This window comes from Cervus canadensis, chromosome 1, assembly GCF_019320065.1.
Source record: "Cervus canadensis isolate Bull #8, Minnesota chromosome 1, ASM1932006v1, whole genome shotgun sequence".
In the NCBI taxonomy this organism is placed as follows: domain Eukaryota; kingdom Metazoa; phylum Chordata; class Mammalia; order Artiodactyla; family Cervidae; genus Cervus; species Cervus canadensis.
In genome coordinates, this window is record NC_057386.1 from 87,635,367 (window position 1) to 87,923,724 (window position 288,358).

Genomic DNA, 288,358 nt, shown 5'->3' on the forward strand with positions numbered 1-288,358 from the left:
TACTGGAAGCCTAAGGCCTTTATTTTTGGTTACCCTCACCCGCTTGTTTTTCTCTAGAGGATTCTGAATGGGGCTTTTGAATATTCTTGGGGCTTAGCTAGCTGTTTGCAACACAAAACTGATGACCCCAGGAATGGGGGCTCTGACGGACCTTCCATGGTCCAAAGTGCAGGATGCCTTCCTTTCAGGCACTTTCCAGTGTTAGCTCCACCGGAGGGACCCACTGTCCCCTCCATACCTATTCTTTTTTTCTTTTTAAAATTTTTATTAAACCTATTTAAACTATATATTTATACATATATAAATTAGATTCTACATAGAATGTGGTGGTTTTCTCTGACTTACTGCCTTGCTTTACTTAGTATAATGCCCTCTGAGTCCACATGTTATAAATTTGTGTAAGATTTTTTTTCTTTTTTATGGCTGAATAATATTATATATGCAAAATACCACATCTTCTTTAATTACCCATCAGGCACTTAGGTTGTTTCCATTATCTTGACTATTTTTAAACAGTACTGCAATGAACGATGTTGTTGTTCAGTTGCTCATCCATGTCCATCTCTTTGCGACCCCACGGACTGCAGCTCACCAGACTTCCCTGTCCTTCACCATCTCCTGGAGTTTGCTCAAACCCATGTCCATTGAGTCAGTGATGCCTTCCAACCATCTCATCCTCTGTCATCTGCTTCTCCTCCTGCCTTCAACCTCTCCCAGCATCAGGTTTTTTCCAGTGAGACAGCTCTTTGCATCAGGTGGCCAGAGTATTGGAGCTTCACGTTTAGCACTGAGAGGGGTGCATGTATATTTTTGACTTAATGTTTTTGTTTTATTTGGATAAATACCCTGAAATGGAATTGGTAGTGCCATTTTTTAATTTTTTTAAGGAAACTCCATACTGTTTCCCATGGTAGTTGCACCAATTTATGTTCCCAACAGTGCACAAGAGTCCTTTTTCTCCACATCCTCACCAACACTTTGTAAAAAATTTTTAGTTGAAGGATACTTGCTTTAAGAATTTCTTCTATCAAACCTCAACATGAATCAGCCATAGGTATGCATATATTCCTCTCTGTTGAACCTCCCTCCTCCTCACACCCCTCTGGGTTGATACAGGGCCCCTGTTGGAGTTCCCTGAGACACACAGCAGAACCTGGTGACAGCTGTTCTGAGAAGTATGATGAAGTGGTACCTATTGGGGGTGTTTGGTTCTTTTTAGGTTTCTTTTATATTTTTTTAAAAAATGGAAATATAATTGCTTTACAACAATTATGTTTGTGTTAGTTTATGTTTACACATATCCCCTCCTTTTTGAGCCTCCCTCCCACCTCACTTTGCATCCCGTCCTCCTAGGTCATTCCCACAGCACTGAGCTGAGCTTCCTGGGCTGTATACAGCAGTTTCCCACTAGCTAGCTGTTTGCCCATGGTAGTGAATATGTGTCAGAGCAGCTCCAAATCCGTCCCACCCTCTCCTTCCCATCTGTGTCCGCAAGTCTGTTCTCTGTGTCTATTCCTGCCCTGCAGATAAGTTCATCAGTACTGTTTTTCTAGATTCTACATACATGCGTTAATATACAGTGTTTTTCTCTGACTTACTTCACTCTGTTAGGTCCAGCCACGTCTCTGCTAATGGCGCGGTTTTGTTCCTTTTTGTGGCTGAATACTATTCCACCACACATATGTACCACATCTCTATCCATTCATCTGTCGGTGGACATTTAGCTTGATTCCATCTCCTGGCTACTGTAAGCAGTGCTGCAGTAATGAGCACTGGGGAACGTGTCTCTTCCTGAATTATGGTTTTCTCAAAGTATATGCCCAGTTGTGGGATTGCTGGGTCATGAGGTAGTATTGGGGCTTCCCTGGTGGTTTAGATGGTAAAGAATCTGCCTGCAATACAGAAGATCTGGGTTTGATCCTTGGGTCAGGAAAATCCCCTGCAGAACGGAATGGCTACCCCCTGCAGTATTCTTGCCTGGAGTTTTCCATGGACAGAAGGATCCATGTGGTGGCAGAGAGTCGACACTGAGTGACTAAGCACATTATATCATTATGTTTAAGAAGTATCCTTGTAAATACTACATATAGTTCTTAAACTGCTAAGTTTATGGTACTTGCATTCCCATAGTTACTGATATTTGGATTTCTATTTTATAATTTCTCTTTGTTCTCTATGCCTACAACAGGGTTCATTTTCTTTACTACAATTCTTTATTTACTCTTTTATTTTCTGTTTATTTTTGGCCATGCTGGGTCTTTGCTGCTGCATGGGTTTTTCTCTGGGTGGGGGCTGTCCTCTAGTTGCGGTGCACATGCTTCTCGTTCGTCTCGTCGCGGAGCGTGGGCTCTGGGGGCGCGCAGGCTCAGTAGTTGCCGCTCCGGGGTGAGAGCACAGGGTTAGCTGCTCTGCAGCATGTGGGATCTTCCTGGACCAGGGATCTAACCTGTGTCTCCTTCATTGGCAAGCAGATTCTTCACAACTTAGCCACCAGGGAAGCCCCTTTTATTTACTCTTACTTTAACTTGAATCTTTTTATGTCTAAAACCAGTACACAAATCCTTTTCAGGGAGGTTTAACAGGAGATCAAATGTTGCTTGATACAACTGGCTTCAAATTGCCTTTTGGCAGGAATCATCTTGAATCTATCTTTGTTTCTTTAGGAGGGAGAGAGGGATTGAGGATAAAGTATTAGGAATTACAGTCAACAGACATTCCTTCTTCACCTCTGGAAGGTTATCAACTCTTCTGTTCATCACTAGGGATTGTGGGTTAAAAAAGCAAAATCCTCTCCAGTCCTCCTGAAAATCAGGGTAAGATGAACAGGTATAAACTGCCAGTTGTTCAGCCTTTATTTGCACTTAAAATGGAAAGTTTGTAGAGGTATAAATATTTTCTGTGGATTGAGGATTTATTATCCTTTGTATTCTCACAAGTTGGTTCAAGCACCAGAAGATTAAGCATCAAATGCTATAATGTAGACCAGGAAACCCCAGCATGCTATTTGATATATTTTCATCCGGAATAGCAATTCTCAGAAAAAGGTTAAGAGAAACTCGGGCAGGGAGCTCCTCTTTGTGTAATGAAAATCTTTCTAGTTTATTTATTCGTAGATTTTCTTTTCCAATACAGACTTATTCTGTGACAACACTTCCAATATTCAAAAACTACTGTTGTAGTTTTCAGAATAAACATCTTTGGAAGGTTTAAAAAGTTTGCCAATTTACTCAGCCCTCATTGCCAAGCAAATGTATATATATAAATGGCTCTGAAAACCTGTCCCCAAACCACCATCAAGTCACTGAAGTTTAATATGTGAACATTAAGCCTCCGGTGTGCAAAACTCATGGTTCAAAAGTAAGTAGATATGTACTTATATTTACACTATGTCTTGATAGTGTGCACTTACTATTAGTGAACAAATAGCAACTGATAAATGCATTTTGTCGGTTATTTGTTCACTGATATGCTGCCATTTTATATACTCTGATTCTGCATATGTAAACATTTTATGGCTATGCTTTGTAAGCAAAAATTGTACACCACCTATATAGGGGTTACACATAAGAATGTTACCAACTTAACATCATAAGCCAGTCTCATGTTTGCTCATTGAAGCTAAAGGTCTGGTATGTGCAAAACCCAGTTTGTTACGATTTTCAGCATTGCACTGGTCACTGTTTGTGCTGACCACAAGCTGGGAAATAAGAAATCAAAGGTAGTAGTTTTCTTTAAAAAAAACAATTGTCAGCTAGTAGGAACTGAACTGCCAGAAGGTATTTTATACTAATGATTGGAGTCGGAGTCACTATGTATATAAATTATTTTAATAATGGTTGGAGAAAAGAAAAATAACGTGGATACCATATTAGTACTAAACAATTCAGTAGCTTCATTAAAAAATTGCTTCTGTATTAAACAACAGTGGCTTCATCCAGCCAAGTACAATTTTTTTTTTCTTTTACTGTGAGTCTCCTTTCAAGATACTAAGCCATAAAAGTATTATTTCAGGGAAAAAAACCACAATGCTTTAAAGCTTCCTTTACTTAGATCTCCATTTCTAATTACATTTTTACATCTACATTCTGTGTGGGTCCATATGATTTCAAGAGCATGTTAACTCAAGTTCATGGAGGCAAAAAAGGAAGATGCACAACACATGTATGTAATCAGAAAGCAGCAAAAAATGGAAGGTGTCTAATCTTTAACAACTATTTTGAATTTTGACCCTTTTGTTACATTGATACTTGGATTAAAAATGAAGGACGCTGGTTACTTATCATACACAGTACTCACAAAATTGACTTCTTTTGGTCCAGAACTACTTAAAAGTATTCAAGGCCAGAATATGAAAAACCTATATAGCCAATATTAAATTTTAGAGGTATTACATATGGAAATTTACAACATGGCTTTTTAAGTATGAATTTCAGAGTCAAAAAATTCTTAACAGTAAGATTTGGTTTTAAAGTAAAAAGATAGCTAATAAAATCAGTTATCAAGCAAAGTAATAGGAAAACTTTTTTAAAATACATGAAATAAAAGACAAATAATCCAAAATAAAAAGCAAAATATAATTGAAATAAAATGATTATGTAATAGACTGAATGAGAGGATAAATAAAATAATAGGAAGGACTAAGGTAATTTCTACTTATAGTTTATATACTGTAAGACAACTAAAGTGTGTAAAACATGTTGAAGTTCACGAATCTCTTTATAGGATGAGTAATCAATACACTTCCCTAATACTCATCCTGTGACCTACGACATGATAGTAAATTAGAGATCGCAAAGATCATGCCATTAATGTTTTTGTCGATATACATTTTGACCTGCGTGACAGACTAAATCAAATGCTCGTGATTATTAGTTTTCTTTCTTTGACCTGAAAGCTCCACGTGATTTAATGATGTACTTTTAACATGTGCTTTTTCCTCTTAATGCTTACTCTAACAATATGCTAGAGACCTGGATGGTGACCAGATCCTAGAGATCTGGATGGTGAAAAAGCCATTACCACCTGCTGACCACTGGCATAGATATTTAGTGGGTTTTGTTTTTTTTTTTCTTCTAAGCAGTTATTAATATTCCATAAATTTCAGGTGCCCTGTTACTGTATGAAACAATTACCCTTGAATTTAGCAAGGGGAAAAAAAACTTAGACATCTGGTTATGTTATAAACCCAGAGTTGTTTGTTTAGGAAACATGAGTATATGGAAGACTGTTAATTTTAGTTTACTTTATATTAAGAGATGTGAAAGTAAAATAAAGCTTTTGTTTGTTTTGAAACGTTAAAGACTTGGTTGGTTTTGATCTGCATTAAATCTTAACTTCTTTATCAAAAGAAAAGATTATGTGCTTCCTGGAAATTATTTTAAGATTATACTTTAAATCAAACCTTGACAAAACAAAAGGTAATTTTAAAGCTTATTTTGTTTTTTGATCAAAAAGTCTGAATCTTCTGAAATTGACTAAGATTAAACATTTAGTTTGATAAATGATAGTTGTAAAACATACTATAGTTAAGAGGATAGTAAAACATTAGAATCAAATTAATAAGCATTTCCCACACCTGTGTCATTGGAAAAGTCATCAGTGGCTGACTTTAATCAATGTCATCAGATTTTAAATACTGATAAATCAATACAATTTGATATACGTCTCATTAAGTTTTACAGAATCAAATACCACAAAACAAATGCCACTTAAAACTTGGAAGTCTAACCACAAAATAACATTTCCTTTAGAATTGAATTTTTTTGTTGTAAATCTCTAAAAGTTGAGAAAGATGAAGTTAAATTTTTCTATCACTTGTAAATCTATGATATGTAAAATTAATAACAAGGCTTTAGTTGTTGTGGACTACCAACACCAGCTGTTAAAAATAAAACAAAATCCTAAGGGTAATGTTTATAGGCTTAGTATTACAGTTCAAATTTATGAAAATGGAGGGATGGTTGTTAAATCTATTTTGGGTTAGTTGATCTTAAACATAATTTTTCAAAACAGTTGAAGATGTGCTAATTTGGATAAAATATTTTCACACTATCACTTTATGATATTGATAATTGATTTTCCAAATTCACTTTAAAGACTTCTAGCTAGGAAATATAATCATAAATATACCAAAAACTGACCCCCCCCGAAGTCTAAGAAATCTGTATTTCTTAAGTTTAATTTTTACCTTTTTAAAATTGAGATGATCTGTTATTCCAATAGCCTAATTCTTTGGTATGCTATTTGTAGTTACTTTAAAACTTAAGTATTCTGTACATAGCTAAGGAATTAAAACATTGCAAACTTTCATTATATTATTTAACAGCTTTTGTTTTTAAAATCACTATGATTGGTTATTAGGAGTTGATTTCTGAAACCAGGTAACTTACATTTTTCCATAGAGTTAAGTGTATTATTCTATTAATTATCCTAGATATTTCCTACATATTTAGTTCTTATTTGCATATTACTACAGGAAAATACCCTATTTTGCTATGTATTTTTTTTAAAAAAGATCTTTAATTGTCTAGCACTTCATACTTCATATAGATTAAAATTAAACTGAGCCCATACCATCTACCCAAAACTAGATTAAGTAGAACATTTTCTAGTTTATTTATAAACTACTAATTATAAGGTTAAGGGCATTTGAAAATCATTTAAGTTAAATAAATGGGTAAGAAAAGTACACACATTATTTTTGGATATATTTAACTTATAAAATGAAGTGGTACATAACTACAGGAACTGGAATATAATTCTGATTAAAACAGAGAACTATATAAGCTAGTAAGGAACTGAAAATGTCAGGATGTACTAGACAGTTCAGCTGCAGAAAGGGTTGTTCTTACATATTCCCAATTACTTTTAGAGGTACAGCTCCTAACAAAGTGGGTGGAGATTTCCTTAAGAGAAAGCAATAAACTCCTTCCATGTACTTTATTCCCTTTCATAACTCTGATGCTGTTACTGAAGTGAACCTATATATACCAACATAGAAATGAAAAGTAGCAATACATGCTTAACAAATGTTTCATCAGTTTTAATGGATATGATTATTTCATTAGTTTGAAGACAAAAAATACATTGGGTCTATATGATTTCCTTAATGCAAAATCCTTCCTCTGAAAGGATGAATAAAAATCCCTGCAAAATGCACTGGTCTATACTCTCCTTTCAGTGCAGACTACACTGTAGAAACAAAATCTCTCTTAGAGAACTAGTTTTGAGTAGTGACTATCCCTAAAGATATTGAGCTCTCAATTTTTACTACTTAAGGAAAGTCAATATTAGTTCTTAATATAAAGATGTAGTTTTGGGGAAAACTGAGCTTCTCAAAATTTTAACATAGGTCAGTCTAGTTGATTGGCATTAAGAATTACAAGTGCCCATGCATTCTCTGTTTCTTTTCTTTGTAGGTTGAACAGTCTGCCTCCCATACTAAAAGTTTCAAGCTTTTGGACAGAACTGAACAGTGTGAACAAGTCTGGTGATGAAGCTCGGACTAAATTCTTAAAGTGTCTTAGTTTCACAGTCCCTCGTCCCATATAACTTGTATATGAAGCCCCAAAACTGGAGCCAAGGTCTGAACAGGTCATATGACAGCAAGAACTATAATTTAATCACATTGTATCATATCACACTATGTAACACTCTGTATTTTGCCTGTTGATATGTAACAGTTTATTACAAGCATTATTTCCTAAGACTTATGTGGTATAAGTGCTTCTTTCAAGTATTACCGCTTACAGTGTTTGTATGTTAACAGTGAGTCACTGATAAATGTATATAATGCAGTACACTCTGCCGTCTCCCTACCCTGCGTTAACACGTCAACAAAATGAACTAAGAAAACAAAAACTATTTAAGACAAAGGCTATCAACATCACAGATGCACGTCTGAGTAAGTCAACAGCATTTCCCCCTTAACATGAAGGTATTTTCATAAAAAATGCTTCATCGTTTTTAGGCTAGCATTACTTTAGCAGCAGCTGGTCTTCAGGACAAGTAGATCAGAAGTTTCAAGTGCAAAAGACACTGAATTACTCTGAGAAACATCAATCCACATGACTAATGAAAAGAAGCAAACTGCTGGTGTCACCTTAACATAAAATTGTGCATTTTCCCCTTCAGTGTGTGTTTTAGTTCATTTATATGATAATAAAGTTTTGGAGTCCTCATGGCACACAACTGAGATGGAATAGTTTGTCAAGGAACCTATTTGTTTTAATGTTTAAATTGTAACAACACAGTAACTACAAAAGGTCAGTGCCTGGTGGCTGTAAACCACATCAGTTTCAATGTTTTTAAAAACAATGATGCAATTAAATCTATGCTTCTGCAACAATAGTGCAATACAGTATCCTTTCCTGAATAAAGGAGCTGAGGTTTATCCAAGTAGAAGCTTTAAATAAGGTAGATTGTTGCCAACTACTTATCAGTCTTGCATGTTTGACATAAAATAGATTAGGAAAGCTTAAACTGACTTGTTTATCTATATTCAGCTAAAGCTTCACATAAGCAGCAATGGAAATGAACATAGGTGCACTCAATATAAAACACTTTTCAAAACTACTCCAAAAAACAAATGACAGAAAGTGGTTAAGAGCAACTAAACATCTGTTGTGTGTACCAGATGTAAAAGAAGAAGAATGGACTCTGTGGTTACTTGCACTATTTGAATTACGTGACGGTAAAGTTAAGACTTAGTCCACTTCCATCTCTGCAGCAGATTTAGTATGCTGTGAGTTGTCTTTTGTTGAATCTGGTTTGGTTTCAGTCCCACTCTGTCCATCCATTGGTCCGTTGTGCTCACTATTATCTTTTGCCTTGTCTTCAGCAACCTCTACTTTCGGTTTGGGCTTATAAATGATGGGGTTACAGAAATTATCCAGTTCCTAAAGACATGAAGAAAATTTATTATATTAAAAATATTATGTAACAAGTTACCACTAACTTTCTGAAGTCCACATATACTAAATTTCCACATAATTCCACATTGCTGAATAGCTGTTAGCTCAGCTAGATAACCAACTAATTCTTAAAATACCTTAATGAATTATTTACCTTCTTGGCTAGTGTGTGTCAGTGGTTTAGGAAACTATTCAGTCTTTAATAATACATTCTGTATTTAGTTGTTACCAAATTTCTTCCTCATAATTTATTTTGGCAGGAATAATCTTTATATATTTATTTATTTTGGCCATGACACATGGCATTCAGAACCCCTCCAACTCGGGTCCTTGGCAGTGAGAGCATAGTTCTAACCACTGGAATGCCAGGGAATTCCTAGGAATAATTTTTAATTGATTCCTTTAAATTATGCCTAAAGCTCTGTTATGAGAATTATGTCACATAGCACCTATTTCATAAGTTAAAATTTCTCAAAATCACCTGAAAACTATTTTAATAAATGGAATTAGATAAATGTATACACTAACTTTACTTTTGGAAAACAGTAGCTTTTTTTGTCAAAGGAAAAATAAGCCATGGAAGTAAATTCAACTTAATAATAATTTCAAAGATATTATTTTCTATATCCTTGGTTTTTCTGCACAGAAATATAAGACCATTTCAATAATGCTACTGAAACACTTTAAATTCTTTCAAGACCAGTGTCACAGAAATTGGGTGGGATGGAAAAATAGGAGGTAACATCCTGGGGGAATGTTTTAGTGGCAAACTGTTCTTGTCACACTCTGCCTCTCACCTGATTAGGAGTAAATTATAATAGATTCTTTGTAAAACTTTCTCAAAAAGGAAAATACTCTTACTGCTTTATTATTGAAAAAAAAAAATACCAGCTTGGCACAAAAGTTGCTCAACGTGATCACTAATCATCAGAAAAATGCAAGTCAAAATCACAATGATATATGTCTCATACCTGTCAGAATGACTGTCATCAAAAAGAACACAACATTTTGGTAAGGATATGGAGAAAAGGGAACTCTACGTACATTTCTGGTGGAAATGTAAATTGGTATAGCCATTATAGAAAACAGTATGGAGGTTCCTAAAAAAGCTAAAAGTTGAATTACTATATGATCGATCCAGCAATTCTACTCCTCAGTATCCAGAAATAAATGAAAATACTAATTTGAAAACATACATGCACACCAGTGTTCTAGCAGCATTATTTACAATAGCCAACATGTGGAAGCAACCTAAGTGTCCATGAACAGATGAGCAGACAAAGATGCAGCATGTGTATACAATGGAATAAAAAGAACGAAGAATGAAAATTTGCTGTCTGCAGCAACACTGATGTTACTAGAGGGTATTATGCTTACAGAGACAAATACTATTATCTTATTACTTACATGTGTAATCTAACAGCAACAGAAAAAATAACTCACAGATACAGAGAATAAACTAGAGGTTAACAGTGGGGAGAGGTTAAGTGAGGGGCAAGATAAGGGTATAGGATTAAGAGATACAAACTAATATGTATAAAAGAAATAAGCTACAAGGATATATGGTATAATGGAATATAGCCAATATTTTAGAATAAATGAAGTAAGATCTGTAAAAATATTGAATCACTATGTATACAACTTATAATCCTGTCAATCAAATATACTTCAATTAAAAAAACCCCAAACCTGTTTTTAAAATGAATCAAATACCTATGAGCATACTGAACCAGATTTTAAAAAATCACCTGATATTCCACCTCCTCTGGTGGTAGTGGTGTAGTTGCTAAACTGTGTCTGACTCTTGCTACCCCATGGACTGCAGCCTGCTAGGCTCCTCTGTCCATGGGATTTTTCAGGCAATGGAGTGGTTTAACTTTTCCTTCTCCAGGGGATTTTCCCAACCTAGCAATCGAACCCTGGTCTCCTGCACTGCAGGCACATTCTTTACCCACTAAGCTACCATCTCCTCTAGCTTAACATTATTAGCCTTTTGGTGAACATTCTTCTAGATATATGTCCATGCACACATATATCCAAACACAGAAGTCTTAATGAAGATGCTAATTTATAGTCAGATAACTTTAGATTCTGTAATCCTTTTTCATGCATCATGTATAAATCTCTATATCTCAACAGATTTACTGGGCATCCCTGATGGTCTAATAGCTAAGAATCCATTTGCCAATGCAGGGGACACGTCAGGTTCGATCCCTGGTCTGGGAGGATCCCACAGCTGCGAAGCATCTAAGCCTGTGTACCACGAGTATTGAGCCTGTGTTCTAGAGCCCACAAGCCACAACAGCTAAGCCCGTACACTACAACTACTGAAGCCTGTGCTCTGCAACAAGAGAAGCCATTGCAATGAAAAGCCCACACACCATAAGAAGAGTTGCCCCTGCTCACCCCAACTAGAGAAAAGCCCATGCATAGCAACAAAGACCCAATGCAGCCAAAATTAAATCTGCAAAAAAATACATTTATCTCTATTATCTTAAATACTGTGTTTAACTATTATAATGTGTTGTATATGCATCAGTTTATCTAATTTCTTATTGGTAGGTATTTAGGTTGCTGCCAGTTTTTTGCTATCATAAGCAGGGGTTTACATACTCATGCAACAGTCAAATTAAGATGAATTCCTAGAATTGTTATTTCTGCATTAAAGGTAAACTCATTTTAAATTTCTATACATATTCTGAAATGATGTTCCAGAAAGAAGCAGTAACAAATGTAACCAAATTGCTCAGGGAAAGGCATCCATTTCTTCACACCCTGGCAGTTACGGCAAAGACTGTGAATGTGAACAACCAACCAATCAGAGAAGAGAGATTTGCATTTCTTAGTAACGAAGATGAGTATCTTTTCTTATGTTTATTAGACATGTGTTTCTTTGTCAGCTGTTTTTCCAGTGTCTTATTTTTCTACTTAGATGCTGATCTTTATTGTAAAGTTTATCCCCATGTTTCTCATGGTGTTTTCTATAACTTTTGACATTTTCAGTAGTAACAGTTTTTAAAATGGAAACTTTATCTCGGAAGTAAGATTTTACCATGAAATTTTATACATTTCAAACTATGTCAAAAACAAGCATATACTGCGGTTTTAGAATGGAGATTCAAAAGTGTTATCAAGCCTAGAAAAATCAGACATAATCTATAGTTGTCGCATTGTTTGATTTTATTGCTTTATTTTACACTTAAAATCTAAAAGCTGTTTTGCGTGTAAGACTAATTAAATCAAGAAACATGATCCACCTAGAATCTTTTTTCCCCCCCAAATTAAAGATTAGCCTCAAATTCCTATTTCTCTCTGTTATTCTGTAAGTTGATTACTTCTCAGAGTATGGCTCCCGTTAAAAAATTTTAGTGACTGAAGCCATTAAGAACAGAAGTTTATAGTTTCTTACCTTTGACTTTGCAACTATTTCTGAAACTTTCACCACAGGATCTTGAGTGAGACTTAGTTTGTTCTGTGCGTTCATCTTACTGTTCAGCCAACTCATGGCTTCACTGATATATTTTTCAACCTTTTCAATTTCAGCAGGATCCAAATGATCGTATCTTTCATCCTATTAGGGGGGAAAAAAAAGAGAGGTTTTTCCAGAAGCACCAATTTATTGATAATTTCTGCTTAAAAGATTTAGACTCTTATTGAGTGTATATCACATGCATACTTGTGAAGAAGCTATTTACAAATTACATAGAACTGAAGAAATTGGGAGAAAGAAAAATCAGTATGCTTTTTAAGAGGAAAGGCCTTCTGAAGAAGTCAGGTTTGGAAAGGAATGACTTGTGGAGAATATTAAAACTGAAAAGTAGTTTTTAGCCAAGAAAGAAGCTGCATGGAATTAAATCTGTCAAAGAGTAAAGTGAAATAAGGTAAGTAGGCACAAGCAAGCTACACAGAAAATTCCGACTCTACAGCAGACTCTGATGAAGTTGATAAGGAGACATAAAAAGTAAAATTGTCTGAAAAAGACACCTGCAGCTGTCACATGTAGAAGACAATCTAAGAAGTCATGATTTATACTGGTGGTCTCAAAACCAGAAACAGTGACAGGGCAACATACAGAGAGGACCTCCTCCCCACGCATCTGTCTGTCTACATGCTTTAGAACGTCTCCAGCCTGAGCATCTATCTTCCCTGAACCCTCAACTCCATCCAGCTTCCTACTTGAATTCTTATTTGTAAAGTTTGAAACAACATACCTGTGTTTCAAATTCACAATTACATCCCTACCTACTCTTAAAAGTTTTGCTCATCTCGGTAATTAAAAACTATCCTTTCAGGCCAAAAATCCTTAAGAGTTATTCTGACTCCTCTTTCTGTTTTATCTACATAAAAATTATCAGCTCTGCCTTCAAAATATATGCAGCAGAAATCCACCCACTTCCGCTTCCACTATCCAGGCTTAGGGTTCCGTCACTTCTTGCCTGTACTATTCTAATGATTTAACTAGTCTCTCTGCTTCTGTAGTCTTAAATCATGCTGCTCCTATGCTCAGAAGCCTCCAATGGACTCCTATCTCAGGGTAAAAACAAAGCTTTTATAATGGCCCCTGGGCGCTGCATGATCTGGGAACTAATAACCCCACCCTTACTGTTTTGAGTCCCCTTGGCTTCCTTGCTGTTACTCCTACACTTTCCCTGAGATTTTACAATTGCTTCCTACCCCCCTGCCCCACTTTTTAAAAAACATTTTTCTTATAATTATCATACATCTTGAACCCTCCCTCACCTCCTTTAATTCTCCCCTCAAATGATGTCATCTTAATTAGTCTGCCCTTCTGACAAATCTCCACCTCTGGCAGTCCCTTCCTTTTCCCACAGCTCTTATCACCATCTGACTTCAGTAACCCGTTATTGTCTATCTTTTCCCACAAGCATATTAGAAATAAGTCCAATGTTTTGTTTGATGCTGTAGTTCCAGCACCTTGAAGGAGCATGGAACATAATAAACTCAAAATTCTTGAGCACAAGTGAAGTCTTGCCTTGCTCTGAATAATAGTTTAAACCTGCATCTTCAGGAAGCTTTTTGACAGCATGCCGAACACTAGGTTGTAATAATAATAAATAGACCCTCCAATACCAGATTTGAAATATTCTTGGTGTTTCTATTTGCTTGTTCCTTCTTTCTTTTCCATTATCCTTATATTCTATTTGTACCTGTATGGACACTGACGTTGGCAGGCACATTCACAGTTGGTACCTGGATTATTCCTTTAGGTTGGTTGGACTGCACTCTATCTTAAAAAATGTACAGATCTTTTATTGGTAAAATAATTAACCACCTTTCCCACACTGTGTAGTGAAAAACAGTATAGTTGTTAAGGGTTTGTATGTTGACTTTAGGCTGCTTAGATTTTATCCTGACTACATCACTACTTCTTAAGTTGCTTAAGCACTGCTATTTTCCTATAAAATAACAGTCTTGTCAGAACTGAGATAATCCATGCAAAGTGCTCAAAATTTAGTACGTGCTCGATAAATGTAAACTGTGATAATGCCCGCCCTAAATCTTTGGTGCTGGTCTCTCCAGCCCACTGATGCAGTTTTAACATCAGTGATGAAATCTGGGGGAATTACAGTGAATATTTAAAATTGGAATCGGCAAACTTGGGGGCTCCCTGGTGACTCAGTGGTAAAAAATCTGCCTGCAGTGTAGAAGATGCAGGAGACGGGTTCAATCCCTGGGTCAGGAAGATCCCCTGGAGGAGGAAATGGCAACCTGCTCCAGTATTCTTGCTGGGGAAATCCCATGGACAGAGGAGCCTGGCTGGCTACAGTCCAGGGTCACAGAGAGTCACATGACTGAGCATACACACAGAAAACTTGTCCTGCAGGGAAAATTAAACCTGCTGAGTTTAATAAACTTTTTTTGTAATACTACCATGCCCATTCGTTTACACACTGTGTATTTGCTCTTGCTCTACGACAGCCAAGTTGAACTTACATACTAGGCCTGCAGAGCCTAAAATGTTATTTGGTCATTTAAAGAAAAAGTTTGCTAACCTCTCCTTTAGAGGAAAAAAAAAAATCAGATTTTGTCAAATCTTACTGTTACATCCAAATGCAGGTAACTTATGTAACTAAATATCTGAGGCTAAAAAACAGTGGAAAGGCTAAGGGTACTAAGACGGATCTGGGCACAGATATAAAAGAATAAAGGACATGGGAGTTACAGATAAGCAAAAGACTGGAAGACCAAGAGCAACCAAAAGAAAGGCACCAAGGGACAAAATGAATGCTAGCAGAGTCCAGTTTCAAAGATGCCAGTAAAAAAAGGTTCAACAAAACCTCTTTTTCACTGTATCAATAATGAAATCCCTAAGAAGAAAACAATGAATTTGTTCACTGGATTAATTCAGGGAATTCTAAAAGATTAAAACCACATAACTGCACTTTGGTAGCAACAACTGCTATAGCTCTGTAGTTGAGAACTTTTAAGATTTACCCCATTCTCTCTGCGTACCACACACATTCCCATTATCACCAATTTACTTTATGAGTTTTAATACCTTGTTTCTGTATGCTTCTATCACTTTCATGACAAGTTGGATCTTTTTTCCCAAGTCGTTTAAAGCTTTTGGTCTTTCTTCATGTTCCATGTACCTTATTTGAATAGGCTGGCCATATTTCTGTTAAGTTTTTTAAAAAGAAAAAGTTATTAACAGAAAACAACTTTTATTGTGGTTCACTGGAGAAATGGCAACCCACTCTACTATTCTTGCCTTGAGAATCCCATGAACAGTTATGAAAAGGCAAAAAGATATGACACTAGAAGATGAGTCCCCCCTTCCCCCAGGCTGGAAGGTATCCAATATGCTACTGGGGAAGAGCAGAGGGCAATTTTACTCATAGCTCCACAAAGAATGAAGTTGCTAGGCCAAAGTGGAAACAGTGCTCAGCTGTGGATGTGCCTGGTGGTGAAAGTAGTCCAATGATGTAAACAACAATACTGCATAGGAACCTGGCAATGGATGTGAATTTGAGCAAGCTCTGGGAAATAGCAGAGGACAGAGGCGCCTCAGTTCAGCTCAGTTGTGTCCGGCTCTTTGCGACCCCATGGACTGCAGCACTCTAGGCCTCCCTGTCCATTATCAACTCCCAGAGTTTACTCAAACTCATCTCCACTGAGGCGGTTATTCCATCCGACCATCTCATCCTCTGTCGTCCCCTTCTCCTCCTGCCCTCAATCTTTCCCAGCATCAGGGTCTTTTCAAATGAGTCAGCTCTTCACATCAGGTGGCCGAAGTATAGGAATTTCAGCTTCAACATCAGTCCTTTCAATGAACATTCAGGACTGATCTCCTTTAGGATGGACTGGATGGATCTCCTTGCAGTCAAAGGGACTCTCAAGATTCTTTTCCAACACCACAGTTCAAAAGCATCAATTCTTCGGTGCTCAGCTTTCTTTATAGTCCAACTCTCACATCCATACATAACTACTAGAAAAACCATAGCCTTGACTAGACAGACCTTTGTGGACAAAGTAATGTCTTTGCTTTTTAATATGCTATCTAGGTTGGTCATAACTTTTCTTCCAAGGAGTAAGTGTCTTTTAATTTCATGGCTGCAGTCACCATCTGCAGTGATTTTGGAGCCCGCCAAAATAAAGTCTGTCACTGTTTACACTGTTTCTCCATCTATTTGCCATGAAGTGATGGGACTGGATGCCATGATCCTAGTTTTCTGAATGTTGAGCTTTAAGCCAACTTTTTCACTCTCCTCTTTCACTTTCATCAAGAGGTCTTTAGTTCTTCTTTGCTTTCTGCCATAAGGGTGGTGTCATCTGCATATCTGAGGTTATTGATATTTCTCCTGGCTTGTGCTTTATCCAGCCTAGCATTTCTCATTATGTACTCTGCACATAAGTTAAATAAGCACAGTGACAATATACATACAGCCTATATGTACTCCTTTCCTGATCTGGAACCAGTTCCATGTCCAGTTCTAGCTGTTGCTTCCTGACCTGCATACAGATTTCTCAAGAAGCAGGTCAGGTGGTCTGGTATTCCCATCTCTTTCAGAATTTTCCACAGTTTATTGTGATCCACAAAGTCAAAGCCTTTGGTATAGTCAATAAAGCAGAAATAGATGTTTTTCTGGAACTCTCTTGGTTTTTCGATGATCCAGCGGATGTTGGCAATTTGATCTCTGGTTCCTCTGCCTTTTCTAAAACCAGCTTGAACATCTGGAAGTTCACGGTTCATGTATTATTGAAGCCCGGCTTGCAGAATTTTGAGCATTACTTTGCTAGTGTGTGAGATGAGTGAAATTGTGCAGTAGTTTGAGCATTCTTTGGCTTTGCCTTTCTTAGGGATTGGAATGAAAATTGACCTTTTCCAGTGCTGTGGCCACTGCTGAGTTTTCCAAATTTGCTGGCATATTGAGTGTAGAACTTTCACAGCATCATCTTTTAGGATTTGAAATAGCTCAACTGGAGTTCCATCACCTCCACTAGCTTTGCTCCTAGTGATGCTTCCTAAGGCCCTCTTTACTTTACATTCCAGGATGTCTGGCTCTAGGTGAGTGATCACACCATCGTCATTATCTGGGTCGTGAAGATCTTTTTTGTACAGTTCTTCTGTGTATTCTTGCCACCTCTTCTTAATATCTTCTGTTTCTGTTAGGTTCATACCATTTCTGTCCTTTATTGAGCCCATCTTTGCATGAAATGTTCCCTTGGTATCTCTAATTTTCTTGAAGAGATCTCTAGTCCTTCTCTTTCTATTGCAGCACACTAGAGGAGCCTGGTGTGCTGTAATTCATGAGGTCACAAAGAGTCAGGCACAATTTAGCAACTGAATGACAACAAATACAGGAAGATGAAAAGGAAAGAAAAGTGGTCAGATCAAAATCTGTCCCCTCTTATTTTCCTACATGGAAATGAGTTCCAGTGGTTATGTGCTTATTCAATCCTACACAGGGATGTCTATACCTTATGTCCTCCTCTCATTCATTAAGATTACCTTTTGATTCCTCTCAAATCCAAAGAACGTTAATTTTTTTAAAGTTGGGTGTTATAAGTTTAAAACTACTAAGAAAACCGTAAGAACTTTACTGCATCCAGAAATAATGTATTTGAAACTTGGTTTCATATAACTCATGCATATAACTCTGTATATGCAACACAGTTATTGGGATTTCCTGGTATTTAATACCTATTGACTATTATTTATGTCATATTTATTCATTAGATTAGTATGTGTATTTTAAGTATAGTGCTTAAAAACAAGAAAGCCCTTTGGCCCCTCACCCCAGGTGCATAGAAGTAAAGAGTTTCTAAATTTTAAAACAGCCTCTGTAACTCTGAGGAGGGGAATACATTAGAAAAAAAGAATAGATATTTTCTTCCAAATTCTTTATATACGTAAATAAAAATCAGCTTATTTTAGAGTAATTTTAGGTTTTCAGAAAAGTTACAAAGGAAACAAAGGTGAGCCAAGCACCTTTTACTGCTTTTCTCTAATGTTAGCATCTTATACCATTATGGAACATTTGTCAAAACCAAGAAATCAACACTGGTGTATTACTATTAAATACTGACTGAACTCCAGATTATTTGGATTTCATCTTTTTCTTTCCCAGGATACCATACTGCACTTAGTCTACTTACATTGTACTTTTAATTGTAAATGTTTTTAAAAGGGGAGTAAGTCATAAAAGCCATCTTATAAAAATAGTGAAGCCCATGAAAACTTCTGTAACATTCATTTCTACATTTACGTATATATTGGAAGCAAAATAATACATTATTGGAGCTTCTGGGCTTTTCAGTTATTTCTATTGGCCTCAGCTGTCTGGCTTGTTCCTCCAGCCCAATTTATATATATAGTCCTTTAAAGGAGATGGGGAGTAAAAAACACCAACAGGATAAAATATGGTAAAGCTTAGTTTTGCTTTCATAAGCACAGGCTTTCAAGTTGCTTTTTAATTGTTCCCTTTGGAAGTAATTTATTGGCAAGATATTAACCTTTAAACAAATTTTTTTACATGTACCCCAATATGCACTGCAGCACAATTTACAATAGCCAGGACATGGAAACAACTGAGATGTCCATCAACAGATAAATGAATAGAGAAGATGTGGTACATTTATTTTCTTTTGCTTTCAAGTTACATAAATTCTTTTGCACCTCAACCTCCCCATCACTAAAGGGCTGCCTTTCCACATACCCTAGAAGTCTTTATTAATGTCATCACTTAGTATACGTGTATTTACTCACTACTCAAAGAATGGTTCAGGGACCAGCAGCATCAGAATCTCTCGGAAGCTTATAAAAAATGCAGAATCATGGGCCCAACTTAGATATACTGAATTTTTTTGCATTTCAGTAAAGGCCCCAGGTTATTCATGTGCACATTAAAGCTATGATCCTCACTAAGATGGAAAGACTAAAATTTCCTGTCATCTTTCCAATCTAAACTTCTAAACTTTTGAAGTTTTTTTGTTTTTTCCAGGACGGGGGGTGAGGGTTGGGTGGCAAGCAGGAGGAAAAGAGTAATAGTGTTTTTTTCTCTAATCAGACCCCTGACCTAGAAAAAGGGGACCTGGTGGACATACCTCCTTATTTCTTTTTTAAAAGGACATTGAAGAGCAGGGGTACTATTTTTGAAGTTCTTTGCTGGCCTGGTGTCCCCAGTAGTGTGAACATACAAAAGGGCAGTGTGTTAACTCCTCAAAATGAGAGCAGTCAAGGGGGAGAGAAGCAGAGCAAAAGTGACTCTTCTAATGGATGAGGGGTCAGGCTGACAAGTCACTTCTTAACAACATCTCAGAAATCATGGCTTATATGAGTAATAGTAACACTCTGATCATGTGCTAATTTGAAGTAGTCAAACGGGAGATGGCAAGAGTGAACATCAACATTTTAAGAACCAGTGAACCAAAAGACTGGAATGGGTGAATTTAACTCAGATGACCATTATATCTACTATTGTGGGCAAGAATCCCTTAGAAAAAATGGAGTAGCCCCCATAGTCAACCAGAGAGTCCAAAATGCAGTTCTTCAGTGCAATTTCAGAAACAACAGAACAATCTCTGTTCATTTCCAAGGCAAATCATTCAGTATCACAGTAATCCAAGTCTATGCCCCAAACAGTAATGCTAAAGAAGCTGAAGTTGAATGGTTCTATGAAGACCTACAAGACCTTTTAGAACTAACACCCAAAAAGATGTCCTCTTCATTTTGGGGGACTGGAATGCAAAAGTAGGAAGTCAAGGCCTTGGAGTACAAAATGAAGCAGAGCAAAGGCTAACATAGAGTTTTGCCAAGAGAACACAATGGTCATAGCAAACACCCTCTTCCAACAACACAAGAGAAGACTCTACACGTGGACATCACCAGATGGTCAATACCGAAATCAGACTGATTGTATTCTTTGCAGCCAAAGATGGAGAAGCTCTACACCGGCAGCAAAAACAAGACATGGAGCTGGCTGTGGCTCAGATCATGAACTCCTTATTGCCAAATTCAGACTTATATTGAAGAAAGTAGGGAAAACCACTAGACCATTCAGGTATGACCTAAATCAAATCCCTTAGCGATTATACAGTGGAAGTGAGAAATAGATTCAAAGGATTAGATCTGATAGAGTGCCTGAAGAACTATGGACAGAGGCTCATGACATTGTACAGGACGTAGTGATCAAGACCGTCCGCAAGAAAAAGAAATGCAAAAAGGCAAAATGGTTGTCTAAGGAGGCCTTACAAATAGCTGAGAAAACAAGACAAGCAAAAAGCAAAATGAGAAAAAGAAAGATATACCCATTTGAATGCACAGTTCCAAAGAATAGCAAGGAGAGATAAGAAAGCCTTCCTCAGTGATCAATACAAAGAAATAGAGGAAAACAACAGAATAGGAAAGACCAGAGATCTCTTCAATAAATTAGAGCTACCAAGGGAACATTTCATGCAAAGATGGGCAAAATACAGGACAGAAATGGTATGGACCTAACAGAAGCAGAAGATACTAAGAAGAGGTGGCAAGAATACACAGAAGAACTATACAAAAAAGATCTTCATGACCCAGATAACCATGATGGTGTGATCATTCACCTAAAGCCAGACATCCTGGAATGTGAAGTCAAGTGGGCCTTAGGAAGCATCGCTAGGAACAAAGCTAGCGGAGGTGATGGAATTCCAGTTGAGCTATTTCAAATCCTAAAAGATGATGCTGTTAAGGTGCTGCACTCAACATGCCAGCAAATTTGGAAAACTTAGCAGTGGCCACAGTGGACTGGCAAAGGTCAGTTTTCATTCTAATTCCAAAGAAAGGCAATGCACTCATCTCACATGCTAGCAAAGTAATGCTCAAAATTCTCCAAGCCAGGCTTCAATAATACATGAACTGAGAACTTCCAGATATTCAAGCTGGATTTAGAAAAGGCAGAGGAACTGGAGATCAAATTGCCAACATCTGCTGGATCAGCGAAAAACCAAGAGAGTTCCAGAAAAACATCTATTTCTGCTTTATTGACGATGCCAAAGCCTTTGACTCTGTGTATCACAACAAATTGTGGAAAATTCTGAAAGAGATGGGAATACCAGACCACCTGACCTGTCTCCTGAGAAATCTGTTTGCAGGTCAACAAGCAACAGTAGAACTGGACAGGGAAACAGACTGGTTCCAAACCGGGAAAAGAGCACATCAAGGCTGTATATTATCACCCTGCTTATTTTACCTATATGCAGAATATTTAACATGTATGCAGAGTATATCTTGCTAAATGCCGGGCTGGATGAAGCACAAGCTGGAATCAAGATTGCCGGGAGAACATCAATAATCTCAGACACGCAGATGGCACCACGCTTTTGGCAGAAAGTGAAGAACTCAAGAGCCTCTTGATCAAAGAGGACAGTGAAAAAGTTGACTTAAAACTCAACATTCGAAAAACTATAATCACAGCATCCAGTCCCATCACTTCATGGTAAATAGATAGGGAAAACCATTAAAACAGAAAGAGACTTTACTTTTTGGGGCTCCAAAATCACTGCAGAGGGTGACTGCAGCCATGAAATTAGAAAATGCTTGATCCTTGGAAGAAAAGCTATGACAAACCTAGACAGTATATTAAAAAGCAGAGACATTACTTTGCCAACAATGGTCTGTCTAGTCAGAGCTTTGGTTTTTCCAGTAGTCATGTATGGATGTGAGAGTTGGACCATAAAGAAAGCTGAGCACTGAAGAATTGATGCTTTTGAACTGTGGTGTTGGAGAAGACTCTTGAGAGTCCCTTGGTCTGCAAGGAGATCAAACCAGTCAATATCCTGAATATTCATCAGAAGGACTGATGTTGAAACTGAAACTCCAATACTTTGGCCACCTGATGCGAAGAACTGACTCATTTGAAAAGACCCTGATGCTGGGAAAGATTGAAGGCAGGAGGAGAAGGGGATGAGAGAGGATGAGATGGTTGGATGGCATCACCGACTCAATGGACATGGGTTTGGGTGGACTCTGGGAGCTGGTGATGGACAGGGAGGCCTGGCGTGCTGCGGTTCATGGGGTCGCAGAGAGTTGAACACGACTGAGCGACAGAACTGAACCTCTGCTAAATTTTCATATCTGAGTATCATAATAGACAAGAATGATTATGCATTATTTAATTTCAATTATCATGTAGCAGTCCTCACCTCCTAAATGAAAACAGAGCATTTCTTGTTACACATATCTGCCTTAGAAATTTCTTATGTATTAATTAAACACATACACTGTGTTCTTACACCATAATTTTTAGGACAATTTAATGTCCTGTTCAACACTAATATAGATTTTAAAAAGTTTACCTTTAATTCTTGAAGCTTATCCACATATACTTGTTTAGGTTGGTCCTCTCCTTCTTCATAAAGCCAATTTTCTGTGTCTTCCAATATTGCAGACAGCTTTTTCAAGTCCTAGTTATATAGTTAAGAGACACCAATTGAAAATACTCTCCTTAGAAACAAAAGTCATCAAAACAAGGACAAAATGTTTTTCAAATATAAAAAAATTTTTTTCTGGCTTCATATTTATAAACATGTTTTCACTAGACTTCTGAAATTTGGTAAAATAACTAAGAACCATTCCTAAATGTGCTCAAAAAGACTGACAACAAAAACACATTTGCAACATTTATTTATATATTTATATTAGCATGTTCAAGCAAACATTTAAATAATTCTAATAAAAAACTACAAAACTTAGACTTACTTCTTGAGTGATGAATTTTTCATAGACAGTGCCAAGCTTGTCTCTAAAATCATATACATATTCTTCAACAGCATTCTTTGCATCATTTCTTTCTTTCTCTAACTTATCCTGCATTATCATCTTCCCCTATTCAAAAAGTTTTACATTAGTTGCCATGACAACACTAGGAAAATAAAAACCAAAACTACAATGAAACATCACTTCAAACATCACTTGGTGATTATTTGTAGGATTTGAAACCCTTGTACATTGCTGTTGGGAATGTACAATAATGTCCCCCTTAGAGAAAACTTTGGTGGCTTCTAAAGAAGCTAAAGAAGGAATTACAATGTGACCCAACAGTTTCACTCCTAGACATATAATTAAAGAACTGAAAGCAGGAATTCAGTTATTTGTCACCCAATGTTCACTGCAGCATTATTTACAATAACCAAAAGGTAGAAGCAACTCATTTGTCCTTTAACATGTGAATGGACAAATAAAATGTATATATACAAAATGGAATGTTATTCTACTATAAAAAGAAAGTTCTGACACATGTTACGAACTTGATGAACCTTGAAAACATTATGCTCAGTGATATTAATACAGACACAAAGAATAAATATTGTATGGTTACATTTATATGAGTTATCTAATACAAATTCAAAGAGATAGAAAGTAGAATAATTTCTTGGGGGTTGGGGAAGGGAGGAATGATGAGTTATTAGTGGTTAGAGTTTCTGTTTAGGGTGATGAAAAAGTTTTGGAAAAGATAGTGTCAATTAAAATTTATTTTTAATAGACTAATTAATGTATGTTAGTGTTCAAATCCTAGGTTTCCCATTTATTAGCTTTGAAATTGCAGCAAAACTGCCTAACCTAAGCCTCAGTTTTCTTATCCTAGAGAGCTTACTTCTATATATCTTGTATGGCTGTTAATAAGACTGACATATTCCCATAAAGTATTCAGGACAGTGCCTGACACATAACTGGTCCTGAATAGACGTTGGCTTTGGTAAGTGATACAGTATAGTGGTTGTGATCTTGAGCTTTGGAGACAGACTACTGGGCTCCAACACAAAGGTTACTTGCTGAACTTGGGTGATTCAGTCTACTTCTGCCAGTCTCCTCATCTTTTAAATGCAGATCTCTAACAGTACTTAGATTTCATAGGTTTGAAGATTAAAGAGGATATGAAAGTATTTAAAGATGTTAGCAAAAATCATTGTTAAATCAAAAGCCAAGAAAGAATCTGTAATAAATATTTGTACTTTAACAAAAACATAATATTTTAAATACAATACAATGCACCGATATTTGTAAATTTGAAATAGACAATTAGCACAACATTGTAAAGCAACTATACTCCAATAAAATTATTTTAAAAATAAAATGAGGCATTTAAATATTTTGAGAAAAAAATCTTACACACAAAATTTATCATAGCTGTACTTCCACATAATCCATTTCTTTGGGAAAGTTAGTCTCAAATAATACAAATTCAGAATTATTCGGGATCTCTAGAAATGCTTGCTTCACATAAAATGTAGCTTTTAACAATTCATGAATAGGTGATATAGGTAGGTACTAGAAAGAGAACACTGTAAAGTCAAAATGTCTTGAGGAAATTCCTAGAATAATGTGCAGCAGTTGGAGAATATGCAGCACTTCAAAGACAACTGCTGGTCAAGCCTGTAGAAATTAGGAACTACCATCTAAATGTAAATTTTAAAAAACAAACTTTTTACACAACCATTGGTAAAGAAACCAAACTCTTTTCCTCAAGAGAGTGTAAAATGAAACATATAAACATGTAAAGAAAATTTCAAGAATGACAACAGTTTCTAAAAAAGTATCAAACGGAAGTAAGAAGACATTCTGAATTGAATCTTAATCTTTAAGGATCACACATTTGAAGAGGGGAGCTGGTAATACTTCCCTATACAATGTCTGCTGAGTGTGCTACTGTTAAGACACAATAAAACGGGTAAGAATTATTAGCGTTGGAAAGGCCTTTCTCTGTAGTGGAGACAAGCCAAGTTTTTCATATAACTAAGGTGAAAGCTACAACTGTACATGACACTAATACAGCTCAGCTTTTTGTCCAAAATAAAACAGTTCAATAATCTATTTAATAATTTCTTATGAGTTACAGACTAGTTCCCTAAATTTGAGGGATAATTATTCTACAAAAATTTCAGAATACACTACCACCAATTTCAACATCAGTTCAGATTTATATACCTCATTTTCAATGTAGCTGTTGAGAAGATCTTGGCCCAGTTGTCTACATAGGCTACTCTGGATGGGTAGATCAATACTCTTGACTTTTCCTTTTTTAATGTTCTGGTTCAGTCGCTCTTGTTTCTCTGAGAGAGCAGACTGCAAAAGAAATGCAAGAGAAATATAAGTTTCTCTAGCTTAAAAATAGATTTGAGAGACTGATTTCAGATGAAACAAAGTAAAATCAAAACTATTATCTTAAAAATATATTATATTTAATATAAATATAAATTATAATTTATAATATATAAATTTAATATAGATTTATAAATTTAATATAGATTTATAAATTTATATAATTTATAATTTATAACTTATAAATTTAATATAAATATAATATAAATATATCTTTAAAATATTATCTTAAAAAACCATACCTTAAAAATATTATTTTAATACTGATAGTATTTTACACTCTTGTATACACTAAATCATTCTACATAAAAAATCCTGGGCTGGGAAACAAACTGAAACCACAATGAAATACCATTTCCTACCCACTAGGATGACTTATAATGAAAAAAAAAAGAGGAAAATAAGAGATGGTGAATATATAGAGAAATTGGAATCCTTATACATTGTTGACAAGATAGAAAAATATGACAGCCATTTTGGAAAACAGGCAGTTCCTCAAATTGTAAACATAGAGATATCATATGACCCAGCAATTCCATTCCTGGGTATGAGCCCAAGAAAAATAAAAATATACATCCACATAAAACCTGTATATGGTTGTTCAAAACAGCATTATTCATAAAAGTCAAGCGGTAGAAAAAAATCCAAGAGTCCATTAGTTGATGAATAAATAAATGTGGTATCCATCTGTATGATACAATATTACTCAACCATAAAGGGGAATGAAGTACTGATATATCCTACAACCTGGATAAACCTTGAAAATATGCTTAGCAAAAAGAAGCCAGTCATTAAAGGATCACATACTGTATTGCTGTATTTATAGGAAATGTCTAGAACAGGCAAGTCTATAATTCAAAAATATTAGTGGCTGACTAGGGCTGGCAGGGGGAGGGTTGGGGGCAGAAATAAAGAGTTACTGCTAATGGGTACAGGGCTTCTTTTGGGAGTTGTAAAATTGTGATAATGATTACATAACTTAGTACATTAACAACCTTTGAATTGCACTCTTAAATGGGAGAATTGCATGATATATAAATTGTCTCAATAGAGCTGTTGAATAAAGACAAAACACTGAATAAAATAAAAAATTCAGAAAAATAGCTTTCAGGTTTTATATTACTTGAGAAACTAGGACTTAAAATCGAGTCTTTACAGCCTTTGGAAAAAAAATCTATACAAACCATCACAGATTAAATTCTGTTCAGGTTAGAAAAATCTGTCAAAGATGATAGTTGAGAGCTGGAGCCAGCCATATTCATCTGGGTGGCTGGTGCAGGGTATTTCTCCCTTCTCTTTTATCAGCACTCATTTTCTCAGTAAGATAATGACTCTTAATAATAAGAGCCATTTATCCTTTAAAACTTTACTTCCAAAAATATAATTTTTGCACTAAGAATGCTTTATGATTTGCAGCATGCACCACGGAGTGGTTAATTTTGAGGTGCTGCATTATTGCTAATTTAAGTTTTCTTCATTTGTCCTATTCTAGTTTCTATTTTCTGAGATTTTAAGATTTTTAATGAGAAAAAAAAGTTAATGAAAAGACACAAAAAGACACAGCCACAGTAATAGTATACTGGTTTCCCTAGTGGCTGATGGTAAAGAATCTGCTTGCAATGCAGGAGAGTCGGGTTCAACCCCTGGGTCAGAAAGATCCCCTGGAGAAGGAAATGGCAACCCACTCCCGTATTCTTGGCTAGAAAATCCCATGGACAGAGGAGCAGCAAGCTACTATCCATGGTGTTGCAGAGTCGGACACGACTGAGCGATTAAGCACAGTAATAGTAGAACAAACCTTTGTTTTGGTTCCTGTATGGTCAATTTCTTCCTCTGGAGTGTGTTCAGCATGACATTTTTGATGACCTCCTTCTTCTTGGTCAACCTGCATTTTATCCTGCAAAGAAAATGAGTAACTGACAATATCGCTAGTCACTTTTTCTTTCTTTTTTCTGTTTTTGGTAATGAACAGCATCTTAGAGTTCAAGCCTGTTTTCACATGTGTGAAGATGGTAAAGTAGAAACTCACTGTTTGCGAAATGGGAGTAACTATTAATATAAATACTCAGGTTGACAGTAAGTAAAATGAAAAGAGCTATTTGATGCTATGAAAATAAATCTTGTTTTTCACCTGTGACCAAATAACTGCAAATAAATGGAAATTGTTCTTAAGTCAAATTCACAAACCAAGATTGACCAAAAAAAAGAATGTTAAACTTGACACAAAAAATGTTCATAAAGAACTTAATGTGGGAAAATAAACTGAAAAAGATATAAAATTTATGTATTACACATAAATTCAATTGTATTTTTAAAATCTAGGAAAATACCCAAATACATAAAAACTGTCAAAGTAGATGTCTCTGAATTATCAAATGTAAACTTTTAAGTTTTTTTTTTAAATCTAAAAGACAAATTTCCAACCCATAAGACTGCCAAAATGGACTCCCAACTTGGCAAAAAAAATCGCAAGTATTAGATTTTTCTGGTCTTCCTTAATCTTACTCCTAAAAGGAAGAAAGTTTGGCACTCAGGAATCAGGATAATTTAAGTGTTCAGATATACATGGAGTTAAGCATTATTACATATAATGTCCATAAAGTTATCTTGCCTAATGCTTATTTGTGCCAAAGAGAAAAACATGTCAGAAGACAACTTATAGCAGTGTTCTTTGTTAAGTCAAGAACTGAAATTCCATCCCCACTGCTCCCTGCCCTACCACCTGCCAACTATGTAATTTTCCCAACCTTATGATGCAGAAGAGGTGAAAAAAGTGTTATAGTGCCATGTTGGGGTAACATAGATAGACAACAGATACATTATTAACTATTTCATGTAATACTAAGAAAACAATGTTGCTAGTTAAGGCCAAAATACTTCATCACTGGGCATTTTAAATTTAGTACTTATATATATTCCTATCTCTAAAAAAATGTAAATCAATCAATATGTTAAGGTATTTCTAAAACTTTTTCACATGCATAACCCAACTCATCTAAATCACATAATTCAGTTAATGATGTCTGAATTGTTCTATACATATTTGTCCTCTGTGCTATCAAGAGCATTAGTGGCCCAGCCATTTGTTTAAAAATTGCTCCAGTATCATCTCTAAGTTTTCTTATAAGCCACTGATACCTACTCTACAAATTTTACAATTTTTTTTCCTGTATTTTACCAGAAGGAATCAGTAGATTATTTTCAGACAACAACCAAGACTAATATTCCTTTCGTGAATGGTCCTTATACAATTTAATGTCAAGGGGGTGCAACTGCCCACTCATGCCATGAGGAGTAATAATCAAGTTCATACATGTAAAGATGATGAGAACTTTTCATGATTATTGCCACACACAACAGTGAATGTAAAATATCATTTGCACAATCCATCCCAATTTCAGGTATATTAATAAGGGGGAACTTGTACATCTTAGTAGTTGATCTGAGAGTAATTTGGTAATCTTTTAAAATACTTATAAGAAGGTTCATAGGAATATTATGCCTAGTGGGAAAGTTAATGAAAGCACCTCTAGAATTGGCTTCCTGATTTTAAGCTTCATGAGGGTTGAGACTGTTTTTCTATTCACTGCTATATCTAAACACAAAATTTAGGTACTTCTAGTTATTTGCCAAATAAATAAAAAGCACTTAAAAATAAAATCTAGTATTATCTAATCTGTCCTGTGATCTACCTTCTCAACCTCTTTTTCTTGTCACTCTCCCCTTTTCTATATCTTTTATTAAAAGGTATCCTCCCCTCAGGGCCTTTGTACTTGTTTTTCCCTTTGTCTGGACGCCTAACCTGCACCTGGCTCCTTACTCTGCCTTTTCATCTTTCACGCTAGCTTTCCTCTTCCCTCCTCACAGGTGACTGTCCTCATTACTTAATTTAGACTATGCATAATTTCCTTTATATTTATATGATATCCTGTTACTTCTTGCCTGTCCTTTTCCATTAGAATGTAAGTGACAGACCTTCTTTATCCTGCTGACCACTCTATCTTCAGTGCCTAGAATAGTACCTGGTACATATAAGTAATCAGACATTTTGAATTAAAAAGTAGATAAAAAGATAACCTAAGTGGTCAACAGTTGAGGAACAGTTAAATTAGGGTATGATAGTCTCTTTGATCCTTCACTGTGTAATGAAGCCTAAGTTGTGATACCTTCCTAATATGTCCAGAAAGTAATAAATACCTAGAAGAAAAGTGTTCATTTTCTGAGACATCTTTTTACTGTTCTGAAGAAAAGCTGGCAATCTATGCTATGGTTTCTCAGGAAAATTGAAGATATCTTAATTTTTAATGAAAAAAATGAGGCCCATAAAATAATCTCTCATAAACTAACTTGCGTGCAAAGAAAAAAAACAACCAACCAACCCAGTGCTGCTCACTGATCCATACCTAGGTTTCACCTGCCAGCAATGCCAGCAATGTCAGCAACCAGGGAGCAGCAAAAACGACCTTACTGTCCTCTCATGTTCTCCTCTAAAGCTTAAGTAATTGGCTTCCAGGGTCTACTTCAAATTTACTCACATTTTTTTTTTTGGGGGGGGGGGGAGGGAGAGACTGCTTAATAATAGTATTTAAACCTTAATCTTTTAAACTTCTTGATACAGAATTAAAGAAAAAAGTCCTACAGAGAAACACTAAGCAAGACAGTACACAGCATGTTATCTACACAGCAGAAAACAAGAATAAGGAAATAAATTACAATTTATTCAACATGGATTATATCGGCTAAGGTAGAGACTTAAAAGGAGATGATAAATGTGAATGTGCTCTCCAACAATGCTAACTATATGACCCATAATGTCAGTTACCTTTTTTTTGTCCCTTGATTATATAAATTACAGAAGATATGCTCAGGAACATCTCACTCAACTGGAAGAAATACTTTCTATGGAACACCAAGTACCTGGAAATATTCTCTAGTAAGCCAAAAACACTCTTGTAAGCAAGTCAATCTCTGAGTGCCCAAAGCAGATGCTATAAATTCATGCATTTTATACACAGGTGAGTTTTTTAAGTACACATTCAGAAGTCATCCTAAAGGGCTGGCTAACTGGATTTCAAGCCCACATACAAATAGAAGCAGCATATAAAACATGCGAGAGGTAGATAATGGGTGCCACAATCTCCTTGTTTTTAGTGCCCAGGATTCACTAACATCACACAGAGAAACTCAAGGTCTAAAACATTACACAGAGACTTTTTAGAAAAAGAGGTGAAGAAGTCAAACAGCTGTAAAAGAACTTATTCCAAAAAGCATACAGAATGCTTTCAATTTTAGTAAAACTAAATCTTAATGGATTAAATTTACACATCTACCATAGTTGTTGTAAATCATAATTAAGAAAATTAACTTTTCAACTTATCATTCTTACGTTTATTTATGAAACTTGACTATCTTTACTAACATATTAGGACAGTATTTCCTTCTCCTTAATTCAAGGAAGGGAGGATGTAACAGGAAAATAATACATGTGAAGAAAAATGAAAGAAAATGCCATGGTTCTTAAATGAAGTAGCAGCAGAATTCTGATCATTTTAAAAGAAAAGATTTTACAGTAATTTTTAGTGAAAACAGACAAAAACACAACTTTTAAAAATGGGAGAAACCATCTTGAAATTTAAAATGTTAAAATCTACTCTTAACATGCACAAATACATGAAAAATCTAGGGCAGACCTCCAATTATGGTTTGAAAAAAATCCAACCAAAGTCTTTAAAATAACTTACAAATACTATACATAAAAAGAAGAAAACTTTATGTAATGGAATACAATCACTTTCTCTTAAGACTCTTTCACTGACACTAAGCCAACGCAACATTAGAGTCACATTAACTCTTTCATAAAGAAACTATCAAGAATCTATTGCAATGTTACTGAATGTACAGCACATTTTTCTCTTCAGACAGAACTGAGTGACTGAACACACACACACACAGTTATAATTAAGACACTGTATATATTATCAGAGGAGCCTTTTAAAAATAGAATTTCTACATACCACATCATCTTTGCTTTCATTCTTAAAAGAAGGTTCTGTCTCCATAGGAACATCACTGTGATCCCCTTCTATACTTTGCTTCTCAATCACAGATGCACTAGCCACGCTGAAGACTCCATGGACATTAATACGAACTTTAACCTTAACTTTGGAACTGTCACCATCAGACTGTGGGAAAACATTCTGAATGGCAAAGTTCCCTTAAGGAAAAAAGAACTTTGATCAGAACATAGGCCTCAGATTAACTCATTCAATTCATTCATTCAATAATTTTACTATCATTTTCACATGTTGGCCAAAAAAAAATTTTTTTTATCATCATATTCTGATTATGGTGGGGCATGCATTTCCCCCAATCACCTTTTTTTAATATAATAAACCTGGTATAAATAAAAACTCAAAAGGTTGTAAAGCAATTGTCCTTCAACTAAAAATAAATTTTAAAAAAATGACTCAAAAGGTTAAACCACCTGCCCCAAGTCATCAGTGACAGGAAAAAGGAGAGTTAAAGATCTTAATCAAGGACAATCTGACTGAAGGCAATTTCACTTTTAAGTTTTACAATATCGCCACACTAAAACCAAAATAGCAAAATTCAATTTCCGAACTTTAAAACCAAATACATATTACCTGTTTGTTATAAACTGTGCAAATCATTATCATCTTGGTAATTCACAAAGCAATTTAAATTTTCTTTTCCTGGAACTTGCCTATAGCAAAATTGCTAAGCTATACAGTCACTACTACCTACTAAGTTTACATTACTTTTCTCACTTTAAGAAATCTGGCGTTTCAGGGCTTCTTTGGTGGCTCAGTGGTAAAGAATTCCACCTGCCAATGCAGACGACATGGGTTTGATACCTGCTCTGGGGCAATCCCAGTAAGAAAAAAAGAAATCTGATATTTTACTTTTTAGAAAAAAATCTCAAATATATAATGTTATCCATGGTAAAGAGAGAAAACTAGGCAGAAAAGTTGTATATAAAATTCTGGTTTTTATAGGTTGAATTGTGACCACCCCTCTTGCCCCAATGCATATGTTGAAGGCCTACTCTCTAGTAACCTCAGGAAGTGACCTTATTTGGAGACAGGGTCTTTACAAAGTAATCAAGTTAAAGTGAAGTTATTGGGTGGGCTCTAATTCAATGACTTGGTGTCCTTATTTGGAGACGGATACACACAAGAGGAGAAGGACACATAAGCATGATGATGGCCATCTATGAACCAAAGACAAACGCCTGGAATGGATCCTTTCCTCACAGCCCTCAGAAGGAATCAATCCCACCAACACCTTAATTTTGAATGTTCCAGTCTCCAGAACTGTGAGACAGTACATTTCTATTGTTGAAATATCTAGTTTGTGGTGCTTTGTTACAGAAACCCTAGAAAACGAATACAATTTTCAATAGTTACTTCTACTGTTTTAAATAATGTACTTGAAATATTAATACTGTCCTCATTTTAATTTATCAAGAAAAGTAGCACATATAGAAAATTTTAAAATTTTATATTCTTTTAAATGATACAAATCATACTTTTTTTGTATCTTCTAAAAAGATAACTCAGCTGAAATGGATATTAGTCTCCCAGTTCCACTTTTGTATTAATCCAGTAGTACTCATTCTATCTGCTGCCCATGGGTCAAACCAGTAATACTCATTCTAGTTGTTGCCAGTATGTCGAACGCGAGTTTAAAGTCACAATATGTAGTCAGTCGGACATCACTGACTACATATTCAAGTTTACTGATTAGTTTTTTCATTAAAAAATAACCCTTATCCAACCTCTCAAGCCAATTACAGAGCATTTTAAATATAGATGTTAAAATGAATTAAAAATATTCAAACCTGCTGTTATCCAGAAATGAAACTCTAAGCACCAAAAAGTGCATGTTTAGAAAAAAGTATGACTATCTTTGCTTAAAAATCCAGCGCTGGGTTAGCTGAAATGTTAATTTGTTTTCTTGATTCAAATACTGTAAGAGGATAAATTTTATGGAAAAAAAAATTGGGAGTTTTCTTACCAATTCTTGGATCTGGATAAGGCACTTCATGTAAATTAGTATAAAATGCTTCTAGTTCAAATGGTTCTTTCTTGTGGAAAGTAATGACTTTTGAGAATGGGGCAGGATGGTTCTTACAGAATACTTCGCATTCCCTAAAATGGAGTGGGAAAACAGTTAAACAGACAGCTTCCTACGAACCTAATGACAGAATCCATCTCGTTTTAAATTCATAAGCAGCAATTTTAAAGACCTCTGCACAAATGTTAAGAAAAAGAATTATTGGTTTTGCTACAAATAAACATACAATGAATTTTGACAGGTTTATATCTCAAAGTTTTAGAATGCCTGTCATAGTAACAGATAATTCTCTCCTACTAAAATGGGAAAAATTACCTGAGAGGAGGTATATTTTAAGGCCAATTTATAGGGAATTTTGTTGTTGTTCACATCTGAGAACCAAATTCTGTCGATTAGTTTCCAAAACACTTACCTTATGTAACCCTTTTTATTCTAGCTCCCTTAAAAACACTTTTAATTGGAAATAATCTCAAACTCATAGAAAGGTGCAAAAATAAAACAAGGATAAGGAACACCTGTATATCTTTTACCTAAATTTGTTACTGTTTTAACCCATTTATTTCATCATTTTGAGTACACACACACACTGCCGTATGTGTACATTTTTTTCTGAACAAGCTGTGGGTGTTACATACATGATGGCTCTTCACCTAAAAATTTTTAAAGGTATTCTTCCTAACAGGGACATTCTCTAATATAACCATAGTACAGCTATCAACTTTATAAACTTCAATACTTTAATCTATAAGCCAAATTCCAAGTTTTTCAGTTGATGTAACTAAATGCTCTTTATAGTATTTTCTCTTCTCTAGTACAGGAAGCTTTAAAAGCTACAAAAGCAATTCCTATTTTTTAAACAGTATAACAGAAATGACTTATAACTACTGTTTATAGTGACCCAGAAACTCACTCTTTATTATTATGTATACCATCATCTGGAGAAGGCAATGGCAACCCACTCCACTACTCTTGCCTGGAAAATCCCACGGACGGAAGAACCTGGTGGGCTGCAGTCCACGGGGTCGCCATGAGTTGGGCACGATTGAGCGACTTTACTTTCACATTTCACTTTCCTGCATTGGAGAAGGAAATGGCAACCCACTCCAGTGTTCTTGTCTGGAGACTCACAGAGACAGGGGAGTCTGGTGGGCTGCTGTCTATGGGCCGCACAGAGTCGGACAAGACTGAAGCAACTTAGCAGCAGCAGCTGCTATCCACGGAATTTTCCAAGCAAGAATACTTTTTATATTTCTATACTATGATTTATATTTGAAACTGAGAATGTTTTACTTTTATAATAAAATATTAACTAAAAAGATGCCATTCATGGTTTACAGATAAATTGTGTTTTTATATTCTCCTTGTTTCTAAAATACTATTTTAAAGTGTTTGGCAAGTTTAAGGAGTATAAATTCCTCTAATTTAGAAAAGTAAGTTCAATTTCTTATTTATGATAAGCTCTAACCAAGGCTTTAAAAGTAACTTACCCAGTTCCATCTTCAAAAGAGGTCTTCCATCTTAATGTGATTGAATAGGGAACAATGTCTGTTATGGAAAATTCACGCACTTTAAATGCTGGCGAGAGAATCGCACACTGAAAATAAGAAGGACACCGTATTTAAATCAAAAACACGAAACATACCCCATGCTACCATGATTGCTTAACAAAGTTGCTATAATGAAACTGTTCCATTTAAAAAATTTCTGGGTTTTTGGTAATAACTAGGTAAAATTTTAAAGTGTCAGAGCATTCTTTCTGTAACTTTACAAAAACGGATGTAAAATATTTTTTAATCTCAAAAAAATAATTTTAAATAGGAATAATCATAAGAATTCATAAAATAAGTGTCTTTCTGTGTAATTACTGACATACAGTCCTATGATAGTTTAAAAACAAATGGGATAGACATAACCTTTATTTATCAGGAATAATTTCAATTTAATTTTAGCTTATTGTTGAGTGGTTGGACCAGATAATAAATTAAAAAGTTCTTTGAGGCCTATCACCGTATTTCTGGCAAAATATACATTCTAAAATTTAAAAAAAGACTAATAATCATACCTGTAATGCACATCCTCTTGCAACAGCTTCATCAGCATTTAGTGTGGTACTTATGTCTTTAAGAAAGAATTTAGTGATTTGCTCTTTCACAGCAGGAATTCGTGTTGCTCCCCCTACAATTTCTATACTACTTATGTCTTCACGTTGTAAGTCTGGAAAACAAAATGTTTCAAAAATTAAGACAGTCTTTATAAAAAATGTGAACAGTAGACTCTGGAAAGTACTTTTTTAAAAAAATGAATTTTTTAATTTACTCAAAACAAGGTAGAACAAAAAGAAAATAAAAATAAATTTGGAAAAAAGCAAAATTTAATAGATATTAATTGTCCACACATCAGGCACTGTACTTGGTCCAGATGATGAAGTGACCACAAAACAGACAAGCACCTCATGGACTTTAAGGAAACTGTTCATAGTCCTTCATTCTTTCTAACTTCTACCTCACAAATCCCCATAGGAACTAGTTTTTAATTGATCACGAAAAACCTTAACAAAAAACAGTCATGTTCTCACTTCTACTTCTGATCAATCTTTAAAAACTTACTTATAAAAATACCTTAAAATATAATTAGCATTAGTTTTATGATGTAAACAGTATGGGCCAGGACGAGTTCTCGTAAACTCTGATGTCTAGTGGCCCTTGTCTTATGAATAAAGAATGAGTTATAAACTCCTTCTCTAAAATAAGAAATACTAATCTTCAAAAAAAAAAACACATGAATTTTTTATTGCTTTTACAATTTTCTACCCCATTAAAGTAACACCATGGTATACTTTCCATGGTTAGTTCAGTAACCTTCACTTACTAGCTTGTTCCATTACTGCTTTTAATGGTGGTTCAACTCTGGCTAAGAGGGAAGCACATAATTGTTCAAATTGAGCCCTGTGGGAAATGAAATAAAAGTCATTATTTGGGGATATAAAAATTGAGCATATCTTCTGAAATAACAGAATGAAAAAAATTAGACACGATCCAAACATAAAATGAGGAAACACTTTTCAATTGAAAACATACATAGTACCTGTTCATTTTACTAGAAACATCAAGGTCATTCATGAAACACTCAATGTTCAGTGGAAGATCTGATGCGTTTGCACTCATTAGCTTCTTTAGTTTTTCACATTCCTGATATAAACGCAACAAGGCCCGAGAGTTTTCTTTGACATTTATCTTATATTTTGTCTTGAACTCTTCACAGAAGTAGTCTACTAAAACCTCATCAAAGTTCCTGCCACCCAAATATGGATCAAAGGTAGTAGACAAGACCTGTTTAATTGAAAAACCAGAACTGAATTTTCAGAAATATTACATGCTTTCAAGAACTAAACTGCCCTGAGAAAGCCTTTTAAAATTCAAAGAACTTGTCAAAAATCATAGGCATGCCAAATTTGGAGTCATTTATATTAATTATCATATTTAGCCAACATATTTATCCATTCTGAATTATCTGCTTTATAGATCTATATACCTATGTGAGAGAGTAACTTTAATTCTGAGATAGTTAAGTTGCAATGACTAAAAATTCATTATCTCACATCCTTTGGTTCTACAACAGCATTGAACAGACTGGCCAAAAACCAAGTTTAAGAGAGCAAAGAAAGAGTCCTAAGTATGTAACCAAAGACGAAACAGCCAAGAGGAGCCAATCCAAAGATTAAATATAAAATATTTTAATTGATCAAACATGGAACTCTGTGCTCAGTGTTATGTGATAGCCTGGGTGGGAGAGGAGTTTGAGGGAGAAATGATAAAATGTATGGCTGAGTCCCTTCAGTGTTCACCCAAAACTATCACAACATTGTTAATTGGCTATACTCCAATATAAAATAAAAAGTGCTTTAAAAAAATTTTTTTTAAATATTTTACAAATTTACAAATCAAGAATTGCTGCCCCCATTCCCCTAAAAAGCCAGACTATTTTTATAAACATATAGAAGGAACAAAAGAGCATGTAAGGAACCAAAAAATAAAATTAAAAAAAAATGAAGAGGAGAGACAAGAATTTAATAAGCTTGTTGAACAACTGGCCTCAGCTAAGCAGTCTAATAGAAAAGGAGCAGAAAAGTCACACACTTCAATGATATAGCTCTTGAAAACCATAGAGCCAAGATATTTAGTCTATCTCCCTGTGGCAGAGGGTAAAAATAACTAGTTATAATAGTTACTGCCAGAAAGTAGAGCTCCACATGGTGTGATTCAGCCTTTTTCATAAAGATGGGTGGTGGAATAGTGGTAAACATCAGTAGGACGTGAGCATAGTCTGATTGGGATGTCATCCCACAGATTAACATGGAGAATCAATGGACAGATTCCTATATTCACTATGAGTAATTTCCCTTTAATTTTCTGATTACAAGGATGTTGATATAGTAATATAAACTTCAACACAAAAGGCTCTAAAAGGTTCTGGGTAACCCAAAGCATTTAATCTTCTGAGCAAATTCTATACATGTGTATAATAGGGACAGAAAGTGTGTGTAAGTCTGGGTAAGATGATTAATGTAGAAATGAATATAAAACGAAACAAAGGCTATAAGAAGATAAGCGCGGAGAGGTAAACAACACCCACTGTAGAAAATTTTGATTAGGATTCCTGGATAGAAAGGTTTCTAAAGACAATGGGAATCATTTTAGAAAATGTTTCCTATGTACGTTTATAAATATGTAATTTATGCTCCCTGATAGGTGACAAACACCTCAACACTAATAAAAAATAGCTAACACACAATAACTGCAATATGGTGTTCCAAGTATCTTATAAACTCTAATTCATTTCATCCTCAAAAATTCTATGAGATACTTACTGATAATATCCTCAGGTGAGAAGCCTGAGAGTTGGAGAGGTTACATAACTTGCTCAAGGTTCACAGTTTGTTTTTTTTTTTTCCAGTTTTTAAGTGGCAGAACCAGGGTTTAAATCCATGCGTTAGGGTTCTCAGTTTAGTCTTATATGCTCTTAACCACTAAAATTAAATATAGCAAATCATTTATTTACTTACTTTAAGTTTTCCTTTGTTAAAAGCACAAACCGAGACCTGGTAGGCAGAATGTCCCATATCAATAAATATTACATTTCTTGGTTTCTCATCTAATGGAGGAAGATCCTGTTTATAAATTCCATATGCTAGTGCAACTATGCAAGAACAAAGAATGAGATTAACTCCAGGAAAGCAATTGCTTGGAAAACAATAAATAAGTAATGCTGATACTACATTTTAGTTAGCTTCAAAGTAAAATAGTTTTTGATAATTTGGTTAATGTTTTATTTTTTCTACCCTATAATGTTAATGACTCAAGAGTCAATGTAAGACATGTTTAATTTCTGCCAAAATGCTCTACTCCAAAATGATAAGCTTATAACATATCAGGACATAACAGTTATTTAAAAAATAAACGCTTTTACTAATTAGAAAAAAACTATAATAATATTTTAATGACAGTGATTTTCAAATTGCAAACTGCTCACCTGCAGTAGTTTCATTCATTAACCTTAAACAATTTAAACCTGCAACTTGGGCTGCAGCCATCACAGATCTTCTCTCAGCATCAGTGAAAAAGCTAGGAATCTGGTATTGTGAAACAATAATCAAGTGTATTAGTTCATTGTAATACATTATACTTAAACATTTCATCAACTGAAAATGAAAATAGTTACACCAAAACTTATGTAAAGTAATAAATGGTGTTCCAATAAATGAGAAAAAATACTGTTTTTTGTTTTAGGTTGTGCTTAGTCGCTCAGTTGTGTGCGATTCTCTGTGACCCCATGGACTGTTGCCAGGCTCCTCCGATCATGGGGATTCTCCAGGCAAGAATACTGGAGTGGGTTGCCATGTCCCCTTCCAAGGGATCTTCCCAACACAGGGATTGAACCCAGATCTCCCGCATTGCAGGCAGATTATTGTCTGAAGTAAGTACCAGGGAAGCCCCCCTCCCCCGCCTTTTTTTCTTTAAGGTTGGCAATTGCTATATCAAAAGTTTTGACCTAAAGTATGAACACAAATTTAAAGCAATTAGTAAAATAGAGTAATACTGTAGAATTTCAAAAATATGTTAATCTAAATCCATCTCATGTTGGTCTATTCTATAAAAATACATATTTGTTTATATTTAATAATAAAACATTAACCCAAGAGTCTGTTAAAACGAGATTCGTTAAATATGTTATATCCACATAAAGAAATTTGATGTGGATGTTAGAAACAGATCGATCTGAACTGTCATGGAATAGTATCTTTATTACATTAAAAAAAAAGGGGGGGTGCACATATAGCATGATTTCACTTTTGTGTATATGTACTACTAGAAGAATACACTCCCAAATGTTTACAATGGTTATATTTCAAAGGGAGGGCAAACTATATTGCAGGGGACTTATGATGAGCATGTGTTTCTTTATAAATCACCAAAAAACATTATGTTTCTATTAAAAATAAATCCATAATTTAAAACATAATTAAGATTACATATACTTAGTATTATCAAAGTAAGAAGCACTTTCCTTTGGTCTACAGATTTATAAAAAACAGTACATTCATGTACAAAATGCTTTGGGGTTCTTCCAATTTCAAGTTAACTGCTTTCTGAATTTAGAAATTTCATTTAATAGATAATCACACTAAAAGAACTTGAATTTTGACAAGTCAGTATATCCTGATTTTGGTACTATTCTCCTGGTACAAATGTACATTATAAGCTATGATTCACTTAATATTCACTGAGAACTTATGTACCAGGTACTTTTTTTAGCCATTAGGGATAGGACAGTACATAAAACAGAGAAAAATTCCCCTTGTATAGCTCACATGGGCTTATTGCACTAATTACAAAGTTAATAGTGGCCAAGAAATTCACAATGCCATATTCTGATACTAATTTCTGACATAATTACTAAATTCACTGAAGAGTTCATAATATTCTATTCTTCTGATGACATGAGGCTTGAACTTCTGTAGCCAAGTTTAACAGTACTAAGAATATATTCACATTTAGGTGAGAACATACAACTTAAAACCTAGTTATCAATATATAGTGGGATCTCAAGAGATAAAAGGGTAAATGATTAAATGTTTTGTTAAGAATCCTTAAAAGACAGATCTTTTCTTTCTGAAAAATACTGCATGATCTAACCTATAGATGGAATCTGAAGAAGTCAAATTCATAGGATAGAATAAAATGGTGGTTACCAGGGATAGGAAAGTGGAGGAAATCAGAAGCCAATGGTCAAAGTGTATAAAATTTTATTTATGTAGAATAAGTTTTAGAAATCTAATGTTAGCAATGGTTACAGTTAATAATACTGTATTATATGCTGAAATTTGCTAAGAAAGTAGATCTCAGGTACTCTTGCCAAACAAACACAAAAAAGGTAACTATAGGAGATAGATTATTAATTTGTTTGACTACAGTGATCATTTTCATCATGTATATCAAAGCACCATGTTTTTTACCTTATATACAAACTATTTTTACCTTAAAAGCTCAAGTTGCTTTTTAAGGGGTGATAAACACATGCTGTGATTCATGGGGTCACAAAGAGTCAGACATGACTGAGCGACCAAACCGAACTGAACTGAAGCATGTTTATTACACTGACTGCGATGATGTTTCACAGGTATACGCATATGTCAAAACTTGTATACACATGCATATGTATAGAAGTATACACGTTAAATACATCTAATTGATCTTTTTAAAAAAGAATATTTTCTTTCAGATACAGAATATACATAATCTCCAATTTCCAACTCGGCATTTTCAACCTTTGATGTAAGTGTTAAGGTTCCCTGGAGCTGGGATGTTTAAGTACCACCTAGAAAGATTCTTAAGGGTAATGGCAGGTATAGCAATCACCAACTAATCACATACATTGATTTTTTTTTTAAAGATTAGCTGATTATCACAATTAACTTATGGGAAACTCAATCCTGAACTTCACCAAATGAAATTTTTTAACATAAAAGTAAAAATTGGAGGTTATTTACTAGATAATGGAAGAAAAACATTTCAATATAACATTAATACAGTGGAAAATATGATTCAAGAGTGTTCAGGACTGAGGTAAAACTTACTGAAATCACACAGTCAGCCACTGGTTTCTTCAAAGCATTTTCTGAAGTCTCTTTAAGCTTAGCCAACAGCATCCCAGTAACCTGCTCAATTGCAAAAGGTCTTTCTTCTTCTAGGTATCGCACCTGAAGCCCAAGTGGAGATATTTAATAAGAGTCATTTATTCATCTAGTATTTAATGAAAAAGGCAGAGTCCTTACGCAATGAACTTATATAGCAAAAAGATGGCTCTAGTATCATCATATATCATCTCTGAAGTTCCAGTGCCTTACCCATAGTATTACAACCAAAAAATCCTCAAGAGTGTCTTTACCTGCTCCAGATCCCCATCTCCCACAAAAGCAAGTTTTATCATTTACTATTCTTCTTATAAACAAATAACGGGAAAGAGATCAAATTATCTTTCTTTTGGAAGTTAGAACTCTCCTTGGGTTTAAAATGAAAGCTTTAGTAATACAGTTTTGTGAAAAGTAAATGAGAACACAGGAAAAAATTGTTATTTAAAAAAAGAAACTTTCTATACATTACTCCAAGGCTTCAGGGGATAATTAAACATTAGAGATGCATACACAGAATTTTTAAATCTTAAAAAATTACAATTTCATACACAGGTTTGACTAGCTTGAATTTAAGCACATAAAATGAAACTTTACAGTGCTTCTTGACCAAGGAATACTATGCTTTATGATTCAAATAAGCAAACTCTTTCATAATGACAATCGCAATATTTATAAGCAATACAAAGTTAACTTAGAACCCAAAGAGTAACTACAGCTAATTTACAGAAGAAAAGGCTATGTCTTTCATCTCTGTATCCCCAAGAGCAAATAATTTTATACTAAAACACTGAACTTTGGAAGAGCTTTAAACAACTTCTCAGGCAGTACAATGTATGTATTTATTTAACTGTGTAAATATGAATAATGATATAAAATTTACTATGAAACAGACCTAAACTTGATATCCATTTGTTCCCAAATCAATTTACAGGTAAGTTCAAAACCAAGTATTACATGAAATTACATGAAGTTTAAACACAAGAAGAAATCAAGCACACCAAAATAAGGGAAAATGAATCAAGTACCATGTGTCTTAGTTTGATTATAGGAGGCACAACAATACAGAATTTTTTTGAAGAATATAAAAGTTAGATGAAATAAATATCAAACATATTCAAACAAATCTCAGAAAAAATAAATGCATAAAATGCTTGAGGCATTGAATGCTAAAGATCTTCAGTCTTTAAAGGATGAAGAAACTTAGTTCAAAGCATGGTTGACTGATGTTTTCAAAGCCTCTTCAATTAGCTTACATGCACTCACTATAATTGCATAAAAATTATATCACTTAAAAATTAGGTTTTGACTTTCTATAAAAATTATTTTGTTTTTAATCAAACTACTCACAAAGCATAATTTTTAATTTTCTTTTTAAAGAATAAAACACTTTAGAATAAAACTGTTCCACACAGTCATTAACCGGAAGTTATCATATCTAAAGGACATGTAAACATTACTCTTTATCACATTTATTGCTATCATAACCCATTAGCTTTCTAGTCAGTACCTCTTGATCCATAAATTTCACCTAAAATATGACTTCCCAATTTTCAATTTGTCCTTAATCTCTTATCGTGTCTTCTTTGAACTACTGTTAAGTCTCATGTCTCATTACAATTCATCATCCATCCTGTAGTCAGAACCCTCTTCTAAACATGGAAATATGTGCACCTTAAAACATATATATCAATTTGAAAATCAGCTACTAAAATTTTTAGCTGTGAGATATAAATCTTATTGCATAAAGTTTACCCTTCTGAAGTATACAATTAAGTGGTTTTACTATGTTCAAAGTTGTATACTGATTACCACTCATTGTAGTACATTTTCATCACCTTAAAAACAGTGTCCCATTAGTAGCAGCAGCAGTAGAGATACCCATTCCTAACAATTAAGAAGTAAAGATACCCTTAATTCCTAACAACCATAAGTCTATTTTCTGTGTCTACTGATTTGCATTGACTCTGGAGAGCCACACAAAAGAAATCACAAAATATGTGGCCTTTTATATGTTTTTTTCCCCCAGTTAGCATGTTTTCTAGGTACTTTCTTTTTATGGCCAAATAATACACGCCACTGGATAACTATACCACATTTTGTTCATACGCTCATCAGCTGGTAGACACTTGGGTTGTTCCCACTTCTTGGCTATTATAAATAATGTTATTATGAACATTAGTGTACAAATTTTTGTGTGCACAAGTGGTTCAATTCTCTTATGTATATATACATCCTAGGTAGAACTGCTAAGTCATATAATCTATCTGCTTTGGGGTATTCTGTTAGTTTTTGTTAACCAATCTAAAACTTTCTGTCTCAGGATGTAGAAGTAAAAACCTAGAATCTATCTGTTACTTGGAAGAAGAATTTGCTTTAATACTCCTAATACAAGATTCTTCTAAATTAGAGCAAACTCATTATAGCAGTTAACATACTTTGGGGTCTATTTTTCTAAATCACATACGCCTCTGCCTTTGTCCCTTAAAAATGGTTCACCTCGAAAAGTTCTCCAACAATAATACCTTCCTCTTGACAATAAAAGTATTTGGATTAAAAAGATTATTATTTTAAGTCACATTTTTTTTTTTTGCATACACTAAAGCACACTACAAAAACTGCCTGTTTCTTGGTATGTATGTATTTCACCTAAAGGAAAAAAGTTAAAATATTTTTAAAGTATTTAAAAATAGGCAATATTACTGCTTTTGGTTTTTTAATCTGAACAAATGCTTGCATTCTGAGAATATACACTTACCTTAACCCCTGCACTTCCATTTGGCATCTTCTGCAGCTCATAGGGAAGCCTGATCCTTTCAGTTTGCACAATAGGATCGTCAAAAGATCGCCCATGAAGTTTTTTGAAACCATGAATTGTATTTCTTACATTTGTGACTATCTGTTGGCAGTAAACACTTTTATCAATTACTGAATTAATGCAAAGTAAACTACCCTAGTATTTGAGAATCACCAAGTCTCCTTATCCTATACATCTGTAAAAGTTAAGAATTACACACTATCATTTAATTATCTGATTTCTAATTGACAGGAGTCCCTTGGCTAGCAAGGATATCAAACCAGTCATCCTAAAGGAAATCAACCCTGAATATTCATCGGAAGGACTGATGCTAAAGCTGAAGCTCCAATACTTTAGCCACCTGATATGAAGAGCCAACTTACTGAAAAAGATGCTGATGCTGGGATAGACTGAGGGCAGGAGGAGAAGGGGGCGACAGAGGATGAGATGGTTGGATGGCATCTACTCAATGGATATGTGCTTGAGCAAACTCCAGGAGACAAATAAGGACAGGGAAGCCTGGCGTGCTGCAGTCCATGGGGTCACAAAGAGTCAGACACAACAAGCAACTGAACAAATTGATAGAAACCACTATCTCCTACCCTTGGAATGTTAAAATAAAAATTAATTGTCTTTTAAAAAGAACAAAACTTCAAAACTTCTCAAATACAATGAAAATCTATCGACAAACTCAATTATTTGGTTTTCTTCAAGACTTTTAGGCTAATGAATTAGTATCTTTGATTTCTTTCCACTTTCATTTTTGTTTTTATTAATATTTAAACTATGTCTTTTATCACCCTGTTTTTCTTTTACACTAAATATCTTCTGTGTCCTAGGCTAGTAAATTAAAAATCCTTCCATATAGCATGGTGCTAAGTTAATGTGTCTTCATTTGTAAATAGCGTGTATTTTGGCAAAGTAGTTTTTCTTTAACTAGAACATGTAGTTGTTGCCCTCTTAGTGACCTTCAATTATAAGATGAAAACTACAGGGATGCTGAATTACTATGTTGATCTCTTTAGCTTTTTAGGAAAAATAACATAGTTTGCTTCCTTCAGGACTCTAAGCCATACGATACCTTAGGAGATCAGCCAGAATATGAGAAGTAACCTTTAGTGAAGGGGTCATTTTGGCACAAACATTTGGTTATGTGCAGTATGAAAATGGAAAAGGAGGAAAAAAACATATTCACACTCATTTATTCCTGGATAAATGAGTCAATTATTTCTACAAAGTCATAAAAAAAATAGCTCCATTAAACAGTTATTTTGTAATAAAGAAAAGACCCAGGTATATATTAAAATGTAAAAAATAATTGTTAAGGGTATTTGGTTCATGGCAATAAACAAAGTCTAAGAAAAATGAACCTGTAGCATGGAATGTTAAAGTGTACGTTTTATGCAAAAGGATTTCAGAAGCCTAGAAATATGAATACTTAAACAGATTCCATGTAAAGTGGCAGCCACAGAGAATTAACTCTGGAAACTAGTTTCTCCAATTTTTTCCACCTTCCCTAACAAAGACATCATTCACTTGTTGTAGAAGTATGTATTCTAGATAGCATATCCCTCATTAAAAGTGACCATACAAGGAAAACCTGATGCCATCTGACAGCATAACATAACCTCACAACTAATATTTTTAAAAAAATAAAATTCAAGAAATATTTTACAATCCAAAGCAAAATATATTTAGTAAGATACAAAGATATTAGGATCTGTCAACTTCTTTACTCTCTTTTTTCACTTTTAATTATATAAACTGGGAGCTTAGCTGCCATTATGAAGTTAATTCTTCCTGTAAGTCAAAACATCTGCATTAACAACTCACCTGGCTCTTAGCTGCATTTCCAATGGCTCGTGTTCTTGATCCCAAAGATATACACGCTCTGAACAGGGAAAAAAGAAAAAGTGTTCCCAAGGTATTTTTATATTAATGTACTACTACTGTGCTTCTCTTTATACAAAAATGAATTTGAGGATGAATACAATCATGTAGTATTCAAAAAACAGGTTATTGAAATCAGAATTTTAAGTATTTTTAAACTTTCCTAAGTAATAGATTAGTTGTCAGAATAAAGGTTAAAATTTTTTAAAATGTCCTAATAGTTGGCAACACTATATTGGTCCCAAAATTATTTTATTGGTCCCCAAATTATTTTTCAAAATTTTCAGTAAGTCTATGACTTGGATCTAAATCCTGGCTCTGCCACTTAACAGCTGAGTAACCTTGTAGTATAACCATTATTTGCCTCAGCTTCCCATCTGGAAGACAGTGTTGATAATAATACCTACTCAGAGAGGTGTGTGAGGATTTAGTGAGTGACTATAGGTAAATGATCTCTGGAATCAGAGATCAAATTGCCAACATCTGTTGGATCACTGAAAAAGCAAGAGAGTTCCAGAAAAACATCTACTTCTGCTTTAATGACTATGCCAAAGCCTTTGACTTTGTGGAAAATTCTTAAAGAGATGGTAATACCAGATCACCTGACCTGCATCTTAAGAAATCTGTATGCAGGTCAGTAAGCAACAGTTAGAACTGCTGGAACAATAGACTGGTTCCAAATAGGGAAAGGAGTATGTCAAAGCTGTATATTATCACCCTGCTTATTTAACTTCTATGCAGGGTACATCATGACAAACGCTGGACTGAATGAAGCACAAGCTAGAATCAAGACTGCTGGGAGAAATATCAATAACCTCAGATATGCAGATGACATCACCCTTATGGCAGAAAGCAAAGAAGAACTAAAGACCTCTTGATGAAAGTGAAAGAGGAGAGTGAAAAAGTTTGCTTAAAGCTCAACATTCAGAAAACTAAGACCATGGCATCTGGTTCCATCACTTCATGGCGAATAGATGGAGAAACAGTGAGAGACTACTTCTTGGGCTCCAAAATCACTGCAGACGGTGACTGCAGCCATGAATTAAGACACTTGCTCTATGGAAGAAAGTTATGACGAACTCAGACAGCATATTAAAAAACAGAGACATTACTTTGCCACAAAAGGTCCATCTAATCAAAGCTATGGTTTTTCCAGTAGTCATGTATGGATGTGAGAGTTGCACTATACAGAAAGCTGAGCTTTCTATATAGTGAATTGATGCTTTTGAATTGTGGTGTTGGAGAAGACTTTTGAGAGTCTCTTGGACTGCAAGGAGATCCAATCAGTCCATCCTAAAGGAAATCAATCCTGAATATTCATTGGAAGGACTGATGTTGAAGCTGAAACTCCAATACTTTGGCCACCTGATGTGAAAGACTGACTCATTTGAAAAGATCCTGATGCTGGGAAAGATTGAGGCCAGCAGCAGAAGGGGACGACAGAGGATGAGATGGTTGGATGGCATCATCGACTCAATGGACATGAGTTTGAGAAAACTCCGGGAGTTGGTGATGGACAGAGAGGCCTGGAGTGCTGCAGTCCATGGGGTCGCAAAGAGTTGGACATGACTGAACAACTGAACTGAACTGATAGGTAAATGAACAATGTTGTTTTTATTACTGCATTTAAATGTATTAATAATTCTGCTTATAAAAGTGTAGAGTACCATTTTTATCAAAAAACCATTTCATGCTGTGATTCAAGAAAATGTTTCCATGGTTTCAGTGTTAATTACAGGTTATAATTCAGTTGTAATTCATTCAATCAACAAATACTTACAGGCATTGTGTTTATACTAGCTATAATCCAATGTGTTTGGAGAATTTAGTCTATCAAAAAAATCAATATAAAATTATGAATGATACAAGCAAAAAAAGAGAATAATCACTTGTAGATAATAAGGTTTAGATTTCTTAAGACTTGAAAGAAAAGAAAGCATTTTAATATGTATCTGGTTTTATGGAAAAGGACATTACCAGAATATAGGTATACCGTCTGTTCTCAATATAACAGCCTGAGTGATCCTTTTAAAGACAGAAGTCCTCTGCTAAAAACCCTGCAATGGTGTCCTGTTTCCCCAACAGCCAATAAAGCCCATGGTTTGTTTTGTAGCTGCTCTACCCTGTAACTTCAATCTAGGCACAGAAGTCTCCTTGCTATTTGTACAGTAGGGCAAGCACATTTCTGCCTCAGGGCCTTTGTACATGCTGTTCTCTCTGGGACACAGACCTTGAGCTCTCACTTCATGTCTCTGGCTCAAATATCAGCTTATTAGAAATACCTTTTCTATCTCACATAAACAACATTCTTGCTCCTCCTCAATGCACACATCTTCTGTTTCCTCAATTTTATTTTTTTTCCATAAATATATCACCATCTGATACAATCTCTTTTTTTAACTGACTATATCTCCACATTAGGGTGTGAACTCCGTGTGGGTAGATAATGTTGTCTCATTGCCTTGATGTTCAGTATCCAGTATGGTAGCCACTAGCTAGTAAAATTTAAATTGACTAAAATTAAAAATTCAGTCACATTTCAAGAGCTCAACAGCCAATTTTTGAGTGTTTCAAAGCTACATGTGGCTACTGTATATGCAAAGAACAGAAAGCACATAGAACATATACTGTAGAATAGGAAGTTCTACTGGATAGCCCTGCTTTAGGTGTCTGGTACATAACCAAGGTACTTACTGAACGAACGGAAAAATGGCTCCTAAGGGTAATGCTCATTTGGAGTCTAGGAAGAATGCAACTTCACTAGTTTCATAGGACATTTTGGTAGCTCTATCGGGACCAGATTATATAGTGTATTAAATGATATATTATAAATGTGAAATATATTTCATTAGGTTTTAAGAGATCATTAAAAGCTTTTGAATAGCAGAAAGAACATTCCATGCTTTTATATATATGTGTGTGTGTGTGTGTGTATATACATATATGTATATGTATTATATATATATATACTGAAAAGGAAAGATCTCAGAACAGTGCTTTTCAAGGGCTGAACAAGATACTATTACATTGCAGACACTGGATTCTCAGTCAAGGCAAGCAGTTAAGTTCGTCAATTTAACAGATGAATGCTGAATAACTACTACATGTCTGGCACTCTGTTGGGTAGTAGAGTTATAATAATGAGGGGAAAAAAGTCAGACATCATATTGGCTCCCTTGGAACTTATCTGCTATAGACTCACCCAAATGTACAAAGTAAACTAGATGGTACACAAATGGGAACACATGGCAATGAAAAGTCGATAGTAACAGGAATTGACCTAAAAGAGGAGGATCAGGAAAGGCCTACCTGAGAAAATGATGAGATTTGAAAGAAAACTAAATTTCTTTCACTAAGAAATTTATCATTTACTAAGAAATTTATAATTTATCATTTAAGAAATTTATCATTACTAAGTAAATGATAGATTCAACTAGGGGAGTGTTTGGCAGAGGTCATTTAGACTACAGTAATGGGAGTAGGGCTAGAAGTCATCAAAAATCTCGTATCAGGATAGTGGCAGATGAGATAGAAGGAAAAGGAATTAAGAGATTTTAGGAGTTAAAACTCAAAGAACTTGGTGATGAACTAGATCTTCAGAGAGCAACAGGCGGCCACCAGACACACATGGCTATTACGCACATGAAATGCAGCTAGTCTGTATAAATAATGCATGCTAAATGACTACACCACTGGGGCCCCAGTGCAGCTGGTCTGAATTGAGATGTACTTACTTTAAGTATGAAACAACCTTATTAATTTAAAAACACTGACTACATGCTGAAATAAGATTTTGAATATACTGAGTTAAATCAAGTATATTAAAATTAATTTTGTCTGTATTTTTATTGAAACTATTAGAATATTTTAAATTATGTACGTGGCTCACACACATTGTATTTATTTTTACTGAACAGTGCTGGAATAGGTAATAGGAAGAGGTAAGTAACAAGAATAACATTCAGGTTTCCAGTTTGCATTGAAGGGTAGATAGTTGTGCCATGCAATAAGACCGAAAATGCTCTAAGAAGGACCTGTTTGGGGATGGACCATCACAAGTTCTACTTTGGATATGCTGAGATTGAAGTGCCTTTGATACATCCAAGGAGATATTTATTTAGAACTAAATGTTAAATGTGATGAACTGATATACGATGAAATCCAAGTTACTTTTCTTTAATTGTGATCTGGTAAAAACAGGTAAATAGGATATATTAAGAACCAGTAGTTCAGGTGACACCTTCATTTTTCTTGCAAATAACTCCTTGATTCAACATAGTCTCTACCAGAGTAGACTTTGCATGCCTGATACAGAAATCCACGTAGATGGTTGGCATTCCATTCTAAACTCATCAGAGAAAACATGGACTTGCCATCTCTTGGCCAGCTTTATAACCCATTTTGCTTTCAACTCCATTATCTGGATACACTTTAAACTTTTAATTTTTCAATACAAGGCTATCATTACTTTAATGCACAGAAAATCTTAGGTTGATTCTCAAGAGTTCGACTTCTGTTAAAACACTTAGATCCAAGTAAGATTGATCAAACTATAATCATTTACTGCTGTATTCACTGTTATTTGCTGTATTCAGTGCTGTATTCACTGAAATATGTTTTATGCCTGTATCTTTTCATGAAGAAAGCTACAGTTATCATCATCAGACATTCTCTTTAGGTTAAAAGCAGACAACTTGTAAAGTTCAAAAATTTAATGTTATAACTTGGAAATATCCAGTTTCAATACAGAGAAAATTCTCCTCACATACTGCACGCATGCTAAGTTGCTTCAGTCATATCTGACTCTGCGACCCCACAAACTGTAGCCCCCAAGACTCCTCTGTCCATGGCATTCTCTAAGCAAGAATACTAAAGTGGATTGCCATTTCCTTCTCCAGCTAAAGGTCCTTCTCACATACTAAAGGTCTTCACATTCCCTCCAATTTTTCCCCCCCAAAAGATTCTAGAACACAGCCATTAAATAAATGTCTGTCAAGGATTTTCAGAAAAATAAAAGTAATTTAAATACCTATTCTCTTTCAAAACTTTTACCTAATTTTCAGTAATAGCAAGGAAAACAGACACATTATACTATATATTAGGTTGACAGAAAAGTTTTTCTAGAAAAGGATATTCAACAATTTATCCAACTATATATCACAACATCCAATTACACTTTTTATAGATTATTTCAACTACTATTTAGAAAATCCATTTTATACCTAACAGAAAAAAAAAGAGTTTACAATGCAGCTTAAACCCATTATATTTAGGCTGATGTTGCCACCGTAACGGTAGTCCTAGACTCTCAAAGGATGCCACAAAATTAAACAAATAAGCAAAACTTCCAAATGTTCTGTATAAATTTTAGTAGAGGAGGGGCATAAAAATCAAAAGACAGGATGTTACTTTAAGAAAGTTGTATTTGTATTTTCCCGTAAAATCTAAAATTAACTCTCTTATAAAGCCAAGCATGGTTAGGTTGGCGAAAACACACACTGCCAACAGACTATGAAACTTCTCACCTAAGAGGTCAACACTCTACATTTGTTTGTTTCTTTGTAAATCTCCACTAAGGAATCAAAACCTCTTGATCTTATCATTGACACTTTAAAAACATCCCTATTTTTAGAAATTTCCACTTTCCCTTGCCAGTTCCATAAGATCACAATTACTATTTATAGTCTCTTCTGTTATCACTGAGTAGATGCAAAGAAATACAATAGCTGAATTAATGATATAAGAGGACAATCAACTGGTTTAAATAAGGGGTTTGTTCCTTACATGGCCATTTGGCTCTGAATCAAATTGTCAACCGCTAAGGAACTCCTTCCAACTATAGTTGCCAATATGTCTATACAGCAGGATTTCTCAATCTTGGTACTACTGACATTTGGGGCTAATTTTTTGTTGAGAGACTGGGGCCATTTTGTGCACTGTGGGATTTGAGGAGCATCTCTGGCCTCCACCTGCTAGATATCATTAGCTCTCTTCCCTTGCCTCTCCCCGTAGGACAACCGAAAGTATCTTCAGACATTGTCAGATGCACCCTAGGGTATAAAATCTCCTTTAGTTGAAAACCACTGCAACATTTCTCAAATAGTGTCCTGTACAAAGTAATCCATTAGTGGTTCAAAAAAACTGAGGAGAACATTCTTTTCTATTTGAATGCCTCTAAACAAGTTAAGGATTTGAAACTTTGACAGTAGAGAAAACATGTGATTATTATTTCTCAAACTTAATTATCTGGAAAAAAAGTAAAGGAATGATTGTTACCATTTCTTTTTTTAGTTTGCTACTTAGAAATATTAGAGTAGGAAATAGCAACCCACTCCAATATTCTTGCCTGCAGAATCCCATGGAGAGAGCAGCCTGGTGGTCTACAGTCCCTGGGGTCTCAAAGAGTCCGACACGACTGAGCGACTAATGCTTAGGAATATAAAATGTTTAGGCACGTATGATCTAGTAAATTTTCCAATCTTTCAATATGGACAATGAATAAAATATTTTAATGTATAAAAACAAAAATTCCTTTAGTAGTCTCCAAATGCTTCTAATAAGTGTAACTCCAAAATTAAATTTGTTCATAACTTAAAACCATTAACAGAAATATGCTGCGTGTGTGTATGCTCAGTTATGTCTGACTCTCTGTGACCCCACTGATTGTAGCCTTCTGGACATCTCTGTCCATCCCAGACAAGAATACTGGAATGGGTTGCTATTTCCTACTCCAGGGGATGTTCTCAGCCCAGGGGTTGAACCCACGTTTCCTGCACTGGCAGGCAGATTCTTTACCACTGTCCCACCTGGAAAGCCCCTACAGAAATCACACACACATTTATACAACTGATTTAATTTTTATTTAAAAAGCTGATTAGGTACTTTAAATTAGACATACCGTTTAATTATTAAATTAGATACAGTATTTTGAAAACTGATTATCTTACTCAAAATTCATGAAAGACAAATAACAATGCACAATAATTTTGTCATTTTTATTATGACTGCCTAGAACAAAGATTTGCAAATTACCACTTGCCACCTATTTTTGTAAATAAAATTTAATTAGAACATAGCTATGCTCAGTAATTTGTACTATAATGACCACACACTAAGTGAAGTGAAAGTCGCTCAGTTGTGTCTGACTCTTTGTGACTCATGGACTACAGAGTCCATGGAATTCTCCAGGCCAGGATACTGGAGTGGATATCCTTTCCCTTCTCCAGGGGATCCTCCCAACCCAGGGACTGAACCCAGGTCGCCCACATTGCAAACATATTCTTTACCAGCTGAGCCACAAGGGAAGCCCAAGAACTGGAGTGGGTAGCCTATCCCTTTCTCCAGCAGATCTTCCCAGCTCAGGAATCAAACCGGGGTCTTTTGCACTGCAGGCAGATTCTTTACCAACTGAGCTATCAGGGAAACCCAACCACATACTAACCACATACTAAAAGGCATGTTAAACATCTTAAACTCATAATGTATATTATGTAATTTGTATCTATCATTCCTGCCTTCTAGAATTTTTTCAGAATTTTGCAGCTACAAATTCAAGGCAATGACTAGAGATTCATTTTGTTTTGTGGATAATATTCATATGAAAAGATTTTATAGTACTAGCTTTGGCCATGCTAAAGTGTGGGATGTCTGCCCATCCACTCATCTAGGCACAATTTCATTAAAAAAAAAATTCACTGAATTTTTGTTTGTCAACAGCAAAATACTTTGCAACATACACTAATAGACATGTCAGATAAATGGAATACTGTACATACATTAAGAAGAATGAGGTAGTGATATGAGCAAATTTGAGATGTTCACATTATATTTTGAAAAAGCCAACTGCAGAATGTATATAAATGTAATTCTACTTTTGCTAAAATAATCCCAGTTTTATACATATACTCACTATGTATAGAAACACACACATTAAAGTTTAGGAGGTAGTTGGGAAGAGACAGAGGAGATATACTTTATGTAATTCTTCAGTATTTAAAATACTTTAAATTAAAATTAATGTAGTCTCATAGTAAAACATACAAACAAAACCATTTCATATGATACAAAGAATAAATAATTTTAAAAATGTAAAATTTTTCTCCTAACCTGAACTGCTATTACCATTTAAAAAATCCTCCTCCCCAGCAAGTCACTGTTAATGTCTGGAGTTTCTCATTTTCCGTGTAGAAAAATTTTTCATTTTCAGTATCTCAAGGTAAGTGATTTCTACTTTTGTGCATTGAACAGGACATCTCACATATCTGAGATGTGGTATATAAATAATATTTTCCCATATTTTCAGATTATACATACATTGATAAGGACAGAAAACCAGAGAACTGGTTAGTCTGCTAAGTTGGATCCTGCAGAATTTTAATAGTAAAACAAATATATACATCTAACAAAAATGTCTTGAAATAAGTTCGATTAAAAGATCCATTTTCTTTATTGTAAATTAAGTTCATAAAAATTCAAAACATTACAGACTATATGTATTAAGAGCACACTTCCATAATCTACTTCCAAGAAATATCCACTATTAATAGTTTAATGTCTTTCTACACTGCTTTTCTCCATAGCTTTGCACTAACATATTTTGTATACCTACTTTTGTATCAATTGCTAAATTGAAAAAAGATTTTTACATGTTCTCAAAATAACTTAAAAGCATACTAATATAACATTTTAAAACAAGGTAATATTTCTTAGAAACTAGCCAGTAACAGATGACTTTACTGATTAAAGATGCTTCTCTATACAGTAACTGCCCAGACAGATAATTTGTCCCAATATGCCCATTACCCAATATGTAGATACCATCCGTATGCCAACGGATAATGTAAGGACACTGGGGTTCTGGGGTCAAAGAAACCCGAAACTAAATCCATTTCACTGCTATTTCTTGGCCAAGATATTTAACTTTGCTTAAGGCTTCTTATGAAAACAGATAGGTAGTATTATCAAACTCATAAAATTGCTGTGATACATATGCCAGTGCAAACAATGCCAAGCCCATAGAAATCATCACTAAATATCAATTTAAAATGCAGGAAGCATGTTTTAGCTGTGAAAGTTGGACCATAAAGAAAGCTGAGCACCGAAGAATTGATGCTTTTGAACTTTGGTGTTGGAGAAGACTGTTGAGAGTCCTTTGGACAGCAAGGAGATCCAATCAGTCCATCCTAAAAGAAATCAGTCCTGAATATTCACTGGAAGGACTGATGCTGAAGCTCTTTGGCCACCTGATGCTGGGAAAGATTGAAGGCAGGAGGAGAAGGGGACAACAGAGGATGAGATGGTTGGATGTCGTCACTGACTCACTGGACATGAGTTTGAGGCAAGCTCCAAGAGTTGGACAGGGAAGCCTGGTGTGCTGCAGTCCATGGCATCGCAAAGAGTCAAGACACGACTGAGTGACTAAACTGATGTTTTATCTGACCACATGCTTTAATCTGATATTGAATGAGGATTTCTGGCTCCAGTTTTCTTTCCCCATGTGTGAAACTAACCACTTTGATGTAATTGAGCCTGAGACGGAAACTCCAATCACTACATCTATACTTAACTGAACAATATAAACATATACAAGGCCTTAAAAATGTGCACACTCAGTAATTCTGATTCTAGAAACTTACTTGGAGGAATTAAGGGTCAAAAATTTAGTTACAAAGATAGTTATTGCAGCACTGCTTATAAAAAGAAAATACAAACAACCTGAATGCCAATAAGGGATGATTTAAGGAAATTCAGTGTTTCATTATACAAACACTGAAATTAATTGGGTGCTATGTGCTAAGCCACTTCAGCCATGTCTGACTCTTTGCAACTCCATGGACTGTAGCCCACTATAGGCCAAAACTTAAGCAATTATCTTTTTCATTAAATTGTCCCTGGTTTATTCATAGGATTCTCCCATGCATACATAATTATGTATATTAAAGAATGAAATGTGAAAAAGTATGAGTGCTGAAACCAACTAAACCAAACATTTTCTACTTTTTTCCCCACACGATCTTTTTAAAATGTATTTGCATCTTAGCAATGCCTTTGTCATATTACGTTGATGTTAGCAAATGGGACATACAAAGAATTTTTTTTTAATTTATTATGTTTTAATTTCCCATCCATTCAAAAAAGTTTCCAGTTTTATGATTTAGAATTTTTTTTTTGAAAAGCTAGTTTATGTGTATTATTAAATACTGTGTTGTATTAGAAAAGTTTCAGGTCCTCCAACAGTTACGCTTTTTGCAAGATAGGCATTTAATGAATAAACATCTAGGAATCAGGAAGGGCTATGTTTTCACTCAATAATGTAAGCCCCACAAAGTAAATACACACTGTAAGGGCACCAGACCACAATGAAGCACTAGTTCAGTAACAATAAACTGAAATACATGACAGCATACAACTCTAGAAAGAAGGGCAGAGTTGCTGACACAAGCTAGGAATACAGTCCTTCCACTTTTAGAACGTTCTACTTTGGTTTAGCCTCATTAAGTCTAGATGTTAGAAATGACTCTCTTACATACAAATCAGAAAGATAACCTCAGCCACACAGAATTTGCCAATGTGCTTTAGAACATTAACAGAGACTTTTAGAAGACTTAAATGAGCAGCCTAATTTCTAAAGAACTCTCTTTGAAAGTGTAGCCAAGCTCTTTAAAGAATCATGGAACCACCAATAAGATTTTTGAGCCTGGAAATGCAGTATCTGTTTTACAATTATGGTTTCTGATCTTTTAGGATAAGGCTTTAAAGGTAAGGGGAACATCCATCCGACCTCTCATTTTTTCTCTATAGGCTAAGTTCCTGAAGCCAAAGACTGCCCCCATTAACCTTTACTCTGATGAAAGAGGAGAGTGGAATTTCCTAGTCCTTTTCTGGCAGAAGCCCATATCTGCTGTGACTTAAACGCTGTAGAGATGAAGTCATCAATAGTTCACAATTTACGCTTCACTGTCTCATTGTGCATAAAGCCAGAGAAAGATGTAAAAAGAAGCAAGAGTTCTAACAGTACTAATGAACACTAACTGACCTATGCTCACATTTGAAACTGTAAGTATACAGGAATTTCAGCAAAAGAAATATAATGCAGATATCTAGAAAAAGGTGGTATAAACCTTCTAGAATATTCTTTAAAAGAAACCAAAGCACAAACTGCTCCAAGTAAACTATCGTCAAAACCTCCTTGCCATAATTTATTCATAAAAGATTAGCAATATAATTAAAGGCTTAGCTTAACACTGATCTTGGACAAGATTAGTCTTATGTTTAAAATACTATATTCTGGACCATTCAGAAGGGTCAAATCAACATGTTTGGTTGCTTAATCTTAGAAAATAAGACATCGGCAGTTAGTTACCTCATAAAATTACCGGTAACAGGAATCTACAATGAGAAGCTAGTTTTTCACATCCCTGTCTTACTTAATTATATTATTTGCTAACTTCCCAGACCACAGAAACAATGAAACATGTGGATACATGTTTCCATGACATAATGCCACTCCTAATTCTTTCATCAAGTGTTCATAATAGAATCACTTCACAATCATGTTTATACAGGACAGATGCCTCTGACTCTCCAACAATTCATTCTGTAGAAATACGCTTTCGATAGGTTCTAACTCCACTACTTTCCTTTAATGGATGAACATTACCGACACGTGGCCAACGACTCCCATCCCTGATTCTCTCCCTATTAATGCACCACTAACCTACGCCCCAGGAAACCCGTCTGATTACCCCCAATTCTCAAGGACACTGAGGTAAAATCCCTTCTTTTAAAAAACAAAAGAAGGCTTTCTAGGCCAGATGAACCTGCAACTCATATTCTGACATTTGCATTCTAAGCTTTCATTTCTTACTTTTCTGAGAGAAAGCTGTCGCGTTCACAGATGGGCAAAGGAGGAAGGGGAGAAACAATAAAGAATTTTTTTACTGAGCGAGCGCGGATGCCCGCCCTCGGCCAATAACCCCAAACAAGCCAGGCGAGGGGGGAACTAAAGATCTTTCTCTAATGTTCGGGACGTCGTGGTGGTCCCGCAACAACCCTTTTCCTAAAAACTAAACCGGGGCCGCCAGGGGACCGAGGCGTGGTGGTGGGCGCGCGCGGGGGATGGTGAGGGGGCGGGGGTAGGGTGTGCGTGGGTACACAGATGCTCCAACTATCCTAGATAAGTCCCTTGTCCTTGAAGGAAAAGCAGCTTTGTGGAGCGAGGAAGTCCGACTCCCACCTGGGCCCGCCACCCCGCGGACTGCAACTGATGGGCTGCACCTGTCATCTCAGAGTTCGGCGCATCAGAAGAAACCAGCAGGCGGGACAAACGTGAGGGTCGGGAGGAAACGTTTCCCAGGATTACCACCAGACCGGACACTTACGGCGTACACCTGTCGCTGTACTCATTGGCGATGGTTTCGATGCCGCCGCTCCTCGCTACTGCTACGTAGCAGTTGAGAAAGCCGAGGTCAATGCCGACCACAGACATCCCGGCGCCTAATGGTAGGGGTGATGGTGCAGAAGCCCTCGGTGCGGGGACCGCGTCCTCTTCTGGGCTGTTGCTCCTGGAACTACGACTCCTACGAGAAGCAAAGGAGAGATGACTCCAAGTCGCTGCGCATTAAATCTAGGGCAGCGCGTCGGGCAACCTTGGAGGAGGGGGAAGCTGCCCGCGCCGCAGCCTCCGCCGCCCAGGTCTCTCTCCACTGCGGTTCGGCAGCCTCCAACCGGCAGTTACTGGGGTCTGCGCCTGCGTGCTCCGCCGCTGTGGGGGCGCGCGAGCTGCCCCTTCGTGCCCAAGGCTGCTCCTGGCCCCGACTTCGGCCGCTTCCGTCAGCGCTCGGGCAACGGCTGCCCGAGGAGCTGCGGGTTCGAGAAAGATCTGGAAAATGGAGGCGGCTGAGCCAGCAGGAGTGGGCGGGAGGAAAGGGGGGAGCAGGGAGGATCAGGCAGGAGAGGAGGAGGGGAAGCAGAGCCGGTTGGCTCGCCACCGCGCGGCTGCGGGGCGCACTGCGGTTGGACGAGGTGCGAGCCCCTGCCCGGCCGGCGGTTTGCCCACGTGTTTGGAAGAACCCCTTTGGGTTGTTTTGGCAACTGGGGACCGGCCTGCTGCAGCTGCAGGGCACTGCCCGGGCCTGCCCGGCGTCGGGCGCGCAGCCTGGCGGTTGCTGGCCCGGCGCCGCCGCCTCGGTCTTTCCCTCCGAGGGGCCCGCCCGCAACTCCAGCACCCACCCGACGGCCTCGCCGCCCCGAGGGGCCCATGTGCTGCCAGCCAGCGCGCTTGCGGTCCCGCCGCGCGGCCCCGCTGCCCGCCCACCGCCCGCCCGCCGCGCCCAGCTCTGTGAGGTCGCGCCCATTGTGCGGCCACCGGTGGCCTCGCCTCGCCTCTTCCCCGGGGGTGCGCCGATCCCGAGGGAAAGGGGTCCTTTTCTCCCCACGAACAACAGTATCTTGTGTGAAAGCCGACTGAACAATTTCCCCTAGCCTAACAAGGGCTTGAAATACCAAAAGACAAACATGTCAAGAAACAACACACATGCAACTCTCTCTTGGTATAACTTCCCTCACTTTATCCTAAAAGGAGCAGCCTCCTCCACTAACCCTTACTTACCTCTGAAAACCAGTTTTACAGGACAGTAACATTAAGTCTGTGTGTCCTGTGACACCAGGCAAGCTTGTGCATAGCCGCCACCCTTTGGTCCCCAGAGAAGCCTCCAGTGGTTCAACTGGCTTTCTTCCTTTGATCAGGATAAGTGGTGGTGTCTGAAATTTAACCAAGTTATAGTTACACTTACAAAGTTTGGCTGCCCTGTTCCTTTTCATTCAATCCTTCCTGAGTTTCTTCTTCCTTCTTGTTCAGTTCTTTGTGGGTCTCCTGTTCCTTGTCATTTGGTTCCTTGTGGTCCTGTTGGTCGTCGTTCAGTTCTTCATCGGTTTCCCGTTCCTCGTCATTCGGTTCTTCGTAGTTCTGTTCCCTGTCATTCAGTTCTTCCGGGATTTCCTTTTCTTTCTTGCCCAATTCCTTGTGTGATTCCTGTTGCTTCTTCCTTGATTCTTCATGTGTTTCCTGTTTCCCGTTTGTTGGTATCATGAGAAAGACTTTTTTACGAGGTTTTTTCATAGGCTCACTGTCCTTATTTGTCCACTTCTTAAAAGAACTGAGACTTTTTACCACAATCAGGGCTGCAATAGCCGCAGCAGCAAGGGTGGCTATCGCTCCTGCTGCGCTTGCTATGAGGAACATGAAATCCATTTTCAAGGGCGGTACTGAGGAATCTGTGATGTACTGTAATGTTCAGTAATGTTTTGGCTCCGGTCTGTCTTCATTAAAGAATTACATCTCTCTTCCATCTCACAAGGACACAGGAAACATGCTAACTCCCGACGCCGCCGCCATCCTCGGTCCTCTCCGCGGCAGGTGTCGCGGCCGCGTCTCCCAGCAGGCAGTGCGTGAGCAGGGCAGGGATTGGGTGCTGCTGCTCGCAACAGAACCCGGGCCCCAGAGCTGCGGGGCGGCCCCCGGCTTGTACCCATTCTCAGTTTCCCTTGGAGCCACCGTTCCGTTAGGCCTGCCACCATCTATTTATTCTAGAATATCCTGAAACTCTCCTAGGACCATCTAGTTCCCCATTGCTCTCTGTACAACTTGAGAGTTTGAGAATAATTTTCCTATTAAAAAACACTTAAAAGATCAGAGTAAAAAAGAAACAACTGGGGTCAGGAGCAAGAGATTATTATTATTACATTCTTTGCAATTTCTGGGAGGAAATGAGAGCACCTCCTGTCTGAAAGTATGACAGGTTTGGTGGGTCACAAGGATTGGGTTGTGGTCCCAGCTTGGTCTAACTTACTAGCGGTAGGACCTCTGGCAGGTTACTTAACTACCAAGCCCTAGGTTTAAAACCTGTTAAAGAAGATACATGTAACTATGAGACTGTTGTTACTATTGTATAATGTGAGCATAGGACAGTGCCTGGCACCAAAAAGGCCAATATATGGTAGATATGCCCAGCTGCTGCTGCAATGTAGGAATTTTGTGGTTATGTATATTTGATCAGTGTATCCAGCAATCCTTCTGTATTCTTATAAATTCTAATATTCCTAGAGATTCCTGGGTTTTCTGTATATAGAACCATATGGCCTGGGAAATAACTGTTTTTTCATTTTTAATCTTCCTGTTTTTTCTTACGTTGCCTATGGTCATCAGTAGTACAATGAAGAATACAAGCTGTAATGGTGAGCATCCTTGTTTTGTGCTTAACATTAAATACATTCACGCTGACATTAGAGAACCTGAATTTATCCTCTTTTCCTTGCTAAGAGGTTTCTCCTAAGTGGATACTAAAATTTAACAAATGCCATGCATCATCTATATTTTGAAATGATTTTTCTCATCAGTTAATGTGGCAAATAATATGAACAGATTTTCTAATTCATATTTCCGAATAGATTTCTAATTGCTGCACTCCTAGGATAAACCTGTTAGGCCATCCATGATGGTTCTGTTTTAGATACATTTGATTTAGCTTGTGATTATTTTATTTAGAATGTTTATATCTGAGAGGTTTAATTTTCCTTTATTCTTCTTGCTAATATCAAGATTATACTAGCTTAGTTAAAGAAGTTGAGAATGTTTCCTCTTTTTCTTTTCTCTGGTAAAGTTTTGCAAAGACAAGCCTGAAAACCATTTTGACCTGGAGTTTACAAGCAGATTTATGACCATGGGTTAAGTTTCTTTAGGGTATATAGTCTATGTTTTCTATTTCTTGTATCAATATTTATATTTTTACTGAAAAGTGGCCATTTCATCTAGGTTTTCATGTTTGTTGGCATAAATTTAAATGAATAATCACAGCTTCCACAGCTATATGTCCAACTTTCTCAATATTGTTTATTTAAATCCCTTTTCTTGGTTCCTTATCAGCTTTACTGATAATACTGATACTAGAGAAATGTGTCTGTGGGTTTGTAATTAGTGCACTCCAGAATTAAGCAGACGTACCTACCTAGTTATAATAATACACCTAGTTTTGTATACATTGGGGTCTGCCCCTGAAACATTTTAAGGAGGGAGAGACCAAAATGTGTGTGGGCTCCCAAGAAAGCTTATTATCCCCAAATTTACCAAGTTATGTTACCTCTCCCACCAAAAAGTCTTTTACAGCCAGGGTTTGTCTAAGTTTACCAATATGTTTACCAATTTGTTTACTTGACTGCTTTGGCATCCCTCTTTCCATCTGGGTTCAGTTTTCTTTCAGTAATTGTTTCAGTAAAGGTTTCTGAATGGTGAACATTTTTGTCTAAAAATCTTTTAATGTAAAAAAAAATTCTTTTATTGGAGGATAATTGCTTTACAATGTTGTGGTACCGCTGATTTACCTTAACTTTTGAATAACAACTTGGTTGTCAATAGAATTTTTGATTGACAGTAAGTCCCTTCTCTTTTGGCATCCATTATTATTGATGAGTCTAAATATTGTTCCTTTCCAAGATATGAGTTTTATCTCATTATTTCATTTTTTAGTTTCAATAGGATGCATCTAATATGGATTTTATTAGATAAAGTCTACTCAGAATTTTTTTATTAACCTGAGGATGGATGAACTTTTTAGGTTCTGGAGAAGTCTCAGTCATTGTCCTTTGATTACTGCCTCTCACCCCTTTTCAGTGTCTTTTGGATCTCCTATTAGAATGTGAAGGGACTCTTTAACTTCTATGACTCAGCTCTTTTCATCATGTTTTTAATTTCAAACACTCTACCATTTCTAGATGTTCTTTCAAACATGACTCTTAGCTTTTTGTCATGTTTTTCATTTCACTCTACCATTTCTAGATGTTCTTTCAGACTTGCCTATTCTTTTTTTAACTGCACTATTTGTATTGCTTCCTTTAAAAATGTTATTAGTCCGTTTAAACATTCTAACTCTAGAGCCTTTGAGAGTATTTTATCACATTTTTAGTTCTCGGGGTGCTAATTCTGACTGTATAATACCTACCAGCTCTTCCACACAGTGCTTGTTTCCGCATATGATTCATGTTTTCACTATAAATTCACCTTCAGTAAGGTGGTTTTTTCTGTGGGATATTTTGTGTGCCCTGGGTCACAGAAGTGTCCCAGAGAGGTTTTGTTATTTGTTTCTGTCAGAGCCCGGAGGAAGTCTCACTGGCCCTAGAACAGTTTTAATTATTCAGGTTGGAGTTCCTGTATCACAGATAGTGTTTATGTATATTCTGAACTTTTTGTTGTGGCTCAAGCCTGGGGGTTTTAATTTCTCACAGATGACTTTCCTTTTTCCAACTTATTGCTTTGAGGTAGTTGGCAATCCTCATTACGTACTATGGTCTGGTTTCTTATCTTAGTTTCTCCTTTTAAATAAAACTCCTTCCAACCTTTCAGCTTTATTGTAGAGTCATGTGGCTGGTAGGCACAGCATGTTGTTTCAGTCCCCTAGGTAACATTTCATTTTCTTTTGTCCTGACTATATATACATGTTCCAGCCTTCAAGAATACACTTTTGGTCTGGTGATTTAGTAATTAAAATCCTGTTTGCTCTCTATGGATGCCATTCAGGATTTTAAAGACTTCTTGCTTCTAAGCATGTCCCTGAATAAGCTGAAAACTTTTCTTAGTTTATGTTTGTATGGGACACTGTTACTAATATTTTATTATTTTAACTGCTTTGGTCCACCTTAAATCCTCCTTTTTTTGTAGTAACAGAGTTACTGATAGTATAGAAGGAAAGAAAAACATCTATCTTGTTATTTAACTTTTTGTGTTATGTTGACCTCTACAAGAAATCATGTTAAGCGTTTTCAAAAGAGTTAACTTTTTTTCTCAAGTGATAGCACCCAATATACTACAAAGTATACTTTGGATTATTTTCCTTGAAATATACTTTGCCCTGTGCACCAGCAGGTTCACTCACCCTGTTTTGGTTTTACCCACTCATTGCCGCATAAAATCTTTCTAAAGTTTATCCCCACTAGCTTAACATTCCTTTACCCACTAAAACTTTAAAATCTTGGGGATTTCAAATGTACTATCTTCTACAACATTTCTGAAAAACCAGACTCCTGTACAAAACCCTGAAAACTCTGCTTTCTGTCTTTAAGCCAGTTCCCAATTCTGATAAAAATTTGGTTCAGTTCAGTTCAGTCACTCAGTCGTGTCCGACTCTTTGCAACCCCATGAATCGCAGCACGCCAGGCCTCCCTGTCCATCACAAACTCCCGGAGTTTACTCAGACTCATGTCCATCGAGTCGGTGATGCCATCCAGCCATCTCATCCTCTGTCACCCCTTCTCCTCCTGCCCCCAATCCCTCCCAGCATCAGGGTCTTTTCCAACGAGTCAACTCTTCACATGAGGTAGCCAAAGTACTGGAGTTTCAGCTTCAGCATCAGTCCTTCCAATGAACACCCTGGACTGATCTTCAGGATGGACTGATTGGATCCTCTTGCAGTCCAAGGGACTCTCAAGAGTCTTCTCCAACACCACAGTTCAAAAGCATCAATTCTTCGTCCTCAGCTTTCTTCACAGTCCAACTCTCACATCCATACATGACCACTGGAAAAACCATAGCCTTGACCAGACGGACCTTTGTTGGCCAAGTAATGTCTCTGCTTTTTAATATGCTATCTAGGTTGGTCATAACTTTCAAGGAGTAAGCGTCTTTTAATTTCATGGCTGCAGTCACCATCCACAGTGATTTTGGAGCCCCAAAAAATAAAGTCTGACACTGTTTCCACTATCTCCCCATCTATTTCCCATGAGGTGATGGGACCAGATGCCATGATCTTAGTTTTCTGAATGTTGAGTTTTAAGCCAACTTTTTCACTCTCCTCTTTCACTTTCATCAAGAGGCTTTTTAGTTCCTCTTCACTTTCTGCCATAAGGGTGGTGTCATCTGCCTATCTGAGGTTTTTGATATTTCTCCTGGCAATCTTGATTCCAGCTTGTGCTTCTTCCAGCCCAGCGTTTCTCATGATGTGCTCTGCATATAAGTTAAATAAGCAGAGTGACAATATACAGCCTTGACGTACTCCTTTTCCTATTTGGAACCAGTCTGTTCTTCCATGTGCAGTTCTAACTGTTGCTTCCTGACCTGCATACAGGTTTCTCAAGAGGCAGGTCAGGTGGTCCGGTATTCCCATCTCTTTCAGAATTTTCCACAGTTTATTGTGATCCACACAGTTGAAGGCTTTGGCATAGTCAATAAAGCAGAAATAGATGTTTTTCTGGAACTCTCTTGCTTTTTCGATGATCCAGTGGATATTGGCAATTTGATCTCTGGTTCCTCTGCCTTTTCTAAAACCAGCCTGAACATCTGGAAGTTCTCAGTTCACGTATTGCTGAAGTCTGGCTTGGAGAATTTTGAGCATTACTTTACTAGCGTGTGAGATGAGAGCAATTGTGCGGTAGTCAGAGCATTCTTTGGGATTGCCTTTCTTAGGGTTACTCTATGCTTATTAATAATGTTAGCATCAAGGAAAATAAGGCTCAGGCATAGCCAATTTTAAACTTTTTTATTTTCATCAATACAAAGTACACAAACTAATTTTCAAGGGGATAATTTTTGTTCTAAGATACATTCACATTTAGCAAGATTTTATTTATCTTAAAGATAAAAGCTAGCAGATATGCCATCTTTGTATCTTTCACTTTCCAACTACAGGTTTACAGTGTCATTAAAGTCATTATCATTTTTTTTATAATCAGATATAGAATCTGTGCTTATTAAAAGCTATATGATACCATAAACACTATACATAGTAATAACCTGAGCTTCTTTAGTAGAGATGTTGTAGAAGAACGCTTACTTATGCCCATAGATATCATGATGACATCTCCTGATAAGCTTTTAAGAAATATTTGTCATATCATATGATTTCAAAAGATAGGGAGACAGTTAAAATAATATAATTTTAAAAGAAGATACTTTCATTTCTTAGATTTTAGCATTATACATTTTACCTTTTTTAATCACAAAAGTAAGAAAAAGATTTTAAACTAATAAAAAAAACATGTACCACTTATGGTAAGTAAAATGTCTCATTAAAGTGAGTTTGAATCTAAATAGGAAAGAAACTGCATTTATTTGCTTTTTTAGTATTTAAATTCTTGAAAAAAGCCTTTGCTTTATTGCAGAATTAACACTTTAAGAAAATACTGACAGTAATAACACCATCAAAATGTACACAAATGGCAGCTATGTAATTTGTATGTTTAAGAAGTTAACTATATCCATTTCTCAATTTAATCTCCTGATGAACTACCTCCAATATCAATATTAAGGAGGTCTTTAATTTTATCATATAATACCAAGACCAAAGCACCCCCTGTACCACGAAGGATGTTGGAGAAGGCACCACGAAAAAATGCACCAATTCCTTCCTGTTGGTATATCTTCATAAAGCAGTCTAAAGTTCCTTTATATTGCCGTTCAGCCTCACCACTCTATATAAAGACAAACAGTTTGCCATTATCTTAGTATCTTTTATCATTAGACAGATTTTATATAGCACCAAGGATAGATTAAAATTAATACTGTGTTGAATAAGTATGTTGAGTTAACAGTCATATATTGAATACTGTTCCCACTGACTGGAGAATACTCATACTTTTTCAGGTACACTTTAAAAATGGCCAAATATTAGGCTTAACAAATTTTAAAAGATGGCATCACATAACATGATTTTATCATGTCACCACACTGTAATTAAGTGAGAAATCAATAGCAAAAAAAACAAAAACAAAAACAAACTAGAAATATATTGTATTTGGCTATTAAAAAATATATATCTTAGAAAATTTGTAAAACTTACTTATAACCATAAAACGCCTCAAATAAATTTGTAAGATGTAGTCTGAATGGTAACTTGAACCACCAGAAAAAAAGGAAATAATGCAACAGAAAGAATAAAAAACAAAAACTTATTTGAAATACTTTGACTAATTTCTAGAAACATTGTTTCAGGAAAAACAAGAAAAGGCTCTTAAATTATTAGGAGTGGCAAAGGTAACATCACTGCAAATGACCCAGAGATTAAGAGAGAGCAACATGATACTATGAACAACTTTTATTACAATTATTTTGAAAACTCAGAATAAATAAATTCCTTAAAGGTATAATTTACCAACAGAGTAGGAAAAAACACTGGACTGACACTAAATTTGTTACAGAAATTCAATCAGTTGTTGAAAATCTCATAAATTAGAAAACCACATATCCAGATGGCTTTATATGTGAGTTCTACTAAATATTCAATGAACATTTAATTCCAATCTCACAGAAACTATTCCAAGGAAGAGAAAAAGTGGGGAGACTCCCCAACATATTTTATAATGATTGTATCAGCCTGATACCAAAGTTAGACTAGGATAATACAAGAAGGAAAAAAATGTCAAGCTTATGTCAGAGAAACAGTGGATACAAAAATCCTGAACAAATCCAGCAAATCAAACCTAGCAAAGGGTACAAAATATAATACACCATGACCAAGCTGGATTGATCCCAGGCATATAATGGTTGGTTTAGCTGTGGAAAATAGATTAATGTAATACATATATTAATACATGAAAAGAGAAAATAATATGATCATCTCAATATAGAAAAAAAATGACTATTCATGATTAAAAATTACTGTAATCCAAAACAGAAAGGACCAATCATAACATAATAAAGGATAACTGAGAAATTCACAGCTGATTATTAAACTCTGTAACACTGAAGTCACTTCCTGTAAGACAGGAACAAAACAAGGCTGCCAGTTACTACTTCTTTGAAGTAACACTGAATCAGAGGTCTCAACCAGTACAGAAAGGCAAGAAAAGGAATAAAAGGAATAAGAATTGATAAGAGAGGGGGGAAAAATGTGGTATTATTTGCAGATTATATCACTGTGTAAAAAAAAACTTCAAAGGGTATACATACTGATAAGTGTTTGTAATAAGCCTTAACAAAGTTGTGGGATATAAAATCAAAATGCAAGATTTAAAGAATACTGTCACGAATTGTGTCCTCACAAAATTCATATATTAAAGACCTAACCCCAAAACCTCAGACTGTGACTATATTTGGATAGAGTCTTTATAAAGATAATTAAGGTTAAATGAACTCATTAGAGTGGGCTCTTACCCAAAATTATCATTATAAGAAGAGAAACAAAAAGGACCATGAGAAGACACAGGGAGAAGGCCATCTACAAGCCAAGGAGAGAGGCCCTCAGAAGACACCAACCCTGCTGGACTGTTAGAAAATAAATCTCTGTTGTTTAAGCCACCCAGTCTTTGGTACTTTGTTATGGCAGTGGTACTATGTTTTATATATATAACAATGTACACATATATATATAAATCCACACCCACAATTTTTTATGAATTATTTTGACAGTAAGTTGCAGCTATAGTTGCCCCTTAAACATTCAGTGTGAATTTTCTAAGAATAAGTATATTGTCCTACATGCCCAAAGTAGTTATAAAAATCAGACAATTTAACATTGATACCGAACCATCTACCTAATTCAGTCTATTTACAAATTAATTTTCTATTTTCAAAAGTTTTTCAATTAAACCAGAGCTAGACATAGATCAAGAGGAAACCAGATATAAAAGGAACAACTTTAAGGATAGTCCATATGAAGCAACAGGTTAAATAGGTTAGATATGCTTTACCCTTTCAAGGAGATCCAACTAGTCCATCTTAAAGGAAATCATTCCTTAATATTTATTGGAAGGACTGATGCTGAAGCTGAAACTCCAATACTTTGGCCACCTGATGTGAAAAACTGACTCATTGAAAAAGACCCTGATGCTGGGAAAGATTGAGGGCAGGAGCAGAAGGGGACAACAGAGGATGAGATGGTTGGATGGCATCAACAACTCAATGGACATGAATTTGAGTAAACTCCAGCAGTTGGTGATGGACAGGGAGGCCTGGCGTGCTGCAGTCCACGGAGTCGCAAAAGTCGGACACGACTGAGTGACTGAACTGACTGACGGTCCCTTTAATGTGGCTCAATGGGTTCTTTCAAGACCATTCTGTAGAGGATAATGAGGACAATGATAGTAACTACACCTCACATATTAGTTTGAGAATAAATGAGTTAAAGTGTAACATACTGAGGACAGTTCTGCCACATAATAAACATAGCTTTGCTGGCCTCATTATTTTCACTTGCCCTCATGAAACCTATCACATATGGGTTATACTGAAATACCTTTCAAGCCATACCTTTAGGTGTGTTTTTTTCCCCTCTGCTGAGAATGTTCTCTCACTATCTTGAGAAAAAGCCTATTTTCTGAGATTTAGCTCTTTACGAGGCCATATCTGATCACTTTTAAGCACTTGAGTACCCTTCCCCTACTGCATTCTTGGAACGTATGCACATTTCTATTTAAACCATTAATAATATGCTTTCAATAGTATGCTATGAGTTTGGGTGCAGGTTCTGCCTTATTTTATTTGTGTCACTGAAAGTGTCACTCAGTTGGGCCTGACTCTTTGCGATCCCATGGACTGTAGCCCACCAGGGATTTTCCAGGCAAGGATACTGGACTGGTTTGCCATTTTCTTCTCCAGGGGACGTTCCTGACCCAGTGATTGAACCTGGGTCTCCTGCAATGCAGGCAGATTCTTTACTGACTGAGCTAGCAGGGAAGCCCATTTGTGTCACTAGAGCTGGGTGAATAGTCACTCAATTGTTTGCTAAATGAATGAATATAAGAAGTATCAGCAATGGAGATCAATAGTATCAAAATTCCGGTCTGGGGATTTACATTTAGAATATATATCATTATAAATATGTTTTCCTCCTTGGAGTTAAAATTATTTACTTTTATTAAAATATACTACAACAAATGATTACGTATGTCAGTGGCCTGTGACTGGGCTTATTCTACTTAGTCTAATATTCAGTTAAGACAGACACATTCTCATCTAATCCCTGCCATGCCCCTCCACTCTCCAAACAGTAATACACGCTACAGGAGAGAAAGACATTGCTGTTCTGATAGTAGACATGGAAGAAACTTTGCTGGATGATGAATGACTGCTTATGATAGGAAACACAACAAAACATACCATGTATTTATTTCAGTAATAAAACGAAGGGCCTATGTCTTTTAGTCAAAATGTCTCTAAATTACACCTGAATATCAGAGATATTGGAAAACTCAATTAAGCTTACAAATAATATAAAATACCTGCATCATCATACGTCTTCTAACTGTGTCAAAGGGATAAGAGAGTATTCCAGAGCACGTAGTCACAACTTGAGCAATGAAAAAGGAGACAAGAAAAGGTGTCTCTTTCGGTTTTGGTAATAAGCCCTAGAAAAGAAAAATTATCAAGTAACCATCTAAATTTCCAAAATACCTTAAATTATTAAGTCAAAGGAAAATTCATATATATATATATATATATAAATATATATAAAAGAGGGCTCAATTATATTTAAAATGCAATAAAAAAAGTTGGATTTAGTACAGAAAGATTAAAATAATAGCATGAGATCAATAAGAAAGGAGAACCCCACACATGGCTATATTTTTAAAATTTATTTGAAAAAGAATAGTATATCTGCAATTATAGGAAATTTGTTATTAACAGCACTGAAAAGGAGAGGAGATGGCAGCCAGTGGCCAAAATAAAGTTCTTCCATTGTTCTTCCTCATAGAGTTGGAAAGGATGAAAGAATGCCTGTTACTATTGACAGATAACATTTGATAAACTTTAAAGCTCTAAGCTAGTGAAGAAACATTTCTAAATTTTACAATTACTACAGCTGATAATAGAGAAAAGCACAGGGAGAGTAAACATAAATTTTTCTGTGATTAAATAAACATATATAATATCCTATAATTTCCATTAATCTATCTGTCTAAAAAATACACTACAAACGAAAAGCAGTATGTCCAGACCGCAATAAAAATGACATTCAATTACACTTGTACTGAACAGGGAGAGCAGAGATAATATATAACACCATCATAAAATTTCCCTCAAGTTTTAGTCTTAATAGTAAATAGTACTGATATTAATTTCATTGCTTCTTTTTAGAAGCATTATGATATAGTGGTTAAAAACATGGGATCTGTGCTTGCCACATAAATTACTCAGCCATCTCTAGGTTATTTATTTTTAAAATGGGATATACTAAAAGCTCTCACAGTGTTTGGATGTAAAGTCCTCAACAAGGTTCTTGAAACTAAGTAATAGATCAAAAAATGGCAGCCATTATTACTATCTCTTGTTTCCTACCTTACAGAAGCACTACTAACATCTGAAATGAAAAGGCAAATTGCAGAACCTGCAGAACAACACAAAATTTAACAGTACCCAACAGATCACTAAGCTATAGTAGCATATTTATCATATTTAACTACTATGCCTTGCCTGTTTTCCAATGATGATAGTAAAGTTATAATATCCATGTAAAAAAGTGATAACAAAATGAATGTAAAATTAGAAAATAACTGTTAGAAGATGCTTGCCTATATACCAAATATTCAATTATGATATAAATCTAATTAGCATGTTTTCTACTTGAGTCTTCCAGTGCAAGCAGCACAAACACTTTATGTCTATGCTTTATATCCGCATTCAGGTTCATAATAGAGTTATAATTTAATTAGGTTATGGCAAAGTCATGATTAAACAGAAAGCTATAATGTCTCTTATGTCATCATTTATTTTGATTTCTATAATTAAAAGTAAACATACTTGCTGAACATATTACTAATTAGAACAACAAAAAGAAACAATCTATTTAACATATACTAAAGTACCAAATTACCTTAACTGTGTCATAAGCTCCAAAATAAGAAGCTCGGTACACAATGATGCCTTGAACTGAAACACCAAACCCTTGGTATAAACCAACGATTCCATCTGATTTTGCTATTTTCATAATACAGTCACCTAAACCCTTGAACTGTCGCTCTTCAGGACCTAAAATACAGCCATTTAAAATTAATTAGCAACATTATAATCAGATAAACACTTTAATCAAAGTAAATTAACTAAACATTTTACAGATTTAAATTACCTGGTACTAACATTTAGAAATCTTTCTAACAAACAAGGCACAAATCGAAACCTTCCCATTCATTTAAAGATAATTAAGATGTCAAGTAGTATCAAGATATTTTAACTGCAAATATTAATCTCTTATATAAGCAATCTAATTCAAGCAATCTGATTGGCTTAAAACATTTCAATAAAATTACCATTCAATAAAGTTACTAGTTAGCATTCAGAAAATACTTAGGCATTAAAAACCTCTACAGCTTGCTTCAGTTGAAGAGCAAAAAGACAGATAAAACAAAAAGGAAAAGCTAAAAACTAGTAACTTTAAGGATTATTAACATTTTAGATGAGGTGTCATATTTTTCTAGTGCTTGATGGTTTTTGTTTTAGTTTTCCCTTGACCTAGAAATCTTTGATAATATTTTACAATTATATATAGAATACAATGTTTCAAAATAAAGTTCTTCCAATTGTGAGAGAAAACAAAACTATAGAATTGAAATCAAACCAGGATGAATGTTATTTTCACTTTCTTAACAAGAAAATCTGGACTGCCAATTAAACATGATAGATCAAACTCCTCATCTCTGTCCAAACTGTCATCCCTTCTGAGGCCTTTTCTCTGATCATTTATCTAAAATTGACGTCCTTCTCTTCTCCTGAATTTTTTTTCCTGGCATTTACTGCTAAGTGACAGTAGATTTTAGTCATTTTTTCCTGTTTTTATTACTATGATCTTCACTACACTATAAGGCACATGATCCATGAGCTCCATGTTTAATATGGCATATCTCAAGCAGGACCTACTTTACCCAATAATACTTGCTGAATGAATCTCTGCTTCCTTGAGAAATTCTATTAAAATAATAACAAGGGAAAAACAGGTTTACAGCAAAAAAGAGTACATGACAAGAATAAAGTTCACAAATTTTGGCAAGATGGAAAGGAGGTGGAGGAGTGGTAACTCACTAAGAGTGAGCAGAGAAAGTTGAAACCTAATTTCTTGCAGAGGGAGATACTGTTGAAAAGAGAACCACAGGTCTCCAATAATCACAGAAATTTAAAAGTAAAGGAATTATGTACTATTGTGGTAAGGCTCCAATTTGTGCTGAAGTCACATGGGGCCAACTGACTTATCTTCACAAATTACTGAAAAAGACTCACACAAAGATACATCATTGTGAATGTCAAGTCATCAGGGATATAAGGTAATTAAAAAGAAAAAAAACACCAAATGGTGGATGATAAATGTGCTGTGGGGGCGGTCTGGAGGCCCTGGAATGGGAAGGCATGGTGGCTTCTGTGGAGGCTTCGGCAGCGGCACCGGTGTCCAGGGCTGAGGTTGCAGAGCTTGCAGAGGCAAAGCCAAGGACATCACCAAGCTGGGCCGCCTGGTCAAGGACAAGAAAATCAAGTCACTTCTTTTGCCCATTAGGCAATCTGAGATCACTGACTTTTGAGAACAAAGACTTTCCTGGGACATCCCTAAAGGGCAAGGTTTTAAAGATTATGCCTATGCAAAAGCAGACCAGTGCTGGCCAGTGGACCAGGGTCAAGACATTTTGTCACCACTGGGGATTACAAGAGACATGTCAATTTAGGTGTCAAGTGCTTAAGGAGGTAGCCACTGCCACTCGTGGGGCCACCATCTGGCCAAGCTCTCCATCATCTCTGTGCTGTGAGGCTCCTGGGGAGACGAGAACAGCGAGCCCCACACTGTCTCTGACAAGGTGACAGGCCACTGCTGTGGCTCAGTGCTGGGACGCCTCATCCCTGTCCTCAGGAGCACTGGCGCTGTCCTAGCCTCTGTGCCCAAGAAGCTACTGATGATGGCTGGAACTGACGACTGCCGCACCTCTGCCAGGGGCTGCCGCGTAACCTTGGGCAACTTTGCCAGGGCCACTTCTGATGCCATTTCCAAGACCTACAGTTATCTTACTCCTGATCTCTGGGAAGAGATGTTGTTCACCACGTCTCTGTATCAGGACTTCTCTGACCATCTTGTAAAGACTCACACTAGAGTTTCCGTGCAGAGGACCCAGCCTCCACATAGCCACCATATAGTTTTATATGAGAAAAATACAATGAATGAAGCCAGAAAAACAAGAAAAAAAGCCATCTACAGAAGGATCAGCAGTAAGAAAATGATTTCTTAAGAGCAGTATTAGAAACTAGACTCCAGAGTAATGCTTTCAAAATTGTGAAAGAAAATGAACATATGGCCAAATATTAAAAGTGAAACAGACATTTTCAGATAGCCAAGATCTCACTTTATCTCCTATCCACCCTCCTCAGAAAGCTATCAAAGAATACATCTACCAAAACAAGGGTATGAAGAAAGATGTGATAAATAAGTAAGGATAGAGGAAAAGGGAATCTAGGGTGAGAGTTATACACATAACCTAGAAAGGGGCCCACAGTCAAGACAGGTAAATAAGGGCATGAAGGGATCTAGGGGATGGCTCTCTAAATAACAAAAATAGAAACAAACCAGAAGTTAAAGTACTCTTTGTGGCTTACTTTTTTGTTATTATAGTGTTGGCCTTCCTTTCCCTAGTTTAAAAGAAAAGAAAAAAAGTAGTAATCTTTAGGCTCTATGACTTTACCATTTGGTTGAGAATAAAATTTTTAGGTTGAATCCAACACTACTGTTAAAAGCATAACTATGATAAATAATACAGTGTTCAAAAACACAAAGAAGGACGAGTCAGTATTTCTAATAATTCCGTACCTTTTCCAATATCAGCACCTAATCGGGTTCGGGCAAAATCTAGTGGGTAAACTACACACAAGGATGTTGCCCCAGCAGCTCCACCAGAAGCCAGGTTTGCCAAAAACCACCTCCAGAACTGAAAGAAACATATTAATTAAAAAGTAGTTATTAAACTATAGAATCTGATTTTTAAAAATCCTTTATTTTTATAGGTTAAAAAGCCAGATTTACAAGATCCTTTTATAAAATAAACACCTAAAATAAATAAGCATATATTATCATCCAAAATACTTCCCTTCATGTCCATGCAGACTTTGTTTCTTAACCAGGCAGTCTAGGAGATACAGGCTAGATGCTGACATATTGAAATTCCAAGATATTTTAATATGCTCCAGCAAAAGCAGATCAGATTAGCACAAGAAGCCACATAAGATACTCCACTCTTTAGACTGTATAAGCTTTTTATGATTAATATATCTTTTTATTACTAAAATGTTAGGTATCTGTAGAGGCCTCAGCTGTTCCCTTTCTTGGTGGCAGGGGAGAGGGACAGTAATATATCATAATGCCACAATTTCACTTTGTAGTTTTAGTAAAAATAAATTTAAACAGCTCAAAAATATAGACTATGTTCAAATGCCAAATGTAAATTGGCAGAAATCAATTATAATGTGACTGAATGGCATGGAAGACCTTACTGATCTACTAGTTCACACAGGCTGTTGAGGTTCTTTTTGATAAACATTTGAAATGTTCTCTGCTTAGGTCCAATAAACTGTTTTTCAACATCTGGCGCTCAAGGAAAAGAAAGGAATATTTTAACTGGAGTTCTTACAGAAAACCTAGGGTACAAGACCGCTGTAACCATCCTAGTCAAACTCAGTTTCTTGCTTCTCTAACGCCTATTTCTTTTTCAATTTAGTATTAATTGGAGGATAATTGCTGTGCTGGTCTCTGCTGCACAACACACATCAGCTACAAGTACACGCACATCCCCTGCCTCTTGTGGCTCTTATTTCCAAAAATAATTTTAAGTCTCCCAGTCTCTGCTTTGGAACTCTCAATTTTCTCCTGGCCTGGAATGCCCTTTCTATCTTTTTAATTTTCTTCCTACCTTTTATAAACAAAAAGTTATTGATTTATGCTCTAATTCAAATTGTTTCTTTCATGAATTCTCTTATCTTCAGCTCACTCAAAACTATATGTAATCATACCCTCTTTCTATAAATACTTCCTCTCTCAGAGAATTAAAGGTAAATCATGTGATCAATATGTAAAATGTATCAACATGTTCCAGATTCTCATTTTTTAAAACCAGTATTTACAATGACCACTTTCAATTTACAATTATTTGTATACCTGTCTTGTTTTACTTTCTACAGACTATAAATTTCTACAGGCCAGAATTATTTTTATTTTTACTTACTGAGATATATTTACCTACTGTTCAGTTCACCCATATATTCAAATCAATGAATTGTTAGTGTATCAGAGTTCTGCAACCATTATCAGTTTCAGAACATTTTCATCACTCCAAAAGAAACCTTGTACCCATCAGCAGTCACTGCATATCTTTCCCATCTCCCTGAACCCAACATAACCATTAAGCAACTTTCTGTCTCTATAGATTTGCCTATTCTAGACATTCCCTACACATGAAACAAGCAGTCTTTTGTGACTGGCTTCTTTCATATAATGTGTTTGTAAGGTTTATCCATGTTGTACCAAGTGTAGCATGTGTTAGCATTTCATTCCTTTTTATTGACAAATAGTATTTTACTGACTTATCACATTTTATTTATCCATATCAGTTGCAAGGACAATTAGGTTGTCTACATTTTTCGAGGCCTGAATTCTTAATTCATTTGTTTATTTCACAGGGCCTTGTCCAGAGTAAGAGTAATGCATTCAATAAATATTTGTTTAATGAGGGGTACTTGGACTCCCACAGTGCCTTTTAACATGAAACTCGTAAGTTCTACTGTACAGATAAGCCATGTTTCATAATCACATAGAGATAATGAGACCAGAAGGTAGCTAATCCATAGTTTGGAAGATGATATGTAATCTGGCAGAAAAAGAGGAGCTAGGCCACAGTTTAAATCTTAGAAATGTGAATCTAGAAATTCTAGGCCAGTTAGCAGTAAGGACAGAAACAGAAAAAACATTAAATAATGTTTTTAGGTTTCAGTCTACTTTGAGACTGTTGAAAACTACAGATACTCTTCCAATAAAAATCTCACATATATAAACACAATTTTACTGTAAAAGTTTGTTATTCCTCAAGTATGCATGGGTCTCAGGTAAAGAACCCCCCCTCCACTTGAAAGGTTAGTAGGAATCACTATGATATTAACACTGAACTTAAAAGAAATAAAATACAGGGAAGTAAAAAAGGTGGGCAATAATGAGAAAATGCTGAGCAAATATATATGCACAAAAAACCAGATCATTACAGACAGAGATAGACTAACTGACCTGGGAAACAAAGCTAAAAAGTATAGTTTGATCCCTATAGCTGCCTGTGGTTCAAATTCCACTGCAGTAAATATGTCTTTTTCTTGAAGTAATTTCTCTGCTTCTTACAAGCAAATAGGCCAAATCAAATAGGCTATGCAGCACAAAGATCTATAAAGTGCATCTTAAGTTCAATTTAACCTTCTATTTCCTTCCTAGATAAGAAAAAGATAACAGATCCATAACTTTCTGGGGTGAATGATTGTATAATTTACATAATTTACTATTCAAACAGGGACCCCTCTGATAGTGAAAGTGGGGCCTAGGAGAAAGCAATGCAGGCAGGCACACAATGTATAATAGTATGGCCAAACTACTAGGGGAAGGAAGGCAGGGAAGGTTGAGGATGGAAGGAGGGAAGAAGGAGACAAGAAGACTCTATGATGAATGATAATTCTGCAAGTGTTTCTGTAACAGATAAAGTCTGTCCCTCCACAGTTAAGCTTGAAAATAAAACAGACCCAGAAGTTGTTTTTTAAGTTTGTAATTTCAGATATTACTATACTGTAAAAGGGGCTTCCCAGGTGGTGCAGTGGTAAAGAATCTGCCTGCCAATGTAGGAGATGAAAGACATGTGGATTCAATCCCTCAGTCAGGAAGATCCCCTGGAGGAGAAAATGGCAACCCACTCCAGTATTCTTGCCTGGAAAATCCCATGGACAGAGAAGCCTGGCGGGTTACAGTCCACGGGGTAGCGAAGAGTCGGACACGACTGAGCACCGCCACCAAACTGTAAACGGAGAGGGAGTGAAAGGAATCAGGAAAGGAGAATAAGAGAGTTTAGGGGGTTTGGAGGAAAATAACCCTATTCATTTTCAACTGTTGACAATAGGTGATAAACTGCCTCCAAGCACAAATACCTGGGACCAAAGTTCTTTCTAACAGTATGTGTGGGCATGGAAGAGAGCAGGAAGCTCCAGTCTTCGATGAGGGTTGTGCTGGTAGCTGCTTAGGAGCAGCAGAGACACATTTTATGCCCAGGTCCAGCTAACACTCGTCTAGTTTAGTCACCTCAGATGAAAGGAGTAAGAGTATGGTAGAAAGAACTGAATTTGGGAATTAGAAAGACATGAACAGATGACTAGGGCAAGTGCTTTAAGCTCTGTCTTGTTTTCTTTATCTGTACATTTGGGGTAAAAAGAACTACCTCAAAGGACAAGGTAAAAATTCAGTGAAAGAGTATATGGGAGGCACACAGCTCCCTACCACGGTTATTTTAAAAACCTTTTAGTCTGACATAATAGCAGGTTCACATGCATCCTAGTACATATGAAGTCTATAAACTTTTCAAGCAATTTCCCCCAATGATAGTATCTAGCATAATTATGTGTGTGCATGCTCAGTGGTTTCAGTTGAGTTTGACTCTTTATGACCCTATGGACTGCATGTAGCCTGCCATCCTCTGTCCATGGGACTCTCCAGGCAAGAATACTGGAGTGGGTAGCCATGCTCTCCTCCAGGGGATCTTCCCCACCCAGGGATCAAACCCGCCTCCCCTGTGACTCCTGCACTGCGGGAGGATTCTTTGCCCACTGAGCCACCAGGGAAGCCCAGCATAACTATAGTAGAGAAAATTAACACTGATGGAAATCTACCTAATTCAGATTTCACAAGTTTTACACACTTATCTGTGTGTGTATTTAGTTCTATGCCATTTTATCATATGTGCAGATTCATATGACCACCAATTATCACAGTGAACAGTTCCATGATAAAGATCCTCCATTTATGGACCTCTTTATAGCCACCTGCCTCTCTCCTGGCAACCACTATTATGTTTTCCATCTCTATAATGTTCTTACTTCAATAATGGTAAACAAGTGAAATCAGAAAGCAAATGTCTTTTGAGATTGGTATCTTTTCAGTTAGCATTCAAAGTTGCTGTTTGTATCATGTTTGTTCTTTTTTAAAACTGTATGGTAAAATTTACTGTTCAGGCATTTTAAGTGTATAATTCAGTGGCATTAAGGACAACACTATATAAACATCATTACTATTTCCAGGACTTTTCATTATGCTAAATGTAAACTCTGTACCTATTAAAGAATCTCCCTCCCCCTTACCCCTGGCAACCTCTGTTCTACTTTGTCTCTATGAATTTGCCTTTTCTAGATCCCAAGAGGATCATACAATACTTGTTTTATCAAAAGGTGTTTCTCTTCATTGCTGAGTGACCTTCTATGGTGTGATGTACCACAGTTTAAGTATTCACCTGGGACATCTGGGTTATTCCCAAATTTTTGCCTATTATGAAACAATCTTCTATGAACATTGTATACTTTGCTTTTTTGTGAACAGAGGTTTTTTTTCCTCTGGGATAAATGCTCAAGAGTTGGACTGTATGATAAGCATATGTTTAGTTGTAAGAAACTGTCATTACTCTCTTGAAAGCGGCAAGATCATTTTACATTCCCACCAGCAGTGTAAAATTCAGCTTCTCTGAATCCTTGCCAACACCTAGTATTGTCACCAGTGCAGCCACCCAGAGAAGCATGTAGAGAGATTTATTGTGGTAGACCAACCACTTTTAAATCACATACACTGTACTTGTTTTTGTATCTTCAATGTTTCTTTGAAAACCAGGTAAGAAACCCAAAACACTGAATTTTCATTTTCAGTGTTTTTTTCCACTTTTCTTAGAGCAGGAACAGAGATAGGTGAAAATTGTGATGTCTAAGGGCAGAAATAGAAGGGTCATTAGTAGCCACATTTAATAAATAATATATATTTAAACTTACATATTACTTGTGACTGAATATCTTTACATAGACTGCATGTTCTTTCTTTTTCATTGTTCTTATCTTTTGGCCACACCTTGCAGCATGTGGGATCACTGAACCTGTGCCCCCCCTGTATTAGAAGTATGGAGTCTTAATCACTGGACCACCAGGAAAGTGCTAGCATATTCTTTAGAAGCATACTAAAAATGTTTTTACCTCAAGCTCTACTGATTTGAAATTTATTATAGAGTTTCAACAGAGATCAGAGTTAACTGGAACTTTTAAAGCCATGTTATTTACACTGTTAGGGACAGATGTTAGTAACATAAATTTTCTAGTTAATTCTGGAGTTAATTGCTCCATCTGGCTTAGTTTTACAGGAATTATCTTTTGGGGGAGATAGGGTGGAAAATGTTCAGTAAAGGGTTAACTCAGCAGGCTTGTGTTGCCCAAACCCTGCACATACTGAAAAGATCTCCCTCCTTGACCAAACTCAAAGGTTCCTTTGCGGTAACCTTCTGAGCCCGTGGAATATCCTATCTAGTAAGACTGTCTTTACATGCCAGAAGCTTTGGCAACACCAGATAGTTTATACTAACATTGATTTATGGTGAACACCTCTTTGTTTACTTGGAGCTCTGGGCTGAATTATATCAGTTTGACCTTTTGAGTAGGTGGCGGCCATAGCTGGAGACTGAGTAGCTAAGGTCAGTCTATTATACATGCCTGTGAAACTGACTCCCCTCCCACAAAGACCTGACCACCACAGCTCAAGTGAGCAACCTTATTTGGCAGTATATTATATGCGTTGTCTCACATTATTGCTGGGAGAACTAAGTGCTGTCCAGCTGAGTCTACTAGGAGAGGACACCGAGAAGCTTGCACCTAGTTTCTCCTGGATATTGTCCTATGTGCCTTTTCCCTTTGTTGATTTTAATCTCTATCTTTTTGCTGTAATATACCAGGAGTGTAATAGCTTTTCTGAGTTCTTTGAGGCCCTACTCAATCAATGAACATGAAGACAGTCTTGGGGACTCTCTGATACAAGTCCATTGTCAAAAGAAGTTCCAACTATTACAAGTTCCAACTAAAGATCCCTTAGTTATTAAATTTGTGTTAAGAGGTTTATAGAAACTTGTAAAAGTTAATATAATTCTAAATTTCCATATGTAATTTCTATGACTTAATACATATTATAATATGCTAACAGTTATTATGCTTTAACTATTATTTTTTCCACTACTTGAGCACCTCCTCCCCAAATAAAACTCCACAGGTTTTTTAATGGATAAAGAAGATGTTGTACATATACAATGGAAAATAATAGCTATAAAAAAGAATGAAATAACACCATTTTCAGCAACATGGATGTAACCAGAGATTATCACAGTAAGTGAAGTAACTCAGAAAGAAGTATGGCATCACTTGTATGTGAAATCTAAAATATAACAGAATTGGACCTATCTACAAAACAGAAGTAGACCCACAGACATAGAGAACAGATTTGCGGTTCCCAAGGGGTACGGTGGGGTGAGGGGGGAAGGAGGGAGAGGCTGGGCTAGCAGAAATAAAATACTACATATATGATGGATAAACAAGGTTCCACTGTATAGCATAGGGAATGATATTCAATATCCTACGATAAACCACACTGGAAGAGTATATTAAAAAGAATGTATATATACATGTCTAACTGCCTCACTTTGCTATACAGCAGAAACTAACACAATATTGTAAATCAGCTATGCTCTAATTGGAAAAAAAAATACCTCAGGTAAGGCAAATCCAACTACTTCTTAGAAAATTTTAGACATATTAAAATATAATTACCTGCTTTTTCTAAAAACAGAACTACCATATGATCCAGCAATTCCACTCCTGGGTATATGCCCAAAAATACAAAAACACAACTCAAAAAGATGCAGGCACCCCAGTGTTCATAGCAGTATTATTTGTAACTGCCAAGGTTGTAAAGGTATGTAATCAATCCAAGTGTCCATCAACAGATGAATGAATAAAGAAGATGTGATATATATCAATAATGGAATACTACTGAGCTATAAAAAAGCATGAAATTTTGCCATTTGCAGCAACATGGACAGACTCTGAGGGCATTATGCTAAATGAAGTATAAGTCAGAAAAAGACATATACTTCATGATATCATTTCTATGTGGAACCTATAAAACACAACAAACTAGTGAATAAAACAAAAAAGCAGCATATTCACAGACACACAGAACAAACTAGTGGTCACCAGCGAGGAAAGGGAAGGGGCGCTGATGGGGTGTGCGGGAAAGGGTTACTATGGGATAATCTGAGTTACGTATACGAGGTTTTTAAAAGCTGCAAAGCACTATATAATTTAAAGAATCTTTCATTCAATTAAAAAATAATAAAAAATAATTACCTGTTTTTCTTTATTAACTCCAGACATGAACAGTTGTTTGTATTTGTCTTTGAAAGCAAAGTTTAGAGCTTGTGTTGGAAAATACCGGATAACATTTGCCAAATTGCCACGCCAGTAACTGAGGAAACCTACAAAAGAAAACATACTAAATATAAACTTGCATTAGTATTAAATAATTTGCATAGTTTTAACAAACTTAGCTGTTTGAACTACCTAAAACTTACATCTTTTCTCATGAGAAAAAAAGTTTACATGTGTCTCCAACTGAAGAAAAAAAGGCAGTGTTAACTTCAAGCACCCCATTTCAATTTTGTTAATTTCCAATAAGAAGCCTTGACTACCTAAAAACCTATGGAAAGCATTACCAGCTGAATATAGGTCTCTTCACTAACAGAAAAAGAGCTTACTAGTACTCATCAGAGAACTTTAGTCTCATTTCAAATCATAAAATACAATTCCTATGGTGACAAGTCTGTTGCAAAAAAACTGTTGTATATATACTCTTGAGAATGAGATAAAAGAGTCTTATATTTATATTTTAAAACCTAGCCAAATAAAAGGAATTCACAATTCAAGGCAGTTTCCGGAGGCCTGATGGAGAGACAGGAGGAACTTTCAAGGTTAATAATCTTCCCGATTCAGATCTCCATGGACTGAATGACCAAACTTTATAATTCAGTCACTGTGTTACCTGATAATTCAGAGCTGCCTTTATAATCCTTAGCTTCCCCAGAATACAACAGGCAATCCCTCCAGGACCCATAGTTGTTTTTACAGATGGTTGAACCCTGCTACTCTTAATAAGATAGCACTAGTCCCAGCTTGGAGAAAAGAATACCCATAAACAGTCTTCTAAAGATAAAAATTTGAATGAAGTTAATTTCAGTCAACTGGGCGCAGTGCTCAGAAACTGAAAGTTAGATCAGGTAAGTACACAGAGAAAGACATTTATTTTTTAAATAAATAAGTATACTTTGTGGGAAGTAAAATTGAGTATTAGTGAATCCCAAGGTGAATGTAAAGCGGTCGCAGAGAGACAATTAAGATGTATACTAATGGCCAAGAAATAATCTTTTCAGTCCTCACAGCTGATTCAGTTACTCGGCATTCAGTTGCAGGCATAAATTACTAGGGCGTTTAACATGTAATGGTAACAGCTACAACCTCCTGAGCACTTAGTGTGTACCAGGCACTGGCAAAGGCTGTGCTTGTACGTTTAATTTAATCATCACACCAAGCTTACGATACATGTTCTCTTACAGTACCCATTTCATACATGTGCAAACTGAAACTTTTATAAATTTAAAAACTTAAATCAGGATTTAGAATCAAGTTTTCTGTCTCCAAAGCTCTACTGCAGCTTTGGGTTTCTGGAGAAGCAAATCTTAGAAAAGTTTGAAAATTATTAAAGTATGGTAAATAAATAAAAGTCTATTTTTAAAAAAATGGAAAATGATCATTGTAAAAATTTTTGAGGCAACATTAACAAAACAACACTAATTTCTAGGAATTGCTTTTTATTCATTTAATCGTCATAATCACCCATGAGGTAGGTAATATTAATCTCTCCATTTTATATATGAAGAAATGCATTAAAAACAACCTCTAAGGCATAGAGAAGTTAGTTAAATAAGTTGCCCACTGTCACTTAGGTCAGAAAATTGTACACCTGGAATTTAAACTCAAGCAATCTGGCTCAATAATTCAGTCCCTTAACTACAATACTTTACTTATTCATGCAAATATCTTCTGTACCAAAGAGAGGTCAACAAGTTTTCTTTAATGGAAGCAAAATAAAAATCTTAAAACATGAGAAATGTAAGCAAATTATAAAAGAATATTGCTTGCTAGTTGCAGCCACATTGAATTCCTGAGGGAGATTGATGAATCTAATTTTCAGAGGTATTTTTAATGATTTCTAAGTTCTTCATAGTTAACAACATTTAACAACATAGTTAAGCATTTGTATTTTCTGCAGACTTGCAGAAGAGAAACACTGAAAGTAAAATATGACTGTAAATGATACTGAAGAATAAGATTTTATTTTCTACACCTGTGTTACAGTAACACAACAACAGATTACTGGCAGAGGATAGAGTTGATCTTAAATGTAAAAAAAAAAAGCATATTGGCTGGAGAATTGCCAATGCAGTCAAATGGGATTTAAGTTAAAAACCATCATTTGTTTTTTAAAAAAACAAACTAATAAGCTGAGTTTAAAAAGTGCTGTGTATCAAAAATGTATTGGAATTCCCATTTTATACATGGCTCTTATTTATTAATAGTCATTTTGGAAATGGTTGATTTAGATGGTATTGAGATATTATAGGTTTCAGATTGTGAGCTGTTATATAATTATGATTATGGAAAGTGTGAAAGTGTTCATTTCTCTGTCATCTCTGACTGTAATCCCATGGACTGTAGCCCACAAGGCTCCTCTGTCCATGGAATTCTCCAGGCAAGAATACTGGAGTGGGTAACCACTTCCTTCTCCCTGGGATCTTCTGGACTCAGGGATCAAATCTGGTCTCCCATACTGCAGGTAGATTCTCTATTGTCTGAGCCACCAGGAAAGTCCAATTATGATTATAGTACTGAATTAATATCTATTTCACAAAAGAGTATCACAAGTGAGTAGTAAAAAGCTTGTAACTCTGGCTAACGTATTGAATATAAATAGAAAATTCTGATGACAGACATCTGCAAATTAACAGGAGACCATGACAGAGTGCCAGATTTATGACTGAAGTGGCCTGGTATCATTGACAGAATGTATTCCTTTTAGCAAAACTGTATCTGCATGAAACAACCTAGAGTATTCAACAAAACAACTGTCCACATCTCAATGAAATTCTAGAAACAAATAAATCTCTACAAGAATAACAGGAAAACTGGCAGCTTCTAATGAGTTATGTCTGAAAAAATATTTCTCTCACACACAAAATACTATTGCATGGCTACTACTGATTGGTGGACTCCCTGAAGCTACAGATATCAGGTTAAAAACCCTTCCTTTAGCCTTTTTCCACATATCATGCAGCAAAACCTTTCTCTTATTCCCTTTTTTTCAACTCACTGATGTACCATGCTTTTAGGAGTGCCAATTTCCTTAGTAAGAGTACAAAGAGGAGGAACTTCAAAGTGGAATCCTGAATGCATTTTCTATAGAAATATTATTTTGGGAGGCTAGGTTTTAGCATTTTCTTAAACTATACTCTAGGTACACTATGTACCATGTAGGTTCTTTAGATAGATTACAAAAATCTACTTTATTTGTAAAACAAATTTATCCCAAGTACATTCATTTACAAATGACCATGAGGAATGAATATTTGTAAATTCAGGAAGGTATTCACAATGATTAAAGAGTTAAAATTTACTAAGCACTAACCATGCAACAGACACAAGGCTGACTATTTTACAGCACTTTTTTTTCTAACTTTTTATTTGATTGGAGTATAGTTGATTAACAATGTAGTGATAGTTCTATGTGTTCAGCAAAGGGAGTCAGCTACACACATTTATGTATCCATTCCTACCCCAAACTCCCCTCCCAAGGAGGCTGTCACATAACAATAAACAGAGTTCCCTGTGCTATACAGTAGGTCCTTGTTGGTTACCCATTTTAAATATAGCAGTGTTTACATGTCCATCCCGAACTCCCTAACTATGCCTTCCCCCTATTCTCTGTCCCTGGCAACCACAGGTTCATTCTCTAAGTCTGTGAATCTGTATCTGTTTTGTCAGTAAGTTCATTTGTATGCATTCTTTTTAGATTCTGCATATAAGGGATATCATATGGTTTCTCTCCTGACTTACTTCACTCATTATGACACCTCTAGGTCCATCAATGATCCTCCAAATGGCATTATTTCCTTCTTTTTAATTGCTGAGTAATATTCCATTGTATGTTTGTATCACATCTTCATCCATTCCTCTGTTGATGGACATGTAGGCTGCTTCCATGTCTTGGATGCTGTGAAGAGTACTGCAATGAACACTGGGGTGCACGTGTCCGTTCAGACCATGTTATTTGTTTGCTTTTTGGTTGCACTGGGTTTTCATTGCTGTACACGCACTTTCTCTAGCTGTGGCAGGTGGGGCCCCTCTGTGGAGGGCAGGCGTCTCACTGTGGTGGGTCCTCTTGCGTGGAGCACCGGCTCTGGGCTACAGCAGCTGCGGCAGGCAGGCTCAGTGGTTGTGCACAGGTTTTGCTGCTCTGCGGCATGTGCAATCTCCCCAAACCAGGGATCAAACTCAGGTCCCCTGCCGTGGCAGACAGGTTCCCATCCGCTGACTATCAGGGCGTCCCAGACCATGCTCTTCTCCAGATACAAGTCCAGGAGTGGGATTTCAGGGCCATGTGGTGGCTCTATTTTTAGAGGAACCTCTGGACTATTCTCCACAGAGGCTGTACCAATTTACATTCCCACCAAGAGTGTAGGAGGGTTCCCTACCCTCCACACTCTCTCCAGCATTTACTGTTTGTGGACTGTTTTATTACAAGGATTATTCTGTTTAACCATCAAAACTACCATATGAGGTAGGTAATAAAATTATTGGGCTTCCCTGGTGGCTCAGATGGTAAAGAATCCACCTGCAATGTAGGAGACCTGGGTTCAACCCCTGGGTTGGGAAGATCCCTTGGAAAGGGGAACAGCTACCCACTCCAGTATTCTGGCCTGGAGAATTCCATGGACAGAGGAGCCCAGTGGGCTACTGTCCATTGGGTCACAAAGAGTTGGACATGACTGAGCAACTTTCCGGAGAAGGCAATGGCACCCCACTCCAGTACTCTTGCCTGGAAAATCCCATGGACGGAGGAGCCTGGTAGGCTGTGGTCCATGGGGTCGCTAAGAGTCTGACACGACTGCGCAACTTCACTTTCACTTTTCACTTTCATGTATTGGAGAAGGAAATGGCAACCCACTCCAGTGTTCTTGCCTGGAGAATCCCAGGGACGGGGGAGCCTGGAGGGCTGCCGTCTATGGGGCCGCATAGAGTCGGACACAACTGAAGTGCCTTAGCAGCAGCAGCAGCAGAACAACTTTCACAAACATACAATATTATTATACCCAGTACAGGACTGAGGAAATTGAAGTTGAGAGAGGTTAAATTAAAACTGTTCAAGGTTACAAGGTAACGGAAAGACTGGGATTTAATTCCAGATCTTTCTACATCTATCTGACTCCAGATCTAGAACTATTACATCTCTATTGCCTCTAGGTAAAAATCCACTTTGAATAAAAACAGTAGTATTTTTTGATCAGAATAAAACAAAGGAAAAGCAAGAGTGATGCAAATGTAGTAGTATTTCACTCTCTAGTCATGCAAATTAAAGGACAGTTTCCAAATATATAATCACAAAATTCATACAGGAAAACATGGGGATTGTGGTATATTTCTCCTCTAACAGCAGAACATCTAAGGTGTGGTGTTGTTTTTTACTTAATTGCTTAATAATCTCTTCAAAATTTAAGGATGATAAGAAACCTCCTTTGAACTTAATTCTGAGAAAGTAATTAAGAATTAATATAAAACTTACGGGAAAATGGGGCAAAGTTACCAGGTCAGTTACTGGTCAACTTACAAGTCAAGAATGGAAATGCTAGGCATGTTTGGGTATACAGTTGACCTTTGAACAAAGTGAGGGTTAGGGGCACTGATGACCCACTCAGTCAAAAATCCAAGTATAACTTGTAGTCTGCCTTCCCTATATGTAGGTTCTCCATATCCACGATTCTGCAACCATGAAGTCAACCAACTGGGGATCATGTAGTACCGTAGTATTTACTACTGAAAAAAAACCCACACATTCAAACCCATGGTGCTCAAGGGTCAAGTGTATGTATATTCTAGACTTGTACATGCCAACATACTTAAACAGTCTGCCAATTAGTTTAAAAAAATGCAATCAATGATTCTCAAATATGTACATACTTAAAAAAGCAAATTATATAGTGGCAGAGGCCACTATACCACCCTGTTATGTGCATCTGTAAAACATATCCAAAAGAGAAATTAAAGAATGAGATAAAGATTCTTCATTTACACAATACTGTAAATCAACTATACTCAATAACTATACAAAAAAAAAAAGGATTCTTTATTTAAAAACCTTTTATGTGATACCAAGTACATAGCGGAGTTGGTGATGGAATGGGAGGCCTGGTGTGCTGCGATTCATGAGGTCGCAAAGAGTCGGACACGACTGAGCGACTGAACTGAACTGAACTACACAGCAGGGGCTTCTCTGGTGGCTCATAAAGTAAAGAATCTGCCTGCAATGCAGGAGACCCAGGTTTGATCCCTGGATGGGAAGATCCCCTGGAGAAGGGAATGGCAACTCACTCCAGTATTCTTGCCTGGAGAATCCCATGGACAGAGTAGCCTGGCAGGCTACAGTCCATGGGGTCGTAAAGAGTCAGATATGACTGAGTGACTAACACACACACACACACACACACACACACACACACACACACTCACACAGAGCAGACCTGTTAGGGACAGCACTAGGAACAAAGTTCTTGGTCTTATGGAACTTACATCACAGACAATGAAGAAATAAATGTTAGGTGTCCAGAAGAAAAAATAGTAATATGCAGATGGAGAATGAGGAAGGACTATTTAGATAGGGTGGTTAGGTCAAACTGTAAGATATTAGGACACAACTGAGCATTTATTTTACTAGTTAAAACACAGTACTTTCAAATATCTTGCTAATTATGATGTTTTCATACTATCATCTGCTATTATCCCAAGGCACCCTTAGAATGAGGTTCATTCTTAAAAATAATGTGAATCTATATTTCAAATAGTCTTGGCAATTTCAAATATTCAAAAAGTCTTATCTCTATAAATCCATTTAACAGAGCCAATATAGACTATATTTATTATATAATAATTGAGTAAGGGCTCCAGTCATCCCCCTTCCCCTGTGTAACTCTTACTTTTTTCAGGATGCCTTAGTGTCCTGTGATATATAACTGACATTTGGCCAATCATGGGTACCAGGGCCAAGTCATTTACTAAATATTAGTAAAGTTTATTTTCCTATTTTATTTACATAAAGCATATACCTAATATTTTCTTTTCATACCCCAAAATATCATCTTCAATATTTAAAAACCTCACTGCTTTAGCCTTCAGAAAAATATGCTTGGAAAAGTTCAGATTAAAAATAACTGATGAACTCATGGCCAGAAATACCTGAAAGAGAAAAGAGTTCTGGTAGGCTCTCTAAAAATGAGACATAATATCCTTAAAAACATATGTTACAATACACTAAATAAAACAGCTCATATTAATTAAAATATATTTACTGATGCATAGCTTGCTCAGTGAAAAAGAATCACTCTCAAGACACTAAAATGTTAACTGTGGTGATGTTAGCAGTTTTTTTTTTTAAACTTTTTGTTTCTCTATATTTTCTAATTTTCTATAAGAAACATGCATTATTTGTATAATGAAGGTTTAAATAGTACTAAATAATAAAAGTATACATATGAAGTTGGAAAGTCATAAAACCAACAAAGAATAAATCTTTAAAAATAGCATTGGTCAGGTTAAACCCAGATACTTTTACTAAAAAGTATCAAAGACACCAAAAGAGATATTTAAAGCTATGTTCAGAACAAGAATGAAGAGCTGTCTCCTTGAGGCGTAAAGAAAGACATAAGGTAAGAAGATAGTGACAGAGCTTGTGCCTTCTGAGTTCACTGTCTCTTATCCTCATTTCATACTGCCTAAAGAAAGGAAAAGTTATCAGTAAAACTAGAATATGGAAAACAAGAGAAACTTCAGAACACTGAGATGGCGATATACCTTGATTTTCACAAGAGAGAAAGTAAATTCCAGAAAATAAAAGCCTCAGAATCTGACTGCTTAGTAAAGTTCCAGAATGATCTAGCACAGTGATTCTCAACCCTATCAGGTTCGTTTTCCAAACACAATAAATATTTTACAATGCTTCCTATACTATCTATAAATAGAATTCAAAGACAATGACCTCTTCACTAGTCCCAAAAAAGTCAATATAATGCCTTCTTTGCTACATACAAAGAGGAAATAAAGGAGTTTATAATATGCATCTTAAATTAGTAAATTGGTGAGGTGTGATCACATCAGAGACATCATAGTAATGAATCTGTTGTGTTTAAGATACACAATGACATTTTGAAAAAAGGACTTAATAAGTATATCTATACAATCATAATTCAATATTTAAAAATGAAGATGATGTAAGTGATGATCAAATATGACACACAGAACTGTTAACATGAGTTTCCACAATGATGAACACCTCTCAGTAAAATTCTGAGCAAAACAAAGTACAGTCTTTCCTCTACTTACACGACAGCTGCATTATGGAAATTAGTGTGTACTAAAATTATGCCCTGGATGGTTTATGTTGATAAGTAAATAATCAAAAACAGGTTTTAGTGCTATATGAACATCCAGTGGGAGATCTGAGTCATTCCGTTGCAGGGTAAGTCTTTGTTGTGCAGGACTGACCAGGTACAGGGGCAGCAGGATGTTCAGCAGTCCTGGATTTTGCCTTTCATATCACTGCATTTAAGAATTACTCCCCTCTTTGCGCTAAAAAAAGTCCTCACAAGTTTCCCAAAATGCCCCTAGATGGCAATATTATCCCTGTTGTGAATTACTAATCTTTTAGCATAGGACTGATAACAAGGTTTTGTGTGTACCAGGAAACATTTTCTTAAAATTCTGCTTAAAGAAAGCTGGAGCCAGAATACTATTCAGAATGGTCTCAATTTGCAAGAGCCACATTGAATGTGTCTGTGCTCGTGTACTCAGGCACTTCAGACATGTCCTATTTTTGCAACCCCAAGGACTGATATTGAAGCTGAAACTCCAATACTTTGGCCACCTGATGCGAAGAGCTGACTCATTTGAAAGGACCCTGATTCTGGGAAAGATTGAGGGCAGGAGGAGAAGGGCACGACAGAGGATGAGATGGTTGGATGAATCACCGACTCAATGGACATGAGTTTGGGTAGGCTCTGGGAGTTGGTGATGGACAGGGAGGCCTGGCGTGCTGCAGTTCATGGGGTCGCAAAGAGTCGGACATGACTGAGTGACTGAACTGAACTGAACTGATGGACTGTAGTCCGCCAGGCTCCTCTGTCCATGGGATTTTCCAGGCCAGGATACTGGAGTGTGTTGCCATGCCCTCCTCCAGGGGATCTTCTAGATCCAGGGACCCAACCGAGTCTCCTGCATTGCAGGGGGATTCTTTACCACTGAGCCACCAGAGAAGCTCCATATTGAACATAGGTTTAAATATTACAAAAAACATTTAAAATATAAAATGATTTAGCATTGGTCAGCACAATCTGTCCAGAATATTCAACTTAACCTGACTAAATATTTAAAGCAGATTAGTAAATAATAAAGAGGCCCCTACTTCTCTGAAGAGAAATGGGAAGCTTGCTCTGATAAAACAAATGGAAGTGAGAAGATGTGAGCCATTAACTATGAAAGATCTAAATTAAGCTCCCAGACGGGGCACACTAAATCCACAGTAGAGATGATGCCTTAAGAGTCTATATCCTCAGCCCTAAATACTCTGCTTGTAGGGTCTTAGTTCCCCCACCAGAGATCGAACTCGTGTTCCCCCTGAAGTGGAAGCCTGGAGTCCTAACCATTGAACCACCAGGAAATTCCCAGGAATCCTTTTTTTATGAGAGGAAGTGTAACCTATCTTAGACTTAGGAGTGAAAGAATGGACTGCATTTGAGTTGAACCCACTTCACGTCTTGTTCAGAATATACAACAAATAGGCCTATTTCCCTTTTTAAAATTCATATAGATGTTTCAATTGAATCCAACTATATGGGAGGCTCAGATGGTAAAGAATCTGCCTACAGTGTGGGAGACCTTGGTTCAATCCCTGGGTCAGGAAGATCCCCTGGAGAACGGAATGGTATTCTTGCCTGGAGAATCCCATGGACAGAGGAGCCTGTTGGGCTACAGTCCATGGGGTCACAAAATGTCGGACATGAGTGAGCAACTAACACTACATTATACAGCTCAAAGTTTCTGATCAATTTATCCTCTATTCACTTAGCTAACTTAGAAGCCAGTCTGCAAGGTGAGGGCAATGAATGATTAATAAGGCATTTTCATTATTCCTTAAAATCACTTCAATATTAATGGAAAAAACTCCAAAACTCCACAAGGAACCAAAATATAAAAATTTTACATAAAAACAGAGCCTGATGCAAAAAAAGAAAACCGATCCTATCTCTACTTCAGAGTTTTTACATTGCTCACGGTACGTTTTTCTCATTAATTTTGATTTCTAAAAATACTGCATTAAAATAGTTTGTTTCTAGACTGAGGTTCCCACGTGGCACAGTGATAAAGAATCCGCCTGCCAATGCAGGAGACGCCTTCCATCCCTGGTGGGGAAGATCCCCTCTGGAAGGAAATGGCAACCCACTCCAGTATTCTTGCCTGGAGAATTCCGTGGACAGAGGCGCCTGGCAGGGCTACAGTCCATGGAGTCGCAAAGAGTCGGACACAACTGAGCACGCACCTACCACTGAGGTTTTTTGGCATCCTCCTAAAACATGTGTAGACGTGAGTGCCTGTTAAGCTTCAACCTCAGTTTTCAGTAGTTCCTGAGAACAGAAGCTCTTTTCACTGAATACGTACTAGAGAGGCCCCAGTGCTTCTCTATTTGGGATACTTGTCTCAAACATGTTATTTCAACAAATATTTCAGAACCTTAAAGCACTTATTAACATACAGCCAAGTGCCTAATGGCATCTCCCCCCAATCCTGGGAGGTCAACCATTTCCCTCTTGAGCCAGGTAGAGGCGCACCGGGGTGCAACGCCTACTAGGAAGGAGAAATGTAAAGAAAGAGACGGTGGTGATCCCTCCTGCCCAAGGACTGCTCACGTGCAGGCCTTCTTGGCCCTGGGAAAGCAGAGCCTCATAGACTGGTTAAGAAATTGTGTTATCCCAAGCACAGAAATCAACTCATCACCGACACACACGGCCCTGGTGGCCGCAGCGACCCCTCCTGGCTCACCCACTCCCTTTTCCGGGAAGCTGAGCCTGCGTGGGGGGAAGGTTGGTGGAGGGGCCTCCCATACGCACCCTGCTCACGGGGAATCCGCACCAGGCAGTCCACGATGCCTTTGTACTGCGCCTCGGGGCTGATCTGCTTGGACGACGCCTGCACCTGCAGCAGCAGCTTCACACGCTCGATGGGCGCCACCGTCGTCTTGGACACAGCCGCCGCCACCCCGCCTGCCAGCAGGTCTTTCCCGAAGGATGTGGCGTCAAAAAGCCGCTTTTCCGCCTTCTTCTCCTGCTTCTTCTTCGGAGGTTCACGCTGCATGGTGGGACGACTGCCGTAAAAACGGGTAGCAGAAGCTCAAAATATGAGCCGGAGACACGCGAGGACGAAGGCAAAAACCGCTTCTGCGTAGTCCTGGCGGGAAAGTCGCGCTCAGGACGCTGGGAGAAGGTCGCCCGGGGGCGGGGCGCTACGCAGGTGCCTCCAACCGCTTCCAGCCGGTGGAGCCGGTCACGTGACTCCCAACACGTGGCTCTTCAGCGCGGTACTGTCTACGCAAGTAGAGGTGCCTGGCTGCGCTTGCAGCGGTGACAGGACTGCGAGGCTGTGAGTTCTCGCCTGGGAAGGGATCCGGGAGAACCAGGTCTGTAAAAGAGTTAGTGGCCCAAACACGACAGAGCAGCAAAATCAACGGCGTGGGACTAACCAAGGTTAGTTTTGGTTCCCAGAGTAACCCTTGCACCTTCCATTAGAAATAAAATCTTTCAATGTGGCAGGGGTCCTTTGTCTAGTCACTGTCTCACTCTGGTTTTACTGACTGTACCCGCATAACATAATTCAACACATTTCTCTTTCTCCTGTGTTTTATTTGGTAATTCTATCTAGAGCAGTGGTGCTCAGACTGCACAAATTGGAGGTGTTGGTAGGGGGTGGACGGAGACATGGGTTTGTGCCTGGGTGTCTGTGTTTGAATTTGAATTCCCCAGGTAATTTTAATGTGCAGAGTTGGGATCGTGTTCTAGAACAGCGGTTCACAAACTGATTTTAGGATACCTTTTCACTCTTCATGTAGAAGACCGCAAAGAAGCGTCTGTTTTTATGTTATATATTGATATTAACCATTTCAGAAATTGTAACAGAAAATTAAAAAAATCTACTCATTTAAAATAACAGTAAACCCCTACATAAGTAACATTTTTATATTAAAGAACAGTTATTTTGCCAGCAAAAAAATGTAGTGAGAACAGCCTTGTTTTATATTTTTTAAAGTCTTTTTAAATGTCTGGCTTAATAAAAGTCTGATTTACACAGCTGCTTTTGCATTCCATTTGCTGCAATAGTGCCCAACATGTATGTAACTGCCGGAAAACTCCACTATACACTAATGAGGGAATGAGAGTGAAAGAGGCAAAAAAATGTCCTATTATTATTAATAAAGAAATATATTCTTAATTCCTCTTTACAACTTGTTTGATGGTTTCTACTAAAGGAAGGAAGCTTCCATTTTATCATCTCTTACTCTGCAGGACTTGGAGTCTTTAAAAACATCTATAAAATGTGAGATGAGTTACTGGTTCTTTTGAACTTTAGTTTGCATTTTTAAATTTATTATCCCAAGTGTGTTGTAACACTTTTAATAGTACTTGTTACTAGTGAAGAACCAAATATTTTGGTCAGAAGCATTCCAGAGCAGGAATTTTGTTAATCTTTTGGCAACCTCATAAAAGGAGTTGGCAAGTCCCACTGGTACCATGTTTGATACCTTTTCTTAGCGGCTCACTTGACTCAACTGGTTTTTCAGCCTGAGTTTCTTTGTATATTGTATGCTGCTGACATATTAGTCTTTCTAAAGCAATTCCATTAATCATTATTCCTAGCTTGAAAAATTGAAAGTTTTCTCACTGCATTGACTTCAAAATCCTTTGTGAAATCCATCACAAATTCAAGAAATGATGGGCATTTTCTCTGCAAAAATCTGGAAAATGAAAGACTTCATTCTCTTTTAAGGTAATTTGAAGCACTTAGGGAGAAATTAAAGGGGGAATTTCCAGAATCACATTCCAAGCAAGGATGTCTCTTTAAGGTGCCAAAAGAGTTAAAGGAACCACCTCTGGTCACAGGAAATGTAAGTTATTTTCAGAAGTCAGAAAAGCCTGCTGCTGCTCCCCAGGGCAATTTTCTCTCCCTTCCCTTTTTGCCCCTCTTCCTGCCCTCCCCTGACATGACTATAGTTAACAGTGTTTATAGCATGTTCCTTTATGATATCTTCAAGCTTACTTTTGACATATATTCTTTGTTAGAAGACGGCAAAAGTGAAAGTACTTAGAAGTGTAGCTTTGTTTTTTTTTAACCCTATTAAGAGCTCTGGATCGTCTCTTTTCAAAGATGAAGTGCAAATGTTTATTTTAATTTGTTGCTTTGCATTTTATTTACTGATTTACTGAATGAAAAAAGTTCTGGTGACTTATATGTTGATATTAAAAATAGAGAGTCTCAGGGCCTTTGCACTGTTCACATTTTCCTTAGCAGTCAGCTTGGTTAGTTTCCTAACCAGATCTGAGGCCATCTCAGCAACCCTTTCCCTGGCCACCCTGTCTCTCACACTTCATACTCCATTTTCTTGCTTCACCTTTTTTCTTTTAGTTTTTGTTTTACTTATTTGTGGTCTGCCTCTCCCACTAGAACATAAGCTCCATGAGGGTAGCAATTTTTGGCTGTTTTGTTCATTGCTGTATCTCTGGCATTCAGAACAGTGCTTGGTACAGAGCAGAAATGTAATAAATGTTTGTTGGATGAATGGTCAAAAAGTCAACACAACTGCAAACAACCCTCTGCACCATCTTTATTAAAAACTATCAATATAGCGCAAAAATAGCTTCAGTTATATAGAATATAGAAGTACAACTCTAAAAAATTAATTTCCACACAGTACAGTATATAAAGTTTTATTAATATTACTGTATTTTAAAATACTCAAAGTATAAATCCTCATTTTTAAAGTGTTTAGTGCTGAATACTTTTTCTTAGCTTTCCAACATTTTGTACAGTAGAGGGTATGATTTAGATGACTCTATCGTGTTCAACCAATGGATATTTAATAATAAGTAGTCATAGTAGCAGTAGTAGCAGCTGCTAACACTTTTATAGCACATAATGTGTGCCAGGCACTATTAGAAGGAAATTACACAGACAACAATAATTATTCACAATGTTATTTTCAAGAATGTTCAAAGTGGACAAACCTAGTAAATTGGTTTCATAGCTCTTCCCATTTGTATCAGAAATGTAAAAAAGCAGGGACTGCAATTTACTAACTTGCCAGTATGTATCATCATGGAAGGTCCCTTGGCACAAAAAGAGAAATTCCCTATTCTGACATGACAAAACAAAGAGACAAAAACGAGAAATGGAGAATGGGGGTTGAAATCTAAAATGTAATTTTGTGGGGGGACAGGATTAAAAAATATATGATGGTGGTAAGCCAGCACTTGCTTTTTTTTTTAAATGCTGGATATATAGTCTTTTGCATTACAGTCTTTGGTGAAAACAAACGTTTGCAGGATGCTAATAAAATCCAACCTAAGAATGTTTCTGTAACTGCAAAAGCATTCTACATCCCTCTTTATTTAATAAAGTTGCAGATAGGCACTTATTGTCCAATGAGTCAGATCTACTCTCAGGTGTGAATCTAAACATATGTGGAAAAATGAGCAGCTAAGTTTACAGTACTTACCACACTTATTTTGATATCTATTCAGAGATAAAAGCCAAGATAATGTTTGGTTTTCTTAAAAATGCAATGTCTCTGCAACATGCACATTACATCTGCAATACTTCAAATGACTTGGCCTTATAAAAGAATAGTAGTCTTTTTATTTCAGTTATTAAATAGTGGTCTTACAATTCTTTTAGACCAGGAAAGCAGTTCAACAGATCAAAATTTCACTAAATGAAACAAAAAGTTCCTAATGGTTAAGTCCCAGGTTCAGTCTGTTTGAAAATCTGAGGTGATCAGTGGCTGCATTTATGAATAATTCTCCATATTAAATATAGCTTCATTGTGTTTGAGGGACCATTATCAAGAAATTTAAGACATTTACTAAATACTCTTAAACAATACTTTGATACTTACATATGTGCACAAGCAGTCCTAAGACAGCAGTAAAGAGTCTATCATTTGACCAAAATTATAATCTGAAGGGGAAGGGGAGGATATTGCAAGTCATTTTCTACCAAAGTTTCTTGTTCTGTTTTAAATGCCACAATTAAGGTCCACAAATCACTAATAGGACAAATACAGTGGTTTGCATCTTCAACACCTGGGTGAAAATCTCTTAAACTCATGACAGAGGGATAATAGTGTTTCTTCTAAGACCAAATACTTTAAATGGTGCATCCACTACGTTTTTCAGTTAATTCTGATTAAGCTCGAGGTCTCATGCTTGAGGTAGGGGAAAGGCAGAGACTGGCTTTAGATGTGCCGGTGTAATATGCCTTCCAAAGGTAAATCCTGAAGAAGAGAGAACCCAATGCTATAAAGTCACGGGAGCATCTGAGAATTCAGGAGAATCCACTGGGTAAATGTCAGTTAAGAATTGTCATGTTCTTCCTTCCTTTCAATCTGCCAAATTCTGACAGCTAAAGAAAATTCTGAGCTTAGTACCTTTCTTTCTCTGCTGCTGCTAAGTTGCTTCAGTCGTGTCTGACTCTGTGCGACCCCATAGACGGCAGCCCACCAGGCTCCCCCGTCCCTGGGATTCTCCAGGCAAGAACACTGGAGTGGGTTGCCATTTCCTTCTCCAGTGCATGAAACTGAAAAGTGAAAGTGAAGTCGCTCATTAGTGTCCGACTCCGTGCGACCCCATGGACTGCAGCCTACCAGGCTCCTCCGTCCATGGGATTTTCCAGGCAAGAGTACTGGAGTGGGCTGCCATTGCCTTCTCTGTTTCTTTCTCTACTCATGGTCAAATAAATTTCTTTTTCTACTCATGGTCAAATAAATTATTTTTCATTAAAGGTACCCCTTTGGGAAAACCCGGTACATCCAGATTTGTAAGAAAAAACTTTGTATTGACTGGAAGTTGTCATAGAATTTCTTTAGTTAACTTTTTCATTGTTTTCAACATGATTGGGTTTTTTTTTAAAGATTTACATAAAACTTTCCTAAAATTCATGAACTTGTATAAAATGTGTGTATACCTGAATATATTTCAAAAAAGAGAAAAACAATGAAAGTATATGAACAAATAGTTTACAAATATATATCCTAGTCAAAATAGAACTGACCTGAATGAGTAAAGAAAATCAAATAAATAAAAAAGTAAGTTTAATTTTCACTCCTCTTCCCCCACAGTGAGGTATCTACTAAAACACATAAAAGTATCTCATCTAAGAAGGAATCAGTACTCAACATTACAAATTTAGGTACCGAACAATAGGTTAGAGGGACAAAATTGCTCATTTTACTGAAGAGGATCTTTAGACACCTCAAAACAGTCATTTCATTTGTACATGAAAAATCTGAGCTCAGAGAGGTACAAAAACTTGCTCATGGTCACAACACTAATTAGTAACAGAACCTGGTCATCTCCTCCCAATTTCATGATTGTTTTGCCAAATATCAATACTAGTCTTGAGAAAAATACAGAAAATATTGGGTTTTTTCCCAAGATAAGCATTCTTATATTAATTTTACATAAAATACATCACATTATTTCAAATCAGTAAATAAATTAATGTTATATACCAAAATGGAAAATAAGTTAACAATCTCTTCTTCATATTTTGATCAAGTATTTTCTTCAAAAGTCTCAGAATAAGATTTAGTGCATCAAATCCAGCAGCGTATCATCTCAGTCTTCATCAGCCTTATGTTCAGTATTGATTAGTGAAAAGAAGTTAAACCTTATCTCTTTGTGAATAGATTTCAGCAGTTCTAACCGTGCTTGATGGTCTCTGCACAGTGTTGCTATGCGTCAAGAAAATACAGCTACAAGGTTAATCCAAAGAACAATTTAAAAGCCATTTCAATGGCAATTTCTGTAACTGAGTCATGAAAACAGACATAAAGTTCTTGAAGTTTGGGATGAAGAAAGAGCCTCCTGTAGAGAAAAAGAACACACTAATTTCAGAAATTCCAAGAAGGAAAAAACTCCAACTCTCCAATATATTTCACTATATTTTTTGGTTTCTGAAAGAATAAGTCATAAATTCAACCACTAATCTAAATCTACAGTAGGGGGAAATGCAACTAGATTTATAATTAAGTAATATATGCCTTAGGTCAATTATATTTATTATTTCAGAGTGTAAAAAGCCTATTGTATCAACTTCTATAGTCATATTCCTTAGTTTTAAAATGTTAAATTTAGTTATTATTATAATATAGTCAATGATGTACCATCATTCTAAGTGCAGTAGTTATTAGACATCAAATTGGGATTAACATTGAAACTTCGATTTTCTTAAAGAGTTAAAATTAAAAAAAAAAAAAAGAGTTAAAATTTTAGTCTATTTAATCAATACTAGTCAAGATTGCTGGGAGAAATATCAATAACCTCAGATATGTAGATGACAACACCCTAATGGCAGAAAGTGAAGAGGAACTAAAAAACCTCTTGATGAAAGTGAAAGAGGAGGAGTGAAAAAGTTGGCTCAACATTCAGAAAACTAAGATCATGGCATCAGGTCCCATCACTACATGGGAAATAGATGGGGAAACACTGTAAACAGTGTCAGATTCTATTTTTTTGGGCTCCAAAATCACTTTAGATGGTGACTGCAGTCATGAAATTAAAAGACGCTTACTCCTTGGAAGGAAAGTTATGACCAACCTAGACAGCATATTAAAAAGTAGAGACATTACTTTGTCCACAAAGGTCCGTCTAGTCAAGGCTATGGTTTTTCCAGTGGTCATGTATGGTTGTGAGAGTTGGACTGTGAAGAAAGCTGAGCACCAAAGAATTGATGCTTTTGAACTGTGGTGTTGGAGAAGATTCTTGAGAGTCCCTTGGACTGCAAGGAGATCCAACCAGTCCACCCTAAAGGAGATCAGTCCTGGGTGATCACTGGAAGGACTGATGTTGAAGCTGAAACTCCAAATGCTTTGGCCACTTCATGGGAAGAGCTGACTCACTGGAAAAGACCCTGATGCTGAGAGGGATTGGGGGCAGAAGGAGACGGGGATGACAGAGGATGAGATGGCATCACCGACTTGATGGACATGAGTTTGAGTGAACTCTGGGAGTTTGTGATGGACAGGGAGGCCTGGCGTACTGTGATTCATGGGGTCGCAAAGAGTTGGACACAACTGAGCGACTGAACTGAACTGACTGTATACAAAACATTAAACCATTTCTGACTTCCTTCAATTTCTCTATTCTGCATAGATCAGCATCGTCATAATTCAACACCTATTGATTTTTTTTCAGTTACAGTTGTGAATGTAGTCATGGCTCCACTATATACCTGCACGTGTTCCTAACTGGTCTTCTTATCTCTATTCTCTCTCGTGTCTACACCATTCCATTTGGCTCCCAGCTTGATCTTCCAATAACACAGCTGTGATCACTGTACACTTAGTTTTGATCATGTTGATGCTCCCAAGCTTGCCTGGTTATACGTCAGAATCACAAGTGAGCTCACCACACACACAGAGTCCCACTCCCACAGATTCTGGTTCAGTGGGTCTGGGATGGGGCACAGGCATTTCTGATTTTAATAAGTGACTCAGTCAGTCGTGTCTGACTCTTTTCAACCCCATGGACTGTTGCCTGTCAGGCTCCTCTGTCCATGGACTTCTCCAGCTTAGAATACTGGAGTGGGTAGCCATTCTTTTCTCCAGGGGATCTTCCCAACCCAGGGATCAAACCCAGGTCTCCCCTGTTGCAGGCACATTCTTTACCATTTGAGTCATCAGGGGAGCCCTGGTAAATGTGACTCAGCTGATTCTAAATCCTGCGAATCAGCACATGGGAATTACTGCTTTGGATAACATTTGTAAAGTGTTTGTCATACAGCTTAGTACTACATGGTAGGTGTCGAGTAACATTCAGTTCAGTTCAATTGCTCAGTCCTGTCTGACTCTTTACGAACACATGAATCTCAGCACGCCAGGCCTGTCTGTCCATCACCAACTCCTGGAGTCTACCCAAACACATGTCCATTGAGTCAGTGATGCCATCCAGCCATCTCATCCTCTGTCTTCCCCTTCTCCTCCTGCCTTCAATCTTTCCCAGCATCAGGGTCTTTTCAAATGAGTCAGCTCTTTGCATCAGGTGGCCAAAGTATTGGAATTTCAGCTTCAACATCAGTCCTTCCAATGAACACCCTGGACTGATCTTTAGGATGGACTGGTTGGATCTCCTTGCAGTCCAAGTGATTCTCAAGAGTCTTCTCCAACACCACAGTTCAAAAGCATCAATTCTTCGGCGCTCAGCTTTCTTTATAGTCCAACTCTCACATCCATACATGACCACTGGAAAAACCATAGCCTTGACTAGACGGACCTTTGTGGACAAAGTAATGTCTCTGCTTTTTAATATGCTGTCTAGGTTGGTCATAACTTTCCTTCCAAGGGGTAAGCGTCTTTTAATTTCATGGCTGCAATCACCATCTGCAGTGATTTAGGAGCCCAGAAAAATAAAGTCTGACACTGTTTCCACTGTCTCCCCATCTATTTGCCAGGAAGTGATGGGAGAAGATGCCATGATCTTAGTTTTGCGAATGTTGAGCTTTAAGCCAGCTTTTTCACCCTCCTCTTTCACTTTCATCAAGAAGCTTTTTAGTTCCTTTTCACTTTCTGCCATAAGGGTGGTGTCATCTGCATGTCTGAGGTTATTGATATTTCTCCTGGCAATCTTGATTCCAGCTTGTGTTTCATCCAGCCCAGCGTTTCTCATGATGTACTCTGCATAGAAGTGAAATAAGCAGGCTGACAATATACAGCCTTGATGTACTCCTTTTCCTATTTGGAACCAGTCTGTTGTTCCATGTCCAGTTCTAACTGTTGCTTCCTGACCTGCATACAGGTTTCTCAAGAGGCAGGTCAGGTGGTCTTGTATTCCCATCTCTTTCAGAATTTTCCACAGTTTATTGTGATCCACACAGTCAAAGGCTTTGGCATAGTCAATAAAGCAGAAATAGATGTTTTTTCTGGAGCTCTTGCTTTTTCGATGATCCATCAGATGTTGGCAATTTGATCTCTGGTTCCTCGGCCTTTTCTAAAACCAGCTTCAACATCTGGAAGTTCTCGGTTCATGTATTGCTGAAGCCTGGCTTGGAGAATTTTGAGCATTACTTTACTAGCATGTGAGATGAGTGCAATTGTGAGGTAGTTTGAGCATTCTTTGGGATTGCCTTTCTTAGGGATTGGAATGAAAACTGACCTTTTCCAGTCCTGTGGCCACTGCTGAGTTTTCCAAATTTGCTGGCATATTGAGTACAGCACTTTCACAGCATCATCTTTCAGGATTTGAAATAGCTCAACTGGAATTCCATCACCTCCACTAGCTTTGCTCCTAGTGATGCTTTCTAAGGCTCACTTGACTTCACATTCCAGGATGTCTGGCTCTAGGTGAGTGATCACACCATTGTGATATCTGGGTGGTAAAGATCTTTTGTACAGTTCTGTGTATTCTTGCCACCTCTTCTTAATATCTTCTCCTTCTGTTACGTTCATACCATTTCTGTCCTTTATTGAACCCATCTTTGCGTGAAATGTTCCCTTGGTATCTCTAATTTTCCTGAAGAGATCTCTAGTCTTTCCCACTCTGTTGTTTTCCTCTATTTCTTTGCATTGATCGCTGAGGAAGGCTATCTTACCTCTCCTGGCTATTCTTTGGAACTCTCCATTCAAATGGAAATATCTTTCCTTTTCTCCTTTGCTTTTCGCTTCTCTTCTTTTCACAGCTATTTGTAAGGCCTCCTCAGGCAACCATTTTGCCTTTTTGCATTTCTTTTCCATGGGGATGGTCTTGATCCCTGTCTCCTATACAATGTCATGAACCTCCGTCCATAGTTCATCAGGCTCTCTGTCTATCAGATCTAGTCCCTTAAATCTATTTCTCACTTCCACTGTATAGTCATAAGGGATTTGATTTAGGTCATACCTGAATGGTCTAGTGGTTTCCCCTACTTTCTTCAGTTTAAGTCTGAATTTGGCAATAAGGAGTTCATGATCTGAGCCACAGTCAGCTCCCGGTCTTGTTTTTGCTGACTGTATAGAGCTTCTCCATCTTTGACTGCAAAGAATATAATCAATCTTATTTCAGTGTTGACTGTCTCGTGATATCCATGTGTAGAGTCTTCTCTTGTTTTGTTGGAAGAGGGTGTTTGCTATGACCAGTGCATTCTCTTGGCAAAACTCTATTAGCCTTTGTCCTGCTTCATTCCGTACTCCAAGGCGAAATTTGCCTGTTACTCCAGGTGTTTCTTGACTTCCTACTTTTGCATTCCAGTCCCCTATAATGAAAAGGACATCTTTTTTGGGTGTTAGTTCTAAAAGGTCTTGTAGGTCTTCATAGAACCGTTCAACTTCAGCTTCTTCAGCATTACTGGTTGGGGCATAGGCTTGGATTACCATGATATTGAATGGTTTGCCTTGGAAACGGAGATCATTCTGTCATTTCTGAGATTGCATCTAAGTACTGAATTTCAGACTCTTTTGTTGACCATGATGGCTACTCCATTTCTTCTAAGAGATTCCTTTAGTCCCACCCAACTGTGTGCTCCTTCCTCTACCAACTCTCTACCCCAACTCAAAGAACTATCGGTAGTTCAATATTTCCTTCAAAATGCAATTCCTTGGTTAGGAACTGAAGGCTCTCTGCAGTGATCCTACCTTAGCTTTCCAGTTTTATCTTTCACTTCACCTTTGTATATGCCATTCCTCTACCATCCTAGCCAACTAGTCTACTCACAGCTAAGCCTTATGATTTCCCTTGTTTGGGTCTTTATTCATCCCATCCTTTACCTAGAATGCTCTGTCCAAATCCAGTTCATTTCTGAAAGCAGATCACATGGAATCTCTTAGCCTCTCTTTGTAATCTCAGATCTCCCCCTTTTCAGAATTTACAGAGTGTGTGGTTGTATTACCTAATTTATCTTTTATTGAAGTACAGTTGTGTCACATGTCACAATGTCGTGTCAGTCTCTGCTATACAATGAAGTGACTCAGTTTTAAACATATACAATCTTTCTTTATAATATTCTCTTCCATTATGGTTTATACCAGGAGATTGGATACAGTTCCTTGTGCTATACAGTAGGACCTTGTTGTTTATCCATTCTAAATGTAATAGTTTGCATCTACCAACCTCAGATTCCCAGTCCATTCTCTTCCCCCAACCACTCGCCCATAAGTATGATCTCTGAGTCTCTTTTCTGGTTTGTAGATAGGTTCATTTGTGCCATATTTTAGATTCCACATATAAGTGATATCATATAGTATTTTCTTTCCCTTTCTGACTTACCTCACTTAGTATGATAATCTATAGTTGCATCCATATTGCTACAATTGGTATCATTTTCTTTTTTATGGCTGAGTAGTATTCCATTTGTAGCAATATGGATGCAACTATAGATTATCATGGAATGATAATTCATGAATGAGTGAAGAATGAAGAAGAATGAAGAAGAATGTGTGTGTGTGTGTGTATACACACACACATATATATATATGCACACACTGCATCTTCTTCATTCATTTGTCAATGGATATTTAGGTTTTCTCCACAGAGGTTCATGTATGTTTTTGAATTATAGTTTTATCTGAGTGTATACCCAGAAGTGGGATTGATGGATCATATGGTAATTCTATTTTTAGTTTTCTGAGAAACCTCCATACTGTTTTTCATAGTGGTTGTACCAACTTACATTCCCACCAACAGTATACGTGTGTTCCCTTTTCTGCACACCCTCTCCAGAATTTGTTATTTGTTGACTTTTTAATGATGGCCATCCTGACTGGTATGAGGTGGTACCTCATCATAACTTTGATTTACATTTCTCTAATAATTAGTGATGCTGAGCATTTTTCATGTGCCTACTGGCCATCTGTATGTCTTCTTTGGAGAAATGTCTATTAAAGTCTTCTACCCATTTTTCAGACCACCTGACCTGCCTCCTGAGAAACCTGTATGCAGGTCAGGAAGCAACAGTTAGAATTGGACATGGAACAACAGATTGGTTCCAAATAGCAAAAGGAGTACGTCAAGGTTGTATATTGTCACTCTGCTTATTTAACTTATATGCAGAGTACATCATGAGAAACGCTGGACTGGAGGAAGCACAAGCTGGAATCAGGATTGCTGGGAGAAATATCAATAACCTCAGATATGCAGATGACACCACCCTTATGGCAGAAAGTGAAGAAGAACTAAAGAGCCTCTTGATGAAAGTGAAAGAGGAGAGTGAAAAAGTTTGCTTAAAGCTCAACATTCAGAAAACTAAGATCATGGCATCAGGTCCCATCACCTCATGGGAAATAGATGGGGAGACAGTGGAAACAGTGTCAGACTTTATTTTCTTGGGCTCCTAAATCACTGCAGATGGTGACTGCAGCCATGAAATTAAAAGACGCTTACCCCTTGGAAGGAAAGTTATGACCAACCTAGACAGCATATTAAAAAGCAGAGACATTACTTTGTCCACAAAGGTCCGTCTAGTCAAGGCTATGGTTTTTCCAGTGGTCATGTATGGATGTGAGAGTTGGACTATAAAGAAAGCTGAGCGCCGAAGAATTGATGCTTTTGAACTGTGGTGTTGGAGAAGACTCTTGAGAATCACTTGGACTGCAAGGAGATCCAACCAGTCCATCCTAAAGATCAGTCCAGGGTGTTCATTGGAAGGACTGATGTTGAAGCTGAAATTCCAATACTTTGGCCACCTGATGCAAAGAGCTGACTCATTTGAAAAGACCCTGATGCTGGGAAAGATTGAAGGCAGGAGGAGAAGGGGATGACAGAGGATGAGATGGCTGGATGGCATCACTGACTCAATGGACATGGGTTTGGGTAGACTCCGGCAGTTGGTGATGGACAGGGAGACCTCGTGTGCTGCGGTTCATGGGGTTGCAAAGAGTCAGACACGACTGAGTGACTGAACTGAAGTGAACCCATTTTTCAATTGAGTGTTTTGTTGTTGAGTTGTATGAGCTGTTTGTGTATTTTGAAGACTAAGCTTTTGTTGGTTAAATAATTTGCAAATATTTTCTCCCATTTCATGGGTTGTCTTTCTGTTTTTCTTTTTTTTTAATGTTTTTCTTTTCTGTACAAAAGCTTGTAAGTCTAATTACATCCCATTTGCTTCTTTGTTTTTATTTCTATTGCCTTGGGAGACTGACCTTAAAAAAAAAATGTCAAAATATAGCCAGCTAGATCTATCTCTCTTTCTCCATAGAATATTCATCCATAAATACATAGATATTTAAGTTGTTTCATATTTATTCTGCTAGATGTAAGATCATCAAATGCAATGACTGTGTCTTTTTCTTTGTGTTTGCCAGTCCCCCTAACCGTCACCGCATACATTTTGCCAAGCACAGCTCCATTTACTAATCCTTACATATTTATCAAGTGACTGTGTGCCGGGTGCTGTGCCAGTAGACAAGATGGATAGAATTCCTGATCTCTTAAAACTGACATTCCAGTGAGAGAGAGAAAGACCATAAACAAGAAAATTAACGGGGTGACAGAGTAGAGAATAACTTTCATGTGGGAAAGAGATCACAGTTTGTCTGTCTGACAGGAGATGATATGTTACCGCTGGTCTGAATATCTAGGAGCCAGATAGGCAAAGGTTAAGTAGAACATCCCACATGGAAGGAAGAGCAGGAACAGCATTCAGCTGGTGCCAGTGTGGCGTGCACAGCGGCTGGAGGAAGAGAGTGACAGGAGGTGGAGACACAGAGGTGGCCGGGGGACAGATAGGGCCAGGTCTTGTAGCTGGCTGGGGACAGGGGGAGGAGAGGGAAGGGAAGAGGGAAAGAAAGGAGGAAAGGGGGAGGAAAAAAGTTAGAGACAGAAGGAAAGAGCAATGGGTATGAACGCATTAACCTTTTAGTGTGTTATTAGTACAATCTTATAAGTGAATAAGTTTTTTTAAATATAGAAAAGACGGGAAGAATTTTAAAGGAGTTATTTAGTAAGTAGAATTCTAAAATACATTAAATACTAGAATTATGTGAATAAACTCATATTGTGTGTTGTGTTCAGTTGCTCAGTCATGTCTGACTTTTTGCAACCCTATGAACTGTAGCCCACTAGGTTCCTCTGTTCATGGGATTTCCCCAGCAAGAATACTGGAGTGTTTTGCCATTTCCTCCTCCAGGAGATCTTCCTGACCCAGGGATCGAACCCACATCTTCTGCATTACAAGCATGAATAAATCCATGCTTATATCTTAAAATGTTTATCTCCTTTAACCCCCTTTTTAACACTTAACAATATTTTCTTCCACTTACCCTACTACCCAGTAAGCCATAACTGGTGGTGCTCTCCTCTGATCAGTCCAGTTTTCAGGTGAGCATTCAAACAATACACCATGTTCTTTCACAGGGCTCAGAGAAGACACTGAATTTGTTGAACCTGAGTGATCTTTACCATTTAGTGCTTTCTTCTTCTGTAAATTAATAGGTATTATTAGTCTTGGCTGGTATTAATTGTGCTGCTTTAAATGTTTTCATATATAGATTTGAACTGGCTGATCCTAATACTGTAAGTGCCCGCAATGACATTCTTCTCCTTACCTGCAGGAAAATTTCTACCCTTCCTCATACTTTAAATGCCATCTCCTACAAGAGACTTCACGGATAAAGTTTCTCTTGACTCTCCAAGGAAACATTTGTTTCACAGTCTTACCTTATTAATATTTACACTATATTATATTAGCAGTTTGTAGGTTTGTCTTCCCCAGTACATTAGAACCTTTTTCCCAGGGCAGAGACTATATGCCGTTCATCTCTGTATTCCTGAAAGCAGCTGTGTTTGGTACACAGTAGGTGCTTAATGAACAGATTACTAATGAGTTACTAAATGAGTAGATGATTTTAAAGCAGTATTTTTCCCTTGAAGCATACTCTCCAAATTTCCCACTGATTAAATCATTAGGAAACCAGGGACCCACTTGTAATATAAAGACTTTCTGGAAGGCTCAGGCCAAAACAGTGGAGTGATCCTTGATTCTTCTCCTTCTTTCAAAATGCTTATTGAAGACACAAATCCTTTTGGCTCATTCTCCATTATATCTGCAAGATCCAGAACCCACTGACATTTCTTGCTTTGAGAATTTCCACAGCTCCTTGCCTCCCACCCTTTCTACCTACCCTGCAAGCTTGTTCAGAGTAGCCCGAGTGATCCTTTGAAACTAAGGAACATGTCCTTGCTCTTCTCAGAACTACCCAAGAACTTCCCATCTTCTTCCGGATAAATCTCAAAAAGCCCTTAGCCTATCAGGCCTTGCATGACCCAGCCCTGCTGCTTTTGCCGTCTCGGCTCCTGCTGCTCTCCTCCTGACTCAGGCCGCTCCTGCGCGCTCAGCCACCCTGCCTCCACGGCTGTGTACCAGCTGCTCCTCCTGTCTGGAAGCTCAGCCGCCACATTTGACATGTGGCTTTGTCCCTCAGTTCCTTCTGGTTTCTGTTCAAATATCACTTGACATGATCAGAGGGATCTTTCAAAATAGTAACCACCACCTCTCATCCTTACTCTGTTCTGTTATAATTGCTGTTGAAACTTATCCTACCTGATATATTAAACTGCTTGCTAATTCATTAGCTTGCCCTGCTAGAATACAGGCTGCATGACGAAAGAGACTTTTTGTTCACTGCTGTATCCCCAGCATCTTGAGTAGTATCTGGTGAATGGTAGGTACCTCAATGTTTAAATAATACGGGGAAGGCTAATTTATATTACTAAGTAAGTTAACGAAATGAACCTTACAGAATCTATTAGTGTGTTAAACAGGAAAGGAGGAGCATAAGAATGCAAAGCACATAGCGATATATAGTCAAACATAACATTTTGCTGAATACCAATTTCTGGTAGCTAGAAGAAGAAATCCTATAAGACAAAGAGTTTCACTGCTGACTGAGTCCTAAGAGATCATATAATTCAGCTCACTCACTTTATAACTGAGGAAATAGGAAGAGTTGAGACCCAGTCCAGAAGTCCTTATTCCCAGCCCAATGTTCTACCACCTAAGTTCTTCACAAATTTAGCAACCTTGGTACATGTATTGCTATATACATTACATTAATTTTTCAGTCTTCTTTATTTTTTTGGCAGTATGATGTTTCACCAGTCACAAATAAGCTTCTATATATTTATCAAGATATTTAATACTTATCTTTCCCTGCTATTAAATCTATGTAATTGAGATTTTAATTGTATACAACATTACTACTTTTCTGGAGGTACAATATTAAATAAAACTTCATTCCGGATTGAAAAGCAAGCAAGCAACCAACCAACCAAGTGGCTAAAACATTTATAACACTATTGTGTAAATTCTGTTCTTTATTCCTTTATATTCCTGATACTTTATCCTGCCTTTGAATACTTAAAAAATTACCAGTTACAAAATGGTAGAGATAAATATCCAAATAATGGTTGAGTCACAGATATCAAATATGGGAGGCAAGTTTACATTACAAACTACTATATTCTATTTTGCTATAGAAAAACACAGGCTCACCATTTCAGAAACAGATCCACCATTTCCTGAAACAGTAATCTGGGACATCAAACTCAGAATTACGAAAGAGTTAAAAGTTAAGTACAGTGAATATAATTCTTTGGCATTCAAATTAGATGGAATGACTATTAAGAAATTAAGTGAAAAGAGTTATTGCTAAAGAGTTTTAGAATATTTAGAGATCTGGAAGTAAAATTGGCAGAGAGCTATATTTATAGCAGTGCCCTACCTCTTCAGCCAACGTCTGCTGGAAAACTGCACGAATGGAGAGACAACACTGATGGAAGTTCTTTATCAGTTGAGGGTGGATAGAGCCGCTCAGCTGTGCCACCTCTTCATGGGTAGGAGTAATAAAGATCCCTTGCACTGTTTCTAAGGCAACATAATGGAAAAGTGTGTTCTCAGGACCAGATGTCAATCTTGGGGGAAAAAAAGGAATTAAAAAAAGATATTAGAGTAAACTTAAAAATGTTGCTTCGTTTTGAATTTTGTAGATGTCTAATAAGCTTCTAACTATGATAGAACATTAGGAGTATAATTAGGGAAGAAAAACTAGACCAAACACTGAAATTCCCTCTTCCTCCTTATCTGAAATACAGGCTAGGGTTATATTTATCAGTTCCCTTAACGGAGGCAAATACTACATGTTATTCAAGGATAAATAAACACCAATTCATTTGCAAGTAACTTTATCATCCCTTTGCTAAACAACCCAAACTGGCTAAAACCTTCTTTTTCCATGGTTGGTAATGAATAACTCAGCCTGAGTCTGGCCCAGATACCTATAAGCCATAAACAAGGTATCAGTCTAGGGTGCACCACATACAAAAACACCTTCCAACAAACTAAGATTTTCAGTTAGTAGCTTAGTAGCCATAAAGTCTCTTACCATGACAGTCAAAAGAACCATCCTGAAGAAAAATGAAATCAGTATTACTAACTACAAAGCTGAGTTAACATTCTAGAAGCCATGGCTATTACTAGAAGTATTCCACTACTTCTCATCATTACAGTCTCTTTTCTATGTTCTCTTACTATTTTCACTACTCCATTCTTTTCCATCCTTTCTTCCCCTGCTGAGGTTTGAGATGCCAGCAGAACCTATAAATACCGCTTATTTCTACCAGTGGTAAGAAGAGTAAAGAACAACAGAAGCAGTGACAATGAAATAATGGTAATAGTTATCATATACTGAATGCCCTCTGTGTGCCAGGGTAGGTGCTTTAAAATATCTTAGGCTTAATTCTCATAATTACCCTGTAAGATATTAACTACTCCTATCCTCATTTTAACCATAAGGAAGTCAATGTTCAGAGAACTTGCATTAACTTGTTTGAGGTCACACAGCTCAGTGTCAGAGCTTAGCTGATTCTGAGACCTGCTCTACTACACCTTGCTTTTTCCTGATTGTCAGTCTATGAACATATGGACTGAAATCCCCCATCAGCGCCTCCTGTTAAACTGTTAATTAGGCAGCAAGGTCAGAATAACTTTTTATCACTAACTGATGGTCTTGGTTTTCTTTAAAGAGGCCAAAGATAGGCAGGGAAGGAGATCATCTATAAATTTTTCTCATACTTTTCCATAGGGTGGTGGGTTCATTAACAACTGGTGTCTGGTATTTTTTCAATTAAGTAAAAAATAATCAAAATACAAAAGCTGTAATTATTCAAAAAGAAAATAATTGAAAACATACCATTTAATTCTGAGGTTTTCAAATTCAAAAAAAGGTACAGAACAGAAATGACTCTTTTAAAAAAGAGTTATTAGTAATGTTGGTATTTAGGGAGGTTTAGAATTTAAATTTATATTAACTTCTTTAGTTTTCTCTCAGAACAACCCCACAACACAATGAGCAGCTCTGGTTCTTGAAAACCATAAATTACCTCTGTATATTAACTCACTCAGTGTATAAACTGAAAGTTTAAAAATCATCAAACAAGCGATTTGGAAGGACAAGTATTTATTTTTAAAACATGCAGATTAAATCGGATTTGTTCTTCAGAAAGGTCACCCCTACAGCAGAGGATAGATTCAGGATAGGATAGGAATTGGGAACTGGTTGCAGTATAACCAGGTGAGAGAATGGGAGCTTGAACTAGGGTACAATTATTAGGCGCTGGGTGGATTCAAGAGTTACTAGAATGCAGAATGGGTAAGACTTGTTTACTGAATGGAATATTTTCTGCATATTATTATTTTTAGTATATTATATATTTTTATTTTACAAAAACAAATTAGGATAGTATATTACACACCAGTCTATATCATACTTTTTAAATAAACTATATAGTTTGAACATCTTCCATGTCAGTAAAGAGAATAAATATGCCTCTGTAGCATCCTTTTAAATAGGAGAGCCTATGATTTACATCACATATTAATTTATGCTTAAAAACACAATTATAAACTTATATTGTTACAATCTAACCTTTTGTTAAGCTATAAACTTGCAAAAAGTATTTCCTTTTACTAGAGAGAAAGCCCAAATAACATATATATACATACACATTAAAAAAATAATATACAGAGGTAATAAAAATTCAGAGCAGTAGTTTTTGTTAAATGGAAGATTAGGGATTGGGGAAGTTATTACAGGCTTCCACCAGAGGTTTGGTTTAGATTTGTTTAAAAAATATTTTTGTTTTTTAAAATAACTAATTTTCTTTAACTACTAAAATATTACACCTCATATTGGAAGGCATTAAATTCCAAATTTTAACACATTAGATTTTCAATGCATTATTTTATGAAGACAAGTTACCTTGTTTTTGCCCTCACTTTATGAAAAAAGTTTTTCCTGACGACTCTGAAACATATAGATGAACTTAATATAAAACATTTCAATGATTAAGAAGGTGGTAGCTCTAAGACGTCTTTTTAAATATTTAGTTTTAATTGGAGGGTCACTGCTTTACAATGTTGTGTTGGTTTCTGCCATACAACGACGTGAATCAGCCGTAAGTATGCACATGTCCCCTCACTTCTCCCCAGCCCCTCACCTTCTCCTTTGCCTCTAGGTTGTCACAGAGTGCCGGGTTGAGCTCCCTGTGTTACCCAGCAGCTTCCCACCAGCTACGTATTTTACATACGGTGATGTGTATGTTTCCATGCTGCTCTCTCAGTTCGTCCCACCCTCCCCTTCCCCCGATGTGTCCACAAATCTGTTCTCTATGTGTGTGTCCCTATTCCTGCCCTGCCAATATGTTCATCGGTGCCGTTTTTTTTAGATTCCAAATACATGTGTTAATATACAGTTTTTTTTTTTTTTACAGTTTCTTTGTTAGCACTGGGTCTTAGTTGCGGCATGCAGGATCTTTAGTTGCGACATGTGGGATTTAGTTTCCTGACCAGGGACCAAATCCAGGCCCCCTGCATTGGGAGCACAGAGTCTTTAGTCACTGGATCACCAGGGAAATCCCCAATATTTGTTTTTCTCTTTCTGACTTACTTCACTCTGTATAACAGGCTCTGGGTTCATCCACCTCACCAGAACTGACTCAAATGTGTTCCTTTTTATGTCTGAGTAATATTGAACAGCTTTTTTTTTCTTTTAATGTGAATTTGATTTGTACATGTCTACTTGCTCTAATGAAAGTGTGCAATAGGAGTTTATTACACAAACTGATTCCATGCATGCTATCATAATACCATACAAAGCTCAGGAAGGAAGCCGTGCATAACAAGAAGTGAATTTGTAACAGTTCATATTTTAATAATTATAGACAGATTAAGTTCTAAACATGCTCCTCCCACTCAGCTCTTTTTACATCAGAATTCCCTATTTACTTTTACTTATTTCCTAAAGAGGGTGTCATAGGTCAGTTCCCTAACCCTCCCAGACTCTGATAGGGAGGTATGCAGGGAGGAAGTTTATTAGGGAGGACTTTTGGGGATAACAGCTGTGGGGGTGAGCATGAAGGAAGCAGGATTGAGCAGAGGGAAAAGCTGAACTGTGCTCCAGTTGAGACAGAAGACTCAGCAGCTACTGCCAGGACCCCTGAAACTTGGATGGCTTTTCAGAGTTGTGTTGAATTTAAGTAGGGGCAAGCCTGTACTCACTTATCGATTAGTCATTAGATGTGGCTACTCCTAGGGAGAGGTGGTAAGCTTGGCGGAGTTGATAAACTTCCAAGTTGGACAAGGCCAGGGTAGGGGGACTCCACTATGAGCCATTAGCAATCAGCACTCTCAAGCCCTGGGAATGAGTACTCAGAGCTAAGGAGTATCTACAAAACCACAGCATCCATGAGAGCCTAAAAACAGTAAACTAATTTAAAAATTAGACACACAGAAGGGAGGAAGAGACATAAGTGGAAACTTACATTTTGAAGTACTACTTTGATGTTTTTTATTTCTTATGTTTCTTATATGCATAATGAAAAATTTTAGGGAAATAGCATAGCTATCTTCTTTCATATATAAGAGGTACCATATTTGCTGAATAAAATTTATATGTTATGGAACTGCACTTTTTCACTGTAAAATTTCCTCAAACACAGAGCGTTAAGTGAAAAAGAATGAAACAAGGAAGTTTCTTACTTCACTGTGTTATATATATCCAGTTCTTTTTCTGAAAGGTCCTTTTTCAGGTTCCCCAAATGAAATGGATTTGGAAGAGTAGACTTCTTTTTAGTAACCTGAAAAGTATTATTAAGTAGATCCATTTATTATCTAAGAATGGAAATCAAACAGAAGATATAATGTAAAACTAGAAGTCTTTCAAGGAGAACTACTTATTATTTTTCAATGTTTCTGTTAGGGGAACGGCTGATCAAAACCACTCACCCTGGCCAGGCACAATAGTTGACTACTTGCATGAGTTATCTGACAAGAGGGGTCCTAGTAAGGAATGCAGAAGTGACAAGCTACCACCAACTGGAAGAATTTGGGAAAGGTCAAAAGGAGAGAGGAGACACCAATCCGTATGTCCTACCAACGTCCCAGAATCCTTGCTGGAATCCATCTTGGCTGAGCAACGCGCACAACACCAGGAAGGACCCTGAGTCAGAATGACTGGCCAGAGACAACCCAGAAACCAACCCCATCATCATAAAACCTGAGACTGCAAAACATGTGGCAGAGAAGTGCTCCCTGGGTTCCCTTACCCTGTTCTCTGCCAGGGAGCCCCTTTCCAGTAAAGTCTCTTACTTCATCAGCATGTGTCTCTCCAGGTAATTCACTTCCAAGTGTTAGACAGGAGCCCCCTCTTGGACCCTGGAAGGGGTTCCCCTTCCTGCCAACGTTTCCTTCAAACATTTTCAATGCTAACTTGTACCCTTGGCTTATCCTATGCTAGCAGTAACCACAGTAACACATCATGCGAGAGGACATGACAGTTCCCTAATGTTTTACTACTTGGTATTCCTCTCTCTCTTGGCCCTAAATCACTGGTTTGCCAACAGCGACAGAAACCACCACTAGTACAAATGAAGAAGGATTTGTCATTAAAAATTCCCTTGCAATTACAAATAAGGACTGGAGAGACAGTTTAGCTCCTAGAATGTACACATAGGAATGAACACATACCTTAAGCAAGGCTCCAGTTTCTTCTGAACCATCCGAACCCTGAGATTCTGTAGTGTGGGGGCTCAGGCCAACACCTTCACCTTCAAGACCATTGTCAGGTCCTCCACTTCGGGATGGACTGGGCTTACGTGTCTTTAAGGAATAGTCACCGAAAAGGGTTCTTCTGCATGTTGGAGAGGTTGCGATCTTGGAAGCACTGTGCAGCCTACTGAGGATAGGTGAGGTGGTTAAATTATCTAATTTTTCATGTGACCCAGCAAGGAACCAGTCAGCACAAGACAAGCAGGGGGTTGGAGAAGAGGCTAGCCGTTCATTTATGCGGGAATCTACCCCTTCCAGCTGGTGAAGAGTTGTTTTGACCTGATCCACATATATACAATCTGGTCCAGGATTCCCAGTGGCTCTGGACGCACAGCCTCCAGCTTCTAATAGTACACATAAGATATAATGTCTCTATAAGAAAAAAAAAATTAATACAGGTTTAGCTACATGAAAATATTTGTATGTAATGGGCATGCATAAATTTATGAATACTAAACAGTGCTGAAGAACTGATGCTTTCATATTGTGGTGCTGGAGAAGACTCTTCAGAGCCCCTTCGATAGCAAGGAGATCAAACCAGTCTAATCCTAAAGGAAATTAACCCTAAGCATTCACTGGAAGGACTGATGCTGAAGCTCCAATACTTCAGCCACCTGATGCAAAGAGCCAACTCTTTGGAAAAGACCTTGGTGCTAGGAAAGTTTGAGGACAGGAGGAGAAGGGCACAACAGATGATTAGATGGTTAGATAGCATTACTAACTCGACGGACATGAGTTTGAGCAAACTCTGGGAGATAGTGAAGGACAGGGAAGCCTGGCATGCTGCAGCTATGGGGTAGCAAAGAGTCGGACATGACTTAGCGACTAAAGAACAAACAGATATGGGCATGTGGCATAATTATGTGATGGTTATGAAAAACTCCACCCTCCTCTTCTTAGTTATCCTCAAGGCTACTTGATGACCCTTGAAAACAAATCTCATATTGCCTTATCCTGATACACCATAAGCTGCCACTTTTGGCACATGGACTCCCCTAAGGTAGCCTTCAAAGAGCCTTCATCAGTGGTAGTCCTTTCATTTGCAATCACATATTTATTCTGTTTCTGATTCTATATTCTTTTCATGTCTCTCTATTTCCCAAAACAAACTAGAAGGTAAAACCTCTGGTTTTATAGAAATGGGAACAAAAGATCTTAAGAACCTGCTAAAATCTTATCTTGGGGTTCATTACTATTTCTCTATGAGTATTAAATGGATACAAAATAAAAGAAATAAAGGAGAGTAACTTATTTGAATACCAGTATTTGACATGCTTATAATTTTAAATTATCATTTTTGTGTATTTATTTAGACAATCAGTAAATGGCAAAAACAAACAAACTCAAGAAAGAAACTAAGGTAAACTTACCAAGCCAACAATTAGCAAAAAATATCTCCCTTCAGGTTCCTGAAAGACTTCAGTGTTTGAGTCTGCAGAAGGCTGGAGGTGATGTCGAGGAAATACTTCCCTCCATATTACCAACTGACCAATCCTCTGTTTTGCTGCTAAAGGCAGCAGGCAGTAGTGGCGACAGTACACAGCAATATCAGTAAGATCATCCTTAGGCAAATGACTGCATACCAGATACCCCTTGAATTGAACCACAGAAAATAAAGTCAACTAGTGACATAAAGCAGTAATCCTATAATGTATTTTTAAGGGTTTTACAGGTATTTCTTCAGCTGGTTTAAAATATTTCAGTTTTAAATGGAATAAAGAAATAACAAAAATGTCTTCTTTCAACTATTCATCAAGTATGTATAATAACTTAGGTCTGTAATAAATACTTTAGCATAAAGCAAGATCACTTCTAAGTAGCATTAATCTGAGAATTTGAATTACAAAGAACTGAATTCTGAAGATGAAAAGCAGAGAAGTATGAGTTGAGGTGGGGTGAGACTTTCACATTTATAGTTCTGTATTGTCTGATTCTCTTTAGATATGTTTAATTCTGTGCTTAAAAATATATGAAATTAAAATATCTAAATTCATTTGATGAATTGGAAACTTTGAATTGAAACTTAACTTGTTTTACCTGGAAGGCAACTACCTAATTTTAGAAAATTTATCAATAAGATACAGTTACTTTTTGAAGATAAGGGAAAATTATACACAACTGCAAAAGGAAATCAACAAAGTATTGCTCTTTTCTCATATACACTTGATTCTTTGAGTACTGTTTCTTTCTTACAAATTTTTAAATGCTTTAAAATGTAATGAAACAAATATTTAATGTATTTGTAAATATTAGGTGTAAGTCTTGTTTTAAGATCCAAATTTTATTGTATCTACATTCAGAGAAAAAGAAATGCATTTCTCATGTTTATAAGAGTTTGAGAAAATTTAGGTTTGTTCATATAACAGTACAACATTTAAAAGTCAAGCTTAACTTACCTTGTAAAATAGAGAAGACCCCAAAATTGTATATAGCCGTCTCATGTCATAGTAATCCTCAGACTAGGGGAAAAACCACAGTGGATTTATACATGTATATGTATATTTTATGATTTAAAAAATATCCTAGTTAAGCTACAACAATTAAAATGGAAATTACATTCCTCAGTAACTGAAGTTTCCCCTTTTTGGTATTTACTTATTTATTATGGAAGCACAGTTGATTTACAGTGTTTCAGATGTACAGTATGGTGGTTCAGTTACAATCACACACACACATTCTTTTTCAGATTCTTTTCCTTTATAGGTTATTGCAAGATAATGAGTATGGTTTGCTGAACATAGATCCTTGTACTGAGGTATAAGGTGCCTATGTATTTATTTTTGACTGAAAACAACCTTATTTTTGATTCTTATAAAATATTGTTGAATAGAGACACGTAAGAGTAGAACATGTTTGTTATCCCAAGAGGGATTGAAAGAAATCTACCCAGACAAAATGCTTCTACTAGACATCATCTAAAATATTTGATATTACCATATACTATTTTTGAAACTACAAACTGGTACAACCTATTTGGGGTTTAAAAGTATGTAAAAAAAATTAAATACACATATCCTTTGAGTAATTCCTCTTTTATAAATCTACAGAAATACTTGAACAAGGCAATCAAGATTTTTGTATAAAAAGTTTAGAATTTCTAATAAAAAATAGCACCCCCAATGATATGTGTATGTGTGTGTGTATATATATGCATGCATGTGTGCTAAGTCACTCAGTCCATCTCTTCTGTGCGATTCATAGACTGTAACCAGCCAGGTTCCTCTGTCCACGCAGTTCTCCAGGCAATAACACTGGAGTGGGTAGCCATTCCCTTCTCCCTGGGATCTTTCCAACCCAAGGACTGAACCTGGGTTTCCTGCATTGCAGGTGGATTCTTTAGCATCTGAACCACCAGAGAAGCCCATATGTATATGTGATGTATGTATGCCATGCCCTCCTCCAGGGGATCTTCCCAACCCAGAGACTGAACCCACATCTCTTAGGTCTCCTGCATTGGAAGGCGGGTTCTTTACCACTAGTGCCACCTGGCATATACATACGTATTGGCTTGTACAGGGGTATGTATGGGCTTCCCCAGTGGCTCAGATGGTAAAAAAATCTGCCTGCAATGCAGGAAACCCAGGTTCAGTTCCTGGGTCAGGAACATCTCCTAGAGAAGGGAATGGCAACCCACTCCAGTATTCTTGCCTGGAGAATTCCACAGAGAGAAGAGCCTAGCATGGGATCGCAAAGAGTCAGACACAACTAAGCAACTAACACTTTCACTTTCATGTATGTGTACAGAAAACAGTATGGAAGAATACATCCAAACTGTTAGAGCAGTTACAACTGAGGATGGAACTGGTGGAGAGGGATGAGGAAGGAGGACATGTGTTTTTTAGTAATCATGCTAGCATATTTTTAACCCAATATGCATGCACTACTTTTATAATTAAAAAACAACAAAACAAAACGTAAGGAAAACTGGAAATAATCTAAATATCCCTCAACTGGGGGATGGATTAACACTGCTAACTTCATACAGTGGACTACTGTATGCAGTAAAAAGAACTGAACTACTGATACAGACAATGAATGAATCTCAAATAAATTATGCTACGTGAAAGAAGTCAGACCCATCCTTTTTCATTTGTTTTGACTGCTTTTATGTCAAAGATATTTCCTGTGATGCTTTACTGTCCTCACATTTAAGAATGAGGTGTTAATAAGTTTATTGGAAGCTTTTTGAGGGTATGGAAGCTCTTTGGCTTCACTGTAGGTAAACTTTTAGAATTTTAATTAAAAATATTTACATGGTGAAATATACATAAAGTTTACTATCTTAATAACTGTTAAATGTACAGCTCAATAGCATTATGCACATTGACACTGTTCGCAACCAAATCAGAACTTTTTCCTCTTGCAAAACTGAAACTTACTATCTATCAAACAAGGACTCTCCATCCCCCTCCCTTCCCCCAGCCCCTGGCATCCACTCTTCTACTTTCTGTTTGTATGAATCTGACTACTTTAGGCATCTCCTACATTCTTGCCTGGGAAATCCCATGGACAGAAGAGTGTGATGGGGTACAATCCATGGGGTCACAAAGAGCTGGACACGACTGAGTAAACAACAACAATGGATGAAATCTTGCACTATTTTATCTTGTGATGGCCTTGGTTTGCCTTTGTAACGTGCTAGTGTGGTGTCCTTTGGGTTCATCCCTGTTGAGGCATATGTCAAAATTTACTTCCTCTTGGGGGCTAAGTCATGTTTCACAGCATGTATTTTCCATGATTTCTGTCTGTTTGTTCATCTGGTGGTGAATGTGGGTTGCTTTCTCTTTTTGGCTGTTGTGACTGATGCTGCTGTGAAGGTGGGTTTGCAAGTGTCTCTTAATTCTTTTGAGTATATGAACTGCTGGGTTGTGTGGTAGTTCTGTTTTTTATTTTTTTGCGGAGACCACCATGCTGTCTTTTTTTTTTTTTTTTATAACATTTGCACTGCTTTGCATTCCCACCAACAGTGCACAGGGTTTCCAGTTTTTCTACATCCTTGCCAACCTTTGGTATTTTTTGGGTTTTGTTTGGTTCTGCTGTTGTTGTTTAGGACCCTGCTTTTTCCACAGAAAATGATCTTGAATATTTTTTCATGTCAGTAGACAGTTTTCTAAACATGATTTTAATGGCTATATTATTGAAAAATTCCATAATGTAGTATTTTGTTTCCAGTAATTTTTCAGGGTATAAATAATGCTGTGGAGAATATTCCTAGAAAGAAAATCTTTGGGTACATCCCTGATATTTTCCTTTGTTGATAAGTTCCTGGAGGTTGAATTCCTATACCAGAGGATATATATTTTTAATGTATATTGCCAGATTGTTTTCCTGAGAGGTTGCATGAGTTTATATTCCTACTAGCAGTATGACAGTATCATCTACACTGCACATTTCAGACAAAATTACTTCAGTGTAAGATCTTAAATACAAGGTTACCAAGAATATACACCAACTGATAACAATGGTTAACTCTGAGAATAGGGCTGGTTTTGATGTATGAGTGGTCAAGCAAAATGCTAGGTTTATGTTTACTGTTTGCATTTCCCCATAAGAATGTACTCATGTAATATTTGTAAAACTAAATATTTAAACTTCCTAATTAAAAAAAGTCAGATGAAAAATATTATTTACCATGTGATTCAACTTATGTGACATTCCAGAAACGGGAAAACCATGTACACAGTAAACAGACCAGTGGTTACAGGAACTGGGGTAGGGGAAGGGACTGACTATAAAAAGGCACAGAAAATTTACTTAATATAAATTATACCTTAATAACAATCTTAAAACACTAAAGAACACAGAATTAAAACATAACATTAAATCTTAAATCTAATGTCACAAAAAGTTTAGAATAGATCCCTCTTTTTTTAATTAAAACTCTGAATGATTCTGCCAGTTGTGACAAATGTGTACAGATGTGTAAGTGCCACCAATATCAAGATATAGAACAGTTCCATCAACACAGTTGCCAATTTTTTTTTGCTGAGTATTATTCCATTGCATATATATATATACCACAATTTTTTGATGGACATTGAATATTAAGCTGCTATGAACATTTGTTTACAGGTCTTTGTATTGACATAGATTTATTTTTCTTGGGTAGTTAGATAGCAATGAGTTGGGTTTAGTTCAGTTCAGTTGCTCAGTCGTGTCTGACTTTGCGACCCATGGACTGCAGCATGCCAGGCCTCCCTGTTCATCACCAATTCCCAGAGTTTACTCAAACTCATGTCCATTGAGTCGTTGATGCCATCCAACCATCTCATCCTCTGTCATCCCCTACTCCTGTCTTCAGTCTTTCCCAGCATCAGGGTCTTTTCCAACGAGTCAGTTCTTCGAATCAGGTGGCCAAAGTATTGGTGCTTCAGCTTCAGCATCAGTCCTTCCAATGAATAGTTAGGATTGATTTCCTTTAGGATGGACTGGTTAGATATCTTTGCTGTCCAAGGGACTCTCAAGAGTCTTCTCCAACACCACAGTTCCAAAGCATCAATTCTTTGGCACTCAGCTTTCTTTATGGTTCAACTCTCACATCCATAAACGACTACTGGAAAAAACCATAGCTTGGACTAAATGGACCTTCGTTGGCAAAGTAATGTCTCTGCCTTTTTTTTTTTTTTAATATCTCTGCTTTTTAATAAGCTGTCTAGGTTGGTCATAACTTTTCTTTCAAGGAGCAAGTGTCTTTTAATTTCATGGCTGCAGTCACCATCTAGAGTGATTTTGGAGCCCCCCAAAGTAAACTGTTTCCATTGTTTCCCCATCTATTTGCCATGAAGTGATGGGACTGGGTGCCATGATCTTAGTTTTCTGAATGTTGAGTTTTAAGCCAACTTTTTCACTCTCCTCTTGCACTTTCATCAGGAGGCTCTTTAGTTTTTTGCTTTCTGCCATAAGTGTGCTGTCATCTGCATATCTGAGGTTATTGATTTCTCCTGGCAATCTTGATTCCAGCTTGTGCTTCATCCAGCCCTGCATTTTGCATGATGTACTCTGCATATAAGTTAAATAAGCAGGGTGACACTATACAGTCTTGAGGTACTCCTTTCCTGATTTGGAACCAGTCTGTAGTTCCATGTCTAGTTCTAACTGTTGCTTCTTGACCTACATACAAATTTCTCAGGAGGTAGGTAAGGTGGCCTGGTATTCCCATCTTTTTAAGAATTTCCCACAGTTTGTTATGATCCACACAGTCAAAGGCTTTGGTGTAGTCGATAGACCAGAAGTAGATGTTTTTCTAAAACTCTCTCACTTTTTTGATGATCCAACGGATGTGGGCAATTTGATCTCTGGTTCCTCTGCCTTTTCTAAATCCAGATTGAACATCTGGAAGTTCATGATTCACATACTGTTAAAAGCCTGGCTTGGAGAATTTTGAGCATTACTTTGCTAGCCTGTGAGATGAGTGCAATTGTGCAGTATTTGAGCATTCTTTGGCATTGCCTCTCTTAGGGACTGGAATGAAAACGGACCTTTTCCAGTCCTGTGGCCACTGCTGCATTTCCCACATTTGCTGGCATGTTGAGTGCAGCACTTTCACAGCATCATCTTTTAGGATTTGAAATAGCTCAACTGGAATCCCATCACCTCGCCTGACTTAGTTCATAGTGATGCTTCCTAAGGCCCATTTGACTTCGCATTCCAGGATGTCTGGCTCTAGGTGAGTGATCATGTCATCGTGATTATCTGGGTCATGAAGATCTTTTTTGTACAGTTCTTCTGTGTATTCTTGCCACCACTTCTTAGTATCTTCTGCTTCTATTAGGTCCCTACCATTTCTGTCCTTCATTGTGCCCATCTTTGCATGAAATGTTTCCTTGCTATCTCCAATTTTCTTGAAGAGATCTATTGCTTTCCTCTATTTCTTGCACTGATCACTGAGGAAGGCTTTCTTATCTCTCCCTGCTGTTCTTTGGAACTCTGCATTCAAATGGGTATATCTTTCCTTTTCTCCTTTGCCTTTTGCGTCTCTTCTTTTCAAAGCTATTTGTAAGGCCTCCTCAGACAACCATTTTGCCTTTTTGCATTTCTTTTTCTTGGGGATGGTCTTGATCACTGCCTCCTGTACAATGTCATGAGCATCCCTCCATAGTTCTCCAGGCACTCTATCAGATCTAATTCCTGGAATCTATTTGTCACGTCCACTATATAATCGTAAGGAATTTGATTTAGTTCATACCTGAATGGTATAGTGGTTTTCCCTACTTTCTTCAATTTAAGTCTAAATTTGGCAATAAGGAGTTCATGATCTGAGCTATAATCAGCTCCCAGTCTTGTTTTTTCTGACTGTATAGAGCTTCTCCATCTTTGGCTGCGAAGAATATAATCAGTCTGATTTTGGTATTGACCATCTGGTGATGTCCACAGTACAGATGTTTAGGTTATTAAGAAATTTCCAAACTCTTTTCCAAACAATTGTATCATTTTACATTATCAATTTATCAACTTTTTTCTTTTGTGTATTGTGTCTTGATATTGTAGACAAGGAATCCCAACAGATCTTTTTCTAAGCAGTTAGTTCGACTGTTCACTAAAATGATGTTCTATGAACACAAGTGTTAGAGTTTTAATTAAACCTACAAATCTAGGTTCTGAAAACCTATATATTTTAATACTTTGGATCTAAACTGCTCCTAATGATTAGTATCTAGTTAATTTTTTTTTTCTCCATTGGTGAAAAAATGTACGACCTGTGAACAGTTCTCCTTGCTTAAATTTCCACTCTTTTTACAAACAAAATACCCTTCCATTTGCTCTGGATCTTAGCTAAGACTAAGCCGCCCTTTCAAGTGAACTACCTCCCCCTACTTTCACCAGCAGTCTGCTAAAGAATGACCCAGCCTCCCTGCTTCTACTTCCTAACGTCCCATTTACTTTTAAGAAACTTTCATTACTGAAAATTTTAGCACATACAAAAATAGAATAATATATTAGCTCCTAGGTACCCATCACTACCAAGCTTCAACAAAGACCAGTACGTGGCTAATCTTGTTTCATCTCTCTCCTTCTTCCCTCTCCCTGATGAATTATTTCCAAATCAATTCCAGATGTTGTATCATTTCATCTGTAACTACTTTAGAATGTATCTCTGAAACAGAAGGACTTAAAAAAATATATACATACCCAGAATATCATTACCACATCTAAAGAATTATTCCCACCTAATATCCAGTTATCTGTGTTTACGTGTTCTTGATCGACTCATACACATTTTAAAATATTTTGTTTGTTTGAATCAGAATCCAACTAAGATCCATATACTGACATTGGTTGGTGTTTCTTGAGTCTCTTGTAACCGATAGGTTCTCTCAATTTCTCCTGACTGCGTGCCACCCCCCATGGCCCTACTATCCCACACCCCATCTTCTAATCTACTTGTTGAAGAAACCATCCTATTGTGTTTCCTAGTCTGAATTTTGCTGACAGCAATCCCCCTCCTCCAAATGGGGTCATCTAATATGCCCCTCTTCCCCTGTATTTTCTACAAATTGGTAGTTAGACCTTGAGGTATGATCGAGTATATTTCATAGGTGGTTTGTGTGCTTCCAACAGGAACCATATACTGTCTGGCTGACTTTCTTTTTGTGGTGTTAACTGCTGCCAATCACTGCTTAGATCCTTTAACTCACTGAAAAATGACATTCCAATTCTGTCATTCTTGCTTGATATGTTAGATAGACCAATTCCGTAAAGAGAACTTCCAGATATTTAAGCTGGATTTAGAAAAGGCAGAGAAATCAGAGATCAAATTGTCAACATCCTTTGGATCATAGAAAAAGCAAGAGAGTTCCAGAGAAACATCTACTTCTGCTTTATTGACTATGCCAAACCCTTTGGCTCTGTGGATCACCACAAACTGTGGAAAATTCTTAAAAAGATGGGAATACCAGGCCACCTTACCTGCCTCCTGAGAAGTCTGTATGCAGGTCAAGAAGCAACAGTTAGAACTGGACATGGAACTATAGACTGGTTCCAAATCAGGAAAGGAGTACCTCAAGACTATATATTGTCACCCTGCTTATTTAACTTACATGCAGAGTACATCATGCAAAATGCAGGGCTGGATGAAGCACAAGCTGGAATCAAGATTGCCAGGAGAAATCAATAACCTCAGATACGCAAATGACACCACACTTATGGCAAAAAGCGAAGACGACTAAAAAGCCTCCTGATGAAAGTGCAAGAGGAGAGTGAAAAAGTTGGCTTAAAACTCAACATTCAGAAAACTAAGATCATGGCATCCAGTCCCATCACTTCATGGCAAATAGATGGGGAAACAATGGAAACAGTGACAGTCTTTATTTTCTTGGGCTCCAAAATCACTGTAGATGGTGATGAAATTAAGCAGCCATGAAATTAAGACATTTATTTGCTCCTTGGAAGAAAAGCTATGACAAACCTAAACAGCACAGTAAAAAGCAGAGACATTACTTTGCCAATGAAGGTCCATCTAGTCAAAGCTACGGTTTTTTCTAGTAGTCATTTATGGATGTGAGAGTTGGACCATAAAGAAAGCTGAGTGCCGAAGAATTGATGCTTTGGAACTGTGGTGTTGGAGAAGACTCTTGAGAGTCCCTTGAACTGCATGGAGATCAAACCAGTCCATCCTAAAGGAAATCAATCCTGACTATTCATTGGAAGGACTGATCCTGAAGCTGAAGCGCCAATACTTTGGTCACCTGATTCGAAGAACTGACTCGTTGGAAAAAACCCTGATGCTGGGAAAGATTGAAGGCAGGAGGAGAAGGGGATGACAGAGGATGAGATGGTTGGATGGCATCACTGTCTCAATGGACATGAGTTTGAGCAAGCTCTGGGAGTTGCTGATGGACAGGGGAGCCTGGCGTGCTGCAGTCCATGGGGTTGCAAAGAGTCAGACGTGACTGAGCGACTGAAATGACTGACTGTAAAGAGAAACTCCCCTCATCACTATTTGGTAACCTTGAGGTATGGTTTAGACAGGAAAGGAAATCAGTGTTAGATTGTTTCTCCCTAATTACTGTTTCACAGTAACGGATGGGTTCCTTAGTATTCTCCAAAGTTGACCAATAACTTTCTTTTTTCTTTAGTACCATTATGAACTGATAGACTTAGACTTAGATATATCTGATGTGTTTCAGTCCAATGCAGTTATTATCCTTATAGATGCTCAAGTGGGAGCCTCTTCAAGTTGTCTCCTAATTACTTGAACCTTAAATTAAATCTAGTAATTTTTGAAAGCTTCCTGGATGTCTGATATAACAAGATGTTGCCAGGCTTATCTTGTACATTTTCAGCCCTAAATCTGGATTCAGCCATTTCTCATAGGAGTCTTAGTTGCCTTAAGTGAACCACATTATTTATACACAATGGCCTGGGTGCTAGTGATGCTCTAGTGGACAGAACTAGGAAATATATTTCACTAGACAGAGCTAGGAAATATATATATATTTTAAATGATTAAAAACCATAACTACCAATCAATATAACATGTATGGTCTTTCTTTCAAAGCCCAGTTATAAATGATACTGCATATAATGATTATTACATGCCCCCTTGGAAAATACTTATAATAATGACTGATTTACAAAGTAAGAAATCAACAATGAACTTTTCCTAAAATCCACTGCGTCTCTTACCAGTTCTGCAAAATCTGCGGCCTCCAAGTCACTCAATGCCGTGTCTAATTCCAACTATGCGAAAAAAAAAAAAGTAACACAAACATTTAATTTTTATTACTTACTTTTTAGTACTGGCCATATAAAAGTGCTTAATTACTTGTGCATGCTAAGTTGCTTCCGTGGTGTCCAACTCTTTGCGACCCCATGGACTGTAGCCACCAGGCTCCTGTCTATGGGATTCTCCAGGAAGAATAATGGAGTGGGTTGCCATTTCATCCTCCAGTAATCACTTGAAGAAGTTAATAAATACCTCTCTCTCCTTTGTCTTATTTAAGGAATGTCCCAAGATGCAACATTTTGCTTTTAAGCTTTGCAATTACAAAAATAAAATTAGTGTATTTTAACATACAGGTATTTTTCCCTTACATCTTAATACTGCAAAATGGGCTTCACTCTGTATCCAGTTCAAACTAATTTATGAAGTTACAAAGCTGCATTACAGTTTTGTCAAAAGCTTTTAACCTATTAAAAATCTTAAGAGGAAAATCAATCTTGATATAGCCAATCTATTATGAATTGTCTATTTTTCTATTTTCTATGTATTTCTCAACAGTTGGATCTTGGAAAATATCAACATTCTTCCCTGTCTCTTGCCTTTAAACTCTTTTGTATAAAAAGACTGTTAATCTTTATTCATGGATTAAATCATGAAAGCAAGTGTTCCCCTGGAACCTGGCACAGTTTAACCACCCTACAGAGTTATTAGAAAAATCTCTTACTTAGGATTTAGCTTCTGTTCCTATGGAAGATGCTGGAACTCTTTCATGTATTTGTCCTTCCCTGAAGCATTCAAAATTTTAAAGCACAATATATTTAATCTGAGGTTTAATCTGTAATGCATATATATAAACTGGAAACTATTGATAGTTAAAATTTGTAGCATATATGGTATTTGTGAAAAATAATCCTTGTTTTTTGTTTTTTTAAAAGGCCAAGGGCACTCTCTGCAGGACTGTTTCACAAACTGTGTCTTACTGAGATGACAGAAGCTTTGGAAACATTAGTCATGCCTCTCAATGCTTTTCACACGGTGTGACTTATTACTCATTTGTGACCTACATTTTTCTGCATATAGCAAATACTTCATGTTCTCCTTTTTGTAGCTATAGTTTCTGTTGTGAAAAACTAGAGGACAAAAAGAAAATTACCTACTTAAGATTTCTGATCACAGAAATGTTAAACAGGTTGCTATTCCTGCTACTGAACTCTATAGGCTAAAACACAAGGTTACTATAATTGCTGCTTCATACTCCTTAAGAGAAAAAGTAAAATATCTTTTCTCTTAATTATTCCAGTGTATCTTAGTAAAAAAAAAATTTTTTTAAAGTCTGACATACAAAATAAGGAAAGAAAACTGAAGTGCAACCTCATCATATACTAAATTCAGAACAAGTATATTTTTCTCCAACTTAAAAGCAATTATTCCTACCTACAAGTTGTCAGGTACAAATTACCTCACACACCTATATGTTTTTAACTAGATTTCTCAAGGCACAAAATTTCTTATTGTTTTCCGTATAGTCAATAAATCCTACTATTTTTAATCACAGTAAGAAATCTCAAAGGGAAAAGCAAAGCATGTGAGTTCTTTGAGTCTGCTGATAAAACAAAAACTTCAAGGATTACCATGTATTTCAAACTTTACATTCATCAGAGACTTTCAGATCACTTTATCAGAGCGTATCTATCTCTTTCCAAAAATATTATTCTTAATTCTCTTAACCAGACTGCAAAATGTAAAAACATCTCAGCTATACCCTCATTGTTTCCCATGTAGAAGTTCCACCTACCCAACTACACTGTGAGCATCCAAAGGACTTTTCTGGATTCCCAGAGCACAGTACACATCTGAGTACTTGGCACAGTAAAGGCTGACCTCCATATAGAAATGTCAGACTCAGAAAATACAAGTACAACCAAAGCTCTGGTGAGATAAAGCAACAGGTATGATTTGAGTCAAAAGATTACAGAATATACATCAGCTCACACAGTGATTTCTCAGTGTGATATTCTCTTAGGCTGATAAAAATAAAGTATACAGGGTGGGAGGTGGGAGGGATGGTCAAGGGAGGAGACATATGTATGCCTATGGCTGATTCATGTTGATGTGTGGCGGAAACCAATGCAATACTGTGAAGCAATTATCCTTCAACTAAAAATTAGTAAATTTTTTTGGAGAAGGAAATGGCAACCCACTCCAGTGTTCTTGCCTAGAGAATCCCACAGACAGAGGAGCCTGGTGGGCTGCTGTCTGTGGGACTGCACAGTGTCAGACACGACTGAAGCGACTTAGCAGCAGCAGCAGGTATCATCTCTTCTCTGCCTCCTGGATGATTATTATGCTATTTTTTTGCAGTGTAAGACACACCTGCTTGGGGAAGTATTGACACATGGCAGAAGGCCACTTGTTCTTGTATAAAAAACATGAAAAATCCATTAGTCAATGTGAAAAAAAATGGATTTACAAGCACAAAGGATTTGATGATAAACTCTTTAAGGAACTCTTTTTTCAGCCTGGAACTAATATAACAGAAAAGTCTGCACATTGGAAACATGGTAAAAAAAAAATTATGGGTCAATTTTCACTGAAGTGGGCTGGATTTATGTATTCACCTCTCATCAGTGTCAAAGGAATTGCGCCCATCATTCCCTGGACAACAGGATGAAAACCTGTCTCTGATTGGACACGAGGGTTATCAGCTATACACACAAGATAAGTGTAAAGTTGAAAAGAGAAATACACTTAACAATCATTCAAGCCTGCATGTTTTAGCTATTTAAAACTTGCATAAAAATGTTCATGAAATTATTTACTTCCTCATGCAAGAAGGCTAATATTATCATTTTTAAACCCAGTTAAATGTACTAGCAAAAAAAAAACTGGCTTTGCAAAGACTGCTAATGCAAAACTTTTCAAGCTGTCCCATCTTTTTATAATAAAAAGAAGCAAAGTTAATAAAATGACCATTCTTTACCACTTACTTAAAAAAATTAGTAAATTTTTTAAAAGTATATAGTCCTTTTAATCAAATATATGCTAAGCTAAGGGGAATAATGTCAATAAAAGAGAAATCTGAATACAGGAAGAAGCCTTCATATGGAATTTATAAGACTAAAATAGGCTGTATTTTTAAATGTCTTAAAGTTCTTAGAAGGAAAATATTTAATCTTAATATATCCAAAGTCTAAAGACACTGCCCCTAAAAACATTTAGTCTTATATCTCTACTCTCACAGAAGAGACTATATACTCTGTGGAGAAAACATTTCTTTAAGTGAAGAGAGTCTTAGGGGAAAGAACTCGGGCAAAACTCATGAGATGATGGTGTGCGTAATTAACTGCTCAGTGGTGTCTGGCTCTTTGCGACTCCATGGACCATAGCCCACCAGGCTCCTCTGTCTATGGAATTTTCCAGAAAAGAACACTGGAGTGGCTTGCAATTTCCTACTCTAGAAAAAAGGTGATGGCACCTCTGACTAACAAAATGTCCTGTGTCTTTCAGAAGAAAAAAGACCCCAGAATGGACATGAGGCAGACTTTGGAACCAGGGTCTGTCTATATTAAAAGTAAGGTTATCTAATTAAACTCTGTCTCTTTTGAACACTTACAATTTCTTATTGAGGGGAGTAGAATTTTATACTTCATGCTTTTCAGTATGGAAATGATTTAGGAAAATGATAATCATTGGCCTCAGATAAAAAAATGCAGCAGGAGGCAGTTGAAAGAGGCAAGGACAAAGAAAGAATACCAGAAGGTGAAGTTTCCTTTAAACATGCTCTAACCCCTCAACTCCCTCCAGTTATACAATATATAATACTTTCATAACTATAATTACAACAATGTGCCAGGCATGACTCTAAGCATTTTATGTATTATAACTTCTTTATGAAGTAGATACTATTATTGTTCCCATTTTACAGATGAGAAAGCTGAGTAAAGAGACTGATATATCAGCTTAAATTATTACTAAACTGTCAAAAGGCATACTTATTTGATCATATATTGTAGAATTCCATGAAGAGCACAGTCTTGAATTGGGGTTTTACTACAACATAGCTTGAGTTTCTTCATGGATAAGGAACTGCTATGGCGTAGTGCCTCATTAATACTATTACAAATGCTGTGGCTAAATATACTGTTGTTTATGAATATGTCTGAAATGAGTCTTCAATCATTCAGTCATTTCAATCAGTAAAGTTATTCTGGATCTAGAAATGACTAAAATCACATTGATAACCCTCATGAACCTTACCTTTGGGTGAGCTATCTATGGGACAATGCTAAGGCTAATTACAGTTGCTCATGTAAACAAAGAACTTGGTATTATTCATGGAGTTTGTATTTCAGTTAAGAATATTTGTTAGCCAATCATTTCATCACCTAACTCAATGACCCTGCATTATAAAATCAAAACCACAGAATTAAAAAGTAAGACACACATATAATTATGATTTCCAAAAAGTATTCCAAGTTTGAACAAAGCTTGAATGTTAAAGTGAGATGAGAGAACTAATTTTTATTTAGAAAGAAAAAGTTCACTGCACTGGACCTCCTGCCATATCAACTAGTTGCCCTTTTAACTCTTACCCACAATCCTGAAAATAACAAAAAGCCTATGGAGAAGAAAAAAAAAAAGAAAATAAAGAACTATACGGCAACTGGCTCTGATTCTTATTTATGACACCTAAGCGTACCTTAATTTCCTGGGGAAGTGTGAGCCACCGAACTCCAGGGAGATTGTCTAAGAGTACTGCACTGGAAGCATCATACTGCTGTGTGCTGGGACTGGCACTCGAATGTAGTTTCGTGGGCTGAAGTGCTCTTTGGAAAAACAAGCTGAAAAAATGATCCAAACGAGGAACATTCTCAACCTGGCAAAAGGCACTGAAAAAACAAGAGCTGTAATGTTAGACAACACATGCAAATGGCGGTCATTGCTTGTACAACCCTAAAGGGACTGGATCTTGCCCAACTACATAGGTTCTCTTCCTTACTCCTCCCTTAATGAGAATTATAGCCATAAGGTAACTGATAGAGTGTGTTAAGAAAGTCACCCTGTCAATATTTTTTACCCTAAAACTTTATTCTCAAATGCACTGGGTAGATGGTACTATGGGAAAACCACAGGGCTAACACAAGTGGTATATCTAAAACAGAATGGGGTGAAGTACCCTTTTGGCAAAAAATGTAAGTTGCTTTCACTTTCAATTATTTCTCAACCATTTACAACTCCCAATATCTTTCAGTCAACATAGGATAACAAAAAGATTCTGAGCTTCTAGAACAGATCTGACTAAATCCTATCACTGCTTTTCACTAGGTAGATCTCTCAGGAAAATCATCTAACCTTTCTCTGAACTTTTGTTCTCAACTCTAAAAACAGGGATAATACAATCTAACTAACTCTCATGAAAAGTACCTAGTATACAGTAAGTACTCATTATGCCTATTACTTACTGGTATACAGTAAACACATGATTAGCCTAAGTTATTTCCTCCCCTCTTTGCTAATGAAGGCACAGCTATTTAAAAACTTAAAAAAAAAACAAACACCTTAGTTTCAATGATTTAAAAGTAGTATAGCATTACTGATAACCATTCAGTGGTATAGACTACTGGATAACACAATAACTGATAAATATATATATATACACACACACACACACACACACACACACACATACATACACCATTAATATATCAGAATAATATTCACTGATTCATTCAACTAATTACTTGAGTGCCTACTGTGTTTCAGGCACTATTCTCATGGATGGAGGTACAGCAATAAAAATATCAAGACAAAAGACAAAGTCTCTACTCCCATGGAGCTCACATTCTACTGGAGAATGATGATAAAGGATCAAAATGTAAAAACATGAACTTGTACAAAGGACTAAGCAGAGAACACGGCTGTCTGAATGGGTGAGGTGACTGGCTGGCTATTTTAAAGCCAATGGTTAGGGAAGGATCTCTGAGAAGGAACAGGGCATTTAAGCTGAGGTCCTGATGTCAAGAGGGTCTAGTGAGATGGAAGAGCACAAAAGCCAGGGTGTGAACAGGCTTGACCAGGATGCCTGCAGAACAGTACAGAAGGGTGGTGTGGATTGAGATCTGAAATCAGAAGGATATGTGGGAGCCACATAATAATGTAGAAAGATCATTCTGACTTTGGAAATTAAAGAGGCAAGAATGGAGGCAAGGAAATCAGGACATTACTGTAGGAATGAGCCACAGCAGTAGTTGGACAGGGTAATAGTGAAGATGGAGAGAAATGGATGGATTTGAGATTTGTTTTGGAGACAGGTTGATCAGGATTTGTTGATGGATTGGCTAGGAATGATGAAGGAAACATCTTTAATTTGATCACAACACTAAACTTTGTTAAGGTATAATCAGTTTTCTGTCGCTTACAGAAGACTAAACAGCTCACAACTTACAAATGATAATTTAAGTTTTGGACTTTTTAGTCATTTCATAATTTTTCACAATGGGCCTTTAAAATCTTTCATAATCAGAAAAAAGTGATTAAAAAATTATAGCAAAATGATTGTTAATATCGTGGATCCATACTGCTTCTTGGTTTCAAGAACTCACTGGGTCTTGACATTTATTATTTTAGTTTGCCTTTCAAATTCTAACTTGGATAAGAAAAAACTGCTTAAATTTGCTGTCAACTTGGAGATGCTTCCAAATCAATGGAAGCTAAATATCAAAATGAAATTCAGAGAAATCAAGAGTCCCTCTGCCCTCAACTTACTTCATTGGAATTTATAGAACAACTCCAATTGCTTTATCTTCATATACAGAATTCATTACAGGAATTTAATCTTTGATCATCTCTAGTTTTTGAAAATAGAGATTCAGCAATATTTGCTCATCTAGTATAAATTTAAGGAGGTAGTTTATAACCACCTTAGGAGTCCTTACTTTCATTGGTTACCATTTTTCTTACTAGTAAAAGGTAAAAGCACTATATATGAATGCCCAGCCTTTTACAGTTCACACATTTGGAAAATGCTAATACGTAATTGGATTTGAGAGGAAGGTGTCTCCTAAGAAGCTCCTGGAGGAAAATACTGCAAATTAGACAATTTCTACAGATGCCATCATCACAGAAAATTCCTTTAGGCAGCTCTGAGAACAGTGACAACAAAGCTGATACTACTATGGTTTGGAAAAGTATATAAACTGTCTTTGGACTTTTTATATTGATATAATCTTAAGGCTTTAAATTAAAGGTACCATTTTAGCCCTCTGAAGTACTGGGAATTACAAAAATCCTCCAAAGAGAAAAAAAAAATCTATTTCTCACTCATAATTTTACATGTTCAAATGTTACATGACTACCTCAAATTTCCTCCTTCAGATCAAGAAAGATGTAGCATATACTGCGAGGTTAAAAAAGCAAGAAGCAGAAAAATATGCAGTGTGAGCACACATGTTAAAAAAAATGTGTATATTCATATTATATAGACAATATTGGGTTGGTCAGCAAGTTCATTCAGGTTTCTTTGTTAACATCTTGTGGAAGAAAAATCAAACGAACTTTTTGGCCAACTCAATATATGGAAGAATATACATGAAAATAAATAGTCAATTACCTTTTCCACTGTGTCTTTTATTTATTTTAATAGCACATTTTTTTACTAAAAAAAAATTAAGGAAAAATATCACATTTTAGGATAGTAATTTGACAATGGTCTTTTAACCAGAAGAAAACACAAAAAAAACTTATTTGAAATCTTCTTACTCTTCTCTGTATCTGTTCTGAAGAAATGCTTACATTTGCTCCTACAAAAATATATCAAATCACAATGGGCTTACATCACTATTTCACAAAACTTATGAGACCTAAAAGAAAACGCACTGGATCAAATGAAAACCTGCCTAGAGCTGTAAAATAAAAGCCAGACATGAAGGATGAGAAAATAAGGTAAACAACAACAACAACAACTGACTTGACAACCAAGGAATACTATTAGGCACAAAAAATCATTTAGAATCATATACTTAAAATGTGACATTCAATTCAAAGAAGTACTCACCTATCTAAAGAACCATACATAAATTTTAAGGTTTGGGCAACATCTTCTATCATATTCCTTAGCTGAGGAAGAGGTACTCTTAAAAAAAAACAAAATAACATCTGTTCATTTATAACATAGACAACTGATTTCATAACAAAAGAAGCAGATCTTTACATTTTATATATATATATATGAAAAATATGAAAAGTATGTACATTAACTATGAGTACAGCTGTGTAAAATGGTTGTTTCCCACAGAACCAAAAATTATGACTTCTAGATTTGGGGTTCTAACATGAGTCAAGTACAAACTTTTATATCACCATCTACATTACTTAATCCCCTAAGGATTTAATGGATTTAATTTCCTTTATGTGTAAAATGGGACCATAATCACTAAACCTTCTCAGGTTCATTTTGAGGATTAAATAAAAGTAATACATATAAGAAGTTAGTGCAATATCTGGGCACATAGAAAGAAATGTGAATTCTTGACATTTTCCAGTAATACTAAAATCTCAACGGAACCTCTAACTTTTGTGACAAAACGACACCCCTTAATGAAAGAGAAAGGAAAGAAAGTAGGAGAAAGGAAAGAAGTGGGACTTAACACTTTCTTATTGAAGCCTTGTAGGAATTTTACAAAGCAGGTCTTATTATTCCCATTACACCAATGGGTAAACTGAGGTTTAAGAAGTAACTTCTGCAAGGAAACCCAGGGAGTAGAACCTGCTGGTGGGCTCCAAAGTTACTCTCTACTACCTCACACTGTCTTCCTGGTTATGTCCTCACTGTTCACTGCAGCCATCACAGTAGGGTGATCTGCCCACCGAGAAAACACATGTTACTACTGAGTATATGCCCCACTCCGTCCTCTGCGGGGCAATGCTTTTCTCATCCTGATTGTAAAAGGTATAGTGATGAAGAAAGAAACATACAGACTGTGGCATTAAGACAGACAAGGGAAAAAAAATCCCGGGGACGCCAGTTCAATTACAAATCACATGCACGATGTTGGAGATACAGAGATGTACAAACTGACACTTAGGAGGCACTTGGGCATGATCGCTCAATACTCTATTTCCCAATCAGAACAAGTGAGAATAATAATAACTACCTTTCACAGTCATGTGAAACAAGATGAAACAAGGAAAAATAGTCTGCTACAGAGTGGTTGATATGAGCAGTAAGACAGCTGGGTGAGGAGGTGGCTGGGACTATTCCTGACTTGAAGCTTAGGTTAGAGAAGGAGGAGGACCTTCCAATTCATTCTAACTTAACCAGCCAAGTTCTCTAGGAAGGAAATGACATAAGAATTTAGGAAAGTCCCCCTCTCCACCTCCATCGCAGTAATAAAGATTGAGAAAATGGCTAGAGCATCATCTTATCGAGCAAAGCCTTGATCCAGAGCTCAGCAGTGACAGTCCTTTTTTTGGCTTCAGGGCAAAACCTGTGAACACTGTCTCTAGCTGCCTAAATGTGACTGGTGGCATCACATGGTGACATCAGAATGTTGGGGAGCAGCCTCTGCCCACTTCTTTAGCTGGGCATTCCTCTTTGCTCTCTAACTGCCCACACTACTTTATCTTACCACTGTATTAACTGTATCAACTGTATCTTTTCTTTTGCCTTTTGGGCTACTACAAAAGTCTAAAGGCACTACCCTGCCTTTTACCTGCCACTACACTGTAAAGCATCTTATTCTGGATATTCTCCAATTTGTATAAACCCATACTGTGAAAACAACTAAATTTTTCATTACACAACCCATGGCATAGGGCAGTCTCCTAGCAGGGTTCATTATAGTCCTTTTTTAGACAGAAAAATGCACATGCATTTTTCTAAGTGACGACTAAGTCACTTCAGTCGTGTCTGACTCTTTGTGACCCTATGGAGTGTAGCCTGCTGGGCTCCTCTCTAGAGATGGGATTCTCTAGGCAAGAATACTAGAGTGGGTTGCCATGCCCTCCTCCAAGGGATCTTCCTCACCTAGGGACTGAACTTGTGTCTATTATGTCTCCTGCATTGGCAGACGGGTTCTTTACCACTAGTACCACCTGGGAAGCCTGAAAAATGCACATTAGCTGATTAAAGAGAACCATCATGTAATAGTACCACTATCCCATCATGTGAACATTTTTGATTCTCTTTCTGTCCAAAATTAAAGACCCTTTTAAAACACAATCATTTTAATATTTTTCACTGCAGCCTCCTATGGAGTTCCTGTTTATGGTGTTAAAACAAGTCCACGCACTGTTTGATACTCTTGCCCTTGAGTGTGGGCTGGATTTAGTAATTCACTTCTAACACATATATAGATAAATGTCAGTCCACTCTTATAGCCAACTATTAAAATAAGATATATTTCAAAATACTTCCAAAAAGGTTAAGAAGAGGACCACGATAAGACATACCATTAAAGAAATCACTTTCAAGTTAAATATTCATTATTTGGTCAAAGATGCTCAACATCAAGGCAAAACATCTTTCTGCTGACCTTTAATTCTCCAAAATCGCCAACAGGAAAAAGAACAAAAACTGTAAACATGCAAAATCCAAACCGTGATACTGTCAAAAGTCTGAGCAGAGGACAAGCTGATCTCAGCCACCTCTGGTCACATCTTAGAGGAAAATGTATTGACAGCCTTACTAATTAATCTACGCGGGCTGTCCTGGTACCTTTCTGCACTCGTCATGCCAAATGAACACAGGTAGCCATTAAACCAGTGCAGCAAACCTTCCAATTGTAAAACTTCCTGAATTGACCTTTTGACAAAAATGTCATCACTTTAATGAAACAGACTTTATCAGCAGTATTTTAGAAATGAATTTAAGGTAAACAAACATCCCAACTTACTCCTCGGCAGGCAGGCCAATTAACAACAGCTTGTCAGATTCTTTCCAATAAGCTATATGAATTTGTTTTCCATTTAAAAAAAGGGATGAGCTAAGAAAAAAACAGAGTCAAAATGAAATTAAGAATATCTTTAAATGTCATAAAATTATAAACAGTCATTTAGAAAAGATCACATATGGTATGATTTAAGAACCGCATGCTTAATAAGCAAATTTCTTGGCATATACCTAATTGCCACACAGAAAAGGCAAGGAATTGTACAACATAAACATATTCTAAAATACATACTTGCAAAAAGCTCACAAAAACTTGGTCAATCAAAAGTAGACTCATTATAGCAAAAAGCTATTGAAACTCTTTTATTAACATTAATTGACTATATACACATTTTTTAAGAAAGCTTCCATCTCAATGTGTTAACAAATCTTTACTGATTATCTATTTATGAACCTAATTTACTAAAAGAGATTACAAAGAAGTAAGATATCGTCCCAGGCTCAAAACACAATCACTTAGTATGGGACACATAAACAAGTAACCAAAATGTTGTCAGATTTAAATGTATTCTCAAGGAAACATTTGGAGTAATAAGATATATTCATGATGGTGATGGTTTCAGGGTCTATACCAATGTCAAAAATGATCAAATTATACAGTTTACATATGTGCCATCTACCATACTTCAATTATATTTTAATTAATTTGGAAAGCAGTGTGTTCTAAAAAGAGATACAATAATAAACAATGGAAACACATAATATGATTCAATCTTACAGTGTGGGTAGGTGGTGAGAAGGTGTTTTCTTTGAAATTAAATCTTACTAAAAAGATTAGAAATGAGGCCTGCACCTTAAAAACATGTTAGGAGAAGGAAGCTGGTCACAAATAACAACATATTTCAATTTCTTTCTTACAAAATGTCCAGAATAGGGAAATCTATAGAGGCAAAAAATAGATTAGTGGGTGCTTAGGGCTTGGGGGTGAGTAGGTGAATGAATATCTGAAAGGTAGAGTTCTTCTTTCAGATAATAAAAATGTTCTCAAACTGACTATGGTGATGGTTTCACATTATCTTCAAATAGCAAAAACCATCCAATTGTATACTTCAAGTGGGTGAATTGTATGATGTATGAACTATATCTCAATAAAACTATTTTTAAAAAGTTTAAATGCCTATGTCATGCTTTTATGAATGTGTGTGCTGTGCCTCATCACTCAGTTGCGTCCAACTCCTTGTGACCCCATGGACTGCAGCCCACCAAGCTCCATGGGGATTCTCCAGGCAAGAATACTGGAGTGGGTTGCCATGCCCTCCTCCAGGTTTATGACTGTGAATATATACTAAATGGAGCCTCAGCTACTAGCATTCTGTAATGAACTAATCTTTCCTATATATACTATATTAAAAGTCCCAGAGTTAAACATCACTTTCATTTAGAAAAACAAAAAATTCTTCCTGTTATCTTGCAGATCCTACCTATTAAGATCCTAGACAAAGACCTACTGTATAGCACAGGAAACTATGCTCAATATATTATAATTATTACAAAGGGAAAAGAATCTAAAAAGGATGTGTGTGTGTGTGTGTACACTGTGCTGTACATGTAAAATTAACACATTGTAAACCAACAATATACTTCAATAAAAAATAAAATCCTGAAGGTGTCATTTTAATCAGAAGGTGGGAAAAGAAAAGTTAAAGCCTAGAAAATCCAACTTGATATTGTATCAGTATTGAAGGGCTCATAAAATTTGAGACAAACTTTTTTTTGGTAAAGTCCAAACTGTTGAAATATTAAGAAAAATAGTTTATAATCTGTAGATCTATTTTATGAAAAAAAGCAAAAAAAAAAAAAAAAAAAAAAAAAACACCTCAAAAACTTTGAACCCCCTCTTTCCACAAGTTAACTATAAAATTTCAAAGTCAGGAAATATTATCATGATATCACCTTCTGAATACTCTTTCTAAAGTGTATGTGTATTGCGTGTTTTTCTATCATTGTTTTAAGAACAAAACATTTTGAACTATATGAAAAATTTGTATTCAGTCATCCTTACCAAACACAAAGCTATTGTCAAGCAAGTTAATAATCAAGATACAATCACGAAAAAGCTAAGATTCATCATAATGCCATGCTTAATAGAGACCACTTTTATGAAAAAATTCTAAAATGCAGGTCATTAGTCTAACTTTGTTATGTAAAGTGTGCCCAAACACCCAGATCTACAGCTGTGCTGAGAATCTAATTTTCAATAGGTGAGTAGTAAAAACAACCTATGTGAGAAAGAAATTATCCATAGATACCACACCTATCATATAAATATTTCCATTATAGATACAAACATATTTGTATAACAGATACCTGCATTGGTGTTTTGTCAGAACCAAGGTAAAGAACTTGAAAGAAAAAGAATTAAAGCTAAATAAAAGTCAATTATTACCTCGTAACTTGTGTCCCAGTTACATTTTCCAACATGTCACACAGTGTGAGAAATATCCCTCTCACACTCCGGAGTTTTTGAGATGCCTCAGAAACTGGATAATGATAAAGGATTTCCTGCTGTTAAATGCAAAGAAACAGCAATGTCAATCCTCTGAAATTTTCCAACCATAATTTTTTTCATGCCAAGAATAGACTTTGAATTAAGGAAAAAACAAACAAAAATGACTCCTTTCAGCTTCAGTGGGAGTTTTATGCAAACATAAGGAGAAAAGTATGCCTGGAATTTTAACACATTAACTAGAATTTAATACACACATTTAAAATAAGTTAGAGACTATCAAAATTGGTCATGATATATATGCTGAGTAGAATACTGATTAGTTGGAATAGTTAAACCAATTACCAGCAATGCTTCAAATATTAATCTCCTTTACAATAAATTTAAATACTAACATTTATATTTCACTATATAGATATTCTTGTCTCCTATGGTTACATACGCACACAGACACTAAATGAAACTTTAAGGAGTCTTTAAATTTAATTACTTTCATTACTGACTTTTAAAAGATAAGCTTCATCTTTGCTAAAACCATAAAATTTTTATTTAAATACAAGGCTGTTATTAAACTTACAAAGTGAGAATACAAAATTAAAGTCATGCAGATAAGAAAGAAGTATTAACGATACTATAAAATCTTCTGTTTCAATTTAAAAGCATTTGCCTGTCATAAATTGATCTGAATTCAACCTTTAAAAGGGACATTTTAAATTATGAAAATACTAAATCCATAGGATTATTCACAAAATGCTTAATAGTTTTCTGTTTTCAAGACGAGTATATTCCCAGGAAACAAATATTTTCATAAAATTAAATAAATTTCAAAACCAAGATGTGCATTGTTAGTACTTTTTCATGAAGGGATGGCTCAATCTGTACCTCACTTTTTTGCTGTTACTTAAAATGCTATTTTTCTCTACAACAAATTAAAAGCAAGCAAAATAAAAATTTCTAGATAGAAACCATAGAGAATTCAGAGTACTTTCCACTTATGATATTCAATGGCAATACCCTCAAATATTAATATAACCATGATTGAAACCCAAACTTTTAAAATGCTGTATCTTTTCTTTGGTTCTCTCTCTAAAGAGTGTTCTACACTTTGCTTTCATCTCTCTTTAAAAGAAACAATTATGTGGCTTGGAGTCCATGTCTTAGCAACTTTCATGTTAGGATAAAATATAAATAATAACAAACTGGACACATCTGTTTTTTATACTTACCAAGTAGATTTAATATATGCAAACTGCTATGGAAGATGTGGGCTAAATACAGCCTGCTTAATAACCTGAACTTCTGGTAGTATTTCTAGTGTAAAAGTAATCACAAAACACTTTATCTCTAGAAATTAAGTCAAACACCCATTAAGATCTTCTGTTATGTCCATTTAATAAATTTGAACCTTAACTGGCAAACAAATTTACTGTATTTAGCCAAACACCAAAAAACACCACTTTAAACAAATAACCACATAGTCTTTGATTATTTTTTTTTAAGTCCAAATCTTGTAACTTGAGGCAAACAAGCTGTTATTAAATATGTAACTCATATGAAAACAAAATGACCCTATGACATTTAATTGTAAAATAAGTAATACCAGAATACAAAGGTCATTTGAGAAAGTCTCTGCTCCAACCCCTGCAGCAACCAGCCCACAAAGCCTCACTATTCAAGACCTGGCAAGCACCACAGTTCCTAACCAACTTAATTAGCTGTGTTTTAAAGCACTTGTTAGTAGCATGCATTTGCAGCAGCTTCCACTCTGTTCAGTACGAATAAAAAGCCTCTCCTAATGACAATGTTGATACAGGGCTGTCAACAGACCGAAACCTGCTCATTAGAGAAACATCGACACACTTTCCCATGGAAAGAAAGGCGAGGATGACAAAAGGCCTCAGCACCATCCTACTCCAAGACGACCTTGAAAGATGCAGGGTGCTACCATCTCAGAAATATGCTATGTGTTTTATTTAATACATGGTTAAATTTCTCACTTGTTCTAAAGATACAAGGGACTAGTAATATGTGCAAGAAATTAGAGTTATCACCTCTAGGTCTCCATGTATTCTTCAGAGCACAGCAAATTATAAAAATTTGTGTAAGTAAATTCCTTCCTTTCCAGTTCAGTTATTGGCTAAATTCGGACATATGAAAAAGCAACACAAGGAAATATACACTTTGAATAAAAATGGACTTGTCATTGACAGTATAGACTGCAAGGATTTCAAAAGAAAAGAAATGTAAATTAGGTCTAAACTTTAATGTGTGTGGTTTTTTTAAAATTATTTAATTATTTATTTTTTGGCAGCATAGTGCAGCACACGGCATCTTAGTTCCTCAACCAGGGACGGAACCTGCACCCCTGCAGCAGAAGTTCAGTCTTAACCAGGGAAGTCCCGGTAAAAACTTTTTTGATTTCACTTCTGCTCAAAGCATTATGGTACACTAGGTGCTCTGAGACCCTTGTGCTTGTAAAACAACCAGATTCATGGCCAAAACATACTTGTTGAACTGCTCAATATAAAAGAGCTAGAGAGGTCTCCAATGACAACCTCTCCATACCCTTCCTTCAGCATTGCAAAGCAAGCTGGGGCCTCAGCTGGGAGTGGTAAGTAGAAGGCAGAAGGACAGAGGCAGGCTGTCTTGAGGACTGATACATACAATGCCTTTGGTCAGGACACTGAGCTTTGGGCCAATAGTTAGGTAGGTGAGTTGAGCCTAGGACCATCGTGTTAAACCCAGACCTTTGGGTGAGGCTGAAGTGCCCTAGGTCAGTGAGAGAAGCAGAAGAAGCAAATTCTCCTTGCAGGAAGGCATTCCCCATTTAGAACCAAAGGATGCCCAAAGATAAAAATCAAGCAGCAAGTTTAGTCAGTGATACCCAAGAACATAACACGGTAAGCCACCACAAGTCAGAGTCCCCATCAGGAGAAGGTCTGTATGAGATCCTTAGAGAAGGTAAAGAATCACTAAGACAAGCAAGCAACAAGACATTATCAGGAATAGTCCAGCAGATTTGCATGTGAATTAGTTAAAAACTTTTCAGGAATTTCTCAAAATAAAAATGGGACTGTTTAAACAAACAGATACCACAGAGAGGTTAAAAAGCAGTTTGGACATAGCAGAAGCAAGAAACTGAACACAGATAATACAACAGATCTTGAAAAGGAATGATGGAGAGTCCTTAATTAATAGCAACTACGAAGTCAGAAGACAAAGAAACAATGTCTTCAAACAGATTAGAGAAAAAAATTTTCTGTTTAGTTGGCATGACCAGTGCCATGTGTTGACTTCATCTTCTTGGCGACACAAGAAGACTTAAACAAAGGAAGCATTGCAGGAAGAATTACAAAGCTACCTCTCAAGGAGGGTGAAAAAGGCAGCATCAGATAAACAACAACAAAAAGAATTCAGTGAAAGAGAAATGCCTAAAGTACAAGTTTTAGGAAGAAGAAAAATAATCAAATAAGGTGAGATATAAGAATAGTGAATTTAAAAAAGGTAAACATACATGCAAATTTAAAGATGATTCATCTGTATGAAATACGACACATAAAATATGAACTTTATGATATATAATTTATACATTCTGTAATATATAAAATACAGTAATAAATAGTAGTACCAGTAGTATAATTATGCTCAATTTGTAGAATTTTAAAAAATGATGGCACTTAACTACTGATGATAATAGCATGTATGTGAAGAGGGGAAAATTGGGAGTTAAGGTGTACTAAGGGCTTTGAATTATTTTGAAAAAGGGTTAAGATAGTGTTTAACTTTAGAATCTGTTAAGACAAATATCATGAGAAAATATTTAGAGTAATCACAAGAAAACAGAAATAAGAACATACAGCAAGAATAGTAATGATACAAGCAACCAAGTATAGGTTAAAAAATATCATGGAAAAAGCAGTTCAAATAGACATTTTTAAAGAATATAGGGAGAAACAAATTCAAATATTTTAGTAATCTCTATAAATGGGTTCACTGAGCTTGTCAATGGGAAGACTGCTGTGTGGAAGAGAGATACCAAAAACACAAGACAGAGTGGCTGAGAAAGCTTGCTATGCATTTGGAAGTCTACAAAGAAGTCCTTGTCCTTACTTTTTTCCTTTGCACTTTGAGAAGACACTCACCTCTTCCTTTGATGTGTCCGAGTCAAGCTGCAGTGTGAGGTACATAACGATGTGAGGAGTGTTTAGAATATTCTGCTGGATACCTTCTACCTCTTCTCCCCACAGAAGTTTGACTAGATCACTTGTGTTCGACTGTGCCTTTTTCTGTCTTGGTTGAGTTGTTTCCTTTTTCATAGCATATGCATTTTCGAATGTCAGTTTCACCTTCAAAAAATTAAAATATATTGATTTTATAACAAGGGAAAATCAGCGGTGGTTTTCACAAAGAAGACTCTGTACATGCACATTCACTCCAGTATGCATAAAAATCACTGTAGAGTCTGGGCTCCTTGATGGCAGGAACTGTGTATTCTATTTATATTTGTATCTGCAGCTCCTAGGACAATGGCTGGTACGTATTATTACAAACATTTCTTGAGTAAGAATGTATAGATCTCTGCACCTAAGTTCATTAATTTAAACTTCAGTTCAGTTCAGTTCAGTCACTCAGTCGTGTCCGACTCTGCGACCCGATGAATTGCAGCACGCCAGGCCTCCCTGTCCATCACCAACTCCCAGAGTTTACTCAAACTCATGCCCATCGAGTCGGTGACACCATCCAGCCATCTCATCCTCTGTCGTCCCCTTCTCCTCCTGCCCCCAATCCCTCCCAGCATCAGGGTCTTTTCCAACGAGTCAACTCTTCACGTGAGGTGGCCAAAGTATTGGAGTTTCAGCTTCAGCATCAGTCCTTCCAATGAACACCCAGGACTGATCTCCTTTAGGATGGACTGGTTGGATCTCCTTGCAGTCCGAGGGACTCTCAAGAGTTAGTCATTGTATTTCAGGGACTTCCCAGGTTTGGTGCTAGCGGTAGAAAATCTGCCTGCCAATGGAGGAGGATAAAAGACGTGGGTTAGATCCCTGGGTCGGGAAAATACCCTGGAGGAGGAAATGGGAAACCACGCCAGTGTTCTTACCTGGAGAATCCCATGGACAGAGGAGCCTGGCGGGCTACAGTCCATGGGGTCACAAAGAGTGGGACACGACTGAGCGACTAACACACACACATTGTATTCTAAGTATTGACAACAAATACAAGATATGCCATGGGAAAGCAAAAGTCAGTATGAGCTGATAGTGTAATAAAGAGTAACACTGCATTACAAATGCTAATAGCACTGACTCATCTGGGGAAATTAACAGGAAGAGATTCAGGATTAAAAGCAACCTCATGCAACCAGAATTAGCTCTCTGTTCAAATGGGGATACTCAAATATTCTTCTCTTAGATATTCTTTGTGGTCCTTTAAAATAAAGGCTAACAAGAACAAAAACTTATCAACATGTTGGATCTTGAACTGTGGCCCTAAGAAGAGTATCTATCTTATCAAGATAGTTTTAATTTCATGGCTTGATGTCAAATAAGATTGGCAAGAGTCCAGAATGTGGCCATCTTCCAGTTGTTGAAAGGTAGCTTCCATTTCTCAATTACCTTTTCTTGAAAAAGGAGATATGTGTGTAGATGCCAGCTGACCAAAGATAACTTGCTTATCTCGAAGAAGCACCAGTGTGTATCTTGACTAAAAGAAGTCGTCACTAAATATAGTTAATTTTGTGTAGCAAGGACATCATCACAAGCTACATAGGCACAAAATATTCCTAATGTTTAAAATCTTATCAGAATACAGATAAGTCAGGACATTCTAATCATAACAATCTATATAATTTTAAATTTAGAAATTAAAAGTGCAATGACTTTTTAAAATTAAATTTTAAAATTAAAAAAATAAATTCATGCTTGATCAAGAATAAAGAAGTCTGGATGATACATGTATATTAACTCATCACACTGTACAATCTAAACAGATACAATTTTTATTTGTCAATCAAACCTCAATAAACTGGGGGGGAAAAGGAAATTTCGTCAATATTTAAAAGCAGATAAAATTGTTAATATAAAAAAAAATTGTTAATATGCAGTAAGTTGCATTTTGAGAGGAAACATTTAAAAATTACTATCAAGACAGTAATAATCCCTATTTTTGATAACTTATTAAAAGGTACTATATTCAAGTCCAACTTTAAATATATGATAAATACTAATATATCACTGTCATTTTAAAAAAATGAGTCCTAAATATTTATATATTTTCATAAAAATATTAAGCATATTATTTAAAAAATTCATAATCGCATCAGCCTATCTATTGTTAGTATTATACTGTGAAATAAATCTACCCGGATGAGTAAAACTTTCCAAAAGAAAAACTATCTAGATATCTTTCTTTTTTGGTTGGCAAAGAGTGACTATGGTTGCATTCAATTCTGCTTATCTGTAGCTGTCTAATATTTCAGGGGCGCTGAGTTATCTTTGTCTACCTAAGATGGTTCAGACAGTAAAGCATCTGCCTGCAATGCAGGAGAACTGGGTTTTATTTCTGGGTTGGGAAGATCCCCTGGAGAAGGAAATGGAAATCCACTCCAGTATTCTTGCCTGGAAAGTCCCATGGACAGAGGAGCTTGGCAGGCTATAGTCCATGGGGTCTCAAAGAGTCAGACACAACTGAGTGACTAACACACATACACCTAAAGTGAATTTAGTTAAATAAACATCTTTTCTAAAATACGTTTCAGATTTATTTTACTAACAAGTAGAAAAGGGACATAAGGTCTAAATTCATCAATATGTATATATTCAGAGTTAAGATGAACCAAATCATGGCGAGAGAGTAGGAAGGGAGAAGTTCCTCACGGAATTTTTCTGAGGCCAAATGTTCATGTTTCTTTACAAAACATTTAATATTCCAAATGGAAAAGATCAACCCTTACTAACTTTAATGTTTTCTATAAACTTGATGTTGAAAAATGTGCCCTTGGTATTAGAACACTATCTAAAAAGGCTTGGGACTTCCCTGGTGGTCCAGTGGTTAAGACTCCACCCTTCCACTGCAGGGGGTGTGCAGGTTCAATCCCTGGTTGGGGAATTAGGATCTGCATGCTGTATGGCCAAAAAACCCCAAAAGGCTAGTAGAACACTAATATAACTGGATGGGGGGGGGAGGTGTTGGAATATTAAGTAAGCTAAACAAAAATATAAAAAGTTAGTGATCCTATATGGGAACACTCAAGATTTATCTGAAAAACTAATATAAGGATAAGAAGGATGAGGTGAAGAAGAGCTTAAGATACACTGTTTCAGAAATGATCTTAGAAAAATGTGAAAAAGAATATTTGGTGTGAGGTTCTGATCCAAACAAGCAATATGTAACCAATATATGGCCTGATAGACTATGTTCTGAGGGTGGCATCTGTTCTAGTGTGTAATGCTCAATATATGTATACATAAATAAAAATATAAAAATAAGCATAAATATTGGAGATGAAAATGGAAACCCACTCCAGTATTCTTGCCATAATTCTTCCATAATTCAATGGACTTAGGAATCTGGAGGGCTACAATCCATGGGCTTGCAAAGAGTCAGACATGACTGACTGAGCAACTGAGCACGCAGAAGCATAAATATATTAAATCCTTGAATGATGACCTGATGAAGCAAAAATGGCTTGGTACTTAGGGTGTTCTTTTATCTGAGAATAAGGATTTAGGAATTTCCAAAAGAAAGTATATGGTAGTCTTCAGTGGCGTTCCTTGGAAATGTGAGAAATCTTTAGAATTTGGGGAAATCTCTAGTGCAGACTTTGTACCCTGAGAGAGGGTAATTGTGAAGACTGTCCCCAGCACTGGGCTCTGGGGTGGAGCTGGTCATATGAGTGAAATGGAGGGTGAGAAATCTGACTGTAGCAAGCAGGGGATGAGGGACAACCTCAGGGAGCAGGCGTCACAAGAAGCAGGCTGGGTCTGATGGAGCACCTCTCTGTGAGAGGTGCTCAGAGAAAGAAATGCACTTGTGAACAGGAGGGGCATCTTCTCCAGCTCAGATTCTCGTGGGTGGAGAGGTCAAAAGATAGGGTATGACAAAAGGAAATTAGCTGGTAGATTTATAAAAATGTACGAATTCTACTTTAGACAGCTACAGCAACCTAAAATTTAAGACTGGTATGCTATGCTCGGTAAAGAATGACAGACTTGAAAACAAGTTTTCCCCTCACTATGACAAAAACTCAAACAACACACACACCACAGAACCATCCGTTAACATTCTTTAAGGGACTATTTTAGCCACTATTCTTCTGATGTAAGTAAAGTTGGCTCCATAATGCAAAGATAATTACATGTTAGCAAGACATTTTGAAAAGCTTACATGCTAAGTAGCTATAAATGTCAGGGAATCTGGTTGCTTTGATAAAACCATAAAAGGGTAAGACAGATAACCAAATTAAAAGTTAAGTGCTATTTTTTAAAAGGGGTTGATATATGTAAATATTAAGGATATCATATGTTTTATAGGAAAAAAACTTTTATTGAGTAACATCTAATATAAGATAGTTTATATCAACCTTCTTACAGAAAAGTTTTGTCTTGAGTTTATATGAAACTTCTCATAAAAAGGGTTTTTTTCTGTTGAGTTTATGTGAAGCTTCTTAAAGGAAGGGTATTCTGTTATTCCTCCATGGACATTAAACTGTGACAAGTTTCATCATCTCCTGTCTCCCTCAAAAGGTTTTCTTATTTGTGCAATTTACCGATCCTTTTTTTCCTCCTCCCTTCCCTCCACCCCCGATACCTTCAGGGGATGCTGTACCTTATTCTCAGGTCCAAGGACATGCACTCTATAACTCACCACTTCTAAGACCTTGCTGCTTTAATTATCCTCTCCAATCCACATCATGTAACAAGCCACGTTGCTTTGGCCTCTGCCAAACAAACCAGCCAACGCTCCTTCCCCATTAGCTGCCAAGCCAGCCTCTCCACACGTGGAACCACACAGCCAGACGACAGCCTCACTTCTGCCTCAACGTCTGCATGTCTCTCTCACAACATCTTCGCTGCTCTCCACGTGTCTGATCCTTTCTCCCATGTCTGGCAGATGCTCTGAACAGTCTTTAGTCAACAGTCTGAAGGAATTGAGCCCACTTGGCTCAGCAAATTCTCTTTGATCCTCCTCTTTTGGACAGTATCACGGGACTACTCAAGGCAAAACCTGGAAGGCACCATGGACTCTGTTGTCTCCTGCAGAATGTATTGTCCTCTTTACTTCCCACATACTTTACCTCTCATCTACTTCTTCTCCTCCATATCCACAGCCAAGGCCTTTGCCCAGACCATAACTCCCTCTCTTTGGACTATCATAAAGCTAATCACCTGGTTTCCCAATCTCCAGTCCCATCCAGAGGGATATATTCCTAAACGCAAGTCTGATCACATCAGTCATCTTCTTTAAAATACTGACATTAACTAGTTACTTCTGGGTTCTGAGGATAAAAAAGATTTACAAATACTTTTTAAAAAATGTGTCTGTCTACTTCCTAATCTTTCCACAGTATATGTGAGCACCACTTTTGTGTAACAAGGAAATAATAAAAGTCGAAATATTCTACTCAAGTATCATCTCTTTAAAGAAGACTCTTCTCCTCTCATAAGCCTAAGAAGTAATGTTCTGCAGGCTGGTCTCCCAGAAAAGGGGTTGGATTCCTCCAAAGTTTCAGGAAAACCAGCAACGGCCTGGTACTTAACGCAATCAGTCCTGGTCAATTGCAATGTCTGGACCCAAATTCCCTGATGAAGCCAGAGGGCGGGGGGATGGTGTTCTACCTGCTGGTTGAATGAATGAGTGTACAGAGATGTGGCAACAGATCAAGATCACAAAAATCAATCACTAGAAGAGTACTGTCACCTTCGTTCTTGTCATTTTGAATTTCTGAACCATTTTTTTATTTTAAAAAATGTAAACCTATAGAAAGTTGCAAGAAGTGTACGATGATCACCCATACATTCCCCTCACTCAGTTTCAGCAATTTTAAAACACATTCTGCCACACTTGTTTCCTCCCTCTTTTCCCCCTTGTCTTACCCACCTCTTCTTAAATCCTCACCTTCTGTCTATTTAAAAAAATAATTTTGCTGTAACTACTTGAGAATTATTTGCAGCTACTTTAATACTTCACTGCTAAGTACCTTAGTACGTATCTCTCCTAAGGCTACACAACCAAATATAATTATGACATTTAGGGATATGACATACAACACTTTTCTCTAACAAAGATCATATTCAAATTTCCCCAAATGTCCCAATAAAGCTATTCCTAATTGCATTAGAGGACCAGTAAAGGAAGGGTTGCTGCATTTGGTTGTATGTTAGCTTAGTCTGTCTTAATCTAAAACAATTCTCTAGCCTTTTTTTCTTTCATGATATTACCATTTTTGAAGAATCTAAGGTAGCTATTTTGCAGAATGTTAAAACCTAGCTTTAAAAGAAATGATTTGGTCTCTCTGTGCTTCACCTAGTGCTCCAGGCTTTGCTGCTGGACTTCACGCTGGTATTCTGGATCTATTTAAAGCAGAACTTATTTAAAATTCAAATACAGAACTGTAGAGTTGGAAGAGGGCTCAGAGATTTATTCTCACAAATGCCCTCTGATTATAGATGAGGAAAGTGAAACCCAGAAGACTTTCGAAAATTGCTCAGAGCGAGGTTTAAAATAGAGATCTGCCCTCCTTCTCCTCAGTGACCTTTCTGCCACATTACATTCTCACCCGGGGCCTCTTCTGCTGGATGATGAGAAGCCCTTCAGGCTATTTTTATACCCTGAGTATAAGCTCAATATGCTACTGTTGGTTATTTCCAAAATTAAAATAAAGTCTCCTAAGGTATTCTTTGGGCTTCCCTGGTGGCTCAGCTGGTAAAGAATCCACCTGCGATGTGGGAGACCTGGGTTCAATCCCTGGGTTGGGAAGATACCCTGAAGGAGGACAGCAACCCATTCCAGTATTTTTGCCTGAAGAATCCCTGGAGAAGGACTGAGGAGCTGGAGATTCCCTGGAGAAGGGAAAGGCTACCCACTCCAGTATTCTGGCCTGGAGAATTCCATGGACTATCCATGGCATCACAAAGAGTTGTACATGACAGTAACTTTCACTTTCACTTTTCACTTTTCAAGCTATTCTTTATAAACCAGCATTCCTCTTCTCTTACTGCTTGAATCACCATTTTAAATGCCACAGGTACAAACTAGGTAGAACAGCTTCTTCTGAGACAAGTCCACTGCAGTTAGTTGTGGCGAGAACAAGGGGATACAGACATAAAGATGCACCCAGGCTGTGTGTGCAATCGGAGCATCACATTGTGGCGTCAGTTTTGGCTCCAGTTCTTTGGGTTATTAATTCTGTAATCTTGGACAAATCATTAATTCTCTTCTAGAGTCTTTTTCTCTCATGTATAAACAGGAATACAGATTATCAGATTAATACAGATTATTATGGGGAACAAATGAAATTATCAAAGGGAATGCTATTAGCAAAGCACCAACATACTTCCTGGCACCCTACAAACTCTAGTTCCCTTCCCAATTCTCAGGCTGTATACGGGCAAAATCCCCTTGAAATTACAATAGGAAGGCAAGGCTGTGCTGGAGTTCAACGTACTCTCTCAATATGATCATTCTGACCCACAACAGTATTTCTTCCATCTTTGCTATTTCTTCATTTTGTTTTTTAATTTTTATTTATTTATTGACCATACTGGATATTCAAAAAAATAAGGAACGCTTCATGAACTTGCGTGTCATCCTTGTGCGGGGGCCGTACTAATCTTCTCTGAATCGTTCCAATTTTAGTATATGTGCAGTTGAAGCGAGGACTGCTGTTTCCTCATTTTGGCACAAGATATAAGAGTTGGCACTTAAGAATAATGTTGTAAAAAATATATAAATATATATACACAGTGTGCGTGTGTGTATATATATATTTAAACACAGAACCATATTTAACGCAGTTGTAATGGCAAATTGGGCAGGCAGCAGATATACAACTCCTATTTCATGCTTAACAAGGACATGGAAATGGTGGGTGAAATTGGTCCAAAATTTTTAAACCATTATTTCTTTGTCTTCCTTTTTCTGCCAACTGTGCATCGCCAAATTTGCAAATGTTGTATATTAATTAAATGTCAGAATAATGTGACTCCACTGGAAACATAATTCTTTTCTGAAGGCAGAACAGATGTGGCTGAACTCTGGCAGTACTGTCGGGACACCTGCAAGTGACACAGGCAGGAAAGGGGGAGCCCTCATCCGGGGCTCGTGTGCAGCCAGTTTACTTGGACGACGCCGTTTCGGCCTTTAAGATACTGTGATTTTTTTGTTACTGACTGGTAAGTAGCTCCTGTCTGAGCCCAGGAGGTGCTCTAGTACCCTGGCCCACCCTTGTTCCTCTCCTCACCTCGCAACTAAAGGGGAAACCAGCACACTCTGCTTCAGCACTATGTCTGGTGTGTTTAGTCACTTAGTCGTGTCCGACTCTTTGTGACCCTGGGGACTGCAGCCCTCCAGGCTCCTCTGTCCATGGGATTCTCCAGGCAAGAATACTGGAGTGGGTTGCTATTTCCTTCTCCATGCCTGGTGTCTGCCTGATTTTTTTTTTTATTTCAAACAGCATCATCTGTCTAACCACTCCTAGGGCCTGGCTGGTCACTAGCTATCATAGCTATTCTAGCACTTTCATTTTGCACTTCCAAAGACAGCTTAATTTACAGAGCATCTGTGTGCGTGTGTATATGTGTATGTTCAAAGTATGTGTGCGCATGCGTGTGTGTGTATTTTGAGAAGGAAGTGAATACAACAAAATTTTACTTCTGAGAAAACAAGAAACTTTGTAATGGGTCTTGTTATCTCAGAACCTCAATCAGATGCAGGTATGATTCTGATTTATCAGGCATTCTGTTCTTCATTCCCATCAATCTAAAAACTGCTTCCTTCTTTCACTGCCTGATGGAGCCTCTAACCTTTCTAAAGCATATCATCCTCCCTACCCCTCGAAAGAGAGAAAGCCAATTCCCCATGCTAACAAGAGTAGAACATTCTTGAATAGGAGGTACGGCATTTTCAAAATACATCTAATGACCTAAAAATGTCATCTATAATACAAAATGTCAATGCTTAGAGTATCAAAATAACTTATTGTGGAAGAAATTTATTTTTACAAGGAATGAAAAATAATTCATTATGTGGCTAAACAAAAGCTCAGGAGTAAGGCTAAACTAGATAACATGAAAATAAAAAAAACAGTATAGTGTTTAAAATAAAGCCACATTTAAAAACTTTATAGAAATTATGATTTTAATAAGTGAGAGAACAGAAAATTCCATGACTGTTTAAAATGACTTCTCCAGAAACTGGATTTTCATCAATATGTATGGTACTTACAATGGCAAGTTAGTTATTATGTATGTTTTTAGTATTGTTCTTACAGATATTTATCTTTCCTTTTAGAACTATCTCCAAAAGCTAAAAATGTTGAGAGCTAAAAATTTTTAAGTATTCTAGTGTTTAACTCACCCATTATACATGACTCGTTTCAGAATTTTATAAAAAGAAAATAGCACAAGATACACTTATTTCATCACAAAACACATAAAAAGAATGTTCACCTGCATAGGTCCAGGAATACAAGACAGAACTCTTTCTATGTTCTCAGTGGTCACCTCCACATCGTTCACAGCAACGAGGACATCACCTGAAAACACGAACACAATAAAGGACAGTTGTGTGAGTATGCAAAACTGAAAAAGATCTGGAATTGGAACATTATAAAGTATCTAATCTGACCTTCCAAGTGCAGTACAAAATGTAGTGCAGACATTCAGGGATTTGCTCAAGATTATAAAACTCGTCAGTGGCAGAGCTAATCTGCCACCCCACTCTTAAACTATAGTGCAGCCCAACACTGCAGCATAACTAAATATAACCTATGAATGTTTAAAGAGAAGAATATTCTTATTTTTTTCTACAATTGGGAGAATTATATCAACCAAAGGAACAAATGGAAAAGTTGTAGCATTAACCAAGTATTACACTTAACAAAATTGAATCTAAACACTTAGACCCACAGTAAAAAAATTCAGCTGAAATTTTAATTAAATCCACGTGGCACATCATAACTCAAAATGCTGGGTATTCACTGTTATTACTGATCTTTGTCTACACACAGCATTTTGTTTCAAAAGCCCTCAACCACAATAAAATCTATAGCATGTTTCAGTTAAAATATCCTTTTCCATGGCTTTCCTTTAAATGTGTATATTATCAAATCAAATGGTTTTAATAAAATAAAGATCAGTGTTAAAATGGAAATTTACTCTCACAACATGAAGGTGATATTTAAACACCAGTGAACTGCAGTAATAGAAATACACATAACAAGGTTATTTTTTCTCATCATTCTTATCGATAGGACATAGATTAAACAATTACAACCATTCATTAATTCATCCAACAAACACTTATTGAGCACCTGCTGTATGCCAGGCACTGTTCTAGGCACTGCAGATACAGAATGAACAAAAAATCTCTATACACATGGAACTTAATATTCTTTGGAGAAGACAGAAAATAAACAGGCATATAGATAAAACAGTATTGTTAGACAACTCTATATTGGCCTCTCCTGCTTTTCTGTATCTTACAAGCCGAGGAACTGAAAGTCTTTGTTCTGAATTATCTTTTCAAGATTGTACAAGGAACAGTTTTGGATGAAATAGTGTCTCCCTCCAGAGCAAAAGTACAGAACAATAAGGATAATTTCTCCCTCAGTGTCTTATTATTAATGATTGTTCTTTATAAAAGACGTATGTTCCCTAAACTCAGAGTTCCGTTCCTTTAAAGCAGCCCTGCTGTGTGTAGGTATCACCTGGTCCTCTTCATGATGACCTTTGAGAATGAGGGTTGGGGAACAGGTGAAACTGCCATTACTTTACCCACTGCTGTTCCTCCCCCTCCTCTCTCGCCTTCGTTCCTTGGTTTCCTTGATATGCCATCATGTGCGAAAGCGGCAGAGTGCAGAGTGAGCAGGAGTTTCTCAGGCCAGCCCTGTGAGAGCCTCCAATGACCTACACTAGGTTGAGATGCTCAAGAAATGCTGTTCAGTTGAGGACGGCATTGGGTTTGGCCACCAAGTCTGACATGATGGTTCACTATTACAGCACTTTGAGCAACCTCGTAACTTTTCTTAAAAGTTAAGAATTTTAAGATGTATAGAAATATTGAACCACTATGCTATATAATAGGAACCAACACAGTGCTGTAGGTCATTTACACGTACAAAACAAATAAACAAACTCATAGAAAAAGAAAATGCATTTGTGGTTACCAGAGGCAGGGAAGCCAGGAAGGGGAAAATTGGATGAAGTTGGTCAAAAGGTACAAATTTCCAGTTATAAGATAAATAAGTATTAGGAATGTAATGTACAACATGATAAGTGTAATTAATGCTCTGGTATGTTACATAACAAAGGTGTTTAGAAAGTAAATCCTAAGAGTTTTCATCACACAAAAATTTTTTTTTCTACTTCTTTAACTTTGTACCTATGTGAAATGATGCATACTCACTAAACATTACCACCTATTATGGTAATCATTTTATTATGAAAGTCAATTTATTATGTTGTACACCTTAATCTTCTACAGTGCTTTATGTCAATTATATCTCAGTCATACTGGAAGAAAAGAAAGAACTTGCAAACTAAACTTCCAACTTTAGTTCAACTTGGAAAAATAAAAAAGCAACATATTCCCCTAATTATTTATAAACAAAAGACTAAATAAGTGTACTATATAACATTATTTATAGCTGTAGTGATTTTTAAAAGGAAGAAAGGAAGGGAAGGAGAAAGGGAGAAGAGAGAAAGAAAGAAAATAATGAAAGAAAAAGAGAGGAGGAGGGAGGGAGTGAGGGGGAAGATGAAGGAAGATGAACACAATACAGGAATACTGATGTAAAACAAAACCACTTCTGGATGATACCAACCATGAGTTGTAGATTATTCTGTCCTCAGGACACTTAAATAGTGAAACGATTTAATACTTGTTCCTTTAAACTAAAACCACCTGATAATATCATAAATGACTCCTTTTTTTTCCCCCTCCAAACCCTAATGAATACAGTTCTGTAGTTGTAGGAAGTATTGTCTGAAAGCACCATGTCCAGCAAACCTCTAAAAACCAGAGACATGAATCATCACAAAAGACATGAAAATTAATTCTAGAACAACTGTAGTATGTACATAATATTTTAAAATGTTTAGTAGAAAAATGTCTCTTTCTATAAAGAGAGATATCTCCTTTTCATTTCCCAGATATTTGTTTTCCTTGTGTTTCTCTGAGCACCTCCTGTGAGGTGACTCAGAGATGGCAGGCTTCCTGGACATCACATCACTGCAGTGGGCAGCCTGTGCCCCTGGAAAGTTCTTTCTCAACAAGTGCATGGGAGTCATTAGTATGCATGGTCCCATCTCAAAGGCTGAAAGGAAATGAAATGCATGAATTGGTTTGAACTGTTAAATAAGCAGTAGTCTGAGGATTATTGATGGGTAGAAATAAGAGGGAAAATCTACCAAGTTTATTAAGAGATACATTCAAGAATCAAATAAAACCTAAAGAGAGAAGGTTAGTTTATCATAATGCTTAAGTCATTATTTCAGAACACCCATCAATTTCTCAGCATCTACTTATATCAAATGACAAATGTGTACTGAAGCATACTAACTACATTAGGCATCAGGGACTATGGAAATAGAGATGCAAAAGTTAGTTTACAGTTCCACTAACACTATATGCAAAATGAATACACAATTTAAGAAATCACTTTTGAACAAAATTATTACACATAAATGTATGAAAAAGAAAGGACACACACCAAAATGCTGTCTTTGGGTGACTGGACGTTTTCTTTGCTTTGTTTTATTACATTTTATAAATGGTCTACAATAAGCATATATTATTACTACAGCAAAAAAAAAAATACTCATATAAAAAAAATAAAAAACACACACTGTGGTAGGCAGAATAGTCCTCCAAAGACGTCTACATGCTCATCTCTAAAATCTGTGGATGTGTTACTTTACATAGCTAAAGAGACTTTTCAGATGTAATTAAGAAACATGAGATTGGGAGATTAATCAAGTGAGTCCCATGTAATCAAAGGATCTTTAAAGGAATGAGGCAGGAAAATCAGTCAGAGAAAGACCTCAAGATGCTACACTGCGGGCTTTGAAGGTGGAGTTAGGGACCACAAGGCTAGGAATCCTTGCCAAGGAAAGGAGTTCTCCCTTGGAGACTCTAGACTGAATGCAGCCCTTGTGGACACATGCATTGATTGTAGTGTAGGAAGACACATTTTAGACTTGTGATTTCCAGAATTGTAAGATGATAAACTTGTGCTGTTTTGAACCACCGAGTCTGGTAATTTGTCACAGTAGCAATAGGAAATTAATATACCCACTGAACAATACAAAGCAACCTTGACTAAGCATCAAATGAGAGTCAGAGACCATGAATGCTAAAGAACAGATGGATATACAAGGTACATTTGGAGGTCACTGGGGAAAGAATAATTCAGTACTGTTAGAAGTGAGTATTTAATGTACAGGAGGACTGGGAAATACGTATGAGACAGTGCAGTGGGATCAGATTGTGAATTTAAATTGTTCGTTTAAATTAAGCTGAATTTGACTTAAGAGGGGAAAGCATCTGGTTTTTTTAAGCAGTTACACACTGCCATTTTATTCATTAAAGTTCATGCATTTACTGACAAAATCTTAAGTTTTGAGAGAATAAAAATTACTGTATTTTTTAACTTCAATATCAATCCCTCAACTATAATACTTAAGCACTAAACTAAAGAAAATCAAGGTCCCTCCCAACCTACCATCCTAGAGTTCCCTGAATAATGGTAGCACATATATTGTAACTACTAATACTATACAAAATATTAAGTAAAATACCATATTCTCAGAAGATGATGGATAAGAAACTATTGTAAGGTTTTAATTTCTCATTAAAATAGAAAATAATACTACAGAAATGTTGGAAAAACCACTGATGACTTTAAATTATTTATGGCACTATTTGTCGTTGTTCAGTCATTCAGTCATGTCCAACTCTTTGCGACCCCGTGGACTGTAGCCCACCAAGCTCCTCTATCCATGGGATTTTCCAGGCAAGAGTACTGGAGTGGGTGGCCATTCCGTTTTCCAAGGGATCTTCCCAACCCATGGATCAAACTCAGGTCTCCTGCATTGGAAGATGGATTCTTTACCATCTGAGCCACCTATAGCCATGATTAATTTTGAAAATTATTTTTAGTCTTTACCTCTGCTCACACAAAGGAGTCATTAGGAATTATTTTTTCCTTTTAGATTTCTCAAGTAATAAGAATTTTTATGCTGGTTATATAGTTTTTAGAATTATAACTTTAATAGTCAAATAACAAATCATTTATAATTATTAAATTATAATTTAAATAACCATACTGTTGGCTTGACATTTTCATGTTTTTTTATTTTTTATTCTAACTAAAAAATGTTTCAACAAATGTTTTCAGGCACATAGTTTTTCCTCTTTTTACATCAGGGGTCAGCAGACTTTTTCTGTAAAGGCTCACATCAGTAAATACATTACGCTCTGCAGACCATATGGTCTTTGTTGCAACTCCTCAACTTTGACATTGTAGCTTTAAAGCAGCAATAAACGAATGTAGCTGTGTTCCAATAAAATTTTATTTATGAACACTGATGTCTGCATTTCATAAAATTTTCATATGTCATAAAATATCACTCTTTTGATTTGTTTTCTAACCACTGAAAAAGGTTAAAACCATTCTCAGTTTGCAGACTGCACCAAAATGGGTGGTGAGTTCATTGGAAAGACAGAATTTCAGGAGATTTTAGGCTGGTAGACCTGATTTGATCTGCTGGTGATGGCTTGCAGGTGTGTCTTAGATGACTTTAGAACAAATGTTTCAAAATGGATTAACTGGATTAAACAGTACATTGTGGTAGCTTATTTCCCAATTACATTTTTGAAAGGATTAAATCATTTCTTTTTTGTTTCAAAGAGAAATCTTTTGGCACTTTCCCCACCCACTCAAGTGAGCAACATGGTTAAGTGAAAGAGCTCTGTGAACAGAATTCACAACCCACGGATTCCAGCTTTATCACTGACTCGCTGGCTGGCTGCTCTTGGATAAGGAACATGACACCTCTGGTGCTCACCCACAGAAGGAAGTAACTACACCAGACTCTCTCTACAATGGCCTAAAGTCTCTCAAAAATTCTGTCTTTCCAATGAACTCACTGCTTCAGTGTCTTTACTAGTGAATCAAGTACCATGGGTAAAAATATGGAGGATAAATTATGTGAGAGAAGACAGACAAGTAAGTAGAGTTATTTCCATTAAGCATATAGAAATGGGGATTTCCCTGGCGGTCCAGTGGTTGGGACTCTGTGCTTCCACTGCAGGGGACCTGGGTTTGATCCCTGGTCGGGGAACTAGGATCCCACAAGCCACACGGCACAGTCAAAAATAAATAAATTAAATAAAGTAATCTTACTTGGGGATTGTAAATATAGGAAAACAAAATATCAAAATGTTACAACTATAATGGGAGAAGACAAAAATGTATGCCAAATAACAGTCTACCAAATATTAGAGAATAAAACCACACATTACATGTTCATAAAACCCAAAGCTATCTTTTCAAAAGAGAGCTTCAGATATTTTAGCTGCAAACACCCAAAATGTCTGTCAACAGTGGAATGGAAAAATAAATAGTATGTATTCATACAATGGATTACTACATAGTGACAACATCCACATGTCTCATAGACTATAAACTAAAGAAAACAGAAACAAGAGAATACACACCATATACTTCCATATACATGAAGTTCAAGAAGAGGTGAAATCAACTGTTGCTAGAAAACTTCTGACTTTTAGAAGATTATCTTTGGTGGGTGTACTAATAAGGAGGATGCACCATGAAGCATCTGGGGACCCACCTGGGTTGTAGTTACAAAAGTATATACATATGTTAAAATTCACTGAGTATTCATTTAAGATTTGGGCATGTCATGGAGTAACACCTCAATTTAAATGATTTTTTAAAGTAAATCCAAAAGCACTTCCAAATTTTTTTTTTTATTTAAAAGCGAAACAGCACAAGTGTTATATAAAACATATCTATTTAGTGACCACAGGGGAGCTTTTCAGAAGTTGATACAAAAAGAACTTGAAACAAAAACTTTGTTTATTCTTCATCAGAAATAGTCTTCAGGGTATGCAAAGTCTAGAATACTAATGTGTACTTTCTCTAACCCTATCCTTCCCAATCCTTAAAAGAACACCTAATTTTAAATCAGTTGAATAATAATCTTGAAGAAAAAAAATAACACACAGATGACAGTGTTTCTAGGATATAGATAAGAGAACTTCTATTTGCTCTTGACCGAACGGGGACTAGCTACAGGTAGTTCAGGAGCTATCAGCTGTCCAACTTTAACAGAAATATAAAAATAAACATGCAAGCCCTTGGCAGCCTGAACAGAAAAATGGCACCAAGAAAGGTAGAAAGCCCCCAAGAAACCAGCAAGGAAGAATGAGAATAGAACAGATTTCCGCTGTCGTGAAAAGAAAGAAGAGTCGCCCGTCTCACTGTGCTGCTCAAGGGACTTTAGTCAACAGTGGTCACTCTCCAATGAGACAAGGGCAAGAGTCACCTGGAGCAAGCTGCGTTGAGCAGGACAAAGCTCTCATGATCCTCCTGCCTGTGGGGTGACTGCAGTGTGCAAGGTCACCGTGAAACAAACAAGTGAGAAATTACCACCACAGAAGCACCTTGCGCAATTTAGCAAGGTGCTTTGCATTTAGCAAACTCACCATGACATTAAAATTGTCCATTCTTGGAGATGGGTGTGAACACACACCCAACTTGGAACAGGACTTCTGACCTTGATAAATGAGGGCATCTGCCCAATGAAGCATTCAAGGACGAAGGCTCTTTCCTAACAGTGATTTATATCTCTGGTGTAAGTCAGGTTATGAGGTAATATTCATTATTCACAAGCTTAATACCTATGACTGCTCAGAGAATTTTAAAAAATAAATGCTGAAAAAAATCACCCATTCTTTATTCCCAAATTATGTAATTTTAAAAACATAGTCTTTAATCATAAAATTCAAAACTTGAAAAAGCAGACAACCACCACCCATAAAGCCCCCACACTAATCCAACACTACAGCATTTTGCTGTATTTATATTAATGTCTAATTGTTTTCGCTGCATGTATTCTTTTTACATAGTTTATTCATTCAGTACATGTTTTTGAGGGCTTATGATGAGTCAAGCATTTTGCCCTGTGCCAAAGATGAAATAATCATTTTATTTCAACAAATTTCCTTTTCTACTTATTTGTAAGTTATAATCTTCCCTGTTACAAAACTGAAATCGTTTGTCTAACTTTTCTAACTTTTTATTGCTATTTAATACACATGCAGGAAAAATGCATAAACTGTAGTACAATACATGCTACCTCACTCAGGTTAAAAAAGTAGACTACTAGCATCTCGGGTACCTTTAAATTATTTTAACAATAAACAGTAGGACCACCCTGGCAGTCTTCCTCTCTCTGGTTGATTCTGTCTCCTCCCATACAGACGGTGCAAAGATCACACCCAGAGGTAACTGGCATTCCTAGGAGGGTCAGCAGACTGGAATGATTATCAGGGGAAAGGAAATAAGGAGCAGGAGGCTCACTGGTCATAGCCACCTCTCTGTTAGGTTTCAAGAGAAATGGGTACAAAGAATTTTAGAGATTTGTCTAAAATTCAGTCCAAATGGGTATTCCCAGCAAAGGCCCCAGGTGAATATAAAGAGAGGGCATGAGCTGGGGTTTTCCACCATGTGGGATCCTACGATTATGGTTGCAATCCTGCAACAATCAGGCAGGATTTCATAAGCAGGGATACTGGCCTCCTTTCACAGAACTAAAAGAAAAAACCCTAGAGATATTTTGGCCCAATCCTGTAACTTTACACAGAAGGAAGGTGAGGACTTCAGAGAATGTAAGTATGCACTAGCTCCTGTTTCAGTTGCCTGTTACTGCCTAAGTGATCACCTAGAAACTCACTAGCTTCAAATAACAATGATCATTTGTAACTCTGTGTGGAGATGGATGCTTCCTAGACTTATTGTGGTGATCGTTTCAGAGTATATACAAATATAAAATCATTATGCTGTATACCTGAAACTAATATGTCAATTATATCTCAATTAAAAAAAAAAAAAAGAAACAGACACCAACCACCATTTATTCTCTCTCCCGGTACTGGGGTTGATGGGGTTCAGCTGAGGTTCTCACTAGGGCTTCTCATGTAGCTGCAGCCAGACAGTGGCTGGCGCTGGAGCTCCCCGGACAGACTCTTCACTTACACCTGGTGGCCGTTGGGAAGGGTAGCCGGGGCCTCGGCTGGGGCCATCGGTCAGAATACCACTACTCAAGGCCTCTTCATGCCGCCTGGGCGTCCTCCCAGAACAGCGACAGGCAAGCAGCAGCATCTTTTTATGATCCCACTTCTTAAGTCACACAGTACCAATTAAGCTGCAGGCGCAGGCCGACCCAGGTTCAAGGCCAGGGAGGCAGGGCAGAGACACCCACTCAGACCATAACTCTCCTTGGAAGGAGTGTCAAAATTACATTTTAAGGAGAGAACGTGGAGATCTTGTTGCAACCGGTTAGAAGACACACTTTGCACAGATGCCCTTCCTACAAGATTCCCCCTTGCAAACCCCCGTCATGGCATTTATCACATTGCAGGAAACCGTCTGCTTATTTTTGACCCACCTCTTCCACAACAGTTAAGTGAAAGTCACTCAGTTGTGTCTGACTCTTTGCAATCCCATGGACTATACAGTCTATGGAATTCTCCAGGCCAGAAAATTGGAGGGGGTAGCCTATCCCTTTGCCAGGGGATCTTCCCAACCCAGGAATCGAACCGGGGTCTCCTGAATTGCAGGCAGATTCTTTACTAGCTGAGCCACAAGGGAAGCCCTTCACAACAGTATGAGGTACTTAAGAGGAGTAACTGAATCATTAGTGTAACCTTTGTATTCCTGGCATTTAGCAGATGCTCAAAAAATTATCTGTTGCATCAATGAACAAACAAAAGTTGGACTTTAAAAGATATTTTTAAAATATTCTAAATAGTTTCTAAAGAATCTAAAAAAATTCCTTTATCAAAATCTCTCGGGACTGAGTCAGCTTAAGACCATCAGCTTTGAGAACTGTTAATACCTGTAAGTTTCATTAACAACATCTTTAACTAATTTATCTTTAAGTAATAAAGTTGCTACTAACTCAAATATATCCAGCTGTTTAAAATGCATCAGCAACACAAAATGCTCATCTTAACACATATTCAGAATAACTCACAGGTTTACTATTTTCCCTTCAAAATCGGTAGGATATTTTATGACAAATGCCCTTAAAAGGAAATTTATTTGTAACACCGCTGTTGCTAAATGTGCCAAAGGAAATCATTTAAAAACCACTCCAAGAAACTCAGTGTGCTTAAGTGCAAACATACAATTTTAAAGTATTTTTATTCTTAAATTACATACTTCTGTATCATGTTGTTGGATATAGGTCATTCAAACCTAAATTATCACTGTACTGTCAACTTTCTTTTTCTTGTCAGCAAATAAAACCAAAGAGAAATAAAATTTATAAAAACTCAAAAATTAGTTAAGTTGTTCCCTGGCCAAACAAAGCATGCATGCATATTCAGTGCACTAAAGTGCTTGTCTAAAGAACACCGTGCATTGCAGTACACCATCCTTACAATTTCACTATTGTCCCAAATATCATTGAGCAATCTTTAATTAGTTGAGACTCAGTATAATTTTGTTTCAATCGCTTTCTTCACAAGGCATCATCAACCGTTAACCCTGCAAACAAGGACTGATGCTCACCAGCAGGACTTACCAATTAAAACCTGACCACTCTTCATTGCAGATCCTCCTGGTAGCAGGCCATGGACCACAAGCCTCTCTCCACCGCCCTGTTTTCCAGTTCTTCTCCAGCTCCACTTGGTCTGATGGATAATCCCAACAAGTACTTCCAGAAGCTTGAGCTGCTCTTTGGCTTTGGTGACGGTTAGCTTTTTGGGGTTTACGTAGATAGTCACATCTTTGTGCTGCTGCTGGACAACAACTCCCGTTTTCTGATTGGACTGATGCTTTAGAATGGATACTGGCCCACTGGCGTAACTATGTTTTTTATTATAGCGCTTGGGTAAAAGTTTTTTACTTTTTAAAATCTTGGTAAACCGCTTGAGTTTGGGTTCATACTTTTTTCCTTCTCTGTAATCATCTTCTTCGATAATGATCTCATTTTCACTGAATCTGACATGGTTCACAGTAGGTGTCTCAGGAAGGAGGCTTTCCTCCTCATCCTCACTCAGCTCCAAATAAAACAGCTCTCCATTCTTCTGCACACTGTCCAGCCATTCAGGCTCAAGGTCACTATGGAAAAGAGAAAAGAGTCTGAATCGCAGCGCAACATAGAAAAAACAGTTACGGTCCTTGGCTAAGAGGAGACTCTGCCTTGGGCCCGCCGGCGTAATAAACTGCACTCCACTATCTGCATTGTCCTTCTGAGTGAGTCTGTTTCCCGGAAAGCGTGGCTATAACATTTGGTGCATGGGCCAGGAAACTCCTCACTTTGAGGAGACAGGTCTCATTTGAGGCCACCCCGAGGCTTTGTGGCTTGAATCTCCTAGAGGGGGGAAGGCGCCTCGCCCCTCTGGAAGGATTCTGCCTCTCAACGCCCGGACCTTTCACGTCAGCAGGTAGTGGACGGCAGCAGGGGAACTGAGCGCTCAGGTGAGGAGGAGCCCACCCAGCAGGGTGGAAGAGGGGGCCTGATCACCCCCCTGGGAGGGACCAGAAGGAGGGGGGACCCACAGGAGCCTGGAATAGGCAGGCGGCGATTGCTTGGTACACAGGTCAACAAGCGTGCTAGGGTTTAGGAAGGAAATTTGTGAAGGTCATTTAGGAGGTGTTTCCACGCCGTCTCGGGGAATATTATTACCAAGCGATCGCCAGGGGATTTTTAGAATAGGAAACTGGTCCTTGTATGCTCGTATTCTGCCCTCCCCCAGGAGGTGTCCTGTCTGCTGTGAAATTCCTGACCCCCTCGGAATTGTTAGGCTAGAAGGAGGGGGATACAGAAGTGAGTATGAATTGGCTTTTCCAGAGATGGCCTGGGACATGGGATATTTAACCCATCTGTGTTTCTGATCAAGCCCACCAAGGCAGAATGGACTTTAAGGGAGAAACAGTCTTGGACCATGTGATGTTCTGGTTCAGCTATGCTGACTGGCAGGTAAAGACACGCCGATCCCACTTCTCCCTCTGGGGTCTGGCAGGTAAGGCTCTTCTCGCCCCAATTAGGAAGGAGGCAGAATGGCAATTTAAGTGTCACTGAGTGGAAATATCAGAAGTACATAGGTACTGAGAACTTCGTAGACAGAACGAAAAGGAAAAGTAGAAGAAGGTCCGAGAAGGTAAGCAAGATGGGGGAAAGTGAATCTAAGGCAACTGTATTGGAGTGCATGATTAAAAATTTAAAGAAGGGATTAGGAGGAGACTATGGGGTGAAGATGAAGCCTAACTGCCTCCACATACTCTGTGAGGTCGAATGGACCCCTATGGGAGCAGGATGGCCACCAGAGAACACTGTGAACTTAAACACAGGAGAGCCAGGACACCTGGATCAATATCCATCTATTGACTCACGGCTAGGTTTAGCTTGAGACCCTCCTACTTGGACAAGGTTCTGTATCCAGAAGGGAAAGGGAAAAATATTAATGGCACAAAAATTGACTGATGATAAAAAAGGAAATTCTACAGGATTTGGACGGGGATGACCTGACCCCTCCCCCATGCTGGATAATGACACGCCTGCCTCCCAGTGCTTCACCAGGACCGGAGGCCGCCTTAATGCCCGATCCAGGGCCAGGTGAAGTTTCTGCAACAGCCACTGCTCCTCCGCCAGCTTTCCCGGAGCTCGTAGAGCCGCCATTTGGGCAGGCTCCGATCCCGGTGACAGAAGCCTCTGGCCAACACTTCCAGGATCCGGCTCCAACCGAACTGCCCAAGCTATACCCGCCTCTCCCGGTGAATACTGACACCGGAGGGAATGAAAGAGAACAGACAAGAGACTTGCAGTGCAAGCTGCTGCTCTGGGAAAGTCTATCTCGGGCCCTCCGGAAAACCTCATCTGCCCCAGGGACAGGACAGTCCTTCAGCCGGTCCCAAGGGAGGCCCTGGGCCCGTTACAGCCAAACCAGTGTGCCTGGCGCCGAGCTTTTGGCCACTGGAAGAATGAATGCCCTAAGGCAAGGAAGGAAGAGGAAGCTCCCGCAGTTGTGGGGCTTGCTGACCTGGAAATTAACTAGGGCTGCCAGGGCTCAGAGATATCAGGTCCCTGAGAGCCCATGGTAACCGTAAAAGTGGGGGACCAAAACATTGACTTCATGGTGGATACAGGAGCAGAACTGTTGGTAGTAACAAAACCTGTGGCACCTCTGTCCACAAAGACTACCGCTGTAACTGGGGTATCCGGAGAAGAGATGACTAAATCGTTTTGCCAGCCCAGAAAATGTCAGATGGGGGGAGGGCACCAAGTGATTCATGAATTCCTCTACATTCCTGAGTGCCCAGTACCCCTGTTGGGAGGAGACTTGCTCTCCAAACTAGGAGCAGAAGTGACTTTCTCCCCTGAGGAGAGGCCCACCTTCTGGACGGACTCTATGACTTATTTGCCCTCTCTCTCAATACCAACCCAAGATGAGTGGAGGTTGCATGAGCCTCTGAAGGCAGAACCGGGTGGGCCAGAAGAGCATGAGGGAGCTAACTCAATTATTCCCTGAGGTCTGGGTGGAAGACAACCCCTCCTCCCCCCAGGCTGGCTAAACATCACGCCCCAGTGATAATGGAACTCAAGCCAGGCACCATCCCGGTTAGAGGGTGCTGGTACCCGCTATGGATGGAGCCTGAACCGGCATATTGCCCCACATCAATAGATTGAAACAAACAGGCATTCTAGTAGAGTGCCAGTCGGCTTGGAATACGCCAATCCTGCCAGTCAAAAGGGAAGGAGGACAGGACTGTAGGCCTGTACAAGATCTCAGGCTAGTCAACCAGGCTACTGTGACTTTACACCCCACTGTTCCAAACCTATACCTTACTTAGCCTCCTCCCACCGAGGACTAAAGTTTACACTTGCCTAGATCTCAAGGATGCCTTCTGCATATGGCTCGCCCCAGCGTCACAGCCCATCTTTGCCTTTGAGTGGGAAGATCCAGTGGGGAGCACCAAACAACAGCTCATCTGGACTCCCCCACAAGGGTTTAAAAAAACTTCCCAGCCATCTTTGGGGAAGCCTTGGCTTCTGATCTGGACTCATTCTATCCGGAAGAGTATGGATGTCAGCTCCTACAATAGGGGGATGACCTGCTGCTGGCTGCCTTGAGACCAAGGAAAAATGCTGGAAAGGGACAAATGCACTGCTCCAGCTGTTGATGGAAGCAGGTTACCGGGTGTCGAAGAAGAAGGCACAGATCTACAAAGAGGAGGCCCAGAGTTCTGAGATGGTGGAATGAACCAACCGGACACGTAAAGAGACTCTCCAAGTGGATCAGAGAGACTGACTGCTCCTGAGTGGACTTGCTCCCAATGGCTCTGCTCAGACTCAGGATGACCCCACAGTCCCAAGGCTATTCTCTACACGAAATTGTGTATGGGAGGCCTTCTCCCATAAGAAAACAGGTGTCAACAAATTTGCCTCAGGTAAGGGGGGATAGGATTTCACAGCAGATGGAACTGGGTAAGGTAATAAATCGGGTAACTAAGTTTGTACAAGAAAGGGTGCCGTTCCCCCTTGGGGAACAGATTCATGAGTTTACACTTGGTGACCAAGTATGGGTCAAAGATTGGAAACATGATTTGCTAGCCCTTTGGTGAAAGGGCCCTTATGTTATTCTAACTACCCCTACTGCAGTCAAAGTTGCAGGTATTGTCCCTTGATCCATCACACCAGAGCAAAGAAGACATACCACACTGACCCGGAGGACGCCGAGTGGACCACCCAGAAGGACCCCACCGACCCACGGGAAACCAAGATCATTCTGAGGAGGAAGAAGAAAACTAGGTCCCAGACGAGCCCTCTACAGGATGGAGCTGGGTAAACGACTCCTGCTGCTCGGCCTCACCAATGCAATTCTGAACTTGGGTACGTGGGGCTATGCCCCTGTCAGTAATAGACAGACTCCCCTGGTGGGTATCGTCACTCCATTATGGGGACTTTAACAACAGAAAGGAACTTTCCTCTCTCTCACCAACCATAACCTTTCTTTGCCCTCTGGTGTTAGAAGAAGCCATCAATGGGCCAGGGACATAGGGTTACATTTAACATGAACACCAGCCTTACGGAGATAACAAAGGCTTATACCTCATATATGAGAATTAAAGAGGAAAAGGGCTCCCTTACAAAAGGGGGACAGGCCTCCCGGTGCCTTGAGCAATACTACCAGGTCTGGGATGAATATTTCTGGATGACTCCTGAGAAAGGACAGTTGATTGCCCCTGCTACTATTTGCTGGGAACAAAAAGAACAGAAAGTTGGATTTGGAGACCATCCCCTAGACCCAAAAGAATTGTTATTTGTCCCCTGAACAAAGTAAACAAATCTTGAAAGTTACCTATCACCCCAATCAGTCTGCTCAGTGGCCCGGTTCCGACTGGAAATATAATCCTGGAATCCGCTGGGTAGCCCCCAATGGGACCCAGTGGCTCTGTGGGCTTAACTTATGGCCATGGTTACCAGTTGGCTGGGTGCGGCGTTGCACATTAGGATTTGCTTTTGCCCATGGCAGAATTAAGCCTAGCCTACACCAGCCTCCAGTAAACCTGCCTTATCTGCATGCAAGATGGACACGATCTGTGTTCCAATGGTATGACTATCTTGCTGCCTTGTTTATACCCTCTGTAGGGACAACGGATATCATGGTTAAGGTAGAGGCCTTAACTAATTTCATTAAACAGGCCCTCTTAGACAGTACTAAAGCCATTCAAGCTTTGAACGAAGAACAGATTCAGATGAGGAAGGCAGTAATTCAAAATAGGATGGCATTAGACATACTCACAGCAGCCCAAGGAGGGACTTTGGCGAATGGTGTGTACATCCCTGACCTGTCTGAAGATGTATCTGCTGCCTTGGAGGATATGCAAAATCAAGTGAAAGCCATGTCTAATGAACTGTTGTTATAGTAATCTTGATCATACTGCTTTGTGGACCCTGCTTCCTACAATGCCTTGTGAATTTTGTAACCCAGAGGTTGATAGCATTCTCTCATGTGGGTAGCAGGAGGGCTAAGGTACAATATATCTCAATAAATGATGCTCGTTATGGAAACTAAGAGCATCAAGAGGGGGGAATGAAGAAGGAATTCATAGGGCCTGGACTCCATCTCAGGCCTGTCTGTGCTGTTCGTGCGCGGCCACCTCTCCAGTGGACTCTGAACTCTGTGCTTAGCGCCTGTGGGAATGACAATGGAAGGATAAGACCCCCCTCTGGGCAGGGGAATCTTGAAGAACAGACACTAATCACCCCTGCCTCCGGACACTAGCTATCAGAATGTAAGCACAGGCTTATCAGTTATTAACTATTTGTTATGTAACTGCGGGCTTATTGATTATTGACTGTTTGAACACATAACACGTGAATGATGGGGTTATTGTAGTTGCATTTACCCTTCCTTTGTTTATGTAAGTCTCAAGGGAATTGGGGTAGTGGGTTTGGACGCGTACACATGGGGTATAAAAGATTTTCACAAATGCTGGTCGGGGTCCTTGGCTAAGAGGAGACTCTGCCTTGGGCCCGCCGGCGTAATAAACTGCACTCCACTAAAAAAAAAAAAAAAAAAAAACAGTTACGCCTTTCCAGCACGGGGGTGAGGGTATAGGCTGGGGTACAGGGGGATGGGAAGGGCGAAAGCGCCTCGATTATCTCAAGGTCTCCTTTCTGTTCCTAATTTACTGTGAGCATCAGCATTATTTACCGTAGAATGCTGTTTGTAGAGCTTTGAAGAACTGGGGTTGGAGGAGAGGGGATCAAAATGGCACAGTGATAGAAAAGAAAACAAACGAAAAAAGAGATGGCCCTCTCCTAGAACCCAAGGTTCTGTTTTGTTTTTTAAATTTAATTCCCTGTGTGGTTTTTGTTCACTTTAGACAATTTCACTGGACAATAATTTACATTAGTAGTTGATTATGCAATTATGTCCACAGATGTAAGACGTTTGGAGATTGTACATAAAAACATCTTATTTGCATAGAAATTATACATCATGGCTGACATGCTAAAACAAAAACTAAAGCCTACCAATATTGAGAGACTTTGTTTATAAAATACATTTTCAAAAGAGGAACATTCACTCACCATGAAATAAAATCTTTGCTGAGATCAACTAATTTATCATACAATCACAGTTAATAATAATCACTTTGTAGCCTAAAATGTCCATAAAATTCTTTTTAATGAACAATTTTAGCAGGAAAAGTACACCACAAATTACATAAATTATTATGTGATTATAGAAAAAAAACCTTCTAACTGGGAAGTAGGACATTGAAAAAAAACAAAATTGTTGCTATTAAAGTGATTGAAACAGCACTGAAAAACAAAAATATTCTTCTTAAGGTAACAGAACTAACCACAAACTCTACCCTGTTCAATGTTACAAACAGTTCACCTTTCAAATTGGTATACTTTAAAGCAAAATTTGTTACACTGGAGAGAGTTTTTTCAGAAACGTGGACTGTAATATGTTGGCATGAAAGGGTATAAGCTGGGTCCTAATCATTCAGTCAGTTATATGACATCTCTACTTTCTGCAGTATTTATTAGCAATCCTGATTCTTTTAACTTGTAACAAGTGTCTCTTTCTAAATATCATGAAAATTAATTTTAAAAAAAAGTACTATTCTATTACTCAGTCTGAAACTAACCACTGCCCTGGTCTGTGGTTGGTAATTAACACTGAATTTTCAACTATATATGTTTGGTAAAAAAAAAAAAAAAAAAAAAGCATAACTATCCCCAGATATCAAAACTAACATTTCTTTGGCCTGTGCTGGTCCCCAATGTGTGGCATCATTTTAGGCACTTAGGCACATGTGTTTATTCACCATTATCAGTTGCTTTGAATATATCTGTCTATATCTGCAGACATCAACATTTAATAACTCTGCAGTTCTACTGATAAATAACTGCATCTTTGTCATAAAATATTAAATAACAATGTACCATAATTCAAAATGGCACAACGAAAATACCATAATTATACACAATTACTTATGAAGATATATATCAATTAGAAAATGAATGAAGCTGATTTGCTTTAAAATCTCACCTTTTTAATCTATGTTATTTAAAGATATGTGATCCCAAAGAAACATTTATCCCTCCCTGCTAAACATGAAGATGATTCATCTTATTCTCTAAAATCTGAATGTGAAACCACTTTTTGGTTATGAGTTAATGATCCCAGCAGGGGAGTGTGCCAAGGAGGGAGTGTGTCAGTAGTGGAACAAGTAAACAGCGCCAGGCACTGTGCTGAGTACTAGAATTACAGTGATGAAAACATCAGTTCCCACCCTTGTCCAGAGGAGAGGAGAAACTGAGAAAGAGTTCATGACAATACACATGGTCAGTGCAAAAGAGAGCTTATCCAGCTTGGCCAAGTTGAGGGTGGGATTAAGGGAGACTTTCCAGTTGGGAAACCACAGAGGTGAGTTTTAAAATGGCCAGGGAGGAGGGCTTGGGGGGCTGATGGAGAGGACGAGACGAGAATTCCAAACAGAAGTAGCAGGATGAGCAAAGGCCTTGACGGGTAGTCTCCTTGGTCTATGTAGACAACGACAGCCAGTCTGTGGTTGTCAGAGCGAAGTTGATGAGGTGGGGAATGATAGGAGATGTGGAGTTCTAACTTTGAGAAGGACCCCGGCAAAAGGTTTGGATTTTGTTGTGTAGGTCAGAGAGCATCAGTGAAGAGTTTTAGTAGAGGGTTTCCAAGTCAGATACCTTTGAATAGCTCTACTTTGACAGGATGATAGAAGAAGTTGAGGTGGACAAAAATTAAAGGTAAGAGGCCATGCAGGAGACTGCTTCCATAGTCCAAGCAAATATGATAACTAAGGCAACGGGAGAGGAAATGGAAAGCAGGAAAAACATTTGAGAGACACTTGAAAATCACCAGGACGTTAAGACTGATTAGATGTGATGATGAGCAAGAGTAAAGAATTGATGCTGACTAGGAAGGACTGATCGGAGAAGGCAATGGCACCCCACTCCAGTACTCTTGCCTGGAAAATCCCATGGGCAGAGGAGCCTGGTAGGCTGCAGTTCATGGGGTCACTAAGAGTCAGACACAACTGAGTGGCTTCACTTTCACTTTTCACTTTCATGCACTGGAGAAGGAAATGGCAACCCACTCCAGTGTTCTTGCCTGGAGAACCCCAGGGACAGGGGAGCCTGGTGGGCTGCCGTCTATGGGGTCGCACAGAGTCAGACACGACTGAAGCAACTTAGCAGCAGCAGCAGGAAGGACTAATGCTGAAGCTAAAAATCCAATACTTTGGCCACCTCATGCGAAGAGCTGACTCACTGGAAAAGACCCTGATGCTGGGAGGGATTGAGGGCAGGAGGAGAAGGGGACGACAGAGGATGAGATGGCTGGATGGCATCACCGACTCGACGTACATGAGTTTGAGCAAACTCCGGGAGTTGGTGATGGACAGGGAGGCCTGGCATGCTGTGATTCATGGGGTCACAAAGAGTCGGACATGACTGAGCAACTGAACTGAACTGAACTGAGATTTCTAGTTGGCAACTGTACTTTCATGCATCCTTTCTTATATATATAGGCAGACTCATCTTACATAAATGGCATGTAATTATTGTAGATGTCATCCTCCCTTCCTATCTTTCACTGACATAAATGATGTTAAAATCTATGTACCACACAAGGTCTTGCTATATAGCACAAAGGACTATATTCAATATCCTGTAATGAACCAAAATGGAAAAGAATATGAAAAAGAATATAGATATATACGTACAACTGATTCACTTTGCTGCATACAAGAAACTAACATTATATATTGATATATAACATTGTATATCAACTATACTTCAATAAAAAAAATTTCTGAAAATCTATGTTCTTATAACAATATAAAATATATATAGGGAAATTTGCTACTGTTTGTTTTGAAAAAGTGACTGGAATCTATACATACACACATGCACACACCTGTATAATTTCTCACTTAAAATCATGATTCAGAAATACCTAACGGCTACATTAAGATATGTAACATGAGGGATGTAGCATATTTGATTACTCACCTACTGATAAGCTTTACATTCACTTTTTTGGGGGGGGGGATCTCCTATGAACAACAATACAATAACCATCTTTTTATGTAGGGAAATATATATATGTACATATACACGCACACACACGCACACATATATACTTGTGATATATATGTATATACATATATATTTTTACCCAAAGACTATAGCAATTCACATTTCCACCAGCAATGAATAAGATCCAGTTTCTTAACCTATGGATTTAAAAAAATACTTCACTTTAAGCAGAATAATTTGCTTTTTAAGAGGAAGAAATTTTTAAAAAGGGGATAAGAGACAAAAATAAAGAGAAGGAAATGACTGTAGTAAACTACAAATGAAGACAAAACACATAATAAAATGAACTGAGAAGTCACAGACCTTGGTTCAAACTGTTCTTTTGAGATTTTCACTTTTCTGAGCTTTAGCTTTTCTCTTCTAGTAAATGGATTCTAGCTATCTCACAGAGCTGTCATCAACAGCAAGTAAAATAACGTGTCTGGCACAGTTAAGGACAAATAAATGGCAGTTCCAGTCCTCTCGCCCCACAGTCAGAGCTGTGGAGACATGTACACCTTTATTAGATATAGCTCTTGTATTTCCGCACTCTTCCAACCCCTAGCAGTAAACGAAGATGTCTCCAACAATCTGTTTGCTAGGTTCCAGCTAAGTGCTGGTGACACATGAACCAAAACTAGACCCTGCCTTTAAGGCCACAGTTCAGGATTCCCAGAAGGTTCCTTACTTTTGTGCGTGCGTCCAAAGTCGCTTCAGTCAGGTCTGACTCTTTGCGACCCTGTGGACTGTAGCCTGCCAGACTCCTCTATCCATGGGGATTCTCCAGGCAAGAATACTGGAGGGGGTTGCCATGCCCTCCTCCAGGGAATCTTCCCAACTCAGGGATAGAACCTGCATCTCCTGCAGCTTCCTGCATTGTAGGCAGACTCATTACCACTGAGCCACAGGAAAAGCCCTCATTTCTACTACAGGTGATCAATTCCTATCACAAAAACATCAAGAGTATAACTGATAAACATGCCAGAAAGTTTACAGAGGTGGAAAGACCACACTCTCAAACTAGTTCGATTATAATGGATGAGATGTACTAAAAACAATAAGAAACCCCAACTTTTCATTGCAACTATTCACTAATAGTGAAATTAGTATTGTATGTAGATACACCTCACTCTAAGAGATGGAGCTTAATCTTTCTTCCTCTTTAGTGTACACTGGACTCAGCGATGTGCTTACAAAGAAGAGAGCATGGGAAGTGAAATACGGCAGCTTCACAGTGAGGAAATCTGGCAGTCACCACCTTAACCAAGTGACTGAGGTTATGAAAAACAAAGACGGACTGAGAAACTGTCACGACCAGAGGAAACTAAGGAGACAGGATGACTAATGCCATGTGATACTCTGGACTGGATCTGGGAACCGAAAAAGGACTTAAGCAGAGGAATGGTGAAATCTGAATAAAGTCAGGAGTTTAGTTAATAATAGGACTGTACTAATGTTAATTTCTTAGTTTTGACAAACATACCATATTTGTGTAAAAAGTTAACATCAGAGAAAAACTGGGTGAAGAATTTACAGAAACTCTTTGTACAACCTTTGCAACTTTTCTGTAAATATAAATTTATTCCAAAATAAAAGATTCATTTTTTTTAATTAAGATTTTGATGATATATGGGTCACAGTAATCAATATTAACATAAATATCCTTTCATCTCTTTTTCTGAGATCCTATGGTGCAAGCTGCAAAGCTGTTATTGTGCAAATGTCTTTCAATGAGATTCTTACTTTGTTTATTCTGCTTTGCTCTAAACAGAAATAACTGTGTATTTATAGTTGGCCTGCAAAGTTTGATGGCACATCAATTGGGTTCAAACTCTAAATGATGTGGTAAATATGGGCAGAGGCCTTCTTCCTAGAGAAAAACTTGCTAGTTTGCAGATAATCTAGTTTGCTTACATAAGCTGTAACAGAAATATATTAAAGAAAACAAACTTTAGATAATGCTGATAAGTTGCTCAATTACTGATGTATTCAAGAATTCCATGTTGATACTACATCTTTTTTTCTTCTTCTAAGTTATCGAATCTCTCAGATCCTTAGCTGCATTAATGTCAGCATTTTTCACCAAGCTAAATAGCATCAGCATTTCCTCGGTCACCATAAGAACGAGAAAAACGTTATGAAACAGCCAGCCCTCACGGCACATTTCCTTAAGGAAAACAGATTTTGGCTACAATTTCAAACCTCTTATGTTATACTTTTTTCTTTTTAGTGGGAAAGGCACAATGTACTTTACCTAGGTAGCCAATACATGTCGCTATGTAGTCACACAGTACTAATAGCTACAGCAGGACAAGTATAGGGACAGAGAAAAGCCACACAAAATACAAGCAGAATGAAAAATTATCATGGATTCTACCTGGGCTTGGTTCAGAAAGGACTGGTCTGCGCAATGCTTTTCTGTTTTCATTTCTACGTTCTGTCTACCAGCAATATCTAAATTTTCATCTCCAAAGTCTTTTGCTTGTTTTCTAAAAGGAAACAATGATTTTAATGGTTAAAATCTGTGCTAGCTGTTAAGGCAGCTTGAGAAGGTGGGGAACCTGGGGTGGACTGATGGTGTTCCTTCTGGTCCAGCCACAGCCACCAGTGGAACAAATGTGAAGCACAACAGAGAAGAAGGGATGAGTCAGTGAACTAACAACTGTGAACTTGTTGCATGAAACAACTCTTTACATCAGGAACACACCTCCACTGGAACTATGCTAATAATGACCCCATCCCCTATCCCAATACTTCAGCTAAACGGCGCAAGTCTACAGTGCCCTAAGCTAAGGACACGATCTAACTCTGGTAGAACTGGAATCACAGACCAGCAAATCGGTTTCTGCTAGACCTTTACTGTGCTTTTAAAAGATGTCAGGTGGACAGACAGCTCTTCATCTAGCTCAAACACAAGTGCCTAAAGTGAGGAATGAAAACTACTATAAAGAAAACAAGAGCTTCCCTGGCAGTTCAGCAGTAAAAGACTGCCTGCAATGGAGATGTGGGTTCGATCCCTGGGTCAGGAAGACTGCCCAGAGAAGGAACTGACAACCCCCTCCAGTATTCTTGCCTGGGAAATCCCATGGACCGAGGAGTTGTCCTTGAGATGGCAAAGAGTCAGATACTATTTAGTGACTAAACAACCACCACGCAGGAGAAAAACTGTTACTGGAGAAATCAAATCTTGTTATTGTTCAGTTGCTAAGTTGTGTATGACTCTGTGTGACCCCATGGACTGCAGCATGCCAGGCTTCTCTATTCTTCACTATCTCCTGGAGTTTGCTCAGATTCACGTCCACTGAGTTGGTGATGCCATCAAACCATCTCATCCTCTGAGCCCTCTTCTCCTTTTGCCTTCAACCTTCCCCAGCATCAGGGTCTTTTCCAGTGGGCAGCTCTTCACATCAGGTGGCCAAAGTATTGGACCTTCAGCTTCAGCATCAGTCCTTCCAATGAATATTCAAGGTTGATTTCCTTTAGGATTGACTGGTTATATCTCCTTGCTGTCCAAGGGACTCTGAAGAGACTTCAGCACCACAGTTCAAAAACATCAGTTCTTTGGTGTTCAGCTTTCTTAATAGTCCAACTCTCACATCCATACATGACTACTGGAAAAACCATAGCTTTGACTATATGGACCTTTGTTGGCAAAGTAATGTCTCTACTTTTTAATATGCTGTCTAGAATGGTCATAGCTTTTCTTTCAAGGAGCAAGCATCTTTTAATTTCAAGGCTGCAGTCCCCATCTGCAGTGATTCTGGAGCCCAAGAAAATAAAACCTGTCACTGCTTCTACTTCTGCCTCTTCTATTTGCCAGGAAGTGATGGGGCCAGATGACATAATCTTTTTTAATGTTGAGTTTCAAGCCAGCTTTTTCACTCTCCTCTTTCAACCTCGTCAAGAGGCTCTTTATTTCTTTTTCACTTTGTGCCATTAGAGTAGAATCATCTGCATATCTGAGGTTGTTGGTATTTCTCCTGGCAATCTTGATTCCAGCTTGTAATTCATCCAGCCTGGCATTTTGCATGATGTACTCTGCATATAAGTTAAATAAGCAGGGTGACAACATACAGCCATGACGTACTCCTTTCCCAATTTTGAATCAGTTAACTGTCTGGTTCTTGACCTGCATACAGGCTTCTCAGGAGACAGGTAAGGTGTTCTGGTATTCCCATCGCTTTAAGAATTTTCCACAGTTTGTTGTGATCCACAATTAAGTCTAAAAAGGATCAATTAAGGTTCCAGGAGAAAGTAGCACTTAAATGGGATCTTGAATGATGATGACAAGTAGAGACAGGAAGAAAACTTATTTCAAACAGATGTATACATTTATAAATGTATACTTTATAAATGTATAAAGTATAGAAGGAGTAAAAGAACACTGTAGGAATGAGAATGGGTGACTATTTCAGTGTAGTAATATTATGCACTGAATTCTTATGTTCCCCAGGAATTCATATTTTGAAACACTACCCCCCAATGCAATGATATCAGGAGGTGGGGCCCTTGGGATGTAATTAGAATTAGATGAGGTTGCCAGGGTGGAGCCCTCATGAATGGAATTAATGCCCTTAGAAGAGCCACAGGGAACTTGTTTCTCCTCTCTACTATGTGAGAATACAATGAGAATGTGCAGTCTGTAACCTGGAAAAGGGCCCTCACCAGAACTTGGCATGTTGATATCCTGACCTTGGACTTCCAGTCTCCAGAGCTGTGAGAAATAAATTTCTACTGTTTATATACCACTCAGTTTAGGATTTTTTTCTTTTTTTTGCTATGTTTCATGGCTTGTCGGATCTTGGTTCTCTAACTAGGGATTGAACCTGTGCCCCCTGCAGTGGAAGCATGGAGTCCTAACCACTGGACCACTAGGGAATTCCCTAGAATATTTTTTAATTAGTGGCCAGATTTAAGACGAGTAGGAATAAAGGTGACTTAAAGGAAGATCATCAAAGATGGGTCTGAGAGGCTAAAGAAGAGATCTAAAATAGCTTTAAAAAGCATCCTCAGGAATCTGGAATTTATTTGGGAGGACATCAAGCTTTTGAGTAGAAAAATGATTTAATAGACTTTTCTTTCTTAGAGCAGTTTCAGGTTCACAGCATAATTGAGCAGAAGGTACAGGGACTTTTCATATACTCCCTCCCCATGACATGCATGACCTCCTCCACTATCAACATCCTTCACCAGCGTGGTTCATTTATTACAACTGATAAACTGATAATCATAATCACCCCAAATCCACAATTTACGTTACTGTTTATCCTTGGTGTTGTACAGTCTATAGGTTTAGACAAATGTATAATGCCATGAATCATCCAACCACTATATAGCATCACAAATAGTAGTTACACTGCCCTAACACAATTATCCTAATATTTCCAATTTTAAAATAAAAGTTAAAAAAGATAAAGGCCCATAAAGTTTCCCAGTTACCAGGAAGATAGTTTTTATGTTACAGAAAAGCATGTCTTTTCTAAGGCAGCCACACAAAGGTTTCATTTCCAAAGAGATAGAAACGCTTATACATTCAGCCTTTATTTTCTCTTTAAGTGTTTGCCCCTTAGAATATAGCGCTCTTGAAACATCCTGTAAACTAATAAGTTACAACCAAGAATTAATTCTGAATTCCTAAAAACCAGAGAAAACTTGATGAAATTAAAATGTCAACACTTTCAGGTTTTCTGAACCCTACTCTTAATCTGGTACTTATTACACTGAACCAAAATGCCTCTCATAATAATCTGCTGAAAAAATTATTTTGACATTGCAAATATGCTATGGATACTAACAAAATTAGTCAAAAGTTTCAGTTATTTCAGGCTACATTATAAGGAATTTCATTGTAATTGAAGTGGTTGAATTCTTTGAACAATACAGTCTGCAGTGATCAAACCTGAAATATTAGATAAGGTTTTAAATCTCAGCCTTCTTTTCCTGATCATAAGGATGATCTGGATATCTACTTCATTTTAGTTAGCTTTGTTGGTAATATTCATGCTTGTGTTTAATTATACTTTTGATCCAAACTGCTACACTGTATCTTTTTGTAATAGATTCTCTACAAGATAAATAATTTAGAACTATAGTTTAGAAAGGAAACAGTCAGCTGTATGGAAGAAAGACAGCAAACAGGAGAAGTTAGAAGCGCTCAGACCAGTTATAAGGCTACTCCACTGGTATAAGGGACAGGCGAGCGCTTTAAGTAAGGCGGTGCCTGTGAGAAGGGGAAGGAGGTGGTAGGGTGGATATTAGAAAAGCAAGTCAACAGGATTGGAGACTTACCAGATCTGAAGACCTGAGTAAAAAGAGAGGGAGGTCAGCAAATGAGATGGGCAACACTAGTGGGGAAACAAGGCAGACAATGAATTCTCTTCAATATGCTGAGATGGAGACAGTGGCAGAGAATTACCATATCTCATCATAAACCTAGCTACATACTGTTTGACTTTTTAATGTATATAATTTGACAAAAGAAAAATTAAAAGAAAAGAGAAGTCAAGGTTCAGAATAGGAAAGAAAAAGGAAAATACTGTACTAAACTGGATATTATTAATAATATATTGCACCCTAACTCTGAATGAAACATTTTGATTCTTCAATTAGCACCTTCCCACACTAAAACCCAAGAAAAAGACAAATTTTGATATATCCAAGGAATCCTATTCAGAAATAAAAAGGAAAGAACTACATATAAGTAACAAAATGAATCTCAAAATAACTATGCTCAATCCTCTTCAGAAATAAATGGAGTCCTATTCAGAAATAAAAAGGAGAGAAATACATTTAGGCAACAATATGAATGAGTCTCAAAATAAGTATGCTGAGTAGAAGAAGCTAGACAAAAAAGAGAGTCCACACTGTATGATTTCATTTTTATAACACTCTGGAAATACAAACTCATCTATCACTACAGAAAGCAGATAAGTGGTTGTAAGGAGTGAGGCAAGCATGAGTAGTATTGGGGAGGCACACGGGGAAACTTCTGGAAGACAAGGATATGTTCATTATCTTGGCAGATGTATACATGTCAAAACTTATTAAATCGTACACTTTAAATATGTACAATTTATTATATGTCAGTTACACTTAATAAAGATGTTAAAATATCCCAGAAAAAAAATTTAAAGGACATATTTCTCTTCTCCAGTCATTCTTATTTTTAGTGGACATTGCTTAGCTTTCTACAGCTGAATTCTCTTTCTAAAGTATCCTTTTTTCTCCCCATTAGTCAAGGTTTTAAAACTCACAACAATAAACAATTCACTTCGAAAAATCAAAAATCTAGGTCAATTTTATGAAAACTGGTAATTTGGCCAACACAAACCAATGTGGCTTCAATGAGTTGGATAACTGTAAACCAAAGCAAAGAAATATGGAGTTATTGCAAGTAAATGTATTTCTGTCATTTCAGGACTGAAAACTTGTCAATGGTTCCCTCAACCCAACCCACCCTCCAGTATTACCTCTGAAGCTTCTTCAGGGACTAGCCAATATGCCAGGTTAGGAGGTAATGCACTAATTTAAAAATTTCCTCTTGTAAGTACCTATTAAAAGTACTACAACCAGAATGTACCTTAAAGACATCTTCTGTAAAAAATGATAAACTTATTAATTCTGTATTGACAATAACTTGCAGCTCAAATTGGTTTCCAGTTTCAAAGCATGCCAGAAACAATGACAATTTCCAGAAAGAATATGCAGAAATTAACCGGAACCTTGAAAATTCAGGACACTTTATGTGAATCAGTAAGTGGTGTAACTTCCTCAATAACCTCCATGTAGGCAATGAAAGACAAAAGCAATTCATCTCTCTTAGCTTTGATGAGAAAGCTTAGGTTCACATCCCTACATCTGTGATCCACATGTTCCCGTGTACTGTCCAAGCTGGGAAGGCCATCACTTGCACTGGTGACTCTGCACCTTAGGGAGGTAAATATCTTAAGGAAAAAACAGACAGAAGTCTACCTGGTCAGGTCAGTATATCAACTTGAACGTTCTAAACACCAAGAAATGACAGCCATAAAATCTGTATCTTGGTAGGACTTGAAATATAGACCAGCTCAACAGTTTACATTTAAGATTTCCTGTAGTCTTATTATTAGGATGTTAAGGACACTGGGATATATGGAGTGATCAGGAAATGACTGATACAGAAAATTTAAAGGCCATTAAAGAAAAAAACTAAAATATAATACATATATACATGTATTCTGAATCACACGGCTGCTGCTAAGTTGCTTCAGTCATGTTCAACTCTGTGCGACGCCATAGACAGCAGCCCACCAGGCTCCTCTGTCCCTGGGATTCTCCAGGCAAGAATACTGGAGTGAGTTGCCATTTCCTTCTCTAATGCGTGCATGCATGCTAAGTCGCTCCAGTCTTGTCCAGCTCCCTGAATCACAAAATGCTTTGAAATAACACATTTTCTAACACAAGGTCCTGAGCTTGCTCACTTCCCAGGTAACAGGGCTAGCTCATTTATTCATTCATCAAAATCAACACACCCCCTTTGAAAACAGGTCTCCTAAATTTCTCCACTGACAACACTCAACTGTGTGACCTTAAGAAAATTATAGATGCTCTCTGGACTAAAAGTGTGTGATTCTAAGAAGTAGAGAAACCAAGAGTTTGAATCTCACATTGTCTATGGCTCCCATAGCAAGACCAAAGAAGGTTCCACATAATCCATACTTCCCTTCAAGCAGCCTGGCTTGACAGCCGTGAATTTTTAAATTATTTTTTAAATGACCACACTAGAAGATTACACAAAGTGTTTGATATCCTTTAACTTGTTCATCTTCCAGAATATAATCTGTCCTCATTAAGCCTCTAGAATACATTTAAGCAGCCAGTAGTGATGGTTTTATCCTCCTGCTTTTTAAAGATAATGATAAAAATGTTTTACATACCTATGGGTGAAAATAATTGCCAAGTAACTGATACCCCTAAATACATGTTAAATACTCCTGTTACTTTTAAATACATATAAAATGTCATTCTAAGAATGACTATATATGGCGGTCACTGATGGATGTTTTGGCACCAGAACAGTTTCACAGCTGGTTGTTTCAAGCTAACACTGATTACTTTACTTGACCTTTCCAAAAAGTTCTCAATCCATAGCTGCTGCTGCTAAGTCGCTTCAGTCGTGTCCGACTCTGTGCGACCCCTTAGACGGCAGCCCACCAGGCTCCGCTGTCCCTGGGATTCTCCAGGCAAGAACACTGGAGTGTGTTGCCATTTCCTTCTCCAATGCATGAAAGTGAAAAGTTAAAGTGGAGTCGCTCAGTCATGTCCAACTCTTTGCGACCCCATGGACTGCAGCCTACCAAGCTCCTCTGCCCATGGGATTTTCCAGGCAAGAGTACTGGAGTGGGTTGCCATTGCCTTCTCCCAATTCATAGCAGTAAGGGATAAATGCCTTCAAAACTGAAGCAGCATTGGGTACTGTGAACAATAATAACTTTGCATCATTTTTAGGGATAAGAAAATAGAAAATAATACTTAAGATATTCTGTATTTAAAAATTACATTATGACACAAAATAGAAAACAAAAAAGCCATGGAAGTTCATAGGAAAATACAGCAGAAATACCCCCCCAAAAGCTAAAATACAGCAGAAATACCTCCAAAAAGTTGAGAGGTTGTTCTCGACGGTGAGGCTGGGGTTGATCTACTTTCTTTTATATATCTATTCAGTTTTATAACGGCAAAAAAACCTACGTAATTAAAATAGTTGACCAAACGCAGAAGGTGTCCCTTCACTCTGAATACTAATAAGATTAAAGTCACAAAGATCATGACACCAAAGCAAGAAGACACTGCGACAGAACAGAATTTTGTGAACACTCTAGCAGATATACTCTGATATATTACAAAACTCACCAGAGAGCCTCCTCCTTAAAACCTACAATAACAAAGAATGTATACAGTAACAGTCATTTCTGCTCACATTATCGCACAGCTGAAACCTGGTGCAAATAACCCCCACTTATTATAGAACCTCAAACACTCATTCTCTACCATGCCAACACTCTCGAAATCTCTCCCCCCCGCCCCGCCCCACGTGTACACTTTCGGGACAGAAAGGATGGATTTAATTGTCCCTCTTCGAAAACCTTACTTAGAGTCTGTACTCGTAGAGGAGTATGAACCCGAGTCGCTGACCGGATCTTCAGGATCATAATCGTGATCTTCTTCTTGTGAAGAAGGGTCTCCAGGGAGTCCCTCTGGGCTCCGAACCGAACCGCACAACGGCAGAGACGCCATGAGCAGGGATGCCGCTGATACAAGTATAGTAATTCAAACCCCGCATCTACTGCTTGCCGGGGCCGCCATGTTCCCTCCTCTCGGGAAGCGACCGAGGCCACGTGACCACTAATTCTCAGCTGCAATTGGTGGCAGCTCAGGTTGCCAGGGAGACGGGGAAGCTTCTTGGAGAGAACTGAGACCCCCCTGAAAGCAGCCAATGAACTAAACTTTCCAGGACATCCGGGAAGAATGGAAGAAGCAAAAACTTAACCACTTACGCTCCCCGAAAGACACTCCTTTGGAACAGCTTAACTTATTAAAACTAGTGGAGGCCCACTGGGTTTTTTCTTTTTCTTGCAGTTTGGACTTTGTTGCTACACCGAACAGCTGTCCAAAACCTTAGATGGGCTCCGCCTGCGTTTCCCTAGAGTAAAGGAAACAACCCTCTACCTCCCTGTCCGTGCTTGAAATGGACGCTTTTAAGCAATGCCATGTAGGTATTAATGTAAATATGCGCCATTATTTCTTCGGTTTTCTTATTGTTTCACAGAAGAAAATATTTTCACAGTTCTCCCAAGCAGATGTTGTAGAGGTGCTTTAAATTGGTGCCAACATTGTGAAATCAACTGCGTGTTCATTTTCTAACTGAAAATTTTATAATTTGATGAAGTGTTCTCATCACTGAAGTTGGAAGTGTACACAGGTATAATTTACCTGTCTTTTGCGAATACTTGTATCAACTCTTTTTGGAATGTACAAGATAATAGCATTTATTTAGATTCGGCCATTGCTCTAATTACTTGCTCTATTCATAGGTATATGAATATATATGAACTAAATTTCTCTATACTAAAATAAGGAAACTGAAGCTTAGAGAGGTTATTCATCTTGTTTATGGTCACACGGGTAGCAGGAAACAAAACCAACAAGAGCTGAAGTCATTAACCATTAGATTATATTTCTTCCTCAGCACCCAGTAATTCAACTATTAAAGATCAGTAATTCGGTATTAGAGATCTAGTCTAAGAAAATAAGAGATGCAAATAAACTTTAAAAATAAAAAGCTGAAAACAAGCTTAATATTCAGCAAAAGGGTAAAAGTTAAATGTCTTTATATGTAAAGTATGATGAATATTATGATAATAGAAATGTTTTCAAAAGAAATGCATGGGAAAATTTTCCTATTATAGCCATTAATTTTTTTTAAAAAGATCTTAATGTTATTTTATGATCTCAATGGATGGGGGCTGGGGATTCAACTTAAACTATATGGATAGATGGTAGAGACTGAAAGATGAATGTGCAATTTATAACATATAGTGTACTATGATAAATACAGACTTCTAATGGAATACCCAAAGGAAAACAAACTTGGGACATGTAGGGCCACAGCAGATTTCTTAGAGGAAGGCTTAACTTATCTTGTTATTACAGAATATTATGTTCCAAACAGTGAAGAGTAGTGAAAGATGAGTCATCCCATAGCCCAGAGAGATATATGCATGTATATTGCCCAAAAGAACCTGGGCAGTAGCCATTAAATATTTAAACTTTCAAGATGCAATTTAGTTTCATTTGTCACATTAAATTATGTATATTTGAATATCCTAAGTTTAATGGTTTTATTTGTATTGATTTCTAAATATGCTTTTTAATAACTGTTAACTAGCTATTGAATTTTGTTTTGCAGTTTATTGGTATTTATAAAATTGTTTTTATCTTATGAAAGAGCTGTAAAGCACAGAGCTTATACCTGCTTATTTTAAATTATAGTAAAGTTTGTCATCCCTGGAAATCTGGAAGTCTTTCCTGAAAAGAGAAGTCCACATACCACAAATATTAGAAAACAGGGACTCGTTCATAAAGGGATGAATGGGTAAAGGGATGGTGACAGAAAGAGATGGCACCTAAGGAACAGATGGAGAGATAGGACCTTGCTCCACACTTCTTCTCTGAAGCTGGTACCCAGAGGAGGGTGCAGGTATGCGTGCTGACTTGCCAGTGTCACTCAGGAGGCTAAGGCAGTCTCCATGTGGTGGTGTTTATTTTCTCTGGTAGTTAGAACACAATCTTGCCAGGTAAAAGTGATGGGGAAAGTAATGGGGTCAGAAGCTCAAGAGAGTAGAGTCAGGAAAGAAAAGAAACATATTTCCATCAATACTGAGTCCCCCCCCCCCAAAAAAAAAATACAGGTGTATTACTTTTAAAGTTAGAGATACTATTAAAAGGTGGAACCACTATAATAGTTATATTTTGTTTCATGTTAAAACATACATATTCTCACCACAATCCCTAAGATTCCATTCTAAAGTTAAAATGCTTTCGGTGCCTCTTTAAAGTTAGACTTTCATCATTTTAAAAGCACCTTATTGGACGTTTAAAAAAAAAAAAAGACATTTTAAATTTTAACAAAGGCGCTAGTGGTAAAGAACCCACCTACTAATGCAGGAGACATCAGAGACGCAGGTTCGATCCCGGGGTTGGGAAGATGCCCTGGAGGAGGAAATGGCAACCCACTTCAGTATTCTTGCCTGGAGAATCCCATGGACAGAGGACCTGGCAGGCTATAGTTCATAGGTTGCAAAGAGTCAGACACGACTGAAGTGCCTTAGCATGCATGCACACATTTTCTACTATAAATAACAGTTCATTATTTTCTATAAGCATCTGATAATTTCATATCCTGCTCATAAGTCTCAATGCCACCCCATTAAACAGAGAATAAAATCCAAATTGTGAAATCTCTAAAAACAACACCTTCCAATTCTACAAATAACTGGCACTAATACGGAATTAGAGACTTTATTTCTTGTTATACATTAATCAAGTTAAGCAAACTGTCGAACTTAACTAATCGACACATCTTACCTGAAGTGCTTGTTAAACATACAGCTTTAGGATCCTACCCCACTTCAACAAGATCAGGATCTCCAGAGGAGGAGCCTGGAAAGCTCTATTTTGAAAAGTAGCCCTAGTGATCCTCAGGTTAAAGGCAAACTTGGGAAAAACTGCCCTTAGCCTTCCTTTGGTTCTATGCTTCCTACCTACAGGCCCACTGACCATTTCCTAAACAGGAACCCATTCCCACCTCCTAGTTTTGAGCCTGGCAGGCAGAACTCTCCCTGCTATAGAAACAATTATGGGTTTAATCTTGAGTGAAAAACCTCCCCACACTTTACTTTTCCTATCTGTGAGTTAAGATATCGGTACCTATTTCACAGGACTGTTGAATCCAATGAGTCAATGCATGTAAAATACCTAACACATAAAGTGTCAAAAAATTTTTTAACTCTTTTATAGATCATTTACTCACACAGATCTCTCACTATGGAATGCTGCTTATCCAAAACACTACATTTTCCCTTGAGACCCAATTTCAAGTTGTACTTTTTTCAAGAAGTCTCCCCAGGCTCTTTTCCTACCTTAGTAAGAATTCCTCTTTCCACCTTCCCCTCATAACATACCACATAAAGTTCTGTTAATTGCCAGTCTGCTAGTATCTAAATTATTTAGGAATGCATCTATATTTGCTACCAAATGACAATTCCTAGAAGACATGACTTTTTTTTTTCAGTCTTCTAGCTTACACAAGGTTGAACCAGGGCAAGAAGTGCCGCATAAAAGTATATCTTTAGGAAAAGTCCTTTCACACTAGATAAGTATCTGAGTTATGTCAACTTAATTTCTGTAAGTTTAATGAACAAAATTCCTCCCCCTCCCCAGAAAAAGTTATCCCTTTGCCTGATCTTTCACAGAAGAAGAAATAATTGCAATCCTTTAAAATTCTTATTTAAAATTTCAGGGTAAGATAATCTGATTTCCAGATTTCTAACTTTATATGTCATATTTAACTAAAATAATATTTGATACCATTAGATGTATTGGAGAGGATGAAGAACGGAAAAGAAGAAAATGTCATTTTCAAGGACTTTGTAAGAATACTGACTTTGCCTGTCTGTCTCATAATTATCAATTGCAGGAAGACTCAAAAGATTTAGGTTCTTTTTTTTTTTTGGCTGCACTTGGAGGCTTGCCTGGTCTCAGTCTCCTGACCAGGCGCTGAACTCTGGGCCACAGAAGTGAAGCCCAAAATCCTAACCAGTAGGCCACAGGGGAACTCCTAGATCTAGGTATATTCTTATTTTCTGTTCCACTCCAAATAGCCAGCCATCTTCTGAGGCCCAGATATGTTTAGTTTAATATATATGAGACATCAGGTCCTTATTTCCATTGATTACCATCTCAACAAGGCAAACAATACAATACTGACATAAAATACACCAGATAAGAACATAATTAAATATTTAGTATTTTTAGCAGGTTCAAGAGCTCTTTCCTAAATAGTAATATAAGCTAGTAATGAGAACCAAATGAAAATAGGGCCACAGGAGGTCATGTCCATTAAAAAATTTTTAATTGCTAGATAAAAATTCATGTAATGGAGGTTTATTAGGAACTAATTAATATTGCCTTAATTGTGAACATGGAAATAGTAATTCATGAACTATGTAGTAATATTGACAACCACAGTCATTTAAAATCATGAATAATTAACTGGTAGACTCGGCAAAATAGCATTTTAAAACCTGAGACTATATAATGTGGACTTTTTCATATTTGGGATAGATTCATAATATATAACATTTCAGCAATCTCATGTTTATAGAATTGCATTATGATTGAAAATTTTCACTTTCCTGTATAACAATTGAACTACCTGTAAGAATATATGGAATTTGTTCTAAGATCATGCATACTGCATTTGAACAATAATGGAATATAGATGAGAATATAGAAGTGAACATAAAGGTAACTAAAGTAGATGGCACAAAGCTGAACCCTAAACCCAGTTCATTTACACCTACTATTCTCATTTCATATTTTCATTTACAAATTTTAACAAATTTGGTGAACTGTTCTACTGCCACAGATCAATAGCTGCCAATCAAAACAGGAATACACAGCAGCAAAAATTCTTAATGCCTGACAATCTGCTGATGAAGAAAAAATGAGGAAACACATGAGATTTACAAAAACCATAGTTTCTAAATGAGCATCAAGTACCCTCAGTAATATCTTTAAAAAGTCTCTATCTTTATCGAACATACAATAATTTAATAACGACTATGAAAATGCTTGATAATCCATAAGTGCCATGCATTCCCCAGTTAGAGGAGTCAGGTTCTCATCCTGATTCTGGGACTAATAACCAACTGACTGTGAACACAATCAGTTTCTTCATCTGAAGACAGCAGTAATAATCCCTGCCAACTATACAGGGTTGCTAAGAACTAAATGAGATAACCTTTGCAATCTAATGCCTTACATGTTAGGAAATAGAGCAGTGTGTGATATATACTGTATTTTCAAAGAGCTTTGATCTTACTGATTTTAGTTTTTACTTTTTGAATTTAAGAGGATATTTTATTCATCAGGATTACTGTCTAATGGGACATCCTTTGCCCCTGAGAATTCTGGATATTTGAAGTATTTTAAAGATGCTTATTTTGCTGTTGCCAATTTAGGTCATCAAACCTTTTCAGAGATTCACATTTAGCTCATCTCCTCTGCTTACTGAAGCATCAAAATGCTGGCACTCTAGCCTGGACCAGAATAAGACATTAGCCTTTAGGCTTTGGGCAAAAGTCACTTAGCTGAATTTTCTCAGAGTCTTTAGAAATAGGTATCCTTTTGTGTTTTAATTTTCTTAGGGATTAGTTGTAAACATAATCCCTTTTATTTCATAGAACTTTCATTTTATAGAGCATTTAAGTATCACCTGAAGTTTACCCACCATCCTGTAAGGTGGATATATTACAGAATGAACAGGAAAGTACAGACAGGTTGTCTTGCCAAGTCCCACAACTATGTAGTATGTAACAGAATAGGACTCCAAGGGAATGATTAAATTGCAGTAACCTTGTGCACACATTTTAAAAAACCTGCAAAATTTGAGTGCTAATATTTTTGGGTACTTCCTATAATCAAGATTGACACAAATATTTATTGATTTATTTAAGTAAAATACCTGAGAAATGCAATAATGAAGTTTGAGTCCCTGACTCAAACACCCTGTATGTAACTTTTTATAAAAAAACAATAGCTGAATATTTTTTGCTGAGCTATTGTTTCATTTTAATACTGACATATTTTGAAGCTAACACCTCATGCAGAGAAAAATTTGGAACTTTGCTTCAATCTTGGTTTGGCTGAAGTATCTTTTACAAAAGCATAGCAATTTAATGCTTTACATTTTGAAAACCATATTTACAATGGAAAATATACAAGTAATTAAAAAATAAACACTCAGAAGAATCATCCTTTAAGATGTAAAAATAGAATAGTCTTCTATTTTCTCTTGTCTATAAAATTTCTATGGCTCACGGCTACTGGTTTCTTTAACGCAATTACTCAAATTTTGTGGATATCTTACAAGGGATGTTTTAAAGGAAAAACAAAAATTTTTTAAGACTGATATAAAAACATAGGCCATGTACTGGTCTAGAGCTTGAGAACTGTGATGATAAATGAGTATAATTTAAAGGTTATCTGATTTCTCTAATTTCTATTACATTACGTCTCAACAAATCTTTGCATATACTAGCAAAAGACATTTGATTATACATAAACTTGTGTGAAAATCTATTTTCATTAAATGAAATAGGAACATCTATAGATGTCTCAAATTTTTAAATAAATGTTTGAAAACAAAAATAATGTATTGCAAAAGCAGAAAGATTTTCAGAGAATGTTAGAAATAGAGAATTATTAGCCATCATATTGACAAAGACACAGTTTCAGATTCCATTGGTTCCTATAGCATGTGGGAGCAGTTATTTGTAATTCAGATAAAGTAGTTTTTCATATACTGAGCAGGTTTATTCCAGAAACACTCCACTACTTACTTCCGAAATAATCATCTCAGTTTTGATGGCTATAGTTTAAACATGCTCTTTTGTCCTGGTTCATTCAGACAGGTTTGTGCTTTGGATCCGAAACCCTGTAGTGTTAGTCAGTTTGGAATTTTTTGGTACTTGACATTTAAAACATGAAGGAATTCTGTTGCATCAGAGTTTTAAGCATTTAAAACAAACAGTCCTCCTGGCTTTATCAAAGTCATACTGTGAATAAATTTCTAGTTAACATTTCGGGGGCTTACTCCTGGACTGTAATTTTATCAAATGCAGGGGAAATTGTCTTAGGGAATTTAACAGAATCCCCTTTTAGTTGCTCATTTGATAATACTTTATTGTTTATGGCAGGGGCTCTCCAGGGGGAAGAAGAGAAGAAAAGCAACTGTGGAAAATTGCAGGTTTCAGAAGACAGTTTTAAAATCGAAGAGACCCGATTTCTTCCTTGCACGATGTCTTTCTTCTTTACTCACACTTCTAACAGAACAGGATTTCTACAGCTCATATGGTTTTGTACAAAGACTTAAAAGGGTCACAAGAAACGTTTGCAGATGAGAGAACTCACATAAGCCTCCCCCTGACAGTTACTTTCTAAGCGCCACTTACACTTTCTCACTACAAATGTATTCAAGAGATACTTTTGATATATTTCTAAAAGAGTTTTTCCCCACATTATGTCTTACCAAGTCCAGGCTTTCTTAGAATTAAAGCAGCATTAGCTGCCTGGCCTTTCAACCATTCTCTCTTAATCTTAAAATGGAAAGAGAATTTGCTCTCCATGTGAATTCTTACTTTTTCTTCCATAAACCGCTTACCGTTACCATGGGATTTAATATTTGTTAGTCCATTTTACATAAAGTATAAGGTTGGACAAAGTAAATGACATTAGCAGTTAACCGGCAAGTTGGGATTCTCACCCTTCTGAGACGAACTCACGTTTCTTTTGTGCAGTTATGTGTGTGGACGTGCATCCGTGAATCTATGTGGGTGTGGGCTGGTGGCACGTAGAATTTAGAATTATTAAAAAGTAGCTCCTTCTAATTAATTTAATTTGGATTTTGGAACCAAAATCCAAACAAAACTCTCCGAGCTCTTTTTTTTTTTTTTTTTTAAATCCTGGAGAAAGTTTAGAGGTGTTGAAGGGGACGACAGAGGATGAGATGGTTGGATGGCATCACCGACTCGATGGGCATGAGTTTGAGTAAACTCCGGGAGCTGGTGATGGACAGGGAGGCCTGGCATGCTGCGATTCATGGGGTCGCAAAGAGTCGGACACGACTGAGCGACTGAACTGAACTGAAAGAACAGCTTGGCTTTCTCCACCCACCCCCGACCCGCTTCCGTGTATAGTAAGAAAGAGATGTATTTGCAGTGAGGTGGGTAACCAGGTCCCGCGCGGAGGTACACTCCCCGCGACCAAATCGGGTGAATACGGGGCATCCGATTCTGGAAGGGATGGAGGCTAGGACCCAAGTCCCATCCGGGGGGCCGCACGGAGGAGAATCCCTAAAGAGACGTTCCCGGCAAGACCCCGGAAAGAAAGGTCGCCCCTCCCCTTGCCATCCTCCCCGGGAACGGAGGGAGGTCTTTCGCCGAATACCCCGGCCCAGCACTGACCTGTGTAAGAGGACGCGCTGCACAGAGTCCAGGTCCTCCAGGCTGCGGGCGGCAGGTTTGGGGATGCTGGCCCTGCCCACCTGAAACATGCCCACTTGAGAATCGCTGCAAAGGCGCACAGCAGGTATCAGGCGCAGGCGTCGGCGAGGTCTCCCCCGGGGCGCTCGAGGCGCCGCCTGCCCGGGGTACGACTTGGGCCGCCGCCGGGAAACCGAGAGCTGAAGGACAAGGCTGCCCGCTTCCGTCGCGAAGAACCTGGGACTGAAGGGCTGCGGTGTTAGCGAGCGCCCTCCCTCTCCTTCGCCCTCGGGCCAAGCCGCGCGGATCTAGGAAACCCCACGGCCCGCGGCCAGACCGCCCCCGCGCCGCAGGACCCGGGCAGATGCGCGCTCTGTCGGCCGCCACCCCACCTGGGGCTGACCAAGTCCGGGGCGCCCCGCTTCCCCGTCTGGGCCCCTCGCCCCTCCCGCTTGATCGAGCTCTCAGCAGCGTCCCGAGCGCCCGCGGCGAGCCGTCGAGCGTCTCCAGCGCGGCGCCCGAAGCTGCGCTCTTTCGCCGCCTAGTGCTCTGTCCTCTTCCTTCTCGGATCGCAAGGCTGCCCCAGGCGAGGGACACCCGTGTCCACGCACCGCCCCCTAGAAGCTACCACCTGCAGCTTGGAGGGCCAAGAACAGGAAGAGCAGAGGGGCCGCTGAGGGGCTCCGAGGCCTCAACTGCTCCGAGGGAGGCCAGATAATGAGTACGGGAGGCGAGCTGGGTATCCGTTATTGGTGGGAATTTAAATTCTGACTAAAAAATCCACTTCCATTCATTCATCCAGGTCATTGTATACGTATTTCTTGACATGTGCCAAACTGAATTTTAGACTTTGGAGTTACAACGATAAATAAAAAATAGTGGCTGACCTGCCTAGTATAGACCCTTTATTCTCTTTTTGGAGTCCATTTGCTTTAAAAATACACTTGACATGAGAATACAGTGTCTAGGAGAAAATCTAGATGACCTTGGGCATGGTAATGACTTTTTAAATATAACACTAAAAAGCAATCTATGAGAGAAATAATTGATAAAGTGGACTTCATTAAAATTAAAAACTCCTCTGCAAAGATGCTGTCAAGATAACGAGAAAAAAAAAGGGCACCCCGGGAGAAAATGTTTGCAAAAGACATCTGAAAAAAGATTGTTGTTCAAAGTATGCAAAGAATTCTTAAAACTCAACATAAGAAAAGAAACAAACTGATTTTTAAAGATGGGCAAAAGACCTGAACAGACACCTCACCAAAGAAGAAATTTAGTTGTCAAACAAGGTATGAAAAGATGTTCCACATCATATGCCATTGTGTGTATTAGGAGCTCTGTCCTCCAGCTCTTTGTGACCCCATGGACTGTAGCTCACCAGGCTGTACTGTCCCTGGAATTCTCCAAGCAAGAATACTGGAGTGGGTTGCCATTTCATTCCCCACGGGATCTTCCCAACCCAGGGATGGAACCCGGGCGTCCCACATTGCAGGCAGACTCTTTACCATCTGAGCCACCAGGGAAGCACTAATTAGGGAACTGCAAATTAACACAATGAGATACCACTACACAGCTGTTAGAATGTCTAAAATCCAAACACTGGCATCACTGTGCTGGTGAGGATGTGGAGCAACATTGAGTGTGTGTTCACTGCTTATGGGAATACAAAATGGTACAGTCACTTTGGAAAATACTTCAGCAGTTTCATACAGAATTAAACCTACTTTTACCACACAACCCAGCAGTCACATTCCTTGGTATTTACCAAATGAGTTGAAAATTTGTTCACACAAAAGCTTGCAACAAGGATGTTTATAGAAGCCTTGTTCATAATTGCCAACACTGGGAAGCAAGCAAGATGATCTTCGGTAGGTGAATGGAAAAACAAACAGGGTACATCCAGACAACGGAATAATATCTAGTGTGAAAAATAAATGAGCTGTCAAGCCATGAAAAGACATAGAGGAAGCTTAAGTGAAAGAAGTCAGTCTGAAAAGGCAAAATACATTATGATTCCAACATATGGCATTCTGGAAAAGGCAAAACTATGGAGACAGTAAAAAGATTGGTGACTGCCTGAGGAAGGAATAAATAGGCAGAGCACAGAGGATTTTTAGGGCAGTGAAAAGTATTCTGCACGATATTATAATTGTGGATACATGGAGAAATGCTGAAAAATGTAGTTTGAGTTGAAAGATACTACTGGTTGCAGATTACACATATAAAGAGTAATAGATTAATTTTAAGATGTAGAATTATTAAATGGGACTTAGCTTTTCACTGTAGATTTCCAGATGTCATTATCTGCAGGATTTTTCTGTTGGATCAGTGTCTTGAATCCTGGCTGCCAGTGTTTTGGGAGCCAAGTGAGTGAAGAGGTGAATGATGAGGATCTCATCTCTTAACATACATAGACTTTTACTTAATCCTTCTATTTTCAGTAAGGTACCTCAGTCTGCCCTGTACTCTGCCTAGTGGCCTTGAGTCCAAGAGTTTCAAGAATCTGAAAATGTTTATATCTTTTAATTCAGAAATTAATCCCAAGGAAATGATAAAAAATGAAGATCATAATGTTCATCATAGTATGTTATTACAGCAAATATATTAAAAGTATAAATATCTAAAATTAGTGTAACTTAAGTAGGTTAAAGTCTATTCATACAGTGAACTAATATGTATTTATTAAAATGAAATTTAAATAGAATGGTTAATGACATTCAGTTAGGAAATTGAATGCATATTCACCAAATCTTAAAAATGATTACATCTGGAATTAGAATTGAGTGATTTTTATCTTCTCCTTTATGCTTTCTGTATTTTTTTTCAGAATGTAAAATAGCAAATATATATTACTTTTAGAATCGATGTATTCAACTATAATATATATAATATTTATATTTATATAAATATATTTATATATTAAATTATATATAAAATTTATATATAAAAATATATTAAAATATATTTATATATTTTATAAATATATAAAAAGAAAAATTTGAAATTGGCATTCTGCAAGTGAAAATTTTCAATTATTATGTTTTTTAGACTTCCATTCTCAGATATACATGTCATTTTGAAACATATTGTATCATATAAGGATACATGATAACCGCTTTTTAAGGAAATCTCATTACAAATCTTTTATATACAGAAGTTATTTTGTAACTATTTTGGGTAATTACTATTTCACTTTAAGCTTTTACTAATTTATCTTTTGTTTGAAAGGGTTAGATAACTTTTCCTTCCAATTTTAAATTTCATGAAAAGCCTATGATGTTATAGATCACTATTCAGTTGTGTTTTCATAATAAGTATGGATTTTACATGTGTAATATTTTCTTAAAGTGAGCTATATCTAGAGCTACTTGTTTGCCCTTTGAAGCAAAAAGTCTTCTCTGGCTGACAGCAGAAGAGGAAGTTAGAGAGATCGGCATGAGAAGAATATATAGGACTTCACCGGTTTGGAGATGGAAAGGGCTATATGAGAAAGGTCTCTAAAAGCAGAAAGTAGTCCATGCCTGCCTGCCTGCAAAGAAATGGAGATTTCTATAACTACAGAAAACTAAATCCTGCCAACAACCTGAACCAGATTGGGAGAGGGTTTTTCCTCAGATCCTTCAGAGAAAATCTTAGCCCTGCTGAAACTGATTTTGCCTTTGTGAGACCCTAAGTAGAGAATCTAGTGGAGCCCTCCTGGACTTGTGACCTGTGGGTATGGTGAGCTAATAAGAGGGTGTTGTTTAAGGCCACTAAGTTTGTGGTAATTTTTTATGCAGGAACTATTTGCATAATAGAAAACTAATACAGAGTGTTTCTAAGGTTGGTTATGGGAAATTGTTTATGGAACAGCTAGTCCCGTGGGTGGGAATATCTCTAGCTGTGCTTGGCAGCTCTGAGGCAGGCATGGTTTCCAAGATACCACGCTCTTCTGGCTCTAAAGACTTAATGGCATTCTCTAGTGCCTCTTCCATCTCACAAACTCCCTCAGGCACTTAATAACTGCCTTCAAAGGTCCAAAAGACCATCATGCAGGGCAGAAATTGTTTTATCCAGTACAGCTTCTGAGGTCAGAATTAGGACAAATAGACTTTTCTAACACCGGAGTAGATTTATACTTTATACCGCAAGTTGGGTTCCTTGAGAAACTGCCTCTGAGATGAGATGGAGATCTCCATGTAGGAGGTTTATAAGGAAGTGTTCTTAGAATCAACAACCATGGGGAGAGTGAAGGGAGCAGGACTGGGCAGAGTGAAAAGCTGAACTGTTATACCACCTCAACAAAAGCCCCAGCCTATTCCATGGGCTTGATGTGAGACAGTGTCCTGAGTTGAGGCAAGAGGGAAAAACCTTTGTATCCTCTTATCAATTAAACCTAGAAAAGAGGTGTTATGTTGGACACAGTGACTCTCTTCAGCTGAGGACAGTTCCTCAAGCGAGATGCAACTGAAAGGCTTACCTGTTGACATTCCCAGCAGGATAGGGAAGGGATGCCTCCATCCTAAAAGGGGCAGAGAGGGTGCAGAGAGGAGAGGAATTGGAGCAGTGCATCATAGCATTTAGCGCAATATAAAAAAAGACTCACCATAGTGATGAGGTTCTTCGTCATTGAGGGAGTTTATCAACAGAGCTCTCAGGACCTGGCAAGGATGCTGCACAGTGGAATTCAACACTGAACAGAAAAGTAAAGTGGAGTGTGAGTGTCTGGAGAATTTCCAAACTCTTTCCTTCTCTAACATTCCTGGTTGCTTCAGTTGTTCCTGCCAGCACTGCTCTTCCCTGACAGTTCTGAGGTGGTGACTGTGTGTGGATACTCTGCCTAAGGAAACAGATAACAACGTGGTTGAAAGCATGGAGTGGAGTCTTAGTAATTGACTGCCTTTGACATATCAGACATGATTTTGCCTTTCTACATCCCAGAACGATACATATATAGGATGTCTAGAGCTTTAAAAATTACAGAAGCATCTTGATCTACTCTTTACTCTCTACCGAGAGAGATAAGCTTTCTTCAGTCTTCTTTCAGTTTCTCATCATTTAGGAGGGATCTTTTAGTCTAAAGATACATTGAAGCTATTATCAATAATCTGAAGAGTTTTGTTTGCTGAGAAAGGTGCTTTTTTTATGAAAAATTTGAGGAACCACTATTGCACCAGAAAATGGAGCCAAAAACAGAGTTCAAAATCCTTGACCACAGAAGACACCGGAATGATGTGTTCCCCAGCAGGAGAAATTTGGAATAAGTGAGAGGACTGAGGAAGAGAAATAGGAATTCTGAGTACACACTGGCCCATGTAACATAGGTAATAAGTGTTTTGTACTATCTGAACCTTAAATATGTTTATGATTGAATTCAGGTAAGATTGTGTTTTTTCTGCCAATGATCTGTACCTGTTTTTACACTCTTCCAGACACTGCGGGGGCTCGATGACAAGGTTATAACAATTTAACACTTCTGACTTTTTGTCACGCACATCATTCATTTAACAACAAATTATATATTCATAGGGCTTTCCTTGTAGCTCAGCTGGTGAAGAATCTGCCTGCAATTCGGGAGATCTGGGTTTGATCCCTGGGTTGGGAAGATACCCTCGAGAAGGGAAAGGCTACCCACTCCAGTATTCTGGCCTAGAGAATTCCATGGACTGAATAGTCCATGGGGTCACAGAGAATTGGACATGACTGAGCGGCTTTCACTATATATACATACAGCTGATTCACATTGTTGTAGAGCAGAAACTAATACAGCATCGTAAAGCAATTCCTGTGTTATCATTAAGAATGCTTCTAAAACCCTCTATCACTTGGTTCCTGTTCCATCTTCCTAACCAGTGTGTGTGTGGGGGGTGGGGGTGGGGATCTTGTTTGATTTTAAGCCTCCCATAAGACTAGGGATCCTGCTCACTTTCTCAGGAATTGGCTCTTAACTCTGACCCTCCAGGCTCTGACCTGTCTCAGTCTCTTCCCACTTCTGTTCCACTGGCATTTAACAGGAGTACTTATACCCTCTTAATCTGGTACTCTACTGATACACCTTTGCCATTTCCCAGGTCACTGAACCGACATTCGGGCTTTTTCATCCTAATATTTATTAAATGTGTGAAGTGATGGATAGATAGAATGATAGACAGGTAGGTGGATCAAGTTTTATTTGCCCAGATCTGAATCCTTTCTGGATGTAAATCCTTAGAACAAAATAGGGAAGGGTTGCTCCATCAACTCCTCTCCCGGGCATGTAACCACTTCTTCAGAAGAGCGGCAGTCAGCGGAGTAGCATTGAGACCCCTGGTGACACCCCTAAATTTTTGAGTTGGGAGATACACCTCAGTCACAGAATACAGGAATGTGTTATGAATGCTCTCTTGGATTCCGTGTGATTGTGTGAACTGCTGACAGTGGTATAGTTTAATAATGGATTGTATCAACTTTCATGGAACCTTTGAGGGCATCACACAGATGAAAGTGAGGTGAGCCACGCCTGTGTGGGGTTTGGGAGTAGACAGAAGTGCTGCAAAACCCCTGTGCCCTCGTCAGTACCTTTTAGTTTGTCATGACCCAAATATAAATAATGACATAATGCAGTGGTTAAAACAGAGATGATGCGTCCACATAAATGAGAGTTAAGGAAGTGAGCTGAAACCTGAAAGGGAATAAGGCAATGGCTGCAAGGCACATCAGTGGACTGACCTCAGTGGACTAAATGGAATTTAGAACACTTAAACAGATGTTTTCTGTAAGGGAAAGACAGCACCATTTATTTAAGATTATTACATCTGGCTCATATTTATTTGGGGGGACATATATGAATGAGGACATACAGACATGGTACATAATCTGTTTTATCATTCAAAAAGTCTGCATGGTATTTCCCAGTGATATGAAGGGATAAAGTGATGAGGTGGGTAGGCTACTTAAAAGGTGTAAAGAATAGTATTAGAAACATAAAAACTCTCTGGGAAGAGGACTGTGAAAAGGAGGGGCCTCCAAAACTGAAGAAGGTAGGGCTGGACGGGTTTAACAATTTATAAATAAGGAAAGCAGGTATGGACAGTGACATCTTTATACTTGAAGATATCACTTGTCACTAAGCTATTTTTGGAATTCTAGTTATTATGGGATAAACTATAAGAAGATCTTGATAACTATATGCATGGATAAAAATAAGGCATATTTAATTTCAATAATGGAAAAGACATGAGAAATTAATCCACATTAGATGTATCTATGTGTATCAGTTACACACAGTGCCAGGAGAGGGACCTGAGGGTCAGTTAGGATATAATCTCAATGTGCATAGTCTAGAAATTCAAGATTTTAAACAAGGTAATGATATTGGATACAAGATTAAGGCTATTATCAACCTTATGTCAAAGACATGGTGTTTGTAGAGAAGCATTCCACATACAGTTTTTGATGATATTCTATGTCTGAATATATGTGAATAAATTTCACAGTCTGAAAAGAATGACCAGGAAATGTGATTTAGTGTCTTGTTTTCTAGCTTAGGTCGTAAAGAGTCCATCTGCAATGTGGGAGACACCAGTTTGATCCCTGGGTTGGGAAGATCCCCTGGAGAAGGGATAGACCACCGTCTCCGGTATTTTTGCCTGGAGAATTCCATGGACAGAGGAGCCTGGCAGACTCCAGTCCATGGGGTCACGAAGAGGTGGACACAACTGTAGGTTTTCACTTTCAAACCTATAGAAAAGTTGGAATACCAATGCAATGAACACTCATATGCTTTTCACTTAGATTGAATCAATTTGCATTCTTCCACATTCATACTCTTGTTTTTCCAAATCATTTGAAAATAAGTTGCAGACAGATGCTTTATTTCTAATACTTTAGGGCATTTTCTTTCATAACTGCAATATTATTATCACAACATTACTGATACATCAATGAGTATTATCTAATAAATGGGCCATATTCCAAATTTCCAATTGTTCAATAATATTTCAATAGCTTAAAAAAACAGAAGCCAATCAACAATTATTTGTAGCATTCAGTTGTCATGTCTCTTTAATATTTTATCTTGAACACACTATCAGTCTTTCTTGTGGGGGCCTTCACTTGACTTTTATGAAGAGTCCAAGTCAGTTATTTTGTAGAATGGTTAGCAATTTGCATTTATCTCATAATCTCCTCATGATTGTATCAGATTAAGCATTTTGATATGAATACTACATAGGTGATATTGCTTTCAGTGCATGGCATTGGGAGGCATATAATGTCAATTTGGCTCATCTTTGATGATGTAAAATTTAAACATTTGGTTAAGGTGAAGCTTGTCAGATCTCTTCTCTATAAAAGTAAATATCTCTATTCATCATCAATTAACAATCTTTGGAGTGTTGTCAATGTTGTATTCCCCAATGACTTTTTAACCAAGTGTTTCAGCATTCATTGATGATCCGCATTTATTTTCTCATTCTTTCATTGCTTCTTCACTTATTAGCTGGCACAACCATCCTTTTAAGGATTACTATGGTCTTGCAGATTCTTTTTATATATAATATGTTATAATCCTCTCTACAACTATTCTCTCTGATGCTCAAATTGTTCTAGCTCCTGTGTTCCTTAGAATGTCTTCATCAGTTTTAAAGGATTCCCTGTTTTTTGACATAATAGGATATGCCAGACCCACCTGTACCTTCCCTGCTCCAAACGTATAATCAGCCATTTGTCAAAGGAGTCTTTCTTTTTTTTAAGTAGGGAATAATATTCAGACACCTAGATCTAGATGCTGGTTCTCTTATGCTCTGTACATCTTGTGATGTACAGAGGGCAGTAACTGCCCTTTGCTCTGAATGGTCTTTACAAAGACGTTTGTATAGTTAGTGAACAGTCGTAGAAGATATGCTTTCTCCAGAGCCAAGGACAGGTTTGTTTACTGTCCAGTATAATGAAGATAATGTCCTTCTCTGGGGCAAATGCCAGATAGCCTTCGCATTCTATAAGATTCGGATTCCCTAAGTTCAGTGTCCTTCTGTAATAGAACCCACTGCATGTCCAGATACCACCTGGTTCTTTTCACATCGCCCTCGGAAACTGGGGCTGGGGAGCTGGCACAAATGATGAGACTGTGCTTAGTCGCTCAGTCATGTCTGACTCTTTGTGCCACCATGGACTGTAACCCACCAGACTCCTCTGTCCATGGGGATTCTCCAGGCAAGAATACTGGAGTGGGTTGCCATGCCCTCCTCTAGGGGATCTTCCCAATCCAGGGATCGAACCCAGGTCTCCCGCATTGCAGGTGAATTCCTTACCATCTGAGCCACCGGGGAAGCCACTGCCGTTTCTATGAATAGTGGAGTCCTTGGCTGACCCAGAAGTTCCTTGTATTCTGCTAGCATTCATGAAACTCTGGCAGATTGGTTTGTTGGATTGCAAGCAGGATAAAACCTCAGACCCTGAGCAGTTTTTAACATTGGGAAATAGGGGTGTTCACTTAGCTTCTATGTCCTTCCAATGGAGAGAACTAGAAAATATGTATTTTTAAAAAAATTTGTTTTGATATACTGTATGTGCTGTGCTTAGTCACTCAATCATGTCTGACTCTGCAATCCCATGGACTGTAGCCCACCAGGCTCCTCTGTCCCTGGGGATTCTCCAGGCGAGAATACTGCAGGGGGTTGCCATGCCCTCCTCCAGGGGATCTTCCTAACCCAGGGATCAAACCCAGGTCTCCCACATTGTAGGCATATTCTTTACTGTCTGAGCCACCAGGGAAGGCCATGAATACTGGAACGGGTAGCCGATCCCTTCTCCAGGGGATCTTCCCAACCCAGGAATCAAACCGGTGTCTCCTGCATTACCAGCTGAGCTACCAGGGAAGCCCCTTTGAAATACTAATACCTCCTATTCCAAAATCATGCCCCAAGTTTCTTCCTTTCCATATATACATCTCCTTTCTCCCATAGAGAGAACCTCAGTTCCACAAATATTCATTCCTTTGCTCTTTCCTATAATTTGTATAAATTTTAATTAGAATTATCATGCCAAGTCCACTACCAAAGCCAAATATTTGAAGTAAAGTTCAATATTTGTTTGCAGTTCTTTTTGTCCTTAAAAGTGTGTCACCTAAGGTTAAGGTCAGATTACTGCACTTTAAAGATACTTTAGTTCTTTTTCTATAATTATGTCATCAATTCAAAACATACTTCATTTGTTCTCATTAGAATTCAACTTGGGAGTTACATAATGCTCAATCATGTCAATGTTCAATAACCTATTCAATGAGGCTTCTAAGGATGGCCATCTAGATGGTTCCTTATTTTTGCTATTACCAGCAAGGCCACATTTAATAAACCTTTGTAGGTGTATCTTTAGGGTAAATCCCTAGAAGTGAGAATGCTGGAACAAAGAATAAATGCTTGCACAGTTTGGGTAGATGTTGCCAGTTTCCACTGAATGGATTGTACCATTTTGCCCTGTCAACCACCTGGAAATTTTGAGAATGCCTGCTTCTTCATCAGTTCGAGTGTGTAGTGCAAACCTCCTGAATTTCTGCCAACATGAAAAGTACAAAATGGCGTCAGCAGTTTGCACTTTTCTCTTTTGCTTCAGTGTTTGTTTTGGTAATTGCTTTTTATTGGAATATAGTTCCTTACAACGTTGTGCTAATTTCTACTGTACAGCAAGGTGAACCATCTATATGTATACATATATCCCTTCTTTTTTGCATTTCCATCCCATTTAGGTTACCACAGAGCACTGAATTGCATTTCTCTTACAAGTGAAATTATTCATCTTTTCATATGTTTAAGAGTATTTTTCTTTTTTTGAAAACTGTCTGCTCCTATCTTCCAATTTTCCTTTTGGGGTTTTGGTCTCTTTTCTCTTCCTCTTAATTTTTCAAAAAGGTTTTTTCCCTTTTAGTTTTATACTGAAGAATAATCAACATAGGATAAACAGTACATATTTAGAATATACAGTTTTTGAGCTTTAACATATGTAATGAACATACTGATTCCCTTGCATTCTTTGTAATCCATCTCGTTTTCCTCCCTCACTCCCATCCCTAAGAGAGCACTGACCTCCTTTCTGTCATGACAGATTCATATTCTACCAGATTCCCCATTTCAGGCTTCTCCACTCAGGCTTGGGGGAAATAAACTATTCCCAGTGCTGTGTAAACTCTGAGGATTGTTCCATCTGCTCCTTTCCAGTGGTTCTTTCTCTGGCCTCAGGAGGTTTCTTCACATGCATGTTCTTACCAGAGCTTAGCTGAAGACTCAAGAGGAGTCCTCTTTAGTTCTCTAGCTGCACAGGCGTCTCCTGCCCTAGCAACTTTTTCCTCTCTGGTACCCTGCCCCACCCTAACCTCTTCCAACTTCTAACTCTGTCTCCTCAGCTCAGTGGTAACAGCCTGGCTCTGAGTTCCTCCTCCCTTTTCTGTGGCCTGGAAACGCTCTCCAGGCAGTAAGCTGGAGCCATCAAAGGCATCGCTTCGTTTGTTTTGCTTCTCTCATGCTGTGCTGCCTGTGGTGCAGTGTCTAAAAACCATTCTTTCAAGTGTTTTGTCTGTTTTTTCAGTTGTTTAAGATGGGAGAGTATTATAGTCTCTGCTACTTCATTATGGTCATGGTCTTCATGGTGGGGACCTTTTTTTTTCTTTTAGCTTTTAGGATTTTTTTTTTTTTTAACATGTTAAATCAGCCCTTTATATATGACATCTATTCAAACATTTTCTTCTGGCTTGTCATTTATCCTTATGGTATTTAGTCTTTTTGTTAATGCAAAAGATTTTTCTCTTTAGGCAGTCAAATTTATTTAACATTATCATTAGTTGCATCTGCATTCCTAATCATTTTTAGAAAGCTTTCTCCATGTTCCGACTATAAGGGAATTTATCTGATTTTTCCACTACTATAGGGTTTCATTCTTTTTCTTTCTTTTTTCTTTCGTACTTGATTGGTCTTTAACCATTTGGACTTTATTCTCATATATGGTAAGCAGGCGTGGATCGAATTTTCTTGTCAGTTGCTACATCATATCTGACTCTTTGCAACTCTGTGGACTGCAGCAAGCCAGGCCTCCCTGTCCTTCACCATTCCCAGAGCTTGCTCAAATTCATGTCCATTGAGTTGGTGATCCCATCCAACCATCTCGTCCTCTGTTGTACCATTCTCCTCCTGCCTTCAAACTTTCCTAGCATCAGGGTCTTTTCCAATGAGTTGGCTCTTTGCATCAGGTGGCCAAGGTGTTGGAGCTTCAGTTTCAGCATCAGCCCTTCCAATGAATATTCAGGGTTGATTTCCTTTAGGATTGATTGGTTTGATCTCCTTGCAGTCCAAGGGACTCTCAAGAGTCTTCTCCAGACCACAATCGAAGGCATCAGTTCTTCGCCTCTCAACTTTCTTTATGGTCCAAACCTCACATCCATACATGGATGACTGGAAAAATCATAGCTTTAACTGTACGAAACTTTGTTGGCAAAATGATGTCTTTGTTTTTTAATATGCTGTCTAAGTTTTGTCATAGCTTTCCTTTCAAGGAGCAAGAGTCCTTTAATTTCATAGCTATAGTGATTTTGGAGCCCCCCCCAAAATGAAACCTATCACTGCTTCCAGGGCTTCCCGTGTGGCTCAGACGGTAAAGTGTCTGTCTGCAATGCAGGAGACTGGGGTTCGATCCCTGGGTTGGGAAGATCCCCTGGAGAAGGAAATGGCAGCCCACTCCAGTATTCTTGCCTGGAAAATCCCGTGGACTGAGGAGTCTGGTGGGCTACAGTCCATGGGGTCGCAAAGAGTCGGACACGACTGAGCAACTTCACTTCACTTCACTTCATCACTGCTTCCACTTTTCCCCCAACTATTTGCCATGAAGTGATGGGATCAGATGCCATGAGTCTAGTTTTTTGAATATTGAGTTTTAAGCCAGGGTTTTCACTCTCCCTTTTCACCCTCATCAAGAGGTTCTTTAGTTCCTCTTCACTTTCTGCCATTAAAGTGTATCTGAGGTTGTTGATATTTCTCCCAGCAATCTTGATTCCAGCTTGTGATTCATCCAGCCTGGCATTTTGCATGATATACTCTGCATATAAGTTAAATAAAAAAGGTGACAACATGCAGCCTTGACATACTTCTTTCCCAGCTGTGAACCAATCAATTGTTCCATGTAAGGTTCTAACTGTTGCTTCTTGACCTGTATACAGGTTTCTCAGAAGATAGGAGATAGGTCAGATAGTCCAGTATTCTCATCTCTTTAAGAATTTTCCACAGTTTGTTGTGATCCACACAGTCAAGTGCTTTAGTACAGTCCATGAAGTAGAAGTAGATGTTTTTTTCTGGAATTCCCTTGCTTTCTCTATGATCCAACACATGTTGGCAATTTGATCTCTGGTTCCTCTGCCTTTTCTAAACCCAGCTTGTAACATCTGGAAGTTCTTGGTTCAGTACTGCTAAAGCTTAACTTGAAGGATGTTGAACATAACCTTACTAGCATTCGAAATGAGTGCAATTGTCTGGTAGTTGAACATACTTTGGCACTGCCATTCTTTGGGATTGGAATGAAAACTGGTCTTTCCCAGTCCTGTGGTCACTGCTGAGTTTTCCAAATTTGCTGGCATATTGAGTGCAGCACTTTAATAGCATCATCTTTTAGGGTATGACATAGCTCAACTGGAATTCCATCACCTCCACTAGTCAGTCATATATTACTAGAATAAATCTAATTTGATCACAGTGTACTATTTTCTTATTATGGCTTTGGGTTCTGTGTTGCTCATATTTTATTTAGAATTTTGCATTAAAATTCATAAGTAAGATTGGCCTGCAATATTTTGTCTTGTTTTTATCATATGTGAATATCATATGTGGATATACTTGCTTTGTAGAAAGAATCTGGGGGATTTGCTTCTTTCCCTATGCACTGTGGGTGCTTAGTCACTCAGTTGTGTCTGACTCTTTGCGTCCCCGTGGACAATAGCCCACCAGACTCCTCAGTCCATGGGGATTCTCCAGGCAAGAATACTGGAATGAGTTGCCATGTCCTTCTCCAGGGGATCTTCTCAATCCAGTGATTGAACCCAGGTCTCCCGCATTGCAGGCGGATTCTTTACCATCCGAGCCAGCAGGGAAGCCCTATCCACTAGAACAGTATATACAATAGGAATTACCTGGTCTTTGGTGTTTGGGGTAGAATTTGCCTGCTAGAAACCATCGGTACTTGGTGCTGTCACATGGAGTAGTCCTGTAATAACTTTTACTGTTTTTTTCTATACACTTTTTAAAACGTTCTATCTGTACTGGAACCAATTTAGTACATTGCATTTTCCTGAGAAATTATCCAGTTCATTTACTTACATAGTAATCTCACATGACTTAAAAATATCCTGTTTTAATGGTTATTTCTCTTTTATAATTTCTTACTTTGTGGAAACCTATTTATACTTACTGCCATGTCTCAAATGTTTGGTTTCAACTCCGTCCTTTAATGAACACCTATTCTTTGACTGGTGACATTATTGCATTCCTGAAAATCACACCATCACAGTAAAACCACAATTATTAAAAAATATTTCTGTGAATTTTAATGGGAAAATGACAATATATTTCATCTCAACTCAAATAACCCAACACTTTTCACAGATAGAAAAAAATATAACAATTGAATGATGCAAGTGATGTAATAAAAAAAAGTGAAAGTAAGTAAATACAGATTTTACATAAAATGTAACACAATGAAGAGTTCTTATATTTTCCAAAAGAGAAAGAGATGATTTGATAGTGAGTGGTGGAGGAGGGTGTGAGAGATTCACTCTTTGGAAGTTTTGCTCTTCCTTCTACATGATGTATATCAGTTTTTAACGTTTAGGAGGCTCACAATCATTTTGCACCTGACAAGAAAACCATAGCAATTGAAAACAATATCACAGTGCTTTGAAATACATGAAAATAGCCAACGTGCCCCACAACATGCAGAGCATGTATCTCTTGGCATAGATGGGTCTACTTAGCAAAGTATTTTGAATCATCTTATCTTAGAGCTCAATTCAAATTTGCTCCATTTGAAATTTCCTGCCCAGAAATGTTTTGAGTAAATTAGTGACTGTCTTTTTCTGAAAGTGTAACACTGAAATTTCACTTCAACAGTGAATTTAATTAGGGTGCTTTGGGTATAAATGTAATTACACCACAAAAGAGAAAATCTGAAAGGCAGTATAACTTTTCAAAGTCATTGAAGTCAATAGTAATTATATAAATGGAGTCTGTGTTTCATTCAATGTTACTGTTCCAATGGACAAGAAAAGCTGAAGTTGTCATGTCTAAGCAGTTTATTTTAGTAGGGATATTGATGATTTATCCATAGACACTGAACGTTTCCTAGGCTGGTTATCACAGCCTTTAATTTTTAATTCAGAACTTTGATTTCTAAATACTACCCATTGTTCTTGGATAAAATTCACTTTTCTTAATTCAGTCAAAAGATCCTCCACTTCCTGGTGGTAACAAATCTCTCCTGATCTTTTATTTTTCTCCCTTCCTCTAGAACCATGTATTTTAGCTGTGTTGAAATGTTTTTACTTTATAGAATTTGACCTACTCTATTTCACCCCCGGGCCTTTATAAAAGCTGTTTCTTCACCTAAAACACTCTGCTTCTTGTTTTTTGCCTCTTTCAGTCCTAGTTTGGAGTCTCTGCTTAAATTCCACTTCTTGGGAAGGTCTTCTCCTTCAATTAGACTACAACAGCCATTAGGTTTCCTTGCTGTGCTCCCACACTATCCTCTATTTCCTTAATTACAATAGCCTTTAGTATAACTGATTGCTTCATTGTATGTTTTCTGAACTCTCAAGCTCCAGGGGGGTGAACAACAAAAGCAGCTTCAGCAAAAGCAAGCTCTGCAAGTATTTTTTGAATTAATGAAAGAATAGGTATACAAACTATTCCGTTAAATATCTTCCTTTAAGGGTGTGTCAGTCCTATCATTTAAAAAAATGTCTTTTTATTATAAAAGTTCATATTTTTGTATCTATATCTGTCTCCTTGCAATGACAATGAACGAACCCTGAAGCAGAGGCACAGAACATAGATATAATAATACCTCCCACAGTTAGGATTTACTTATAAAAAAGCATGCCTACATCATAAATATTGCTAATTTAATCCTTTAGCTTCTTTTGAAAACTGGCACAGCAAAGTTGTTAAAAATATTATACTTTATCACCTAAGACTTGTTTTTTTAAAAAATATTTTTCCTATAGAAAAGCTATTTTGTATAAAAAAAAGAATGACTGCAGCAAATTAGAAATTTAGGAGAGCATTTTCTCTAATTATCAGTTTTTTAAAGGATAGATTTCCATTAGGTTCTTAACACTTTCTTTTAGAAGAATACAGATATTTACAACTTTATTTTAAAGATTTAGCAATGTGTTTAGTCTTGGTTTTATTTTATTAACATTGCAGGTTGATCTAGTTCATGGTATTTGGAAAAACATTAGGTTTACAATGTGACAAATATGGTGTCAATGCACTCAAATGATTTCAAAAGATGGCTGAAGAGCTATGAAATAATCAGTCTAAACCTGTATTAAATTAAGAAAATACCAAACTCTTTCAATGTATTAAAAAGCAAAAGAGCTCCATCTGGTGTTGAGCTAAACTACTGAATTATTTTTATTTGATGATTTAGAATTGTTCATTTTCTAAAGGGTGTATATCAGAATGCTTTTCTCAGTATTCTATATATGGTAATACTATTGATATTGTGCTCAAATTTTGTGGAATTGGTTCTTTTTAGAAACAACCAATGAATTTCTGGTGAAAACAGGACTCTGACATTTTGAAGGGTTTTGAGAAGTTTTTCCCCTACACCTTCCCTTCATATCTTGTGGTGGAGCAGTAGGAACACTCCTCAGAGAGGGAGGGCCACTGCTGCAGTGCTTTGAAACCCATCCAGCCCTTGGTTTGGCCCAGGCTGCACCTCCTGTTGGCCGCTCCCACCAGGGACTGAGTGCAGTGATGTACTGAGGCTGACCTTGTCCTGGAAGACAGGTGGGACTCCTTTGTTGGCCCAGTTTGGCTCTAGGCCTTCCCCCACTTTTCTTTGCCAAACCTTCTTTAGACTGCACAGCAGGTCGGGTGCATCCATTCATTCTGTTTCTCAGTCTCTTATTCTCACAGATTAGTTGTATGCAGTCTGACGACTCTCCCAGCCTTTCCCAGCACCCTCCCTATTTCTTTTCACACAGGCATTTTCCTTTAATAGAATTCTTAATCCTGTTTTGGTAGAGATCTTGCTCTTTGGAGATCCCAGACTAATAGCAGTATCCATTCCAGAAGTTTCGTGGAAAATGTGAAAGTGGAGATATCGGTCTTATTTTCTAGTACCCGGGTTATCTATGTATTAAATTAGATTTTGACATCTTACACTCAGCTCTAGGTCTCTCCTAGCTTGGCTGTTTAGTGCATATGTGTCCTGTGGGGCCACCTGACTCTTTGATGCTTCGTGACCAGAGGTTGGACTCTTAGTTAGAACCCTTCTGTTGTTTGTACCAGTCAAAAGGGCCATACACTATTGAAATATTCTAGAGAATAATCAATTCCATGGAGTAAAAGACATTTTGCAGCTCCTGATAGAAGGTCAGTGAGCTCCAGTAACTTACAAGTCCTGGAAAGTGACCAGGGCCTTGTACCACTGCTCTGTTCCTGATTTACTTCATCTCCCTGATACTTATACTAAGAGGTAATGCAACTCTAGGACAATAAAACTTCACGCTACTTTGTAGTGTGGTATAGTGGGAAGAACTATAACCTGGAGGACAGACTACCTGTGTTTGGGTTGGCTTCCCAACATGATCACCCTCAGGACCTTGGTAAAGCCACTTACACTCTTTTAGCTTCAGTTATCTTATCTCTAAGATGTGGATACAAAACTTTGATTCTTTCACAGTCATCAAAGTTAAATGACATAATCCACCTAAAAACCTTCTGTTAACTAAAGCACATAGCACATTCAGATTATATTATCATTGTTTAATTGTCTTTCTAGTGAAATTATCTGCTAAAGAAGCAAATAGGTGGGGCTTCCCTGGTGGTTCAGTGGCTAAGACGCTGCACTCCCAATGCGGGGGACCTGGATTCGATCCCTGGTCAGGGAACTAGATTCCTCATGCTGCAACTAAGACCCAGCACAGTCAAATAAATAAATATTAAAAAAAGAAGCAAATAGGTATTCTGACCTTTTACAGGAGTTATGAATTTCATAGTCCATGTTAAGACATGGACTTTTGCTTTCTTAAACAAAAATGTTCGAAAATAACTATTTACATGAACAAAATTGGCCTTATTTTACTTTGTATCTTTCACATAAAATATATAAATTGTTTAATAATAAAAATGACTGAGTCTCAGTAATTAGTCTGAGTTTGTTAGATATGTGGTGTGCTTTTCAGACAGATATCCTATGTGGAAGATAAAGCGCAAAAACTCCCTTAGATAAAGTAACAGCTTTAAGAAACCACTGGCTCCATGGTTAACAAAATAGAAAACCTGACTACAGCCATCTGGGCTTCCAGGTGGCTCAGAGATAAAGAATCCACCTATCAATGCAGAAGACGACATAGGAGAACCGGGTTTGATCCCTGGGATCAGAAAGATCCTCTGGAGAAGGGAAGGGCAACTCACTCCAATATTCTTGCCTGGAGAATCCCCTGGACAGAGGGGCCTGGTTCATGGGGTCGCAGAGCCGAACACGACTGAGTGACTGAGCACACACATTCTGGCTAGCTGAAACAGAAAGAGAAAAGAACAAGGTAACTGGCATCTCACACAGATTCTGAGGAAAAGTTGAATGTCTATACCTTGATTTAATTTCCCATAAAATATGTCAGAACTGGTGGTTCTGAGGATCTAGGAAGCAGCTTTTCATCTTCTCTTCACTCTGTCCAAGATTCGTATTCCTCAAAGTCTGACCAGGGCTGCATTCCATGCCCACCCGTGGTCTTGAGAAGGTAAAATGCCCTCTATGCAATACCAATCCCATGTACCAGAAGAAGTGTGGTGCCCTAAAAGAACGTGAAAGGGTACTGGTCAAGGAAAAAAAAAATCCACTACTCGATGTATTCAACTCAAATATTTTCCAATGCTTTTTTTTGTTTGTGATTGTTGTGATGATTTTCCATAATTAGTGAAATGATATGTAGTGATCTGGTCACCAACCAACATGCTTTTTAGTAACTTTGCTTCTCTGTAAGCAAATGCTGCATTAAATTGACCAGGCACTGGTTCTTGATAATGGAGGAACTGGCATTTTTTATTCTTGGTATGGTTGCTGCTGTGTAAAGTTAAGGCAAGGCACAATGGAACACAGGAGTTTGACAGGTCCAGATAAATTGTGTTCCTTTACTGTTTTTTCTTTTTTGCTTTTTCTTTTCATCATTGCTATTACCAATGGGAGACTCAAACAGAGGCAGAAGATGTTCATGGAAATTGTGTTTTGTCTTCCAGAGATAGAAGCTCTGTGTATGCATACCAGTGGACAGGGGAAAAGTGTGGTTTTGGTGACTAAGTACTTGTATAATGATGCTTTAGGAATGTCTCCTGTAACTACTTCAGTCTGGAGTTTGCTAGAAAGGTAGTAGTAGAAAGACAGGATGTACTTTTCAGGGGTGTCAGCTGCCCCATATCTGAAAAACAAACAGCTCTGATTTCTATCACCTTTGTGTATACATTAAAATAATATCTATCATTTAGGTAGGACAACATTTAATGAAATGTCTTGCTATTCCATTTTTTGGTAGCATTTAAAACACAGACTTCAGAGTCTACTGTTTATGAGTTTATTTTTTAAATAGTTATGAAAATATCATTTGCATATTCAATTTTTTTATTACTAAAACTGATATTCTAGCAAGAAACACTAGAGGGCATTCATTGCTCTGTTGAAAGGCATTTATACACTTGTTTTTATACTTCCAATGCAATTCATTCATGTGTTTCAGAAATAAAAATGAAAATTTTCATTTTCTAAATTATGTCAGTATACCATTGAATGCTAAAACAAACAAAAGTAAAAACAAAAAATGGATGAGTGAGCCACAGGGCACAAGAATATTCAATATACACTGAGATTATAATAGAAACAAATCCTTAATTTTTAATGTAATTTAATTTCTCATAAAATATAGCAATTTAAAACATTAGTATTAAAAAGTAATACAAAATACAGGTTTTAGAGAATTTCTAATGTAGAAAAACCTGACATAATTTTAGACTTACCTTTATTTAAATGCTCATATAATTAAAAAATACAAAAATAAATTATGATGTAAAAGTAATATAATGAGTTAAATGAATCTAAACATTATACAGTTTCCACTTTATTATAAGATACCACTGAAATTGTTCCACTTTTATTTCCATTCAGTCTTCCTTATTATGCTTACCTAGTCTCTTGCTCCCTATACAATTTAATTTATTCATTTACAAATTTACCTCTTTTTTGGACACATTCTCTATGCACAGGTATTATGTTGGGTATTGCAGTTCTCAAAATATTGTGTGTATGCCATAGCAAAATGTGCTCAAATAATTTGAGACTCATTACAAGTCCTCATGAACTTTTACTATGGAGATGACTGATAAAAGCAGTTTGTTTAAGCTTCAGTTTTCTTTGGAGAGGTTTATTTTAGACTGGACGTAAGTCTGAATATTTATTTGCTAGCTTTAGGGCCAGACATTTTTTTTTTTTTAGCATTTTTACCCCTATTTTTTGTATTTATATGTGAAAAATGTTAATCCAAGTATCATAAGCATGAATCTTAACATATCCCACCCCTGCCTATAGGAACTCACTTTTTCAGATCAAGGAGACTCTATTATTAACTCTATTATCAAGGAAGACTCTATTATTAACTCTGAGAGTTAAATAAATTGAAACAATACACATGACATCCTTTAAGAAGTAGAAAGTACTATTTAACTGCAAGCAATTGCCCTTTATCAGCTCAGTGTTTTCATCTATAAAAATGGGGATGGCTCATTTTGTGAGTTTCCTTTACCTTTTTGCCTCATTGGTTCCCTGAGAAATGACAATCAAATTGATGGATGGTGTCTAGGTACATCAGAAGGTGTGAGAACATCTGAATATCCAAGGAACAAGCAAGGTAAAGGCAAGGGGAAATTATGTGAAATGAGGGAAAATTGCAAATTGTAAGAATTGTCTAAATTGTATTGTAATGTTATGCTACCAACCTAAAAGACGAGAATACAAAGGAAACCATTTGCCTCTCTTTTAAGTCAGGAACCTTACAATAATATCTTGGTTCTCAACTTTCTGTACATGGGTTTATCTGTCTTATGAATTACCCCAACAGGTTCTGGAACTTCAGGTGCTTTTTCTAATCACACTGTTTCCAGTTTGTCTCTTACATTATAAATTAGTGTGAAATTAGGAAGTGTAATAATAGATTAGGCTAAACACTATTAGAAAATTATCAGTTAGCATTCCAAGGTAAGGAATATATGACTTTTGGTTTATTCATTGTTATTTTACTTCTTTGCCTTTAGTTCCTTCCTTTAATGTAGATAATTTGGAATTTTAATAAATTTGCCCTCCTTTGAGTGTGGAATTAGCTCTGAGACAGCAAAGCATTATTTTGGTAAGCAATGGCACTGTTTTAGAGTCAGCGTTTTTTTCTTTATTTCAAATATTGTGGATGAGTTTGGTGTGTGTATGTGTTAGGGGATGTTTTCTGGAAGGTAGCTGGTGGTTCATGAGAATCCAAACAAGCATTCTTAGTTAAAAAATGTATTTAGTTATAAAATTATTTTGATGTAGTCTCAGTATTTCTTTACACTGAACTTTCAAACAGCATTTAAAATGGCCTGAAAGTTTTAGGTTTATTAGAAAGGGGAAATAGGTTTAAAAGAAGTTTGAGAAACAAATTGTGAACAGGGTTTTTTAGTACAAAATGATCTTTTGTTTTGTAAAAGAAAGCACTATGTGATTTTGAGCATACAGAATACAATTTGATCTTTTAAAATATTTATCCACATTTTGTGGGGGACTGTAACTACTTTGGAAATGAGGCATATCTGGAACAATTTTTAAATTTTAATCTTGATAATATACTGGGCAACTCCTAGTTCTGATAACTACCAGAGAAAATGAGGCATTTAGGGGAACAACATGAGGCCAGCAGGGCAGTTTCTCCCACAGAATCCTTTAAGAACATTTGGGCCCTTGGAAAAGTTCAAGAAACTTGACTCTAACCACATTACTCTGTAATCCTGTGGTCCACGTCTAATTGCTTCTGTTGATATGTGATGGCCCCAATATTTTGTCTTCTCCTTAGCTACTGACGTTATCTTGAATTTGTTTCACCCCAAATCTTTACTGACCTACCAGCATATTTTTTTTTCTAATATTATGCCACATTTTCTCACTTTTTCACATTTGCTCTTCCATTTACTAGGAATACCCTTTCTCCATTGCTTTCTGCCAAAATCCTATCCATCTTCTTGATGCATCCGTGCAGATGTTTAAGCCCTCTGTGTTATTGCTTGGCTCTGTCTCTTCATTGTTTCTGGAGTTATTTCTCCACTCTTCTCCAGTAGCATATTGGGCACCTTCTGACCTGGGGAGTTCCTCTTTCACTGTCATATCTTTTTGCCCTCTGATAGATAAGGATAAGAGGCTTATGGAAACTTCCTGATGGGAGAGACTGACTGTGGGGGAAACTGGGTCTTGTTCTGATGGGCTGGGCCATGCTCAGTAAATCTTTAATCCAATTTTCTTTTGAGGGGTGGGGTTGTGTTCCCTCCCTGTTGCTTGGCTTGAGGCCAAAGGGTTGACCTCCACCAGAGACTCCTGGACACTCACAGGCAAGTCCGTCTCAGTCTCCCCCTGGCCTCTAAAGTCAAATTCCCTGGGGGTTCTCAGTCCCTTTGCTGGATCTCCAAGTTGGGAAATCTGCTGTGGGTCCTAGAACTTTCTTAACAGTGTGAGGATTTCTTTGGTATAATTGTTCTGCAGTTTGTTGGTCATCTGCTTCGCAGTTCTATGGTGGGACTAATGGCAACCTCCTCCAAGAGGGCTTATGCCACACGCTGGGTGACCCAGGTCTGCTGCAGCCAGAGTCTCTGTCCCTGCGGCAGGTCACTGCTGACCCGTGGCTCCACAGGAAACACCCAAACACACAAAGGCAGGTCTGGCTCAGTCTCTTGTGGGGTCCCTGGGTCCTGGTGCACACAAGGTTTTGTTTGAGTCTCTGAGCGTCTCTGGTGGGTATGGGATTTGATTCTAAATGCGATTTTACCACTACCATCTTGTTGGGGCTTCTCCTTTGCCCTTGGGGTATATTTTTCAGGTGGGATCCAACATTCTCCTGTCAATGGTTGTTCAGCATTGAGTTGCAATTTTGGAGTTCTCTCATGAGAAGATGAGCACATGTCCTTTTAATCCACCATCTTGTCCTGAATATTCCTGAATACTCAGTGGAAGGACTGATGCTGAAGCTGAAGCTCCACTACTTTGGCCACCTGATGCAAAGAACTGATTCATTGGAAAAGACCCTGATGCTGGGAAAAACTGAAGAGGGGAGGAGAAGGGGATGACAGAGGATGAGATTGTTGGATAGCATCACTGACTTGATGGACGTGAGTTTGGGCAAGCTCTGGGAGTTGGTGATGGACAGGGAGGCCTGGTGTGCTACAGTCCATGAGGTTCCAAAGAGTCAGATATGACTGAGCAACTGAACTGAACTGTTTTTATTTGGATGTGACCCCTCTTTTCTGAATTATACCTTTAGCTTATGGTTTTGCCAGGTCTTATGATCTGCCTTATATTATAGTTACTTTATGTTTGTTTCACATTCTGTCCTTGAGGACAGGAGTATTTTATCCATAGTTTTATCTTCTCATACAGTATTCAAAACAGGACTTGACTCATAGTAGGTTCTCAACAAATATTTGTTGAATTGAGGTAACTCTGAAGTCTATCCATGAATTTTCTACTCATTAATCTCCCATTTAGTAGAGCTTTAGAATAATGAAATTATCTGAAATTACAGATGAATTACCTGAAAAGCAGGCATATTTTTAGAAATATGTATTTTAGTTAGTTAATTCTTCTAAAAATTACTCTTAGAGTAATAGAAACAAAAGTAAAAACAAAACAAATGCGACTTAATTAAACTTAAAAGCTTTTGCAAAGAAAACCATAAACAAAACAAAAAGACAGCCTATGGACTGGAGAAAAATATTTGCAAATGATGTAACCAACAAAGGCTTAATTTACAAAAAATATACAAACAGCTTATACAGATCAATATATTAAAAAATAATATTCCAATCAAAAAAGGGAGAAGACTTAAATAAACATTGTTCCAAAGAAGGTATACAGATGACCTACAGGCACATGAAAAGACGCTCAGCATCACTAATTATCAGAGAGCTGCAAATCAAAACTACAATGAGGTACCATTTCACACCAGTCAGAATAGTCATCATCAAAAAAGTATACAAATAATAATCGCTAGAGAGGGTGTGGGGTAAAGGGAACTTGAAAGATTAATGAATATTTCCAATGGGCAATCCAAGCCAGACCAACCAAAAGGCACTGCACCACTGCTTAAAGCCCTTCTCCCACATTCAATTAATGGAGCTCAGGAAATATTGTCTATGTTTTCTTTTGTGGGCAATCAGCAGCCAACAGCACTGTCAGCTCCACTTCTACCACAACTGCAACCATGTACTGGCTGCTTGCAGCAGGCCAGGCCCTATGCCAGGCACTTAATGAATCTGTTTCTTCAAATCCTCACAACCACCCTGTGAGGTGGGGATTATTATTTACAGTTTACAAATGAGGAAACTGAGGCATTGACTATTGCCAAGTCAAACAGTAAGTAGCAGAGCCAAGAAAAAAAAAAATGTAAATCTTAGTACAACCTAAAACTAGGAAATCTTTGTAGCCTAAAATCTGTAGCAGACAGTTTGACACCTGAGAAATAAAGAATCAGATCCGGAAAATTTCTAAGGGACTTCTGAGAAATTTTCAAAGAATGAACAACCATTATTCAAGACTTAGAATATGTCCTACTACTTTCAAACTTCAGCTAGCACTGAAGTGTTACAAGTGTCCTTATTATATCTTTTAATTATTTTAGGGTTTGGAAATATTTATTTGTATTCTTTTTTCTCCTCCAGTTATTTTGATTTTTAACCGGTGAATCTGGAGACTGGGTATAGAAAAATATCCTATACAGATAGAGGAGAAGAAAGAATATGTTTAACAAGAAAGAGGCATAAGAAATGTCACTGCAAAAAATAATGAAAGCAAGAGAGGAAAGGAATAAACTCTAAAAGGAGGAGCAAATAAAGAAAGCCTAGTGCAAAAAAGGAATGAGTAAAATAATGAAAGTGGAAGAGAAAGAGTGAGTAGGGAAGAATGAAGGAAGAAGAAGGAAGAAAGGAAGAAAAAAGAAACGGATGGAATGAAGTGGGGATGGAAAGAGGTAGGAAAGAAAGTGAAGAATTTTAAAAGGGTAAGACTGGGGAAAGTGACAAAATAGAAAAGCAGAGAGAATATGACAGTGAGAGGCACAGAGGAGTTTAAAAGGAGGAGCTACTGTGAAAATTAAGTACAATTGCACAGAGCAGGAGAGAGGGGGCCCTAAAAAGAAGTCAGTCAGAACTACATTGATAGGCAGATTGATGACAGCTAGGCAATTAGATATATAGATGCTAGATAGATATAATTTTAAAAAGGAGAATCCAGTAGTAAGACAGAACAAACATTATTGTAAGTGAGAGAGATGAAAAGAAGCTTTAAAAAGGAGCTAGTAAGAGAAGGAAGGGAGCAGGGGGCGGGGGAAGCAAGGAAAGAATCCAGGAAGAAGAAATAAAAAAGAACAGTTTATAAAGGATGAATCAGTAGGGGAAAGAGTTACATAAAGAAGGAAAAGGAATGTAAGAGTGAGAGGAAGGATCAGCAAGAATATCAAGTACAAATGTGTGGTATGTGTGATTTTAAAAAGTGGAAGTCTTTAAAATAAAGACAGAAAGTGATTGATAGCTGGATACAGAGACAGCCTGATAGGTAAATATACAGGTATGAAGAACTGATTTTAAAAGGAGAAGGCAGTATTAAAGACTAAAGAGAAAGTATAAAGAAAGAAAGAGGGAAGGAAAGATAACATTTTGAAAGAAGAGTAGTACAAATAAAATAAGAATCAAAGGAAGGAAGAAGGGAAGAAAGAAGGAAAAAGGAGACATGGAGGAAGAAAAAAGGAGGAAGGAGATGGGAAAGGAGTGAAGGAAGGAGAAACGAATGAAAAAAGACAAGAGGGAGAGGGTGCATGAATGGATGGAGAAAGGAAAAGAGGAGGCAGGAGGAAGGAAGAAAGAAATGAGGAAATGAAGAAGGGTGAAGGAGCAGGAGTTAGAAAGGGAGAAGGGAAGGAAGAAAGTAGGAATGAAAGAAGGAAGGCAGGCATGCAGACATGTAGGGGAAGAAAAGAGAAAGACAGAGACCATGAAAGAAATGGAGTGAGGAGAAGATAGAGAAAGGGTAGGAAGAGAGAGAAGTAGGGAGGGAAGGAAGGAATGAGGAAAGAAGGAAGGAAAGAAGTGGAGAGCAGGGAGAGACAGAGATCTAAAAAAGAATTCATTTAAAATCCAGTAAAATAAAGATATACAGATGAACTTTGTGTGGATCACAACAAACTGTACAAAATTCTTTAAAAAATGGGAATATCAGACCACCTTACCTGCCTCCTGAGAAATCTGTATTCAGGTCAAGAAGCAACAGTTAGAACCTAACATGGAACAATGGACTGGTTCCACATTGGGAAAGGAGTACGCCAAGGCTGTATATTGGCACCCTGCTTATTTAACTTATATGCAGAGCATATCATGAGAAACACTGGGCTAGAAGAAGCACAAGCTGGAATCAAGATTCTCAGGAGAAATATCAATAACCTCAGATATGCAGATGACACCACGCTAATGGCAGAAATCAAAGAGGAAATGAAGAGCCTCTTGAAAGTGAAAGAGGAGACTGAAAAAGATGGCTTAAAACTCAATATTCAAAAAATGAAGATCATGGCATCCGGTCCCATCACTTTATAGCAAACAGATGGGGAAACAATGGAAACAGTGAAAGACATTATTTTTGGGGGCTCCAAAATCACGCAGATGGTGATTGTGGTCATGAAATTAAAAGACATTTGCTCCTTGGAAGAAAAGCTATGACAAACCTAGACAGCGTATTAAAAAGCAGAGACATTACTTTCCTGTCAAAGGTCCATATAGTCAAAGCTATGGTTTTTCCAGTTGTCATGTATGGATGTGAGAGTTGGACCATAAAGAAGGCTGAGCATAGAAGGGTTGATGCTTTTGAACTGTGGTGCTGAAGAAGACTCTTGAGAGTCCCTTGAACTGCAAGGAGATCCAACCAGTCAATCCTAAAGGAAATCAGTCCTGAACATTCATTGGAAGAACTGATGCTGAAGCTGAAGCGCCAGCACTTTGACCACCTGGTGCAACAAACTGACTCATTAGAAAAAACCCTGATGTTGGGAAAGATTGAAGGCAGGAGGAGAAGGGGACGACAGAGAACGAGATGGTTGGATGGCATTACCGACTCAGTGGACATGGGTTTGAGCAAGCTCTGGGAGATGACGAAGGACAGGGAAGCCTGATGTGCTGCAGTCCATGGGGTCACAAAGAGTCAGATACGACAGCAACTGAACAACAGATGGATGGGTGACAGCTAGGTAGTTCGGTAGGTGAAGGATAGACAGGTAAGTAGAAAGGGTTTTATATGAAAAGTCTGGTGAAAAAGTCAACATTAAAAAGATGAAAGGAGAGAGAGTGAAGGAAAGGAAAAAGTTTAAAAGATGAACCAGTTTTAAAAGAAAGTATAAGAGGAAAGTAGGGAGAAAGAGAGATACAAAGGGAAGGAGGGAGGGAAGGAGAGGAGGAGGCAGGAAAAAAAGAATTCCAAAATGGGGAGAGGCTGGGGAAATAGTAAAATAAAAATGAAGAGACTATGAGAGTGAAAGACAGATGTTTAAAAGGAGGAGCTAGTAAAAAAAAAAAAATAGTGTAGAAGACAGGGAGAAAGAGATTCAAAAGAAGTAAGACAAAAATTGAAAAAGACAGAAGCATGACCTCTGGATGACAGGTAGCTAGATTAGATAGCTAGATGGATAGATAGGTGATGTTAAAGCCAGTAGTAAGATAGGACAAAAATTATAGAAAATGAGAGAGATGGAAAGAAGAATGTTTTAGAAATAAGCCAGTAGAAAGAGAGTAAAAGAATGACAGAGGAGATGGAAGACTGGAAAGGAAGAAAGAGAAGGAGGGAAAGGCAGAGGCAGGCAATAAGTTTAGAAAGGAGGGAGGAGTCAGTACAAGAGAGAGTTAAAGAAGGAAAGAGAATGTAAGAGGTAGGAGCCATTACAAAAATCAAGTGTAAAAAAAAAAAATCAAGTGTAGTTTTGTGGTGGGGGATGGATTTTAAAAGTAGGAGTCGGGGAAACAAAGACAAAAATAAAGACAGAAAGATAGATGATTGATAGTTGAATAGATAGGTAGGTAGGTAGCTATATAAATGATAGGTAGGTAGGTAGTTAAATAATTTTAAAAAGTGGAATCCAGTAGGGAGGAATGTATGAAAAAGAAAGAATGAGTGAGAGAGGTAAGGGAAAAAATGTTTTAAAGTGGGAGCCAGTAGAGAGTAAAAGGAGAATGGGAGGAAGGAAGAAATGAGTGGAGGTCAATTTTTAAAACTTAGACTTTTAAAAGCTCTGTATAATTGTTTTTAGGTATTGTAGTTGATATGAAGTAGCATACCTGATCTAAATAGATAGCCAATTATATACACTCTATGGAGAAAACAGTACACTGATTAAGTCTTTCAGTGATAGTAGTATCCTGTTCAACTTTCTGGAATAAGAATACAAATGACTTTATAAGTTGTCAGTTTACATACTCTTCATCAGTGTGCTATTATTTTTTAATTGGTATAGCATTTTTTAATCTAAAGTCATTTAAACAATTCTTCATATATAAAATTAGATGAAGTCTGAAGAGCGGTTATAAGGAATAACTGAAAAGTCATAGGATCATATTAGACAAGATCCTTGTTATTCCCTCAATCATGTCTGACTCTTTGCGACCCCATGGACTGTAGCTCGCCAGACTTCTCTGTCCATGGGATTTTTCCAGGCAAGAATACTGGAGTGGGTTGCCATTTCTGTCTCCATAATTTATATATGTGCTGTGCTGTGCTTAGTCGCTCAGTCGTGTCTGACTCTTTGTGACCTATGGGCTGTAACCCACCAGACTCCTCTGTCCATAGAATTTTCCAGGCAAGAATACTGGAGTGGTTTACCATTCCCTACTCCAGAGAATCTTCCTGACCGAGGGATTGAACCCAGGTCTCCTGCATTGCAGGCAAATTCTTTACTGTCTGAGCCACCAGGAAAGCCCCTAGACACGATGCATAAGTAATATTTTAAAAGTGAAATGTGTCTGGGGTGGTATGTGTGTATACAAGCACGTAGGTGTGTATGAAATCTTTTTGCTTAGTACAAGTTTGATATTATACTAAAAATAGTCCCTTAAAAAAAAATCAAATCCAATGGAGAGAATGTATCATGGCAGTCCTCAGATTGCCTGGATAATGAAGTGTTAGCTGAGACACATTGAACAAACACCGACTCTGTTGGGAAAGGATTTGGACCAAGTCTTGGTTACATTTTGTTTAGAATACAAATTGAACAAGAGCCACCAACCTGGCTGATTCTAAGTGTAATTTTTCTTAGCTTAGCTATAAAGCACGTTTTCAGTCAAACATGATTCTAGCTACTTGCGTAAGTTTTCAAGCTATGTAAAGTTAGTTGGCAAGCAGGACATCATTTAAATATGTTAAAAACCATGGAGAAAGTTATAAGGAAAAAGTCACAGTAATAGTGTCATGGACTTTTAAATTGTGTGAGCTTTTTAACCTAGTATGTGTACTTCTATGGGTATAACTGTATTTGGCAGGGCTCATTCAGAGACGCAGAACTAGTTGGAGATATATACTAAGCGATTTATTTCAGGTAACTGGCTCTGCGGGTGGGGGCTGACTAGGCAAGTGTGAAATCTGCAGTGCAGGCTGTCAGAAGGGCAGGCTGGGACTTTCAGGGACCTACAAGCTGAGGCTGTAGCCCACAGAAGAAATTTCTTCTTATCCAGAGGTGCCTCAGCTCTGCTTCTGAGGTTTTCAACTAATTGAGTGAGGTACACCCAGGTTATCTAGGATATTTTCCCTTACTTAAAGTCAGTTGATTATGATTTTATTTTATTTTTGATTATGATTTTAATCACATCTATAAAGTGCCTTTACAACAGCACCTAGATTAAACTTTGATTAGATAACTGGGGATTCTAGCCTAGCCAGGTTGACATACCAAAAAAGACTATCATATTAACTCAAGGAAATAAATCTAAACATAGAAAAGCTTTATACACATATCTACTCACTTTTGAAAAAAACTTGGAAACTTAAAATGCAGATTAAATCATAATACATTTACATGAGGGGTATTATGTTATTAAAATAATGTTTTTATTTTTTTATTGTATTTATTTTTGGCTGTGCTGGGTCTTCATTGCTGTGTGGATTACTCTCTAGTGCAGTGCCTGGGTTTCTCATTGCCGTGGCTTCTCTTGTTGCAGAGAACCGGCTCTAGGGTGTATGGGCTTCTATAACTGTGGCAGATGTGCTCAGCAGTTGTGGCTTCCGGACTCGAGAGCACAGGCTCAATAGCTGTGGTGCATGGGCTTAATTGCTCTGTGGCATGTGGGATATTCTCAGACCAAGGACTGAACTCATGTCTCCCGCATTAGCAGATGGATTCTTTAGCACTGAGCCACCAGGGAAGCCCCAGATGATGTTTTCAAATTATATGGAGGACTTTTAAATGTTCATAATTTTAAAAATGAGACAAAGTGTATGATTACAACTTTTAAATTATTTGAACAGAAAAAAATGGATATTCAGCAAATTGTTAGAAAAGGTATCTTGGGGTGGTAACTTTATTGCTAATTGTTTACTTTCTACATTTACCTTTTCCAAATTTTCTCCAAGAAGCATGTGTTACTTTTATAATAGGAAAAATTAATGTTGTAAAAATGATTGTCCTGAATTTTCAAAATAAGCTGGATTAAGAACATTTTATTTCTATTAAACCAGTTCTGATCTTCTAAATATTTTGCTAATAAATATGTAAAATTGTTATTAAAGATATCTAAACCTTTATTCCATGGTCACTATCATAAATTAGGGGAGGAATATACAACTTGCTGGGTCTCCTTTTAAGAAACAGAAAAAAATAACATAGGTCTCAGATTTGTAAAAATTCTTCATTACAGGTGAAAACAAGAAATTTATCAAGGTAACTTATTTGTACAAATCTATTCTGCTTTAATAAAGCCTTCTGGAGAAAAGTTCAGAGTTGTAACAGATAAATTACTTAACACATATTTTACTTTGTTGAAAATGACAAAAAATTCCTTGAAGTGGCTTGTATATGTTATTGTAGACATGAGCAGATGGAAAGGTTGTGTTTATCCATTTAGGATATTTCATATTTCATTTTTAAGCAAAAAATGCACAATTCAAAACAATATACTCTGTATGATCCCGACTATGTATTAAGTGTAGGTTTGCATAAGTGTGTACATGTGTGTGCATATGTATATTTATGTATGTGTGTGTAATACTATGAATTATTAACAGAGATTTTTGTGTGGGTGGTGAAATTATTGCTATATATGTATTTATATATTTTTTCTATGTTTTTCAAACATTTTATAATGTATTATAATTATCATACAGGCATCCTTTTACAATAGTCCTTAAAATTCATATGACTTAAAAAAACATGCATAAAATTTTTTAGGTATGCATCTAGCATGTAAAAAGAATCTGTAAGATATTGTGTTAAAAAAGAAAATAAGCTTGTTTGTAAGTGGGATGCAGAAAACAGTATAGATGGGACCTAGAATTTTTGTAACAAGAACTAAGAATATTTGGTATATAACAATGCCTTGTAGAAAAGCGTTCAATAAATGTTTACGACATGAAGGGTCTCCATAAGCCCCTGAATGCATGACATGCGACCTCTTTCTAGTCCTGTTGACTACTCTCCATTACCCTTTATTTCCTTCTGTCACTACACTTCTCTGTTTCCCCTCCTAGGCTGAAAACTTCTCAAAAGCTGGGGCTGCTTCACACATATCCATTACTTCTGGTGTGTAGCCCCAAACTTAGGACATACTGATATTCAGTGAAGGGTTGATAAAACAGGCCATTGTATTTATCATTGACAAAATGACAATGATAAATATGAAAATGTCTATAAAAACAAGCATTCCTCCTTTGTGTTTTTGTTTTGCTTTTAATATCAAGAACTCTTGTTCTTTATTGGAATAATGAGCAGGAACAATATAGAAAGAGGCAAGAGACATGGGACTAGACATAATGCTAAAAATTCTTTGAAAAATGGTTTTTCTGCCAGATTCTGACCCTTCTTCATGCCAGCAGAAACAGAATAAAGTCAATTCTCTATTTGGGAGCAAATTTTAGAAGAGTTCCGTTTACTAATTTTCCATGGAACCTGGAAGTAAATTTACACTTGCTTGGACTTCCCTATAGCTCCAACGGTAAAGAATCTGCCTGTGATGCAGGAGACCAGGGTTCTATCCCTGGGTGGGGAAGCTCCTCTGGAGAAGGGAAGGGCAATCCACTCCAGCATTCTTGCCTGGAGAATTCCATGGCAGAGAAGCCTGGCAGTACAGTCCGTGGGGTCACAAAGAGTCAGATACTAACACGCACGCACACACACACACACACACACATACACACACACACACTAGTAGAGCAAAATTAACTCAATTCCTGGTTGTCAATTTAAAACTTGAGGGAAAAAATCAAAGTGCTTTATTGAGAATAAAGGCAAAAGTGATTGTATTTCTGTAATGTGGGTTAGTCCTTATCTTTGTTTAGCCTACTAGTATTCTTGCCTGGAGAATCCCATGGACATAGGAGCCTGGCAGGGTACAGTCCATGGGGTTGTCAAGGATTGGACAGGACTGAAGCAATTTACCATGCTTGCACGCACGAAAACGACTAAGAAGAAACATCAAAACCCATTTCCAGTCGCCTGCCCCCAGCTTTATGTCCAAAGGGGAGTGAGCAGGCCCTTTAAGGGGAAGAGCTCCAGGCAGGCAGCATGGAGATGGGCTTCCACATCTTCTAAAGACTCCAAGCTCACATTTTCCTTCCCTTTACTGGACAGATGGACTCAGGACCTCTGGAGTCGGGAGTCTGCACAAGTCAGCTGAGTCAATTTTGGCTCAGCCTAAAACCCTCTTTTCCTTCTTTTTCTTCAGTCATTCAAACATACACCTGAATTAAAAGTATTTCTTCTCAATAAAGTTGGGGTAAAAGAGGAAAAAAAATGTTCTTGTCGGTTGAAGTAATTAAGGCTCCTAATAGATTGTACACATGTTTTTAGAAAGAGGTTAACCGTCTGATCTCGGAAACTAAGCAGGGTCGGGCCTGGTTAGTACTTGGATGGGAAAGAGGTTAACCATAACTCTTTTATTCCCTGTCCACTCTTCATGCCTCCCTGCCTCCCTCTTTCTCTTTTTCTTTCTCTCTCCCTCTCTTCTTTTTTTCTTACTCTTTCTTTCTTTCAAATGGTTACTGAGTTCCTACTATGTATCAAGGATACATCCTGACTCTGGGGAACCAGTTAGGAACAAGGAGGGAATCTTTCCCACCATGGAACATAATTCATAGTGAGGGGCATGAACAAGAACAAACACGTAGGAAGCATATGGGGTGATATATACCAAGGATGTGGGGACAGAGACTGAGAGTGAGGAAGACTGTGGTTAGGGCAAGCCATTCTAATAGGAGACTTGCATGCAGTGAGGGAGAGAATTATGTGAATATTTAGGGGAAGGACATTCCAGAAAGTGAGAACAAGTGTAAAGACTCTAAGTTGGGATTGTGTATCATGTGTTCATTGGTATATCAAGGAGAAAAGTGAGGCTGGGAGGGCTGGGGAGAGATAGTGTTGAAGGAAAAGAGCTCAGAGAGGTGGAGACAGGGAAAGAGATCATATGTGTACGTTCTGTTTGTCACTGAGTTAAATGGAATTTGAGGGCTCAGTTGTTAGTTAAGGTGGCATACATTTAACTGATGAGCAATGTATATTTTAAAATCTGAAGCACTGTTATTAAATCTTAAGTATAGGTACAGATTTTGTGCTTGCACAGTATTTTAACTATAAAATATTTAAATTAGAAGAAACTATAGTAATCATCAAGAATTCATAGATGAGTCAATTGTGATTTAGAAAGAATATGTAATCACAATAATTTAAACATAGCTGTAGCATTCAGTGTCAAACTCTGTGCTGAGTGCTATGCACATTTAATCCTCACAGCGACTCAAGGGTAGGCATTATAATCCCCATTTTATTTATTTTTTTTATAATCCCCATTTTAAAGATGAGAGAAGTTAAATAACTTAGACAAGATCCAAGCCCTAATAAATGGCAGAGCCATGATTCAAAGGCACAGGCAATCTTCCTCTTGATTGGCAGCAAGATTGCTTTAAACAGAAGCCTTCTGATGATTAATGTTTTACTTTTAGATGCTTAAAATTCTAGTATCCAGACGCCTTGAGTTTTGGAACAAAGCCTTCTGTTTTTCCCTCCCTTGACTCCAAAGCCCGGGCTTCTGACTGCCATATGCTATTGCTTCTAAGTGCTGACGTGTTCCAAGTTGATAGTTGGAATAGTTGGGTCTCAAACCACAAACCAAAACCATTATACTCCCAAAGTAGTGTCCTTTTCAGGATGCCACCCCACTCTTTGAAATTCACCCTCCTACTCTGAGCAGCAAGCCCTGGACCGCTCAGGGAGGCGAAAGGGTGCTGAAGGCTTTCCTTCTGAGTTGCTCTTGTTGCCTCAGCCCTGCTCTCAGATCACCGGGCCCTCTGACAGAACCAACCATAAGCGATTGCTTGAATTTTGGTCAAGGTCAACTTCACCTTTTTCATTTGCCCTAAATTACTTCGGATATTGGTCTAGGAAAGTTTCCAAATTAAACTACACAGAGATTAAGGAAAATACTTCTATCAGTAATTTTTTTTTCTGTAGAGTTATTAACTAGGGGAGAAACTGGAGGAAAGACAGAAGACAGAGCACATTTAATGGTGCAGATCATACTGTTCTGCCAGAAATTCTTCCTTGTTTTTAATTCTTCTCTTTTCTCCAGAGACAACATTTTAAAGAACATTGAGAAGGAAGACATAAAAGACTAACATTGTTGGAGAAGAGAAATATGTGTTATCTGAGCAGAATAACCTGGACCATCATTTGTAAATGACATAATAATCATCAGAAATGCTGAAACCAAAGAATAGCAGGTTACAGCCTTCCAAAGTTTTCTTTGAGTTTCTCCTGTGTCTCTGTTTTATTTTTCTTGTGAGAGAAGACCATTATGCACACTTCCCAAAGGATTTGGGATAGTTGACTTGTTCTTTCTCTGTCCACACCTGGCTAAATACTCCTTGTCACGGCACAGCTTGGGTAATACTTGGATTTATTGACCAACAGAGTGGTCAAAAGAATGTCAAAAGAAGACAGTTAGTTCATTTTTCCAAAAGTCAAACAAAAAATTTAGATTACACAGAGTTACAGCTTTTGATAGTTAGAAAATTGACTTAGCAATACCACATGTAGACATACTCAGGAAATAATGGAACAAATAAAGTTGTAAATGCAAAGTTGTTCACTGAAGAGTTGTTTATAATAGAAAAAATGGGAAAAACCTAAAATTTATAGGGAAATATATAAGGGAATTAAAAATGTTTTAAAAATAAATTGTGGGAGTGATGTCAGCAGAGTAAGATATTCCTCATTTTTTATACACTGACCTTCCCACAGCAGTAATTTTGGCATCCATCCATAAACAAAAGAAGAAGCAAAGATCCTCTTGATGAGAGTGAAAGAGGAGAGTGAAAAAGCTGGCTTGAAACTCAACAGTCAGAAAACTAGGATCATGGCACTGCTCCCATCACTTCATGACAAATAGAAAGGAAAAAAGTGGAAGCAGTGACAGATTTTATTTTTTTGGACTCCAAAATCACTGCAGACAGTAACTGCAGCCATGAAATTAAAAGATGCTTGCTCCTTGGAAGGAAAGCTATGACAAACTTAGACAGCAGATTAAAAAGCAGAGACATCAGTTTGCCAACACATATCTGTATAGTCAAAGCTGTAGTTTTCCCAATAGTTATATACGGATGTGAGAGTTGGACCCTAAAGAAGGCTTCGCACTAAAGATTGCTTTCAAAATGTGGTGCTAGAGCAGACTTTTGAGAGTCGCTTTGATAGCAAGGAGATCAAACCAGTCAGTCCTAAAGGAAATAAAAACCTGGATACTCATTGGAAGGACTGATGCTAACGCTCCAATAATTTGGCCACCTGATGCGAAGAGTCAACTCACTGGAAAAGACCCTGATGCTGGGAAAGATTGCAGGCAAAAGGAGAAGGGGGTGGCAGAGGATGAGATGGTTATATAGCATCAGTTATTCAATGGACATGAATTTGAGCAAACTCTGGGAGATAGTAGAGGACAGAGGAGCCTGCTGTGTTACGTCAAAGTGGTCACAAACAGCCAGACTTGACTTAGTGACTGAACAACAACCACAAAGAAAAGTGTCTTTGTGAGAGGTATGTGATTCAGCATCAGCCAAAGAGGCTCATTTCTCTCTAGCCCCATCGGAGTACTGAATCAGAGTACATTAACTGTGAGCTGCAGAGCTGGGAGGTGAAAAGCGACTAGCAGAATTAGACAGATAGTACTCTTGAAGGACATTTAAGAGATACAGATAATACTAAATGTGTCATGGATTCCACTAGAAGCCCTCCCATGAGCCACGGAATACCTCATTCACAGATCCCCCAGCTGGCCGGTGGGCACCCCCAGCGTGCCCCGCCCTCCTCCTACTCTGGCCCTGTGCCTGACTCCCTGTGTGTGCACCCAACAGTGGTGAGGAAGCAAGTTTTGGTGGAGCTTGTGCGGAAAGCCTGCCCAAATCTGTGGTCTAGGAAGATGGGACAAACTTGAGGTTTAGTGCCACCTTTGGGGAAAAAAGAGGACTGTCAGCACTCAGAATGGTACATTGCAGGAATTAGAGAATCTTAGTAATTCTGCCACAAATGGAGCAAGAAGCTTGGAGCACGTATATCTGCAGAAGGTCTGAGAAAGCCTCAGAACTGCTTAGCAGGGCTGAGAGAAGGTATTTCTCTCCCAAAGTCAGTAAAGACTGGAGATTGTGACTACATCTTAAATGTGAAGATAGCAAAACTTAGAGGAACATGAAAAACCAAAGAAGCATGATATCACCAAAGGATCACAATAATCTCCCAGTTACCAACCCCGAAGACGTGGAGATCTGTGATTTACCCAATAAAGAATTCAAAATAGTTTTAAGAAAACTCAGTGAACTATAAGAAAACACAGAGAGAAATTTAATTAAATCAGGAAAACAGTACAGAAACAAAATAAGAAGTTTAACAAAGAGATAGAAATTATAAAAAATAACCAAACCGAAAATCTGGATCTGAAGAATACAGCAAAAGAATTGAATAATGCAATAGAGAGCATCAACATCAGAAAGGTCAAGGAGAAGAAAGAATCCATGAGATAAAAAACAAAAATTTTAAAATTATACAGTCAAAAAAAAAATTATACAGTCAGAGGAGAACAAACAAACAAACAAAAGAATAAAGAAAACGTATGCGACAGCATCAAACGAAACATTCTGTGAATTACTGGAGTTCTAGAAAAACAAAGAGAGGGAGAAGGGAGCAGAAAGCTTATTTAAAGGCATAGTGGCCCCAAACTTTCAAAATCTGGAAATACATTTGGCTATCCTAGTTCATGAAGCTTATAGGTCACCAAACCAAATCAACAAAGAGATCCTTTCCAAAGTATATTATAATACAGCTGTAAAAAACAAAAGATGAGAGGAAATCTTAAAAGCAGCAACAGAAAAGAAAAGAAGCTTGTAACTTAAAGGTAACCCCTTATAAGGCTCTCAGCAGATTTCTCAGCAAAAACCTTACAGACAGAGGAGTGAGGTAATGTATTTAAGCACTGAAAGAAAAAAAAAAAGCAACTACAAGCAAGAATATACAGTGAGGTCATCCTTCAGAAATGAAGGAGAGATTAAAAGACTTTACCAGACAAACAAAAGATGAAGGAATTCATTACCACTGGAAATACCTTACAAGAAATGCTGAAAGGAGCAACAAGAGGAAAACAACTTGTACAAGGGAAACCTCACAAGGCTATCAGCAGATACTTCAGCAGAAACCTACAAGCCAGAAGGGAATGACATGACATATTCAAAAAACTAAAAGGAAAAAATCTCCCTATCAAGAATTCTGTACCTGTCAAAGTTATCATTAAGAACTGGAGGAGAGATTAAGAACTTCCCACATAAGCTTTTGGAGTTCATTGTCACTAAACCAGCCCCACAAGAAATGTTAAAGAGATTTCTTTAACCTGAAAAGAAATAACACTAATTAATAGTGAGAAAACACATGTAAGTAAAAATCTCACTCACAATATTAATATATAACATTAATGATATATAATTGTTATTATATATAATAAATAGTGGAGCAATCACTTATGAAATAAACATGAAGGTTACAAGAGAAAAGTAGTAATGTTAACTAAAATGACAATAATTAGTTAAGGGATACATAAAATATGTAAAATTTGTCATCAATAGTATAAAATGGGGCAGGGAGTAAAAAGATAAAGCTTTGGAATATGTTCAAATTTAAGTTTCTTCCAACTTAAACTGATGTTAACCTAGGATGTTATATGTGAATCTCACAGTAACCACAAAGTAAAAACTATTAGTAAAAGCACAAAAGGAAATGAGAATCTAAACATGACACTATCAAAATGCCAAAGAAGAGAGAAAGAGAAAGGAACTATTAACAAGTCAGAAAACACTAAATAAGATGATATTACTAAATTCTTGCTTATCAATAATTAATGTAGACAAATATAAGACATGACACCATAAAACTAGAAGAGAATATCTGCAAAACATTCTCTGACATAAATCATACCAATGTTTTCTTAGGTCAGTCTCCCAAGGCAATAGAAATAAAAGCAAAAACAAGCAAGTGAGATCTAATAAAACATGTTTTCGTACAGCAAACATAAACAAAATGAAAAAACAACCTACAGTATGGAAGAAAATAATTGCAAACAATGCAAAAAAGACTTAATCCCTAAATGCACAAAATGCACAAAAGCTGTTTGCAGCTCAGAAACAGCAAAACAAACAAAAAATGGGCAGAAGACCTAAATAGACATGGTGGTTACTGGGGCTGGGAAATGGGAGAAATGGGGAGATGTTGGTCAAAGGTCATAAACTTTAACTAATAAGAGAAGTTTTGGGAATTTAACGTATAAGATGGTGATATATGTAATATAATAGTTAACAATATTATATTATATACTTGAAAGTTGTTGAGGGAGTAAATCCTAAATATTCTAACCACAAAAAGGACATGATAATCATGTGAGGTAAGAAATATAAACTAATACTACTGTGTATAATCCTTTTATAATATGTAAGTTTATCAAATCAATATGTTGCACACCTTGATTTATATAATGTTATTTGTCAATTATGTTTCAATAAAGTTGGAAAAATTATAGTTCATTCATTTAATGAAACATTACCTAGCCATGAAAAACTAATTTTGATATATATTTGTTTGGATGAAAAAATTTCATGATATATTGTTAAGGAACAAGGCAGATTTTACATGTGTTTTATAATCAATATAGAGTAGTTGTGGAATTTTTTGGGTAATTAGGGCATAATTTTCATCCTGATCATCTATACTTTCATTTTGCTGCTGAAAACTTGTATTAAAAAGGTTTAATTAGCATTAAACACAAATATTTAAAAACCATCTCCCATGAGATTTCCTTATTTCCTTTTATCCAAGTAAGACACATTTGTATGTGAATTATGAGTAGAAATAAAATATTGTTTTTGCGTAAAGTTCTAAAATGTGTTGGTATTTAAATTTAGGAAGAGGCTTTTAAAATAAATGTCAATCTATGTTACCTCTTTGCTCAAAACTCTCCAAAGGCTTCACATGTTACTCTGAGTAAGAGTCACATGGCATTAAAATGTTCCACAAGGTCCAACCTGAGGCGACCCTCCACTGCTTGTTTGACTTGGTCTCTGGTACTCTCTCCTCACTAACTCTGCTCCAACCACATTGGAATGCTGTTGTCCCAAACCCTGCATCTTTCACATCTCTGCTTAAATATCTTCTCAGTTCAGTTCAGTCGCTCAGTCGTGTCCGACTCTTTGCGACCCCATGAACTGCAGCACGCCAGGCCTCCCTGTCCATCACCAACTCCCGGAGTTTACCCAAACTCACGTCCATTGAGTTGGTGATGCCATCTAGCCATCTCATCCTCTGTTGTCCCCTTCTCCTCCTGCCTTCAACCATTCCCAACATCAGGGTCTTTTCAAATGAGTCAGCTCTTCGCATCAGGTGGGCAAAGTACTGGAGTTTCAGCTTCAGCATCAGTCCTTCCAATGAACACCCAGGATTGATTTCCTTTAGGATGGACTGGTTGGATCTCCTTGCAGTCTAAGAGACTCTCAAGAGTCTTCTCCAACACCACAGTTCAAAAGCATCAATTCTTTGGCACTCAGCTTTCTTCACAGTCCAACTCTCACATCCATACATGACTACTGGAAAAACCACAGCCTTGACTAGACAGACCTTTGTTGGCAAAGTAATGTCTCTGCTTTTTAATATGCTGTCTAGGTTGGTCATAACTTTCCTTCCAAGGAGTAAGCATCTTTTAATTTCATGGCTGCAGTCACCATCTGCAGTGATTTTGGAGCCCAAAAAAATAAAGTCAGCCACTGTTTCCACTGTTTCCCCATCTATTTCCCATGAAGTGATGGGACCAGATGCCATGATCTTAGTTTTCTGAATGTTGAGCCTTAAGCCAACTTTTTTACTCTCCTCTTGCACTTTCATCAAGAAGCTTTTTAGTTCTTCTTCACTTTCTGCCATAAGGGTGGTGTCATCTGCATATCTGAGGTTATTGATATTTCTCCCAGCATTCTTGATTCCAGCTTGTGTTTCATCCAGCCCAGCGTTTCTCATGATGTACTCTGCATATAAGTTAAATAACCATGGTGACAATATACAGCCTTGACGTACTCCTTTTTCTATTTGGAACCAGTCTGTTGTTCCATGTCCAGTTCTAACTGTTGCTTCCTGACATGCAAACAGGTTTCTCAAGAGGCAGGTCAGGTGGTCTGGTATTCCCATCTCTTTCAGAATTTTCCACAGTTTATTATGATCCACACTGTCAAAGTCTTTGGCATAGTCAATAAAGCAGAAATAGATGTGTTCCTGGAACTCTCTTGCTTCTTTGATGATCCAGGGGATGTTGGCATTTTGAACTCTGTTTCCTCTGCCTTTTCTAAAACCAGCTTGAATATCTGGAAGTTCACGGTTCACATATTGCTGAAGCCTGGCTTGGAGAATTTTGAGCATTACTTTACTAGCATGTGAGATGAGTGAAATATCTTCTCAATGAGGGCTAAACTCACCTCTATATTTAAAACTGCATTCTGCCCCATTCTGCCTAGGTCCTGATCCTCCTTGCTCTGGTCTAGTTTTTCCTTTTGGACAATATGGTATTACTTAAGTGTAGGATGCAGTGGTGATCATCATTTTTTAAGGCACACAAAATTCTATACATATTATTTGGTTGACAATAAATATTGATTAACTTCAAATTTTGTTAGATTAAATATGTATTTTAAGTTTAGGGGGTGGCAGAGGAAAAATAGAGTGTATTTATTTCTAGCTATTAGAGGAGGATAGTGGAAAGAAGGCAGAGAGAATTAGTTAATCCAAAAGAAGACAAAGAGGGGAAAAGAAACAAAAAAGAAGGATAAAATAAAGCACAAAATAAGAACTAAATCTGAATATATGTTTTCAATAAATATGTGTTTTCAAGAAAAATAAATTAGCTAAATGCTCTAGTTAAAAGGAAACATTGCTAGACTGGATAACACATACATACAAACATACAACATTGGGAGCATAAGGATACCGAAAGGTTGAAAATAAAAGGGTAGAAAAAGATAAGGAAATATGTATGAAATGAAACTTGGTATAGCCATATAAATATTGGACAAAATAGAATTTAAGTTTAAACAGTAGAAAAGTATATTAGCATTAATTAATTTTAGAAGGTTTAATTCACCATTTCAAGCTTAAATGTATCTAGTAACATAACTTTAAGTATGTAAAAATTAATAGAAATATAAACTGACATACTGTATTTACCATGTATCAACCATTTATCAAATTCATGAATATCACCTTTCATCATAGGAAATTTTAATAATCCTCTCAGTAATTTACAGATTAAGCCAACAAAAAAAGTCAGTGAAAGTAGAGAATATTTAATCACACAATTAAAAAGCTAAATCTAATGGACATATTTAGAAAATGGAACTTTTTAACTGGTATATGTGCATTCTTCTCAAGCTCATGAATCATTCATAAAAACTGACTATATTCTGGGCTATAGCACAAGAACTCAAGGAATCAATATCATATAGTTTTGACTTCAAGTCAGTTATGTTAGAAATCAATAAGACAATGAAATAGTAAGATAACCAAATAAACCCCCTCCATTTGGGAATTTAAAAACCTTTCTATGTTCACTGGTTAAAAAGAAATCATATTGAAAATGAGAAAATTTTGATCTGGAATAAAAGAGAACTTGTGGGAAACTTAGAACCTTAAATAATTGTACTATAAAGGAAGAAATTTTAAAATTATTGACCTCTTCAGGTCACTTTAGAAATTAGAAAAAGCACAGGAGAATAAATATAAAGTAAGAGGAAGGAAACAAAGATAAGAGAGAAATTAATAAAATTAAAAATAAAATACAACAAAGAGAATCAATAAGTCAAAAGTTGATGCTTTGAAATACTAGTAAAATTATCAAAAAGACAGCAAGATTTCTATCAAAAAGAGAAAGGTCACAAGGTATGAAAAGAATATCAAATACAGATATAGCACAGATTAAAAAGATTAGAGAAAAGCACAAACAACTTCATGCCAATAAATTCTAAAACACAGTGGACAAATTCCTAGAAAAATGTTTACCCTAGCTTACTTAAGTTTTAAAAACCTGAACCGACTTATAACCAGTAAAGAAATTGAATCAGTAGTAACTTGTCTTTCTACAAAGACAGCCAGAGACTTTTTCTTTTGAGATCTAGCAAAAGGAAGTCATAATTGCAATCTTAACAAAGTTATTTCTCATATTAATCTATTCTACAAGGATGTATAATCTTGATGTAAAAAACCAGAGAGTAGGAGGGAGGAAAATTGCAGGCTAATTTTATTCATTGAAAATGGCTATAAAAATTCTGAACAGACTTATAAATCCAGTAGTGTATTAAAAAGTATTATATGTAAATTATTCAGTGTTATATATAAATATCTTTCACCATATTATGAATTAAAATATTAGCCCACAAAGGAAAAGAGCAATTGTGATGTTTGTATTAAAATTAAGATCTGCTTATCAAAGTATATCTTAAACACAAGATCCAACTTGAGAGAAAAAACATTCAACATGTATAACTGACAAATAAATGTTGCCTAAAATATACTAATTCCTTTTAAAAGATGGACAAGAAAAAGGAAAGTAATCAAACAGAAGAATGGGCCAGCAACATGAGCAGGCATTGCCCTGAAGAAGAAACAGAAAAAAAACTAAAAAATTATGAAAAGATGCTCAACTTCAAGTAATCAGGTAAATGCAAATAGAACTACAATGAGGTACAATGAAGCACTGTTTCGTATCCATTATAGTAACAAAAAATAAAATGTACATTACCAAGAGCTGCTTAGGTTGTGGATAATTGCTGAGGATATGGATAAAGCAGAAATTCTTATACACTGATGATTGAAATATAAATTGGTACAAAATATTGGAAAATAATTTGAAATTATCTAGTAATACTAAAGATGTGTAAATCTACAATATAATAATTAACTCCTACCTCTATGCCTAGGAAAAACTCTTGCACCTGGGGATTAGGAGACACATCTCTCAGCACACAGAGAACAGAAAGTCAAACAACAGGTTGTGGAGGCCTGGGTGCTGTAGGAATCTGTTTAAAAAATGTAAAAACAAGGCGAAATGAAACAGTATACTTTTAGAGCAATAAAGATAGGCAATGAAATATCAAGAAAAGTAAGATAATGATAAACATAATGTAGGATTGAGGGGAGAGATGAGATGGGGGTAGGACTGTCAGGAGCGCAACTCCAGGGGGCACCCTTCTCACTTCATTCCACGTGAATGATGATCCCTGGGGTCATGAAATACAGTGGCCCTTGGGGAGGGGAATATAGAAGCTTCAAGAGCATTAGTAAGGTTCAGGTTCTTAAGCTGGGTGGTTGATTATAACATATCTTTACATAAATGAAAATTAATAAAATAGGGAAAGAAGTGTAAAGAAACTTGAGGATAGAGAATGTCTTCTTGTTCCAGCTTTACCTCTAACATAAAACTACTATGTCATCTTTGGCAAGTCACTTAGCCTCACTGAGCCTCAATTTTCTCATTTTAATAACTGGTTATAACAAATTCAGGCCTACCTATTTTATAGGATTGTGTGAGGATCAAGTGTACTTGAAAGCATTTAACGTTATTAATAAAATGAAATATTCACGTGCAACACAATTTTTCTACGTACGAACTCAAAAGTTTATCTTTCCAAACTAATATTCAAAATCCACATGATGAAAGGTGAGAATGTTCAACTGAACCGTGCAACTCTTCTGCCAGTTGAAATGTTCTGTATAGTTATTAGCCAAAGACTGTCTAAAGCTGTAGCAGCCATGGGTGTAGCTGGCCTTGGAGGGAATACTGGCCTCGGAAATGGAAAACTTAGTTTTGAATTCTGGCTTTGTCATTTACTGAGAGGTTGGCAATTCACTTCTCACTTCTGGCCATAGGTTTCTTTACCTGTAAAATGGTGGTTTTATTGCTGTTGTCTAAAGAGGGAATTGCAATATTTTCTTAAGAGACAGTGAAGCTCTCCATTCCTCGTATCCACCCTGGCTGCGTGGGAAGCAATAGCAGCAGCAGGGGCCCTGGCAGTTTCCTGCAGTTTCAAACTTATGATGGTTTTTCATTGTGGTGAAAAACACACCCAAATGATTGTTTTCTTCCGTGTTGGTTTCTTTTCTGAATAGGCCATTGTCCATCTACGGACACCTACCTATACTGCCTTAAGGATTTTGACTTTCTTGCGGACCGTTTGTGAGGTAGCAAATACACCTAAGAAGAAGATGCCACTTCCTCTTTTTCCTTTCTGTTCCTCACGCTCCTTACTCAACAGCCTAGAGTCTAACTAAGGTGATTCTAATTCTTTTGATTATAATCATACAATTAATCCTACACATTGCAGCAAACAGGAATGGGCAAAGTTAGTGAGACCTGGGATTCTTGTTCCAACTTTATGACAGCTCTTACAGGTTAAGAGTTAGTATTGGTAGACTGTATTATTTTGAAGACTAAGGTCTAGAGATAATTTATTAAAATTAGATTTCTTATTTTAAGATAATTGAAATTTTGGATGCAGTTGTAAGAAATAATGCTGAGAGATGCTAAGCATTTAACTTAGCATCTCTCTTAGGAAACTTAGGAAACACTTTACCCAGTTTTTCCTAATGGTAACATCTTGCAAAACTACAGTACATTATAAATAATCCACAAATCTTATTCAGATTTACTTTTATTTGCATGTGTGTGTTTATATTTGATTTTACATAGTTTATTTTCACATATGTAGGTTTGTGTATCCACACTAGATATAAAAACTAAAAAAAAAAACAAAACAGTTCTATTGCCACAAAAATCTCTTGTGTTGCCCTTTTATAACAGTCACCTTCCCTATTCTGAATTTTTTACAATCTCAAAATCTGTTCATCATTTCGAAAATTTTGTCATTTCAAGAATGTTATATAAATTGGATCACATTCTATAAATTTTTAGGGATTAGCTTTTTTTCCTCAGCATAATTCCTTGGAGATTCATTCACTGCTGTGTGTAATAACAGTTTCTTTTCATTGGTGAGAAGTATTCCATGGTATGAATGTTTAAACTATTGAAAGACATTTGGAGGTTTTCAGTTTTTGGCACTGATGAACAAAGCTGCTATAAATATCCCTGTACAATTTTTTCTGTAAATATAAGTTTTCATTTCACTGTGATAAATGCCCAAGAGTACAGCTACTGTGTCGTTTAGTTGCATGTCTAATTGTATAAGAAATTGTGAAACTGTTTTCAGAGTGTCAGTACCATTTTACATTCCTTCCAGCAATGCAGAATAATCCAGTTTCTATGAATTCTGTCAGCACTTACTGTTGTCACTAATTCTTTTGTTTCTACTGTCCTGATTGGTATGTAGTACTATCTTATTGTGGTTAAAATTTGCATTTCCCTAATGTTTAATGATGTTGAACATCTTCTCATGTGCCTATTAGCCATCTGTAGAACTTCCACAGTTAAATGTTTTTTCATGTCTTTTGCCCATTTTCTATTCTATTTTTTTATACCATTGAGTTTTAAGAATTCTTCATATATTCTGGATACTAGTTCTTTGTCAGATATGTGGTTTGCAAATACTTTCTCCCAGCCTGTGGCTTGTCTTTTCATGTTCTTCACATGGTCTTTTGCTATTTATCAATTTATCCTTTTATAGATTGTGCTTTTGGTGTCAAGTCTAAAAACTCTTCAACTCACTCTTCAGTTCAGTCACTCAGTTGTGTCTAACTCTTTGCGACCCCATGGACTGCAGCACGCCAGGCCTCCCTGTCCATCACCAGCTAATGGAGTGTACTCAAACTCATGTCCATTGAGTCAGTGATGCCATCCAACCATCTCATCTTCTGTCATCCCCTTCTCCTCCCGCCTTCAATCTTTCCTAACATCAGGGTCTTTTCAAATGAGTCAGCTCTTCGCAGCAGGTGGCCAAAGTATTGGAGTTTCAGCTTCAACATCAGTCCTTCCAGTGAATACCCAGGACTGATCTCCTTTAGGATGGACTGGTTGGATCTCCTTGCAGTCCAAGGGACTCTCGGGAATCTTCTCCAACACCACAGTTCAAAAGCATCAATTCTTCAGCACTCAGTTTTCTTTATAGTTCAACTCTCACATCCATACATGACTACTGGGAAAACCATAGCCTTGACTAGATGGACCTTTGTTGGCAAAGTAATATCTCTGCTTTTTAATGAACTGATTGCATACTTATACAGTAAACTTTAATACTGGGTACTTTATTATTGTTCTTCAAGATACTTTTAGCTGTTCAAGAGGCTCTGTGCCTCTCCATATAAATTTTCAAATAAGCTTGTATGTATGTATAAAAAACCATGCTGGAACTTCAATAGGATTTTAGATAATGCCTATAGATCAGTTTGGGGAGAATTAATGTCTCTACTATGTTGGGTTTTCTAATATTGCCAATGGAATGTCTTAATAGAAAAAATGAGTATTTCAGCATCAGATGTTTAAATTATACTTTTCTCTGTAGCAGGTAAAATCATTTTTGAGTATTAAAATAAATAAATACAACAATTTGATATTTCCCAACAAGAATCTAACCCAAAGAACATTAACACAAGACAAAAAGAAACTTAACTTGTTTTTGGCAAGTATTACAGGAAGGAACTGCCTAATACACATAAAGGATGACCCTACTCATCCAGTATAAATACATACATGGACACAGTTTCTCTCTTTATTTATGTGGGTCTTTAATTTCTCACAGGCAATTTTATTAACTGTGCTAGATGAATTCTAATACTCATAGAACCTCACACTGTGTTTGTAAATAAAATATAAAAGTACATCTTTGGGGGCAGTCCTGTGGTATACTGGGATAAAATATGACTATAAGTGTATCCTTTTGACAATGGAATAGATAAAAGCAGTTTGCAAGCCACTTTCCATGTTACTGGCATGTGGAGACATAGTAATGGTTGTCCACATCAGTTAAGGACTGTTTTTCACTAGTAGGAAGACAATGTAACACTTTTTTTTTCATTTCTAATTTTTGTAGAATTATTTTGTATAGTTTTTATTAATTTTTATTGGAGTATAGTTGCTTTACAATGTTGTGTTAGGTTCTGCTATACAGCGAAGTGAATCAGCTACAATGCATAATAAATCCCTTCTTTTTTGTATATTTATTGAATGATTGTTTGATTGCTATGGATCTAGAGTCAAAAGTGGACATCTGAGAAAAAACACCGTAGGCGCTATGGCAGTGCTCTTATGCTTCCTGCCACAACTACGTTCCATAGACCGAGCTCTCATCTTGCATGTGCCAGTTTGCGCCTCTGTATCTGCAGAGAGACCATAAACCACAAGAAGATATCAATACTTTTCCAATCCCTTGTACAGACTTGGCACAAGTAGATGTTCATTACATATTTCTAATATATCTAGCAAGTCACACTATTTTAGGATATATACTTGGCTCTTTTTCTCCCTTGTGTACTGGATTAAGCTTTGTTAAGTTCTCTTGTGCTATTTGAAACTGTCTCTATCCCTCACTTAGACGATTACACACTTTTGGCTTATTCCCTACTTTTTGATCCTTTCTTTTACTAGCCTTTTACTCTGAGTGTTCTTTTAACTGTGTCCTTGGAGCTACTGGAATCTTTTTTTTTCTTTTTCACAATGTAGGGAACATCTCTCATCAATTTATCTGCTAAGTATCTTTACCTTTTAAGAGCTACCCCTCTGCCATGCCAGAGGATTACAGTGGTGGTTTCTAATCTGATTACACCTCAATGGGGTTAGAAAAACTCATCTCTTTTGAGCATAATGATTTGTCCAGGTATGGACATATTGTCATAGCAGAATTATGAGAGTTCATTTAGAATTCTCATGTGGATGCTGGGGGAGGGAAGGCCGTTTTTTAATTCTGCAAATGCAAGCTGAGATTTAATCTTTTTTTTTTTCTCTTTATTTTTTTTATTGAAGGATAATTGCTTTACAGAATTTTATTGTTTTCTGTTAAACCTCGATATGAATCAGCCATAGATACACATATGTCCCCTCCCTTTTGAACCTCCTCCCCATTTCTCTCCCCACCCAACCCCTCGAAGTTGATACAGAGCTCCTGTTTGAGTTTCCTGAGCCATACAGCAAATTCCCGTTGGCTATCTATTTTACATATGGTAATGTAAGTTTCCATGTTACTCTTTCCAACATCTCTTCCTCTCCTCCCCTCTCCTCCCCTCTCCCCACGTCCGTAAGTCTATTCTCTATGTCTGTTTCTCCATTGCTGCCCTGTAAATAAATTCTTCAGTACCATTTTTCTAGATTCCATATATGTGCGTTAGAATACTATATTTATCTTTCTCTTTCTGACTCACTTCATTCTGCATAATAGGTTCTGGGTTCATCCACCTCATCAGAACTGACTAAAATGCATTCTTTTTTATGGCTGAGTAATATTCCATTGTGCATATGTACCACTACTTCTTTATCCATTCATCTATCAATGGACATCTAGGTTGCTTCCATATTCTAGCTATTGTAAATAGTGCTGCAATGAACAATGGGATACATGTAATCTTTTCAATTTTGGTTTCCTCGGCATATATGGCTAGGAGTGGGATTGCTGGGACATAGGTGGTTTTATTCCTAGTTTTTAAAGGAATCTCTACACCATCGTCCATAGCGGCTGAATCAATTTACATTCCCACCAACAGTGCAAGAGCATTCCCTTTTCTCCACACCTTCTCCAGCATTTATTGTTTGTAGACTTTTTGATGATGGCCATCCAGTGTGAGGTGATATCTCATTGTAGTTTTGATTTGCATTTCTCTAATAATGAGTGATGTTGAGCATCTTTTCATGTGTTTGTTAGCCATCTGTATGTCTTCTTTGAAGAAATGTCTGTTTAGGTCTTTTTCCCACTTTTTGATTGGGTTGTTTGTTTTTCTGACATGAGTTGGATGAACTGCTTGTATATTTTGGAAATTAATCCTTTGTCAGTTGTTTCATTTGCTATTATTTTCTCCCATTCTGAGGGTTGTCTTTACACCTTGAATATAGTTTCCTTTGCTGTGCAAAAGCTTTTAAGTTTAATCAGGTTCCACTTGTTTACTTTTGTTTTTATTTCTGTTATTCTAGAAGGTGGGTCATAGAGGATCTTACTTTGATTTATCTCATCGAGTGTTCTGCCTATGTTTTCCCCTAAGAGTTTTATAGTTTCCAGTCTTACATTTAGGTCTTTCATCCACTTGGAGTTTGTCTTTGTGTATGGTGTTAGGAAGTATTCTAATTTCAGTCTTTTACATGTAGCTGTCCAATTTCCCCAGCAACATTTATTGAAGAGGCTGTCTTTGCCCCATTGTATATTATTGCCTCCTTTGTCAAAAATAAGGTACCCAGAGGTATATGAGTTTATTTCTGGGCTTCCTATCTTGTTCCATTGGTCTATATTTCTGTTTTTGTGCCAGTACTGTACTGTCTTGATGACTGCAGCTTTGTAGTATAATCTGAGTCAGGAAGGTTGATTCTTCCAGCTCTATTCTTCTTTCTCAAGACTGCTTTGGCTATTCGGGGTCTTTTGGTTTCCATATGAACTGTGAAATTTTTTGTTCTAGTTCTGTGAAAAATGCCATTGGTAATTTGATAGGGATCCCATTGAATTTGTGGATTGCATTTGGTAGTACAGTAATTTTCACAATATTGATTCTTCCTATCCAGGAACATGGAATATCTCTCCATCTGTTTATGTCATCTTTGACTTCTTTCATTAGTGTCTTATAATTTTCTGTGTACAGTTCTTTTGTCTCCTTAGGTAAGTTTGTTCCTAGATATTTAACTCTTTTTGTTGCAATGGTGAATGGGATTGATTCCTTAATTTCTCTTTCTAAATTTTCATTGTTAGTATATAGAAATGAGGGTGATTTCTGTGTATTGACCCTGCATCCTGAAACTTTGCCAAATTCACTGTTGAGCTCTAGTAACTTTCTGATACTATATTTAGGGTTTTCTATGTATAGTATCACATCATCTGCAAACAGTGAGAACTTTGCGTCTTCTTTTCCAATCTGGATTCCTTTTAATTCTTTTTCTTCTCTGATTGCTGTAGCTAGGACTTCCAGAACTATATTGAATAATGGTGGTGAAAGTGGAGGCCCTTGTCTTGTTCCTGATCTTAGGGGGAATGCTTTCAGCTTTTCACCATTGAGAATAATGCTTTCCATAGGCTTATCACACACAGCCTTTACTATATTGAGGTAGGTTCCTTCTATGCCAATTTTTTGAAGAGTTTTAATCATAAATGGGCACTGAATTTTGTTAAATGCTTTTTTATGCAATGCATCTATTGAGATTATCATATGGTTTTTATCTTTCAATTTGTTAATGTGGTGTATCACATTGATTGATTTGCATATATTGAAGAATTCTTGCATTCCTGGAATAAACCCAACTTGATCATGGTGTATAAGCTTTTGGATGTGTTGCTGGATTCTGTTTGCTAAAATTTTCTTGAGGAATTTTACATCTATGTTCATCAGTGATATTGGCCTGTAGTTTTCTTCTTGTGTGTTGTCTTTATCTGGTTTTGGTATCAGGGTGATGGGGGCCTTGTAGAGTGAATTTGGAAGTGTTCCTTCCTCTGCAATTTTTTGAAAGAGTTTTAGAAGGATAGGCATTAGCTCTTTTGTAAATGTTTGATAGAATTCTCCTGTGCAGCCATCTGGTTCTAGGCTTTTACTTTTTGTGAGATTTTTCATCACAGCTTCAATTTCAGTGCTTGTAATTCAGTTCATAATTTCTATTTCTTCCTGGTTTAGTCTTAGAAGACTGAACTTTTCTAAGAATCTGTCCATCTCTTCCAGGTTATCCATTTTATTGCCATATAGTTGTTCTTAATAGTCTGTTATAATCCCTTGTATTTCTGCATTGTCTGTTGTAACCTCACCTTTTTCATTTCTCATTTTGTTGATTTGATTCTTCTCTCTTTTTTTCTTGATGAGTCTGGCTAAACGTTTGTCAATTTTGTTTATCTTCTCAAAGAACCAGATTTTAGTTTTATTAATCTTTACTATTGTTTCTTTCATTTCTTTTTCATGTGTTTTTGCTTCAATCTTTATGATTTATTTCCTTCTACTAATTTTGGGGTCTTTTTGTTCTTATTTTTCCAGTTGTTTTGGTGTAATGTTATGTCTATTCGATGTTTTTCTTGTTTCTTTAGGTAGGATTGTATTGCTATAAACTTCTCTTTTAGGACTACTTTTGCTGCATCCCATAGGTTTTGAGTTGTCATGTTTTCATTGTCATTGTTTCTAGAAAAATTTTCATTTCCCTTTTTATTTCTTCAGCAACCTGTTGGTTATTTAGAAATATGTTGTTTAATCTCCATGTGTTTGTGTTTCTTACAGTTTTTTTTTTTTCTTGTAATTGATATCTAGTCTCATAGGGTTGTGGTGGGAGAAGATGCTTGATATGATTTCAGTTTTCTTAAATTCACTGAGGTTTGATTTGTGACCCAAGATGTGGTCTATCCTGGAGAATGTTCCATGTGCACTTGAGAAGAAGGTGTATTCTTCTGCATTTGGATAGAACGTCCTGAAGATATCAATGAGATCCACCTCATCTAATGTATCATTTAAGACTTATGTTTCCTTATTAATTTTCTGTTTTGATGATCTGTCCATTGGTGTGAGTGTGGTGTTAAAGTCCCCTACTATTATTGTTTACTGTCTATTTCTCCTTTTATGTCTGTTAGTGTTTGTCTTATGTATTGAGGTGCTTCAATGTTGGGTGCAAAGGTATTTACAATTGTTATGTCTTCCTTTTGGATTGATCCCTTGATCATTATGTAGTGTCCTTCCTTATCTCTTGCAATCATCTTTATTTTAAGATCTATTTTTTCTGATATGAGGATTGCTATTCCAGCTTTCTTTTGCTTCCCATTTGCATGGAATATATTATTCCATCCTCTCACTTTCAGTCTATATGTGTCTTTAAGTCTGAAGTGGGTTTCTTGTAGACAGCATATATATGGATCTTGTTTTTGTATCCACTTAGCCAGTCTGTGTCTTTTGGTTGGAGCATTTAATCCATTTTCATTGAAAATAATTATTGATGTATATGTTCCTATTGCCATGCTCTTAATTGTTTTGGGTTGATTTTGTAGATCTTTTTTCTTCTCTTGTATTTCTTGACCAACTAAGTCCATTTAACATTTGTTGTAAAGCTGGTTTGGTGGTACTGAATTCTCTTAACTTTTGCTTGTCTGAAAAGTTTTTGATTTCTCCATTAATTTTGAATGAGATCCTTGCTGGGTACAGTAATCTTGGTTGTAGATTTTTCCCTTTCAGTGGTTTAAATATATCCTGCCATTCCCTTCTGGCCTGTAGAATTTCTGCTGAAAGATCAGCTGTTAAATGTATGGGGTTTCCCTTGTATATTACTTGTTGCTTCTCCCTTGCTGCTTTTAATATTATTTCTTTGTGTTTAGTCTTTGTTAGTTTGATTAGTATGTGTCTTGTCATGTTTCTCCATGAGTTTATCCTGTATGGGACTCTTTGTGTCTCTTGGACTTGATTGACTATTTCCTTTTCCATGTTGGGGTAAGTTTCAATATAATCTCTTCAAAAATTTCCTCATACCCTTTCTTTTTCTCTTCTTCTTCTGGGACCCCTATAACTTGAATGTTGGTGCATCTCATATTGTCCCAGAGGTCTCTGAGACTATCCTCAGTTCTTTTCATTCTTTTTACTTTATTCTGCTCTTCAGAAGATATTTCCACCACTTTATCTTCCAGCTCACAGATTTGTTCTTCTGCTTCAGATATTCTGCCTTTGATTCCTTCTAGAGTATTTTTAATTTCAATAATTGTATTGTTTGTCTCTGCATGTTTATTCTTTAATTCTTCTAAGTCTTTGCTTAATTGATTCTTGCATTTTATTCATTTTGTTTTCAAGGTTTTTGATCATCTTTACTATCATTATTCTGAATTCTTTTTCAGGTAGTTTGCCTATTTCCTATTCATTTATTTGAACTTCTATGTTTCTATTTGTTCCTTCATTTGTGTAGTATTTCTCTGCCTTTTCATTTTTTTTTAAAAACTTATTGTGTTTGTGGTCTCCTTTTCCCAGGCTTCAAGGTTGAATTCTTTCTTCCTTTTGGTTTCTGCCCTCTTACAGTGGGTCCAGTGGTTTGTGTAAGCTTTGTACAGGGTGAGAGTTGTGCTGAGTTTTTGTTTTTCCTCTGATGGCAAGGCTGAGTGAGGTGGTAATCCTGTCTGCTGATGCTGGGTTTGTGTTTTTTGTTTGTTTGTTGTTTAGATGAGGCATCCTGCACAGGGCACTACTGGTGGTTGGGTGATGCCAGATCTTGTATTATAGTGGTTTCCTTTGTGTCAGTTCTCACTATTTGATACCCCCTAGGCCAACATCCGCTGGAGCATCAAAAAAGCAAGAGAGTTCCAGAAAAACATCTACTTCTGCTTTATTGACTATGCCAAAGACTTCGACTGTGTGGATCACAATAGACTGTGGAAAATTCTGAAAGAGATGGGAATACCAGACCACCTGACCTGCCTCTTGAGAAACCTGTTTGCATGTCAGGAAGCAACAGTTAGAACTGGACATGGAAAAACGGACTGGTTCCAAATAGGAAAAGGAGTACATCAAGGCTGTATATTGTCACCCTGCTTATTTCACTTATATGCAGAGTACATCATGAGAAACGCTGGGCTGGATGAAACACAAGCTGGAATCAAGATTGCCAGGAGAAATATCAATAACCTCAGATATGCAGATGACACCACCCTTATGGCAGAAAGTGAAGAGGAACTAAAAAGCCTCTTGAAGAAAGTGAAAGAGGAAAGTGAAAAAGCTGGCTTAAAGCTCAACATTCAGAAAACTAAGATCATGGCATCTGATCCCATCACTTCCTGGCAAATAGATGGGCAAACAGTGGAAACAGTGTCAGACTTTATTTGTTGGGGCTCCAAAATCACTGCAGATGGTGATTGCAGCCAAGAAATTAAAAGACGCTTACTCCTTGGAAGGAAAGTTATGACCAACCTAGATAGCATATTAAAAAGCAGAGACATTACTTTGCCAACAAAGGTCCCTTTAGTCAAGGCTATGGTTTTTCCAGTAGTCATGTACGGATGTGAGAGTTGGACTATAAAGAAAGCTGAGTGCCAAAGAATTGATGCTTTTGAACTGTGGTGTTGGAGAAGATCTTGAGAGTCCCTTTGACTGCAAGGAGATGCAACCAGTTCATCCTAAAGGAGATCAGTCCTGGGTGTTCATTGGAGGGACTGATGCTGAAGCTGAAACTCCAATACTTTGGCCACCTGATGCGAAGAGTTGACTCATTGGAGAAGACCCTGATGCTGGGAGGGATTGTGGGCAGGAGGAGAAGGGGATGACAGAGGAGGAGACGGCTAGATGGCATCACCGACTCGATGGACATGAGTTTGAGTAAACTCCGGGAGTTTGTAATGGACAGGGAGGCCTGGCATGCTGCGATTCATGGGGTCGCAAAGAGTCAGACACGACTGAGTGACTGAACTGAACTGAGGGTTAGTTCTCTGGTAGTCTAGGGTCTTGGAGTCAGTGCTCCCACTCCAAAGGCTCAGGGCTTGATCTCTGGTCAGGAATGAACATTGCACAAATGGTTTGTTACGGCATTTAGTAAGGTTAAAACAAATATCCTAAAACAAGAAATCAAAGATGAACCCCAGACAAATGGCAGTTACAAAATCAGGCAAATAATTAAAATAGTGAAATATACACGTATGCATATACACCCATGAGCAAAGTCAAAACAGTCCAACAAAAACAAAGTACAATAGATCGACCCGGCAAACAAAGGAAATAAAAAATTATATTTACCAGTTAAGAACAAAACTAACTAAAGCACAAACTGGAAAACAAAACTAAAGCTAGGTGCCAAGTGGTGAATAAACCAATGAAAACAAAACTAACATATATGTTGAGAGGAAAGGAAAGAAAGAATAGATATGCAAATTAAATAGAGGTAGATAAAGAAGATTTATATATATTAAAGATTAACTGCACAGGGAAAAGAACAGTAGGGAAAGCAAACAGAAATAAATGTAGAAAAAATAATAATAGATTAAAAAAATTAAAAATTAAAAAAAGAGAAATGAAAAAAAAAAAAAACAAAACAAAAAGGAAAATTCCCCAGACCTGCCAAAGCCCAATGCAGAGGCAGAGGTGTATAATAACAATAAATGTGACTGAGATAAAAAAGAAAAAAAAAGCTCTAATGCTTAATTAGATTTCATAGTGCCAATAAAATCAACAACTACAAAAGAGCGGGGGGAAAAAGGAAAAAAAAAAATCCAAAAGCATCTATGGAACAAGTCAAAACATAAGAATAATAAATGTCTTTCTTGAGTCAGTGCCGTCATAGTCTTTTCCCTAGCTGGGAGTCACAGTCCACCTCACCTCCCTAGGATGCCCTCTAACACTGGACCTGCTGTGAGGTCAGCTCAGATTCTAATCTGGTCCTGCTCCTCTGTGTTCTTGCCTCCAATGTCAGCTATCAGAACTAGTGTGTTTTCTTTTGTGGGAGCTCTCAACGAGCTTTTATATATTCCATAGACACAGGGTCTGCCTAGTTAATCCTATGGATTTAAACTTCAGCTTGTACAGCTGTTGGGGGGGTTTTGGGTCTTCTTCCTAATCACACTGCCCCTGGGTTTCAATTATGATTTTATTTCCACTTCTGCTTGTGGGTCATCCACTGGGGTTTGCCCCTGAGGCTGCCCTGGAGGACTTGGGTTTGCCTCTGTGAGGGCCAGGTGTGGAGGTGGTGAAGCTGCTTGGGTCACAGGGGGTCAGGCAGCACCAGGTACTCAGGAGAGTTGGCGGCTAGGGCAGCAGGAAATATAGTGCTCTAGAAGGGTAAGGCAACCAGTATTGGCCAATATGCTCCAGTATTGTTGCCTGGAGAGCCCCCGCTCCCTGACAGAGAAGCCTGGCAGGCCACAATCTACAGAGTCTCAAAGAGTTGGACATTACCGAAGTGCCCCTGCACACATAGGCACAAGACATTTTTTGCCTGTGGCAGCTCTGCCCCAGTGAGAGTTGAGCGTGAAGGTGGTGTAGCCGCTTGGCTTGCGGGGACCCTGGGGTGCCAAGTGTGTAGGGATACAGACAGCCTCTGCCCCAGGAGTTATGGCCCTATCAGAGCCTTTTTTCAAGCCTCTTGTAGTGTGAGGCTGCCAGGGCTAACACCATGACAGGCGGCCGGACCTAAGTTTTGGTTTCCCCTGAAATGGTAAGATTCCCTACCCCCATCAGGCTGCCTGGAGCCAGCCAATCAACATGTGCCCAGTAAGAAAAAGGGAATCTATCAGGGGAAAGCTGAAAAGCCTGCGAACGCCCAAGTTTGAAAAAAGGCCCGCAAAAGTTTAGACCAATAAAATTGCTTTGCAAACATGTAACCAATCCGCTTAAGCCAGCTACCAACTGCTTATGCCCACCCTATAAATTTGTGTAACAGCTCGGGCTCGGGGCTCTCTGACCCCGCACCACTGCGTTGGATGCGGCAGGAGCCCTGACTCGAGTCAGCAATAAACTTCCTTTTTTGCGAGTTGCATTGTCTTGAAAGCCTTCTCTCTTCCCGCTCGGGGATTCGGACATCGGGCATAACAGTAGCTGGCAATCAGAGGGGCTCTTTGGCCAGCGTTTCTCCATAGCTCTGCACATTCAGGCACTTAGAGGGCTTCTTTGCCTGGGGTCTTTGTTGTTCTGTGCATCAGGCACATGGAGGGAGCCCCCAGCTGGGTCCTACTCTATAGATCAGAATGTCAGGCACTTAAAGGGGCACACTGGGTGGGGTTCTACTCTGTAGCTCAGAGCGTCAGGCCTTTGATGGGCCAGCCCCTCTATAGTTCAGCTGCCAAAGCTGGTGTGTTGGGGGAGAGAGGCTATGGTGATGGCTCCACCCCCTATGTGTGATTCAGCAGTATCGCCTTGCTTCCGTGGCTGCCCGGTTTTCCTCCAGTCTTTTCCCACCACAATCTTCTCTTTCACATCCCCTTGACCCATCTTTCTGTAGTCAATAGTGGCCCTTGCCTGGGGATTTCTCCACAATCCTAAACTCCAGCTCCCAGCTGCTGCGCTTTCCAGGGGATCTGTGTCCCTGTCTGGGGTATGTATGGCTGCAGCAAGGACTGTCTGATTCTCATTCCATTTAGGCTGCTGCAGATCAGCTGTTTCACTCTCAGCCATAAATGTTTCTCCTCTGACTCAGAAAATTGCCCCAATGTGGGGCTCAGACCTCTGCTTCCATTCCCCCACCTGCCAAGGGCAGGTCCAGTCCTACTAACACCCCTGTTTCCCCCCCTAGTTCCTTCCTCCTATCAAGTTTTGCATGGGTCTATATATTCTTTTCTTCAGGTCAGGTACTCCTGTCTGCTCTCAGCTGGTGTTCTGCATGCACTTCTGTGTCTGAAGGTGTATTTCTGATGTATCCATGAAGAGAGGTGTATTCCACGTCCACCTACTCCTCCCCCATCTTGTTCTCCCTGAGATTTAATCTTTAAAGAAATACTTGAGTGCTACCCTGTGCCAAGCACTGTGTAGGACTCTGTCATAAACCAGCAGCTGTCCTCAGTGATGGCTGCTGCAAGGAGAGGATAGGGCTTACCTGGGAATGAAGCTAACTCAAGAAAAAGCAGCTTGAAAACCTAGAAAAGAACAACCCTTGTGATCTTTACTGAGCATCTAGGTCCACCTGATGTGAAGAGCTCACTCGTTTGAAAAGACCCTGATGCTGGGAAAGATTGAGGGCAGGAGGAGAAGGGGTCGGCGGTGGATCAGATGGTTGGATGGCATCACCGACTCAATGGACATGGGTTTGGGTGGACTCCGGCAGTTGGTGATGGACAGGGAGGCCTGGTGTGCTGTGGTTCATGGGGTCGCAAAGAGTCGGACATGACTGAGAGACTGAACTGAACTGAACTGTACACTGCTACTTGAATATGCCAACGAAATTTCTGAAATAAAACATAGCCAAAAGTAGACTCATTATTATAATTTACCAGAATATAAGTTCCATTAGAGCAGGGACTTCGTCTTGCTCACTGTTATGCCTCAGTGCCCAAAAGAGTGCCTGGCACATAATAAGCACACAAAAATGTCAGGAAGCATTTAACAAGAGGCTTCCTGTGTGCTGTTTTGGATATGTCAGGAACCCTCTGGCCCTTATTAATTCCTGAATATTCAGGAATTAGGAGAGGCATGCCTTTCCCGGGGCTGAGGAATCCAGGCATTTCTCATTATGGTGATAAGCACCCTCTTCCTTTTTATGAACCATATGGTAAAAAGTGATTGTTTGCAACTCTCTCTTTGATAGGGATCATCTTATGTTTTTTACATCTGGAATTTTAATCTTTATCTTTGCTGAGAATAACTACCTTGTAAGACAGTATATATGCCCACACCATGTTGATTAAAACACCTTTGCTCCATCAGAGCTTTGGTCCCCGTGTCTTTCTCTCTCTCTCTCTCTCTTTCTACTTCTGGCTGATTCCCTGGGGCGTGGAAGCTGGCTGCATAACCCAGGGAATATTAGCCTCTTTACTTCTTTCACTCTCTCATCGTCGACTCCGGACCACCAGGTTCCGGTCCATTAAAGGACCAACACAAAAATATTGTTGAATAAGAAATTAAATCCAAACCCCTTAGAACTCCCATTATGATACACTTTCAATGATTTTTAGTGAGTACTTTTCTTTACCTTAGCAGTACTCAGTGAGGTTGGAATGTTGTGGTTTGGAGAGTGGGTTCATTAGAATTGGTCAGGTAGCTTTGTCAGTTGAGAACTACCACTTATTACAGTTGGGCTTTCCCGGTGGCCCAGCAGAAAAGAATCTGCCTATGATGCAGGAAGATGCAGGAGATGTGGGTTCTGTCCCTGTGTTGGGAAGATCCCCTGAAGGAGGGCATGGCAACCCACTCCAGTATTCTTGCCTGGAGAATCCCATGGACAGAGGAGCCTGGTGGGCTGCAGTCCACGGGGTGGCAAAGAGTTGGATACAACTGAAGCAACCAAGCACACACACACTTATTAGTTATAAATGACATTTAAAAATTAAATAAAATCAAGCTTTGGATGAAAAATTTCACATCCATGTTAGGCCATTTATACAATGTGAAGACTCTTCTAAGCTTCCTGCTTTTTCAGCTTTGTAAATGTTTCAGTTATCTTTTGCCATTATCTTAAGCCACCCCAAAGCTTAGTGAGTTGGAACAGTGGTTATTTTATTGTATCTCATAACTTTGAGATTTAAGCAGAGCTTGGCTAGGTGATTGTTTTGCATGGTGTTAATGTTGATCACTTGGTAGTATTCAGCTGCCTGACTGAGCTAGTCTGGCATAACTGTGTATGTGATACACAGAATAGATCATTTTAGCACTCTGTTATATTAATAATCACTGATTCCAGTAATTAATAAATGAATTTTACAAAAGTTGAAAAGTCTGCACCACTGATATAACATCTAATTTTCTTGATTTGTTACTTAGGTTTAAACAATTAATAAAGTTGAAGAATAAATTTTAATTTACAGAGATACTATTTAAATTCAACTAATGTTTCAGGTATGGATTAAAGTTTGTACTTACTGAATATTACTATTAAAGTTTGCAATTTGCACCTTGTTTTGGTGTTTTAGACTTTTTAGATACAAAATAAAACTCCAAATGGTCAGGTAGAGTGATGGAATTTAAGGAATGCAAGTTTTGTTTCTTTGTCTTTGCAACTACTGTGCTATCATTGTTTGAGTCTATCTTCTAAACAGGGGCTTCCCAGGTGGCTGAGTTGTAAAAAATCTGCCTGGCAATTCAGGAGATGTGGCTCGATCCCTGGGTTCGGAAGATCCCCTGCAGAAGGAAATGGCAACTCAGTCCAGTATTCTTGCCTGGGAAATCCCATGTACAAAGGATCCTGGTGGGCTACAGTCCATGGGGTGGCAAAAAGAGTCAGGCCTGACTTAGAGACTAAACAACAATCATCTAAATGAAGAAATATGTAGTCCTTCAAAAACTGGAGAACGCACAACTCCGTAATGTCTACAAATAGAGAGTGTGAAAACATATGTATATGCACTACCCCTGGCTCCCCACTAGAGCTCCTAAAAAGCTTATACAATTTTGTTGTTGTTGTTCAGTCTCTCAGTCGTGTCTGACTCTTTGTAACCCCATGGACTGCAGTACACCAGGCTTCCCTGTCCTTCACCATTACCCAGAGCTTGCTCAAATTCAAGTCCATTGAATTGGTCATGCCATCCAACCATCTTGGACTCTGTCATCCCCTGTTCCTCTTGCCTTCTATCTTTCCCAGCATCAGGATCTTTTCCAATGAGTCAGCTGTTTGCATCAGGTGCCCGAAATATTGGAGCTTCAGCTTCAACATCAGTCCTTCCAATGAGTATTCAGAGTTGATTTCCTTTAGGACTGACAGGTTTGATTTCCTTGCTGTCCAAAGGACTCTCAAGAGTTTTCTCCAACACCACAGTTGGAAAGCATCAGTTCTTGGTGCTCAGCTTTCTCTATGGTCCAGCTCTCTCACATCCATACATGACTAATGGAACAACCGTAGCTCTAAATATACAGACCTTTGTGGGCAAAGTGACATTTCTGCTTTTTAATATGTCATCTAGGTTTGTCATTGGTTTTCTTCCAAGGAGCAAGTGTTTTTCAATTTCATGACTGCAGTTACAGTTCACAGTGATTTTGGAGTCTAAGAAAACAAAATCTTTCACTGTTTCCATTGTTTCTCCATCTACATGCCATGAAGTGATGGGACCAGATGTCATGATCTTAGTTTTTAAATGCTGAGTTTTAAACCAGCTTTTTCACTCTCCTCTTTCACCTTCATCAAGAGGCTCTTTAGTTCCTCTTCACTTTTTGCCACAAGGGCGGTGTCATCTACCTATATGAGGTTATTGATATTTCCCTTGGCAATCTTTATTCCAGCTTGTGATTCATCCAGCCTGGCATTTTGCATATAAGTTAAATAAACAGGGTGACAATATACAGTCTCAACACATTCCTTTCACAATTTTGAATCAATCCGGTGTTCCATGTTTGGTTCTAACTGTTGCTTCTTGATGTTCATACAGGTTTCTCAGGAGGCAGGTAGTTCAGTTCAGTTGCTCAGTTGTGTCCGATTCTTTGAGACCACATGGACTGCAGCATGCCAGGCCTCCCTGTCCATCGCCAGCTCCCAGAGTTTACCCAAACCCATGTCCACTGAGTCAGTGATGCCATCCAACCATCTCATCTTCTGTCGTCCCCTTCTCCTCCCACCTTCAATCTTTCCCAACATCAGGGTCTTTTCAAATGAGTCAGCTCTTCGCATCAGGTGGGCAAAGTACTGGAGTTTCAGCTTCAACATCAGTCCTTCCAATAAACACCCAGGACTGATCTCCTTTAGGATGAACTGGTTGCATCTCCTTGCAGTCCAAGGGACTCTCAAGAGTCTTCACCAACACCACAGTTCAAAAGCATCAATTCTTCTGCACTCAGCTTTCTTTATAGTCCAACTCTCACATCCATACATGACTACTGGAAAAACTATAGCCTTGACTAGACAGATCTTTGTTGGCAAAGTAATACCTCTGCTTTTTAATATGCTGTCTAGGTTGGTCATAACTTTCCTTCCAAGGAGTAAGAGTCTTTTAATTTCATGGCTGCAGTCACCATCTGTAGTGATTTTGGAGCCCCCCAAAATAAAGCTTGCCATTGTTTCCACTGTTTCCACATCTATTGGCCATGAAGTGATGGGACCGGATGCCATGATCTTAGTTTTGTGAATGTTGAGCTTTAAGCCAACTTTTTCACTCTCCTCTTTCATTTTCATCAAGAGGCTTTTTAGTTCCTCTTCACTTTCTGCCATAAGGGTGGTGTCATCTGCATGTCTGAGGTTATTCATATTTCTCCTGGCAATCTTGATTCCAGCTTGTGTTTCATCCAGCCCAGCGTTTCTCATGATGTACTCTGCATAGAAGTGAAATAAGCAGGGTGACAATATACAGCCTTGATGTACTCCTTTTTCTATTTGGAACCAGTCTGTTTCAAGTCCAGTTCTAACTGTTGCTTCCTGACCTGCATACAGGTTTCTCAAGAGGTAGGAAAGGTGGTCTGGTATTCCCATCTCTTTCAGAATTTTCCACAGTTTATTGTGATCCACACAGTCAAAGACTTTATTATCATTGTCAATGACATGGAAGTAGGTTTTTTTCCTTTGGAATTCCCTTGCTGTTTTGATGATCCAGCAGATGTTGGCAATTTGATCTCTGGTTCCTCTGCCTTTTCTAAAACCAGCTTGAACATCTGGAAGTTCACCTGGTACACTGGAGAAGGGAATGGCAAAACAATTCAGTATTCTTGCCTTGAGAACTCCATGAACAGTATGAAAAGGCAAAAAGATAGGACACTGAAAGATGCACTTCCCAGGTCGGTAGGTGCCCAATATGCTACTGGAGGTCAGTGGAGAAATAACTCCAGAAAGAATGAAGAGATGAAGCCAAAGCAACAACAACACCCAGTTGTGGATGTGACTGGTGATGGAAGGAAGGTCTGATGCTGTAAAGAACAAAATTGCATAGGAACCTGGAATGTTAGGTCCATGAATCAAGGCAAATTGGAAGTGGTCAAACAGGAGATGGAAAGAGTGAACGCCAACATTTTAGGAATCAGTGAACTAAAATGGACTGGAATGGGTGAATTCAAGTCAGGTGACCATTATATCTACTACTGTGGGCAAGAATCCCTTAGAAGAGATCATAGTCAATGAAAGAGTCTAAAATGCAGTACTTGGATACTCTCAAAAACGACAGAATGATCTCTGTTCATTTCCAAGGCAAACCATTCAATACCATGGCAATCCAAGTCTATGCCCCGATCAGTAAAGCTGAAGAAGCTGAAGGTGAACAGTTCTATGAAGACCTACAAGGTCTTATATAACTAACACCCAAAAAAGACGTCCTTTTCTTTATAGGAGACTGGAATGCAAAAGTAGGAAGTCAAGAAATACCTGGAGTAACAGGAAAATTTGGCTGTGAGTAGAGAATGAAGCAGGTCAAAGGCTAATAGAGTTCTGGCAAGAGAACACACTGGTCATAGCGAACACCCTCTTCCAACAACACAAGAGAAGACTCTACACATGGACATCACCAAATGGTCAACACAGAAATCAGACTGATTATATTCTTTGCAGCCAAGGATGGAGAAGTGCTATACAGTCAGCAAAAACAAGATCGGGAGCTGACTGTGGCTCAGATCATAAACTCCTTCTTGCCAAATTTAGACTTAAATAGACGAATGTAGGGAAAACCACTAGACCCTTCAGGTGTGACGTAAATCAAATCCCTTACGATTATACAGTGGAAATGAGAAATAGATTAAGACTAGATCTGATAGGCAGAGTGCCTGATGAACTATGGATGGAGGTTCATGACACTGTACAGGAGACAGGGAGCAAGACCATCCCCAAGAAAAAGAAATGCAAAAAAGCAACAATGGTTGTCTGAGTAGGCCTTAGAAATAGCTGTGAAAAGAAGAGAAGTGAAAAGCAAAGGGGAAAAGGAAAGATATACCCATTTGAATGCAGAGTTCCAAACAACAGCAAGGAGAGATAAGAAAGCCTTCCTCAGTATCAGTGCAAAGAAACAGAGGAAAACAACAGAATGTGAAAGACTAGAGATCTCTTCAAGAAAATTAGAGATACCAAGGGAACATTTCATGCAAAGATAGGCTCAATAAAGGACAGAAATGGTATGGACCTAACAGAAGTAGAAGATATTAAGAAGAGGTGGCAAGAATACACAGAACTGTACAAAAAAGATCTTCATGACCCAGATAATTTGATGGTGTGATCACTGACCTAGAGCCAGACATCCTGGAATGTGAAGGCAAGTGGACATTAGGAAGCATCACTACGAACAAAGCTAGTGGAGGTGATGGGATTTCAGTTGAGCTATTTCAAATCCTAGAAGATGATGCTGTGAAAGTGCTGCACTCAATATGCCAGCAAATTTGGAAAATGCAACAGTGGCCACAGGACTGGAAAAAATCAGTTTTCATTCCAATCCCAAAGAAAGGAGGCAGGTAAGGTGGTCTGATATTCCCATTTCTAAGAATTTTCCAGTTAGTTCTGACACACCCAGTCAAAGGCTTTAGCATAGTCAATGAAGCATAAGTAGATGTTTTTCTGGAATTCTCTTGCTTTCTCTATGATCCAAGAGATGTTGGTGAATTAATCTCTGGTTCCTCTGCCTTTTCTATACACAGTTTGTACATCTGGAATTTCTTCGTTCACATACTATTGAAGTCTAGCTTGGAGGATTTTGAGCATTACTTTGCTAGCATGTGAGATGAGCGCAATTGTGTGGCAGTTTGAACATTCTTTGGCATTGCCCTTCTTTGGGGTTGGAATGAAAACTAACTTTTCCAATCCTGTGGCCACTGCTGAGTTTTCCAAATTTGCTGATATATTGAGTGCAGCACTTTTAGGATTTGAAATAGCTCATCTGGAGTTCCATCACTTCCACTAGCTTTGTTTGTAGTAATGCTTCCTAAGGCCGACTTGACTTCACACTTCACACTTCGGGGTCTTTTCCAGTGAGTCAGCTCTTCGCATAAGGTGGCCAAAGTATTGGACCTTCAGCTTCAGCATCAGTCCTTCCAATGAACACCCAGGGCTGATCTCCTTCAGGATGGACTGGTTGGATCTCCTTGCAGTCTAAGGGACTGTCAAGAGTCTTCTCCAACACCACAGTTCAAAAGCATCAATTCTTTGGCACTCAGTTTTCTTCACAGTCCAACTCTCACATCCATACATGACCACTGGAAAAACCATAGCCTTGACCAGACAGACCTTTGTTGGAAAAGTAATGTCTCTGCTTTTTAATCTGCTATCTAGGTTGGTCATAACTTTCCTTCCAAGGAGTAAGCGTCTTTTAATTTCATGGCTGCAATCACCATCTGTAGTGATTTTGAAGCCCCAAAAGTAAAGTCTGACACTGTTTCCACTGTTTGCCCATCTATTTGCCAGGAAGTGATGGGAGAAGATGCCATGATCTTAGTTTTGCGAATGTTGAGCTTTAAGCCAGCTTTTTCACTCTCCTCTTTCACTTTCATCAAGAAGCTTTTTAGTTCCTTTTCACTTTCTGCCATAAGGGTGGTGTCATCTGCATATCTGAGGTTATTGATATTTCTCCTGGCAATCTTGATTCCAGCTTGTGTTTCATCCAGCCCAGCGTTTCTCATGATGTACTCTGCATAGAAGTGAAATAAGCAGGCTGACAATATACAGCCTTGATGTACTCCTTTTTCTATTTGGAACCAGTCTGTTGTTCCATGTCCAGTTCTAACTGTTGCTTCCTGACCTGCATACAGGTTTCTTAAGAGGCAGGTCAGGTGGTCTGGTATTCCCATCTCTTTCAGAATTTTCCACAGTTTATTGTGATCCACACAGTCAAATGCTTTGGCATAGTCAATAAGGCATAAATAGATGTTTTTCTGGAACTTTCATGCTTTTTTGATGATCCAGTGGATGTTGGCACCTTGATCTCTGGTTCCACTGCCTTTTCTAAAACCAGCTTGAACATCTGGAAGTTCATGGTTCACGTATTGCTGAAGTCTGGCTTGGAGAATTTTGAGCATTACTTTACTAGCGTGTGAGATGAATGCAATTGTGCGGTAGTTTGAGCATTCTTTGGCATTGCCTTTCTTTGCTCCTAAGACCCTTGTAATATCCCAAGTGATAAGAGCAGTAAGGGCATCTCTTGTTGTAATGAGCCAACTCTGGGTGGGCTCCTTAATGAGTCCTGGTTGGGGGGGTGATCACCAGAAAGACGAAGCCATGATTAGAAGCTTGGAAATTTTAGCCCTCCCCTTTGTCCTCTAGAAAAGGGAGAGGGGTTAGAAACAGAATTAATAATTAATTATGCCTATGTAAGAAGCCTTCATGAAATCTCAAGGTTCAGGAGCTTAATGACTGGTGGACACATCCACATCAGGAGGATGATGCATCAAACTCCACAGGAATAGAAGTCCCTGTGCTCAGGACCCTCCTGCACCTCAGGTTATCTATTTATCTGGGCGGTTCATCTGCATCCTTTATCATATTCTTTAATAAAATGATAAACTTAAGTGTTTCCCTGAGTTCTGTGATCCACTGTAGCATATTAATTGAACCCAACAAGGGAGTCATTGGAATCTTTGATCTATAGCCAGTTGGTCAGAAGTCCAAGTGATAAACTGCTCTTTTGACTGGTATCTGAAGTACATACATATGTTTGTATGTTTGTTGGGGAAGCAGTCTTGAGGGGCTGAAATCTTACCCTGTGGGATCTGACATTATAACCAGGTCAGATTTAAGTTACACTCTAGTTCATCCAGCTGGCATCATGGAGAATTGCTTGTTGTGGGGAAAACCCCCACACATTTGGTGACCAGAAGTGTTCTCAAAAGTAGAAAAGAGGGCACATAGGGAAGAAACACACAGTAGGGAAGAACTGGGGTTGTTCTCACACAGGTGAAGAACTGAAAAGCTTTTTTCCTTTTCAGAGAACTTGCAATGAATATGCGTTGCTGAGTCTGCGTATGTTGGAGGTTGACAGTATAAAGGATTTCTCCACATTAACTCCCATGTACAGTATAATATTTATTAAAGGATAAGTAACACAAATAGGCTAATTTGATGTTTACATGTATATTACTGAAACTAAACAGCAGTGATAGCAATTTTTTAGAAACCAGGCCAACAAAAGATATTTCTCAAGTAGTAAAGTTTTAAGACTCACATTGTTTAGAATTAGTAGCTCATGGTCATAATAAAAATCAGACCACATTTCTGTTTGTTTTCTGAATTGCTTTATTGCCCACACCTGGGACAGATTGGTACACTACAGGTTTAGAGGGTCCACGATGTCTGGGACTTTCTCCCAAATGGCTGGAATGCTGTGCACAGCTGAGAGTGTCAATATGAGTACTACTTGTGGCCTCAGGCTAGTGAGACTTCTCCTTCAGTAATGCAAGTTTCCCAGAAAAGAGTACTCTAAAAGACTTCCATAAAACTGCAAGATTTCTTAGTCTTAGCACGGGGAGTCAGAATATTACTTACTATGCTTTCCATCGGTCAAGATTCAAGGGGTCCAGGTCCAGATTCAAGGGAGAGGGAAGTTAGCTTCCATATCTTAATAGGAGGAAATTAAAAGATGCTTGCTCCTTGGAAGAAAAACTATGACGAACTTACACAGCATATTTTAAAGTAAAGACATCACTGCTGACAAAGGTTCTATAGTCAAAGCTATGGTTTTTCAAGTAACCATGTATCCAGATGTGAGAGTTAGACCATACAGAAGGTTGAGTGCTGAAGAACTGATGCTTTCTAATCGTGGTGTTGGAGAAGACTCTTGAGGGGTTCCCTGGCTGATCAAATGGTAAAGAATCTGCTTGCAATGTGGGAGATATGGGTTCGATCCCTGGGTTGGGAAGATGCATGGAGGAGGGTATGGCAACCCACTCCAGTATTCTTGCCTGGAGAATCCCCATGGACAGAGGAGCCTGGCAGGCTACAGTCCATGGGGTTGCAAAGAGTCAGACGTGGCTGAGTGACTAAGCACATACACAGAAGACTCTTGAGAGTCCCCTGGACAGTAAGGAGATCAAACCAGTCAATCCTAAAGGAAATCAATCCTGAATATTCATTGGAAGGACTGATGCTAAAGCTGAAGTTCCTAAGCTTTGGTCACTGGATGTGAAGCACCGACTCATTGGAAAAGACTCTGATGCTGGGAAGGATGGAGGGCAAGAGGAGAAGGGGGTGACAGAGGATGAGATGGTTGGACAGCATCACCGACTCAGTGGACTCAGAGATAGTGAAGGACAGGAAAGCCTGGTGTGCTGCAGTCCAGAAGGTCACAAAGAGTCAGACACAACTGAGCAACTGAACACCACCAATAACAGTAAAACATTTGCAGCCATCTTTAATCTTCCAGTGTCAATATAATTTTTATTTAGGGGACCTACTTCCTCTATCTATTAAGTTTTCCTCCACTCTTATTTACCTTATATTCAATAAGTACTTTGTCTTCTGGTTCTTCAGTTAGGCATTTAGAATATATGAATTAATCACTGTGACTTCTGAATTTCTGATTTTATTCCTTCTTTGTTTTAATATATTTATTTCTCAAAGGCCCATTTGAGGTAGTGAGCACCATACTATAGCATAGGTACAAAGGTTCTGGAGCCATTCTGACCAGGTTCAAGGGATAGGTATTTAACATCTCTGTGCTCCGGTTCCCCATCTGTACGCTAGGTATAACGGTGACATAACTACCTGTCCAATTGTGTGACATTTAAATGCCTTCATATATATAAAGCTCTTAGAACAGTGTCTCTCACATAGCATGTGCTGAACAAATGATAACTATTATTATTATTATTATATGTTTTAGATTTGAGTTCACTCGGCAGCAGACCCTGAAACAAAGACCTGAGTGCACATAGTTTATCTGGGAGGTGATCCCAGTAAACATCAGTAAGGAAGCAAGGATGTGAAAAATGGAAGGGAAGGCAGTCAAAAAAGGCAAGTTACCACCTTGGAAAACTTGAGCTTCATCTCATGGGGAAATGTTGGGAGTCAGTGTAGAATATACATTTCACATTCTAGTTCAGTTCAGTCGCTCAGTCGTGTCCGACTCTGTGCAACCCCATGAATAGCAGCATGCCGGGCCTCCCTGTCCATCACAAGTGCCCAGAGTTTACTCAAACTCATGTCCATCGAGTCGGTGATGCCATCTAGCCATCTTCTCCTCTGTCATCCCCTTCTCCTCCTGCCCCCAATCCCTCCCAGCATCAGGGTCTTTTCCAATGAGTCAACTCCTCGCATCAGGTGGCCAAAGTACTGGAGTTTCAGCTTCAGCATCAGTCCTTCCAATGAACACCCAGGACTTGTCTCCTTCAGGATGAACTGGTTGGATCTCCTTGCAATCCAAGGGACTCTCAAGAGTCTTCTCCAACACCACAGTTCAAAAGCATCAATTTTTCTGCACTCAGTTTTCTTCACAGTCCAACTCTCACATCCATACATGACCACTGGAAAAACCATAGCCTTGACCAGACAGACCTTTGTTGGAAAAGTAATGTCTCTGCTTTTTAATATGTTATCTAGGTTGGTCATAACTTTCCTTCCAAGGAGTAAGCGTCTTTTAATTTCATGGCTGCAGTCACCATCTGCAGTGATTTTGAAGCCCCCCAAAATAAAGTCTGGCACTGTTTCCACTGTCTCCCCATCTATTTCCCATGAGGTGATGGGACCAGATGCCATGATCTTAGTTTTCTGAATGTTGAGCTTTAAGCCAGCTTTTTCACTCTCCTCTTTCACTTTCATCAAGAGGCTTTTTAGTTCCTCTTCACTTTCTGCCATAAGGGTGGTGTCATCTGCATATCTGAGGTTATTGATATTTCTCCTGGCAATCTTGATTCCAGCTTGTGTTTCATCCAGCCCAGCGTTTCTCATGATGTACTCTGCATAGAGGTGAAATGAGCCGGGTGACAATATACAGCCTTGACATACTCCTTTTCCTATTTGGAACCAGTCTGTTGTTCCATGTCCAGTTCTAACTGTTGCTTCCTGACCTGCATACAGGTTTCTCAAGAGGTAGGAAAGGTGGTCTGGTATTCCCACCTCCTTCAGAATTTTCCACAGTTTATTGTGATCCACACAGTCGAAGGCTTCACATTCTAAGGGGTAAGAAAATCAGTTATTTAGACACCAATTGTCATCCATCATTGGAAAATGACTTCTTGCAGAGGAGTGTGAATTCCCTGATATTTCTCCTCTGCTGTGTGAGAAAGCGTTCAGGCAAAGAGATACAGATGGCAGTAACTGGAGGTCAGGTAATGGGCACAAAAGTGATAAGCCTGACCAAGAGACATGGGAAAGGCACTGATGGCTTCCACTACATATTACTCATCTGCCCAGGATTCTATTAATAGATTGGGTTCCTGTATGTGTTGACCACTCTAAAAATTGACCAAGTGTAGCTTAGAGAGAGAGGGAAGTAGTTTCTGTAAGTTGGACTGAGAAAGTAGGAGAGGAAGTAGAAGTAAGAGATGAGAGTGTGATGGTATCAGTAATAATTGGGTCACATGCCCACATGGGTATCTTTATTGGATATGCCTCTCACCAACTGGGTATTCTGTATTTACTCACTTTCTTTCTTAATGTTTTATTATTTCTTCAATTAGCAAGGCTAAGCTACTTGTCATGGCACACATGAATCTTGGTCATTCCCACTTTAAATGCAGAATGAAACTATTGTACATGCAGTAAAGTAGGAGGAGGATCACTCCTTACCAGCTCTGTACAGATATATGGCTGTAAACGTAATGTGTAAACTACTCAAAGCACAAGTTTTCCTCAAACTCATAGTCACTATTCATAAATATGAGGAAGTTGCTGTAACTTACAGACTAATACTGCATAGGCTGGTGAGAGTTTGGAAAACGTCATTCAAGACCACTACTGATTAGTCATCCTACAGTTGGAACCTCTCATTCAGTGATTTGTGGGTTTTCTCAGAAAGACACATAACATAGGCAGTATTTAAACAAGGAGGCCACTAGATTGAGGTGGCTCTAAAGCAGCCTACTTAGCAAATCTAAGCCTGTAAGTGCTTCTGCTGCTGCTGCTGCCAAGTCACTTCAGTTGTGTCCGACTCTGTGCGACCCCATAGACAGAAGCAGTAAGTGCTTCAAGGTTACATAATTAAAACCTAAGGACAGCCAATCACAAGCAGCCAACTAGGCTTTATGCTATAGCCAATCAATAATTTCCTGACTTTGCTTCTGCCTTTTCTTTATAGAAGTCTCTCTCTGGAGCTCCTGTCAGTGGAGCACTCCTAACCACTTGTGGATTGGCGCTGCCTGATTCAAATAGATTTTTGCTCAAAGAAACCTTTACAATTTTTAATATGCCTCAGTTTGTCTTCTAACAGTAGGAAGAATATTTAGGAAAATGTCTTGAGGGAAAGACATTGTGTTTGGCTTGTGTCTCTGGCTTCTATCACCCTGGGTTGATCTTGGATCTGCTCTGTGACCCAGGGACAAAAAGGATTTAGTGCTGGGCTGGTTTTCACAGAGGGAGGCTACCATCTCCTTCTGCAGTTATTTGGGCTGAGCCACACTAAGAATGTTTTTGAAGTGGTATATTCATTAAAAATAAAAACCAGAAGAAATCATAGGAGGAAGGCATTGCAAATCACTACTGTTTATTTAGGAATGGTGTTACCACTGTGCTGGAAGAAGTTTTATTTTTTCAGTTTGGAACCAATCCCATGAAATCAGAGCTGGCCTCATCAGATGTTCAATCATCAAGAATTTGGTGAGTACTCAAGGAATATACCACTGAATGTGGGGAGTGTACATGAAAAAAACAAACAAACCCAAAACTCTGGCCTTGAGGAGTTTATAGTTTTACAGGTCGAACTAATATGCAATCAAAATAAATGTAGACTTATAAATGCTATAAATACTGATGTGTATTTAGGGAAAGGCATGGATGAGAACTGAACTACTGGTTGAAGAAAGGGTAGAGAGTTAAGTGGAGAAATTTGCAAAGACATATGTCCCTGACCTAACTTCTTTGTTGGTTTTTCTCATTTAGGCTGTAAAAGAAACTATAACTGCAGGCTGATGAATAACTGCAAAACACTTTGGAAGCTTTATGATAGAAAGACCCTTGGTGAGGTGCAGACCAACATCATTCAATAGAACTTTTTGCAATGATGGAAATGCTTTGTGCAATATTGTAGCCACTAGTCACTGGATAAGGAGCACTTTCAAGTGTCAGTGAAACTGAATCTTTTACTTAATTACACTTACTTAAACAGCCACATAAGGCTGACACATATTGGGTGGCATAGGTCAAGACAATGTTTTCCTCTGAGAGTCAATCACCTGCTAAACTGGAAATCTGAGGAAGAGACAGGAACAAAGGCTGGTGCCAGTCATGTGGTTCAAGTGGTGAAAGCAAATCCAACCGCTGCTGTTTGTCTGATGAAGGCAAAAGTATCAGTAAGGTCCCAGTATGGAGACAGAAAGTGCACCAGATATTTATTTATAGATTTATTTAGAGGTGAACTTAACATAACATGATTCCCAGGTGGCTCAATAGTAAAGAATCCGCCTGCCAATTCAGAAGACAGGGGTTTGATCCCCAGGTCAGGACAATCCCCTGGAGGAAGAACTGGCAACAACTCCAGGATTCTTGTCAGAAAAATCCCATAGACAGAGGAGCCTGGTGGGCTACAGTCATGGGGTCGCAAAGAGTTGGATATGACTGAGGGCTCACTGTATGCAGTCACTCTAAAATGAACAATTCAGTGGTATTTAGCAATTCACAGCATTGTGTAACTACCACTTCTATCTAGTTCTAAAACACTTTCATCACTCCAAAAGGAAGCTCCACATCCTTTAAGCAGGTGTTCATTCCTATTCATTTCTTTCTGTAGCCCCAAGAAAATACTAGTCTGCCCTCTCACACTATGGATTTATCTATGCTAGGTATATCATATAAATGGAATAGTACAGTATGCGATTGTGCATGTGTGTGTGTGGCTTCTTTCAATCCATAATGGCACCATTCATAGTAGCCAAAGCGTGGCAACAACTAAAATAATCATTAATGGATGAATGGGTAAACAAATTTTATCCATTCATTAAAAAGGAATGAAGAACTGGGGCTGTAGGCAAGATGGCAGAATAAGAAGACCCTGAGTTCATTTCCTATCACAAGCACACTCATAATATGACTATTTACAGAGGTACTGTCAAGAAAATCATCTGAAGACTAGAAGGAAAGATTTTCTACAATTAAGATATAAAGAAGGATCCACAAAGAGATGGGTAGCAGAGACGGAGATGCAGTACAGTCAAGACTATCCCCCCAGAGATGACCCATAAATGGGAGGACAATCACAATTGCAGAGGTTCTCCTCAAGGAGTGAGGGGTCTGAGCCCTACATCAGGCTTTTAAGTTTGGGGATCCTGCACTGAGAGGACAAGCCCACAGAATACTTGGCTTTGAAGGCCAGTAGGGCTTGTGTATATGGGCGAAGTGAAGGCTTGCAGGAATCAGAGATACCATTCTTAAAGAGCACATTTAAAAATCTTGGATGCTCTGAGTCCCAGCACAGAGGCAATAAATCGGGATGAATCCTATGTCTCCTCAATCAGACCCACTTGCTGATCCTGGAGAGCCTCCCAGAGAAGCAGGAGGCAACTGAACTCCCCTGGGAATATAAATAAACACTGGTGGCAGTCATTTTGGGGAGTTTGTTCTATACAAGGACACTGATGCCGGCAAGTGCTACCCTAGACTATTCATGCCAGGGCCTTACCTGCCCACCAGTTGGCTGGCACCAGTCCCAGGTCCCTCCAGGCCTGCAGCCAGCTGTGCTGGGACCTGGCCCTGCCCATCATTGGCTTGCACTAGCTTTGGGTCTCCACAGCTCCCAAAGCTACAGGTGGGCTGGCAGACATCACATGAGGAATGTCCTTACAGCCAGCTGGGGTAGGGGGATAGCCCCTCTACCAGGATGCCCACAGTAGTCAGCCCTGCCACAACAGAAGGGCTGCCACAGCCCACATAGGTGGCATCCCAAAACATATAATACTGGTGACCAGAGGGCCCCACTGGATGTCTTCTACATGAGGCCATTTCTCCAAGTTTGGAAAATGTAACTGACTTACCTAATACATAAAAATAGACACAGAAAATTAGGCAAAATGAGGAGACATAGGAGTACATTCCAAATGAAGGGACAAGGGAAAAACAAAACAAAACAGGAAAATTAAGCAAAGCAGAGTAAACAATCTGTTAGATAAAGAGTTCAAGGTAAAGATCATAAAGATGCTCAAGGAACTTGGGAGATGAAAGGATAAACACAGTGAGGAGTTTAAGAAAGAGGTAGGAAGTATAAAGGAAATATAAAGAGTGGGAGAATACAACTGAAACAAAAAAAAATACATGAGAAAGAATCAACAGAAGATTAGATGATGCATAGGAACAGATCCGTGAACTGGAAGACAGAACAGTGGAAATCACAGAGCAAAACAGAGAGAAAAAAAAAATTTTTTTTTAAAATGAGGATAGTTTGAGAGCTCTCTGGGACAATATTAAGTATTCTAACGTCTGCATTATAGGGGTCCCAGAGGGAGGAGAGAGAAAGAAAGGGGCAGGAGAAATAACAGCTGAAAACTTCCAAAGCTAGAGAAGGAAACAGACATCCAGGTCTAGGAATCACAGTCCCAAACAAGATGAACCTAAGTAGGTGTATACCAAGACACATTAGAATTAAAATGTTAAAAAAAAAAAAAGAGTGATTAAAAAGCAGCAAGAGAAAAGCAATTAGTTAATTACAGGAAATAAGACTATCAGCTGACTTCTCATCAGAAATTTTGCAGGCCAGAAGTGAGTAGAATGATATACAGTAGGTCCCCTACATACAAAACTTCAAGTTGTGAACTTTCAAAGATGCGAAGATGCGTTCACATGTCCAATCACATAAGTCAGTTTACGTGTCTGGTGAACACTGTTGCGTGCACACATCCTCTCCAAGTGGTTGTGTTTCGTGTACTTTAATGAACAGTGCTGTTCTGTACAACACAAGGAGCTTCTTAATGAAGACCTGATGGAATTGGAGGCCCAGGGAAAGGACAAAGACAAGAGGAAGAAGAAGTAACCCAAGAACCAAAGAGATTCACGATGCAGGAGATAGTAAGGGGATTTTCTTTATTTGAGGAGGCACTGTTAGTTTTTGAGGCGTAGGACCAAAACGTGGAATGGTACACGAAGGTTGCAGTAGCTGTTCAGAATGCAATCCAGTGCTACCATGTTATCTACGACAAGAAAAAAAGAGACACTGCTCAGACATCACTGATTCATTTTTTCCAAGAGGGTAGATAGAAATGAATCCAGGAAGGAACCAGAATCTGTGTCCTCGATGTCAGGTGTGAGTGAAACTGCAGCTTGGCTTCTGTCTTCTATTGCTGATGATCCTTCATTTCTGCCATCTCCCCCTGCCTGTCCCTCCTCTAGTCAGCAGCTCTTCCTGCCTGTTCACTGGATGCCAGCCCCTCTCTGCCAATTGTACTGCACTACCATACTTTCAAGGTACTGTACTGTAAGATTAAAAAGGTTTCTTTTTGTGTTTGTTATTTGTGTGAAAAGTATTCTAAACCTATCACAGTATAGTCCTACATAGCTGATTGTGTTAGTTGGGTACCTAGGCTAACTTTGTTGGACTTATGAACAAACTGGACTTACAAATGCACTCTTGGAATGGAACACATTCATAGATAGGGGACTTACTGTATTCCAAGTGATGAAAAGACAAAAACTACAATGAAGAATACTCTACCTGGCAATGCTATCCTTCAGTTTTAAAGAAATTAAAGAGTTTTACACATAAGCAACAGCTAAAAGTGTTCAGCACCACTAATTTTACTTAAGAAATGTAAAGCAGAAAAGACCACAACTAGAAATATGAAAATTATGAAAGGAAAAGTCTCACTGGTAATGGCAAACATACAGTAAAGGTAGTAGATCAACCACTTATAAAGCTATTAGGAAGGTAAACGACAAAATAGTAAAACCATCCATAAGTAGTTAAAGGATATGCAAGACAAATATGCAAGATATGATGCCCAAAACAATAAATGTGTAGCGGGGAGGGTAAAAATGCAAAGTTGTTAGAATGCATTTGAACTTAAGAGAGCATCAACTTAAAATAATCATGCATATACATAGGTTGTTATGTACAAACATCATGGCAACCACAAACCAAAAATCTGTAATAGATAAACACACAAAAAGACAAAGGAATCTAAATATAACTTTAAAATAGTCATCAAATCACAAAGGGAGAGCAAAATAATGAAAAAGGGACAAACAAGAACTACAAAAACAATCAGAAAATAAAAAATGGCAATAAGTACATACATATCAATCATTAATTTAAAAGTAAGTGGATTAAATGCTCCAATCAAAAGACACAGAGTGGCTAAATAAACAAACAGGACCCATATATATGCTGCCTACAAGAGATTCACTTCAGATCTAAGTGTATACACAAACTGAAAGTGAGGGGATGGAAAAACGTATTCCATACAGATGGAAACAAAAAGAAAACTGTGGTAGCAATACATGTATAGGGCAAAATAGACTTTAAAACAAAGACTCCAACAAGAGACAAAGAAGGACAATCAGTAATGAATAAGGGATCAATTCAATGAGAAGACATAACAATTATAAATATATATGTGCCCAAAATAGGAACATCTAAACACAGAGCAAATACCAACAACATAAAGGGAAAAATTAACGGTAACACAATAATAGCAGGGGACTTTTAACACCCCACTTATATCAATGGACAGATTATCCAGGTGGAAAATCAGTAAGGAAACAAAGGACTTGAGTGAAAGTGTTAGTCACTTAGTTGTGTCCAACTCTTTGAGACATCTTGGACTATAGTCCACCAGGCTCCATTGTCCATGGAATTCTCTAGGCAGGGATACTGAGGTGGGTTGCCATTTACTTCTCCAGGGGATCTTCCAGACTCAGGGATCAAACTCAAGTCTCCTGCACTTCAGGCAGATTCTTAACCATTTGAGTCGCCAGAAAAGCCCAAAAGTCCTTAAATGATACGTTTAATCAGATGCACTTAATGGCAGTGTGCTTATTCTGCCTTTGTGTCAGGACTGTTTCAAACACTTGAGGATATAAAAGTACTCAAAAACAAATGCAATTATAAGTCCTCCTCACTTGAGAGGACTGAGTCTGTTTCTGTTTTGTTATGCTTATTTGTTTTGTTTTCCCAAGTGTTTTGGAAAAAAATGATGGCACAACATGATTACTTTAGCATTAGCATTTTCTTGATCTAGACAAGAAACAAAGTAACTATTATATATTAGTAAGAGGCATACTGTTTATTTATAAATCAATAGTACCAAATTATTAATGAGGCATACTGTTTATTTGTAAATCAACAGTACCAAATATAATGTATTAGAATCATCAAGAGAAGCAAATTAAAAAGTTAACATTTTATTGTGAAACCAATAAAGATGTATACATTTATTTTATTATATTTTTGATTTATAGCTTGAGTAATCATTGTCATTAAGTTCTTGTCATGAAAAGTACTTGCTTCTTTTCATGTGATTCCACAGTCAGAAAGGTATCATGTATTTTCAGTCTTGCTAGGATTATTTTGACTTAACAAGGGTAAAAACATACATAGGACTACATCTCACACTGTCAAAACTCATAAAAGAGTGTGGCAATAGCTATTAAATTAAAATATCTATGTATTATTTTTATTTTGAATACCCTGCATTGGGGAGTTCTATCTTAGGAACAGAGGCATCACTATCAAAGAATATATATAAAGAGATATTAAAACAGTATTATTTATAGCTAAAATATTGGGGAAAATATGTATGTCCATTAATGGCTTATTGGCTTATTTGTAGAATATTTATACTATGGACTGATTATACATTTATTAAAAAGTTAATTGGATATATATATATGTATGTATATCTGAAAAATATTCATGATTTATTATGTTTAGGAAAAAATTTCTAAAACTTGGAAATAAAGCAAGAAAGATGATTGCATACTTTTAATATCCTGCTATAGCATTTCCTAACAAGCCAGTCTGAGGGTCATCTAGCTCTCTTCTGAGGAAGAAAGACTTGGCCTGACTTAATGTTTACAATTGATTAGGGCACAGACATTTTACAGCTCAATAAAGTTAAAGGTTAGCTGGTGGAAATCTAATAAGGTGTGATGATTTTTTTTGTAAAGGAGATAACCCCAGAGGTTATGATTTTATTTCCCTGTAGGACAATGACCATTTTAATATTAAATTTAGCAATTTTATTTATGGTATTCCTTTTTTCACTTTTTATATAAGTCCAAGTTTCTCACGTCCAAATTGAATCAATGTTGTCATTTGGCTGATTTCCTCATTAATGAGGCAAATGAAATTTTGAAAAGTGTCCACTGCTCTTTGTGTGGGTTTGTTTTAATCAATTTGACTGGTTTAAATGAGGCTGTTAAAGGAGAAAAGTTGAAGAGCAATGTGTATAGATTATTTATAAAATATTTAAAACCCCTATTTATATCTTTGCATGTCTGTATATGTTTGTATAAATGTGGATACAGGTGTGGAAAAACACATACTAGAATGTTTACATTACTCCTGCTTCCTTGGAGGAGGAAGCAGGGTGAAGTGCAAAGAAAATTACATATATATATATGATGCAAAGAGCCAACTCATTGGAAAAGACCCTGATGCTAGAAAAGATTGAGGGCAGGTGGAGAAGGAGGCAACAGAGGAGGAAATGATTGGATGGCATCACTGACTCAATGGACTTAAGTTTGAGCAAACTCCAGGATCGTGAAGGACAGGGAAGTCTGCTGTGCTGCAGTCCATGGGGTCACAGAGTTGGACATGACTTTGTGACTGAAAAACAGCAAATTATCTACTTTGAGGATTGATTCTTAATTTAACAGTTACACATTTGAATTAAAAAATTGAAGGGGAACCCTTTTAAAAGATTCTGCAACAATTTATAATCCATAGTTTATTTCCATAGTATATATGTATATATGATATATTCATAATAAAGTTTATATTTTCAAATGAAAAATAATTTCACAAAATTGGGGTCCTATTGTACTAGCTTCATTCACCCATGACTGTATGAAACTAGTTTCACCAATATCCTTTTCTCTTTTGCTTCTCTGAATATATAATATTAGCTCTGGCTGGTCTAGGAATCCCACTTGGGGTGGGGACAGAGAGAAGGTGTAGAAGGAATGTAGCTACTAAATTTTAATTTGCTCATAGACCAAAGTTTTGCAAACCAGGCTATTGGACAAGAAAGGAGTCTCTAAAATCCTGTATGTTTCCCCTTTAGCATATCAAGGAGCAAATTGAAAGTACTCCATTCATAGAGTAGGATGCCACTTGTCTGGTCATCTAGAACACAAGTCTTGCTGCACAATGGTAGAGAGAGTATGGTGGACAGGATCCACTAGATGCCATCTGTGGATACAATTTGAACCACTGGATTGGACTAAAGTTTAAAGCAGATTTGGTGTTATTTTGCCCCCTACTATCCAGGGGGCGTGGGCTCATGAGGAAAATCATATTAACGTCAAAGTGGAGTTACATTCTGTCTGCACACTTGGGCTGACATAGGAGTTAAATTAGAATGCCTTTACTTTTTTTGTTTTAGACTCTCAGTTAGGGTTGTGTATAGTGTGGTAAAGTAGGAAGGGCTTGGGCTTTGGAGTAGTCCTGATCCTTTATAATTATGTGTCCTTTAGTAGGTAATTTATTGTGACCTGTAAGAACAATAGTTACTTGTCTATAAAATAATACTGTATAAACCTGTCTAGTACTGTGCTTGGCACAAAAGGCAGTCAGAAACAGTGACCTTCCTTTCTTTTAGGGTGAGATGTCAATCCACTCAATTCTGGTGAGTTTATAAAAGAGCGATTTTGCCAGTACAGTGTACATAATGGATATTGTATATTACTGTTTCTTGGCTCAGAGAAATCCCCCACTATTTAATATTTCATAAGATATTTGTAATGGTTGCCACCTGCTTTATTAATAGAATGTTTTCTCTCATTAAAGTGGATGAGAAAAGCTGACAGTGCTCTGGGGAATGGGTGTGTCCTGCTGAAATCAATTGGAATTTTGCAAGGGCAAGTCTGCTGGGATTATAAATACATGTGACTGTGGTTTTGGTGGTTTGAAAATGTACAAGGGACTCCTTTTATGGGAATATCTGATAGTTATATTGGCATGGACAAAAGGATGTTGAGGTTTGAAGTAATGATTTAGAAAACTTAGGCAAAGTAATCTTTAATGAGTAGTTTCTCCTATATAGGCTGCCTAGATGATCCTCTATAACTGTATTTCCTTTTGACTGTGGAGCTTGAAGTGTTCACATTTCTATTGCCCAAATGAAGATTCACCAATGAAAGAGGATTATTGCTTTCTGAGGAACAGTGTTATGAAAAACTTAATTAGTGTTTTATGTAGCCACTGAGTCTTTTGATCAACTCAGGCATGTTTGGACAAACTGGCAATGTTTAGGGAAAAATGGAAATGTTTAGTGAGCCAATCAGATTAGCATATAAATAATAGCTCAATTCATAAGTGGTTTATTGATTTTTGTTAAATGACCTCCAGATGTGTTTGCATTTTTCATAACTTATTACAACACATATTATAATGTTTATAAATAATATAGAGAATTCTTTGGAGATGATGCTATATATGTGTGTATATATATATATGTATGTAGCTGATCTACAACAGATGGCATTAGGTAAGAGGCAAATACTCTTAAAGGCCTGTGTGGTAAAGGATTTTAAGCAATTCTCAAGCAAATCATAAAATACCAGATACCTAAGCTTTTAAAATGTACATCACCTCTAAAAGGAAGACTTTTGGAAGTTTAATCAGATTCTTATCTCACATATGTAAGACCCTTCTTTGCTGCTGAAATTAGGTAACGCTGTTGCAATCTCAACAGTGCTGAGATTGATTCTATATTGATTCCATAACTCAATTTGTTCAGTAGCTAAGTTGTGTCTGACTCTTTGTGACCCCATGGACTATAGCCTGCCAGGCTCCTCTGTCCTCCACTGTCTCCCAGAATTTGCTCAAATTCACGTCCATTGAGTCGGTGATGCTATCTAACCATCTCATCATCTGCCACCTATAGCCTATAACTCAATAGTAAGTGATAAAATTTGCTAGGGTCACTTGCTGCAACTAAAGAAAGCCTACATGCAGCAATGAAGACCCAGAACAGCCAAAAATAAATAAATAAATAGTGTTTTTTAAAAAAGAAAAAGAGATGAGAAAAAAAAATGGGGCTTCTGGGGTAGCTTAGTGGTAAAGACTCTGCCCTGCCAATGCAGGAGGCACAGAAGACAAAGCTTCAATCCCTGGGTGGGGAAGATCCCCTGGAGAAGGAAATGGCAACCCACTCCAGTATTCTTGCTTGGAGAATCCCATGGACAGAGGAGCCTGGCGGGCTATAGTCCATAGGGTCGCAGAGAGTTGGACATGACTGCAGTGACTTAGCACACAAGGAAAAAAGAGAATTCCATTTGGAAAATAACACAGCTGACAGGAAACAAACATAAAAAGAGCTTAATTTTCTCTGGAATGCTCTGCTCTTCCAGCTCCTCTACAACAAGTACTAAGTGCTATTTTTGGAGAAGCAGCTAATTTTATTTCATGAGGCTAATTTATAATGAGAAATCTGATCATGATTTTAATTCTGCCACTTTTTTGAATGTGTTTTCATTGTTACAAGACTGGTATGAAGTCTTTATCGTTATGGGGTAAATTCTACCCCAATGAATATTTTCACTAATGTGTGTGGTTTTTTTTTTTTTTTTGGTAGAATACTAAGCCAGTGCTCAAATTCTGAATTGATAAATAAAAACGAAAGCCCTCCTATTGTATATATGATATTTTGATTTTATTTATTTAAGGCTAGATGAAGATACTTTCAGGCTTCAACCTTATAGTAAGAAGACTAATTTCTCTGTATGTGGGAGAATCATGACTTCAGGAAACTCTGGCCCCTCTTCCACCTCATGATTGCCGGAGTTGGACCCTCATCATTTCTCTGCCAGACCAGACCCTTTCTATAATCTACTACCTGGTTTTCAGATTGAGCAGTCATTGCTCTTTGCAATCTGTTATGTATATTCCAGAAAAAATGATACATGTGTTTGAAACACACACCTGACCGTTTGAGTACTTTGAGGTGGGCTCTGCAATGAGGTGTTTTCCAGGAATTTGGGAGTCAGATTACACTTCGGGAGGGAAACTTAACTATCGACACCAACGATCAGACTAAAAATCCAAATTGCCCCCAGGTGAGCCAGACTTCACTGTAACCTGATTGAATATATCCACTCGTTTATGGAGAATGCTAGTTAGTCATGGAAGCTGAAATAGGAAAGTTAAAGAGACCAACTCAAACTGTTGAGGCCACCAAGCGGCTGGTCCACGATAGGATTATACCTGCTGCTACCTTTCCTAAAACACCACAATGGCACCATCTTGCACATTCGCATTTGCCCCTTCCTTGCTTCTTCTGGCTCACTTGTACTGATTTCGGCATCACTTCCTCCAGGAAGTCCTTCTAGTCTGTTAAGCGCTCTCCTGTCTGCTCTTATGATATTCTGGCACTTAGCAGAGTAGACTGAAATTACACTTTATGTGTCTAAGTCCTGCTCTGCTTTCTTCTCAAAGAATAGGGGACAGAGACTGTGCATACAAGGACAGGGGTTGTGTTTTATTCCTTTTTATCACCAGGGCTCAGCACTGCGCCACTTCCCCATACATTATGCTTTTGTTTTCATTGATATCTTTGCTTTCCTACCAACTGTGTATGAGTGACTGTTACCGTAAGCCTTGTCAGTGAGTGGTTGTTTTAATTTGCATTTATCTTATCATGAGTGAGGATAAAAATCTTTGTCCATTTTTCTAAGTTTTTGTTCTTTTACCCTTCAATTTTTAAGAGTTCCTTAAATATTAGGGATATTAATCCTTTGTGATCTATGTAGCAAATTTTATTTTTCTCTGTTTGCCGTCACTGCCCTTTCTTTCAAACGAAGTTGTTAGTTTTTATGGAGTCAAACTTGTCAATCTTTTAAAAACTGTTTATGGATTTTTTTGTTATGGTTAGAAAATTGTTTCCTACACCAGATTAGTGAAGAATTCAACTGTATCTTCTTTTAGTACTTGCAGTTTTATTTTCTACATTTAAACTTCTACTCCTTTCAGAGAGGTATGTGTATGTGTACTGTGAGGTGTGGATCTAACTTTATTTTTTTTCAAGTGAATAATCAGTTGTTCATCCCATTTTTGAAAAAGTCCATTTTTTTTTCTGTAGCGACTTAATATGCCATTTTTATCATATGCTAAAGCTTAATATATATAATAATATATACTTGAGTCTATTATTTGAATTCATATTCTATTTAACTTGTCTATGGATACACCAACACCACATTGTTTTAATTATAGATATTCTGTGGTGTTTTAATATTTGGTAGATTTAGTCACCACTCTCTACATCATGGGCTACCCAAGGGGGTTAGTGGTAAAGAACCAGTCTGCCAATGTAGGAGATGTGGGTTCAATCCTTGATTCAGGAAGAACCCCTGGAGAAGGAAATGGCAACCCACCCCAGTATTCTTGCCTGGGAAATTCCATGGACAGAGGAGCATAAGTAAGTAAATAAGTGTTAGTCGCTCAGTCGTGCCTGTCTTTTTGTGGCCCCATGGACTGCAGCCCACCAGGCTCCTCTGTCCACAAGATTTCCCAGGCAAGGATACTGGAGTGGGTTGCCATTTCCTTCTCCAGGGGATCTTCCCAACCCAGGGATTGAACCTGGGTCTCCTGCGCTGCAGGCAGATTCTTTCCCAACTGAGCTACAAGGGAAGCCCACAGAGCAGCATGGTGGGCTACACAAGAGTCAAACACAACTTAGAGATGAAACAACAACAATAACCCTCTACCGTAGATTTTCGTTTTTAGTGTTTTTCTGACTATTCTTAGATGTTTATGTTTCCACATGAAGTTTAGTATCAATTGTCTAGTTCTATTAAAAAACTTGTTTGGATTTCTATCAAGAGACTGCATTAAATTTGTAAATCAGCTTGGGGACAACAGACATCTTTAAGATGTTGGGTTTTCCTATCCGGGAACAAGGGATGTTTTTTTAAATTTATTCAACTCTATTTTATGTTTTTCAGGAGTGTTTTAAAGTTTTTCTAGTATATGTTTTGCATACTTCTTGGTAAACTTTCCCAAGTATTCAATTTTTTTGTTGCTATTGTAAATGGGCTTTTTGATACCTTTACATCCCTACTTAGTTTTTGGTTGTGTATATGAAGGCTAGTAATTTCCATATGTTAATATGTAAGTTATTTTGAATAGGAAGACACAATAGTGTAAAAGTAATCTATAACTTCATTACTTAAAAAAAGTTTAAAATGAATTTTGGATACACCTTGACAAATTAAATTTTTTCTGAAAGAAGAACTATATGAGAATATCCAGGAAATTTCTTAAAGTAAATTTTAATTAGGGGATGCTTGATCAATCATGTATGAAATATATTATGAAGCTTTAGCAGTTAAAACAGTCTGTGTAATAGTAGCCATAAAAACTAATGAAGCAGAATTCAGATATATATTTGTATACAGAAATTTAACATGATTAAACTTAAGAAAAATAATCTATTTAATGATCATGTTGGGAAAGTTGAAAATCATTTGGAAAAAAATTACTGAATTTCTTCTCCTAGTCTCTGCACTGAAATAAATTTAAATGCATCAAAGTTTTAACTATAAGAAATAAAGCTGCAAGGATAATGGAGAAAATACAGTTGAATATTTTTATGATGTAGAAACTTAGAAACTTTTCAAAGTGGGATAGCTAAGCCAGAAAACAAAGAAATAAGTTTAAAGATGTATGAAGAAATAAGCCAAAACCAAATCAAAAGAACCCCCTAAAAGGTTGAAGGTAAACTACAATCTAAGAAAAAGAAACAATACTGACAACATGTATAACAGATATGGACCAGGAAATAAGCTTTATTCTTATTTTTTGCAGTCAAAGGTTTTGACTTTCAAGACTATCACCTGTATTGTAGATAACAAGTGCTTATTTTCAAATTCAAAGTCAAGAATTTAAAATTTTTGTCTTCTCCCCATTTATCACTTTCCTGAAGCAATGTCTCATGCTCATGGTCCAACTTTAACAGTGCAAGAGTCTTGAAATAAAAGAGAACTTCCAAAATGTAAAATAAAAACCAGAATTAGATAAATATTTTGATAATTTTTACACAGCTCTTATAAACTGATGGAAAAAAAATAAATCCACCAATAGAAAAATGGACTGAAAGATAAAGATGTTATTCACATAGGAAAACATGTAAAATAGCCAATAAAAATATAAAACAGATGTACAACTTTGCTTGTAAACAGAGACAAGAAAGCAAAAACTTATTAAGATGCCATTTTTTCACCTATCACATTAACAAAAGGAGAAAGAATATAATAATGTCCAGGATTGTAAATTGGATGTAGGAAAAAGAATTCCCATGTAGTAAAAACTAGAATTTCTTAAGAGGGTACTTTGGAACATGTGGCAAAATGTATAGTGTATATAGCTTTTATTCTAAAAGTAGGAATTTATTCTAAGGATACAATCTGATATCTTCACAAAGGTATATAATTTAAAAGTTATTTATATCATTGTTCATAATAATGAGAAAAAAGGGATCAGTTATGCATGTCCTTCACAGAAATGGGACATTATATACCATTTAACATTACACAGCTATTAAAAATAATGATATATAACCTATTTAGTGACAGGGAAAAATATCCATGGCATGGTAGAGTTACACAATAATGAGTACAGTACCGAAGGTCTCTCATACAGAGAAGAGATGCCCATCTGCAAAGACAAATATGTGAATGGTGCTCCCAGAATTGTGCAGCGTAGCAGCCCTGCTAGTGGATACTATTTTGTAAAAATTTATATGTATGTAGAGAGAGAAAACTATTATTTCAAATGATGGCCTCTGAATCCTCTGCAAGAAAACAGTGTGCCAGGTGGGTATGCTTCCTTGTGAAGATGAGGCTCCTCTGGCATAGCTGTGATGGGCAAGGAAGGGATAAAGAGAAAGCTGAACTCTTCTGCCTATGAAATTGGAAGGAATTTTGGGAATAGAAGTCAGCCAGAGAAGATGGGGAGGGGAAATGTAAGGGGGTTATATAGCAGCAGAGACTAAATGGTAGTTAAGTGAAAATTTCCTTGGAGCAGAAATGACTGACGGACTTCTTTAAAAGGATAAGGTGCATAAAATGAAAATTTACATCAATTGCTTTTCTCTGCTGTCCTTACTGTTGTCTTAAGCACCATTCATTTCTGTTACACAGGCAGGCTTCATTAAGAAGTATTTTAATGCTGAAGGGGGAGGGCAGCTGTCAGCTTGGACCTTATGTAGAAAAGCACACAATGGAGGCAGAGAAGCAGTACACTTAAGGTTAGTGCCAAGATATATGCGATTCCCACCAGGCGTGAAGACCACAGCTAAAGGTTAGGTTAGATATTCAGGGAAGCTGTCAAGATAAAAAGTGATTTCTTCTGGGTGTAGAATTTCTTTTTGCTTTGATTTTTAACATCTCTCTGAACTACTTACAATGATCATAATTATTACATTCAGGAAAACAAATTGTTTTTCTTTCAGGCAGCCCAACAATGTGAATGTACTTAATGCCACTGAACTATACCCTTAAAAAGCTAAGATGTTAAATTTTATGTTATGTGCACTTTATCACAGATTAAAAAAAAGGCCTCATTAGGGACACAAAGATATTTGCCACAAATCCTTGTGATTTAGAGGCGAAGGAAAAATAAGATAAAAATATATACTACAATTCCTCTGGGATAACTAAATGACTCCTGAAATTTCCTGTGTTGTTTCTTTTGGAGTACTGATAGTTCTCTGGGTTGGGAAGATCCCTTGGAGAAGGGAATGGCAACCCACTCCAGTATTCTTGCCTGGAGATTTCTATGGACACTGGACCCTGGTGGGCTAGGGCTACAGTCCATGGGGTTGCAAACAGTCAGACACGACTGAGCAACTAACACTTATTTCACTGATAGTAGCACTAAGGCTTCCCTTGTGGCTCAGCTGGTAAAGAATCCGCCTGCAATGCAGGAGACCTGGGTTCGATCCCTGGGTTGGAAAGATCCCTGGAGAAGGGAAAGGCTACCCACTCCAGTATTCTGGAATGGAGAATTCCATGGACTGTATAGTCCATGGGGTTACAAAGAGTCGGACACAACTGAGTGACTTTTAACTTTCACTTTCATTAGTACTAAGAAAGGAAAAGCACTGAGGAAGCAAGAAAGTTAACAGAAAACTAGTGTGCATTATAGAGAAAGTATTTCATGGTTTATGTTTCACAGTTTCCATATTTTATTTTTGCCCTTCCCACTGCCCACATACTTCTCAAAATAGCCACCATAGGGCAGGAATGTGCCAATGTCAGGTATCTGAACCTGCCTGGTTTGGGGTTTCCTTTCAGATAAAGTCTCCACAGAGGAATTACTGTTTTTATTATACATATTAAGAAACTAAGGCTCAAAGTGAAGTAAATAATAAGCAACCTCACTTTATATGAGAAGCAGAGGTAGGATTTAAATACTAGTTTCAGTAGTCCATTGGTTAGGCTCTTTTAGAGCTTGCCTGAGTTTATAGCAATTATTTCTACATTTTCCCCCAATGTTTTACAACCCCCTTTTATTAAAGGCAATAGATTTAGCAAATTTTAAACAAACAACCAAACAAAAAGAACAAAGAAATGTACTTATTTCATGGATGGCATGATGGTAGTATCAGAATTAATGCGAGAAAGTCACAAACAGAAGATGAAACTTAAGGGGACAAATTAGGTTTTGTTTGTCCATTACCCTACTTTGAAACTCTTCTTTCAGAGTTTTTATTTGTGAAAAACTTAAAGACGGTAGCAACCATTGATTGGGATGACATATCTATAGATAAGAATTTCTTTTATTAGAGCAAAGTTTCTTTCTTTCTTTTTTTTTTAGTAGAGCAAAGTTTCTAAAAAAAGGACTACTGTTACGGTTGGAATTGTGTCCCCACCCCAATTCACATGTTGAAATCCTAACCCTAGTACCTCAGACTGTGATTCTATTTGGAGATCGGGTCTTCAAAGAGGTAACTGAGGTAAAATGAAGTCATTAGGGCACACCCTAATTCAATATGACTGGTGTCCTTATAAAAAGAGGAGGGCAGGACACAGAAACACAGCAGACTATTGTTAAGACATAGAGGGTCATTTACAATCCAAGGAGAAAGGTCTTCAGAAGAAACAAACCCTACCTACACCTTGATCTAGGACTGCCAGCTGCCAGAATTGTGAGGAAATAAGTAATTACTGTTTAAGCCACCAAGTCTGTGATATTTTTGTTATGGCGACCCAACCAAATGTATATCAAAAAGCCTGTATTAAAATGACATGCCTGTGAATGACTGGAAAAAGAAATGAAAATATTAAAGATTGTCCATACTTCTGGTTTCTTCTGCTAATAGTCAGGACACAAGTGCTGTTGAAAGGATGATCCTGACTTTGTGTAATTTTTATTATTCAGGAATTATACTTACATTACTATGTGAGTAAACCACAAAATTTCTTTCTTTTTTTGCCTAAAAAAAGTATGATTTTCTGCTCTTCAGGATAATATGGTTACCTATGTATGGATATAAATCCAAAAGGCATCTCCAAATTAACTATGGATTCTGAAATTCCCTTTAATTGTATTTACTCTTAGATCCTCAGGCCGAAACCATGAGACTTAGATCAATGACTCATGGCTTAATATGTGGATTTCTTAAAGCTCTGGCTGATAAATTTATAATTGTATTTGTTTGTGTGTATCCTTAAATAATCCCTAGATACATAAACAGAAGAGTCTGAAACTGCCTGATGCAAAAAATGCTATTAGTTGATCAGTCAAGGCATAATGATTCTATTTGCTCTTTTTTATGCACGTTCTCTGCTTGCCTGCTTTTACCTTTTCTTCATGGCTCTTGTTGTCTCATCCTCTCGCCCCACCTCCTTCCATCTCTTTTTCCTTGTCCCTGTCCCTTATATGCTCTGTCGCTGCTGTAATCCACTTCATAAATCCTTCTGCTAATTCCACTCTTATTGGCTATTAAGATGATGTTTCACATGAATTACAATGAATATATACCTGTGGAGAATGACTAACGATATTATTCTCTGATTTTTTTAAAAATTTAAAAGTGAAAATTTATATACAGAAAAATAAAGCAAAAAAATAAATGTTTGCTTTCTGGATGGCATTAATTTTACAACAGCCCAACAGGAAGAGGAGGAAAGGAAGCTGATTTTCAGCTACATTAAAGTAAACATTTTGCAATGTTTTTATAAATTTCTCTAAGCAAAATTAATATGAATTGTTTACTACATAATAATGTTCTGACTAGAATTTGTAGAACTCCACAAAACCTTTAACCTTAAAATCATGTATTATATGCAGTTAATGAAGCTCTTTTATAACAATGCTCTGTAGAGATGATCTTTAAATTTAGTACTAGCTGAGAAGTGTGATATAAGAATGCCTGAATTTATGAGAAGGAAGGGAAAAGGGAGAAAAGACATTTTGAGAGAAGATGAAAGATGGCTGGCATTGTGAACAACAGATATTAGTCCCCTTCCTCATGGAAAACTGGGGACATGGAACCATGAGGCTTAAGGCGAGAAGCCAGGGCTGGCTGACTATTCGAGTTCAGAAGGTACAAGGAGATAACAGCTCAGTTGTGAAAGGGAGAAGTTTTATCTTCCTGGCTCCATAAAGTACTCTAGGGGGCTGGTTGTGGGACAGGACTGGGCTACTGACCCCAGATGGATGCATTTATCTTGGAACAGAGAGCCAATTGAGGTTAGCACATATATTTCACCTCCGAGAAATTTAGGAAATGGAAAAAGAAGCAAGTAGATGCCAAAGTTCTTATATGCAAGGAAGGAAGATTCCCCATTACTGACTTGAAGATGTAGAGAGTCAAGTATTTAGGACTTGAGGATAACTTCTAGGAGCTGAAAGTGACCCTTCTCCAGTAGCCAGCAAGAAAACAAGAACCTTAGTCCTACAACTGTGAGGAGCTGAAAATGGCCCAAATGAAGTTGGAAGCACATTCTTCTCAGAATATCCAGATGAGAACTCAACCAGTTAACAGCCTAAATGTGATACTCAGAGTAGAGAATCCATTTGGATAGCTCTAGGACTTCTGACTTATTAATACATACCCGTGACAATAAATGGGTGTTTTAAGCTGCTAAGTTTGTGGTAATTTGTTATGCATTAATAAAAATTAATAATGATATAACATTGAAAACTCTCTTCTTAAGATATTTTGGTGTCCTTAACTCAGTTTCAAACTGGCTGCCTCTTACCAGTTGTTATTACCTTGGGTAAGTTACACAATCCTTCTGAGTCTGTCTTCTCACCAGCATAGACAAAGGAAATAGTGACTACCTCCTTAAATGAGTTTAGGTGCTAGGTGAAATTTATGCTCATAAAAATTCCTAGCAGGTCTCTTGGCATGTGGTAGACACTCATAAATGATCTATTATTTCCTTCTTCCCCTGCCTCTTCCCATTGGCCATTCATGCCCTAGTCTAGCAGTTTTTGAAGTATGGTCTGAGGTCCTCTGGGGAGTCTCTCACACCCTTTTAGGGAGTTCTCGAGGTCTAAGCTTTTTTCATAATGATAGTAAGATGACATTGGCTGTTTTCCCTCTCATTCTTTCATGAGTATATTGGGGAGTTTTCCAGAGATTGCCTGACTTATCACAATAGGTGGAATGCAGAAGTGATATGAGAATCTAGTTGTCTCCTACTAATCCAGACCTTAAAGAGATTTGTAAAAATCTGTACCATGCCAATCTCATCACAAGATATTTTTGTTTTGGAAAATGTAGGGTTTTTGTTTTTTGTTTTTAATTAAAAAAACTGTTATTTATGTTAACATGTAAGATGTTTACTATTATGTCTTTAAGTGAATTAATACAATTTTAACTTTTCTTAGTTTTCATTTCTAACATGGTAAATATGAATAAACAAAAACTCTTTGGAGTCCTTGATAATTTTTAAGAGTGCTTAAGCAGAGAAATCAATATTTCCTCATAAATATCCTCCATGAGGAGACTAGGGTGCTTAGAAAAACAGTTCTATGGAAAAATGAATTTAGGAAACACTGAAATGTATTCACCTCTACACCCCTCATACTACAAATGAAATGAATCCTAGAAATACAAACACAGTTTAAGTTTCCTTAATTCAGCATTCTCCCAACTTAAACTACTTTATCAAGAGTAGCAGGAACTATTGTCCTAGCCACTGAGAGACAAGATTGACATGAAGGTTCGGACTCTGAAAACACAATTTTATTTTAAGGCCATCAGAAAGAGAGAAAAGGGAATTTGGAATATAAAATCATTAATTCCCAGGGATTTTTTTTTTTTAAACACAGAAAGCCTACCAAGAGATCAGCCTGTAGGTCACAAGCTGTTGAGTTACTCTAGCAAGATCTTTTCCACTGCATTTTACCTATCCTGCTCGGTCTTCTCCACTCTTTGTTTATTAAGTTGTTTACCTACTTTGTGCACATCTCTTCTAGCCCCCACGACCCTGACCTTTTGGAGAATAAACTTTTAAACTATATTCTTTTCTTTCTTTATTTTTTCCCCTGCTGCTTTGAAACAGTAACCATTGTTTTTACAAAACATTTCTAAGTCAAGTATGTCCTCTCAGATGACAAAGAATGACTGTGGTGGGGCAGGGGGTGTGGGGGGGTGGGAAGTTAGTTACTACTGAGTCTCCGCTAATTCCTCCTGCTCAGTCGCATCCTTATCTTTTTGCCTCTTCAATCAGCAGGCCTCAGGTTCAGAGCTTCCATTACTCAGGGCCCAGGGAGAACTACCACCCCAAGCAAAGGGAGAGAAAATGAAAAGTGTTATATTCTTTCCCTTGTTCTATTTCTATAACAGCTCAATTCTGTGACATGAAAATATCCCCCTCTGTCTTAAAATAGTCTGTAAGGAAAGCCGCAAAGCTGTAAATCATTAAATGTTGTCCCCAACTGATTGCTATGGAACCTAAACATATCAGAGAAGGTTGTTGGGAATTTGAAGAAATTGTTCCAGAGAAGAAAAAGAAATAGAACTAAGGCAGAAAAACCTCAACTGGTGATTAGGCATTAGGGAAACAAGGGGGGGTGATGTTTTTCAAATGGAGAAAGACTATTTTTGAGAAGGCTTTCAGACAAGTCATGGCATTAGCAAAAGCCTAGGGTAGAAAGCCCATGGGCATTGGCCAACCCTGGGGATATGATCTTCCTCATTATGAATGTTCTCTTCTTCCTTTCTGATCCCCACTGGGTCTCATTCTTTTTTCACAATAATTGGTAAAATAATTTTAGAGAAGATTTGGATAGGCAAGAACAGTTTAAAATAAGGCTGGTCCCTTCTGGTATGTATCGTTCAAGGTTGGGGAGAGAAGATGAGAGGAACAGTTTGATAGATTTAAATCCTGACACTGGTTCTGTAAAACCATTGAAAGGTTGTTGCTGAACAATAAGACGCTGGGATTCTTGGCCTCCAGAGGAGACGAATTCAATCCGGGGCCAGAGACAAGGCTGGATCGCTCAGAGCTTTTGTGTAATAAAGTTTTATTAAAGTATAAAGGAGATAGAGAAAGCTTTTGACATAGGCATCAGAAGGGGGCAAAAGAGTACCCGCCTCCTAGTCTTTAGCTGTAAATTATATAGTCACTCACAGTCTGTTAATGAAAAGAAAGGAATGTCTTAGAATTTAGAATGGCACCAGATAATTCATCCCTGGCCATAAAACGATTGACTTGAGTCTTGTAGAAGGGCAGATTACCAACAAATAGTTTCATTTACATAGATTAGGGGAACAATATCTGAGTAAGTAGGTTACGCTATTTGGCGGAACTTACAGAGTCTGGGGTAAATTAACATATCTGAAGACAACATTTCCATAAGAAAAAGAAATGTATTGGTTAACTCAAGGTTTGAGAGTAGTTAGCTTCAGGTGAAACCAGGTGTCATGGCAACACAGCATTTTAAGAGAAACCTCCTTTTAAATTTGTACAGAGAAGAAAAAATATCGCTGGTTTGTTTCCTCCTGCCGCTTAAGAGAGATAAAAATGTCTGGCACTTGCAGCCTATTTCCTCCATTTGGAGACCCCTGGCCTTCCTGCCTGTTACCCTCTCACCATTGGTATCAGTATCTTGGGGTCAGGGGTCTCCACTGATAGCTCTCATGCTCTCCACAGCAAAGACCTACCTTTAGGTAGAGAATAAATCTCCTAGTGTGAGATTTTTTTTTTTCTAGTGTGAGATTTATTCTCATAGCCTGTTGCTTCTACCTTTTATTGTTTCACTTAATCTACATATGCCAGGCTTCAGCAAAATGTGAACCATGAACTTCCAGATGTTCAAGCTGGTTTTAGAAAAGGCAGAGGAACCAGAGATCATATTGCCAACTTCTGCTGGATCATCGAAAAAGCAAGAGAGTTCCAGAAAAACATCTATTTCTGCTTTGTGACTATGCCAAAGCCTTTGTGTGGATTACAATAAGCTATGGAAGATTCTGAAAGAGATGGGCATACCAGACCACCTGACCTGCCTCTTGAGAAACCTGTATGCAGG

At 37.7% G+C, this 288,358-nt stretch overlaps 3 protein-coding genes, 2 long non-coding RNA genes and 1 other non-coding gene across 11 annotated transcripts; 2 read left to right on the forward strand and 4 right to left on the reverse strand.

The window, feature by feature from the left end:
• Positions 1-1,885: 1,885 nt before the first annotated feature.
• LOC122452910 lies at positions 1,886-7,708 on the forward strand. The gene is made up of 2 exons (XR_006272881.1): positions 1,886-2,813; positions 7,419-7,708. It is a non-coding gene; the product is annotated as an uncharacterized LOC122452910 (long non-coding RNA).
• Positions 3,812-60,611, reverse strand: HSPA4L (heat shock protein family A (Hsp70) member 4 like). 2 transcript variants are annotated; one of them, XM_043486670.1, is made up of 20 exons: positions 60,275-60,611; positions 58,862-59,059; positions 46,425-46,482; positions 44,553-44,693; positions 41,741-41,863; positions 39,136-39,235; positions 38,669-38,802; positions 36,691-36,935; positions 36,475-36,551; positions 35,669-35,820; positions 35,094-35,200; positions 33,547-33,680; positions 31,524-31,723; positions 27,308-27,406; positions 25,336-25,473; positions 23,110-23,235; positions 22,707-22,814; positions 15,433-15,552; positions 12,322-12,483; positions 3,812-8,897 (listed from the first exon to the last, which is right to left on the reverse strand). In XM_043486670.1, the coding sequence occupies exons 1-20, from the start codon at positions 60,598-60,600 to the stop codon at positions 8,706-8,708; spliced, it is 2,940 nt and encodes a 979-aa protein (XP_043342605.1). In that variant the 5' UTR covers positions 60,601-60,611; the 3' UTR covers positions 3,812-8,705. The 2 variants fall into 2 exon arrangements, with proteins under 2 accessions (XP_043342605.1, XP_043342614.1); XM_043486679.1 differs by lacking the exon at positions 60,275-60,611 and adding an exon at positions 59,712-59,729.
• Positions 60,612-65,992: 5,381 nt separating this feature from the next.
• SLC25A31 (solute carrier family 25 member 31) lies at positions 65,993-94,622 on the reverse strand. Its single transcript, XM_043489842.1, has 6 exons — positions 94,002-94,622; positions 82,867-82,994; positions 75,239-75,356; positions 72,275-72,429; positions 70,683-70,808; positions 65,993-66,935 (listed from the first exon to the last, which is right to left on the reverse strand). The coding sequence occupies exons 1-6, from the start codon at positions 94,243-94,245 to the stop codon at positions 66,735-66,737; spliced, it is 972 nt and encodes a 323-aa protein (XP_043345777.1). The 5' UTR covers positions 94,246-94,622; the 3' UTR covers positions 65,993-66,734.
• A 4,193-nt stretch (positions 94,623-98,815) lies between these two features.
• On the reverse strand, positions 98,816-193,963 carry INTU (inturned planar cell polarity protein). Of its 5 annotated transcripts, XM_043486740.1 has the most exons (17): positions 193,676-193,963; positions 187,584-187,640; positions 165,336-165,874; positions 154,950-155,035; positions 145,425-145,628; positions 141,223-141,341; positions 138,781-138,870; positions 135,942-136,019; positions 132,588-132,777; positions 127,852-127,905; positions 118,623-118,685; positions 117,597-117,818; positions 116,146-116,598; positions 115,159-115,256; positions 110,846-111,035; positions 108,386-108,543; positions 98,816-100,025 (listed from the first exon to the last, which is right to left on the reverse strand). In XM_043486740.1, the coding sequence occupies exons 1-17, from the start codon at positions 193,762-193,764 to the stop codon at positions 99,914-99,916; spliced, it is 2,802 nt and encodes a 933-aa protein (XP_043342675.1). In that variant the 5' UTR covers positions 193,765-193,963; the 3' UTR covers positions 98,816-99,913. The 5 variants fall into 5 exon arrangements, with proteins under 5 accessions (XP_043342675.1, XP_043342687.1, XP_043342681.1 ...); XM_043486752.1 differs by lacking the exon at positions 187,584-187,640; XM_043486746.1 differs by lacking the exons at positions 187,584-187,640; positions 193,676-193,963 and adding an exon at positions 185,020-185,385 and having other exon boundaries at positions 132,588-132,729.
• On the reverse strand, positions 153,056-153,162 carry LOC122425163. The gene has a single exon (XR_006264728.1). It is a non-coding gene; the product is annotated as a U6 spliceosomal RNA (small nuclear RNA).
• Positions 185,371-193,103, forward strand: LOC122452945. Its single transcript, XR_006272884.1, has 3 exons — positions 185,371-185,640; positions 186,921-187,128; positions 192,410-193,103. It is a non-coding gene; the product is annotated as an uncharacterized LOC122452945 (long non-coding RNA).
• Positions 193,964-288,358: the final 94,395 nt, after the last annotated feature.

Coding starts and splice junctions, on each gene's coding strand:
- HSPA4L (XM_043486670.1), bottom strand. CDS start 60,600: ATGAAAAAACCTCGTAAAAAAGTCTTTCTCATGATACCAACAAACGGG. Junction 38,803..39,135: donor AATGAATGAAACTACTGCAG/GTGAGCAGTTTG, acceptor GTTCTTGCATAG/TTGCACTAGCATATGGAATT. Junction 22,815..23,109: donor AAAAATTCATCACTCAAGAA/GTAAGTCTAAGT, acceptor CTATATAACTAG/GACTTGAAAAAGCTGTCTGC.
- SLC25A31 (XM_043489842.1), bottom strand. CDS start 94,245: ATGCAGCGTGAACCTCCGAAGAAGAAGCAGGAGAAGAAGGCGGAAAAG. Junction 72,430..75,238: donor AGGTGCTGATATTGGAAAAG/GTACGGAATTAT, acceptor GCTGTATTTTAG/GTCCTGAAGAGCGACAGTTC. Junction 70,809..72,274: donor GAGCTTATGACACAGTTAAG/GTAATTTGGTAC, acceptor TTTCTTTTCTAG/GGCTTATTACCAAAACCGAA.
- INTU (XM_043486740.1), bottom strand. CDS start 193,764: ATGTTTCAGGTGGGCAGGGCCAGCATCCCCAAACCTGCCGCCCGCAGC. Junction 108,544..110,845: donor AGCAGACGTTGGCTGAAGAG/GTAGGGCACTGC, acceptor ATTAATTTACAG/AAGAAGAAAGCACTAAATGG. Junction 100,026..108,385: donor ATGGCTTACTGGGTAGTAGG/GTAAGTGGAAGA, acceptor TTTTCTCTACAG/GAGGCTCTTTCTTCATCCCA.